General features: G+C 40.8%; 1 protein-coding gene across 2 annotated transcripts; it reads left to right on the top strand.

The window, feature by feature from the left end:
• Positions 1-145,012: 145,012 nt before the first annotated feature.
• EYA2 (EYA transcriptional coactivator and phosphatase 2) lies at positions 145,013-261,157 on the top strand. Of its 2 annotated transcripts, XM_075176446.1 has the most exons (17): positions 145,013-145,379; positions 191,927-192,045; positions 197,493-197,537; positions 199,246-199,294; positions 200,427-200,569; positions 205,806-205,922; positions 216,265-216,332; positions 217,121-217,298; positions 217,987-218,129; positions 221,634-221,717; positions 244,787-244,876; positions 252,484-252,542; positions 253,697-253,857; positions 256,659-256,773; positions 257,073-257,194; positions 257,696-257,796; positions 260,366-261,157. In XM_075176446.1, exons 2-17 carry the CDS (start codon positions 191,937-191,939, stop codon positions 260,444-260,446), a joined length of 1,665 nt encoding a protein of 554 aa, XP_075032547.1. In that variant the 5' UTR covers positions 145,013-145,379; positions 191,927-191,936; the 3' UTR covers positions 260,447-261,157. The 2 variants fall into 2 exon arrangements, with proteins under 2 accessions (XP_075032547.1, XP_075032548.1); XM_075176447.1 differs by lacking the exon at positions 197,493-197,537.
• The last annotated feature ends 27,201 nt before the right edge of the window (positions 261,158-288,358 follow it).

Raw genomic sequence — 288,358 nt, 5'->3', positions numbered from 1 at the left:
ACTGCAATCTATATTACTACGTTCACTGTTTCAGCAGTCCCAAAAAATAGGAACTGCAATCTATATTACTACGTACACTGTTTCAGCAGTCCCAAAAAATAGGTACTGCAATCTATATTACTACGTTCACTGTTTCAGTAGGCCCAAAAAATAGGAACTGCAATCTATATTACTACGTTCACTGTTTTTACAGTCCCAAAGAATAGGAAATGCAATCTATATTACTACGTTCACTGTTTCTGCAGTCCCAAAGAATAGGAACTGCAATCTATATTACTACGTTCACTGTTTCTGCAGTCCAAAAAATAGGAACTGCAATCTATATTACTACGTTCACTGTTTCTGCAGTCCAAAAAATAGGTACTGCAATCTATATTACTACGATCACTGTTTCTGCAGTCCAAAAAAATAGGAACTGCAATCTATATTACTACGTTCACTGTTTCAGCAGTCCCAAAAAATAGGTACTGCAATCTATATTACTACGTTCACTGTTTCTGCAGTCCAAAAAAATAGGAACTGCAATCTATATTACTACGTTTACTGTTTCTGCAGTCCCAAAGAATAGGAACTGCAATCTATATTAATACGTTCACTGTTTCTGCAGTCCCAAAAATAGGTACTGCAATCTATATTACTACGTTCACTGTTTCAGCAGGCCCAAAAAATAGGAACTGCAATCTATATTACTACGTTCACTGTTTCTGCAGTCCCAAAGAATAGGAAATGCAATCTATATTACTACGTTCACTGTTTCTGCAGTCCAAAAAAATAGGAACTGCAATCTATTTTACTACGTTCACTGTTTCAGCAGTCCCAAAAAATAGGTACTGCAATCTATATTACTACGTTCACTGTTTCTGCAGTCCAAAAAAATAGGAACTGCAATCTATATTACTACGTTCACTGTTTCTGCAGTCCCAAAGTGTGTGTGGTTTAGGGGTACGCTCTCTTGTGCTGCATATAATGGAGTACAAAAATTTGGAGGATAAAGTAGGGAAAGATCAAGACCCACTTACTCCTAATGCTGAAGCTGCTGCCACTAGTCATGACATAGACGATGAAATGCCATCAACGTCGTCTGCCAAGGGCGATGCCCAATCTCCTAGTAGAGGGCATGTAAAATCCAAAAAGCCAAAGTTCACTACAATTAGTAAAAAAAGAACATTCAAATCATCTGAGGAGAAACGTAAACTTGCCAATATGCCATTTACGACATGGAGTGGCAAGGAACGGCTTAGGCCCTGGGCCGTGTTCATAACTAGTGGTTCAGCTTCACCCAAGGATCTAAGCCCTCCTCCTCCCCACCCCTCTAAAAAATTTAAGAGACTTAAGCTGTCATCAACAACACAGCAAACAACTCTGCCTTCTAGAGAGATGTCATCACAAATCCCCAAGGCGAGTCCAAGGGTGTTGGTGGTTGCGAAGCCTGACCTTCCCATCACTGTATGGGAAGAGGTGGCTCCTTCTACCATTTGCAGCACGCCCTCTGCATATGCTGGAAGGATCACCCACAGTCCAGTTACAGATTTGGCTAATGAAGGTGTGAATGTTGTACACCGGGAGGAGGATATTGATGTAGCTAGCGCTGAGGAGGAACTTGACGAGGAGGATGCTGATGTAGTTATCCTAAATGAGGCACCAGGGGGGGAAACAGTTGTTGTCCATGGGATGAAAAAGCCCATCGTCATGCCTGGTCAGAAGACCAAAAAATCCACCTCTTCTGTCTGGAGTTATTTTTATCCCAATCCAGACAACAAATGTATGGCCATATGTAGCTTATGTAAAGCTCAAATAAGCAGGGGTAAGGATCTTGGCCACCTAGGGACATCCTCCCTTATACGTCACCTGAAGAACCTTCATAATTCTGTGTTTAGTTCAGGAACTGTGGCTAGGACCGTCAGCAGTCCAGGGACACCTAAAACCCTTGGTCCTGTTGGATACACACCACCAACACCCTCCTCGTCAACTTCCTCCACGATCTCCATCAGATTTAGTCCTGCAGGCCATGTCACCAGCCAGACTGAGTCCTCTTCAATCCGGGATTCATCCGAGGAATCCTGCAGCGGTACGCCTACTACTGCCGCTGCTGCTGTTGCTGCTGGTAGTCGGTCATCTTCCCAGAGGGGAAGTCGCAAGAACGCTACGTCTTTCACCAAACAGTTGACCGTCCAACAGTCGTTTGCCATGACCACAAAGTAAGACAGTAGTCACCCTATTGCAAAGCGGATAACTGTGGCTGTAACAGCTATGTTGGTGTTAGACGTGCGTCGGGTGTCCGTCATCAGTGGAGTGGGATTTAGACGGTTGATGGAGGTATTGTGTCCCCGGTACCAAATCCTGTTGAGATTCCACTTCACTAGGCAGGCGATACCCGGGATGTACAGAGAAGTACGAAAAAGTGTCCTCAGTGCTCTGAAAAATGCGGTTGTACCCATTGTCCACTTAACCACGGACATGTGGACAAGTGGTTCAGGGCAAATGAAGGACTTCATGACTGTGACAGCCCACTGGGTAGATGCATGGCCTTTCGCAGCAACAGCAGCAGCTGCATCAGTAGCAGCATCTCCACAACGGCTGCTCGTTCTAAGGCAGGCAACGTTGTGCATCACCGGTTTTAATAAGAGGCACAACGCTGACAACCTCTTAGAGAAACTGAGGGAAATAATCTCGCAGTGGCTTACCCACTTAGACTCTCCTGGGGATTTGTGGTGTCAGACAACGGCAGTAACATTGTGCGGGCATTACATATGGGCAATTTCCAGCACGTCCCATGTTTTGCCCACACCGTTAATTTGGTGGTGCAGCATTACCTGAAGAGTGACAGGGGTGTGCAGGAGATGCTTGCGGTGGCCCGCAAAATTGCTGGACACTTTCGGCATTCAGCCAGTGCTTACCGCAAACTCGAGCAACATCAAAATAGGCTGAACCTGCCCTGCCATCACCTCAAACAAGAGGTTGTGACGCGCTGGAACTCCACCCTCTATATGCTGCAGAGGATGGAGGAGCAGCAAAAGGCCATTCAGGCCTACACAGCCACCTACGACATAGGCAAAGGAGTGGGAATGCGCCTGAGTCAAGCGCAGTGGAGACTGATTTCCGTGTTGTGCAAGGTTCTCCAGCCGTTTTAACTTGCCACACGAGAAGTCAGTTCCGACACTGCCAGCTTGAGTCAGGTGATTCCCCTGATCAGGCTGTTGCAGAAGCAGCTGGAGAAAGTGAGGGAGGAGCTGTTAAAGCATTGCGATTCCACCAAGCATGTAGCTCTTGTGGATGAAGCCCTTCATACGCTTTGCCAGGATCCGAGGGTGGTAACTCTTTTAAAGTCAGAGGAATACATTCTGGCCACCGTGCTGGATCCTCGGTTTAAAGCGTATGTTGTGTCTCTGTTTCTGGCAGACACAAGTCTACAGCAGTGCAAAGACCTGCTGGTCAGAAGATTGTCCTCTGAAGAGGACCGTGACATGTCAACAGCTCCTCCATTTTCTTCCACACCTGTGGCTGCGAGGAAAAAGCTCAGTTTTCCTAAAAGACCCGCTGGCAGGGATGCTGAGAACATCTGGTCCGGACTGAAGGACCTGCCAACCATTGCAGACATGTCTACTGTCGCTGAATTGGAAGCTGTCACAATTGAAAAAATGGTGGAGGATTACTTTGCTGACACCATCCAAGTAGACATGTCAGACAGTCCTTATTCTTACTGGCAGGAAAAAAAGCCAGTTTGGAAGCCCCTGTACAAACTGGCTATATTTTACCTGAGTTGTCCCCCCTCCAGTGTATACTCGGAAAGAGTTTTTAGTGCAGCGGGGAACCTGGTCAATGAACGACGAAGGAGGTTGCTTCCTCACAACATTGAAAAAATGATGTTTATAAAAATGAATAATCATTTCCTCAATGAAGTACAGCACTGCCCTCCAGATAGTACAGAGGGACCTGTGGTTGTGGAGTCCAGCGGGGACGAATTGATAATGTGTGAGGAGGAGGAAGTACACACTGTAGGGGGGGAGGAATCAGAGGTTGAGGATGACATCTTGCCTCAGTAGAGCCAGTTTAGTTTGTACAGGGAGAGATGAACAGCTTTTTTTGTGTGGGGGCCCAAACAAACCAATCATTTCAGCCACAGTAGTTTGGTAGGCCCTGTCGCTGAAATGATTGGTTTGTTAAAGTGTGCATGTCCTATTTCAACAACATAGGGTGGGTGGGAGGGCCCAAGGGCAATTCCATATTGCAACTCTTTTTTTGGCATTATGTGGTCTTTGGGAACTAGTTTTTCAAACTGCCATCCTGTCTGCCACTGCAGTGCCACTCCTATATAGTCATCCTATGGCAAAGCGGATAACTGCGGCCGTAACAGCTATGTTGGTGTTAGACGTGCGTCCGGAGTCCGCCTACTGTGCAGTGGAATTTAGACGATTGATGAAGGTATTGTGTCCCCGGTACCAAATCCAGTCGAGATTCAACTTCAATAGACAGTTCAGAAATATTAGTATCAGATATTAAACTACGTTCACTGTTCCTGCAGTGCAGAAATATTAGTATCAGATATTAAACTACATTCACTGTTCCTGCTACATCAAAAAAGCATGAATCTGCCCTGCCATCAACTAAAACAAGAGGTAGTGACGTGCTTGAACTCCACCCTCTATATGCTGCAGAGGATGGAGAAGCAGCAAAAGGCCATTCAAGCCTACACAGCCACCTACGATGGGCCACGTGTTTGTGCCACCCACTTGTGTCGCTTTGCTTAGACATCCAGCTACCTCGGTGCAACCTTTTGGACTAAAAATTATATTGTGAGGTGTGAGGTGTTCACAATAGACTGGAAATTAGTGGAAATTAATGTTATTGAGGTTAATAATAGTGTAGGAGTGAAAAAAAAACGAAATATGGATTTTAGCACTTTTTATGCCTTTTTAAAAAAAAATCAGAACCCAAAACCCAAAATCAGAACCAAAACCTTTCGTGTGGTGTTTTGGCAAAGCAAATCAGAACCCAAAACCTCAAGCTAATCAGAACCCAAAACCCAAAACACCAAGGGCTAGATTTACTAAGCGGCGGGTTTGAAAAAATGGAGATGTTGCCTATGGCAACCAATCAGATTCTAGCTTTCATTTATTTAGTGCATTCTACAAAATGACAGCTAGAATCTGATTGGTTGCCATAGGCAACATCTCCACTTTTTCAAACCCGCAGTTTAGTAAATATACCCCCAAAAGTGGCCGGTGCACACCCTTAGATTGAATATCTTGGGACTCAGATAACTAAAAAATACCCGCAACTCTTCCAGGCTAACTTTCTTCAATTGTTTTGTCTGACCTCAGCATATTAAATCTGACATCTCAATTTTTAACTCTGTATAGGTCGTATCAAGGCTGTTAAAATTTATTCAGTTCCCAGACTCTGCTATCTATTTTAGAACCTCCAAATCTATGAACACACTACATCTCAAAATGTATTCAACAAAGCGGCAATGTCGGGACCCTGTTTAAACAGGGTCCCTGCAGGGTCCTGACATTGCCGATTTAAATCTAAAGGCATCAAGGGCACACTGACGTCACACAGTACTGCCGGAGACCTTGGCAGTCGGAAGAAGGTCATTCTTCTGCTGCAATCGGAGATGTGCACAGTCGTTTTGAAGGTAAGTATGTTAATATACCTGTCCTTTTTTCATTGAATCGTTTTTTTGTTGTAGGTCTCATGTGTGTCGGTGTTATCGTCATCGGGTAAACGATAACCACCGAAGAGAATTATTGTTAATAGGTTACATCCTTACATAAAGTATAGGACGAGGCCAAAAAGTCCTTTTTGCACAATATTTTTGCTCACATTAAATAAATTATTATGACCTGAATGTGTTTACCACATTTTAATTGGCAACAAGATTCAGGGACAGTTGGATTCAAAAACAAGTGTGCTTAAATTTCACTGTAATCCATAAAAAATTAATAAAACATTCTTAACCCTTTGTCCCAAAGCTGAGAAGGGTGAGTATCAGTCGCCCCCCACTTAATGAGTTACACTAAAACCCACTGATCACTGTCCACCATGATTGGTGTGTTTTCTTGCAGTGCTGAAACCAGAGTGATTGTGGATGTGCATGACTATAAGTGCCTATGACCCATTCACAATGAACCATGAAAATGACAAGGATGGGTATGGTCCTTTAGCTGCCTCAATCTCTCTATCCCAGGCTCAGAAAAACTTGGGAAACTCCTTTTTTGGGAGGGGAAATTTCTCGCATTCAAACAAGGGTGTCTGTGTTCAATTATTTCTAGCTGATCATTTTTGATCAGCAAGCAACAAATAACATTAAAGCAGACTAGAGATCTGAACCAATCTCAACCCAATAGTTTCAATAGGCATACCATCATTTTAAAGAGAGGAGTACCTTCTTTTAAATTAGGTTGCCTCTCATTTTTTATTTACATTTTTTTATTACAAATTTTAAGAGTGATTAGGCCCTTCTTTATTTGAATGAAATGTTTTTTTTTAGCCTTTGACTCATTGATGATTCACAACATGTACCATCTGGGTCCAAAAACCCGAGAACACCTGGAACAAAGAAACCATTATCTATGTTTGTAGCAGACTCTTTTCCTTGCAGTTTGGTATTCTTACCACACATAGTAACTAATAAGGGAGATAGGGAATGAGACAACACCAGGTGAAGTATCTTGCAGACAATTGGCTACGGTCAGCAACAGACACATGGCTGACCATATATATATAGAACACAAAATCAAAATCTAAAACGGTTTTATTTGATCCATTGTGGAAGAAGGTTAGTATCTACCGAAAAGTACAAGCTGAAAAGTACAAAATTGTAGCCTAAGAGACTAGTCAGGTCCAAGGACTAGAGGAAAGACATGTAAAAGCAAACAAGGTCGGGAACAATCTGAGTGGATACACAAGAAAGAAAAATATGGATCACATTGAGGTCTCTGTTGTACCTAGAATATATCATGTTATAATGTCAGTTCCAGTCTTTACTAGGTGCACTAAGGCAGGAACATAGGGCTCATTGGAATTTTCTGGAACACACAGCAACAGTTCTGTGTTCACTATAGATTGTAGATCAAGAAGGACACCCAAGACAATATTCAGCTACAAAAAGATATGCATGCGCCTAATATAATGCAAAAGATGAGAAATCTTACAATCTGGTGAAAAGATAAATTATATAAAGAATATTTGATTGTAAAACAAAATGTTTAAAGGTGTTAACCATTGTTAATGAAAAAAAGAATTATAAATTATATGATGAATGTAGACACTGATAAATTTGACACTAATATATAGCTAATGCTGCACTGACAAATCTAGCAAGCTGATCCTCCATTCTACTATAACTGTCATAATATAAAACATTGCGACATATTCTACCAAAATCAGCATTTCTCTTCTGTTTTTGTAATCAGCCTTTTTGTGGTATTTACAGGCACGTAATCCTGACTTCCATTATTTTAACTGGCCTTCTCTTGCCAGTTGCATTCCTCTCCTGGCTGACCATAGCTAATTATAGTCATCTTACTCAGAACTGACTCACAATCACTTTCAAGGTCAAACTAAGGAGCCTGTGTGTCCAGAATATTACATAAATATCTGGACTGGAATGGCCTCTGGATGTGCAGGAGCTGATAAAAAGATTGACTTCTGCCATGGGACTAGACTAGGGGACATGTAGTAGCCAGTGTTGCCAATTTACAAATGTAAGGTGTTCAAGGCTGGTACGTGGCTATTGCAGAAAACCGACATTTATACAAAGTGAAACGCAAGCGTAAGATGCATGCAAGTGTACATTGTTTTCAGAGTTGAAGATGCGTCCAAGTCTGACAACAGACATGCCCTTCAAATACTTATGTCCAACTTGTGAACATGTGCAAATACCTTTTATTTTATATGTTCCGAAAGTTATTTCAACATTATTTATACTTGAATGACCTAGCTAATAGGGCAGAAACAACTTTCTTTGTTACAATCTCTGCCTCAATACACTCGGCGAATTCTAATCTATAATCAAGTGGCTACTAAAGTCTCAATAAGTGTCTGCAAATCTTTTGCAAACTTCTAATTAGAAGCAGTTCGCTAGTTTGGGTGTTCATCATCATCATCATCATCATCTGCTACTTACACCTGCTCCCGACCACATGCAAATAAAATTGCTCTTTCATTTGTTTTTGCAGTTGTATACTTAAACAACTAGTCAATAAAAATCTGATCGGAAATGATGTTGCTAAATACAGTTGGAATATATGTATGCCAGATATTTTCCAGCAGCCCTAACAGGCCCTACTGGGGTACAATTTGTATGCTCATTCAATTTACCCACCTATGTGTATGGTCAAAATGGACACCAATGCTATTATCTGGCCCGCAAGTGAAGCAACAGAGTAGTACTATGTGTGGCCAGCATTACATTTACTGTGTGATAAGGGTGTATAGGGTCTTTTGTAATTGATAATCTAATTCTCTTGAACAGCGCTCAAAACTACCAAATATCCAATTAGAATTTGTTAGCAGCACCTTCTTTCCACTGTTCCACGACCCTCTCTGGATAAATAAAAAAAACAAAAAATAGAAAAGAAAAGGATGTTTACAGTTTAGTACATTCTACACTGTGACGATTATGTAATATATCTACTGACTGTTATTTTATGTTGAATTCATGTATGACAATGTATATTGTATGTAATTTTGTAATGTAATCTCAACGTGTCCTTTGCGAAATGGCACGAGTCTGAAACCTATGCAAGGGTCAATATCTGTTGAAATTAGCCAGACCAAGGATAGATAAGGATCTTGGAGGAGTTTGAAGCCCAAAGTTGTAAACCATCTAGCCAAGCAGAAGGAACAGAGGTGAGAACCCAAGGCTCTGTGAATATTCATATCTCAGGGCATCCCTAACTCACTTGGAAAGCCCTGTGACATTTGGGAGATCAATCTGTCTTTATTGACAGCTAAACTCCAAAGGTGGGGGGTAAGGGCTATGTGGAAAAAAGGTTTAAAATCTTCTGCTTTAGACATTACTGTGTGCATTTTCATGAGGGGTCTATCAAGACTGAAATGTCCCATTTTCCTCAATTGTGTTCCCTCACATATCAGGAAGTAAATGTATCAAGGTCCGATTATTTTCAGCAAGTTAAAATCGCGGCAAATGACCCGCGATTTTAGTCCAAAATTTCTCAAATGTATTAAGCTGCGATTTTTACCCTGATCTTCAAAATCGCTGACTCATCTCTGGCGCTTTGCTGCAATGTCAAACACTCCCGTGTTTAGCTAACTCTCCTGTGTTGTAGCAGCATGTTTACTAAACCCATCACGCTGTAGTGGGAAAATCCCCTAATACTATAAATAAACCTAGCGCATGAACTAAGTTCCTTGCGTATCGGAGCTTCTACACTATAGAAGCTATTTGCGGAGGCTCTCCTCTTTTTTTATTGTTTTCAAGCAAGCATCTTCCAGAGTGGATCTTACAAATCTGTGGCCCTCCTGGCTGAAGATAAGAAGACTTCAAGCAACAAGGGGGCCCTCCTGGCCAAGAAGAAATGAAGACTGCAATCAACAAGGATGACTTTTTGCCCAGGAAGAAGAGAGGACATTACAGGCAGGGACTTTTGGATGCAAATAATTTTTGGACTTTTCAAGCCAGACTTTGGGAATTACAAATTTATTTGGGACTTGTTCAAGCCGGACTATTGGATACAAATTTCTTTGGGACTTGGTTTACAGCCATTTTAGGATTAGGGTGTCAGGGCATGTTGGCACATGTGGTTCTCCAAGTGCCAACATGCCCTGGCTGCCATAGGTATGCTGGTGCTTGTAGTTATAAAAGTATCAGCATGCTCACACTTTTTATGGCACCCTGGCTGGCTGGGACTTGTAGTTCCACAAAACAAAAACGAGTCTGTTTATTTTTTTAAATTTTATCGCCATTATTACCCTATACCCACCACCAAGGGGTGTAGGAAGGGCCCTAGTGCTTTCAGCACCAGGCTGGTTGTCCCTAGAGGGGTCTTGCTCATTTTTTTGGGAGGACCCCACTCCCTAGGGAATCCAGCCCAGTGCTGAACAGCCTGGGGTTGGTTTGTCATTATGGCAGGGGAACCCCTGCCGCATGTACCTCTGCTATAGTGCCACCAACCCCGGCTGGTGTTGCCTGGCAGCACTAGGGTTAAAAGTGAGTAGAGGGGGGACCCCACACTTTTTTTTTTTTACTTTTATCTATATTTTACAGTTTTGACAGCTGCCGGAACCTCCGGCTATATGACAGGCAGTGCAAAAGTGATGTGTTTACTAAACACGCTGCTAGGATACAGTGTATTTTATCTGGCGTGTTTGAAAGCAAACTCTACTGAGTTTGCTTAATCGCAGCTTCATACATTTGAGACTTGTATAGCTAGAGTGGCAAACAGTCTGGAGTTTGATCTCTATCGATTTTGGAAATAGCGCTTTGACAGAAACACAGGTTCATACATCTGTGAGTTTCAACTCTCCCGAAAAAATAGCTGAGTCTTAACTAGTATGTAGTAACTCTGAATTTCCTATTTTATTTTCTGAAACTCATTTGTGTAACATATTGTATGTCTTGTTATTATTTTTTGCAAATAAGCCTTGGAAACATTTTTCAGATTAAATAAATTTAATCTAATATATTCTCCGTGATTTTTTGTGAATTTACGAAGCCCAGGGAGGCTTATGCTACATGTGTATGTGATTTACATGTGAAACATTAGTAAGTGGTTTTGGTGAACGTAAGGACACCATAATAAATCCTTTGTGTTGGCAAAAAAGGTATATACACTGCTAAATGATTAAGGTGACGCCAGTCATGGCCAGCTGTTTAGATTGCTGTACCTGGGACAGGCTGGGCGTTTGTGACATACACTATTAGTAATAATCTCACTAAAAGTAGAGATGTTCACTGACCCCCGTTCTGGTTCTGGTTTTGGTTTTGGATCTGGATTAACTTAGTGTTTTGGTAAAACCGCCCTCGTGTTTTGGTTTTGGATCCCTATTTTTTTTCTAAAATCCCTATGTTTTTTATGTTTTTTTCCTACATTATCATTAACCTCAATAACACTAATTTCAAGCTATTTGCAGTCAATCTTGACCACCTCACAGGTCACAATATTATTTTCATACACTTTCAAACAAAATCTGCAGCGACCTGGCTGGATGCTAAGCGACAGAGCAATGACACAAACACACGACAGTTCATAGCACATCTAGGAAACATTCCCACACAGCAGTGGCTGTAGAAATAGAAAAATGGTGCAAGATGGAATTGTCCTTGGGCCCTCCCACCCATCCTTATGTAAGTTATTGAAAAGGATATGTACAGTTTTCGAGGAACCGAGCCTGAGCATCTCTAATTAAAAGCAGTGTACATTTTCAAAACAATATTATGTTTATCTGTTGGTGACTTCTTTAAGGCCAATTGCTCCTTAATTAGTCAAAATAACCAGATACAAAGTCTTTGCCCTGAAAATAAACACAAACCAGAAAGACGGCCACTCATGTGTAACATCCAACAAATAATGTTTATTCTAAAATACCAAATAAAACCATTGCAACCCTCAACAAGAAGCAATTGGCCTTAAAGAAGTCACCAAGAGATAAGCATAAAAATGTTTTGAAAACTATACTCTGCTTTAAATCAGATTATTACTAATGGTGAATAATATTCTGCACTATGAGAGCCCTTTTCCTTATTTTTTTTCTATGTCCTTATGTATTAATTACAGTATGAACATCTCAGGTACTGACAGGAGCATGCTCGTTGTGTTCCTGAGGTACATTCTGTGATATAATGAAAAAACAGAAACTTGCTAGCTTGCAGAACATTGGCTCTGAATTATCATAAGAACTTAGTACCACAGGATCTCCAGCTCACACCAAAAACTAATTTCAGTTAGTGTGAACAAATCTGTAATTTATATAAATCGTCTCTTAATCGAATACTATAAATAAGTTATTCCTCAATCAACTGTCATTGGACACTGCTTATTACTAGACAAGAAATGTCTGTAGAAACCAGATAAAAGAGAAAACAAAAAAGTAAGACTTCATATTGTATAAGTAAAATAATTAGAGGTAGGATGTGGCTACCAAGAGAACCAGTAGTCCATGTGTACCATGGTGTGTTTCATGGTGGGTCTCCTACAGGAGACAATTGGTAGGGTGATCCTGCTCCCTAAGAAATGGTGCAGAATGCTGAGAAACACTTGTGCATGAAACGAAACGAGGTTATTATGATGGGCAGTGGAATTGAGATCAACTCTAAATGAGGCTCAAAAGTAAGAAAATCTTAGATTTTACTGATATGAGTAAAGGTACTGTTTGCAAATATCTGCAATGTGATAATAAAAGATGGCCTGCTACAATCATTGTTATGTGTGGCACACGCACAGCCATAACCTGTAACGACCTGCCTCCTGGACTCTTGGACTTTATTATTTGTTTCTTTTATGTGTTGCAGCAGTACCTCTATTCACCAGAGGTGCTGCTATTGTGCTTTACTTGTTTGTATCAGGGGTTAACCTGCCCTGTAATTATTCCTTGCACCTGGGTGTGTCCCTTCTTAAATCTGTCTCTCCCAGCAGTCTTTGCTGGTTATTGTTGTCCCATCCTGTTGTCTCATCCTGAGGTTATTCTCTGTGGTCACTTCCTCCTGTTTGTGCTCCTGGATTTATGCTGCTGGAGATCTATCTCAACATACAATCTGCTGACCTGTTCCTTATGTGAACCTGGGACTTATCTGTGCATTTCCCTGTGCATGCTGCCTGGAATATTTCCTCACCTCCCATTTACCTGCAACTGCTGTATATCTGGTAAATTTTGCAAGCTATTATGTCAACTGTTCATACTCTCCAGCAATAAACATTGTTTGTTTTTTCACCTATCCATGGCTCCTTAGCTGTATTTCTACATTGATCCGTGACATAACCATACATTTTAGTATCCTGGACTAAGCTGTCCCCTCATCTTGTTGAGGGAGATATTGAGATGCTGTCTACTGTGGAGGAGTGCTTAGTGATTTACAATCATCCCTCCCTGGACCCCATCTATTATCCAGGTTTTGGCATTTTAGTGATCTTTGTGTCCCGGTGTGGCCGCCATCAACCACGGCCCTTCCTCTACAAACACACCAGAAATGCATTGTGTTCCAGAGAACAGCAGCATCAAGCGGGACAGTCTGGAAATGTCCTGACACTGCAGGACAGTCCAGCAAATTCAGGGCTTTCCCACCAGAATCTGAACAGTTGGTAGACTGTGCTTCTAGCTCTTAACTGTTCATGCAGCTTTGACTATGTGATGCTTAGCTATTGTCTTAAGCTAAGCTGTTGCTTTGCAGAAAACTAAAATTTTGAGGCCCTATTTGGAAAAGAGATAGGTACTGTTCACCTCTTGTATTGCCAAACATATTAAATCAGTAGCACCCAAACTAAAATATTCCAACATCCCAACATCAAATCAATAGTTCCCATGTTTAATAATTAGGGTCTTTCCCATCAACCAGCCCAACATTAAATTAATATTTTTTTATCTTTAATGAATAGGTCTCCATCCCCAAAACCAGCCCCAAAATTAAATAAATAGCATTCTTATTTATTAAATATGCCTATTTCTTTTCAACTAGTCTCGATGTTAAATCAACAGCATCCACCTTTATTAATTAGACCTCCTTCCCCCTAATCATCCCCAAAATTAAATTAATACCACACCTATTTAATAAATAAACATACCAACCAGCTCTAAAATGTAATTAATAGCATTCTCATTTAGTAAATAGTCATATCCCCCACCAGCACCAATATCATCACCATTGTCATCATTGTAAGTACTTACAGTGACAGAGTGGCTCTGGGTCACTCCCTAACATCTGAGCTGTAGTGGCACAAGTTGTACTGCCCTATTTGGGACTGTGGACAGTTGACATGTACCAGCCTTAGAATATAATGTGTCCTATCCAACCTTACATTTGTGCAAAAGTACAATGCTCTGTTTAGGTGACAGCTATTACAGCCAATGCCAATGACAGTAGGACTTAACACTTTGCTTGAAAGTTTTTGGCATCTCACGCTATCCTTGAGACAGGGAGGGCTATTATTGTGCTTCATGGGATTTTTCTATATTTTGCTGGAAGAGTAATGGAAGCAGGGCGGCCACCAAGGAGTACACGAGGTACTGAAGTAATGGGCCCAGAGTCACCAGGGGTCCCAGACCCCACAGGAAGCCCGCCACCCGCAATGACCATGACAGCAGTGAGATCCCTAAATCACCAGAAAGCAGCTCCACCCACACCACAGTTATTGGAACTCATCAATCTGTCATCCCACCACCTACCCCCTGTTCCTCCCACTACATGCACAATTAAGGCTATCCCAATGTGAGGGACTGTGTGTGGTCCTTCACTGCACACTGCCTAGAATGCACAGTGAAAGACTACAAATCCCAGCATTCACTTCTGTAGATTTGGTCAGAAGGGGACTGCATGAGCGTGACATTCATTTATTCAGCCCCAGAAAGGAAGAGAAGAGACAAAGCATGCAATACAGCTTTTATAAGGTAAGAGGCAATGAAACTCATGTAAGCTAGGTGAATACCATAAGTCTGCAAACCTATGTGGGGACATATAATGACTTGTGGGGAGGTCTGATGGGCATGTAAGGGGCATTTAGCATTTTTGTTTACAGAATATGCAGCTTAAAGGGAACAGTGACGACTATTTAAGAGAAGAAAAATGTGTCCATGGGCAAAACAAGAAAGGGGGGAATGTATGGCCCAGCCTGTTTTCAAAGTACTGGGCCCCACCACCTCTATCACTTGCAGCACTGAATGAAAGTGATAGAGGCTGGATAGTAGAGTTCAGAATTGACATAAACAGCAACGGAAAACTCCATGGGGAACATGAATAAATAAAAATAAAGCTGTTAGTGTAGCTATCACTAATATCATTTATTGTGATTGGGGTGACTGTTAACTTAATACTACATTACTGAATATGTGTGAATATGTAACAAATGTTAGGTAATGAGAATGTGTATAGGGGTGTATGCAGTCTTTCAGGATGTGATGTAGTGCACTGTTACTCAAATTACAGTTGGGCATGGAATTTTATGCTATGTCCCAAAACCTCTCATTGGTTAGCTGTAGTGCAAGTTATACACTGTATCTTTCATGGTCCCAGTAGTTTCCTGTAAGACCTCAGTGTTTGTGTTCAGCAAATGGGCTGGATATATATAAACTTTTTATTTAATAGCACTTTCTAGCACAAGTGGCAAGAGCACTTTCCGTTAGAAAGAAGATACTGTTCTGAAGATACAATGTTTTGCTCCAAGTATGACCTCATAGCAATTCAGACTGACTTCCAAACCAAAGGACTTTAAGCGCTGTATTAAACATGACTATACTGGATACTGTTTGGCATGTGGAGCTATGGGTGACATCACTTGAGGACTAGAACTTGGATTCAAAACTTGCTTATTTTCAGTGCTATGCATTCATTAATCATCAACAAAACAGGGGCCAGGCAACAGACAAATCACAGCAATATAATAGCTGAATCTCATGTTATATGAAATGAAAAAACGAAATTTACTGATATTTGGTTGAAAATGGTTCATAAATTGTTTGAAAAGTGAGGTCTTTAATAATAAAGGCACACATTGGAAAGCTAACTAAAACTAGTTTACATGGAAGCCAGTAAGCAATCAAAAGTTTGTAAAGATTGATTTCATGATATTTAGATAGAGGAGAAAATGAAAATGAAGGTCATGAACAAAGAGTAAATTCACTACATATTTTTTCAGAGCAGTGCAGAATTTTAAATATTTATACATATTATTTTGCAAAGTGAGAATTATGGGAATGAGACAAAAAAGGGGAGAGGACACAATTTTGGGGCATCCCTTGGTATGGACTATGCAGTGAGGCAAATGTCAATTTCCACTCCGCAAAATGACTTATAGCTCAGTACTTGCCTTTAAAGACATTGCCGCTTTAAATTTCCCCCGCAAAGTTGCTGTATATCGGCGACTTGCAAATGTAGTGCCCCAGAGTATAATATATGTGTGTATGGTCCCTTTTAAAAAGGTATGTACAAGCTCAGGAAGCATAGGACCCAGGAGTTTCCCTGCTTCTGCTGCTCATTGGTTCACTCAGCTGTCAGTCAAGGAGGGACAGACTGAGAGTGAGATTACAGCAAAAAATCAGCGAGATTTGAGGTGTGTGTCGTACAAGGAACTTCTGTGGAGAGAAAGAAGAAGTGTGATGTGAGGTGCTATGTAGAGTAAACTGAAGCAGAAAACAGACAATCAAAACGCTGATTGGAGTTTAACAGCAGCTATACTGACAGGTTTTCCTGGCAGACAATGCAGCAACAAAGATATCAGCAGCCCAGTGTGCTGGGGTGAGTCTATAAACTATATACCCTATAAGAATGGGACTTTGTAGTGTTTGAGGCATAACAGCATACTTGCCAACTCTCCCGGAATATCCGGAAGACTCCCGCATTTTGCGAGAGTCTCCCGGATGAGTGTGGCAATCTCCCGAATTCTGCCCACTTCACTAGGAAGTGCCCCACTTTCTAGTGAAGTGGGCAGAATTAGATCCCAAACGCCGCGATTCCCGGTGAATCGCGGCGTTTGGCCCTGCCCCCCGCTGTCAAATGACGCAATTTGCGTCATGATGTCACAGGGGGCGGGGCTGAAATGACGCAATTTTGGCTGCCCCGCCCCCTCACGCCCCCCTCCACTGGCTGGCTCCCGGAAGGGAGCTGAAGAAGGTAGGTAAGCATGCATAACAGTAGTGAGAAACAAGTGTACAGCTCTAAGTATAAATCCTCAGAATATATGTGGAACACTTGTATTATTAACCAGAGGAACTGAGAAAGAGAGAGGCACAAAATGATGGAATCTGTGTAACAGTGTGGTACTACAAGTCACAGCCTGGTTCAGTATATAAAAGCACCTAGTAATTAAAGTTTCTGCAGTACATCAAAAGGGAAACTACCTTAATAGCACTAAGATATCCTTGTTCCAGAACCGTAATTAAGATTGTCCACCAGTTAAAGGAAATATGTTTGTTAACTATCATCAGACATTTTGCTTGGTGCAGAGACTGAATTATCTGTCAGAACTTTATTTGGATTGGTAATATTACAATACTCAGCCTGCATTGGAATACCATTTAAACACAAAAACAGTAATTTTGTTATGGAAACCTCCTGACTATTGGATACAGTTCAGTTCTGTAGTCATGTAATAAAGACTCACCCACCTCACTAAACCCTGAGAAGAAGAGAAGGGATGTGATGATGTGAATTGGTTCATGTCCTTACCTACCTTGCAGGAGATAAACACTCTCTAGAAAAATTAGCTCCTAAAAGGTATATCTGCAGATGCTCCCACATCTATTTGTGTACAATTATGTGAATCCCCACCCAACCCAAACTATGTTCGGACTTATCTGTATGTATTTTAGTACACGTTTAGTAGTGAAATGCGTATCTTCTGCAAACAATATAAAATATGTCCAACTCTAAATGAGCCCCTAAATGTTCACATTAATTGAAACAATCATTTATTCCTTCCCAAAACTAAGTATTTTCAAATGTATCCTAACTTGTGTTTGTAATTCCCCCCATTAGGATTTAATATATGAAGTTTAGTATCAAGTGAATTATGATGTGCATCCAGATTCCAAGCCGATTTATAGAAAAACAATTTGATTACCCTTTGGCATATTGTAGGGTTCTTAGCTCATGGAAAGGATCATATCAACTGAGCCAATGGAAAGCTTTAAACAGCAATATTAAACAATTTTTAGCATGTCATTGCAAGACAACCATGAAATCAACAGCTCTTTAGGGAAAACCTCTCCACGTACCTGTAACCCCCCTTGACCACACTTTACTGGATCAGACGTAGTTAATGGAGAATAATAATAATGAAAGGGGGCAATTGGATAATGATTTCATGAAAGAGGGTTAATGATGGAGTTTGAGGAATTGATGACTGATGGAGGATGAGGGGTTAATGATAAATGATGAAGAGCATAATTGTGGAGAATGAGGAGCTAATCAATGATTAATGGAAATAGTCACTTCCCATCCAATCGAAAGGGGGTATGCGCAATGGATACTGCACAGGGCCCGATATATGTGACGGCCAGTCCTGCAATCTCCTCTGCTATCATGTCATGTAGTGGGTGGAAGAATCATCTGGAGGTAACAATCCTCAGGGCTATACTGTAGTACTATAGTACCTTATAGCCATTATAGCACTAGAAAATGAAGCTTCACATACACACCCACGCTGTGTGTCACTTTATCGGTCCATTGTATCTTCTGCCTACTCCCTGTCAGTAGAGCTGTAACTAGATATTTTAGTGCCCTGAACAAGAAAGAATACGTCCCCCCCATCTCTTGGTGGAAGTAGATGCTGCCACTCAGCAGTGGTGCACTACCGACAGGGGCGGGCTGGGTTGTAGGGCAGGGGGGCATTTGCCCCCCGGGCTGGTCCGATAGTGGGCTACCATGGACTGGGGTCACTGGGCCACCTGCATTTTTTTCCTTTAAAATAGACTGCTGAGTCAAATCTTGCACCCCCAGGCTAAAGTTTGCCAGACCTCCCCTGCCCACCGAGGGGGCATAACCATCCTATGCTGTGGACATGCTTAATCCTCTACAAGAGCAAGACAGTTCTCACTGTGCTGCTTTCTCCTGCCTGCTCTTGTAATTTGCACTACCTGGAGCTGCTGCTGGTGTCTTAACCTCCGTTGCTGCTTGGCCAGATCCTGGAATGTTGGATTCCTGTTTGGAAAAGAGGTAGTTATTTTTCACCACCTGGAAAGTTGAGCAGTGAGTGAACACAACCAGAACATTTTTGTATTTATTAAACAGGCCTCTTTCCACCCAATCAATCCCAGAATTTAATTTATAGCTTCCCATTTAATAAATATGTCTATTTCCCCACATAGAGCCCTGACATTAAATTAATAGTGCCTATGCCTAATAATTAGGCCTCCTTCCCCCTAACCAGAACGACATTAAAGTGATAGTGTTGACATTTAAAAAATAAGCCTCCCAACCAGCCCCAACATTAAATTAATAGCATTTCCATTTATTATGTAGATCTGTTTCCCCCTCACCAACACTAACATTAAATTATTAGCATTCCTATTTAATAAATCAACATATTTCCCTGTCGCCAGCGGCACCAACAGTAAATTAATAACATTCCCATTTAATAAACAGGCACATCCCATGCCCACTCATGCCAGCCCCGAAATTAAATTAGCAACAATGCTTGTAAAGGGCTTGGTATTTAATAAAAAGGCCTATTTCCCCACAAACTCCAAAAACAAATTAATAAATTACAAATTTTCATCACATTTAATAGAGACTGATTTTGCTAATAAAGACATCTTTTGAATATGATATAATAATATGATTTATTTTCTGTAGTTTTATTTAATTACTTATGTTTTATAGTATTTATTATGCATATATTAATGGCCAACAAAGAATCCCCCGTTCTCTCCAACCCGCAGGCCCCTGCATCCCCCTCTTGTTCTCTCCAGCACCCTATACCCCCTATTTTCTCCAACCCCCTATCTCCTATTTTCTCCATCCTCCTTTACCTCTCTTCTCTCCAGCCCTCTCTCCCATTTTCTTTAGCCCCCTCTCCACCATGTTTTGTACATACCCCTCTCCACCATGTTTTCTACAACCCCTTCTCCCCTTCCCCATTCTCTCCAGCCCCCCTCTCCCCAATTTTATCTAGTCCACCTCTCCCCCATTTTTCCCAGCCCCCTCTCCCCTCGCTTTTTCTACTTCCCCTCTCCCTCATTCTCTCTAGCCCCTCTCCAGCATTTCTACAGCCCCCTCTCCTCTGCTTTCTCCAGACACCTCTTCCCCCATTATTTTATAAGTAATTACCTTCCCTATTACCGTTTCTTCTTCTTTCCTGCTTTTCTGCTGCTACTTTTTTCTTCTTTGCATAACTGGCTCTTCTCGGCTCCTCTCCACTGACTGCAATGCTCTTTCATCTACAGCAAGGCAGGTATTGTTATGCGGTGCTGCTCTGTGTCATCACTGAATTCATATACACCTGGAGCAGCATGGGCAAATAGCGGGCGGCTTTTGCTCCTTGAGTGGTCGCAGCGCCCACATCACCATCATCGCGTTGCTGCATTTTAGAGCAACATGGAGGAACCCTCACTGTCTACAGCTGGAGTCTTCGTTGTCACAGACCTTCAGCACAGTGTCTGCATTGTTGATAGTGCAGATGTAGTAAAGCCTCCATGGAGGAGACAAGAAACTGGAATGGAGTGAAATCATTATGGTGAAGAAGGCTGATATTTATAATAGGATGAAATAATTATCATGAGGTGGGTGGTGGGATGAAAACATTATAATGATAATGGGGTGAAAATGTGAGAAGGTGATGGGGTGAAATTTCTTGGTGCACACCATAACGAAATGTGCTGTGCATTTCTATGTTTACTTACTGTCCTGTGACAAGGAAACATATGCTAAAATTCTAACGTTATTGATGTGGAAGAATATAGGTGTGACATTTACACTACATGTACAGAAATGTTGCAGCTTTATGATAGAAAACTTGTTCTTCTGGTCACAGCAGTAGGAGGCTGCCTGAGAAACGGCGCTTCAGGTCCTTGAAAGAATTGGCATCTAATTAGACAGCTTTGCAACATTTCTGTGTGTCTGTACCTCATTTTAGTCTTGTTCATTTTTTGTTAATGCACCTCATTTAGAGACAATTTAAAACATTATGGCTTGATTCATTTTTGAACGCAACTTGCATTTTAAAGAAACGCACATCACTTGTATGCACATATGCTCGTATTCAAATACAAGCGGAAATCAAGATACATTTCCACTTTAACCTGGGTAGCATACTCTGGCTATACGTCACTTGCCGTATGTATTCAGACAGAACACACATTTGCACATGTGCAACATAAAGTTCTATCAGAACATATGTAAAAAAACGTATAAAAAATGTACAACTCTTAATACTATAATTATTAATTAAAATATAAAATAAAAAAATGTGTTTAATATTATTTTTTAAATGAAATACATAAATCAGTATGTTCTTAATGCAAACTGTACATAATATCATCATCATCATCATCATTTATTTATATTGCACCAACATATTCCGTAGCGCTTTACAATTGGGGACAAACAAAGTAAACTAAATAAACAAACTAGGTAAAATAAACAAAAGAGGTGAGGGGTTTGCTTTAGAACGTCCCCATGGTAAGCAGTGTCCCCCAGACTGGATGAAAGAGAAAAGAGGATTTATGTACTTACGTTAAATCCGTTTCTCTGATTCCATCTGGGGGACACTGCGATCCCTCCCTTCTGCCTTTCCTCTGTATGCTCTTGTTTGATTGACCTTTCTCCTTGGGGCTTTTTGAATTAACTGAGGAGGAAGAGGCGGGGGTATGTAGAGGGAAGGGGAGGGGTCTGTCAGCAATCATCATCATCATCATCATCATTTATTTATATAGCGCCAACATATTCCATAGCGCTTTACAATTGGGGACAAACATAATAAACTAATAAAAAAACTGGGTAAAACAGACAAAGAGGTGAGAAGGCCCTGCTCGCAAGCTTACAATCTATTGGACAATAGGAGTTTGACACATGAGGTTAAGTCTACATTTGCAGTCGGCCCAGCCAGACTGCAAAGGTAAAAGTGACTCATAAGCTAAATGATCCTGTCACAAAAAAATGTTGGTCAAGGGGTAGTTGTATAACAGGTGGTAATAGGGTAATGTAGTGAGGTTAAGAGGGTGGTTGAGGAATATTATAAGCTTGTCTGAATAGGTGGATTTTCAGAGAACGCTTGAAAGCTTGTAGACTAGAGGAGAGTCTTATTGTGCGAGGGAGAGAATTCCATAGAGTGGGTGCAGCCCGGTAAAAGTCCTGTAATCAGGAATGGGAGGATGTAATGAGTGTGGATGAGAGACGCAGATCTTGTGCAGAACGGAGTTGCCGAGTTGGGAGATATTTTGTGACAAGAGAGGAGATGTATGTTGGAGCAGCTTTATTGATGGCCTTGTAGGTTAGTAAGAGTATTTTATATTGGATTTGGTAGAAAACAGGCAACCAGTGTAGAGACATACAGAATGATTCAACAGAGGAATAACGATTTGCAAGGAAAATCAATCTTTCCGCAGCGTGCAAAATAGATTGTAGGGGTTTGAGTCTGTTCAGTAAGGAGGGAATTGCAATAGTCAATGCGGGAGATGATAAGTGCATGAATTAAGGTTTTTGCAGTGTCTTGTGTGAGATATGTGCGAATTCTCTAAATGTTTTTTAGATGTATGTAACATGATTTAGATATAGAGTCAATGTGGGAAACAAAGGCTAGGTGTGAGTCAAGGATTACACCTAGGCAGCGAGCTTGTGGGGTGGGATTTATGGTCATGTTATCAACAGAGATAGAAATGTCAGGTATGCTTTTGTTGGTGGGTGGGAATATTAATAACTCTGTTTTAGAAAGATTAAGTTTGAGTTTTCGAGAGGACATCCAAGATGAAATGGCAGAAAGACAGTCAGTTACACGGGACAACACAGATGTCAAGAGATCAGGTGAGGATAGATAAATTTGGGTATCATCCGCATAGAGATGATACTGAAATCCAAAGGAACTTATTAGATTTCCAAGAGAAGTGGTATAGATGGAGAACAGCAGAGGACCTAGTACTGAGCCTTGTGGAACTCCAACTGATAAAGGAAGTGGAGCAGAGGTGGCCCCAAAGAAATTAACAGTGAAAGAGCGATTAGAAAGGTAGGATGAGAACCAGGATAGAACAGTGTCTTGAAGCTCTAGGGATTGCAGCGTTTGTATGAGAAGAGAGTGGTCAACGGTGTCAAATGCAGTTGAGAGATCCAGGAGAATTAGAAGAGAGTAATGGCATTTAGTTTTAGCAGTGATCAGATCATTGACAATCTTAGTCAACGCAGTGTCTGTGGAGTGTTGAGAACTAAACCCAGACTGAAGAGGATCCAACAGATTGTTAATAATATGCATTTTTATAGTTTTTCTTACTAGCAAACACAGGATCTGGCATGCATACATGTAGTCATCGCTATCAGTCGTCACACCTGTCCTGTTGCTGGTGCAAATGATACAGCTAAAAAAACAAGTTGCCCTGAACTTGAATGATCCGCATCTGCACAGGCAAGTACTCGACCCTCTGTTCATTGCCTACGTCCGTCCACCACTCCCCCCACCATTTCGCCCTTCAAGTTGTAGGCAGTTGTAAGTGTCACTTGCGTTCAAGTATGCAATTGTGTTTATTAACATAAGGTCCATTTCTGAGCATGCGCAGAACAATTTCATGCAAGAAACAGCACGTAAAGGGAATTACTTTCAAAGATGAATCAGGCCCTATTTGTATTCTGTACAGTTATATCCAATACAGAGACAGAGCTTACTTGTTGACATGTACAAGGGCCACATAGTAAATAATAATAATCCCTAAAAAGCAGGACTTTACCTTTAACTACTATCAGAATGAATATATATATATATATATATATATATATATATATATAGAGATATATATATATATAGAGATATATATATATATATAGATATATATATATATATATATATATATATATATATATATATATATATATATATATATATATATATAGTGTGTAGAGATGTAGAGATGCTCATTGACCCCCATGAACTGGTTTTGGATCTGGATTAGATTTGTGTTTTGATTTTGGCAAATCCGCCCTTGTGTGTTTTGGTTTTGGTTTTGAATTTTTTAGGAAAAATCCTAAAATATGCTAAAATCACATATTTTTGCTCCTTTTTTGTTCCTACATTATTATTAACCTCAATAACGATAATTTCAAGTAATTTGCAGTCAATTTTGATCACCTACCAGATCACAATATTATTTTCATACACTTTCAAACAAAGACTGTAGCGACCTGTAAGCGACAGAGCAATGACACAAACACATAGCAGGTCCTAGCACATCTAGGACACATTGGCACACAGCAGTGGTAGAAAAGAAAAATGGTGCAAGATGGAATTGTCCTTGGGGCCACCCTCCCTGCCGTTATGTTGGATCTTGAAAACAAATGCAAAAATCGCGAGATCCGATGACATAACAATGACGTTTTGCCTCGTTTTCGATTCCAAGGGCGCGCGAAAGTACCGAGCCGGCTCGGCTCCTTACTCAGATCCCTTAAGTTCGGGTGTGTTCGGTTCTCGAGGAACCGAGCCTGAGCATCTCTAATATATATATATACACACACATTTTATTGTGACCACATTTTTGTAATTTACTGTAAACCCAAGCTTACTATATCCCTATGAAGGTCATAGTTTGAATTTGGTACGTCCAATTCAAAGGTCTGGACTCCTGCGCTAAACACTAGGTTTATAATATGTCACAGCCGTTAAATTGGAACACAACTCCAAATCAAGTATGATGACAATAACAGAATCCCCAAAGAAAACAAGTTGAAAGAGTTCACTGTGGGTAAAGTCCCAGAATTGTAAGCAAATATTAGTACAGCATTTGTAGTTTTCTCCCTGCGGAACCAAACAATTTCAACTGTAGTCAGAGAACAGATGATCTACTGTACATTTGTGACCAGAATGGACTCTTTGCACACCAGTTGCCAAAATGGGACCTGATTTATATACTTATTACCACAGTGGGTTTTGATTTGTATACTGACCACCATAATGATCTCTGTTTTGTTTACCAGTCTCCAGAATGAGCTCTGTACAATATACTTGACACCAGATTAGGCTATGTATTGCATACTGGTCACCAGAATGGGCTTGTGTATGTGTCATTAGAATTAGGACTTTGCTAAACAAAGTTGCTTTTCATCTTCTAGAAGCTAGTTTTTTAACATTGGTTCCTGTTCTTTGTGCCTCATTCACAAACAGCTATACTTATATGTCTATGTTGCAGAGCAATCGGGTGCTTGATTTTATTTGAAATATTTGCCGAGCAATGCATCCCTAGTTTTCATTTGGGCAAGCTGGTTGTCTTATTTAGCAGACATCTTTTCTACTTGGAAAAGTTTGGATTTGAAGAAATTGCATATTTTCTCAACTTCTCCAACTATGTATCTAGGAACAGGTAATACATATTGACTTAAGCCAGCCCTACAATCTAAGGGCCTGATTCATTAAGGATCTTAACTGAAGAAACTTCTTATTTAAGTCTCCTGGACAAAACCATGGTACAATGCAAGGGGTGCAAATTAGTATTCTGTTTTGCACATAAGTTAAATACTGACTGTTTTTTCATGTAGCACAAAAATACTTGATAGCTTATTTGTACACTGAAATATAAAGTTGATATTTGTGTGCTACATGAAAAAACAGTCAGTATTTAACTTATGTGCAAAACAGAAAACTAATTTGCACCCCTTGTATTGTAACATGGTTTTGTCCAGGAGACTTAAATAAGAAGTTTCTTCAGTTAAGATCCTTAATGAATCAGGCCCTAAGTTCTTGCTGAATGGGAGAGGCCATAATAATGTGAGTGGAGCGATTCTGTATATAATGTGAGCAAAGAAAATTCTGAGTGTTTTAATTTTTTTTGATGGTGTCTAAGAAAGGTGCAAGAGATACTAATAGTCGTCTGTCTCCTAATAGTAAATCTGTTGCAGACTGATGAAAGAATGCAGATAGCTGGGGGCTGTGTCATGGACGAGTGCATTGTTGTTACAACACCAGTATTTGCTCATGAATCAACAACACCTTTAAGCAGGAAATCCCAGTTTTGTTTAGATATCTTGCACACACATGGATGTCAAAAGGTTTCTCCTGCAATATAAATAAAAACCAATGGTGCATATTCAGGTTGCATTGTACCCTAGAGAACTGTATGTTCCACATCACAGCCCTTAAAAGGCTGTGAAGATGCAATTTACAAATATAACTACTGCAAAGAGATTGGAGAAATCCTGTCACCCTCCACACATCCATGAGCATTGAGCAGTAACACTATCATGTATCTACTGCATAACTACAGAGATATCGCTTAAAAGGTATACTGTAATGAATGTAAATGATGCCTAAAATACAAGTTGCTTTAACTTAAAAGATTGTATGGTGACACTCACACAGATGAGTATTATCATAAAGGCATGTGTGCCAATATCATGAATGCATGTATAGCAATATTTGCACATAGAAGCACATTATCATCATCATCATTTATTTATATAGCGCCACTAATTCCGCAGCGCTGTACAGAGAGCACACTCACATCAATCCCTGCCTCATTGGGGCTTACAGTCTAAATTCCCTAAGACACACACACATGAGACACACAGACAGACAGAGACACAGAAACAGATGCACACACAGACTTGGGGCAATTTGTTAGCAGCCAATTAACCTACCAGTATGTTTTTTTGGATTGTGGGAGGAATCCGGAGCACCCGGAGGAAACCCACGCAAACACAGGTAGAACATACAAACTCCTCACAGATAAGGCCATGGTCGGGAATTGAACTCATGACCCACATTGGCTAAGATAATGGGTAGTACTGCAAACTGGCTACTTTTCTGATCAAGGACAGTAACACCTTGTTCCTGTGGGCAGAGGGCTGACAGCAAGCAATCCCAATGTGTTATGTGCTGCTGAAGTGCTGATTGAGGGTGCATGAAAATCACCGGGAAGTGGTGACTCCTAAGGAACAAGTAATGATCCCCTTGTCCTGACTTTCTTTTCCGATGGGAAAATTGTTCTACTATAGTTGAAAGCTTGGGTTATAGACTGCACTATGTATTTCTTTTTATTTTTCTGAGTGTTTGTCACTTTTCATCCTTGGATCAAGGGGATGCATTGGAATCTTATGGGCCCTGTTCCAAAAGATCTAGGAGATTATAGTCACCTTCATCATCATCAACAACTTTTTATATAGCTTCACTAAATTCTGTAGCGCTTTACAATTGGTAACAAACACAATAATAAAACAATACTGGGTAATATAGACAGACAGAGAGGTAAGAAGACCCTGACCGCAAGCTTACAATTTATGGGACCTGAACCATTTTGGAACCTCTTCCATGAGAGAGACCTGAATGAATGCCCCAAAGAAAGACTTGGTGGACTCCCTAGCCAAAGCAGGTAGGGAGCATCTAAATATCTTTTACCACATGGGTCAGGGGCAGACCTAGACTTTATGTTTAGGGGGGGCGATTTTGCATAATCACGCCCCTCCTTTATTCTGATTGGCTGGCCCACATTTAGCCCCACCTTCTGCTCATGATTGGTCCCGCCCCCTCCCGTTTTGATTGGCGGCTGGGACCTATTTTAAAGGTAGGCTTTCTGCTGCTAGGGGGGGTGAATGCCTCGATCGTGTCCTTCTCCTGATACAAGATGATTGGGTGCTACAAAAATATATTATAAAAAATAAAAGGTAAACAGATATATCTGAAAATGAGCTGCAACTAGAAGATGGGAAAGCGACAACCCATAAAAATAATTACATAGAAATCCAAAAGTCCCAGCGCAAACACATGATGTCCTTCTCCTGAGCCTGAAGAAAGCACCATTTTGTACATTTTGAACTGATCAGAGTGAGACATACTCTTGTTTGTGTTGCTTTTTTCACTCTGCACATGCTCAAAAAATGAACATACACAACTGTGGCTATTCAGACCCTTTGGCACTTATGACTCCTTGCACCTGAAGAGGAATGACGGTTGAGGGAGGGTGTCTTCTATCGTAATCAATGTAGAGTACGCGTGTGTTTGAACAATTACATTTGGATTCAGGCAGGGACACGGTCGCAGATTTGACTGAAAAATAGGTTTTATTTGCAGGTGGTCAGTTACAGGTGTAAGTAGTAGATGATGATGATTACGAACACCAGAACTAGCTAAATGATTGTAAATAGAGGTTTGCTAATGATTCCCAGGCACTTATTGAGACTTTAGTTGTCGATCAGTCATAGATCATGATTTGCTGAGTGTTTTATAGGAACGATAAAAAGAAAAAACAAAAAAACATTTTTTACGCATCTTGATTAGTTTCATGAATGTCTGAGGGGTATGTCTCTTGTCAAGCACACGCATCTGCAAACAAGTTAAGCTTAAGCTTGCGTTCCACTCTCAATCAGGCTGTTTCTACTTTCCACATTTTTTTTTTATCAACGTTAAGCACACACTGCAGACTTACAACAAAATGTCCCCAAATTCTATCATACATTCACATTTATTGCAGTTGTGAAGCATATTGGTACATGGTGTCATGATATTGAGGCACCCTTAGACTACTTACTTACACCAACTACTGGAGAGAGTACCCAGATGTAACTGGCAATGACTCCAGCACCAACAAATAAGCACTTACCGGCACACTAATCATCCTATCACCCACTTTTCATGCTCAGACAATTATCTGACCACAATAGGGATGATTTAGAGTTGGATGCAAAACAAGAGTAAATTACTCTTAAAAAAGCATGGAAAAAGAACATACAGGGGTAAATGTATTAACATGCAGGTTCTTCAACACCCGCGAGTTCAGCGTCTTTGGCGATTAAATTTAAAGCGGCGCTGCATTGTAAAGGGAAGTATCCCTTTACAATGCAGCACCGCTTTAAATGTAATCGCCGAAGACGCTGAACTCGCGGGTGTTGAAGAACCCGCATGTTAATACATTTACCCCACAGTCTCACATATGCAAAGCAGTACACATCTCGAGATGTCTCCACCTCTTCATCAGCAGTATTGCGCCTGGTTTCCGATAAGTCATCATCAGCATCTACTTGCACCTGCCCTATAACACGTGCAAAACATACGCTTCCTATCAGGAGTATATTCGTGCTTTTGCAGTTTCTTGCGTGAACACGTCTTTACTATACTCGGCTTCTGTTTACACACCCCTATGCTCCCCTGTTCCACCTCTCTAGGTGCAGACTGGTGTAAGTGCCAGAATCACACAAATCTGCATAGGAGCACTTTCTGGCAATGCACAGAGTGATTTCACGCAAGATATGCTACCCAAACACAGGGGCGGATCTAGAATTTTTTTCTACCCCGGGCGATATAGGGGGTGGGCGATTTAAGCCCCGCCCCCTTTCTAGCTTCTAAGGCTGCCAGCGGCTGCACAGTATGTGCAGGTCCGTTCGGCAGTGATAATGTGCTGTCCCGCTGCTCTGATTGTGTTTAAAACACAATCAGAGCAGCCGGGCAGCATATTATCACTGCCGAACGGACCTGCACAGTGTGCAGCCGCTGGCAGCAAGCCCCTGCTAGGGGGGGCGATCGCCCCGAACGCCCCACCCCTGGATCCGCCACTGCCCAAACAGGCATATACCCCAGTCTGAATCAGCTCCAAAGTCTGCAGATAAGGAACATGGACAACAGGCCCCAGCTTTGTTCCCCCTGTTTTCCCCTGGATTAACCCCTTAGAGTAAGCACCTTTGGAATGACGTAGCCAACTGCTAAATCACAAAGTTCTGGTAATTACAGTAGGAGCAATCGGCATTAATCACTGTGGCTAACAATGTCCCTTTGTTTGTTTTTTGGTACCCCCAAATCCTTAGGGGGTTTATGGTTCATTCCTATGCAACTTCCTACAGCATAACAATATGCAATGATAGAATAGCGCCATATGGCAACATTTAAGAAACATCAGGGGAAGAGCCACCAGCATTCTACCTGACAAGAGGTGTCACAGGGACAGTTAACCTTTATTGAACCTGCCTGGCACTTCACTTTCCTCATACACAAAGCCGTAACTTAGAATTCTAGCGGGGCAAGAAAGACAAATGCCACCCCCTAGCCCTCAATTTTAACCAACTGAACCTAAAATATTCCTAATCTGCGCCCCCCCCTTTAGCAGTGGGATCATTAATCTTGGTGCTGGTACATGACTTGTGCAGAAAAACTCAGCATAAAATAAATATGTAAAATGGTGCATGCAGCCTAGTAAAATGAATTGTAACACATACATTTTGTAAAATAATTAGTGTCTGCGTATAACTGTGCCTCCCTGGGCTTACATACGGTCATGATAAGATGTCGCAAATGAAAATAATCAATGACTGCATGATTTTTTTTTCATGCAATAAGTAAGTTCCTGGCAATTTATGCTCATGGGAAAGTATTTGTCAGACACAGGTTGTTATACTACACAGCTCAGCACAGGGCATATAAGAACCAATAACACTATACATCCATTGTAATACACATTGGGAAGATAAATGAGTATCACTGCAAATAACATCTCACATATGTTTGGCACATCTCAAATAATACATATTATACAGTTACTGAATCACAGGCTGGTGAATAAGTCCATTATAAATACAGCTGCACGTAATTGGCACTGTAAAAAAAACCTACCAATAAAAAAGGTTTAATATACAGTAATGTATTTAGCAAAATGTTTGGAATTATTTTTCTTTAAATATGAATCTAGATTAGTACTAATTTGGTTTGAGGCCGAATAGTGAAGGAGACTGCCACAGCCATATTTCATTTTATGCCAAAAAACACTAATGACTTAAGTGGTCTGTCACCTCATATAACTGCTCAGGTGCTAGTTAAGATTAAACATCAATATCCTCTTCTGCTTTTACAGTCAGTTTGACAAACTGTCTTAATCTGTTTCATTTTTAGACAGCTAAAATCCAGCATTATCTCCCGTTCTTCACTTCACAATTTGGATCTCTGTACAATTACTAAGAATTTGAGTAATCGAAATGCATTCTGCGCAAGGCTAATTGCTTGCGTTGACGGACAGGATTTGAAAAAGTCAAGACAGGAATGGAAGCCACTCTTTTATCAGGCGCTGAGCAGAAATAACATTGGCTTTATCGCTTCATAAATTTAAGCCCCCATACTCGGCCAGGTATGAATTATCATTCTCTAACGTTTAATGTTCTCTTGCCAGGGGCTACAAATTGCTGTAATGTTCTTGGGTATTTTACATACTTCATCGCTTTTAATGGGCTGTGTTTGAAAGATGGACTGCAGGTTTGGAAGAAAACAAATTCTCCAACCTAGAACTATTTTCCCATAAACTAAATAGTAGAAAACATTTCTGAAATAGTGAGTTTATTTTCATAACACAGATGATCTAAACTATTAAAAATGGCATGACGGTTCTAAGCACATGATCTGAAAGCATCTGCAATTGTTGCTCCTCTCTCCAGTTTGGCTGTTAAATTGCCTGTCCTAGTTTCATTTTACCATAAAGCATTGACTTTCTTTACCAGGATAATAGATATTTTTTGAAGAGCACCTTGAATAGTTGTAATCTGTATGATGACAGCTGGATGTTTTTTAGATATAAATCCTCATTCACAGGTTAAAAGCAGAGGTCAAAGCTTATTTGAAGAACCTTTGCAGCAGCTGTACTCTGACGAAGTCTCATAGGGAGACTGAGATGCCCTTCTTTTATTATTTATATAATTCTAATTTGTTCTGCAGCAATTCACCACAGCAGGCTTTTCATACCCACATGATACAATCAGTTTTACAGAAGCAAATATTTGAAACGAATTTACATCAAAGGCAGCATATCACTGACTGAACAATAAAATGTGGACGGAGCTTCAGTTGTCTATAGTGGAGTAGAGAGGATATACTTTCCTTTGTAACGGAGCTGCAATGGAGTGTCAGGGTAACACTGATCAATGTATTACATACATGTCTTGCTGACGGGCAAGGTGAGGAAAAATAAGGTGGGTGGGACTTGATAACATAATTTGTGTAACCAAGTGGGGAGAGCCATCATACCATCTAGCACCACCCACCTCACTGAACACTGAGTTTCAGGGGTGTGATGAAGCAAATCAGCCACCTTGTGGAAAGTAAGCACTCTCCAGGAGAATTGCCTGCTCTCTCAGGAGTCTGAGAAGTCTGCCCCTAATCGGGAGTCACCTGGAAATTCCAGGAGAATAGGCTAATTTTGGGGCTTAGTGGTCCCATAACTAATTGTATATTAATAATAATAGTTTCAAAATGAAGACAGTGTTACAACATAAAAGTAGTAAAATGTTATCCCTGTCTCTTCTGCTGCAATAATAAGAGGATTTTTGTACTTATGTCAAATCTCTTTCTCTGAATCCATCTGGGGGACACTGCTACCATTGGGTTGTATGAGGGCGCATGGAGTTGGCCCACATACAACCCCATGGTTAACTAACTGTCAGGATTTCCCAGGTATGACCACGGAGAGGAGATAAGTGGTTATAATGAGTTTATTAATAAACAGAGATGACAAGGTAACTCATGAGACAGTTCAAAGTGCAAATGAGAAACAGGTAACTGCAATAGTAGATTTCAACAGGCAGCGTAGAACTACAAGTACCAGGTATAATGGTTGAAGATGCAGGAGTCCAGGACACAGGTAACAGCAAATAGTAGATTTCAACGAAGAAATATGCAGGAGTCCAGGACACAGGTAACAGCAAATAGTGGATTTCAACGAAGAAATATGCAGGAGTCCAGATAGCAGATAGAAGCTGAGCACAGGGAATGCTCCTCAGAATGACCTGATGATCTGGCCCAGACTGTTTGAAGCAGGCAGGTATAAATAGGCCTCATGCAGCTGAAACCACTCCCAGTGATCAAGAAGAATAATCAAATAGCACAGTGGCCCCTTTGGTGGGAAGTGGTACTACAAGTGGAAAGCATACCAAATCCAATAGAGTCACTGCAGACAGCAGCTGCAGAGTGCAAATCGTGACACTAACTAAACTGCTGCTGACTCCTCCCCTCTGTAACCCCTGCTAGCTTTTGTATAATACAAAAGCCTCAAGGAAGGAAACAAACAATCGAACATCCACCAGAAGAGCAAAAGGGAGGGAATGCAGTGTCCCTCAGATGGATTCAGAGAAAGAGATTTGACGTAAGTACAAAAATTCTCTTTTCTGAGTCATCCAATCTGGGGGACACTGCTACCATGGGGACCTTCTAAAGTTGTCCCTAAGGAAGGGATTGCTCAGAAACGCCTGCACGCAAAACACTGCGGCCAAAGGTAACATCCAAGGAAGCCATAACATTAAACTGGTAAAATCTGGTAAAGGTGTGAACTGAGGACCAGGAAGCAGCTCTGTACCAGGAAGCACTGTGACGCGCAGCCCAAGATGCTTTCACTGAACATGTGGAATGAGCAGTGAGCATCTCCGGCACCTGTCTACCAGAAGTCACATAAGCCTGTCAAATCATAGATGTAATCCAACGGGCAATAGTCTGCTTGGATGCTGGCCAGCCCATCTTATGGGAGTAATACAAAACAAAAACAGAGTCCATCTTGCAACAAGCAGAAGTCCTCTTAACATAAGTACGCAAAGCCTGTACTGCATCCAACAATGAAGATAAGGAAGCCCCTGAAGACGAAGAACCCTCCCGAAATGTAGGAATCACTATCTTTTGATTTATGTGGAAACCTGATACAACCTTAGATAGAAAGGAAGGCATCGTCCTCAGAACCGCCCTGTCCTCATTGAATATAACGTAGGGAGTCCTTCAGTATAAGGCCCTGTGCTCTGACACTCTTGTCGAAGTCAGCAAATTGGATAAAGTCATTTCAATTAAAGTCGAGCAAACTTGGTTGTCTTTGTCTGAAAAGATGCGTACGGTATGCTACGATGTACAAGGGCACGCTACGGCGTGAAAGGGCGTACGCATCCACTACACGTGGCAGCAACAGTAATCGGTCTTTTACCATACATTCGCACAAACACGCATACTTATAAAATAGTACACATTAATGGTAGTTGCAACACATAGTCAGTTATGTCGAAATATAGTAGTATTTATATGTTATATCAGAGTTACATGCATATTAGTGAAACACACAGAACGGGTTGAAGGAATAACATCATGAGTGGTATCATAATGAACCTTGTCACATATCCTACTGTTTGGTTCACCCTGCGAGGGAATCGCAGAGTGCATACGCAAGTTATGAATTATAGGGAATTATGAACTACTTAAGACTAAGGAATCTTGGCGGGAAGAGCAGAGCATACCCCCTGCTGAGATGACCCCCTCCTTTGGATTCCTTTGTATGAACTGGCCAATGATGATGACCCCTTGGACCTTCCTGAGACCTGGACCAATAGATGCAAGCTATTCCATCTTCATTGTATTACTGTATGTGATTGTGTATAGAAGCAGCAGCTTGTGATCCAGAGTGCAGACATCTTGTCCCCAGACTTCAGGATTGAATGACTGCACTGGATCCAGAGCGCCTGCGATAAGTAACGGCTGTATTTACTATTACTTCGCTTGAGCATATTATTCTACTATTTGCGAATAAATCTTTGTGCTTTGGAAACACAACTCGAGGTTCGACAAACGTTATTGGTTAGTGACAAAACGCACATAACGCTCTGCATGCAGAAGCAAACGCCAACAAAAACACCACCTTCCACGTCAAAAACAGCAACTCAACCGAATCCAGTGGCTCAAAAGCTTATTTTTGAAGCACCCCTATGACTAAATTGAGATCCCAAGGCACTAAAGGTGGAACATAAATTGGCTGAACATGCAACACTCCCTGAAGAAAAGTCTGTACTTCCGGAAGAATAGCCAGGGAGCGTTGAAAAAACACTAACGTCGAGACCTGAACCTTCAGAGAACTAAGACGAAGTCCAACATCCACACCGTACTGAAGGAACGCCAATAACCTGGGACAGATGAAAAGATGACATCTGCCAAGAATGATGCTCACATGCTCACCATTTGACATAGGACCACCATACTCTATGATAAATGCATGCCGATGTCAGCTTTCTAGCTTTCATCAAGGTCTGCACTACACTGGAGGAGAACACTTGTTCCACCAAATGCCAGCCTCAACAGCCTTTTCATTAAATCTAGCCAAAATAAGTCTGGATGATGAAGCGGTCCCTAACCCAGAAGGTCGGATCTGATAGGAAGCGGCCAACCCGGTCCAGCCATGAGCAGAAGAATGTTGGCATATCAAACCCTCCTGGGCCAGTTTGGCACCACCAGAATTACTGGACAGCCGTGGAGATAGACATCCTTTATGTCTATTGACACCAGATACTCCTGGGGTTCCAGCCCGTTGATGACTGAGTGGACCGATTCCATCCGGAACTTGTCCAACCACAAATGCTGCTTCAGGCCCTTGAGACTTACGATTGGTCAAAACGACCCATCCGATTTGGGACCAGGAACAGGTTGGAGTAAAAACCCCGGTCCTTCTGCAACTCCGGAACCTTGCATATGACTCCTGCTGAAAGAAGTGAATCTACGGCCTGAATCAAGGCCCTTCGGCTCAGCAAGTCTTGAGGTAGAGGGGTTGCGAAGAAGCGCTGAGGAGCCGAACCCAAGAGATCTATCACATATCCTCTGGACATAATCCCCAAGATCCAGCTGTCTCGTGAGTAAAACGCTCACTGGTCCTAGTCCTGGCAGCTGCGAGGAAAACCCCTTGATGGGAAAACCCCTATCCTGTCATGCTATGGATTCGTGCAGGACCTTGTGTTAGAAACCACTCCAGCCAGTACAGCAAAACCCAGAGTCTGCTCCGAAAGTCTGGTGTTCACTGTTCCCCCTAGTGGTGGGAACAGACTTGGCTGCAGACAGACAGAGGGTCGTGACGTGTGCACTGGCTGGGGACAACCCAGGAATGGAGTTACCGAGGCCGTAGAGTAGCAAGTGCAGGAGGGAGTCAGGTGAGACACTGAGTGAATGGTGTCAAGACTGATATATCGCTCGTGGCCACAGGAATAAAAATAGGAACAGCTTATAGTGAAGTCCCCTGCTACAAAGCAACTTCTGTACCGGTGCTTGTCCGGAAAGGAATGGAACTTGCAGTGATAGGTAAAGATATGAAACTGAACGTAGACAGTTGCCAAGGGTAACTACAACCCACAGTACCGGTGAGAGTTCGGAGATTGTAGGGAAACAGTTCTTAGGCAGTTGCCAGGGGTAACTGCAACCCACAGTACCGGTGAGAGTCCAGAGATTTAGGGGATACAGTTCTTAGGCAGTTGCCAGGGGTAACTACAACCCACAGTACCGGCGAGAGTCCGGAGATTTGAGGAAAACAGTTCTTAAGCGGTTGCCAGGGGTAACTACAATTACAGGCACACGTTGATATATGTAAACAGTCAAAAGTACCTGTGGAAATGTTAAGTGCGGAGCCAGAAGAAGATTGTAGAAATCTGAGCGCAGAGATGCTGCAGGGGCTGTGTCTCTGTATAAGGTTAGGATGAGCAGAGGAGCTGCAGATCACGCCGTAGCCATGCCTGTGAGCACGACTTTACCGGGGTCTAGAAGATAGTTGACTGGAACTGGTGAGTAGATAGTAGAATAGTCAGGAACAGAATCAGGTCTGGTACACTGGATATCAACAGAGGAGAAGTGTCAAAGCAGAGCTGAGGGAAAGCCAATGAAGAGTAGACAGGAACGGAAACGGTCTGGTGCACGGGAATATACTAAGCCGGCAGGAAACAACAGGAACAGTAACAGGGAAAACACAAGGGAGCAGAACACTATGGTAAACGTATTACCAGCAATCCTACAGAGGATTAGCCGGGTATTTAAGGAGAGCAGAACCAATAGGCTGCAAATGATAATGAGGAGCCAGGTGAGTGAGCTCAGAGAAACAGGCTGGCCAGGTGACGCATTACATAAAAATGACAGCATGAATGAGGGCAGATTCTGACAGAGAACAGATCTAACTGACCCTATCTAAGACCTATCTAATCTATCTAGCTAATCTATCTGCCTATCTAATCTACCTAAACTATCTATCTAATCTATCTAAGAACTAAACTAACTACCTATCTAAACACTCAAGTGGCTATCTAATACCTACCAAACTACCTACCTGTCTATCCCTAACTAACTATCTATCTACCTATCTCTAACTAACTATCTATCTACCTATATATCTACCTAGTTACTCTGACAGAGAGCCCGGCGAGTCATAACCTTGGAGGTCGGACACCTCCTAGGGAAGGATTCTCTACCCCTGTAAGAGTAACCTCCGGACGAAAACGGTCCACCTCTGAGGACTGACCTCTGCTAACTTGGTTGCCCCCAAAGGACTGACAAAAGGAACTGAACCTGGACAGTCTAGGCCTAGGAACATTCACTGGGAGGAAATGACCTCTGATGAAATCACCAACTGGTGATAAAACGCGTCAGGTCACGTGACCAGCTGAATTAATTCATTTTTTTAGTGGAGTCCGAGTGGTGTGCTGCCTGCTACGATCATCATCTCTTCATGTGATATTCATCTTTTTGATACGATCCAGCCTTGGGATGAGTATTCCATTCAAGAGGCGGCCCGTTATTGGGAGACATTGAGAGATTCGAGCACAGATTGTTCAGGGGTGAACTATCTGCCGGACTGACGGATCGGGACTGATCTCGTGGACTCACCGTGACAAGGTATTGTTATTGCCTCTTGGCTATATACCGGATGAAATTTCAGAATTATTGCCACATATAGAGATTGAACCGGTTATGTCATTTGGAGATCTATCAATGATTGATTAAAGACTTAGTTGTTTGTATCTATCTGTGGTTCTAACATCGGAGGAATTGTATCACCATTTCCGCCTTTAGATAAACATCTTGGAGACCAATTACATCTTGTTTGATTGAACAGAATTTACGGCTCAGTGAGAGCCCCCGCGGATAGAGCACTATTACGAGAACTCCCAAACTAGCAGTCATTGGAGGAGTCATTTATTGACCATTAACCATCTATTCACTCCCCCATTAGACTATTTTGGAACACTGACCTCATTTGATATATGTTTGTTTCAATGTGATGAGCTGGTCATCTATGAGTCATTTTGTCATTTATTTTTATATATGTACATGTCAATAAATTGTTATCTTATTTAATTATACGTGTTTGTGGCATTGGTAGAGTCATTCCCGAAATCACACTCAGCGCTGTTTTATTTATTTTCTGGGAGGAAATTAGCCTTAACTCCAGTGGATTGAGAAATCATGGTGTCCAGTTCTGGACCAAATAATACCGACCCTGTGAATGGCAAGGCCTCCACGGACTTCTTGGACTCATGTCTGCATCCCAAGAGTGAAGCTAAAGGGTCTTCCAAGCCACTACAGCCGTAGCAGAAATGGCGGAAGTGACCGAAGCCACGATCTGGGCCGCTTCGTAAAGATAGCCAGAAGCTTCCTTCAAATGGAGCGCTAAAGGAAGAAGATTTGAATCTTGTAAACCTGCCGCCAACTGGTCAACCCAGGTTTCCATGGCTCTGACCACCCACGCAGATGAGACCATGGGCCTAAAAAAGAGGCCGCTACTGCAAAAATGTTCTTACGAAAACTTTTCAGTTTTCCTATTCGTAGGGTCCTGTAGAACCACCGAGCTGGGAACCTGCATTGTGGAATGATGGGCTGATCTAGCCACAGGGATATTCACTTTGGGTATCTGTTCCCAGCGTAACGCATCCTGCTCCTGTAATGGATAAAGATGCAGAAAGTTACGAGGGATGGAAAATTTCCGGTCCGGATTATTCTGTGCAGATTCTGCAATTTCTAGAAGCTCTGAGGAGAAGGGAAAAAACATGGTCTTCTGCACTTTTTATTTCAAAAGACTCTTACCTGACCCACCCTGCCCCTCGGGTTCCACTAAGTTCAAGGCCTGGTGCACTGCTACCACCAGGTCCTGAACACCTTGGTTTCTGTAATTGTGCTCCCAATGATCCCACTTAGTTTATTCAGAATCCTCTACAAGCTCCCCTTCTTTCTCAGAGGATCCTTCAGAGCCCAAACCCTAACTTCGTAAAGGGGTGAGTACCTCCTCCTGCCCCCCCTGCTGAGGTAGACGGACTGGAAACTGCCGCAGATAGAACATGGATTGCCTCTGCTTCCGCTTGAGGGGGTTATAAGCAGCGCAAGTAAGGAGACAGATTGCGCCAATGAAGACACCAATGCTGGCTCCCCCGCAGACAACGAGGTCGTCTCTTGCACCTGCTCATCCCGGGCCCCGGCCTCACACTGCGCACAGAGCGCCTCCTGGTCCATCTGTCCCACTGGAAGTTTAGCAGAACATTTGGAACTGGCGTAAAGCTTAACCCAGGCAAATTTTCCCTTATCTGACATGGTAACAGTATCGGGGAGGGGAATACACCAAAACTGCAGCAGGCACCTCACACACACACAGGGTGGGTAAACAATAAGAACAGGGTTTTTGCTCTGGTTGTTATCTCAAAACCGCATCCTACCAGCTAGATAAATATCTCTACTTTCAATAAAGAATTTTATTTTTATATGGAAAAAGTAACAATTGAAAAAACTGAGAGCAAGCACTACAATACAGACTGACCGTACTAGCCCTCGTATATCAATATATATGTTTTTATATATATATATCTAGATATGGAAAAAGTACACTGAGGCAATTATATCAGAATCAGTGTCCACCCACAGATTAACAGATTAAGTTTTCTATCCCACACACAAATATTAACTTTAAATTTCAGTGTACAAATAAGCTATCAAGTATTTGTGTGCTACATGAAAAAAACAGGCAGTATTTAACTTATGTGCAAAACAGAATGCTAATTTGCATCCCTTGTATTATAACATGTTTTTTTTCCAGGAGACTGAAATAAGAAGTTTCTCAAGTTAAAATGAATCAGGCCCCTAATTATTAATTTGATATCTGTGAGTTTGGCTTTAGGGTGGTCTAGTATTTAGTTACTGCTCTGCTTTCCAGGAGTTGAATAGTAACTATCGATTTTACAAACATTTCAGGATCTGGCCAAGCAGCAACTGACCTAAAGCACCATCAGCAGCACCAGGTAGCCAAAGGAGAGCACAACACAGGGTTGGAGAACGATCTAGCGATTAAAAATGGCTAGGCGCTGTGCTCGAAGGCACCGTCTACTCACACCAAGCTATGGGAGTGGTAAGCAATGAGAGAGGCATGTAAGGGGCAGCAATGATAGAGATATGGAGGTGGATGCTATTTTCTAAGGACAATTGATTAAGAATGGACATTATAAAAATAAACTATCCACTATGATGAATTTTTGGGCAGTGATATTTGTATTAATATTTATGGATTTTGTCTTGTTTTTTTCTATTTATTTATTTGCTGAAGTTCATAAATAAAAGTGTGTTTATTTGTTACTGGGAAATTAGGTTCCTTTATCTTTTAAGATGAGATTACTATTGAGAAGTTAAGTGTGAGTATAAGCTCCCTCTACAAGTTAGAGTTTTTTGCACCTTATATTTTGTATAGTAAATTCATGCTCTAGATGTGAGAGTTCTTTACATTGGCAGCAACTCTATTTAGGAGCTATTTATTAGGTTTGAAGCACTAAGCGCACAGTGTTTTTATCCATCGGCCAGTGGCTCTGTACCTTACTAGACAGCCCAGACAGGATGTCACAGGAAGGTTGGACTCTAAGATTGCCATTGATAGTGATGATGGTAGTGAAGTTGGGTGCGAGAGATTTGGAACCCCATCACTGCTACGATTGTGGACACCCAGAGCTGTGACCTGTCATCACAGTGGGGGTGAGCTCCACTTACACAGTCAATGTTGGTTGCTTTAGGAAAACTGCACTTCAATGAAGACATGTAAAACACACACAATGCACCCCCTCCAGTAGAGGGGGTGTTGTTGGAACTTAGAGGCTGGGTATGTGTCTGTGCACTGGTCTGATTAGGTCTGAATTATTTATACCACAAGCCCATTCTATGCACACTATGCTGCCTCATGTAACTGAGCAGAGCATTTGTAATAATAAGATATTTGCATATACCCTACAAGGCCTCTCATCCTGCTAGTTGGAGCTCTGCACTGGTCTCTACTTGTATTCTGCACTGTGCTTGGGAGTTGCAATGGATGTGTAGTCTATGCATAACAGGTCCCAAGTGTTAGCAGCTGCTACTGTGAGAGATTGATGTGACAACTGGTGTAAGCTCTGCCATGTTCTAAGTAAATAAAGCAGTTGTCCACTGTGTTGTAACAAAAGCCTAATCAGTCTGGAAGCATTGCTGTTCAATATGGGAGACATTGCTTTACATTGTTTGCCTTTCTTTTGAAAAGAATTTTAAAAAATGCTGAGAAGATTATACATATATTACTGTGATCAATGGTAGCAGTGAAAAATGTGGGTGGATGGGTGCTAAGAGATAAGGAAAGCGGGGTTGCCGGTTTGATCTGTAGTGGTCCCCACAAGTTATGATGACATCCCTGCTTGGAGTACTACAATCCCCATCCCTTGACCCATCTTCCTCTCCAACTATCGTCCCATATTTCTGCTTTCCTTTGCTTATAAAATTCTCTAATGACTTGTCTTCAATCGTCTGATCCACTTTCTCTCTTCTCACACTCTATTTTTGACCCTCTCCAGTATGGCTTCCGTACCCTTCACTCAACTGAAACTGAAGTAACAAATGACTTACTCTGAGCTAAGTCCAAAGGTCACTTCTCCCTTCTTGCACTCCTCAAACTTTCTGCTGCTTTTGACACCATTGCTCATTCTCTTCTCCTCACCACCCTTCATTCCTAGGTCGTCGCGAAACAGCTCTCTCCTGGTTTGCCTCCTACCTCTCTGGTCAGTCTCTTAGCGCATCTGCTACAAACTCTTCCTCATCCCCCTCTTCCCCTTTCTATTACAGTCCCACAAGGCTCTGTCCTTGGTCCTCTGCTCTTCTCTCTCTACAAAACCTCTCTCTGTGAACTCATTCAATCATTTGGCATCCAATACCATCACTATGCTGATGACAAACAAATCTCTCATTTCTCCCCTGACCTCTCTCCCGCCTTCCTAACCCAAGTATCTAGCGATCTTTGCTGTAACTACCTAAATGTCACAGCAATTCCTAAAACTGAACATCTCCAAATCCGAGCTCATCATCTTTCCTCCTGTCAATGTTGCTATCCCTCCCAATAAATTTGTTGAGAACATCACTCTTTCTCCTGTCACTCAAGCCCGCTGCATTAGAGTCATCCGTGACTCAGCCCTCAGCTATACCCCTCATATCCATTCACTCACCAAATTCTATCAATTCGTCCTCCATAAAAGCACAAAAAACGCCCCTTCCTTTCTCAGGGAGCAACCAAATTCCTGGTCCTTTCACTCATCATTTCTCGTCTGGACTATTGCAATCTCCTTCTCAATGGCTTCTGGACTCTCACGTTTCTTACCCTCAATCCGTACAGAATGTTGCTGCTAGGGTCATCTTCCTCTCCCACTGCACCTCTTACACTTCTTCTCTGTGTAAATCGCTTCAATGGCTCCCTATCCGTTTCAGAATTCAGTTGAAGCTCCTCACCCTCTCTTACAAAGCCCTCGCCTCTTGCATCTCTGAACTTGCCTCAAGGTATTTACCTACCTGGCCACTCCTCTCTGCCTCTGACCTCCGCCTCAAGTCACCTCTCATTACCTCCTCCCATGCTCGCCTCCAAGAATTCTGCTGTGCTACTCCCATCGTTTGGAACTCCCTTCCCTATCTCACTCGGCTCTCTCCCAACCTTCAGTCCTTCAAACACTCACTCAAAACTCACCTTTACAAGCTCAGCTATCCTTTCACCTCCTATCCATTCTGTGCATCACCTCCTCTTCCTCACCTGCCATCTCCATTTTATCCCAGTTCGTCCTACTGTTTCTCAACACTCCTCCCTCTAGAATGTAAGTTCTCATGGGCAGGGTCCTCTCTACTTATTGTCCCACATATGTCTACTGTCTAACACCCACGTTCATCCTGTCATGTCTTTTGCTGCACTCTGTGTGAGTCCCCATATCATTTCTCACACTCCTCTGTGCTACTTATATGTATTACCTCCTCCATTTGTTACTTGCTTCTGTACCTGGCGCTATGGAATCTGTGACGCCTTATAAATAAATAAATAAAATGACCTATTACAAACATAAAATGCATTGCTCTCTGGCCACACATTCACCCATCTGCAAATCCCTGTATTGGTTCCCCACTGCCTCCAGAATACAATTCAAGTTACTCACCTTCAAAGCCCTCACAAACTCTACCTCCTCTTACATTTTTGATCACTTCATGAGTTATTTTCCTGCACACCCACTATGATCTGTATGTCACAACAATGAGGATGAAGATGGTGACACCTGACAGCAGTTGGCGTTACTGAGTGGTGAGGTGCGGAGTCTAACATGCCTCTGGTTTTTTACCAGGGACCCCCACAAGGACGTATGGACTCCGCTGCAAGAGGCGTGCAGGTCGCAGTCCTCTGTATCAGTTAGCTGGTGAGGTGACCAATGAGGCAACGGTGATCGTGTACCAGGATACAGGATGGAGGCCTAGATGCAGCAATGCACACATGAAGGAGAGTCAGCAGAACCTGGTCAAAACCAGAGAGACAGTCTACAGCCAAAATCAGAAGCAGAAGAATGGTCAGGAAGCTGAGACAGAACCAGGAAATCACTCTAAGCCAGAATCAGGAGCCAAAAGGAGAAGTCAGGAACAATCCGAGGTCAGAATCCAAATGAGGAACAGGAAAACAGGAACAAACGCTGGAGCAAGGCCGAAGACCAAATACTTTGGCACACAAATGGTGTCCGAGTGATTTTTAAATAGAGGGAAGTAATGCTTGTTTGGTGCTGCAGTTTTCGTCAGTAAGAATGCAACCAACCGCTAAATAGGAAAATAGTGTCTCTTGTCGCTATGCCATGGAATTTGATGCTCAGCAGATGCATGCGAATCAGAAGCAGAGAATGTCCCGTCACTAAGCAACAGGACGCGGGCATCACAAGTGGGCAGGCGTTCGTCTAGAAGTAGAAGCAGGACAGCGTCTGCCACTCTACCTCTCCAGTAAGCTATGACTTCTGCCTCCAACACTTCTTCTGTACTGCTCCCTACTTATAAAACGATTCCTCCCTTCTGAGTAGACTTTCCCCCAAAATTCAGTCTTTCAAGTGCTCTCACAAAACCCACTATAGCTCATCCTATCACACCTGATACTACTCCCTCTGGGTCTTCTAATAGTACAGTCACAACCTCCAATCTGAGTTTCTTTAGTCCCTATTCTGTCAGTATTGCCCTCTCCATGTAGACTTTAAGTTCTCACGAGTAGTGCCTGTTCTACAATCTGTCTCATTTCTGCATCTCCTTCTGCAACCTTGTATGTACTTGTTGTTTTATGTATGATATGTTTTTTGGCATTATACAAATAAACAATGATGATCTTTGAATAAGTAACTAAGTACCATAATAAGTATAAATAAAAAAACTAAACATATTGCACAAGCGTTATACATCTAGTACTGAAGCTGAACTGGAACACGTGAGACAGTTAAGTTCAGCATGTGAAACAATTTCTTTAAGTACAAGATTTGTGTTTTGGTTTGGTGATTGTACAATTTTCTTGATTTTAATAGCATCTGTAGTGGCATTGACAATATTTTCCTGCAATCATGCTAGCTGATTGCTCTTTGAGTGTAGCAGATGTTTTCATTTAATGCTTGGCCTTCCTCTGAAAAACTGAATCGTTTGGTGATTATTCAAGAAATGAAAAAAACTAAAGAATCCTGGTTAAGGCTCGGAGATCAAGACAAAGTCGAAAAAGGTTTCACATATTTTAAATAATGCCGGTAAATAGGGTGATGATGGAGTTAGTGAGAGGCGATAGTGAACGGGGGAGACATTGTACAATTTAGAAAGCAGCATTTCAGCACAAACACAAATGACATTAAAGATAATAAATACAGCATGCAATATATAATTTTGTGCTGCAAGGATGTGTCATAATGCACATATAAGGCAATGCAAAACATGTTAACAGCTCTAGGTGTTCTAATTGTATAAACCATTAAAGGGGTTAATACTTACTGGGCCACACCGAGATAAGTGAAAAATATCAGAAAGGAAAAGTAATATAGTAATATAAAGATTATAATAACATAACTGTAGTTGGTGTTAGTTGTGAGGGAATCGGCTTTCTTTCTACATGGAAATATACAGTGTTTTCAACTAACTACAAATTGTGCCAAGATGACACTGGGAAGAGGAGACTACTTCTAACTATACAGCACAAATTATAGTAGTAATTTAGCAACACTGAACAAATTATTTATTTTACAACATATATATTTATTAGTAAGTATACAGTTATGAGTTCTTGCAAGGAATTCTAAATTAAATTCAGGAAAATCTGATTTTTTCCTAGAACCAGTGTCAGTTTGTCGTCAAAAAAAAAACACACACTCCATTCTTGTTACCTATAACAGACGCTCCTGCCATCACATTCACAGACATAGGAAGTTATGTATGTAGCACAAAACATCTAGAGTGCAGTGCAGAGTGAGCTTTGCTTCAGATGTTCAGTACAAGATGAAGTTTGCAAAGAACTGAAATTTGTACAGGTAGAGAAGTGTTTGATAGAAAGAGGGTCATCTTTGCTACTACATCATTTTTATGGAACAATGCTAAAGCAATATTATTAAAACATGATAAAGGGGTACACATTTTTAGGGGTATTTCTTGCTGTGACGAGCAGTGCTTTAGAAGACAACTAAAAGGTTCTTTTTAATGAAACATGTTCTAAAGTGGTAGAAAGTTACAAATTGATGGGACATTAATTCTTTTCACACAGTCAGCCTTTTCTGATTTTTTTCCACCTCTCCACAAAACTTGGTGCACGTCTAGGTGATGGTGTCATCTCCCAAGGCAAGGTGCGCACCTTAATGTAAGCTAGGTGTACCATCTAGACACAACAGTGCAAAACAATCTAGTCCTCTTCATAAATGAGGACCACAGTGCTCACTCACAGAGCATATTTCACATCACCTAACAATAGTGAACAAATATAGTCATAAAACAAAAATGGGTAAAAATAGACAGACAAATGTAAGAGGGGCCTGTTCACAAGTTTGTACTATATACAATTCTATCAAAATGGCAAATTGAGCCATGACATTGCAGGTTGAAATTTAATGTAGATAATTGTAGGATTATGCACCTAGGCCATGATAATAGCTACTTAAACATTAAATGGAATACAATTGGGGGAAACTGAGTTGGAAAACTATACAGAAATACTAGTTCCTATATACTAGAAAGCTGAAGAGCAACACATGGTACCAGGCATAGGCTGCAAAGGCAAATAAAATCTTGGGATACAAATAATGGGATATAATTGGACATTATGCATACATAGTATTACCATTGTATAAGTGACTACTTAAGTTACACCTTGAATATTGGTTACAGCTCTGTAAGTAGAACTCAGCAGATTTTTGGCAGCCTCATTAATAAAAGGAAATGGAAGAGTTAATTTGTAAAGAGGAAAAATTGTGAATTGAAGGTCACCTAATTAGTAGGTATACATACATGTATTCAGGGCCAATTTAAAGTTTTGTCTAACAGACTTTTTCCACCAAAGATTATACTGAGGACAAGGGGCCTGTGGCTCTCCAGGTGTTGTGAAACTACAAGTCTCATCATGCATTTCCAGCTATCAGCTGGCTATCTACTGGCAATGAATGCTGGGGCTTGAAGTTTCAAAACACCATCACATTCACCATGTATATGATTTTGCAGTTTTTCTCATTAAACTGTAGTTGCCCAACTCCTGACCATGTCTCTAGTCTGCCTGGATCACCATTTTGTTGGCCTACTATTTCTATAAAGTTGCATAGATTTGTTTAATCGGCAAAAAGGCAGACCTTACCTTCAATACCAGTAGTCATATTCAGTGTCGGACTGGGGCATGAAGGGCCCACCGGGGAATGCAACACTAGGGGCCCACCAAAGGGGGTGTGGTCAGCCATCATAGAGGTGGAACCAGACACTAGAGGGGGAGTGGTCAGTCCACGAAAGACAGCTAGCACCTTAGTGTAGTGAAACTACAAGCCCCAGCATGCTTTGCCAATATATAGCAGCTTATTGGTGTAAGGTTATGCTGGGACTTGTAGTTTCACAACACCTGGAGTACCACAAGTTAGCCAAGCCTGCACTAGACTCAGAACATTTGACAGACTGTCCTACCTGTTGTTGTCACTTTTACCACCTGTGGCTGCTGGTTTCTTTAGTTGCGGCTTGTCTGGATCCAGGAATGTTGAGGGCCCTATTTGGAAAAAATAATGGGTACATTTAGAAATGCCATCCATCCCTGCCATTAAATCAACAGCACCCACATTAAATTATAGACCCAAACCACCTCAGCATTAAAGGTTCCATCACCCCCTCCCTATAGTGTTCTCTGTGTAGCCCCCCCTCACTAGAGTTTAGTATAGTCAGCCCCCCTATAGTTTAGTATAGATAGGCAGCCCCCCTACGCCACATAGTAGTGCCCCCAAAACAATGCTATACCACACGGTAGTACCCACAATGTTACGCCACGCAAGTGTCCCCGATTCATATTATGCCTGCAATAGTCCTCTCAATTCACACACATTTTATATATATATATATATATATATATATATATATATTGAGAACAGATGTAATGGGAGACCCCATATACTTTTTACGATGAGCGCTACCTTAGTACTTTCTGGTAAAAATAAAAAGAAGGTGAAGAGGGTGATGCTGCCACTATTCCCAGGGGGTAGAGTATCCTGACAGTACTCAAAAAAAATGAAAATTTACAGGGTTTTATGGGATGGGCGCAAATCAGGGGGGAAGTGGGACACACAAGGATACAAACATACGCACCTATTTGGACTGTAATGTGTATCTAATACTGGGTGTGTGTAATGATCAACAAAGCTAAATTAATATCAAATCCAATACTAATAACATTGTAATCCAGTGTTATCAAGATAAAAAACTGTAATACATAAATGATTTTTTAGCACAAACAATATAAACAACTGGTTAAAGTATACTTACCCAAAAGTTGATTGATGCAGCCTCTCTGATCTTCTCCCTTCAGCGGCGCGGGAACATCAGCTGACAGGGTGAGTGGGCGGGTCACATGATCGCAGCTGCGATCGCATGTGAAAGGTGAAAGATGACTGGCTGTCAGTGATAGCCAGTCATCCGCAGCAGCGGGGACGCCGGAGAGGAATGCGAGCACCCTGGTGTGAACAACGGGCCTCCAGGTAAGCTCCGCCCACATCTAAAAGGGGGTGTGGTCGTAAGGTAGCCGGGCCTACCGGTAATTTTACTGGTAGTCCTGTGGGCCAGTCTGACGCTGGTCATATTTGATAAAGATATTGAAGAGCACTGGTCCAAGTACATAATCCTTAGGGTACTCCGTTGGTAGCCTTTCCTTCCTCTGAATGCATTCTATTTACTATAACTCTCTATCCTTCTACCAGTATTGTATCCACTCAACCACCTTTGCATTTCAATTTCTTATAGTGTCATGTGCACTATATGATAAGCAAACAAAACAGGGTTCCTAAGTGACCCCATTCGACAAGGCACTATGTAATATGCAAAAGGAATGCAGATGTTTAATGAATAAACTAAATAGGTAAAAACAACAATGCACAAATGCATACATTATAACTACAGCAATACAAAAAAAGCAAGAGGAATTTAACTGCACACTATATATTTGAGGAGCATAATCTTTTCTATTTATACAATCCAGACAGATCTCAGAATATAGCAGGATGACCTGACTGTCTCATATAACCTAAGAAACACTGAGAATTAGAACCAATATTAATAGCTGATGATGATGATTATTGAAACAATAATGAGAGTTAGGGATAATTTTAAGAAATTCCTAAGGGACACTGATGTAAATACACTATGCCAATTCTGAGCACATGGATATGCTATTAAAATGACAAACATTTCAGTCAAAGTTATTTTGCAGTTATTCTGGCTTTTAGAAACACAAGTATGGTTCAGTTTTGGACCTCTCAGCTACCCCAATAAACACTGTCCTACACTGCCAGATTATATTAGGATACAACCTCTCCAAAGAGCCACTAAGTTTTGTGTGAAACAGACCAAAGCAAAAAAGTCAAGTGTCACATGAGGACACAATTAAAGGAACTAGAGAGTAAACATCACAAGGTTAAACGTTAACTGTAAATCATTGGAAGTGTTGAAGAGACTGAACTAACAGTCACTTGGCTAAGAAAAATTCACTTTAAACTCAGGAGGGATATTAGAAATGCACAGAGAGAGAAAGATCTTCTAAATTTACACTGTAAAATTCATAGATTTCCTTTGATCTATCATTAAATGAACAGTGACAATACATTCATATTACTGCTTTATACAATTATTGTGGGTCCTGCACTAACATGTAACATTCTTATATTACATGTGACTCGAAAAGGAAAAATGAAAGCATACCCATATATTCCAACTAATGTTGTGTAAATTTAAATATCAGAAACAGAATAGAGGTGATTCAAGAGTGCTGGTGAGTTCCCAACCTTATTTGTCACGTAAAATTAAATTTGACTAAATATCGAAATTTCATTAGGAAAATGTGTTAATTTTTGATAAACCTTACTGGATGTCGGTAGAGATATTTTAGTCACTGACTAAACAACTTGATGGACAGCAATAACAACAATGAAATCTGCAAGTTACAAGGCAGAATAACCAACATGCTAAAGAGGAGCCACTTACTAAAACAAAATTGAACCTAAAAATAAATATTTTATGTTACACAACATCTTAAATTTTGCTTTGTTATTTTTTTCTTTAATAAGGCAGTATATCATACCATTTTGTGAGATTAACTTCTTTTCTTGGTATTTCTAATAAGATATTTTGCTAGGTCAGACTCGTAAGAGTTAAACATGATAACCATGCATAGAAAACTAGCAAATTTCCAGTGCAATCAAGAAAAATTGGTGTTGCCTACAACAACCCGTTGACAGCTGGCCATTTTCTACAACAGTTTACAAAATTAAGACAAACATTGAATCTGTTACTATGGGCAACACCACATTTTCCCAATGCACACATACACATACACACGTTACCAGTAAACTCTAAAGCCTATTTATGCTCCAACTTACACGTTACAAAGCCGTTGCAAATGACAGATGAGAGCAGGATTCAGTGATAATAACTATGCAATTTGAATAAGCCATAAATACAGCTTAGTACAAAAATACACACGTGGGAAAGCAAAAAAGCGAAAAGAACTTTCCCTGAGCAATAGAGTCTGAAGGGTCAATGTGTCCTTAAATTAAAAATACATATTCCATTAAAATAATTGGGGTAATTTACGTGCACATTGCGGTAATTAATGGCATTCAGTCAGCTTTAATCATTCTACACATGATTTATCAAGAAACTTAAATGCTGATACGTGCCATGTTTTGCATAAAAATGTTCTGTGCATGCCCAAAACCCAAAACCAGACTATATACCAGTGAACGCAAGAACAGCCAATTCATCCTTGAGTGCAAAGGACACTTACAACAGCATATGATTTCATGGGCGGAACGAGGAAGGGAATGGGCGTATGCATGCATTCAATGTACAGTAAGGGTATGCCAAGCTCGAGCGCAAGCTATGGGCATCTCAAAGGTATGTGTTTTTCTGCCGTATCACTCGCACCAGTCACAGCTAAGATGTAAGTGCAGATTGATAGTGATGACAGTCGTATATGCATGCTAGACAAAACCATGTTACAGTGCAAGGGGTGCAAAATAGTTTATTACTTTGCACATAAGTTAAATTCTGGCTTTTCTTCCATAGATCAACTTTAAATTTCAGTGTACAAATAATCTATCAAGTATTTGTGTGTTATAGATATATAGATGATCTTTTTTTCATTTGGGATAGTGATTTAAGTTCTATTTCACTTTTTCTTTCTCATCTCAATTCAAACAACTTTAGCCATAAATTTACCAATAATTCTCATCCATCGACTATTAATTATTTGGATATCACCTTAAGTATTAAACAAGGAGTAATAGTTACAAAGAATTACTCCAAAGAGGTTGATACCCTTAATTTTTTGCACTATAAGAGTAGTCATTATAAGCCCTGGAGAAACAACATTCCAAAGGACAGTTTCTCTGTGTTAGGAGGAACTGTTCTCATGATACAGATTTTCATAAACATTCTGAAATTTTATATAAGTCTTTCCAGGAACATTTTGGATAAGGCATATTGGGAGGCACTGGATACTGACAGACATTGTTTGGCTAAATGTATTTATACCTTTCTAAACAAGGGTATAATGCTGATACGTTAGTATTTATTACTCAATATAATAGCCATGCTGGTGAAATTAAATACATTATGCAGAAAAACAATGTTCTTTTGGAATAGGATGACTATATTGGGCCTTTGGTTAAGAAAGGATATAGAACCATCTTTAGAAGATCTAAGAATCTAAAAGAAAGGTTAGCACCTAGTATGTATTGTAATACTAATCCATCTATACCTATAGTTGATCCGAGGACTGATAGATGGTTAGGGAGATCAAAAGGTTTCTTCAGGTGTGGTAACCTGATGTGTATCACATGTAGTTTTATGGATCATAAATGCTTAGAGTTTGTTTCATTTACAACGGGAGAGAAGTTCCCAATTGAAAGGAGCCCTGACTGCCAATAAACTTTTGTGGTCTATCTGATTAATTGTAAGTGCTGAATTCAATATGTGGGCTGCACGACAAGGTCCCTGAAAAACAGATTTTTGAAACACCGTCGGAATATATTAAATAACAATATAATTCATAGTTTCTCTGCACATGATAATATATGCCAAGGGGGGCAAATTGTCAGGTCTTAAGTTAAGAGCCATTGAACAAATAGGCCCAAAAAAAGGAGAGGGGATAGATTCAATAGGCTTAATAAATGGGAGGCTTATTGGATTTTTAGGTGGCCTTAACGATTCTAAAGAATTGAACAATATTTGATATTTTCTTTAGGGAATTATTTTTTATTTTTCTTGTCTTATTGTGTACATTCTGTGCAGTCTATTAAAATGTTCCTCTTGTTTTTTCTGTCATGCATCTCAGGTATTTGTTTTTAGCTTTGGTTTTGTTTATGATTATGTTTGTAATATTTTAATTTGAAATTATATAATATTTTTATTATATTTTTTTACATGTGGCTAGTAGATACATATCCTTACTACTGTACTGATTAGCAATTCAAAATAATTTTTATTGGGGGGTATTGAGTCTTTTTATATACAGGGTGATTCAAAAGTCGCAGTACACCCTTTAATTTCAAAAACTCTACAGGAAATTGGGAAACCTGAATACTCCAGTAAGGTATGGGTGACATGGTCTATCTTTTACGGTATGTACCAAACATGGGCGCCATCTTGATATCGGCCAATCGGCCCAATTCCTGTAGAGTTTTTGAAATAAATGGGTGTACTGTGACTTTTGAATCACCCTGTGTATATATATATATATATATATATATATATATATATATATATATATACACATATATATATATTTTATGTTTTGATATGTTTTGCTTTACAATTATATTGGTTGTTGTTGATTTCATTTGAGCTTTTTAGTAGCCATAATGTGTAATATATATGTGTATATCTATTTGGTTATATATGGCTATTTCCATAGTACTTATTATATGTTATTAGTTTTATAGCCATAGTTTGCTCTTGCTTAACAATTTACTAATTGATTATGTCAAAAACTAGGAACAGATTTACGGATCGCGTCATTTCGGTCCCGCCGCCAGTGATGTAATACTTGTTTGAGGTCTTTTTACCACTGTAAAAATAAGCCCCGTCCCCTCTGTCCATACACCCTCCTGCCCTCCAGGAACTCCCCGGCCGACATAAGATTAGCAAGTATGCAGGCAGATGTAGGAAAATCGTAAGGTCTCCGGGAATTCGGGAGTCTCCCGGACATTCTGGGAGAGTTGGCATGTATGATTAATGCCTGTACCTATCAGTTTAGGGTATAATATGTGGGGTGAATATTAGAGATGAGCGCATTCGAATTTTTGAAATCCGAGCCCACCCGAACGTTGCGGATCCGAGCCGGATCCGAGACAGATCCGGGTATTCCCGCCAATTGCAAAACTGAAACCGAGGCTCTGAGTCATAATCCCTCTGTCGGATCTCGCGATACTCGGATCCTATAAATTCGCCGCTAGTCGCCGCCATCTTCACTCGAGCATTGATCAGGGTAAAGGGAGGGTGTGTTAGGTGGTCCTCTGTCCTGCTATATCTCGTGCTGTTCAGTTCTGTGCTGTGCTGTGCTGTGCTCTGTGTTCTGCTCAGTCCAGTGGTGCTGTGTCCTGTGCTCTGTCCTTCTGAGTTCAGTGGTGCTGCTGGGTCCTGTGCTGTGTCCTGTTCAGTCCAGTGGTGCTGTGTCCTGTGCTCTGTCCTTCTAAGGGCATTGTTATTTCCCCATTATTCCCAAATTATAAAAAAGTTATAAAAAAAATAACTAAAAAAGTAATTATAAAAAAAAAAAATATCCCAAAACAATCCTGCAGTATAAGTCCATTAGTACTGCTATATTACAAAGTTCACTCATTCTGCAGTATAAGTCCATTGGTACTGCAATATTACAAAGTTCACTCATTCTGCAGTATAAGTCCAGTGGTACTGCAATATTACAAAGTTCACTCATTCTGCAGTATAAGTCCAGTGGTAATGCAATATTACAAAGTTCACTCATTCTGCAGTATAAGTCCATTGTTGTTACTGCCATATTACAAATTTCACTGATTCTGCGGTATAAGTCCAGTGGTACTGCTATATTACAAATTTCACTGATTCTGCGGTATAAGTCCAGTGGTACTGCTATATTACAAAGTTCACTCATTCTGCAGTATAAGTCCAGTGGTACTGCTATATTACAAAGTTCACTCATTCTGCAGTATAAGTCTATTGGTACTGCAATATTACAAAGTTCACTCATTCTGCAGTATAAGTCCAGTGGTACTGCAATATTACAAAGTTCACTCATTCTGCAGTATAAGTCCATTGTTGTTACTGCCATATTACAAATTTCACTGATTCTGCAGTATAAGTCCAGTGGTACTGCTATATTACAAAGTTCACTCATTCTGCAGTATAAGTCCAGTGGTACTGCTATATTACAAAGTTCACTCATTCTGCAGTATAAGTCCATTGGTACTGCAATATTACAAAGTTCACTCATTCTGCAGTATAAGTCCAGTGGTACTGCAATATTACAAAGTTCACTCATTCTGCAGTATAAGTCCATTGTTGTTACTGCAATATTACAAATTTCACTGATTCTGCAGTATAAGTCCAGTGGTACTGCTATATTACAAAGTTCACTCATTCTGCAGTATAAGTCCAGTGGTACTGCTATATTACAAAGTTCACTCATTCTGCAGTATAAGTCCAGTGGTACTGCTATATTACAAAGTTCACTCATTCTGCAGTATAAGTCCAGTGGTACTGCAATATTACAAAGTTCACTCATTCTGCAGTATAAGTCCATTGTTGTTACTGCCATATTACAAATTACACTGATTCTGCAGTATAAGTCCAGTGGTACTGCTATATTACAAAGTTCACTCATTCTGCAGTATAAGTCCAGTGGTACTGCTATATTACAAAGTTCACTCATTCTGCAGTATAAGTCCAGTGGTACTGCAATATTACAAAGTTCACTCATTTTGCAGTATAAGTCCATTGTTGTTACTGCCATATTACAAATTTCCCTGATTCTGCAGTATAAGTCCAGTGGTACTGCTATATTACAAAGTTCACTCATTCTGCAGTATATGTCCAGTGGTACTGCTATATTACAAAGTTCACTCATTCTGCAGTATAAGTCCATTGGTACTGCAATATTACAAAGTTCACTCATTCTGCAGTATAAGTCCAGTGGTACTGCAATATTACAAAGTTCACTCATTCTGCAGTATAAGTCCAGTGGTACTGCAATATTACAAAGTTCACTCATTCTGCAGTATAAGTCCAGTGGTACTGCAATATTACAAAGTTCACTCATTCTGCAGTATAAGTCCAGTGGTACTGCTATATTACAAAGTTCACTCAATCTGCAGTATAAGTCCATTGGTACTGCAATATTACAAAGTTCACTCATTCTGCAGTATAAGTCCAGTGGTACTGCTATATTACAAAGTTCACTCATTCTGCAGTATAAGTCCAGTGGTACTGCAATATTACAAAGTTCACTCATTCTGCAGTATAAGTCCATTGGTACTGCAATATTACAAAGTTCACTCATTCTGCAGTATAAGTCCATTGTTGTTACTGCCATATTACACATTTCACTCATTCTGCAGTATAAGTCCAGTGGTACTGCTATATTACAAAGTTCACTCATTCTGCAGTATAAGTCTATTGGTACTGCAATATTACAAAGTTCACTCATTCTGCAGTATAAGTCCAGTGGTACTGCAATATTACAAAGTTCACTCATTCTGCAGTATAAGTCCATTGTTGTTACTGCCATATTACACATTTCACTCATTCTGCAGTATAAGTCCAGTGGTACTGCAATATTACAAAGTTCACTCATTCTGCAGTATAAGTCCAGTGGTACTGCTATATTACAAAGTTCACTCAATCTGCAGTATAAGTCCATTGGTACTGCAATATTACAAAGTTCACTCATTCTGCAGTATAAGTCCAGTGGTACTGCTATATTACAAAGTTCACTCATTCTGCAGTATAAGTCCAGTGGTACTGCAATATTACAAAGTTCACTCATTCTGCAGTATAAGTCCATTGGTACTGCAATATTACAAAGTTCACTCATTCTGCAGTATAAGTCCATTGTTGTTACTGCCATATTACACATTTCACTCATTCTGCAGTATAAGTCCAGTGGTACTGCTATATTACAAAGTTCACTCATTCTGCAGTATAAGTCTATTGGTACTGCAATATTACAAAGTTCACTCATTCTGCAGTATAAGTCCAGTGGTACTGCAATATTACAAAGTTCACTCATTCTGCAGTATAAGTCCATTGTTGTTACTGCCATATTACACATTTCACTCATTCTGCAGTATAAGTCCAGTGGTACTGCAATATTACAAAGTTCACTCATTCTGCAGTATAAGTCCAGTGGTACTGCTATATTACAAAGTTCACTCAATCTGCAGTATAAGTCCATTGGTACTGCAATATTACAAAGTTCACTCATTCTGCAGTATAAGTCCAGTGGTACTGCTATATTACAAAGTTCACTCATTCTGCAGTATAAGTCCAGTGGTACTGCAATATTACAAAGTTCACTCATTCTGCAGTATAAGTCCATTGGTACTGCAATATTACAAAGTTCACTCATTCTGCAGTATAAGTCCATTGTTGTTACTGCCATATTACAAATTTCACTGATTCTGCAGTATAAGTCCAGTGGTACTGCTATATTACAAAGTTCACTCATTCTGCAGTATAAGTCCAGTGGTACTGCTATATTACAAAGTTCACTCATTCTGCAGTATAAGTCCATTGGTACTGCAATATTACAAAGTTCACTCATTCTGCAGTATAAGTCCAGTGGTACTGCAATATTACAAAGTTCACTCATTCTGCAGTATAAGTCCATTGTTGTTACTGCAATATTACAAATTTCACTGATTCTGCAGTATAAGTCCAGTGGTACTGCTATATTACAAAGTTCACTCATTCTGCAGTATAAGTCCAGTGGTACTGCTATATTACAAAGTTCACTCATTCTGCAGTATAAGTCCAGTGGTACTGCTATATTACAAAGTTCACTCATTCTGCAGTATAAGTCCAGTGGTACTGCAATATTACAAAGTTCACTCATTCTGCAGTATAAGTCCATTGTTGTTACTGCCATATTACAAATTACACTGATTCTGCAGTATAAGTCCAGTGGTACTGCTATATTACAAAGTTCACTCATTCTGCAGTATAAGTCCAGTGGTACTGCTATATTACAAAGTTCACTCATTCTGCAGTATAAGTCCAGTGGTACTGCAATATTACAAAGTTCACTCATTTTGCAGTATAAGTCCATTGTTGTTACTGCCATATTACAAATTTCACTGATTCTGCAGTATAAGTCCAGTGGTACTGCTATATTACAAAGTTCACTCATTCTGCAGTATATGTCCAGTGGTACTGCTATATTACAAAGTTCACTCATTCTGCAGTATAAGTCCATTGGTACTGCAATATTACAAAGTTCACTCATTCTGCAGTATAAGTCCAGTGGTACTGCAATATTACAAAGTTCACTCATTCTGCAGTATAAGTCCAGTGGTACTGCAATATTACAAAGTTCACTCATTCTGCAGTATAAGTCCAGTGGTACTGCAATATTACAAAGTTCACTCATTCTGCAGTATAAGTCCAGTGGTACTGCTATATTACAAAGTTCACTCAATCTGCAGTATAAGTCCATTGGTACTGCAATATTACAAAGTTCACTCATTCTGCAGTATAAGTCCAGTGGTACTGCTATATTACAAAGTTCACTCATTCTGCAGTTTAAGTCCAGTGGTACTGCAATATTACAAAGTTCACTCATTCTGCAGTATAAGTCCAGTGGTACTGTTATATTACAAAGTTCACTCATTCTGCAGTATAAGTCCAGTGGTACTGCAATATTACAAAGTTCACCCATTCTGCAGTATAAGTCCAGTGGTACTGCAATATTACAAAGTTCACTCATTCTGCAGTATAAGTCCATTGTTGTTACTGCCATATTACACATTTCACTCATTCTGCAGTATAAGTCCAGTGGTACTGCTGTATAACTCCAGTCCAGTGGTACTCTCCTGTGCCGCATATAATTTTTAAAGGCTTTGCCAAATCTGTGTGGCTTCGGGGTACACTCTCTTGTGCTACATATAATGCAGAACAAAAATTTGGAGGATAAAATAGGCAAAGATCAAGACCCACTTCCTCCTAATGCTGAAGCTGCTGCCACTAGTCATGACATAGACGATGAAATGCCATCAACGTCGTCTGGCAAGCCCGATGCCCAATCTCCTAGTACAGGGCATGTTAAATCCAAAAAGCCCAAGTTCAGTAAAAGTAGCAAAAAGAGAAACTTAAAATCATCTGAGGAGAAACATAAAGTTGGCAATATGCAGTGGCAAGGAACGGATTAGGCCCTGGCCCGTATTCATGACTAGTGGTTCAGCTTCACCCAAGGAACTAAGCCCTCCTCCTCCCTACAAAAAATTTAAGAGAGTTATGCTGTCAGCAACAACACAGCAAACAACTCTGCCTTCTAAAGATAAATTATCACAAATCCCCAAGGCGAGTCCAAGGGTGTTGGTGGTTGCGAAGCCTGACCTTCCCATCACTGTACGGGAAGAGGTGGCTCCTTCCACCATTTGCAGCACACCCTCTGCATATGCTGGAAGGATCACCCACAGTCCAGTTACAGATTTGGCTAATGAAGGTGTGAATGTTGTACACCGGGAGGAGGATATTGATGTAGCTGGCGCTGAGGAGGATGTTGATGATTATGATGCAAATACAAAAGTGGAAGCTGCTCAAATCAATTTATAGGCCATAACAGGTGCTGAAAGGGTGGGGATGTATGTTTAAGCCATCCGCCACGCCAAGGCGCTTTTGCTAATAGGATGGTCCTACTCTAAACAATGAGAGTCCCTATATGTGGGCCATACATATGTGTTTTTAAATTGAGAGCTAACTTATCAAAGAGGTACCCCAGAAGCCTCCAAATAGCAATCCGATGTCAGCACTCCCCCTCAGCTACTGACACCAACATGCCTCTCAGACAAATACAAAAGTGGAAGCTGCTCAAATCAATTTATAGGCCATAACAGGTGCTGAAAGGGTGGGGTTATCCTGCAAGGAACATACACACAACATTTTTTCCCCCAGCACACTGCTATAGCCAGCAACAGATCTGCCATTTCTACTGTAGATAAAAATGCAAAAGTCTTTGTTGCACACATTTGCAAATGTATGTTTAAGCCATCCGCCACGCCAAGGCGCTTTTGCTAATAGGATGGTCCTACTCTAAACAATGAGAGTCCCTATATGTGGGCCATACATATGTGTTTTTAAATTGAGAGCTAACTTACCAAAGAGGTACCCCAGAAGCCTCCAAATAGCAATCCGATGTCAGCACTCCCCCTCAGCTACTGACACCAACATGCCTCTCAGACAAATACAAAAGTGGAAGCTGCTCAAATCAATTTATAGGCCATAACAGGTGCTGAAAGGGTGGGGTTATCCTGCAAGGAACATACACACAACATTTTTTCCCCCCAGCACACTGCTATAGCCAGCAACAGATCTGCCATTTCTACTGTAGATAAAAATGCAAAAGTCTATGTTGCACACATTTGCAAATGTATGTTTAAGCCATCCGCCACGCCAAGGCGCTTTTGCTAATAGGATGGTCCTACTCTAAACAATGAGAGTCCCTATATGTGGGCCATACATATGTGTTTTTAAATTGAGAGCTAACTTACCAAAGAGGTACCCCAGAAGCCTCCAAATAGCAATCCGATGTCAGCACTCCCCTTCAGCTACTGACACCAACATGCCTCTCAGACAAATACAAAAGTGGAAGCTGCTCAAATCAATTTATAGGCCATAACAGGTGCTGAAAGGGTGGGGTTATCCTGCAAGGAACATACACACAACATTTTTTTCCCCAGCACACTGCTATAGCCAGCAACAGATCTGCCATTTCTACTGTAGATAAAAATGCAAAAGTCTTTGTTGCACACATTTGCAAATGTATGTTTAAGCCATCCGCCACGCCAAGGCGCTTTTGCTGATTATGATGCAGACAGATACCAAATTGCCTTTCTCAATTTCTATTTATACTCTAGATTATGTAACGGCTGAATAGTTTTCTCTTTTACTCCTAGTGGAGAGGGGATCTGATGCAGACAGATACCAAATTTCCTTTGTCCATTTCTTTGTATATTTGAATTTCTAGTTCTACAGTCTATGCAGGCTGCTTTTTTTATATTCAACTACAAGTGTAGGGCGGGGGGGGGGGGGGGGGGGGGCATAGATAGCCACCAAAGTAACGTGGTCCATTTAATTTCACTTTCTAGCTCCACAGTCTGTGCAGCCTGCTTTTTTTATCTTCAAAGTATTTACAAGCCTTGCAATCTAAATTAACAAGAGGTAGTGATGTGCTAGAACTCCACCCTCTATATGCTGCAGTGGATGGAGGAGCATCAAAAGGCCATTCAAGCCTACACAGCCACCTACGACATAGGAAAAGGAGTGGGGATGCGCCTGAGTCAAGCGCACTGGAGAATGATTTCCGTGTTATGCAAGGTTCTGCAGCCATTTGAACTTGCCACACGAGAAGTCAGTTCCGACACTGCCAGCTTGAGTCAGGTGATTCCTCTGATCAGGCTTTTGCAGAAGCAGCTGGAGAAAGTGAGGGGGGAGCTGGTACACCATTGCGATTCCACCAAGCATGTAGCTCTTGTGGATGAAGCCCTTCGTACGCTTTGCCAGGATCCGAGGGTGGTCACTCTTTTAAAGTCAGAGGAATACATTCTGGCCACCGTTCTCGATCCTCGGTTTAAAGCGTATGTTGTGTCTCTGTTTCCAGCGGACACAAGTCTACAGCGGTGCAAAGACCTGCTGGTCAGGAGATTGTCCTCTGAAGAGGACCGTGACATGCCACTAGCTCCACCTTCATTTTCATTACTGTTTGTGCAGTTCCAAAAAAGAGGAACTGCCATTTCTATTGCTACCTTCTTTCTTTCTGTATTTCCTGTGTCATGTGGTCTGTTCTGCTAAGGGCATTGTTATTTCCAAGTTATCCAAAAGTTCTAAAAAAACAAATTTAAATTTATAAAAAAAAATAATTTAAAAAAAAATAATAAAAAAATAATAAAAAATAATTGGAAAAAAATATTACAAAATTTTAAAAAATCTAGCTTGTACTGCTATTTAAAAGTCTAACTACGATCATTCACTGTTGCTGTACCCAAAAATAATAGGTACTGCTATTAAAGTACCGTCCAGTGGTACTCTTCTGTGCCGCAGATAATTTGTAAAAGCTTTGCCGAGTGTGTGTAGTTATGTATCACAGGTTTTAAGAAGAGGCACAACACTGACAACCTGTTAGAGAAACTGAGGGAAATAATCTCTCTGTGGCTCACCCCACTTAGACTCTCCTGGGGATTCGAATAACTGCCATTTCTAGTACTACCTTCTTTCTTTCTATATTTAAAACAAAAAAAAACCTGTCATTTCTATTACTACATTAATTGTTTGTGCAGTCACAAAAAAGAGGAACTGCGCCCTTAACTGCTATGTTGGTTTTAGACGTCCATCCGGTGTCCGCCATCTTTTCCCTGGAATTCAGACCAGTTGAGGGTTTTATTATTATATTGTGGCCTCGGTACCAAATTGGGTACCGGGGCCACTCCACTACGCAGTCCAGATACTTTTTTGGTGGAATTCAGACCAGTTGAGAGTTGTTTTATTATATTGTGGGGACCACTCCACTACGCAGTCCAGATACTTTTTTGGTGGAATTCAGACCAGTTGAGGGTTTTTTTTATTATATTGTGGGGACCACTCCACTACGCAGTCCAGATACTTTTTTTGTGGAATTCAGACCAGTTGAGGGTTTTTTTATTATATTGTGGGGGCCACTCCACTACGCAGTCCAGATACTTTTTTGGTGGAATTCAGACCAGTTGAGGGTTTTTTTATTATATTGTGGGGACCACTCCACTACGCAGTCCAGATACTTTTTTGGTGGAATTCAGACCAGTTGAGGGTTTTTTTTATTATATTGTGGCCCCGGTATCAAATTGGGTACCGGGGCCATTCCACTACGCAGTCCAGATACTTGTTTGGTGGAATTCAAAACAATTGGGTTTTTTTTATTATATTGTGGGGACCACTCCACTACGCAGTCCAGATACTTTTTTGGTGGAATTCAGACCAGTTGAGGGTGATATATTGTGGCTCCGGTACCAAATTGGGTACTGGGACCACTCCACTATGCAGTCCAGAAAGCTACCTCGGTGAAACGTTTTGGACTAGAAACAATATTGTGAGGTGTGAGGGTGTTCAGAATAGACTGGAAATTAGTGGAAATGATTGTTGTTGAATGTTATTGAGGTTAATAATAACGTAGGAGTGAAAATAAGCCCAAAAACTTGATTTTGGAACTTTTTATGCTTTTTTCAAAATAAATCCGAATCCAAAACCTTAAATCCGAACCAAAACCTTTCGACAGGTGTTTTGCGAAACAAATCCGAACCCAAAACATCAAGCAAATCCGAACCCAAAACACAAAACACGAGACACCAAAAGTGCCCGGTGCACATCCCTAGTGAATATTTCCAAAAGTTTCAATAAAGTTCTGCCTTATATATGTAGGTTTATGAAAAATAATAAATCTTGAATCAGAAACCACTCCTGACAACATTAAAGAATAAACATAATTAAAGTGATTCGCCATAGACTGGTTTTATTTGGCACCATCCAATTTGTAATATCCTTATATGAAATTATTAAGTTAGCTAAAACTGTCTTGTAATTTTGGTTGTAAATGTATAATTGTAGTTGCCTGGGAGTTATTAAAAAGCAAAGTGCGTTAACAAGCAGCACAAAGATTCTAGGAAAATACATTTAAAACGAGCAGCTGTTTGTTCCTCTATTGGAAGTCCCTAGTATTGTCAGCTGCAATAATCAGCAGGCCCATCATAATAGTCAATGCTTGAGCAACTTCGGCACTTTTTTCATTCCTTTTTATTATTTTACTGATTTTACTTTCATGTAGGTCAAAGTATGTTAAACAGAGGAAAGATTAAACAAGAGCTACTTTACTTGTGCGTTTCTGTTTCCTATAGCATAAATTCTCCATATTTTATATTACACAGCTGCAGTGCACATTTCATTTGCTTAAAAAATCCATCTGAGCAACGCTAAAATGTTATCCTCTGCAGACCAAGATAATGCAGAGAGGTGACAGACTCCTAGGACTTTAAGAGTATTTTTAGGTGTATCTACTATCTATATCTGATTCATTAAGGAACTTGGGCAAAAAATTTAGTAAGTTTTCTTACTTAAGTTTTCTGGACAAAACCATGTTACAATGCAAGGGGTGCAAATTAGTTTATTATTCTGCACATAAGTTAAATACTGGCTGCTTTTTTAGGTAGCACACAAATGTCAACTTTAAATTAGAGATGTTCACTGACCCCCGTGCTCTGGATTTGGTTTTGGAGTTGGATCCAGATTAACTTTGTGTTTTGGCTTTGGTTTTGGCAAAACCGCCCTAGAGTGTTTAGGTTTTGGATCTGTATTTTTTAGAAAAAATGCTAAAATATGCTAAAATCACATAATTTTGCTCTTTTTTGTTCCTACATTATTATTAACCTCAATAACACTAATTTCAAGTCATTTGCAGTCAATTTTGACCACCTCACAGGTCACAATATTATTTTCATACACTTTCAAACAAAGAATGCAGCAGTTCTTGACAGTGATAAGAAAAAGGCCATTGTCATGCCTGGGCATAAGACCAAAAAATCCACCTCTTATGTGTGGAATTTTTTTTAGCCAAATTCTGACAACAGTTTTCTAGCCATTTGTAGCATTTTAAAGCCACAGTCAGTAGAGCTAGGGACCATCTAGGATACTCATCCATGTTACACCATTTGAAATGAGTTTATGAAAAGCTCTTGGGAAAATAAGAAACTTATGTTAAAAAATAACAACAAGCAGTCCAGCATCAGCTTCCTCCCTTCTCTCATCTAGATCCCAGCACCTGCAATCTACACCCCCAACACCTTCATCATCAATAGACTCACAAGTTATCAGAGTTAGTCCTGCATCCAAGTTACTAATGTGAGATGACTCCTCCCCTATCCAGGACTCCTCAGAAGAGTCCTTGAGCGTTAGGCCCACTGCTGCTGCTCCTGCTGCTGGGGGTGGATCTTCAACCCAGAAGCAGACCAAGAAGAAGACTACTAGTAGTTTACAACAATTGACTGTTAAACAATCCTTAGAAAGTATGAAAGCTGTCACCCAGTCGCAAAGCGGATCACAGACGCCATGGCGACTATGCTAGTATTAGATCTCCGTCCAATATCCAATATTAATGCAGCTGGTTTTAGACAGTCAAGACTGTCTTAGACAGTGGAACTGAGAAAACTAAAGATTATATGACTGTGACAGCCCACTGGGTTGGTAAATCGCCTTCAGCAGCAGAAACAGCAGCAGCATTTAACAAACAATGCCAGATCTTTCAGAGGCAGGCTACTCTGTGTATCATATGCTTCACTAAGAGGAATACCGCTGACAATCTGTTTATGGGAAGCATGGTGGCTTAGTGGTTAGCACTTCTGCCTCACAGCACTGGGGTGGTCATGAGTTGGATTCCCAACCATGGCCTTATCTGTGTGGAGTTTGTATGTTCCATAGTGTTTGAGTGGGTTTCATCCGGATCAGCTAAGTTCCACTCCAGTACTATCTCTGTCTGAACTGCCGCTGTACCAGTGATTCACCTGCTGTGCTAGGAGTTACCATTCTCGGATCAGCTAGTTCTACTCCGTTACTGCTTTTGTTGAACTGTCACTGTACCAGTAATTCACCTGCAGCCGCTCTGAGTTACCATCTACGGATCAGCTAAGTTCCACTCCATTACTGCCTGTATTGAACTGCCGCTGAACCAGTAATTCACCTGCTGATGCTCTGAGTTACCACTTGTGGATCAGCTAGTTCTACTTCATCATCACTTCTATTGGAACTGCCACTGTACCAGTAATTCACCTGCTGTTGCTCTGAGTTACCACTTGCGGATCAGCTAGTTCTATTCCATCATCACTTCTATTGGAACTGTTGCTGTACCAGTAATTCACCTGATGTTGCTCTGAGTTACCAACTACGGATCAGCTAGTTCTACTCTACTATTGCTCTCATTCAACCACCACTGTATTAGTATCCTCCTGCAGGTGTCCTGACCTACCATCTACATCTCAGCTATTCTACTTGAGCATTGCTCACATTTGTATTATCGCTGAACTGGCACTCTCCAGCTCTTGTTTCCAGTGTCTCTTTGACTGGCTGTTACCAACCCACTGTTTGAAGCACCACTATTTACTCTGCCAACATTCATTCAGGGAACCGCGACCTGTGGGATAGGAGCAGCGAAATCCATACCTTCTTGCGGGGGTCACTGGTGAAAACTTCCTACCCGTTAGACTCCGCGCCCCTGAATGAGTTCTACCCTTTGGCAGATACAAGGGATCCACTAAATATCATTCGGATTTGTGACAGAAACTGAGAAAGAATGAGTCGTTGTTTCATGTACCACTTGAGCTGTCAGCTTGCAGACAAGGAACTCATTGCATCTATTGGGTCAGATGGAAAGAAAGAAAAGACATAGCTCTTAAACCCAGGATCATGCACCTCGTTAGTGCCGTCGTCAGGTACACAAATATCCCCCTCATTCTGTTGCAAATACAAAGTGTTGTAGTGTCCTACATTTGTGTATCACCGGCTACACTAAGAGGCATACCGATGACAACCTCTTTGAAAAACTACGGGATGTCATTGCAACATGGCCTATCCCATTTGAACTCTCCTGAGGATATGTCATTTATGATAATGCCACAAATATTGTGAGAGTATTACAGCTGGGTGAAATCCATCACATTCCCTGTTTTGACAAGGGAATGACAGGGACGTGCAAGAGATGCTGTCTGTGGTCCGAAAAATTTCGAACATTTCCGAAATTCTGAAACAGCATGTAAGAAATTGCAGCAGCTGCTAGAACAATTTATTTTGCCCTGCCACCAACTGAAACAAGAGGTGGCAACAATTCCATACCTTATACCTTGTGAGGATGGAGGAACAGCAAAAAGCCATCCACACTTACTCTACAAGCCAAGACATTGAGAAAGGACGGGGGATGCGTTTTAGTCCAGTGCAGTTGAAAATACTTTTCGTGTTGTGCAAGGTGCTGAAACGATTCGAAGTAGTCACCTGTGAACTGAGTTCAGACACTGATATCTTGAGCAAAGTGATTCCCTTAATTAGACTTTTGGAAAAGCACCTTGAAAAACTGAAGGAGGAGATGAAACAAAGAAATTACGCTACGTATGTCGGACTTGTAGATGAAGTACTTTAATCGCTTTGCCAGTATCAAAAAGTTATCAACTTCTGGAAATCGTATCACTACATTTTGGCACCTATGCTTGATCCTAAGTTTAAGAGCTATGTCTTTTCTTTATTTTCCACTCTCCCAGATCACAAGAGATGCAATGAGCTCCTGGTGAGCAAGTTGACAGCTGAAGTGGTACCTGACACAACGGCATCCCCTCCTTCAGTTTCTCAGGCTACTGCTGCTAGGAAAAAACGAAGCTTTTCTAAATTGTGACAGCTCTGTCGTAAAATGAACTACAGATTCCATGAGGAAGGTCTTTACTTGTATTTAGATCAAAGTACAGAAACTTCTGTAATGGTGTATTCCAGCTGGGATTAAGTAGTATTTAGTGATGATGATGTACACACTGATGAGGGTGAGGATGATGACAGTGTAGATTGCAGGTGCTGGTATCTAGCTGAGAGATGGAAGCTAGCTGATGCTGGCATGCTTATTTGCTATATTTGGGTAACATGACATGTTGCCAATTTATGTTTTTCTACAGTAAAGTTTCACCCTTATTAAAGATGTGCTTTTTAAAAATATATTTATGTTTCAGAAACTTCTGTAATGGTGCTTTCTGTAATTTGTGTTAGGATGATGTACACACTGATGAGAATGAGGATGTTGCTGAAGATGATGAAAACAACATCTTACCACTGTAGAGTTCATTGACAGCACTGTTACCTTGTTTTGTGGGGGGCCTAAACAAACCAAGCACTTCAGCCACAAAAATGGCACTCCTTGTTGCTGAAGTGCTTGGTTTGTTAAAGTGTGTATGTCCTTTTTAAAATCCATTATTTCCTTTCAGCTACCGCTATTGGCCAATGTTACCTACATGTGCTATAAGTTCTGAAGTTTGTTTTCAATCATCCTTTCAAATGCTTCTCTCTCGTACGTGTGACCACATACTTTAGCACCCCCCCCCACGCGAGTCGCGCTCGGGGGGGTCCGCAAATCGGGGGAGGGGCTGGTGTTAGAGCTAGGGGTATAGGCTGTAGTGGCTAAATCCCCTGCAGCCTAGTTACCTTGGCACATCAATATGACATCACAGTGTCATGTGATCGCAGCGGTCACATGGTACACTGTGTTAGGCGGGCTGCTTGAAGTCTATGGCAGCTGTGCAGGAGCTTCCATCATTTCTGTTCCTGTAAAAAAAAAAAGGTAAGAACAAGAAGGTGTGTGTGTGGCTGCGTGTAGCTGCAGGGCACAGGGGGGGGGGCAAGTGTGTGTGTGAAGCTGCAGGGCACAGGGGGGGCATGTGTGTGTGTGAAGCTGCAGGGCACAGGGGGGAATGTGTGTGGCTGCGTGTAGCTGCAGGGCACAGGGGGGGGGGCATGTGTGTGTGTGAAGCTACAGGGCACAGGGGGGGCATGTGTGTGGCTGCGTGTAGCTGCAGGACACGGGGGGGGCATGTGTGTGTGTGTGAAGCTGCAGGGCACAGGGGGGGCATGTGTGTGAAGCTGCAGGGCACGGGGGGGCATGTGTGTGTGTGTGTGTGTGAAGCTGCAGGGCACAGGAGGGGCATGTGTGTGAGTGAAGCTGCAGGGCACAGGGGGGGCATGTGTGTGTGTGACGCTGCAGGGCACAGGGGGGCATGTGTGTGTGTGTGTGTGTGTGTGTGAAGCTGCAGGGCACAGGGGGGGCATGTGTGTGTGTGAAGCTGCAGGGCACAGGGGGGGCATGTGTGTGTGTGAAGCTGCAGGGCACAGGGGGGGCATGTGTGTGTGTGAAGCTGCAGGGCACAGGGGGGGCATGTGTGTGATGGAAGCTGCTCTGGCACAGGGTGGGTATGTGTGATGGAAACTGCTCTGGCACAGGGGGGGCATATGTGATGGAAGCTGCAGGGCACAAAGGGGGCATGTGTGTCTAAAGGTGCTGGGCAGAGGGGAGGCATGTGAGTTAGAAGTATGTTCCCCACACAGCCCCTCCTCAGCCAACAATACCCTTACAACACTCACCAGCTTTTCTTTGATATTCCCCATGACACGTGCTCATTATCTATTCCCTCACATGACCCGCTGCCTCAATCCTGACACCTCTCTTACCTCAAAATGAAAAGAGGCACCCTTTATATTAATATAATATGTGTGTGTGGGGGGCCAGTGTATTTATATTATGTGGGTGTATGAGGGGCTGTTTGTGGGAGGGAAATAGGTTTATTTTTTTAAATGGTAAAACTATTAATTTAATGTTGGAGCTGGTTGGAGGGAAATAGGTCTATTAAATGTGTATGCTATTAATTTAATGTTTTGGTTGGAGGGAGGTCTACTTATAAAATGTGGGTGCTATATTGATTTAACACTGGGGCTGGTTGGAGTTTACTAAATTTCGTGTACCCATTTTTTTTTCCAAATAGGGCCTCCAACATTCCAGGATCCAGACAAGCAGCAGCTGATTTAAAGACACCAGCAGCCACAAGCCGTGAAAGTAACGAGGACAGGTAGGAGAGAGCAGGGCAGTCTGCTAACTATCCTGAATCTGGTGGGATTTATATTATGAGGAGGTCTGACTTGTTTAAATGTTGCACTAAGGGATTCATGCAGAAGACTGACATATTAACATGATTATTGCATTCCAGCGCTTTTTCTTGTTTCTGTAGGTAGAGGGATACAGTCAGTAACTTTAGTGGCGGACGGTCTGTGACGTGGTAGTGATAGGAGACTGCTGTTTTTTTATTACAGTTTTTTTTTTAGTGGTGGAAGTGGGGTGTATATGGTAGTAGGCCATACCGCTACTTCTCGTACTGCCTTCATTGTAAAATAATAAAATTCCATTCACTTGTTTACATTCTCATTACATTTTTCATACCGCCACTTCTAAACTTCCACTTCGACCACTTAGCTTAATATTCATCGTATGGAGCATATGACCAGCATAATTCAAAATTATAGTAGATCCTTTGACAAAATATGGGGTCCATGGACATTATTCTTTAACTGCTGGGACCACAGTGTGATGCAGTGTAATGATAAAGGAGGGCACAGTGTGATGAGAGGGACAATAATGAGGGGCCGCATGGTGATGCAGGAGGAGCTGCATGATGTGCGGCGGCACATAGTTTACCCTTCTACTTAACTATAGGAATATATGCTATGCTAAAAAAAATATAATGCTATCATCATCATCATCGCCATTTATTTATATAGTGCCACTGATTCCGCAGCGCTGTACAGAGAACTCATTCACATCAGTCCCTGCCCCATTGGGGCTTACAGTCTAAATGCTATGGATTGTTTCAGGGAGGCGGGGGGGCTGGGGGTGAGGTGGGGGGGGCATGTGGGGGGCTGGGGAGGGGGGCATAGGGGGAGCGGCATGGGGGCTGGGGGGGTGTAGGGGGTACTGGGGGGGGGGGGCCCAAACCAATATCTTGCCTAGGGCACCATGAGGTCTATATCCGGCTCTGGTCTTCATCTTCCAAATCTTCGTCTGCAGGGGCCGGTGATACACCCATTTATTTTCTTAGGTCTCTTAGCTGTTCTTTAAACTGTACATATTTATCATCCTGCCTCAGGGTCTCCTCTATATTATTCTTCTGAAGGGCAGTGTATCTCTCGTGTACAAGCTCTCTTAAATCTGGGAAACATCTGGTGGGTCACGTTTTAATTTAAGTACGGTCTTCTCAACTGCATCTATATATTGGTTTAAATCTCTGTTCAATGCAGCATATTCCAAGATGACGGATTCCATGCTGTCCACGTGTTCCGTATCACAGTCTGTCTGAAGCAGATGTAATGCCACTCCAGTTGTAATATCCATTCCTGTGTCTATATAAGTTTGGCAGTTCTTCAGGGATGAGAGGGAGGTATCCAGAGAGTAGAAGGAGATTAAAGATGCAGCACGAGCAGACATGGTCTAAGAATGTAGAGTTCATTGACAGCAATGTTGGGCTTAAGGCAGCTAAGCTATTGGTAGCTTGTTTTCTGGGGGCCCAAACAAACCAAGCACTTCAGCCACAAAAGTGGCACTCCTTGTCACTGGAGTGCCTGCTTTGTTAAAATGTACATGTCCTTTACAATATCTAACATAAGGGCAGGGCCGGACTGGGACTAAAAATCAGCCCTGGCATTTAAAGCACACAGGCCCACCTCTGTTGAAAAAAATGTGTGCGACAGTGCAATGGCGGTGCCGCCAAGGGCGTAGCTACATTATGTTGGGGGCGTGGTTAAAAATGGTGCGTTGATACATACATTATAATAAAACATTACATTTATCAGACCCTCCCCATCCACATTATGCCACCCCCCCAGATACATTATGACACCCCCAGTCCACTGTACTTATCTATGCTTCTGATGCTGCTAACATTCCTGTAGAGTGAGCAGGGAAGCTCTTAGTTTCACGAGATTAATAAATCTCATGAGACTTAGAGCTCCTCGGCTTGCTCTGCAGGCTGTGTCCTGGGCGGAACTGGGAGCACAAATTCCTCCTGCTGACCAGAACTGGATTAAGGCTCGGGGGCCCCGGCACTTAAGTCATAGGGGCTCCTATAATGTAATTTGGCTATTAGACACATTTTTGACAAATACACAGGCAATACTGTGTGCACTACTGTAAGGTGCACGCAGTTCTGCCTTAACAAGCAGTACAGTGTGAAGCAGGACATATCTCCCAACTGTTCTTGTAGTCAGACCAAATCCTGACTAAGTGGGTCAGTCACCCCCCAAATTCAAAACAGTTGGCAGACTGTCCTGGTCTCTCCTACTTGTCTTGCCATGGTCACCACTTGTGGCTGCTGGTGTCTTTAGATCAGTTGCTGCTTGTCTGGATCCTGGAATGTTGGATGCCCTATTAGGAGAAAAAGTACATGAGTACATGAAATTTAGCCCTGGTGTTAAATCAATATAGCATCCGCGTTTTAAAATTAGGTCTCACTGCAGCCACTCATTAAAATACTAGTATTCACATTTGATAAATAAATCTATTTTCCTCTCTCCAAACAACCTCAGCAAGAAATTAAATAGCATTTAAGTTTAATAAATATATCCATTTCCTACAACCACCCCAGGCATTAAATAACTCATAATCACATTTAATAAATAGACCTCATTTTCCACACACAGCCCCACATTCAATTAATAACTCCCAAACCACCCCAGCATTAAATTAAAAATCCAATCACCCCATCTTAAATTGATAGGCGCCACTATTAAATTGCCCCTCCATCCCCCCACAAATTGAATAGCACCCAATAATTAGTCCCTACCTGCAATTCACCATTAGATTAACCAGCCTACCTCCCACATTATATTAAGACCCCCCCATCCACACATTATAGTCATACGCCGCCCCCCCCCACACACACACACACATTATGGTCATACACCGACCCCCCCACACACACATTATGGTCATACACCGGCCCCCACACACACACACATTATGGTCATACGCCGGCCCACACACACACACACACACATTATGGTCATACACCGGCTCCCCCACACATACAATAGTCATACCCTGTCACACACAAAACATACTATAGTTACACTGTCACACGCGTACACACTATAATCATACCCTGTCACACACACACACACATACTTTACATACCCTGGCACCCACATACTTTACATACCCTGGCACCCACATACTTTACATACCCTGGCACCCACATACTTTACATAATCTGGCACCCACATACTTTACATACCCTGGCACCCACATACTTTACATACCCTGGCACCCACATACTTTACATAATCTGGCACCCACATACTTTACATACCCTGGCACCCACATACTTTACATACCCTGGCACCCACATACTTTACATACCCTGGCACCCACATACTTTACATACCCTGGCACCCACATACTTTACATACCCTGGCACCCACATACTTTACATAATCTGGCACCCACATACTTTACATACCCTGGCACCCACATACTTTACATACCCTGGCACCCACATACTTTACATACCCTGGCACCCACATACTTTACATAATCTGGCACCCACATACTTTACATACCCTGGCACCCACATACTTTACATACCCTGGCACCCACATACTTTACATACCCTGGCACCCACATACTTTACATACCCTGGCACCCACATACTTTACATACCCTGGCACCCACATACTTTACATAATCTGGCACCCACATACTTTACATACCCTGGCACCCACATACTTTACATACCCTGGCACCCACATACTTTACATACCCTGGCACCCACATACTTTACATAATCTGGCACCCACATACTTTACATACCCTGGCACCCACATACTTTACATACCCTGGCACCCACATACTTTACATACCCTGGCACATAAACTACCCCCCCTCCTTCCTTACCTTGTTGTGGGCTCCGCGGCGCACTGTGCAGTCTCTCCTATCACATAGGACAGCACCTATCACGTGGAGCGTGTCCCATGTGACATCGCCAGATCCATTCATAGAAGAGGAGGGGAGAAGAGGATGCGCGGCCAACAGGAAGTAAGTGTACAGCTGGCCCCATTTCTCAGCGCACAGACTGTCATGCAGGAATTCCGGCATGACAGTCTGTGCGCTGAGCGATGGGGCCGGCCAGCTAGCAACCGGCCCATCTGGCCATCGGCCCTTCTAGCATTTGCCAGAAGTGCCAGATGGCCAGTCCGGCCCTGCATAAGGGTGGGAGGGCCCAAGGACAATTCCATCTTGCACCACTTTTCTTTTCTGCCACTGCTGTGTGGTAATGTTTCCTAGATGTGCTATGAACTGGCGTGTATTTGTGCCACTGCTCTGTTTCTTAGCATACAGCCAATACGCTGCAGTCATTGTCTGAAAGTATATGAATTTAATATTGTGACCTGTGAGGTGGTCAAAATTGACTGGAATTGACTGGAAATTAGTGTTATTGAGGTTAATAATAATGTAAGAACAAAAAAGAGCAAAATTATGTGATCTTAGCATATTTTAGCTATTTTTCTAAAAAATACAGATCCAAAACCAAAATCAAAACACACAAGGGTGGTTTTGCCAAAACCAAAACACAAACTTAATCCAGATCCACAACCAAAACCAAAACACGGGGGTCAGTGAACATCTCTAGTTTTGTCCAGAAAACTTAAATAAGAAAACTTACTAAATTTCTTGCCTTTCCTTATTGAATCAGGCCCTATAACACCATCCATGACCACTTGTGGCACCGCTAAGTTTGAAATGATGATTATATGTAAGATGGATCTACAGCCCAAACTGTTGAACCATCAGGACCCAGAATAATTTGTGACATTCAGAGGTGTTGACACACTTGATGCCTCGTCAACAGGCACCCAAGAAGGTCCCTGGCTATGGGCCAATGGGTGATGCAATGACGCTGACAATAGGGTACCTTGGGCTCAGCACATAAGCAGCTCATTAGAAATGATGCAATTTCATAGTCATTTTGAATCCTGCCCTCCAATAGTGAGCTAAACAGCAGACTCACTATAAAAATCTAACTCTGTACACAACCTTGGGCAACTGTTTGGACTGTAAAACTTTCTTAGTGACAAAACTGTGATGCAATTTTAAAATTTTTGTGCTATAAAATAGTTTTTGGAGGATTTCTGTCTGCACTATTTCTGCCTAGTTCTGGTGTTATCAATGTCAGTTGTCAGTGTCCCATCCTTATTGTTTATTTAGTATTCCTCAGACATATTGCAGTTGTACCGTAAAGCAGCTTTATTAAATCACCCTGACTGAGCAGGATGTACTGGTGAGATGTGTTGGGCCTTGTGGATTTATTTTTTTCATTGCTTTGTCTAGTGTCTTGTGTCATATTACTTACTTAATTATACCTTGTTAGCGCTATTCTATATTTATTAATTTTTATAGATATTGGTTGTATTGATCTTTCCCCTTTCTTTTCTTTCAGCTGCTTGTTGTTTACCATAAATCTGTCTGCACATTTTACATTTGTCCTCCCTCCTGCAGCACAGCATGGTTTTGGCAAGGTGTAAAATGGCACCTTCTAGCTAGATTTACTCCTAACTTTAAATGTATGTATGTAAATTTATGTACTGAATTTCAGTTGTGACTCTGTGGAACATAGTCTTCCTTTTTCATTGTTTTCTGTTTTTAATTGTTTTTACCTTTATGTATACTTGGCATATCAGTGCTACATTGTTGAATAAGCCTTTGGATATTGTATTATTCATTCTTTATTATATCTTAGAAATGCAATGTTCCATTTAGATATTGGGGGGGGGGGGGTCTACATATTTATATTAAGTACAAACTGCATAAAAAGAACATATTTCTTTGACTCCACTGGGTTTCAGCAGCTGAGGTTTACTGGGTATAACTAATTTGGGAATAAATCTCAAAATATGCTTGGAAAATACAGTTTCAAGCCTTGTTTATTGCAGAATGAATGACATATTTTGTATACTCCAGCATATACAGTGAATCACATTGTACCCATCCAAATTACATTGCTATTCTAAAAGTAAATATGAGATAACTGAATTGACCAAGCAGTTTACAGTGTGTGAACTTTCCTAAAATATCAAAACCCAGTCACATCTGGGGGTAAATGTATTAACCTCCAGTTTCCCTTTACAAGGCAGCGCCGCTTTAAATTTAAGCGCCGAAGACGCGGAACTCACCGGAGTTGAAGAAACCGGAGGTTAATACATTTACCCCCTGATGTGGCAGAAAGGAAAGCTAGGTGGACCATCTATCCCCATAGATGTAAGTTTGAGGAAATCAACCCACCTAGATGTGGTATGGGAGGATGTGCACCCATTGTCTGATCTGGCTCTGTGCTATAAGAGACAATCAATGTTAAGCATAATCTGGTCACACCATTGATATCAACACTAAAGCATGTGTGGCACCAAACAAAGACAATTCTTGATAACAATCCCATCACATCAGATGGTATCATCAGACATGCCCATTACCACACAGACCCCATCTTCTGACAAAATAGGCCCCAGCGTGTTGTATAAATGATCGGGCCAATAACCAGATATTATCCAATTTGTCAGTGCTGTGTGTGCATGTGTAGCAAACTTATAAGACTACAAATCAACCAGTGCAGCCAGTTTTACTGCTCTTACTTTCAGGTTATTTTTACAGTGACTAACTCAGTCAGAAACTGTAACAACATTGTATTAACTACAACCTAGGCTTTTAACCATTAACATTTAAACAGTCATCAAAATATTCTTTCTCAGGTGACTGGAGTGGTAGTTGACATTTACTAATATGACTGTTAGCCTATACTTGGATTAAAAAATCCAAAACATCTTTCAGCAGAGGAATTTAAACAAATTGCTGAGCAGTAAGAACCTCTCATGGGGCAAAGGGATTAGATAAGATAAATACACACTTTCCCTTTGGATTAGTGATCCTATGAGCAAATAATGAACCTAAAACACAAAATCAAAGCATTGTCGCAAGGGTGGGTTAGGAAGACGCAAGATTCCTTGCAAGGCAATTAGTGGTAAAACCATGGTGCTTCTTGGATTGATGGGCATTAAGCACCACTGATTTTATGTAGAAACCACAACATAGATGGTGTTATAATATAAGAGAGTCTCCTTATTTCATTGCTCAATGCTATTTAAAGCCACTGTACATTGGAAACATTATTTTCACAATATGAACCAGACAATATGATGTTTGTAGTATGAAACACTCCTATGTGACACCATATTCCATTCTGTCCCATGTTACTTTATACTGCTGCTCAATATCATATACTACATCACTCAATAGACTACATGTTATGTACTACTATTTATTGATCTTTGATGCCATGTAGTAATTTTATGTACCATATACTGTGATAATATATACTTGCTAACTTTCCATACTTTCCAGGAGGAGTCCCAGTATTTGTGGTTGAAGATGCTTGTCCTTGACAATACCCTGATATTATAATACAGGACCATATATTTCACTGGAAAGATTATGTAGATAAAACAAGAACTCTGTGTATTCTCAATGAGATGTACAAAGAAAGAATCACTTGCGACACAAAAGGGGTAATTTACCTTTTAGCTCACCCATGTGGAATCCAATATGTAGGGCGTACCAGGGCGTACCATCAGAAGCAGGAAAACTAGAATTGGAGAACACATAAGAAATATTAAAAATAAGATGGAAACCTATAGCATACCAGATTGCTTTCTAAGAGCAGTGATCCTTCAAGTATCCCACTCATATATGTTAAAAAAAAAGTTCAAAGGCCCTTGAGAGGAGGAGATTTTCTCACACTCATTTCTAAAGATAAAGTGAGATGGATCTTTAACCACAACCTCCTTGCTACCAAAGGGTTGAATATTAATTTTGAGTTGGAACCCCTCCTACATAGGTAATATACTGTATATATCCATTACCGCCTTTTCAGTTAGACATTGATCCCAGTAGTGTGAATTGCAGAGCTTCATTGAAAACTACCAATCCTTTTTGCATCTCAGTAAGAAGACACAAATACCCTTGTTGGTTCTCTATACATAGCTTTCCCCATGCAAGTGCCCAAAAATGCCATTCTGCGCCATGAAGTTTTTTAGCTCTGCTTCTGGAAAAGTGGATATATGGATATATGGATATTTTGTATCTGCATCCTTACTACACTGCATGACAACCCCTCTGTATTTCTATTTTTATACTCATTCAAGTGCAAGATACTTTGTAGCTGTAATGACACATTAAAAGTTTGTCTAACATGATATGACACCTAACCAAATCCAGATATTTCCGTATGACACCTGCCTTAACTTGGACAAGCATATGACCATGTTGGAAAATTTAAGTTCTTTCTATGCACCTTGGGAATATATTCCATAATTTGGACTATACCATCAACTAAAGATCCTTCCTGTACATGACACTTATTACTATCTCAACATTTAAAGCAGAAATAGGGCAGCAACATTTACATAATCTTCTAATCTGCCTATACATATGCATGAAGCGGCACAGATAAAACACTTCCTACAACAGGGGAACTCCTGAAGAAGCCCCATGCTATTGGAGTGAAATGCGTAGGTAATTCTCATACATCAGAAACATTGAACGAGATCCCCCTAAACTTTTAATCTTCCTGCTGTGGCCTCTTGGAATGCAGGAAATGTACTACTATATCATTATACCAATAAGAATACTTCATTCAAGAAAACTGCAATGCTGCGTCATTTATAACACATTCAAACTCCAGCAGTGATTAACAGCTGAGGACAGCATCCCATCGCTCACATCCCATAGGATCTGTTCTACCCCTGGCCATGGACTAAAAAGTGGTAGTCAAATTTATGAAGAAAACATAATTGTTTTAGAACACCCAATGGGAATTCTCCACTAGAACAGCCAAACCCCTCCCCCATCCCCAGGAATACTGGGATAACACCCATAGCATAGCAATTACAGAATTTCTGAAGGCACAGTGTGTTACAGCGCCCACTGATGCCGCATAAATTCTTAGAACTAAACTTAGAGAGGTCTTCACCTATAGTAAGCAGTCTTTTTGGTAAAGAGCGATGTTCTTATAGGTACTCAGATACCCCCAAAACTTGAGTTCAAAGTAGTAAGAATTTTTTACAATGCCAGTAAGCGAGGGTGTATGGAGACTCCTGGAGTGGGTGGACTGAGAAGACACACCAGATTGTTGACAAGACAAGAGGTAACCAGAGGATATGGAAGTGGTTGAGGCAGGTAGCGTACAAGGTTAAATGGAGATAGGTCAATGTCAGGGTGGGTAGTGAGCGAGAAGTCCAGTAAACAAAGCCAAGGGTCGAAACAGGCAACAGACATGGAGAATCCAGGAACAAGCTGCGTCAATTAGCAGGCAGTCAATCAGAATCTAATGTTAGCAACATAGCAAGCTTCACAAATTAAGCAAGCCAAGAACACTATAGCCGGCAGTGAGGCTAAGCTCTCCCTGCCATTTAAGCTTATGGGGGACAATAGGAATGGTCCATTGGGAGCAAGATCCTCACAGTGATAGATGATTGCAGTCATGTGACTGCAATCACTGAACAGAGCATACCTGCTGTATGACAGCTAGCCAGGTTGGAAGAGGAGATCTTCAACACAGAAAAGCATTACAGCAGCGAGGCACCAACCAGGACAAGAACAGTGTGAGCTGTCACGAACAGCAAGTCGGCTCACAGACAAGCAAGCAGATGGATATGGACCCCTTAGCAACAGGCGGGATGAAGGTGTCACGGTTCAATGCAAAATACAGCTCAGGAGCCAGGAATGAGGTTATAACACACGATGTTTATTGCTGGAAGTACAACCTGATGGTGTAATAATGAGCATACAGGTAAATGCAGAAATGCAGAAATAAATACCGGGTAGATTGCTGATGCAGGTAAGCGGTGATATGGAAAGATCCTAGGTAGCAGGTAAACCACAAGTACAGCAGAAAGGAAGCACAGCAGCATGTAACAACAGGAAGTGACAACAGAGTGTAACAACAATAACCAGCAATGTATGCTGGGAGTGACAGGTATAAATAGGGAAAACACCCAGGTACAAGGAATAATTAGTGCAGCAAGGTTAACTCCTAAAAGACATGAAGCAGGCACAGTAGCAGCACCTCTGGTGATCAGAGGTACTGCTGCAAACACACAATAGTAAAGTCTAAAGTCCTGGAGGCAGGTTTTGCCAATACAAAGCAGCAAGCTGCAGGCAGATCGTGACAGAAGGAATGTGTGAGAAGTCACAAGTAGCACAACAGCTCCAAACAGTACCCTCCCCCCTTGAGGAGGGATTCAAGAACCACTAGATGAAGGTTCTTAGTTGGAATTCAAGCTCTCTCTTTCGATCCATAACTTCTCCAAAGGACTAAATAATGAATTTGGCCTTGAACCCATTTAGAATCTAGAATTCTCTCAACAACTAATTCCTGATGCCCATCAGCAGTTACCCGAGGAGGTTTAGATGAAAGTTTGGGCCCAAAATATTTAGAAATGGCAACAGGTTTAAAAAGAGAATCGCAAAAAGTGTTAGGAATCCTTAGTGATCTAGGAAGGATTCACCTTTTTAATGATTCTGAATGAACCAATATATTTGGGTCCATGTCTTCTAGAGGGTTGCTGTAGTTTGATATTGCAAGTGGGTAGCCAGACCCTATAACCTACTTTGAAATTACAAGTTTTCCGATGTTGATCTGAAATTTTTTTTGAACGAAATGAGGCGTGTAATAAGGCAGTATGGACTTTCTTCCAAATTGACTTAAAACACACAGCAGTGGTGCATATTTTAATGACAGGAGTTGCTATATGTCCAAGTTAGAAATTCAACCAAATCATTGTGGAGTTTGGAAACATAACAACGTAAGTATTGCTCAAAGGCTTAATTCACCCTCTCTGTCTGGCATTTGGATTGTGGGAGATACACAGATTATAGACTTAAATTGATACCTAACAAAGGAAAAATTGACTTCCAAAATTGAGCCACAAATTGAGATCCTCTGTTGGAGACTATATCAAAAAGGCAGACCATAGAGTCTAAATACATGTTGAATAAGAAGAGAAGAGAATGATATGACACTGGTAACTTAGTAAAGGGATCAAAATGGGACATTTTGCTAAAATGATTCACAATTACTCAGATGGTATTAAGTTCAGCAGAAATGGGTAGTTCAAAAATAAAATCCATAGATATATGGGTCAAAGGTTTGCTAGGCACAGATAGAGCTATGAGTTGTCCAGAAGAAATGTGGATCGATGTAGTGGCCATCAATCCATAATTATTGATTGGTTTTCGTATTTTAGCAATTACAAGGTACCTGGAGGCCTTGCAAGAATGGACCTCCGACAGCACTGCTTTCCTAAGACCAGTAGTAACAAATAACAGCTGAGCTGGTGTTTCTGGAAGGGTTTGATCTTGCATTTTTGATAATTGGGTAGAGAGATCTTGTGTGAGCCCTGCTATAATGGAAGTAATAGGAATAATAGACAGTTGTTCAGAATCAGTATTTTGGTTCAAAACGAAGCTTCAGGATAGAGCATTGGTTTTGAGGTTTTTAGAGCCAGGCCTAAATTAATTAATGAGGTTGAATCATGTAAACAATAGTGCCTAATGTGCTTGTGTTGAATGTAGTCTTTTAGCGGACTCGATATACAGCAAGTTTTTGTGAGCAGAGAGTACTGTGATGACATTGTCACGGTTAAATACAGGAATACAGCTAGGAGCCATGAATATGGTGAAAACACTCTATGTTTATTTGCAGAAATGCACAAATAGCAGGTAATCATGAGCTTGTAGTAAATACCAGGTGCAAAGCTGATGCAAGAAGCAGGAGGTAATATGAATTTGCAGAAACCACCAGGTACACAGCTAATGCAGGGAAGCAGGAGGTAAGGACAGATCCCAAGCAGCAGGTGACCAGAAGCATATCAGAAGGCAGGAACAACAAGTAACAACAGGATGTGACAACAATAACCAGCCATGAATGCTGGGAGAGACAAGTATAAGAAGGACACATCCAGGTGCAAGGAATAATTAGTGAACAGGAAGGTTAACTCCTAAAGCACAAGAGGCAGGCACAATTGCAGCATCTCTGGTGATCAGAGGTACTGCTGCTAACACATAAAATGAAACACAAATAATAAAGTCCAAAACTCCAGGAGACAGGAGCTGCCAATACAAAGCAGCAAGCTGTAAGCAGTTCGTTACAGGTATGACTGGTCCCTTCTAACCAGTGCCTCCAGTCTTTGAAGACCCACTTTATGGGAAGGAATTCCCAGTTATCAACATCAAAGGTGGATTCAGCAGACAAAAAGTTTTGAGAAAGAAAGGCACAAAAATGTAATCTCATATCAACAGGATCAACTTGGGAAAGGATAGCTCCAGCACCAACATAAGAAGCATCCACTTCCATGATAAATGGCAATTCAGATCTGGGATGAGAGATAAATGCTCTTTTTAGGAGCAAAGACTTCCAGGGCTTGAGCAATCCATTTCACAATGTCAGCCCCCTTTTTTGGTCAAGTTAGTGATGGGTGCAACAATAACTGAGAATGAATGAATGAATTAATTAATCTTCTGTAGTAGTTGGCAAATCCTAGAAATCCTCTGGATGGATTTGAAGCTGGTGTGTCGTACCCAATCAAGCATGGGTTGAAGTTTACTAGGATCCATAAAGAAGCCTTGAAGGGAGATAACGTATCTAAGAAAGGCAACCTTGGCAACTTCAAATTCACATTTTTCTATTTTTGCAAATAACTGATGCTCCCGGAGTTTGTGAAGAACCCTCTTACCATGCTGCCAATGTCATTCTAGAGATGAAGAATAGACCAAATATCATCTAGATACACAATGACAAAATGGCCCAGGAAGTCTTGAATAACGTCATTGATTAATTCTTGAAAGACCACAGGAGCATTGCAGAGACCAAAGGGCATAACCAGATAATTACAATGTTCAGAATGAGTAATGAATGCAGTTTTCCACTAATCTCCCTCTTCTATACAAATTAAATTATATGCTCCTTGAAGGTCTGTTTTAGAAAAAATGGTAGCTCCCTTGAGTTGATCAATCAAGACTGAGATCAAAGTAAGAGGTAAGAGTTTTCAAGGTAATTTTATTTGGACCCAAAAATCAGTATAGGGTTGAAGACTCCCATCTTTTTTAGGAAAAAAGAAAAATCCTGCTCCAGTCGGTGACTTGGAAGGCCATATGAAGCCTTTACTGAGATTCTCTTGGAAATACTTCTCCATGGCCTTAGTTTCAGAACAAGACTATGGATAAAGTCTCCCTTTAGGCAGTCTGGTCCCTGGAACTAATTCAGTAGCTCAGTTTTAGCTCCAATGCGGGGGTAATGTATCAGTTGCTTTTTTTGAGAAGACATCAAGGAATTCATGGTAAGAATGAGGAAGACTTGGCAGAAAAGACTGGATCATCCTTATGGGTAAGGACATACAAGAGGCAGCACAAGAAGATGCCCAATCAAAAATTTTACCATTAGTCCAATCAATAACAGGATTTTGATTAAATAAACACGGATGGCACAAGATGAGAGGAACCGTGAGACAACTAATTAAATACAGTGACAATTGCTCAGAATGAAGAGCTGTAATGGAAAATTGTTAAATGGAGTTATGTACAAAATTTTACCCCTTACTAGGGGATTACCATCAAGACCACATACAGTGATTGGAGGGTCCATCTTGCAGAAAGGAATCTTTAGACTTTCAGCAAGCCCAATATCCAAGAAGTTTCTAGCAGCTCCACTATCACAGAAGGCAGAGAAGTCAGCAACTTGATTGTTAAAAGAGAGACAAGCAGGTACAAGAAGAACATTTTTAGAAGAAATTAATTATAAGCCTAGGTGGACCCCTTCAAAATCCACCAGGCTTAGTCTTTTCCTGGCTTTAGGGGCAGACGAGGGTCATATGACCTTTGGCATCACAATACAAATAAAGTCCCAAAGATTGTTTCCTGGATTTCTCCTCCAGAGAAAGTATGTAAGCCTCAATCTGTATGGGCTCTACCATTTCAACCACAGTAGGAGAAAATATAGGTGATGAATAAAAAGAAAATGAATCCATTTTTATTTCTTTAATGCATCTATTTTAATTGCTAATAGCATTAATTTTTTCAAAGAATCTGGAATGGGGTACTGGATCAGTGAGTCTTTAATCTGTTCTGAAAGTCCTAAACAGAATTGGCAGCGCAAAGCTGAATCATTCCATTCACTGTCTGTGGAACAGTGTCTGAATTCTGTGCAGTATTCCTTCATGCTGTACGGCCTTGTTTGAAAGATCGCTGATGACTTTCAGCGGAAGCTGCACTGTCGGGATGATCATATATTATTATTATTATCATAGATTTGTAAGGTGCCACAGTGCTCCGCAGCACCGTACAGTAGAGAAGACAAGGACATACATAAAACAATGCATACGTAAATCAAGAACAGACAAGGTAGACAAAATGAATGGAGACATGAAAACAAAGGGTATGGAGGACCCTGCTCATTAGAGAGCTTATATACTAAGGGGAAGAGGGCACAGCTGAAACAAGAGGAGCGAGTGTGGGTCAGAGATGACTTTGGTTATAGTTGTGAGGGTGCATTAGTGTGAATAGTGTTATCGAGGATAAGGTCACCTCTAAAAAAGAAATAGGCTTTCAAAGAGCATCTAAAGATTTGAAGGCCATGGGAAAGTCTGATTGAGCATGGTAGCAAATTCCATAAGTGGGGAGAAGCACAGGAGAAATCATGTAGGTGGGAATGAGAGTGGTTATCAGAGACAAGACAAGATGCAGGTCAGAGGTAGATCTAAGAGGGTGGGAGGGAGAGTATTTTGATATGAGATTTGAGATGTATGCAGGGGTGTTGTTGAGGGCTTTGTAGGTAAGGATGAGTAATTTGAATTTGATTCTGGAGGACACAGGGAGCCAGTGTAGGAATTTGCAAAGTGGTGCAGCAGATGTGGAGCAATAAGATAGGAAGATCAGTCTTGCAGCAGCATTTAGGATGGATTAAAGTGTGGATATATGGGTGTCAGGAATGCCAGATAGCAGGAGGTTGCAATAGTCAAGACGGGAGATGATGAGAAAATGGATAAGAGTTTTGGTAGTATGTTGAGTAAGAAAAGGGCGTATTCTGGCAATGTTTTTAAAGTGGAGTCGACAGGACTGGGAGAGAGTGTGGATGTGTGGAATAAAGCAGAGGGTGGAGTCAAGTGTGACACCAAGGCAGCGGGTTTGGGAGACTGAGGAAATTGTGGTGTTATTGACAGTGAGGGAGATTTGAGGGCAGGTGGCGACTCTAGCAGGAGGGAAGATAATAAGTTCTGTTTTGAGCTTTAGATAGCGTAGGGACATCCATGTGGAGATAACAGAAAGACAATTGGTTACACGAGATAGTATAGAAGTATAGTATAGAAGGAGAGAGGTCAGGGGAAGAGATATAGATTTGGGTGTCATCAGCGTAGAGGTGGTATTGGAGGCCGAATGAGCGAATTAGTTCCCCAAGAGAAGAGATGTACAATGAAAAAAGTAAAGGGCCAAGAACAGAGCCTTGTAGGACCCCAAAAGATAGTGGGAGTGGAGGGAAGGTTGTGCCAGAAGTAGAAACACTAAAGGAGCGGTTCGATAGGTAGGAAGTGAACCAGGAAAGAACTGTGTCACGAAGGTCAATGGAGTGAAGGGTGTGTAGGAGAAGAGGGTGATCAACAGTATCAAAATCATCAGAGAGGTCTAGGAAATGAGTATGGAAAAATTACCATTAGATTTTGCAGTAAGTAGATCATTGGTCACTTTTGTGATAGGAGTTTCAGTGGAATGCTGGGGGCGGAAGCCTGATTGCAGAGAGTCGAGAATGGAATGAGAGGAGAGAGAGTGAGGCAGGCGTTTGTACACTAATCGCTCAACTAGTTTGGAGGCAAAGGGGAGAAGAGAAATAGGGCGGTAGTTGGAGAGAGAGGCTGGATTGAGAGATGGTTTCTTTAGAATAGGTGAGACGAGCGCATGTTTAAAGTAGGATGGAAATGTGCCAGAGGAGAGAGACAGGTTTAAGAATTGAGTTAGAGGTGGGCATGCAGTGGAAGAGAGGGAGCTGAGTAGTTGGGAGGAAATAGGGTCGAGTGGACAGGTTGTAGGGTGAGATGATAAGATGGGTGCAGAGACTTCATCTTCAGTTACTGGAGAGAATGAATTAAAGATGGATTGGAGAGTGTAGGTAAAGGTGGGTAGAGTAAGTGGAGTGAGTGGAATTTGGCATTAAGAAATATCTTGTAGAATGGTGTCAATTTTGTCTTTGAAATAGGCGGCAAAATCATGGGCAGTGAGGGAGGAAGGAGGAGGAGGTGCAGGTGGGCAGAGAAGTGACTTGAATGTGGCAAAAATGTGATGTGGATTAAAAGACTGGGTAGATATTAAAGATTTGAAGAATGATGTTTGTTTGGCATAATATATATATATATATATATATATATATATATATATAATAAACCAAGGGCTTCAAAGGGGGCATCTACCTTAAGTAGTGCAGCATGGTTAGGACTAAGACCGACAGCCCATGTTTGTGAGTCTTTTTGAAGTAGGGAGATAACAATTTCACTTTTTGCTGTTCAGATCCAGAAGAATTAGGTCTTGGTCAAAATACAATTTGCAGCCATTCTTGGAGTTGCAGAAGAGATTACGTTCCCCAGAGAATTAGGGAGGTTCAATTTAGGCTCCACTACCGAAATTCTGGAAGCTTGCATAGCAGACAAATGTACCTCACAGCTCCTGTACTTTCAAGAGTGTCTGGATTTGACTTGCCAGCAGTTGAGAAGAACTTGGTTGTCCAGTCTCCATAGGAATTCCTTTTCCCCCTGGGCTGGTTATAATGTTATGGCTCCCATTGACACCTGATAAATTCTTAGAACCAAAGAGAGGTCTTCTCCTATAGTAAGCTGCCTTTCTCGTAGAGAACAAAGTTATCACAGGTACTCAGAGGTCTTTGAAACAGAACAGCAACCCATCTGCAAGGCACCACCGAGGACAAGAACAGTGTAAGCTGTTGCGGACAGCGCTGCGGCTCACAGACAAGCAGGTGGACGGATCAAGGTAGTTTCCCAGCTGCTTAGCAACAGCGGAACAAAGGATAGTGTGAGCCATCGCACTTCAGCTCCTAACATAGTGTCCATATAATACTTTGCTAAATGCATATGTACTCGTGTAGACTCTGCCACTTACAACTGGAGAGACGGGCAGGTGCATTCTAACATAGGTCAAGTACAGTTAGGGTGTGTTTGTGCAATTGAGAAGATGCAGTCTAGGAAAAAGATGCATATATACACCTGAGAAAGCTTTATTATTCACAGGTGGTCAGGGGCAGGTGCAAATAGCGGATGATGAAAAAGATGATGTCTAGTCCCACTTATGATTAGCTGTTTGCAATTGCATTGCTGACACTTATGGCACTTTCTTTGTTACTTAGGCATACATACTTTTGTGTGCATGTTTAAGCAAAATATTTTATGTACAGGATATAGGGAGTTGTTTCTGCTGTATTAGTTAGGTTTTTTTTATGTTTAATTTATGCTTTTGTTGCACATAAAACAAATTGATAAGAATATGGGCATAAGTGGAACATAAGGGTCTGAGATAATTGTCTGGTGTAAATTGGGCACAAATGTTACTGGTGCAGACCTGCGCGGCTCTTAGAATGCATATGGCTCAACATATGGGCATAAATACGACATTTTTACCTCCGACTTTGTTAAGGATATATTACGCCCATTTTGCAGCCAACACTGCTGAGGCCCATATTATCTCAATTCATTTGTGGTGTCCTACATTCTGGAAAATTGCACTAAGCGGCACAGCACTCAGTATGGGAATGGAGCCATCAAACTGAGCTTCCACAACATGTCTAATTTGAAGATATCAATAAAATATTTTATATGGTAATGCAAACTCTTCTCTCAAGTGTTCAAATTATTTTAACTGAGCGGGGATCAGGTGCGGGCTGGCACGCTTAAGCCCAGGGGGCGCACAGGCGGCCGCATCACATGACACGCGATGCGGCCGTAGCTAAGAAATAGGTAAAATTGCATTCGGGTGGGGGCCCTAACATTGGTTGGACTGAGCGCCCCCCTGCCCAGCCCGCCCCTGGCAGGGATGTGTTTTTTTATATTCTGGTTCCTATTAGAGTATGGTGTGTAGGGACTCTGTCTGCTCCACTGCAGTGTTCTCTAAGGTGAGCCTCTGGCCCATTCCTCAGAAACTCCAGCTGTACAGCCAAACAGTAAATTCTTTGCAAGCACCAGCCTATATAATGTGCTCATTTTAACTCTTGCCACCAAATCTCCCCCTCCCCCATGCCCTACAACAAAGAAGATAAGTATTTCTTCAATTTTGGAAGACAGGGCCAGAGATATATTATCGAGGCATGGTGTGCATTATCATCTTAATTAGGTTATTTCTACCTGACATGGGCAGATGGACCTTTCTCCATATATGTTTTTTTTGCCTTGATGTAATATATAACTTAATCAATATTGCGCGATATATATATTTACATCATATTTGACATCCATATCCCCAAGTATTCCAAGTATTCAACTACTTACATTTTTGCTTCCACTGTAAAGGCCTTCTGTCCTGAGGTTTCCCTCGATGGAAAAGGAAAATTATGGATTTAGACCAGTTAATCTTCAGGCCAGAAAAACATCCAAAGCCATCAACTATTGTTAACTGCATCCGGCAAAAAGAAAGGATGTCATCCACAATAAGGGCTATAGTGTCAACAGTTTCCCCAGTCCCGGGATGTTCAGTGTGATTGGATTGGACCAGCTAGTGGCTCTTTAGGCAGGGCAAACATGCAAGAGAGGTGACAACCATGTTTAGTACCTCTGCCTAGACTTAAGAGACTAGATATACATGCTTTGTGCTTTAATCCCTTTGCAAAAAATGCCTTCGTACTGGACAAATGAGGGTACATACAAATTTGTAACACATCACCACAAAGGTGAATTATGTCACAAATCAGATTCAATATGACTGTGCCGCACCCTCTGTTCATAAAAGTACACTGTAAGAACCTGATTCATGTTCAGAAATATCTCCATTTGTGTGGTGTATATTGTGTGAAATTGCTGTTCACATGCTCAGAAATGGACTTCACAACAATGTACGCAATTGCATACAATTCATGTCTGCAAATGACATTTACGACTGCTTCAGACTTGAGGGGTGAAACAGTGGAGGGAAGGGGAGGACTCTGGCAGCTAATGTAGAGTAAGGGCCTGACAAGGGTGTTCCAATGAAGATGTGGCCGATTGAAGTACTGGGTTTCTCGGAGGTATGCTTGTCTTCAGCTGTATCATTTGCACCAACTACAGGGCAGGTGTAAGTGCGGACTGATAGTGATGACTGTCACGGTACAGTCTCTGTTTTAAAATCTACATATGCGTGACATCAGCTAGCACAGAATGTAATTCAAGTAAGATAGACTATTAAAACACATTCTATATACAGTATGAATTGAAAGCATCTTGAGTTATATATTTAATGTATAAAAATGTAAAAAATTTCTTTGAAAATCCATATTTCTATTATATAATGGTTATATTGTTAATAGTTGTTCATTTATTTTATAATAGATTATTTTTTGTATACGAACTGATGTGACCTAACATTGCATATACTGCAATCTGTTCTGTCTACGTAAGGCAATTACCATTTAGGCTGAGCATACTTACACCCAGATTCAAATTAAAACTGAATCTGCTTCGATTTGAATACAGGCAGAAATACACTCAAGTTCCATGCTCTATTTATAAACAGGCACGTTGCGTTGAGACATGAATCAGGCCATAACAGTTCATTTTACAAAGACACTTGTCATGATTTCACACAAATCAGTTTTTTTGTCTTGAGATAGTAAGTTTTAAACATTTTAAATATCCAAGTTGAATTTAATTTTGTTAACTTAATGGGGAACGACAACCAAAATGTTTTTCAAAACTGACAAACTGTCAATTAAAGTATTTGTTATTTTCTATATAAGATGCAGTTCGATATATTCTATTTTGCTTTGTACTGTGCCATGCATAACATACTTCATACTTGCCCACTTTCTTCAGCTCCCTTCCGGGAGCCAGCCAGTGGAGGGGGGCGTGAGGGGGCGGGACGGTCAAAATGACGTCATTTTGGCCTCACCCCCTGTGACGTCATGACGCAAACACGTCATTTGACAGCAGGGGCGGGGCCAAACGCCGCGATTCACCGGGAATCGCAGCGTTTGGGATCTAATTCTGCCCACTTCACTAGGAAGTGGGGCACTTCCTAGTGAAGTGGGCAGAATTCGGGAGATTGCCACACTCGCCCGGGAGTCCGGGAGACTCTCACAAAATGCGGGAGTCTCCCGGACATTCCGGGAGAGTTGGCAAGTATGACATACTTGCATCTTCTAATCAGCAAAGTGTCCTTGAAAATTATATACAAATGTTGGTAACTATGATATAAATATTTCAAATTGGAGAGATATATACAATTAGATACATTCACTAACTAATCAATAATATTCACTATACATTACAGCTATATTGTGACTGATCTCAGCATCAGGCAAAAAGTACTTGCTTATACAATTCAGACAATTTGTATTGCAGTCATAAATGACTAAATAATAAATCAGGCACTAACTTCACATACATATTATTCTTTAGGAGGGGGGAACCATTTACCCTTGAAGTATGAGCTCCAAGATGAGTAGAATGTCCCAGGTCAGAGGTGAGACTCTTGCAGAGAAAAAGTTTGTTTTGTGTGTACCTTCAGTCTATTTCTTACCCCCTGGGGGAAAGAGCTTTGGTCTTTAGCCCTGATCATCATTTTTCAGGCTCTAAATCAGCAGCATAAAAAAAGAGGCAAACACGCACGGAAATAATGTAGTTGTATTATGAAGTCTATCACCTAGAGATCTGTCTTTTTGGTTCTGATAAAGCCTTGCAGCTAATGAAGGATGTTGCCACGCAGTCAGTCTCTCTCTCTCTATCTCTCTCTTCTCTCTCTCTTCTCTCTCTCTCTGCCTGTCTCTCTCTTCTTGTAAAAATAGCAGCATGGGTTATAGAATGAAAGTACTCTGCACTTTGCTCTATGCCAGACTGTCCCTAACTACAAGGACAAAATGCTTGTAATACTTTTCATTCTTCCTCCTGGTTGTGCTGTGCGCATACTTATATTTGCAGCTATGATGTGCATTAAATGTGCTGGCTTTTCTGGCTCTATAAGCTTCATGAGCTTTTTTTAATAACATATATCATTGAGTATATGTTTATGTACATAGGTAAGGGTGTAAAAGGGTATACAATTAGAACATAACAGTAAATTTGTTAAGAGTGTTAAAATACTACTGCATATTTCTTCACCTGCTGCTGTTCAAATATACCATTTGCAAGAGTTCCACAGACGTTACCAACTATTAAAACGGATCCACAAGAGTAAACCCCACCATTGTTGTGCAACCCTCCCCCCCCCCTCCCCCAACACACACACACACATACAAACTCACAAACTCAGCCGACAAGAGGGTTAAATAAGAAGTTCTTCACCCCAATTTTCCCATGGCTTTAAACCATTAGCAATTGTTACTCATTTCCCCCCCAAAGATTGATGAAGCTGTTGAAAAACATTTGTTCTCGGAGGCACAAGAAGAAAAGATTTATGTGAATCTCTTGTTTTTCCCCATGACCTAATGTAAAAGCTGAGAGCATTTGAAAGCAGTATGTTCCAGTGATGGGCAGAGCAGGACAGAAACACAGTCTTTAATCTGTTCTCTATGCGCAAACATAGACAACTTATCCGGCACCTTAAGTGCAGAATGCAGAGTATATACAATATGCAGCTGATGGGCATTGTCCAAGTAGAAGTACTAGAGACAGACATTATTCAGGCACATTGGGCCTGATTCACTAAGGAAAGTTAGGCAAAAAAGTTTTCTCCTGGACAAAACCATGTTACAACATAAGGGGTGCATATTAGATTATTATTTTATATATAAGTTAAATACTGCCTGTTTTTTCATGTAGCACACAAATACTTGATAGCTTTATTTTTACACTCAAATTTAAAGTTGATCTAGGACATGCCCTACCCTAACTATAAATCTGTCCCCACATTTTAAATTTACCTTTCCCTCCAATGCAACATGGTCTTGCCAAGGTGCAAAGTTGCTTAATTTTTTTTTGTTTTACTTTCCTTAATGAATCAGGCCCATTATGTGTGAAATAGTCCTTGTTTATTGAGAAGTTAAGCCCAATACTGACATTTTCATAGGTGATAAAGCAGCAAACGCTACTTGAATCCACCAAGCTGAAGAGAGGTCACTCCAAATTGTTACATTCATACTTACCAGAAGCCTAAAAGCCATAGTTGCCTACTCTTCCAGAATGTCCAGGAGACTCCCGAATTTTTGGGAGTTTTCCCTGACTCACGAGAGAGAAGGCAAACATCCCAGATGCAGCCATCTCCGTTATGGAAGAGGGTGGGGGTAGGGTATCATCGTGGCCATGCCCCCTGCTGCGATTGGCCTAAATTGTCTAAGATTGACCAGGGCGGGGCCTAACGGCGCAACACGCATGGTCACGCCCCCTCGACGGACCCCCTCCCAGACAGCTGCCTTTAAAAGTAGGCAAGTATGCTAAAAGCAGGTTAGAAAGTGCATGAATTGCCTAGCACATTGATTCTTATGATACAATTGACACATTAAAGCTGACAGAATAGAGCCTTTTTCCACTGGATTAGCTGCATTTTTCCTTACATTACTGCATGTTTTATCATTCTCCCAACTTAACTCCTGTAAACTGAAAAACAAAATATGTGTAATTTTTATACTTATTTATCCACTTTTGTTTGTGTTTCCTTTTATATCCAAGCTATCTATCCAAGTAGTGCACATAAAAAGGACACCAGACTATCTTATTTTGTTGGTTACATATACTCTCTAGCAAAGATTTTTATCCTGGACATTCAAAACCCCTCAGATTGGCAGATAATGTGGCAAAGGGGGCATAAGTCAGTATATGAACCTTGCTGCTACAGAGTGTATGTAACCAATAAAACAATATAGGCAAGGAGTTATTTCTCAAAATTGATAATTTTTAGCCTATTAAGTATAATTTAGAAAAAAAGTACACAAAGGTAGAAATTTATTTTAATGCGTTTTTCATGTGTTAATTCAAAATGCAAACTGGTTAGCAGATTAGTACTACTAGCCTGTGGGTGTAATCATTACCTAACTGCACTAACCGACACTGTGCGATCCAGTAGGTATGCCATTAGAAATGATGATGCATAGGGCCAATTACAAGACGGGCCCATGGCTGCCCACCTTTAATAAAACAAACATAATTGGGTTTCCAGACAAAGTACAAGACTGGCGGAGAGTCTGATGAGGTGTGGCAGTGAATTCCACACATTGATGTATTCTGCAGAGCCTCTCACATTTAAAGGAGTAAGTGGATTTTTGTTTATTTTTAATAGGTTTGGGGCACTTTATATCAGCTAAACAATGCAAGACGCTACTGTTTTACCATACAGTGTATCAACCTTCAAATGCCACCTGAGTGCCCATGATGACCAAAACTGTTCTCTGACCCACACTACTCTCTATGAGACAAAAATTGTACTACCGCTTGCAATGGACACCACAAGCAACTAATTCCATCTTTTTGCCAGAGACAATTTCTCCAATCTTTGTATGAATTCCTAGTATAATAAATCATAAGCTTCTGCCATAAATGAACAAATATAGGGACTGATTCATCAAGGCATGCATACTGAGTGCAAAGGTCCAGATTCATTAAGGAAAGTAAGGCAAAAAAATGAGTAGGTTTTCTACTGAACAAAACCGTGTTATAATGCAAGGGGTGCAAATAAGTTTATTATTTGGCACACAAGGAAAGTACTGGTTGTTTTTTCATGTAAGACGCAAATACTTGATAGCTTTATTTTTACACTGACATTAAAAGTCGATCTAGGACATGCCCTACCCCAATTATAAATCTGTCCTCACATTTTAAATTAACCTACCCCTCCAATACAACATGGTTTTGCCAAGATTTAAAGCTACTAATTTTTTTGCTTTACTTTCCTTAATGAATCAGGCCCTAGGTCTGTAAATTGGGTTCACACCTGAATTCAACAGGAGCGGATGTGAAGATAAGTATGGTGATGAATATGGGGGTAGGTCTGCTCTACTAGAAAAGACACTGCAGGATACATCCAATACACCTGTGGAATATAAAATCACAAAAGAACACACAGAAAAAACTATTCAATTAATTTCACCTGTTAATAATATAGGCATTAATGATAAAGCATTTTTTAGCTTTTTTCTAGATTAAATGCATTTATTAGTATGTTATGAATGTCTACTCTACATAAAATATTGTTTCACAGATGCTCCTGACTGTAAAAACATGCATAAACAGCCGTCATCAGTAGTCAGTGTCGGACTGTGGCATGACCGGGGGACTGCAACACTAGGGGCCTACCAGAAGGGGTGTGGCCAGCCATCAAAGAGGCAAGACCAGACACTAGATGGGGAGTGGTCAGCCCACGAAGGACAGCTAGCACCATAGTGTAGTATATAAAGAATGCAGTGTGTATATAAAGAATACACAGTCTTGACCTGCCCCTTAGATTGGGCAGAACAGTCACCAAAAATCGGGATTGTTCCACTAGACTCAGAACATTTGACAGACTGTCCTACCTGTTCTTGACACTTTCACCACCTGTGGCTGCTGGTTTTTTTTAGTTGAGGCTTGCCTGGATCCTGAAATGTTGGGGGCCCTATTTGGAAAAAAAATGGGTACATTTAGAAAATTCCAACCAGTCCCGGCGTTAAATCAATAGGACCCACAATTAATACTTAGGCCTTCCTCTAGCCCCAACATTAAAGTAATGGTATTCCCATTTAATAAATAAACCTATTTCCCTCCCTCCAGACAGCCCCAGCAATAAATTAATAGTATTTACGTATAATAAATATACATTTTCCCCGCAACCATTACTGCCATTAAATAATTCATATTCACATTTAATAAATAGACCTCATGCTCCTCAAACTCAGCCCTGCATTCAATTAATAGCGCCCAAACTACCCCATCTTAAATTAATAGACCCCACTATAAAATAAAATTGCCCCACCATCACCCGACAAACAAAATAGCACCCATTAGTTAGTCACCACCTACCACACACACATTACATTGCCACAAGCCCTCTGTGCTATCACACACACATTAGTGTGCCCCTTCATCACCATGATGTGCCTCCTTATGATTACACTGTGCCCTCCATGCTGCTTTTGCTCCCCCTTTTCTTGGCCCCCCTTTATCAAACTGTGCCATGCTGCTTTGGCCCCCCTTCACACTCTGCCGTGCTGCTTTGGCCCCCCTTCACTCTGCCATGCTGCTTTGGTCCCCCATCACCCTGTGCCATGTTGTTTTTGCCCCCCTTCACTCTCTGCCATGCTGCTTTGATCCCCCATCACCTGTGTCATGCTGCTTTAGCCTCCCTTCACACTCTGCCATGCTGCTTTGATCCCCCATCACCTGTGTCATGCTGCTTTAGCCCCCCTTCACACTCTGCCATGCTGCTTTGGCTCCCCTTCACACTCTGCCATGCTGCTTTGGTCCCTCTTCACATTCTGCCATGCTGCGTTGGCCCCCTTCACACTCTTCCATGATGCTTTGGCCCCCCTTCACTCTCTGCCATGCTGCTTTGGCTCCCTTTCACTCTCTGCCATGCTGCTTTGGCCCCCTTTCACTCTTTGCCATGCTGCTTTGGAGTCGGGAAGCACCGCGGTCACGTGACTTTTTTTTTTTCGATTTTTATTTTTTTTTAAGTTACCAGCTCCCCCACCAATGAAGAGGGGAGCGATCATGGTCGGGGCCTACCGTGGGCTAGTCCGGCCCCCCGGTGGCCCAATCGACCCTGTCAGTAGTAATCGGCACTTAGACTAGACCTGTAGCTAAAGCAAGAGGTTAAGAAACAAGTACTTTTGAGATGCCCAGAGTTTGAATCGGACGCTGCTGCGTGTACTCGAGATAGGCATGTCCTTTCTATACACTGACAACAGGCAAACGCTCCTTCCCCACCCCGTTCCCTCCCTGAAATCATCGGCTGTGGTAAGTGTCCTTTACACTCAAAGATGAATTTTGATGAGATGATTGTTGCTGCGTTCTGTAGCGTATGAGCTGTTTGTGGCCATGTGCAAAGTGATTTTGCAGATTGTATTCACAAAATCGCCATTTATGTTCCTTGATGAGTAAGGCCCATAAAGAGGGCCCTATGAATACTAGTCAATAAAGCATGTCCTTCAACAGTGCCTATGGATGTTTTAGGCAAAGCGAGAGGCTTCACAAAAAAGCTTTGGATAGTTGCCAGCCGCCAGGTGGATGGCCCTGTAATCTGAATTGATTCATGGGGTTGTTTGACAGTGAGTATGGAGTCAAGAAGGAAGTATTTCCCCTCTTACAACACATTTTGAGGACTAGTGCTTTTGATGACAAAGGGTTCAACTTGATGGATATAGGTCTTTCTTCAAAATAAACAACCAAATAGCTATGTTATTAGCTGCTATTTGATATTAGGCTTTTTCCAAGACCTTACTATTAATGTTAGATTGAATTTTTAAACCTGCTTGACAGGTGCACTTTACACAAGTTCTGACAGACATATCTTGTCATTTACAATAGTCAGTTACTTGACAAACCATACATTGCTAAAACAAAAAACATTCGAGTTTGCAGCCAATAAAACTGTCAATGTGATATATACTGCTTGCTTATATGAACAGATCCTACATATCTGTCTCCAGTACTGTTTAGGAACTGTGTTCAGAATTTATTTGTTTTATGTGAATTTGTTGCTAATAAAAATTGTTACAATATATTTATGTTCTTCTTGCAATAACTCTAAGTTTTCAGTGATATAAGTAGAACTAACTGAAAAAATGAAAAACATTTAATAATATACATTCGTCTCATACACTGTACAGTTGGGGTTGGCAACTTTTTCTATCAGTGTGTCAGCTGAAATCTAGTCAAGCCCAGGTGTGCCACCTTATATATATATTCATATATATATATATATATATATATATATATATATATATATATATATAGATAGATAGATATATAGATGGATATTGCATTTAATTGTGGCATGCATTTAATTTATTATGCTAATATCATAATATTAATAGTACTGGAACCAACAAATAAACATTATGCCACACAGTAGTGATCCAGTTCAAATTAGGGCAAAGTAGTGCCCCCAGTTCATACCATGCATCATAATTGTACCCCAAATTCATATGCCACATAGTTGTACCCTTAATCCATATTACGCCACTTAGTTGTGTCCCTATTCATATTATGCCCCAATTCATAGTATACCACATAGATGTGCCCCCAAATCATAGTATGCCACATAGTTGTGCCTCCAAATACATTGAATGCCACATAGTTGTGCCCAAAGTACATAGTAAGCCACATAGTTGTGCTGCCAAATACATTGACTGCCACATAGTTGTGGCCAAAATACATGAAAGCCACATAGTTGTGCGCCCAATACATTGAATGTCACATAGTCGTGCCCCCAATCAGAGCCGGATTAACATAATGGACTTTCTGGGCAATAGCCGGCTCAGCTAACAGCAAATATGATGCTGTTAGCTGCCCAGTGCCTCAGATCTGCTTCGCTTCCTCTGCAACATTGTCAGGATGCTGCTTCTACTTGACAGCTCCTGCCTCTGGGATTTATTGGACTTTATATTTGTGTTCATTGAATGTTTCTCTCGCAGAACCTCTTATCCACCAGAGGTGCTTCTATTGTGCCTGCTTTTTCCTACTACTAGGAGTTGCTTTGCTGCACTAATTAATCACCAGCATCGGATTCTCTCTCTATTTATACCTGCCAATCCCAGTATACCTGGCTGGTCATTGTTTTTGTTGTATGTTGCTGTGCTGTACCCTGCTGTGCTACTGGTTCACTTGTTCTCTGGGATTACTTCCTATTACTTGTTCACCTTTATCAGCCGTGTTTCTGGTATTTACTTTCTGTATCTCTGTAGGTGACTGGTGGTGGGGAGATTAATTGAATGGAGGAGTGACGGGGGCCTTTACAAATTACTGGGTGTCTCACAGTACCCTTAGCCCAGGGGCCTACATTGTCTTAATGCAGCAGCCCCAAATACATTGCATGCCATGCAGTTGTGCCCACAATACATTGAATGCCACATAGTTTTGCCCCCAAATTATTGATGGCCACATAGTTGTGATCCCAATGCATAGTGTGCCTCATACTTTGAAGTCAGCACCAGTCTTCCATTCCACAGCGAATCCTGAGAGCTGCTTTACTAAAGCAGCCGATGGTGGCCTTTCTGAGCTCTGTTTCAACCATCTTCAGCTGCTTTAGTGAGGCAGCTGCAGAGCGCCAGCATGCCAGACAAAAGTGGTCCACGTGCCACGTCTGGTATGTACAGGTTAACAGTAAAAATGTAATATTTGTCAAAAAATCTGACTAACAGAGGTCGCTGTCTCTTTTTTTTTGTGCTATGAATTAATTGAGAGAGCCATCTTGGTCATTATCAATAAACAAAGATGGCGATTTTAACCTTGGTCTTTGTTCTGCTACAAAATCTACCTTTATACTATAATCTATCTATCTAATCTATCTACATACTATAATCTATAATCATACTACCTGTATACTATAATCACACAGAAAAAAAGAAGGATGCCATATAAACACTGAAATATATATCATGTCTGCTTCTTACCACCACATAAAGTGCAAAAATGTATAAAATACTGAGGGCCTGATTCATTAGGGCACGTATTCTATGCACGTATTTATGAGCTGCGCACTCTCTAAGTTATCAATGAAAGGAACTCAAGATACGTAGCTAGATGAATTCGGTCGCAAGGCGTTCACGTAAAATTTGCATGGTGTATTACAGCGTCCGACTATGGAAATGTGCTTTTTCTGGCCATGTGGCTCTCTTACTTTAGAGTACGCTGGGCATTGGACTTGTTATAACCACGTTTACTCTACTCTGCAGGAGAGTGCTTAGGTGCTGATCTTACATCATCTACTTTATTTGAATCACACAATGTATTACAGATGACAGGTCCTTCATGTAGGTGACCAATAATGTGTGTGTCATTTATGGCATTCACAATGATGTTTACACTTTTGTCTGTGTTGTATGTACATGTTTCTTTGGGACATTACAGGTCCCAACATGGCCTTGCAGCCATGGAGTCAGAGTTGTCTTGGGCACGCTGGGCAGTTGCCCGGGGGCCCCATGAGCATAAGGGCCCCATAGGCTTGCCAACTTTTTGTAGATTATTCGGGAAGATTTATTCAGAACCGTAAAACTCTCTTAACAAAAATGTTTAGATGGACTAATCACCTCAGTATCAGCTGTAATCTATACATGCTATCTTGATGTTGCGAATACACATCTTGACCTTGACGAAAACAACAAACCCGTACTAATTATACATAAGCAAGACAAAATCAGCACACATAATTTTTTGTTTAAACACTGATTTTGTCGAAGGTATTAATAAATATAAGTTTCATTTTATCAATAATTTTAATTTTTATTCCTATGTGTGGATGTGTAGGTAGGGCCCCAGTGCACTGCTTTGCCCGAGGGCCTACAATGCTGTTAAGATGGCCCTGTCTGTAGATGGAAAATGAGATACAACAGAAAACCAAGTACCCTTGAGATGCCCAAAGCTTGAATTGGATGCAGCTGCATGCACTCCAGTTTGGCACGCCCTTACTGTACACTGACTATGGACGAATGCCCCTTCCCCGTCCCATTCCCTCCCAGAAATGATAGGCTGTAGTAAGTGTCCTTTGCGTACGCAGATGAATGGCTGCGTTTAGTTGCATATAGTCTGGTTTTGGGTATGCGCAGATGAAATTTGCAAATTATATGCACAAAATTGGAATTTATGTTCCTTGATAAATCAGGCCCATAACGTTTTCAGTTTGCTCATTTAATTATACAGCACTTTTTAATAGTGACTTACAAATATGTTGTAATGCCTTCAGCATTACACAGAAAACATTCTCATCATTCTGGACTAACCACAGAGATCGCCAAAAATTACATACAAAGCACACAGGACATATTCCTTTAATTATGGCAAATGTTTACTTAACTATTTTTTTTCTAAAAGCACAGTGCACATGTTTGGTATTTATCTGGCATAATGTGTATTCTGCTTTCTCTCTAAATACCTACATAATTAGAGCAGATTTGGGAAGAGAGGCACTTTGTGATCCCACCTTTCCACAGCTACTGAACGAACAGGTTTGGCGAGTTTAGGAAAATCAAGGAAGACAAACCTTATTATGGCAGGAATTTGTAGCCAAAGGGGAGTCCAGAGGGAAATAATCTTTGTCCATCTGTTCCAGTCCTATGTCAGATGAAAATACAATGACAAATGGAGCCCTATCAATCTAGAGCCACAATTAACCGTTTCTTTCAATTTCATGTCGTTAGTAAATAAGAAAGTGCATCTTGATTATATTATACAGTATTAATACTCATCAGTAGCTATATGGCTGTAACAGGATTATAAATACTGGACTTCTACTTAAACAAACAAATCCAGAATAGCAATGGTTTCTGCACATTGCTATATCCATGAAGAGGTCATAGACATTTTCTAATCACATTTAGAGTCTAACAAGATAGATAAATTAAAATGTATTTTAAAATTTAGAGGCATCTATCTATACATGATAAATGTATAAATTATAAAAATGACCAAAAACATACTTGCCTACATTTTGGACCTCCCCTCCAAGAGATTCCAGAAATGGGAAAATTGCAGGGGGGCATGATGAAACGATTTGCGCATACTTTGAATTGCGCCATCAAAGCCATGCCTGCCCACTTACAAAGGAAGTGGCACAGCATCAGGACATTCTGGGAGAGTAGGCAAGTATGCAAAAAATAAAACTTTGTGGTCATCTAAATGTTCCCTCTGATATGTATACCGATCAAGTCAGACTAAATAGAACTATTTTAAAATGCATATAAATGTTTTTCAGTACTCTCCCTATCATATCAACATAACTTATTTTGAAGGCTAGTTTTTCATCAGAATTTTGCACAATTTTGATTTCAGCCTTGCAGTAGACAGACTTCTGCATGGAGGACAGACTGTTGCTATTAAAAAGAGACTTCCAGTGCTGGTTCTCCCAGCAAACTCCAATTTGTCTGTTTCTGTAACAAAAAAAATAGTCCTGATATTTCCTCACTCTCTTGATTAATTTACTCCATAGAAAAGTTTTACATATTGAAAGAAGTGGTTATAAAATGGTAGAAGGCTGCATCACTGACGTAATGTTTACACATTTGCAGTGTACTTTTTCATATAGTTCTGCTTCCGCGCACACCTAGGCTCACTTCTAGTTTGCATAGGCATCTCCTGAGAGCAGGTGTGCACCTTGAAATGTTCTGGCTGGACCATCTAGATCAATGATGGACAACCTCATAAACTTCAAGGTTTGCTTGTGTAACTTTCCAACTGTCAGGATTTGAACCCAGGGCTTCTGCCTCTGTGGACTGCTGCTCTACTGACTGAGATATTCTGGCTGCTGGACAGTTCCTTGTCTTTACGCTGTGTTCCAGATCAGTCCCAGTGTTCTCTTGATGTTCCAGCATGACTTAGCTCCACCCCCTGACTTCCTATAAAAGCCAGGCCAGTTCCTGTCTCCAATGCCTGATTATTGTGCTCCTTACCCGTGATCTAGCTCCTGTTCCTGTTGCTTTTTCTACCTGATATCATCTACTACTCATGTACCGAACTCGGCTTGCCCTCAACTTTGCTTCTTTCATAACCATTGGACCTCACTGCCTTACTGTGCCTCACTGTGCACCGTAACTGGTTACATCATCTAATCTCCTGTTGGCCAGCCTTCCTCCCTGCGACTGGGCTCCTATCCAGTCTCCAGACCATGACACCAACTTTCAAAGGGGCCACACATTACCCTTAATTTAAAGAATGAAAAACCAACTTGAAAACGAACATAGCACACACAAATCATTCACCCCAAAGGCCTCCACATGACCATCACTTGCTCCAAATTTTCTCCACATGCCATTCAGATCTCCCAATTTCTCCAACATAGGCCCGCATGCCCTCAGACCCGCACTTACCCCAAAATGAACCCACATGCACGAAGACACCTACATTTACTCCACCATATGCCTTCAATATGCCCTCAAACCTCCCTGCATGCTCCCCTAGAACTCCCCACACGCCCATCAGAACTACTCCATATGCCATCAGACCTCCTTCTCATGTCGATCAAGCCTTCCTCTCATGCTGATCAGACCTCACTCTCATGCTGATCAACCCTCCCTCACATGCCCTTCAGACCTTTCTCACATGCCCTCAGACCCCCACTTGCCACAAAATGCTCCCATTTGCCCTCAGACCTCTACACTACGCTCATGCCCCTCAGACCTCCACACATGCCCCTCAAATGTCACCACATGTCCATCAGACCTCCCCCACATGCTTCTCACACCTCCTCCACTTGTACACCTAATACTATTAGCTACTGCTCTCCCTCATGCCCGTAGAGGAAGGAGGAAGAGCATGCAGTGCAGGGCAAACTGCACTCCCTGCTGCATGACCTCCCTGCGTTGTGCAACAGAGGTCACATGGCACGGAAGTTGTCTGCTTCAATTTTGTGTTGCGATCAGGGCCTGATCAACCACTAGGCTGACCAGGCTGCAGCCTGTGGCGCTGGGTCCCGGGGGGGCGCGGCACTGTGGGTATTTTTTTTTTAAAAAAAAATGTTGTTTTTTTTTTATTTATTTATTTTTTTTAAATTTTTTTTTTTTCTTCATTCATTTTTTTTTGGGGGTGGGGGAGGGGGGGGGTCGCCGCGGGGGGGTGGAGGGCTTGATGATCAAAAGCATTGGTGGTCAGTGGTTAGCAACACACAGCCAATCGCCAGGCTGTCTCTTGCTGTGCAGCAGACAGGATGCAGGACGTCTTCAATTCCTATCTGCTGATCTGAGGAGAGGAGCGACGCTGGCACAACTACAGGTAAGTGAAGGGGGGAACTGCCCTGCATATCTATAGGGGGGGGAACTGCCCTGCATATCTATAGGGGGGGGAACTGCCCTGCATATCTATAGGGAGGGGGGGGGAACTGCCCTGCATATCTATAGGGAGGGGGAACTGCCCTGCATATCTATAGGAAGGGGGGGGAAACTACCCTGCATATCTATAGGGAGGGGGGGGAACTATCCTGCATATCTATAGGGAGGGGGGGAACTACACTGCATATCTATAGAGAGGGGGGGGAACTACCCTGCATATCTATAGGGAGGAAGGGGGGACTACCCTGCATATCCATAGGGAGGGAGAGGGGGACTATCATACAAATCTATAGGATGGGAGGGGGGGCTGCCATGAAAATCTATAGGGAGGTAGAGAGGTTGATATGTATGAAGGAGGGCAGAGGGGGGGGTGATATATGTGACTGGGGGAGTTTTGATGTGACGGGGGGGGATAGCTAGCTAGCAGAGTAGAGGTAAGGAAAATAGCTGCAAGGGGGATGGATGCAGGGTGGGAGGTAAAGAAAATGGCTGCAGCAGGGGTTAAGGAAAATGGCTGTGGGGGGGGGGTTGTGGTTAAGGAAAATGGCTGCAGGGGGTATTTAAAAAATAGAGCAGCTTTGGGGGGCAGAATCTCATGATTGTGTGGTGGTCACATGGGTGGTCTCAGCAATCACTAGAATACTAAATATTAGTGAGATGGGGCTGGTAGAGGTTTGTATTTGATTGACAACAAATATTCAGATATTGCTTATATATGCCTGTCCAATGGGGTACTTTTACCTGGCCATAATGGAGTGTTTTGTTTTAACTAAAGGGCCTAATCATTCAGGGTTTGCATTATAATACATTTTTGCATGTTCAAAAAAGGACGCCAACTTTCCAGAAGCCAGCGAGAGGATAACAAAGTTGCAAGAGAGAAGAGCAAGGACAGGTAAGAGACAATGGCACAATCTGTCTAAATTTGAATGCTGGAGAATACACCTGAACATTCATATTCAGGAGTGTTCCTATACACCTATATATTCGGAGGAGGGGAGGGAGGGGGGGCGCTGCGGCCGTATTAGCCTAGGGCGGCCAGAACCCTTAATCAGGCCCTGGTTGCGATCTAACAAAGTCCAACACCAGAAAAATATATTTGGGGCATCATTTCACTCCCTGAACAAAAGCCCTCAAGATCTCACTCTCCTCTCATTGGTGTTGAATATGACACCCCCAAGAGGATTGTATTGTGTCATTCACCACGGTGCGAGGGGGAATATCCTATTGGCTGCTATCAGTGGCGGATCCAGGGGGGCGATCGGGGCAATCGCCCCCCCTAGCAGGGACTTGTTGCCGACGATTGTGTTTTAAACACAATCATAGCAGCCAGGCAGCACACTGTCACTGCCGAGCGGACCCGCACATACTGTGCAGCCGTCGGCAGCCTTTGATGTAAAAAGGGGGTGGGGTCTAAATCCCCCCCCCCCCCTTCCCGCCTAAATCGCCAGGGGTGTATCAATTTTCTAGATCCGCCCCTGGCTGCTTTTGGGAAACCCTTAGTGTCCGACCTCGCTGCTTTACCACCTCACCTGTGACCTGTCTGCAACTTAATAACACATGATTGATATTGTTATTATTAATACCATTTATTTATATAGCGCCACTAATTCCGCAGCGCTGTACAGAGAGCGCACTCACATCAGTCCCTGCCCCATTGAGGCTTACAGTCTAAATTCCTTAACACACACACACACAGACAGACACAGACAAACGGGCACACAGACGGACACACACAGACTGACAGACACACAGACTAGGGTCAATTTTGAAAGCAGCCAATTAACCTACCAGTATGTTTTTATGTTTTTGGAGTGATGATTGTAACATACATCTATGCAGAGCTGAAGAGTGGGGGAAGGAATATACTATGTGCTATAAATAAATATATATATATATATATAAATATATATATATATATATATATCAAAATGAAAAGTAGCCTGGAAGTACATTGAGTACAAAAAAAAAACTGGAATGGCACTTAGGGGACTTGAAACAGTGCGAAAGTGGTTTATTGCAGCATCATATATCAACTTTTCAGTTCTCACAGGAACAGTTTTTAACTAAAAAAAAAAAGTGCAAAAAAAACCAACAAGATAAATACCAAGAATGGGTGTGGCTGAGCACATGATACACACATCATCATGGAAAATGAGTCATAATGTCACAGACATTATAGAGTATGAGTCATAAAATCTCTGACAATAATGGTACCCCTCTAGTACAGTAATGGGCAACCTGGGACATTTCAAGGCCCTCTAACCTTCAAAAGGGCCGAACACTTCCTTTAAATACAGTATGTAGTTAAAAATTTACATTTAACCACAATTAGCACACCTATCTGTAATAACATATCTGCGGACATTTAAATGTGATAAACAAGTGTTACAAGCTATCCCAAACAAATATGACAATAAAGTGCAAAGATGCTAGGTTCCACAGGTGAAGGCTCTACCGACAAATGTGCAATACAGCTACATAATTCTAATAAGTATGGACTCTTACAGAGACAGGTTTACAGCTACATTTGAATCAATGTTATTCTTTAAACAATGTAACATTTTTTAATGATTTAAAACACTAATAATATTTGTATGTATAACAAATCATGTAAATTATCACTAATGAGAAGTAGAAAGTAACATTCTAAATAATTATTATTGATCCTTTGAGTTTAAAATATAACATGATTGTAACTATATAAATCCCCACTTGTTTTTTCACACCATACAACTTTAAATCTAGGATTTAAGTGCGCCATGAGCGACATTTATCAACACCAAAAGTTGCATCTGGTTTATGTAAGTTACAAAATCCATATAGCTCGATAGGGGCATGCTTAATTTACTTCTGCACAACATTATTGCTCAGAAAATTAACACCTCTGAGCCACCTTTCCAAGCGCTATGACTGCAAGTGCAAGATATATGCAACTCTAAACACAAATGTACGTTGTACATGCAAGTGACACAATTTAGCATCATGCCTTTGCATTAGGCAAATGCACTTAACTGCTACTCTACAGAAAATTTATCCCGATACGATAAAGTTAACGATTTTACCAACGACTGAAAAAAAAAAAGTCCCGATCAGCATGCGTACACACTAAACATGATTTACAAGATTTACCTTCAGATCTGTGCTCATCATTTGTCATAACCATTGGCTGAAAAGATTGGGAACTCTGCAAACTCCATAGCGATCTATGAACACTGCTGGTCCTGAGTGCATACACACTGCAGAACTGGAACAACATCATTCCATCATTGAATGAGATTCTTAGTTTGGTTTAAAAATCAAATCAAACAATACGATATGCTTTGGAACGATAAACTTTAGAGCGTGCACACTAGTGCAATATCAGGCTGAATGGTCGTTTATCATGTAACATAGTAACATAGTTGATGAGGTTGAAATAAGAGACCAGTCCATCAAGTTCAACCTATTTTGGATCTCCTGCGATCCTGCACTTATATTTGAAATTGATCCAGAGTAAGCAAATCTGTTTCAATTGTGAAAATCCCCCCAGACTCAATATTGCAGTCCTATTTTTACCCTATATCCACTACTATCCTTCATTTTAATTAACGGTCGTATCCCTGGATACACCTTTCCGCTAAAAATTTGTCTAACCCTTTCTTAAACATATCTATTGAATCTGCCATCACAACCTTCCCTGGCAATGAATTCCATATCTTGACTGCCCTTACTGTAAAGAACCCCTTCCTTTGCTGGTTGTGAAATTTCCTCTCCTCTAACCTTAGGGGATGACCACGTGTCCTGTGTATAGTCCTTGGGGTAAAAAGTTCCCATGAAAGTTCTCTGTATTGACCCCTAATGTATTTGTACATAGTAATCATATCTCATCTTAGACGCCTCTTTTCTAAAGTAAACATGCCTAAACTGGCTAATCTTTCCTCATAACTTAATGACTCCATACCCTTTATCAATTTTGTCACCCTTCTCTGAACTCTTTCTAGTTCCAAATTATCTTTTTTATAGAGTGCCCAGAACTGTACTGCATATTCAAGATGAGGTCTTACCAACAATTTATACAGTGGCAAAATTACAGTCTTCCTTTGCATCTATGCCCCTTTTTATGCATGTCAATACTTAGTTTGCCCTTGCAGCTGCTGCTTGACATTGAGCACTATTGCTAAGTCTACTGTCTACGAGCACTCCCAAATCCTTTTCCATTATAGATTCTCCAAAATTAATTCCATTTAATTTATAGATAGCATTTTTGTTTTTGATCCCTAAATGCATAACCTTATAACCAGTTATAAAGAACCAATATACAGAAACCAGTTTACATATAAAAAATATAGATTTATTGTTTACAAATTAAAAACACCTATTATTGTTATTTCACCATAAACAATTAAAACCAGATCAATTATTATGCTTCTAATACACAGTTCATATTACTGCAAAGATATTTAGGATTTTAGAACAAAAACTGAAGGCCTAGTTTGTGGTATAAAAAAGTCTTACAGACCAACAAGGGTCCCTCCGGAATATTATCTTACACAACAAAGTAGTTTCCCGGTATTACACAGTCTCTACCGCTTGAATTTCATTGGCCGCCCGTTTTGTAGAATTTCCTCATGTATCATTCCAAAGTGCAGTGGTATCTGTGTCCACAAGGGTCCAATACATAATGGAGGTATTATCCAAAAGGTTCAAGAAACAATTTTAATATGTTCAGAGACCCTAAACGCATTTCTCTGTCACATCTGACAGTTTCACCAGAAGGTAAAATTGAGTTACTGAAGTAAGTCGGGAAAAAGAACTGTTGCCCATGCTACTGAGAGTGATTGAAAGTAGGCTTCATTTCACTAATTTTTGCTTGCACCTCCTGTAATTTAATCATTTTCGGTACATTACATGTGGAAAAATAATGTACGAGGCAATTTGCACCAAACTGATTCCCCCCTATGAGTACTTTGTGATCTATTGTCAGTTTATCATCTGTATAGCCAATTTAAAAACATAGAACTCCAGTGGTCTGTTTTTGCAGCTGCGGCATGTGCAATATATAATGCAGCTTTGCTCAAAAAATGGAGGAGGTAACAGAGGTTTTTGCCAAATGGCTTAATGGCCAGTGCACCGTGCAACTGTGCCATGCTCCCAACGGGCGGCTGCATAAAAAAGCTGTCTGGAGGAAAGAGTGAATATTTGCCTCGAAACATAGACCCCAATAGTAAATGGTAAGTATTACTGAATTATCATTATGCTTTACATGTTGAGCTAGGCACTGCAATAATAGCAAAAGTGCTTTAAAAAGTTGCTGTCCTCTGCACTCCAATGTAATCATCAAAAGAGCTGTACATAGATCCATATGAGGTGGCACTCAAGCAATATGACCAAACAACGTACCTAGAAAAACAGTGTTTTTTCCAAATAACTCCATGTTTCAGTTATATATCCATAACTCTTCTCAGGGATGTGAAATAGTTATGGATATATAAGTATTTTAAGTATGTTGTTTGTTCTATCATCCAGCTGCTAGTTAGTGTCGGAAGCCCCGTCCACTGTCTGTACCTTTACCTGCTGAAAAGGTCCAATATATATTGATCAACTAGAATGAGGGGACAATGGGACGGTCTTTATTACATTTGTCACTTTAGAGCGGAGGATAATTTTGTGATACACACACACACAAATCAGGTTTGGCCAGACTTTTGTAATCAGTGATCTATTCCAGAAACTGAAAATATTTTGCAATCTAACATCTACTGATATAACGTCATAAACATGGTCCATTTATGTAAAATGCTGTAGCATCTGTGTTGGTATACCTTTTGCATAGCACTTTGGCACACATGGATAAGTTATTTAATTATAAATATATAAATACAATTTTTATAATAATCTGCTCTTACTACATTCAGGGATCTCCTTGTTAAGTTTTAAATTATATTTTATTAATGATAGGAAAGGTAAAAAGATAAGCATTGAATTTATTCAGTTCATAAATACGCAATATGAACTAAAAACATACAGCAGTCTAACTCATTACTGAATCAAATTTATAGGCATACCTGTTCAAAATTATAAAGACCAGTTTGTTTGGTGGAAACAACAAATGGAGCAAAAACTTCTATCCAGACAGTATTTGATACAGTTCATATGTCAAATAGCTGTCTTTGCACACCAAACAGGCCACTGTTCAAGGACGGGCCCATCTACCTTGGTTACTATCATACTAAATCATACTAAATAGTGTTGTGGACCAGAAGCGCCAATTCCAAGCAGTGGGTAGCTATAGAAAATTGTTTTGTCACCACACCACTAAATATTGGTCCCTGGTCGCAAAACATCACTTTTATACCCCACTCGACAATGGAACCAACCATGAAGACATGGAAAAGTTCAGAACATGCAAATTAATCTCATCTATTGTCTCTCCTCTAACTTCCATCACACACAAAGTTTCCACCTGAGTTGCACTTAAAACCTGGTGAACCAGACGCGGGTGAGCTGGTGGACTTTAATGGGGTGTACCACTTTCCTTCTCTACAGCAATCTCTTTCACTTCCTGTCAAAGACCAGTGGATGTATTTGCAAATTAAACATTTCTTATAGGAGCAATGTTGGAAACATGCCCTTTGCAGAAAGTTAACTCCTCTTGAAGATGTTTGCTCTTCATCTCAGAACCCGAGAAACACCATATCGCAACTCTACTAGACAGGTTAACTGAACGCCATGTTTTGGTTTTGATTTTGGATCTGTATTAACTTTGTGTTTTGGTTTTGGAAAAACCGCCCTCACGTGTTTTGATTTTGGCTTGGTTTTGGATCTGTATTTTTTAGAAAAATTGCTAAAATTTGCTAAAATCACATAATTTGGCTCTTTTTTGTTCCTACATTATTATTAACCTCAATAACACTAATTTACAGTTATTTTCAGTTAATTTTGACCACCTCACAGGTCACAATATTATTTGCATCCACTTTCGGCCAAAGACTGCAGCGAGCTGTCTGGATACTAAGCGACAGAGCAACGGCACAAACACACGGCAAGTCATAGCACATCTAGGAAACATTGAAACACAGCAGTGGCAGAAAAGAAAACTGGTGAAAGATGGAACTGTCCTTGGGCCCTCCCACCCTTGCTTACACCGGATTGACATAATATGATTGATGGGCAGCAGAATAGACAAGGTTATAAATTTGACAATATAATGCTATAAAGGGTGCCACTTTTGTGGCTGAAGTGCTTGGTTTGTTTGGGCCCCCACAAAACAAATTAGAAATAGGTTTAAGGCAGTTAAGGTAACAGTGCTGTCAATGAACGCTAAGACTGTAGCAAGTTACTAAGTGACAGTGCAACGGCACAAACACACAGCAGTTTATATCACATGTAGGAAACATTGCCACACAGCAGTGGCAGAAAAAAAAAATAGTGCAAGATGGAATTGTCCTTGGGCCCTCCAACATACCCTTATGTTAGATATTAAAAAGGATATGTATAGTTTAACAAACCAAACACTTCAGCGACAAGGAGTGCCACTTTTGTAGCTTAAGTGCTTGGTTTGTTTGGGCCCCCACAAAACAAGCTGCCAATGGTTTTAAGACAGCTAAGCTAACAGTGCTGTCAATTAACTCTAAGACTGTAGCAAGGTGGCTGGTTACTAAGCGATACAGCAATGGCACAGACAGCAGTTTATATCACATGTAGGAAACATTGCCACACAGCAGTAGCAGAAAAGTGGTGCAGGATGGAATTGTCCTTTGCCCCTTCCACCCTTATGTCAGATTAACATAATATGATTGAAGACAGCAGACTACACAAGGTTATAAAGTCGACAATATAATGACATCGATGGTATTATTAGGACAACAATTGAAATGTAGATAGTATTTATTGGGCTGACAATTCAAAAGCAGATAGTATTATCCCTAACTCTAACCCTTTCCATGTCTTTAACCCTGTCCCTATTCCTGTCCCTCTCCCTATACTTAGACATGTCCCTATCCCTAGTCATGACTCTACCCCTATCCCTGTTGTCTCTATCCCTATCCCTAGGCATGTCCTTAACCATATCCATAGCTCTATAATAATACTGTCCACATTTGAATAGTCTACCTAATCATACTGTCCACAATGTGAATGGGCAACCTAATTATACTGTTGACACCTGAATTGTCGACTGTTACACAAGCTGATAGGCCAATGCCTAAATGTAAAACAGTGCAAGATGGAATTGTCCTTGGAAATATGTTAAAATGGACATGTACAGTTTAACAAACCAAGCAATTCAGCGAAAAGGACTGCCACTTTTGTGGCTGAAGTGCTTGGAACCACCAAGTTGATTGTGTGAGTAAAAAAGGGAATGTGATAGAATTCACCCAGCTGTAATGCTCTCACAATATTGGTGGCGTTATCAGAAATCACATATCCTGCGGAGAATCCAAGCAGGATAAGCCATGCAATGACATCCCTTCGTTTTTCTAATGGGTTGTCAGCGGTATGCCTCTTAGTGAGGCGGGTGATACACAGAGTAGCCTGCCTCTGAAAAATCTGGCTTTGTTTGGTAGAGGCTGTCCCTGCTGCTGAAGGTGATCCACCAACCCAGTGGGCTGTCACAGTCATATAATCTTTAGTTTGCCCAGTTCCGCTTGTCCACATATCTGTGGTTAAGTGCGCTGTGAGTAGAATAGCATTTTGTAGCCCAATAATTAAATTTTTTCTAACCTTGTGGTACAGGTGAGCTATTGCTTATCTAGTAAAATGGTGTCAAGATGGAATTAAACAACAGGACCTCAATTAACTGTCTAATACCTGCTGCATTCATTGTGGATATTGAATGCAGATGTAATACTAGCAGAATCGACATGGCGACTGTGATCCACTGTGCGACTGAGTGACAGCTGTCATACTTGCTTCTTCTTGAAAAGGATTGTTTAACAGTCAAATGTTGTAAACTACTAGTAGTCTTCTTCTTGGTCTGCTCCTGGGATGAAGATCCACCCCCAGCAGCAGCAGTGCGCCTAATGATCAAGAATTTTTCAGAGGAATCCTGGATAGGGGAGGAGTCATCTAGCTTTAGCAACTTGGATGCAGGACTAACTCCGATCACTAGTGAGGATATTGATGAGAAAGGTGCTGTCGGAGCAGATTGCAGGTGCTGGGATCTAGCTGAGAGAAGGGAGCTAGCTGATGCTGGACTGCTGGCTGTTATTTTTTAGCATAAGTTTCAGATTTTCCCAAAAGCTTCCCATGAACTCTCTTCAAATGCCGTAACATGAATGAGGTTCCTAGATTGTAAAGAGCCCTACCTCTATTGACTCTGGCTTTACACACGCTACATATGGCTAGACAAATGTTGTCAGTATTTGGGTAAACATAATTCCACACATAAGAGGTGGATTTTTTTGGTCTTATGCCCAAGCATGACAATGGCCTTCTTCTTATCACTGGCAAGAACTGCTTCCACTGATGCAGGACTTACACAAACAATATCTTCATCATCATGAACATCCTCATTAGCGCCGTGATCAGCTACACAAATATCCCAACCATCCTGTTGCAAATTCAAAGTGGCATCCTCAGTTTCTATATCACCAGCTACACTTGGGCTGCTCATCCACATATTAGCAAAAATGGTGAAAGGAGGCTTCTTTATGAGTACAGTATCAGATGGGCCAGGCTTAGACTTAGCACTTGTGGATAGACTCTCCTCAGGGATTTGTGTAATTTCCGAACATACAGTTTCTTTTACTGCCTTACTGTCCTTTTACAGCTCGGCTTTTACACATGAAGTTTTTTGTGTGAGTAATGGCACTGTGCAATGGCACTGGAGAGTGACAAGAATACTGCTACCCTTCTGTTTCTGTGTGAGCAATGGCACAGAGCAATGGAACTAGAGACTCTCATATCTTTAAACAGCCTATGTTACATTTGATATTGCAGTCTTCGTCAATGTGATATTAAGCAGACACTGTTTCCGTTCTGCTTGATTAATATAGATCCCTCTTAAGGTCCAAAGTAACAAATAAACAAAAAGTCTGCATGTGCCAAGCATTCACATTTTAGGTGAAATTTCTTTGCCGAGCACAAGGGGAGTGTAAAGGTCTAGTAAAGTGGTCCCTCCGGTAGTTCCTGCGGCAACATGCTGCGCCACCTCCCCTTCTCCATTTGTTCTCTGCCAAGAGGAAGACCTTGAATGGAGGAAGCAAAACCCAGGGAGACATTTCAGTGTAGACGTGCAGGTCCTCACTACCAAGATATAGTATGTTATATAGGTATAATGTGGCAGAGAAGGCTTGACCAAGAATCTCTGGCAGTAAGCGGAGGGGACACAAAAATAGGTATTTCCACTGAATGTTCTGAAGGTGAGGAAGCCAATTTTGCCGTGTCATGAGTTGGGTTAGCTCACAGATGCAGAAGGATAAAATATACTCCACAGGCAGAATACAGGAGGCTCAAAACATCTGATACAAATGGACAGAGTACGTGGAAAATGTGCATGGCACCACTTCTGTTACATATTTTCATCTCCACTAATGATTTTTACTAGGTGCCACCAAAAAGTTTCACTTTAATAAGGGGGAGGGAGCCTGAAAACTAATGCAGTGATTTACCAGCTAATTTGCTTTGATCTACTGGTATATGGTGATCTATAGTCATGGCCAAAAGTTTTGAGAATTACGCAAATATTATTTTTCACAAAATCTGCTGCCTTCGTTTTTATGATGACAATTTGTATATACTCCATAATGTCATGAAGAGTGATCAGATGAATTGCAATTAATTTCAAATTCCCTCTTTGCCATGACAATGAACTTTATCCCAAAAAAACAACATTTCCACTGCATTTCTGCCCTGCCACAAAAGGACCAGCTGACATCAGGTGATTCTCTCGCTAACACAGGTGAGAGTGTTGACGAGGACAAGGCTGGAGTTCATTCTGACATGCTGATTGAGTTAGAATAAAAGACTGGACAATTTAAAAGGAGAGTAGTGCTTGAAATCATTGTTCTTCATCTGTTAACCATGGTTACCTGCAAGGAAACATGTGCAGTCATCATTGCTTTGCACAAAAAGGGCTTCACAGGCAAGGATATTGCTGCTAGTAAGATTGCACCTAAATTAACCATTTATCGGATCATCAAGAACATCAAGGAGAGAGGTTTAATAGTTGTGAAGAAGGCTTCAGGGCACCCAAGAATATCCAGCAAGCTCCAGAACCGTCTCTTAAAGTTGATTCAGCTGCGGGATTGGGGCACCACCACTGCAGAGCAGTGTGGTGAAGACTTTTGGAGGATGGCCTGGTGTCAAGAAGGCCAGCAAAGATGCCACTTCTCTCCAGGAAAAACATCAGTGACAGACTGATACTCTGCAAAAGGTACAGGGATTGGAATGCTGAGGACTGGAGTGAAGTTATTTGCTCTGATGAATCCCCTTTCAGATTGTCTGGGGCATCTGGAAAAACGCTGTCCGGAGAAGAAAAGGTGAGTGCTACCATTAGTCCTGTGTCATGCCAACAGTAAAGCATCCTGAGACCATTCATGGGTGGGGTTGCTTCTCAGCCAAGGGTGTGGGCTCACTCACAATATTCCTAAGAACACAGCCATGAATAAAGAATGATACCAAAACATCCCCCAAAAGCAACTTCTCCCAACCACCAAGAACAGTTTGGTGAAGAACAATAACTTCACCAGCATGATGGAGCACCTTGCCATAAGGCAAAAGTGATAACTAAATGGCTCCGGACAACATCTGACAAAAATGTCTAAAAACACTGAAGCAGCAAACTTTGTGAAAACCAATACTTGTGTCATTCTCAAAACCTTTGGCCATGACTGTACTGTTTGGCCACCTCTGCACTAAATGTACCTCCTTCACACCTTTTAGTCCATTAAATATTAACGCCCCACAAGCAAAATCTAGTATTTACATGTGTGTCCATAATGTGCCGAGCCCGCACACAGCAAGTGACATACGAGGTATGTCTATTAAATAACGACACTGATTAAATAACTCACCTTTATATATTGGTATTGCAAATTTAACATTTCTCCCCTTCAATATACTCCCCATTTGCACTAATTCATCGCTGTAGTCTTGTTTTCCACTGGTCGAAGGCATGTAGCAAATCAATTTCTGTCACTTGTTTCAACATATCTGTCGTTTTCTTCTTAACAGCATCAACTGACTCAAAATGTGTTCCTTTAAGCACTGATTTAACTTTTGGGAAAAGATAAAAATCTCAAGGTGCTAAATTGTGTGAATATGGAGGATGTTCAAGTGTAGTAATGTGTTTGTCTGTCAAAAACTGCTTCACAGAAAGTGCTGTGGGAGCAGGCGCATTGTCCTTGTGAAGAAAGAAACCATTTTTCCACAGTTTCGGCCGTTTCTTTCTGACTCTTTCTCTCAGCTTTTGCAGAACTTCCTTATAATAATGCTGATTAACTGTTGTGCCTTCTGGAACCCATTCTTCCAAAATTACACCCTTGATATCGCAAAAAACAATGAGCATTGCTTTGAATTTTGACTTGCTTTGACAAGCTTTATTCATTCTTGGTGATACCGGTGTTTTCCAGTGCATTGACTGTCTTTTGGTTTCAGGATCATACTGGAAGATCCAGGTCTCATCACAAGTGATTACTTTATGAAACAGGTTTGGATCTGTGTCAAGTTGCTGCAGAATGTCAACACAACATTCCCTGCAACGTTCTTTTTGCTGTGGTATGAGAACCCTTGGCACCATCTTTGCACAAACTTTCGTAATGTTAAGATCTTCCCACAAAATTTTCCATACGATGTTTTTGTCAATGTTCACAGATTCAGCTATCATTCGAACACTGAGTCAGCGGTCTTTTCGAACAATCTCACTGATGTTTTTCTAGATTTTCTTTGGTTCTTAAGGTGCAAGGTCATCCAGGGCATTCATCATCTTCGACATTCTCACGTCACTCGCTAAATCTTTTGTGCCACTCAAACACATGCGCACAAGACATTGGTCTGTTGGTGTTTTGTGTAATTTTACTAAAAATTTCAAACTGACACGTTGTTCAACTTTTAAACTTAGCACAACCAAACTAAATGGCGACTCACAATCAATTGAACGTCATAGAGTGTTGCAGCTTGTCATGTAGGTTCAGACTGGTTTAAGGTTACTACGTATGCAGTTATAACCGGTTCTGACTGCTTTGTATACTAGGTGGAATCACAGTCTCGGTTTTTAATAGACATACCAGGTATACTCATCATCATCATCACCATTTATTTATATAGCGCCACTAATTCTGCAGCGCTGTACAGAGACCTCATTCACATCAGTCCCTGCCCCATTGGAGCTTACAGTCTAAATTTCCTAACATACAGACAGACTAGGGCCAATTTGTTAGCAGCTAAATAACCTACTAGTATGTTTTTGGAGTGTGGGAGGAAACCGGGGCACCCGGAGGAAACCCACGCAAACACGGGGAGAACATACAAACTCCTCACAGACAAGGCCGTGGTATACTCCTCTTAAAGAAAAATTTGCAGGCCAACCATTTTCAAGTGTAAAATGCTTGCTGCATATTTGTACTATAGTAATTGACCCTTACTGAAAGTACAAGAGAGTCCCATTTTAGATGAACAAAATTAAATAGTGACAGGGTTGCATTCGTGTTTGCACTTACCTGAAAGAGTTAACATGGGGGTTTAGAACTGGCCAATGATGCCGAGGGGAGGGCCTTGTGGCTTTGTATAGGTGATGCTGTAAGGTCCCTAAATGGAAATGTGCCTCACAGGGCGACTAACTCCTAGTACTTCCGAATTTACCACGATCCGCGTGGATGACTGAATCCTACCTCGGCCCCAGATTGGGGAGTTCTCCGGACGCCCACAGATAACACCTAAGAGGGAAAACAGAGTTAAACCGAGCCTACCAGCTAAGGGCTGTCCGAGAATACGGCAACGAACATGGACACTCTCAGTCCGAGCCCACTTGCCGCCTCCTCGCTTTTGCTCTTGTCCAGACGCGGGGGACTACAGGCACTTAAGACCAAGACTAGTCCGAGGACTAATCCCGCCTCAAGTACCTCACACACCTGCAGGTGAGGGCCTAACCGAAAGGGGGAATCGAGCGTGATACTCACCGGGACACTCCCACTTCCGATCCGGTTCTCCTGCACCTTCCCGACTCCTGCGGATGACAAGAACACACAGCCTCCCTCTGCGCTCTCAGTGAGACTAAGATGGCACCCACAAAACTGGACTGACTACAACAGCGACCCGACCCTAACAACGTTCTAATGGTCGGCAACGCAACTACGTCAAACAACTATGTCTACCTAGGTGTGGTGCACTAATGGAACTGCTCACTTACCACTACGGGGAACACCAGCCGGTGTTCACGGACTAAACCGGAGGGCGGTTCCTAACCCCCTCACCCAGGTCTAACCAAGGAGACTGTCTCCTTACGATGGGGTCACCCACGGACCCTAAGGACCAGCTGATTCAAGCCCGGCCGAGGCTCAGTGGAACAGCACACTAACCCGCGGGCCGACTGCCGCACGGAACAGCCGATCGGACTGAACCGCCTGACTGCCTGTACTCGGGTATCTCACACGTGTCCTTACGTCCGGAACCACAGGTCCACCTGCACGGAACCGGCCTTGGGGACCCTCAATCAGAACCACGGCCGCCCCTGGAACTGCCTCAAGGTGTGCTGCACTGCCACCAACTCACTCAGCCACCCCCTCTGGGAACCAGTGTGACCCCGGGGACCTAAGGGACAGGAAAACTACGTGTGTTCTCCCCTGACTATGTGTATGCTGGTAACTACACTTGTCCCCACAGCACGGGTTAGCATAGAACAACACAGGAACAAGAGCCTACCTTCAATGGGGGCCTGACGTCTTGCCCCTGGACACAATTACGTAGCACACCCAAAATACCGTAATTCAACAATACCCGCCGCACAGACAGAATACAATATACAGTACTTTGTAAGCTACTTACCAGAGCACACCGCTGCTAGCCAACCAGCCGGTTGCTACAGCACCACAGGAGCCTCTGCTCTACTGTACCTCCTAACTACGTGTGCTCACCTCACACAGGACCGCGCCTACACTCACGAGGCTCCCACGCCTCTATCTCACCACCTCCAGGGCCTTCTGCCCTTCACACCATGGGCCTCTTGCCCAGTTGCACACAGAGCCTTGTGCTCTGCTTAATGGGCCTCAGCCCCCTCTCTACCTCAGGGCTCTAAGCCCACTAACTAGGGCCTTGTGCCCTGCTACCTAGGGGTCCTAGCCCCTGCCTACTGAGGCCTGTGGCCTCCTTGACTAACTGAGGGCCTTGTGCCCTTTATAGCCTACGGGCTACCAGCCCCTACTGAGGCCCTCTGGCCTTCCTATGGCCTCTAGGCCACTAACTACCTAAGGGCCTTGTGCCCTTTTATACGTGGGGCTCTCACGCCCCCTGCCTAACTAACAGGGGCTTGTCCCCTTTATCACCAGTATTATGGCCTACTGGCCCACTAACTCGTAGGGTTCTAGTGCCCAGGTCCCTGGGCCTTGTGCCCCTAATTTTCCGTGCCAACGGGCCTTGTGCCCGACCGTGGCCACGGGCCTAGTGCCGACTATATGGGGTGTGCTGTGGGCGTGGGCCCGGGAGAGAGGTTGCCTGGCAAGGGCCTTACCTGGTGCTGTCTTCGGGGAGCTTCTCTTGGACTCCTTCCCCGTCTGCCGCTGCTTCCATGCTCTGCCGCCGGCTTCTGGTCTTGATCACGCCGGTCTTCAGGCAGCAGAGGCGCTCTTAGCCCTAACAAGGGCTCTCTGCCACCACTGCTGGTCTCCGCTGGCTTCTTCTCTTCTGGTCTTGATCCCGCAGCTCTCCGCGACACGTCTTCCTTGTGCTCTCTCCGCCGATGAACCGCCCATGGCGGCGCGTGCGCCGAACTAAATAGTCGGCGCTGCGCTAACGTCGTCACGTAGCGTCGACGCGACACCACGTGATGACATGGCGGGTCCGGATTGGCCCGCCGCCATTTTTCATTTTCAAATGGCCGGGGGGTGAGCCCTGATTGGCTCACCGTCCCGGCTGAACCGAGGGAACTGCCGCCGCCCGAGGAACGACGACGGCGCCGGACAGGTAAGCCCTCCACAATGCATGTCCTGGTATGAGTCACTCGGCTGGGATAATCCCGCCCACCCACGCCAATTTTTAAGTGGTTTTAGAGTTTAATGTTTTTTTGCATTAAGACGGTTAGGTAAGATTACATTTTGGTGGGGGAGGAAGGCACTGCGATCAGCGGCTGATATATACGGCTCTATCGTGATTGGTCGCAGGTATCTGTCCCCTTACAAGGCAATCGGTTACTCTTGTTCCTTCCGTGGGGAGGGGCCTCGCCCGGCTCAGTGAGGGAGGGGGAGTGAGTAGTGAGGTGAGTGCAGTTTACTCTGACGCCAGGTTAGGGCCGGCCAAGCAGTAGGGTTATGAGAGAAGTGGGTGGACTTAGGGCTTTATTGCCATGTCCACGCTTGGTTGGGTATCGCTGGAGCTGATCTTCAGTGCCCTTTCTCCACCACCAGGTTTAATTAGGGTATAATAATAAAATATTTTTAGTGCCACGTTACTCAAGTCTCCGTGTCTTTATTTTATATAAGTTGGTTATGTTATTTAAGGTATTGTGTAGAATGAAGGGTATACACAGTGAACTATTTACTGTAGTTAATATGTAACTTCCGCAGACATTAATCTAAGCCACTGACATTTCTTATACTTTGTTGTATGTGAGCCTATGATTACCTCATAGGAGGTGATGCTGTGCTGTATATGCTGTAAAGAATTGATGTCAGAACAATTTTTTGCTCTAATCAACAAAAATGGGAATTGTAAACAAGTAGCATATATTAATAGTCTTTGATTTATTGTAATTCACTATGTACTTTCATCCATCCAGTTACTGTAATCACTGGAATATAAAAGATAATGTATAATCCTTGCTTCTGAGATAAAGAATATTCCTAAATTGTAGTTGTCATTTTAAGAGAGTCAGGTTATTTGTGGGAATTTATTTTTTTTAAAATGGTCTATCACACAAGAACATATTGCCATTGTCAAGAATCTGAGCTGTCAAGATCTGGACTATCATAGAAAGAATCATAAGTTACCGAATAAGTACACGAGAAGGGTGGAACAATAAAATTTGGTGTACACATTTATTACCATGATTATACTCCTTGCAAGAAATAAAATTCAGGGCATGACAAGAAAATGATTACAAGCAAATCCTTTAATGTGGAAATTATAAAGTACTTTGGAGAATTCCTGAGGCTACGCCCTTAAAAAGACCCCAGACTGCCTGTATGGATGAGGTTCAGTTCATGTGTTACAATTTATTGTGTTTGAAATTCAGTATGATGAAGATTTACACAGCATTTTCACCATGTCTGCTGGAAGATAAATAGCTCAGTCGTTTCATAAAGCGTATATAAATTATTACCCTGGTTTCATGTCAGCACGGATGTTCTTTCACCCTGTGGTGTGTTTTACATAGATTTAAACACCGCTGGAAGCTGAAATTGCAGGAATTATAAGGATATTACTTCTTCTGAATATGCTGTGCAAGTTTACATCTTTGCTCAGCCTCACACTTGTTTCTTTTAATTGACAACTTTATAATTTTAGAGGGTGGATACCTAGAAAGATCACTGAAAAAAAATAAAAAATAAAACCTATAATTATCTGCAATAGCTTGGGATGATTTGTATCTTAAGGTGGTACCATCATCTATATTTATAGGAGGCAGACATTTCCAGGGCTGTTTTTGCAAAACACAAAATGTATCAATCCTCAGTGCATGTGCACAAAAAGGACTTATGCTTGCAGTTGTATCTGTATGCAATCACTTGTATTTTGCATATACAAGTTTTTGCGATTATAGAGGCAGATCAGGGGAGCAAAGGGCGTGCACGTGTAGTATTTCAGTATAGTAAGGACATGTTGAAGTTAATGCAATCGATGTAGACCTGCGTGCAGATACACATGTCAGGAAAAATATCTATTGCAGGTGCTCTATGCCTGGTGTAAGATACAAACTGATAATGATGAGGATCAGATGAGCTGCGTCCGACTCAGCATACTACATAGATCGTGTCTTTTTCCTACGTAATTTATGCCTGCATTTTAATTTATCTTCATAAGGCCCTGTATTGTTTAATTCACATTTCGATGGTCAATTAATTCTGTGGCATGGTGAGGTTGGGGTGGGATTGGGGACACTTGCGGCTAAATTCTGCTGACAAGAAAATGAGCTCACCTCTAATATTTTGAAAAAGTGTCACAAATTTCCTAGAAAATACATATTATCAATAATAAACAAGGGTATAATGCTAAAAATACACTTGAGATTTATAGAATAGAAAGTGCAGATTTATGCATATTTAATTAAAACTATTCTGTTGTTCTGTTTATTTTTTAATAAAAATAAAATCCTAAGAAAGATATTATGGTATTTAGTAAAACTGAAAAAAAATCTAAATTTTTTCGGGATTATTGATGTAATAAATACCAGCCACGCGGGTATATAGAAAGTCAAATTATTACATCTGTTAGAAATTCACTCCATGGTCCATAAAACTGTCAATGGTATAGTGATCTATCGTTAAATTACTTGCCAATCATCAAACTCTTAAGCCTCCACCATTAGCCATCCGATAAAAACCTCTCATCATTTGGTTTGTTCGTCTTTGAACCAACTTGACCTTTGCTGTGACCCCTGTTCACAAAGCATTATGGGATTTGTTGCTTCCTCCTTGAAGTGACAAAAGATGGCTTATAGAATACGTCTCGCCGCCACATATCAGCTGAAACCTAGACCTGTTAATTGTCTGTACCTTCACTAGAGTCATTTCAGAATGACAACTTTATGTTATGGAGGATGTAAACAAGGATACTTGTAAGTGATTAAAATGAGATTAACATTTTTTTAAATGACATAAAAATGGTTAGTGACTTTACTGCCACCCTTATACAAATAGGAAGCATCTCCATAGCCTTATATCTATACTACAGCTAAAGTAGATAGGAAAAATCATCATCATCATCATCATCATTTATCTATACCAGGGATAGACAAACATATACACTTCGGGGGCCTCACGGTGCTGTCCTCTAGCTTTCAAAAGGGCTGCACCTTACCTTTAATCTCAGTAATAAGTTAAACCAATACATTTAATCAAAGATACATCTATCTCTAATAAAATATCAGCAGGAATTTTAAACAAGCTATAACAAACATATATGACAATAAAGCAGGAGGAAGAAGGCAGGCCACAGGTGAAGGCTCGGAGGCTTCCCCGTCAATGATCTATAAGCTGCCACAAATCTCTACAGCACCACCCAATACAACAAATCATACATAGAAACAGAAAAAGGACATACAAGGGTGACACAGAAGATGCAGACATGACACAGAAGGTAGAGAAGGTCCTGTTTGTGAGAACTCACAATCTAGAAAAGCAATGTGTATGTTTTCCATATTGCCATATTTTGACATCTTAGCCACCTTATGAGGTGTGCTATTTTCCAAGTTGCCCGCATTATGTATTTATGAGGTTACATTGCATCCATATTTCAGAATGGTTGAACTTATGTAGAGTTGAAAGCATTGCTCCCCGTACATAAGTAGGAAAGGTGCATGCATACAAAAACGCACTTACATGTATATGCTCCTTCGGACAGCTCAAAATGTGTCCAACTCTACAACACTAGCATAAGCACTGGGTTAACATCAGAAGTAACAACTGTGTATACTTAAACATTACATACATTTTACACAACATTAAAACCACCTGCCTATTATTGTGTAGATCCCGCTTGTGCAGCCAAACGGTAATATTGCGCGCGAAAAGCGTTAATACGGTAGTTTACTCGCGGAATGAGCGGCGAGCTGAAATTCCGCGAGTAATTACCGTATTAACGCTTATATTTTTTGAGCGCTCGTTTGAGAGCGTTAACGCTAACAATTGAATACCCCCCAATGAGGCATGGACTCCACAAAACCTATAAAGGTGTCCTGTGGTATCTGGCACCAAAACGTTAGAAGGAGATTCTTTAAGTCTTGTAAGTTTTCAAGGTGGAGTCTGACTCTGTCTGGCTCGGACTTGTTTTGCCAGCACATCCCACATATGCTCAATCAGTTTGAGTTCTGGGAATTCAGAGGCCAGGTCAACACCCTAAAATTTGTCATGTTCCTCAAAAAATTACTGAACAATTTTTGCAGTGTGGCGGGGCCCATTATTCTGCTGATAGAGGCCACTGCCATCAGAGAAAACTGTTGCCATGAAGGGGTGTACTTGGTGTGTAACAATGTTTAGGTAGGTGGTACATGTCAAAATAACATCCACATGAATGTCAGAACCCATGGTTTCCCAGCAGAACATTGCCCAGAGCATCACACTGTCTCCGCCGACTTGCCTTCTTCCCATAGTAGTGCATCCTGCTGTAATATCTTCCCCAGGTAAACGCACTCGGCAGTTCACATGGTGTAAAAGAAAATGTGATTCATCAGACCAGGTCACCTTCTTATGTTGGTCCATGGTCCAGTTCTGGCGCTCAAGTGCCCATTGCAGGCGCTTTCGGCAGTGGACAGGGGTCAGCATGGGCACCCTGACCAGTCTGCGGCTATGTAGCCCCATACACAGCAAGATCTGATGCACTGTGTGTTCTGACACTTATCATAGCCAACATTCATTTTTTCAGCAATTTGTGCTACAGTAGTTCTTCTGTGGGATTGGAGCAAACAGGCCGGCCTTCCCTCCCCACATGCATCAATGAGCCTTGGGCGCCCATGACCCTTTCACTGGTTCACCGGTTGTCCTTCCTTGGACCACATTTGGTAACATACTGGGAATACCCCATAAGACCTGCCGTTTTGGAGTTGCTCTGACTCAGTCGTGTAACCGTCCCAATTTGGTCCTTGTCAAAGTCGCTCAGATCCTTACAATTGCTCATTTTTCCTGCTTCCAACACATCAAATTCAAGAACTGACTGTTCAATTGCTGCCTAATATATCCCACCCCTTGACAGGTGACATTGTAATAAAATAATCAATGTTATTCACTTCACTTGCCAGTGGTTTTAATGTTGTGGCTGATCGGTGTATAGCATAGAGATATGGCTTAACAGTGTTAGTAGTAAATGTTAAAATCGCATAACCCTATTTGTGCAGAATATAATATAGTAATTAAGTGTCACATACACAACAGAGAATAGTGACTTGAGAGTGTTATTCATAAATGTGAAAGTCACATTTACCATAAAAATATATAAAACATTAAATACAAACACAAATACAAAAAACTTCAATAAATTGAATTAGATATATCTGTTGTTTCCCCCTATGAATAATTAAATGGGAATCTCAGTCAAAATGAAAATAACAAGTAATGTGAATAGATAGCCACAACTTTATATAATATAGCAGCCACACTACTGTATTAGGTACTATAAGTGGGAGAGATCAAGGCACAATCAGCCATAGAGAAGCGGCTAACCAGTGCTGCCAACTTTCATCATAAAATATTGGGTCTCGTTGCCAGCCCTAAAGCACCCACAATAGATATGCTTCCTGACAGCTGTACTTGGCCTACACTTGCCAACCCCTCCCCTCCCCTTCGCACCCCTGTTCCAGCTTTGATAGCATAAACAGTTATAAGTGCAAGATGGGACCAAATCTGCATATGGAGGTATGTGTACGCATTTTTGATTCACATGCCCGGTAAGGAAATGCATATTTTACACACAAAAACAGACGTACCTCCAACTTTACATAAGCTATATGAATCCACTAAACATTCCGCCAACCACAAACTAAATGCAGACTCTAATCTGCATATTAAAATGAATTAAAAGGGGCTTGTCTGATTAATTTCTGCTCCTAGTGATTAGGGGCAGCACGGTGGCTAAGTGATTAGCACTTTTGCCTTACAGCGCTGGGGTCATGACTTCAATTCCCGAACATGGCCGTATCTGTGAGGAGTTTGTATGTTCTCACGTGTTTGGGTGGGTTTCCTTCCACACTCTAAAAACATACTGGTAGGTTAATTGGCTGCTAACAAATTGACCCTAGTCTGTGTGTGTGTATGTTATGGAATTTAGACTGTAATTCCCAATGGGGCAGGGACTGATGTGAGTGAGTTCTCTGTACAGCGCTGCGGAATTAGTGGTGCTATATAAATAAATGGTGATGACGATGATGAATATGACGGTTTAAATGGAGTTGGTGAAATTCTAAGTATTAGGATGTAGTATTTGTGAGCATCCCCAAAGTATTTGCAGATTCACTACATCTCGGTTTTTCTTCTGCACTTTTGACAGCTTAATGGGCCGTCTATGTTTTGTCCAATCTGATTAAACTCAGTGCTGCTTATGAGAACTAGATATAAGTTCTTCCCTGGCTGCAAGTGCTCTGTGCAGGCCATATCTAATGAGAAGGCAGGTAACAATATGTGAAAGAAGCCTGCAAATACTTATTATGTCATTACAGCCAGGAGGGAGATAAAACTATTGCTCAAACATTATAATAACCAGAAATCAACACTGGACTCTAGGTTTAAAGTTTAAAACTGGCCAGAGCTGTGCATGTATGGGTACATTTATGCTTATGTCCTTAGGCTAAAGAGGTTATGCACTTTGAAACCTGGGAAGTGAAGGATTAGTACAACTGGTGCAGAATGAAGTGCTGCAGAGCTTTGTCAGGGAGTTAAAAACAAGAAGCAAATATATGCTGCTATATGCTGTTACACTTCTTAGCTGCTCTATTGGGATGCACAGTAAGAAACTGATAAAGTACAGAAAAACAAAGAAAAAACAAAGACCAAAGATAAAGGCACTCTTTCTTGATTAACTAACAGAGCAATTCTTATTGCATTAGTTTCGCACACTGTTTGCTATGCTTATCACACTAATCTGCAGGGGCTAATTGTGTTCTTCACAACTGTGCCAGGGACTATCCTATAAGTAAATAGAATGAGGAGCGGTGCCATCATTGACCTTTGATGTAAGAAGTTACACAGCACAGTGTTTACTGTCACACATTTGAATAAAGACATAGGGATCAGAGATTAGTGCTCAAAGTGGATACGGTTTTATTTTAGTTGTTTTTTGTGTGATTTGTGGCATGTGTGAAAGTGGCTTTTCAGAACTATTATATTTTATTTCCAGAGTTGCATTTGTCCCTCGATAAATCGGATGAGACTGTGCGATGCGGTGCACAGACAAAACAGCTAGAACACTTTCTGCATCGTTTGGAGGTAGTGTAGGTTAAAAGATAACTGCCCACACGGGTAACATCTGTCCTCTTCTGATCCCATTTCACTTCAACTAGATTATTATTAGGTTCAGTTTGGGTCCACACACCCACTGCAATCTCAGATCAATTGCCTGATATAACCAGTTATACATATATTGGAAATGTTACTAGTTACAGATAGAAATGTATTGATTTTATGTATTTTCCTGCTGAGCTAACACAATTTTCCTTTATGGGGTCTGAATTGAAAGGTAAAGAGCTGGGATCTGTGACTCATTCTCCTTCAGGTTTCCCTTCATCTCCTAACCTGCCTCTAAACCTGGGTGCATGTTATAAATGGAAACGCTGCCTACATATAGATTTGAAAACAAGAGATTAAAATATATTTCCAAACACATTTTTCTGCTTGCACATGATGTGCTGGGTATTTCAGGAGACATTGTGGGGTAAATGTATTAATATGCGGGTTCTTCAACACCCGCGAGTTCAGCGTCTTCGGTGATTAAATTTAAAGCGGGCTGCATTGTAAATTTCCCTTTATAATGCAATCGCCAAAGACGCTGAACTCGCGGGTGTTGAAGAACCCGCATGTTAATACATTTACCCCTGTATCTTGAAATGAGGACAGAGGGCAGCTATGCTAAATCTCCCAGTTTTAGTGAATTTTGTAAAATATTTTCATCAAAATTAGTTGTTCTGGGACACTATGATAGATTGTTATTCATTTATCTTCTATGCTAGAAAATGGGTTGCAATGGCCCTAATTTCCATTTTTTCTAGAGAAAAGCCCAGGATTTAAAAAAGGTGTTCATGGAAATGTAGTCCTTGGTACAGTAACTAACCAGTAATTTATCTTATACAGGGTACCCTAAGCAAGAACTATATGTTATTTTTTCCTGGAGATTTCAAAGTTTATAACTACAAAAATGTGAGTAAAATACAAAAAACACCTATAATAATATTAATTGTACAGGCAGGGCCGGACTAGGACTAAAAATCAGTCCTGGCATGTAAAGCACACAGGCCCACGTGTTGTGGGCTCCATGCACTATATTGTTGCACACTGGTGCTGGCGCAGTGTGCGTTGCTGGTGCAGTACAACATGATGTAGTATGAGTGTGTGTGGGGGGTATTTATTTCTCCTAATGATCCTCAACATTACATTGTTAGCACCCCAATTACATCAATAAATACCATGACAATACATTATTAGTACCCAAATTACAGCAATAAATAACCCCCCCCACACACACTCATACTACATCAATACCCACCCACATTACAGCAACCAGCATTACCCCCCCTTCCCCACATTTTAGCAACCAGCATCACTCACCACATTCCAGCAACCAGCATCACCCCTACATTCCAGCAACCAGAATCACCCCCACATTCCAGCCACCAGTATCACCCCCACATTACAGCAACCAGCATCACCCCCACATTACAGCAACCAGCATCACCCCCACATTCCAGCAACCAGCATCACCCCCACATTCCAGCAACCAGCATCACTCCTCACATTACAGCAACCAGCATTACCCCCCACATTACAGCAATACCCTCTCCTACTTAGTAACAATACTAAGCCCCAAACACACTACAACATTGCCACCCCATACTACAGCAATACCACCAATTATTCAGGCGCAATTGTAGGAAAGCAATGTTTTGCTTTTTTTCAAATCTCCCACAAAATAGCAACAACAGAGTATTTACACACACATATAGTTAACAGGTACCCTTTTCCCTCAATTAAATAGTAATGGCAGAATTTTCATGAATTATTCCACATGAATGGAATGGCTCTCTCACAAATATATCAGAAAAAACATAACTATTGAATGATCGTTTGAACTCACGCGGCCGCATTAAAAGTATTTCCATCTACAGCAAAATGTCAGAGAAAAATATTTTTTTTTACCACACTAACTGGATATGCATCTTTTGTATTCATTTTAAATAACACAGTATATAAATTAAGGGGGACAGAGGAGGTGGGTGAGAGATAATGGATGTGATCTATCAGTTTGATTAGATAGGAAACATTTAGATTATTTACCTGGAGACGTCTACGCTCTTGACTCACAGGCAGGGCCGACAAGACGAATTTTGGGCCCCGGTACAGTAACTTATTTGGGTCCCCGTCATATTTAACAATGAGAGACTTGCCTTTGGCAGAAGTTCATATTATGCCACACCATAGTGCCCCCAGTTCATATTATGCCACATCGTAGTGCCCCCAGTTCATATTATGCCACATAGTATTACCCTCAATTCATATTTGGCCATGCAGTACTGCCCACAAATCATATTATGGCACAGTAGGGCCCCCAAATCATATACCATACAGTAGTGTCCCCAAATCACATACCATACAGTAGTGCCCACAAATCATATTATGCCACAATAGTGTCCCCAAATAACATTATGCCATACAGTAGTGCCCCCAAATAACATTAGTGCCCAGACAAAAACTCATTCACAAATAAAAATTGGTACAGCATATCAGACTGAGAGTGTGAGTACCAGGAGCAGCTTAATACACCATTTACAATGCAAATAAAAATAGATATATTGACACAATCACAGATAAAATTTATGACAAGCAGTGTTTTTTCCTCTTAATTAAAAATCTCTGTACAGATAAATATGCAAGAAACATTACAGTGCAATAATTAGCAATACATAGTGTTTTAAACGTCATTGGATACACAGTAGTGCCCCCAGTGCAACAAAGGATGGTTAAAAACACATTGCACACGAGAAACTATATGAACTTACCTGATTATGGCATCCTGTGTTCTGTTCTCCTACTGGGCGCGCTGGGCGAGGAGTGATCAGCAGCTGTCAGCTCACGCAGGCAGTCGGGAGCAGGGACAGAGGGCAGTGGTCGAAGTGGAAATTTAGAAGTGGGGGTATGGAAAATATAAGTGAATGGAGTATGAAGGTTTGATTTTTTATTTATTTTTAATACTTGTCCCCTCTGTGGATTCCCATTCTTCATTACTACTTGTGTTTTATGATGGCTGCATCCCTGACATTCCCATTCTTAAGATGTCTCTCCCTTTACACTTTCCTTTACCTATGCCCCTGCACCATCTTCTCCTTTGTCCCCCTCACCCCTCTTCCTGCATCCCTTTCTCTCTTGGCTCTCTCACGCCTCTATCTACACCCCCTTTTTTCTTGGCTCTCACCCCTCTATCTACACCCCCTTTTTCCCTGGCTCTCACCCCTCTCCCTGCACCCTCTTCCCCCCTGGCTCTCTCAGTCCTCTCCATGCACCTCTTTCTCCCTGGCTCTCACCCCTCTCCCTGCACCCTCTTCCCCCCTGGCTCTCTCAGTCCTCTCCATGCACCTCTTCCCCCCTGGCTCTCTCAGTCCTCTCCATGCACCTATTCCCCCCTGACCCTCTCAACTCGAGGCACACTCCCCCTGCACGGAAATCGCGGCACCCCCCACGACCCTCCCCCCCCCAAAAAAATGGCGGCACCCCCCGCGACTCCCCCCCCCCCAAAATCACGGCACCCCTTGCGACCCGCCCCCAGACTTGTTACTAAAACATTTGCATCTGACATGCAGTGGTTAACAAGCACTTGCAATTGTCAGGAGGAGCATTAATGGAGAAAACTGTTGACCCCAATATGTTCACTTACAAGAACACAAGTAAATGGAGCAGCTCAGAGACATGGCGCCGTAGCACGAATGCAAGTGGGTATATTGTCATTTCTAGCATTAGAAGAACAGGTGAAAATAAAAAAAAATCTAGAAGCACAGGATAAGGGGATTGGGGAGGAGCCAGCCACCAGGAAGTATCGAGCCGGCCCATCTAGCCATCGGCCCTTCTGACATTTGCCAGAAGGGCCAGATGGCCAGTCCGGCCCTGTGTACAGGACATTAGAATGGATCTACCAACAGTGCAACATGTAACTTGTTTAGATACACCTACTCTGCAGTAAATTGATCCTTGAAAATCTAGTCAAATGTTAGCAGTTATCATCATCATCATCTTAATTTCTTTATATGGCGTCACAGAATCCACAGCACTGCACAATTAACAAAATATAAACAGAAAAAAATTGAGATAAGTAAGGCACAAGAGAAATAATAGAATCAGTAAAAATCAATACAATAGACTATAGAGAAAGCAACTACATAAGAAGACACAACTAGAGCAAATGAAACAATACAAAGAGGATGAGGAGGTAGAGAGGGCCAAACTTGTAAGAGTTAGGATAGTAAATAGTAGACAGAGGTGGAGTGAAAGGTGGAGGCTGAGGAGGACACAGCCGTCTTTCTGACTGGGCACAATGGGCAGGTGCCCGGGGGCAAGGGGGCCCCAGGCAGGACTCTCAATGAAAGTAAAAAATCCTGTAAAAAAACAAAATAAAAACAAAAACTTACCTTTTGCGGTCATCTGACCGTTCAGGTCAGATGGTCAGGTCAGATGGCGATCCAGGCTCCCTCCCTGGTCCTCTCTTCTGTGCTGTGCTCGCAGTGAATATCAGGCGTGATGACATCATCACGCCCGACATTCCTTGCGAGTGCAGCACAGAGGAGCGCAGCATGGAGGAACGCAGAACGGAGAGCAGCAACAGCGACACAGCGAGGACTTAGAAAAAAGAAGAGAACGGGATCGGACTCGGAGAACAAGGCGATTGAAAGGTAAGTTAAGGGGATTTGATTTTCTAGTTGAAGGGACATGTAAAAAAAAGTGAGATATATATATATATATATATATATATATATATATATATATATATATATATATATATATATATATCTAGATAGATATATATATAGATAGATATATAGATATTTAAATATATATATATATATATATATATATATAATCACTTTTTTTTACATTAATGTATATAAAAAAATAAAATCACTCATTTTTTTTCTACACACACATATATATATCTACATATATATATATATATATATATATATATATATATATATATATATCTACATACATATATAATGTTGTTAAGATGGCCCTGAAGGAGGGGATTGTTATGCTTCGCAGGAGATTTCTATCAGTCAGGGTTAGCAGTGGCCTTCCCAAGGCACGGAGTCTAACAAACCCCTCGGTCTTCACCAAGAACCGTCGCAAGGCGGGGTGGATTTGCTGCCGGAGGTCCGCAGGTCGCGGCCCTTAGGTAAGCCAACTGACATATTATTATTATTACCATTTATTTATATAGCACCACTAATTCTGCAGCACTGTAAGAGAACTCACTCACATCAGTCCCTGCCCCATTGGGGCTTACAGTCTTAATTCCCTAATACACACACAGACAGAGAGACACAGAGAGAGACAGACAGACAGATACAGACAGACTAGGGTCAATTTTTTAGCAGCCAATTAACCTATCAGTGTGTTTTTGGAGTGTGGGAGGAAACCGGAGCACCCGGAGGAAACCCACGCCAACACAGGAAGAACATACAAACTCCTCACAGATAAGGCCATGGTCGGAAATTGAACTCATGACCCCAGTGCTGTAAGGCCGAAGTGCTAACCACTTAGCCGCCCTGCTGACATGATAGGTGATAGACGGATGGTAGTAGTAGACCAAAGGATGGAGCAGGGTAGCACAGACTCAAGTTAGCGGTTAGTGTAGTGCAGCAAGACAAGGCAGATGAGCCCCTACAGGTAAGCCGGTTTTAGTATGCTGAAGCAGCACAGCACACACAGAAAAATCCAGTCGTAGTCAGTAGGATTGCCGGGTTGGATACACTAAAGCAACACCGCACACAGGAGAGTCTGAAATAGTAGTTAAAGTAAAGTCGGGTCAGATACAGAAGGGATATCCAGAAGCTGTGGTCAGTATGGATAGCTGGGTCGGATATCCTGGAGCATTGTCAGGAGAAGAGATATCCAGAAGCAGGGTCAAAACAAGCCACAGGTCATACACAGAAAACCAGGAGAATACACCAGGCAGGAACACAAGGAGAGCCAGTCACTAGGTAGAAAACCTGTTGCTCTGACAAAAGCAGTATGTCAGAGCGCGACTGAAATAACAGAGGAGCATTCAAATTCCCTGCCTACAGGCGGGAAATTTGACGGAGATGAAGTGTGGTGGCAGGGGCAGCTTCATCTAGGGCTGCAGCTATGGTGGAATTGTAAAAGACAAAGGTGAGATGGGATACAGGAATGTGGCGGAGAATCGGGAAGGGTCAAGATCACGTAGGTTGCATAGTGTCTGCAGGGTTTTGGTGCAGAAGGGGGGAGAGAGGTTGGGAGAGGTGGAAGGAAAAGGCGTATGGTTTGAGTCTCAAAGGAAGAGAAGGAGAGGGAATGAATAGGCAGAACAATACTGAAGATGCAGTTAGGAAATAAAAGGATGCCTACGCCATCACCTTGGCGGACATCAGAGCATGGAGTGTGTGTAAAGGATAAACTGCCAAAGGAGAGAGTAGCAGCAGAGACAGGGTCAGAAGATGGAATCCAGGTTTTAGTGAGGGCAAGTTAGTTGAAGGAGTGAGAGAGGAAAAGGTCATGGAGCAAGCTTGTTACAGACAGATTGTTATGACTCGCCGGGCTCTCTGTCAGAGTTAGCTAGATAGATAGATAGGTAGATAGATAATTTGTTAGGGATAGGTAGGTGGGTAGTTAGGTAGGTAGTTAGATAGCCACATTGGGTGTTTAGATAGGTAGTTAGTTTAGTTCTTAGATAGATTAGATAGATTAGTTTAGGTAGATTAGATAGGTCTTAGATAGGGTCAGTTAGGTCTGTTCTCTGTCAGAATCTGCCCTCAATCATGCTGTCATTTCTTATGTAGTGCCTCACCTGGCCAGCCTGTTTCTCTTGCTCCACCCACCTGGCTTCCTCATTATCACTTGCAGCCTATTGGTTCTGCTCTCCTTAAATAGCTGGCTAATCCTCTGCAGGATTGACGGTAATACGTTTACCATAGTGTTCTGCTCCCTTGTGTTTTCCCTGTTACCTGTTCCTGTTGTTTCCTGCCGACTAAGTTGTATCCCCGTGTACCAGACCGTTTCCATTTCTGTCTACTCTTCATTGGATTTCCCTGTGTACCGACTCGGCTCTGCTTTGACTCTTCTCCTGTGTTGATATCCTGTGTGCCAGACCTGATTTGGTTCCTGACTATTCTACTATCTACTCACCAGTTCCAGTCAGCTGTCTCCTGGACCCCGGTAAAGTCGTGCTTCCAGGCATGGCTCCGGCATGATCTGCAGCTCCTCTGCTCGTCCTAACCTTATATGGAGACGCAGTCCCTGCAGCATCTCTGCGCTCAGATTTCAACAATCTCCCTCTAACTCCGGACTCAACCTTTCCACAGGTACTTTTGACTGTTTTCATATAGCACCGTGTGCCTGTAATTGTAGTTACCCCTGGCAACTGCCTAAGAACTCCTTCCCCTAAATCTCCGGACTCTCACCGGTACTGTGGGCTGCAGTTACCCTTGGCAACCGCTTAAGAACTGTTTTCTTCAAATCTCCGGACTCTCTCCGGTACTGTGGGTTGCAGTTACCCCTGGCAACTGCCTAAGAACTGTTTCCCCTAAATCTCCGGACTCTCACCGGTACTGTGGGTTGTAGTTACCCCTGGCAACTGCCTACGTTTCATCATCTTTACCTATCACTGCAAGTTCTGTTCCGTTCCTTTCCGGACAAGCACCGGTACAGAAGTTGCTGTGTATCTATCAGCTGTTCCTTTATTTATTCCAGTGGCCACGAGTGATATATCATTCTTGACACCATCCACTCGGTGTCTCACCTGACTCCCTCCTGCACTTCCTACTCTACAGCCTCAGTAACTCCATTCCTGGGTTCTCCCCAGCCAGTGCACATCTCACGACCCTCTCTTTGTCTGCAGCCAAGCCTGTCCCCACCACTAGGGGCAACAGTGAACACCATGCTTTCGGGGCAGACTCCGGGTTTCGCTGTACTGGCTTGAGGGGTTCCTAACACAGATCTGACATACCAGAGTGTGCAGGTAAAGGGAAGGAATTTAAGAGATGAGATGGGAGTAAGGTTGCAAGGGTTAGAGGAGCGTGGAGGGAGGAGACAATGGTATCAGGAGGTGGAGAATAGGTGGACGGTGGTAATAGGGAAGCGTCCAGGGATGGGGGAATCAATTTACACAGCTAGGAAAGAAGATATGTGAGGAAATAATGAGGCGATAGTGGGTAAGGTTAGGAATTGGGAGAGCAAACTGGAGGAATCAATAGTGGTAGGTGGGGGGGATGAGGTGGGTAGAGGCTGGATGCAGGGAAGTGAGTATGTGGCTTAGGGGAGTGGAGTAAGGAATGGTGGGGCTAAAGAGTTTAGGGGGTGGAGAGGGTAGGAAATGTTGGGAGGGAAAGAAAAAAGAGCTAGGTGGAAGGCACATGTAGATAATGTCTGTATTAGGTGGGGGTTAGAGAAAGGACATACCGCTTGTGGGAGTGACTGTGGGGTACAGTGCTAGATGGTAGTTAGGAAGCAAGCAGAAATGTAGCAAATGGAATGCAAAATTGTTAGATAGATAGGAAGCTGCTGAGGAGTGCGTGTAGGGTAGGTAACTGACTTATATGTACACTTGACTAATATGAAACTGACTGATATGCATCCCTCAACGGGGTATCTGATCTTCTCTTATAAGAAATGGCAGTTTTCCATACTGACTAGCAGTTCATCATCATCATTATCATCACTTCTATTTATTTGTTTATATAGTGCCACCAATTCCGCAGCTCGCTGTACAGAGAATATTTGTCATTCACATCAGTCCCTGCCCCAATGGACCTTACAGACTAAATTCCCTAACATACACACACTGGTGTTAATTCAAAATGAAACTTGCAGATAAATGAACCAATCCTGAACATCATGTAATTCAGATTTGACAAATCTGAGGGTTAAATGGGTGCAGAAGTTACAATTATTTCATAAAATTAATTGAGAATAAACCTGTGTACTCCAATGTTATATATTTAATTATATTTCCTAAAGGAATCTCATACTTGCCTACTCTACCGGAATTTCCGGGAGGCTCCCGAATTTCGGGGAGTCCTCCCGGACTCCCGGAAGAGTAGGCCAACATCCCGGATCCTAAAAAATGCAGAAATATGAGTCATTAAGCTCCCCTGCTATTCAATGCCGTGAATTTCTGCATTTTATAGAGGGGGCGGGGCTATGGGATAGAGTCACAAACTCGGCAAGTATGAGGCATCTGCCAGCATAACCAAGAGCAAAGCAACACCTCGCCATCACTCTGAATTGTTTAAAAAAAACTATATATATGTCCCACGTGTAAGAATACACATTGTTTGCATAATAATAATAATAATAATAATAATAATAATTATTATTATTATTATTATTATTGCTGTATAATTTTAAACATTTTAGTTTAATAATAAGCAAGCCCACTTACTGCAAATCTGGTAGAAAACAAGCAATAAATTACCTGAAACCCTTTCTACTCCCTCCCCTTCTGGACACAGATACATAGGATTCAGGTTCTTGTATACAATAACTCTCCCTATAACCTACACGGCTTGAAATTTCAGATGGAGACAAAGCATCATAAGGAGGGATGGTCCAATGTGGTGGTTAAGCTCCGCCTCCTGCTTGTGCTCTAGTTATGGAGGATACAGTATTCCATTGCTGTTTACCTGTGTGTGCTGATGGTAAATTGGTAGGATGATCATACATATTACATCCTCAAACACTGCAGACACATGTTATGGGCATAATGACACACATGAATGCTCTCTGCTTATGTACTTTTCTGTTTTTATTTGAAATGTAGTCTATGTCTACAAATGCATGGAGTAGCCACCAGGGCAACCTACCTAAGTGGGCACATACCTGTTTCTCCTTCCTGTGTCCAGTATTATTTTATGATACAATAACTGTCTCTGTGTATACTGTCATGTCATGTCATCTTTTCAGCATACAAACCAGTTGGATGAAAAGAGGAAATGTGCTTGCAATGAGACTACAAAAATATATGATATCTGTTGCGACGCACAAATAATAAATTTGCAGGGTACTTAGATTTGTGGCTATTCCCCGAAAGCGGTTTTGGGGAATTTACAGGAAAAAAAAGATTAATAAATAGGCCCCTATATCACTTATCAGAAATAATCCATAAATCAAAGCAATGACACATGAACACAGGTACATTATACTAAAATACTTATTTTAAAAAAGCTTACTTAAATCTTCATGAAAACAGGTGCTCAGGTAGGAAGGAACCCATTCTTCAGACATCTGCTTTTATTTAAAAATTAACTTGAAAAATTAAAGAATGTGATTGGTTGCTATGGGACACTTTCTCATAATTGTACCACATTATGTTTTAAGTCTCTTCTCGAGGAGCAACACTGCAGGGTAAGCTAACACATTACGTGCTGGCAATAGCTCCTCACTAGGGCTTTATGGCAGAGCTATCGATGGATTAGTCCTTCAACGCCAGAAGCCATGGCATGAGCTGACCATTGGCTTCAGGTAACAGGTGTGACCCCTCTTATTTGCTATAAAAAAGGGTCATGTTTTATTATTTATTATTTTCTCATTACACTTTGAATTAGTGCAAACTTGCTAACTTAGGAGATCTCCCGTCCGGGAGGGCAGATCTCCATGCTGAGTCCTGGGGGCGAGTCGCGTCTTTAGGCCCCACAACTCATCTACACCACATCAATTTCGTCCTATTACAGCAGGGGGTGGGGCTAGGATGATGTTATTTGCCCCACAACCATTTACGTCACCAACGAAGATTTCAGGACGTGGGATGTTGCGCTGCTCTCCCGGGAGTCTCCTGGACATTCCAGGAGAGTAGGCAACTATGAACTAGTGTTAGGCAGGTTTTCAAAATGAGGAAAGACCCTGAAGGTGGAGTTGTCAAATATTAGCTATCGAGTCCATCTAGTAAGTCCAATGTAGAACTGTTTCACTTCTATTGTAATGTTCTAATTGGAAATTGTGGCGGGCACAATTGTTTAAAAAAAACGTTACTTGTACACACATATGCCCATAATTAAATGCAGATGGATTTCAAGAAGGTTAAATGAGGACTCAAATGGGGCTGGGTTTGCATTCTCACCACAGCATTTACCTTTTAAGGGTTAAGTTTTTCTTCAGGAGTTTGAAGTAGCCAATAGGATGCTGATGGGTGGGGTTAGGAAGTCTTCATAAGCAGAGGGATAGGAGAAGTTCCTTCTCTTTTCTTCAGGATTATCCATGGAGCAGCACTTGCAAAGATATACAAATTTTTACTTTTATCTGTCTTTTTCCTCCTTTTTTTGGCTTATACCTTTACCTCCTCCCACACCTGCTCATCTCCACTCTTTATCTTTCTCCCAACTTCCCTTTCTCTCTCTGCCTTACTTTTTGCGCCCCACCCATCTCCTTCCTCCACTGTCAATTTTCCTTTACATACCCTGTTCCCCTCTTTGCCTAACATGCCTCGTCCCCCAGGACGGCTGTAGGACTTCAGCCTCCCTCCCATACCCCACCTCATGCCATAACTTACTGCGGCTAATAGACGTGGCCACGTCACAACCAGGGGCCTGGCGGCGAAAGACTCTGAGATTCACCGCCCTCTCCCCTCTTCTCAGTGCAGTGGCAGAAGCCAAACAGCGTAGACTCCTCAGTGCCCCTCCCGCATGCCGCTTCCAGGCCCGAAAGCAGCGCACAGCGCCAGCAGCACAGTGTTACAAGAGCAGGCAAATTCCCCATTCCCTCCTTCCCAATGAAGTGCAATTGTCGATATAAGGGAGGCTGGACCGAGACACCCCTCAGTACTAACACGGCTATGTTATGGGGTCTGCGTTCTAGCTCACAACCAAAAATTGATCAAAGTATTTATGTGGGCGTTGCTAGTATTACAGAGCATGGGAAGGCAAAGCTGACGCAGGCAAAAGAAAAAGACGGGGGGGGGGGGTAATAGGGGATAATTAGGTCTTATGAACATTGACATATTAAAGTATGTATACATGATACACGAGATGCAGGCAGCATGTGGCGGGAAAGTGTGGAGACATTACGATGAGGAATTCTGTAAGAAATTAGTCGGAGTAGCTAGAAGTCCATTCGGCTTTACAGATATAGAGATCTATATGGCTGTACAGCAGTCCAACATGACCAATCAATTTTTACCAGGCGTGGCAAGAAATTTAGTATCCAATAGAGGGCGCTCGTCCTTTCGTGGAAGGAGCAAATGCTTTACTTTCAATAATTCCCAATGCAACAGACATCAATCCAAGTTTAGACATGCTTGCAAACTAAGGACTGGCCACGTGGGGCGGGAGCACTAACCATCGTTAGAGTACCTCCAGCAGTGCCTGCTATGTAATGCCCCATCCCCTGTTTTGGTGAAGGTCATGTCTAAGTGGCTCCGATTGTACCCAGTCCAGGGTGCGGCCAAATTTTTGACCAGGGGATTCCAGGAAGGTTTAGGATTCCCATAGAAGGTTCCCTTTGGGTGGTAGTAACTAGGAATTTGAAGTTGGCTTATGATCATCCAGCCATCTTTGCAGAGAAGTCAGACAAGGAAATAAAACTGGGTTGATAATGCGGTCCTTTTCACTCACCCCATTTGTTAATTTAATTATATTGCTAGTTGGCATGGTCCTCAAAAATGTCCCGGTAAATTTAGGTTTATACAGCACCTGTCATACCTGGAGAGTGGCTCTGTTAATGATGCCATCAGCCCACACCATACTCGGGTAGTTTATTAAGATTTTGAATTTGCTCTGGGTTTGGTGCAGGGCTTTGGGTCTGGAGCCTTTATGGCGAAGGTGGGCGTGGCGTCTGCATTTCATGGGGTTCCGAATTACACAAAGGGTTTTCATGGATAGGTGCCTTTCTATGAGGTGCTCTATCTCCTGTGCATATTTTAAACAATTCAGTTCGTCTTTGCACTGGTGTATAGCGACAGGGTCCAACCAAGGCAGGGTGTCAAACTACTGGGATGATTTCCTTCTGGTAGGTCCTGCAAATTCCACAATTTCTGATAGTTTGCTGTATGAAACCCAGACCCTTTCTGGTTGCGCGTGAGAAAAGAGAAGGCTCGTCCACATGCCTCTTGTTTCTGGGTATTGCAATCGATTCCGTTGACGATTGCTGTCGTCTCCCTTTAGACAAAGTGAGTACATTAAAAGAGCTTATCCTGGTAGTGTGCTGCGCACGTAAGGTTCCCCTTCAGACGGTCCAGTTATTGTTGAGGTCTTTAAAATTTGCCTGCCGTATTATCCCCATAGGCAAAATATTTTGCCGTAAATTGCAGAGAGTGTTGCCCGGCGTCTTCAAGCCACATGTGCGGATTATGATATCCCAAGAGATCAAAGAGGATTTGGCTGTGTGGACTACTTTTTTGGACACTATTGAAGGTGTATGTATTTGGCCTAGCCCTCCCATCTCTAGCCCTGCGGTACAGTAATTTACAGATGCGACAGATGTGACTGTTTTTGGAGCCTACCCTGATGGATTGTTGTGCGCAGCACCGTGGTCTTCAAGTTGGGTTTCTTTGGGTTTGACTGGAAATTTCTTGGTTTTAGAACTACAGTCTTTTGTCCTCTATCCTTTAGTGGTTCATTCCAGAATCCTACAATGAACCTACATTCAGGAAATATTGTGGACCTCATGTAGAGTTGGCCACAATTTCCATCTAAAACACATGAGAGAAACAGACACATCTTACACCAGTATGTTGGGCCAGACACATCTAAGCTCATGGTTATTAGTTCGCAACTTACACCAGTGATCGAGCATCCACAAGTTTCCTGTCTCCTATCAGATGCATATGAATCTTAGTCTCAGTTTACATAAGTCACATTTGTTCTAACAAGGCCTTACACGCCCCCTCACTTTTCCCCGGTCTGACTCTTCAATCGCAAGTGCAGCAAGCGACCTCAAAAGCAAGTATGGCCTCAAATGTAACTAGTGCTTTGTGGGCATGCACAGAAGCAACAAATCGTATTAAACACTTAAAATGCAGTTTACATCCAACTCTACATGACCACCTGTCTATATATAGCAAATACATTCCCCTCAATATATTTTTACAGTGTATTACATTTCTTGGAAGTTTCTGAAAGTTTAATGTGTATCTACATTTATATTTATAAATATTGCTGGCACTTATTTCCTAAATGCAACTCGAATTTTAGGCTTTGGAGTCCATTAACAGAGCATGAGATTAAGCCTTTGTTCCCATTAAAACTTACCCTCTTGATAAGGCACAGAAAGGATACAATATCTTTTTCAGGCAGCTATTCCATAGCAAAATAAGAAACCACTCATTTCTAAAAGAAAGTCTAGATCTGTCCCTGGCTAAACATGAAACACAAACTCAAGATTAAGCATACAATGCTAAAGCTAGATGCTCCTTCTCCCCCAGGTTCTTCCTCCTCCCACTCGGAGTTCCATCTGCTATTTGACATCAGAACAAACTGGGATGTGAAGTGTTTGGGGTTTCCTACACAAAGTGTTGGGAAATGCACAGTTAAACAACACAACAGCTAACCATCATTCTTCTTTTTCATGGCCGGGTATGTACATCAACTGCTGCTACTCCCATTCTCTGCTATTCTGAACCTCATCACATTAATTTGTACTAGTCATCAGTGCAACTGTGTTTTTTGTAAAAGTATGTAACAGGATCTATTGCTTTAACCTGTGTTGGGCTAGTGATCATTGATGCATAATTTATGACAGTGGCCTGGACTCATCCTACCTAATAAGACAAGTTGTTTATCTCTGATCAGCTGACAAACTAGCACAAATGTAGCTAGTTTTTATTCATCCCAACTATATCTTAGCATATGGTCTAAGGCGAAATGTCTTAGGGGTGTGAGGTGTTTGGGGTTTCCTACACTTTGTGGGTTCCTTGGGAAATGCACAGTTAAACAACACAGTGGAACAAACACTGAACAAAATCTGAAGACATCCAGAAATTACTACATCTACTACAACCTGACCCTGCACTTCTTCTCTAACTGCACTGGACAACTAGGTATTTTGTTTTGACTCCGTTTATCGCCCTTTATTTTTAAATCCCAATGTTTAACAAATTGCTTTTCTTATTATTCTTTCATGGCATTATCCCATAGATTGTAAGCTTACAAGCGGGGCCTTCTCACCTCTCTGTCTGTATGTATTACCCAGTATTGTTTTATTACTGTTTGTTCCCAATTGTAAAGTGCTACGGAATTTCCTGACGGTATATAAATAAATGATGATGATGCTGATTATCTACTGCACCCTTCACCCTTCACCCTTCCTGCAACACACATATTTGTCCACATTGTCCCCTGACTACTCCACTCACCTCTATTTAACAGTCATGGACTTTATTCCTATTTATATTCACTATCTGTAACACCCTCATCTTGTCACCAGAAAATAAAAGGTCACACATCTTACAGTCACCTGACCTATCTTCCTCTCTCTGCTTCTTATTAGTTGGTGATATGTTACCTAATCCAGTTGTCCCCCCACATCCCCAATACACCTTTATCAGAACACTACCGAAATCCATAAAAAACACATCACCTATCTCTTTGTCTCTTCCAAAGTCCTTTAAGTGTGCCCTATGGAATGCATGCTCTGTTTGCCCCAAACTTAACTTCATATATGACCTCTTCCTCTCAAACAACCTCACCCTTTTGGCATTTACAGAAACGTGACTTACACAATCAGACACTGCCTCACGTGCAGCCCTTTCACATGGTGGCCTCCATTTTACCCACACCTCCAGACCTGGAAGTAGAAAAGGTGGTGTGGTTGGACTACTTCTTTTCCCACATTGCACATTGACAGTTCAACCAAATATCGTGTCACTCACGTTCATACCTTTTGAAGTACATATTATTTGGACTTTTAACCCATTCTCTATGCGTGTTCGTGTGTTCACCCTCCTGTAACATTCTAACAATTTCTTGAGCATTGCTCTGCGTGACTCCCTCACTTCTTATCTTTTGACACCCCCAACATCATCGTGGGTGATTCCAACATGCCCATTGATAATCCACATTACACTTGTGCTTCCAAACTACTCTCTCTAACTTCCTCCCTTGGCCTCTCCCAGTGGACTGAATCCCCTGCTTACCAGGATAACTACTGCCTGGATCTTGTTTTCTCTAGACTATGCTTATTTTCTGATTCCCTCAACACCCCTTCCCCCCTCTTGAATCATCACCTTAACAGCTACAAGCATTACCCCAGTACTTTAAAATCTGTGCTGTCTTACTCTACCAAGCCTCCACATACCTGCAGTAACCTTAACTAATTAATTTTTAACAGTTTCCTGTCTCTGTTCAACAGCTCTCTCCAAATTCTACATTATCCTCCCCTGATTTGGCAGTACCTCATTTTCACCAAACCCTAGCACCTGCCATTGATCAAGTGGCTCCAGCAACTCTTCATACTCCATGTCAACTTTGATGTCAGCCATGGCACAATACAAAATCTTCAAAACTTTCTCGCAAACAGAATGTCACTGGCGTAAATCTCATACCTCAAATGATTTCCTCACATATGCTGCTATCTACCACTCCTATCAAAATGATCTGGACACTGCTAAAAAAAACATACTTACAATCTCTCATCTCTACTCAGACTTCGAACCCCAAACGCCTTTAAAACACATTTAATCTCTTCTCAACCATCCAAACCCTAACCCTCTGACTACTATCAGTGCCCAAGAATTGCTTCTTACTACAAGGATAAGATTGATGATTCGACTTGAAATTAAATCATTTTTCTCATCAAACAACCAGCTTAATTCTTTCCAGCACCCTCTAACACCCTCTCTTCATTTGATCCCATAAATTTAGTTTCTGCTATCTTCTTATCTTTCTACTCTACCACCTTTTTATCAAATATCTCTTTCAGTGTTAGTTTCTCTGGATCCACCTCTGCTTCACTTTCTTTATCAGTTGGAGAACCACATTTCTCAGTCCTTGTTCCTCAACTCTTCTCTATCTATACAATTTTCCTTAGAAAACAAATAAGCTCCTTTGGCTTTCAATATTATCTCTATGCGGATGATACCCAAATTTATCCTCTACTGATATCTCACCATCTGTGCTGGTTCTCGTTACCGACTGTCTTTCTGCCATTTAATCTTGTATGGCCTCTCGCTAACTCAAGCTCAGCCTTTCAAAAATATATTTATATTCCCACCAACCAACAGAATTTAACAACATGAGTATAAATCCCACCCCACAAGCTCGTTGCCTATACGTTATTATTGACTGAGAACTATCTTTTGTTCCCCACATCAATTTTATAGCTAAATCATGTTACATACATTTAAAAACATTTCCAGAATATGCACATATCTCACACAAGACACTGCAAAAACGTCCTCATGCACTCATCATCTCTAGCATTGACTATTGAAATTCCCACCTTACTGGTCTTCCCTTCAGACTCTCACCCCATCAATCGATTTTGCATGCAGCGGATAGATTGATTTTCTTTGCAAATCTTTCTTCCTCTGCTGATCCACTCTGTCAGTCTCTACATTGGTTGCCTGTCTTTCACAGAATGTAATATAATATACTTCTACTAATATACAAGGCCATAAACAAAACTGCACCAACTCTGTTCTGCACAAGATCTGAGTCTCTCATCTGCACTCATTACCTGCTCCCATTCCAGTTACAGGATTTTTATAAGGCTGCACCCACTTTGTGGTATTCCCTCCCTCGCACACTAGGGGGTAAATTTATCAAGCTGCAGGATAGAAAAAAGTGGAGATGTAGCCTACAACAACCAATCAGGTTCTAGCTGTCATTTTCTAGAATGTACTAAAAAAATGGTAACTACAATCTGATTGGTTGCTATAGGCGACATCTCTACTTTTTCAAACCTATAGCTTGTTAAATTTACCCCTAAGACTTTTTTCTAGTCTTCAAACGTTCAAGAAGTACATGACAAGCCACCTCTTCAGACAAGCTTATAATATTCCTCAACCACCCTTTTAACCTTCCTAGGTTACCTTATTACCTCCCTTTACATAGTTCACATAACACAGCAATCCATCGACCAACATTGCTGTGTGACTGGATCATATAGCCAACTAAACATTTTTTTACCTTTGCAAAATGGCTGCACCAATATACAATATGTAGCACTTAACCTTATGTATCAAGCTTCTATTGTCCCAAAGACTGTAAGCTTGCGGACAGGTTCTTCTTACCTCTCTTTCTGTCAGTATTACTCAGTATTCTTTTACTACTGTGTTGGTTCCCAATTGTAAAGCAAGACTGAACTTGCCGACGTATATAAATAAATTATGATGATGATGATAATGATAAAGCATATTATTTTGGTGCCATCTGTCAACTAGTGGCAGACTGTAAGCAGTCGACAGTCCCTGCGAGGAAAACCGTGCTGAGTCTGGTATACCTTCTGATTAGAGTTAATGACCAGCATACTACACAACACCTCCAAGACCTTTATCAAAATCTGGGAGCTATGGTCATCTGTCTTTTATAATCGCCTTCCGTTAGAATAAAACAATCAAACAACTGGCAACCCAAAGAAAAGAAAATGGTAATCCACAATTTGCTAGGTTCATCTTCGGTTGGGGGCCCCCCTCCCACCCATTTTACAGCCTTAAGCCACCTCGCGTCCTGTCCCACCCTGTCCCTCTCTTTCGTCTTTAAGTTAAAAACTGACCAGAATGGTTTGATGTAACAGCCTATTGATGATAATAAATCTTGACAATAGCAATTTGATTTTACTGACATGTAATCCTCATCATCATTTATTTATATAGTGCCATTAATTTTGCAGTGCTGTACAGAGAACTCATACACATCAGTCCCTGCCCTGTTGGAGCTTACAGTCTAATGCCCTAATATAGACACACATACTCACACACAGACAGAGAGGGAGACAAACAGACAGAGACTAGTGTCAATTTTGATAGCAGCCAATTAACCTACCAGTATGTTTTTGGAGTGTGGGGGGAAACTGGAGCACCTGGAGGAAACCCACACAAACATGGGGAGAACATACAAACTCCACACAGATAAGGCCATGGTCAGGAATTGAACTCATGACCCCAGCACTGTGAGGCAGATGTGCTAACCACTAGGCCACTGTGCTGCCCAAATGTATTTTTGGCCACCATGCATCCTGGATATAATGGTATGCATTATTACAACTGTTATTTGCTAATCTTATTTTAAAGTCTTTAAAAAAAAATATTCTCTTGATATTATTCTTTGTTAATTTATAAAGTGCCAACTTATTCCACAATGGTGTACAGGTGGGAAAAAAAACTTTAAGCACTGTATAGAATTGAATGGAATGAGAGCCCTATTCGAAAGAGTTTACAATCTAAAAGAAATAAGAAAGTTGGTAGAATAGCACGAGGGCATGCGTTCAGCGGTCAGTGTACAGATGCTTTCTGATGGGCCAGAAAATGAATACTGTGGGGAACAGTAGTATTAGTAAATGCATGTAGCTACAGAATGGTCAGGTTAGTTATAATATTATGCAATATTTGCAGTAGATGAGTATTTTGTAGGCAAAGAGGATTTTAATGACGGATGTTAATCCACCTCTGTAGTTATCACTGCTTAGTACAAGTGTGGTTTCACATGATTCTTGTGTTTTTAATATAGTCAGTGATATGTCTATATCTATATACTACTAAATGAGAGGCAATATGTTGTGTTTATGTCATGTAGTGACGCACCATCTAGAGCTGTATACAGTAATTTTGGGGGTGTACAACTCATAACTTTGCTGTTTGAAAAAAATGGGACTAAATTCAACAGACACAAAAAAAAAAACAAGACTGTAATCCCAATTACTTTCTGTGGTTTCAAACACAGATGATTCATTTTGAACTTATTTACTGCCATCAGCTCTTCAGTGAGCATTTCTTAAAACTTAAAAAAGTAAAAGCCTCTAGGGCACAGCTGGTAAATTCTTCGTGCCAGTATGACATTTTTTTGGTGTATTTTAGCCAGAAATAACCACAATGAAAGCAAATTTCTGCACAGTTTTTGGCTCTATACCCTTGTTGATGAAATAGTTGAACAGGGGTTGTTAAGAAATGAATATATAACAGATAGATCATTATAATACACTGCAGCATCGTCCTGTCCTACAAAGCATTTGGAGACCTGTCTGTTTAGGATTGAAAGCTTACTCAAGCCACCCCCTTCCTTATGTCTCTCTCCTCTCCCACACACCCTCCCCTCTCTCCAAAGCAGTCTGTCCATACCCTCCCTCCTGAAGTTGTAGAGGGCAGTCAGCACAAAAGCACCTGGACAGGAGGATCAACCGAACTTCTCACTTGTGTTTTGTATGTGCAGCTCTCCTTTGATGAAACCCAATAAACTTCAGAGCTAAGTGCTTGCCTTGAACCCACACTGGGGAGAGCTGAAGTACCAAAGCTGCTCTCCTTCTCTGCTCAATTGTGTGGATCAAGGGAGTCTACACAGCCTGAGTTCTGAGCCATCTATTTTCACACTGACTTCTTCACTCACTTGACAATCTGCACACCAAGCACACAGTACTTTGGCTGGAGAAACTGAGTCTTCTTCTAGACTGTGGTAAGTCCGTTGTTATCACTTTCTATTCTACTCGTTCAACTTCTGTGTCTCCTGGCTACGTCTTTGGTTTGGGTTCCAATTGCAAACTCAAAAGTTTATTTACACAGCATTTTCATATCATCATTTTATATATCCTGTGTATGTATGTATATGTGTGTGTGTGTGTGTGTGTGTCTATATATATATATATATATATATATATATATATGTGTGTGTGTGTGTGTGTGATTTTCTGATCAGGGTTATTTGTGGATGTATTTATATTTCTTTTCATTTACTGGATAATTTAGTTTATTTAAAAGTATATTTAAAACACTTTTTCATGCATCGCCAGAATAAAGGAACTAATGACCCATGTTATAAAATAGGATTGATAACAACACTGCTGTCATACAGAATTTGACAGTATTGTGTGGTAAAACACCACAACATGATCATTTTGCAGCGTATACTGATAAAAAGAAACAATGCAGTGAATGTTGGTCATTCTTTTTTTGTAAAAAAAAAACAAACAAAACAATAAATGAAGAAATTGTGTTGCAATCCATAAAAGGCACACAAGTGCAGTTTATATTTTATTAAATATGTTATATATATTTTGTTAAATTATATATATATATATATATATATATATATATATATATATATATATATATATATATTAGGGGCTGATTACTATAAGTTGAAAAAGTGAATAAACAGTGCAAAATAAATGGATGTTTAATAGCCCTACTGTGTAAGTTTCTGCTCTATTAAATGCCATTTATTATCAGCATGCAATGTGAAATTTGACAAAACTTTGGCCTTATTCTTGTTTAATATTTCTATATATAATATTCAAATACAAAAAAATAACCCAAAGCAAAATATACATGGTTTGTAGAGTAATGCACAGATTCACTTTCCAATAAGTGTAGTAATCATTCCATTATAGGCCAATTAATATATACAATTCAATAATCGTTTATGCATGTCAGGCAGTATTGGATAAAGCTGCTAGTTACATTTTAATCTGTAACAGAGCTTTTTAATCATTTTTAAGTTAAGTTTAAGTCAATGAAGGCAATAAAATGAAAAATGGGTTGCCAGCTGTTCGCTGAGGACTTTTCTTAAAATGATTTACTAGTCCTCAATAGGCAGTAGAATCGTACAGGAGGTTTTAAGTCATCAGCGGAATCTTATAAGGAAGTTATTAGTATTCCACCTTCAATACGGCTTTATTTCATGCTAACTCCATTAATTTTACAATATCCCCTCAGACTAAATTTGGTTGTTAAAATGTGTATACTGCATTGAGATATAACAGAAAGAACCTGTTTGAGGAATGCTGCTTGTAATTTACACAACACAACACATTATCATGTGAGTAAATGTAAGTATTCAGAAATTATTTGGAACATTTATTTCAGTTATTAAAATTGTAGGTGTTTTAATGTTTTTTATTAATCACAAAAAAAATGGTTTATATTATTACATATACAAATGACCAGGAAGAGGGTATAATAGTGTGCAAGTAGGGATATATTTACAAACACAAACCAGATTAAAATAACTTATTATCATAATCGTGAAAATAATACATATATCCTTGTATTTGGTATAGTAACATTTGACTACCAAGTATTAGGTTTGCTGTCATGGATGTTATCTGATTTTTTTTTAATGCAAAATGTATTAGATATATAGACAGATGTATTACAAATGTGAAAATATCTAGTTTCAGCAACAACAACAAAGCTAGAAGATTTTCATTCATGTTCTTGTGATTAAAAAATTCAAAAAATAAAATTTGCAGTGTAATTTAAAATACCAATACTTGGTGTATGGCTAATATATGATAATGGACATTTATAAAGTAAATATTATAGTTCTCAGATATTTCAGAATTACATTATAATATTAGGTATTGCATTAGAATATTAGGTAATTTACCTTTTATATTAGTTATTTGAATGGATGAAATAATAATTAGTTTTTCAATGGAAGAATATTTAATCTTTCTGTTGTTGTAGATCATTTATTAGAGTTAAAAAAAAAAGATTTCATGTGCATGAAATAATACATAAAATATGAAGATATTATTCCAATGCTAGTAATTGCAAGGTGTCATTACACCTAAAATAACCCTTTAAAATACTGCCCATCAGTTTGCCGAGACATATAAAATTGTGTCACATAGCCTTAAGGAAACGGTTTCTGAACTTCTTTAAATTGGGGAACGAAAGTGGTAAACTTGTTTTGATGCAGACCTTTCAGGTGATACGTGGTGAAGAGTGGTAGATACATTTGTGTTATCTTTGTCTACATTGCATTATCATAATATTTAAGTGATAGATGTTGCTTGAATAACTTCTTTGTTAGAAGAGGAAAATGCTGGATTTATTAAGACAAACGGCTTGATGCTTGAACCAATGCAGAGAAGTCCTGTGGATTTAGCAAATAGTGTGCTGTTGACAGAGAGGAATCCTTATAACAAACACAGCTCTTCCAAAGTTTACTCGCTACATTTGGATGCTAACAGAAGACAATCGGTAGTCCTGAAATTCTGAAACAATACGTTGTTTGCTTTATTTATAGATCTTAACTTGTCTAATGGTGTTTAACCAACACCCCCAAATTAATCAGGTGCCGATAAGCTATCCAATTAGCTGAATAATAACCACAGTGACATAGTGGTGACAGTGCCCTTACACAGTATCCCAAAGGTGATGACACTCCAAAAAGCATCCTTGCCTTAGACATTGTTTCACTGTAACAAAGAAAACTGATCGAATCATGATAGCTTTCAATTCACGTTTTTTCCATATGATTTATTTTATGTATAGGGAACGGTTTAGAAGAGTGAACTTTTTATTTATACTATTATTATTATTTAAATATATTTTTCTAGAATACTTTCCTTTTCAACACCAAAAGATATAAAACACTAATAATAGTAAGATGTAATATATTCTCAAACTAAGGCCTTGATCACTCCAATGCATTTTGTGTTTTCAACAACAAAAAAATACCTTGTCTAAAAAACCAATGCGTTATTGATTTGTGGAGCATTCAGGGACCTAGGTTGGGTTAAACGCAAATTGCATTCATGGTGTATAATACGCTTTTTGACTTCTGAACAAGCGCACAAAGCACTAATTCCGAAATAAGTGCATTGTGCGCATGCTCAGATGTAAAAAAGTGTATTATACGCCAATAGCGCAAATTGTGTTCAACTTAAAATAAGCCCCTCAATGTGTAGGAGTAGAAAACAGTAGCATGTAAATTGTTTTTAACGCACCATAGGGCTTTTCTGTACTCTTACACCTAGGTGTGAATGGGTTCATTTACAATAATGTACTTTAAATATAATATGGTTTTCAGGCAGTAACTAGCTTACAATCACATTTTACAATTGCGTTATTGTGAACAATTTTCTTTTTTTTTATTCAGCAAATGTTTTTTTTGACAAAAAAGTTTAAATATTAATGTTTTAATATATTATTACAAAATATTTCTCCTCTTTCTACAAATTATATCTGTGTTGCATAATTGGCTTTAAGGGAAATGAAATGTTTTCTAAGTCCCTTTAGCAGCAGAGAGAGTAATGTGGCTTTAAATCCATGGGTGTAATTAATTAGGAATTTAAAAGAACAGGGGATTTAACCTCAGCACTGCTGTCTTGTTTGAGGATTGTTTGGGGATATTTTAGCTTGCAGCTACCTAGCACTTAAGTCAAATCATTCTTCAGCGGTATTTTCAAGTTATTTAAGTGTGTAGACAAATATTGTATTTGAAAATATGTAGCCTAGTGCTGACACCATTAACTTAAAGGTGCACTGATGAATTATAAATCTCCAGAATAAATTATTGAAATTAAATATCGTAATATAGTCCTCTGGTAGGATGAGGTTTATTTACGTCTTAAATTAAATTATCCATAAAAATGTTTGTATGGTTAATATTGCATTTTTGTGTTGTTTAGCTCAGTGACTTGGGTCTAAAGTAGAATGTGACCAGCCAGGGTAATCAACATGTAGTGTACAAATTTCAGTGCATTCTGTGGGGTGGATGTGCTGCTCTTGTAACTTGTGTGTGTATGTATATATAAAATTTTAAATTTATTCACACACTTAAGTCAGAAGACCATATTTACCAGGGAATTTTCAACTTTTTGAAAGGGAATGGCTATCTTGAGCTCCAAGCAAGCATAGAGCAAAGTGTTATGGGTAGCAATGGTAGATTGACAGTCCTGCTTATTATTTTTAAGATTGAATTTCATGTGAAAAGCTGCACAGCACCAGGCATTTTTTGGCTGCCCTAAGTCAGCTTGATGTTCATGCTGCACAGGACAGGTTCTAGGGCTGATTCTGAATTACTGTTCTGTTAATGCTCCGCGGTGCTAGAGTACAGCCAGGAAAAAATCTTCCTCTGACAATACCATGGGGTGAGCTGCTATTAACAATTTAGATATGTCATATGACATTTCAGTCTAGTAAAACTGTATATCTATAAATAACATATTTTGTGGTTTCTTATTCATGTACCAAGCCCTTAAATTCTATTATTTTTACAGTGATCCTTCCCACTAATTCAACCCCAGACTTGCCAAGCATATATTCAATGTCATCTCCTCCAGATAAACCTGTAAGAAATAAACAATACATTTCAGCATTTCAGTAAATACACTGGGGCCAGGGTTTGATTCCGACCAGATCATTACCTGTGTGGTGTTTGTATGTTCTCCCCGTGTTTGCGTGAGTTTCCTCCGGGCGCTCCAGGTCCCTCCCACAATCCAAAAACATACTGGTAGGTTAATTGGCTTTGTGTGAAAATAACCCTGGTATGCGTGTTTTCATGTGGTAGAGAATATAGATTGTAAGCTGTACTGGGACAGGGACTGATCAAATGCTGGTTAAATGCAGTAAGATAAATGCTGCTTCATTTGGTGGTGCTATATAAAGGTTATCAAACAAACAAACTTTTTATTTTGGCCATAAAATTTTGCTTGAAATCAATAAATTTGAAGGTTATAGTAACTACCGGGAATATGTGAGATTTCAGCTCTTTATTTAATAAGGATATTTCATGCACGGTCCAAGCATTGGTAATAGGAGGGAGAGTGAGCATCCAGGTAAAGCATAATAGAGTTCGGATGAAATATAGAATACTAGCACCATGGAAATAATTATAATAATCTCTCAGAAGGGACGGAGAGACTTCTTACAGCTTATTGTTCCTCTAAACTTATATTTTAATCGAACCTTCTTCTGTTCCTAAGAATCTATGTATTTATACATGCAAAAATAAGAAAAAGAGAATATGACCTCGGACCCCAGCAAAGGGGAACGCAAGAGGGCTGACATTGTCCAAGTGCTGATGAGAATCATCACTAACTTTCCTGGGTTCCAAAGGCTTCCAGTCTGTAAGACTTCCTAAAGAGGCGGGTGAAATTCTGGACTTCATTAGAAGCTAGCCCATTTACTCCAATAAGCCCACCTGCTGTTTATATAACATCCAGTGAAGAGTTTATATTGCATCCTTTCTATCATCATATGATGTGTTTTCTCAGTGTTAGAACAGCTGGCTGGCACATTTCTCTCCCTACAGAATCAATTACTTTGGCAAGTGTAACATTTATAGCTAGAAACTATTGGGTTAACATTGCAGTATTGTCCTGCAGACGTGTAGTCCTGTTGTGATATTACGTTCTTAATGGACCAATGCTGAGTTTAAATTCATTTGGTTTGTTTCCACCAGGGGAATTGAACTCATCTACACACAAAACATTTGCAATGGCTGTTTAATGCAGTGCAAGCCAGTGCATCTGGTCTCAGTGCCAGTGTCTACTTGCAGTGACCTTGGGCAAGGCTGGAAATAATGTGGTTATAAGCTGTAGCAACATCTGAAGTGGGTTTTCTGTATGCAGTACCTGTGTACTTTATGTTACATAGGCAGTTTGTACGTAACCAAGACAATTTAAAGGAAAATTCTGCCCCAAATAATTTTTTATATGTAAGTTACCAGTGCACTGGTACCAAGTTGTCATGCTTGACAGTGCTAAGCTTTATCACAATACTCACATTGCTTGGACTAGTTGTGCTGAGATTTTTATGCATTGTTACACTCCCTTGTTTCTGCAATTACAGAAATGGTTAACTACGATTACAGAATATGTTCTCTAGGGGTTAGTGTGCAGATAGCTATAAGTTGGATTTTTCTCAGCGTGGTTGTTTGTTTTCGTAAAATTTTAGATTTTTGTTGGAATGTTTCAGTAAATCCTTCATATCTGCTTCTTTTGAACTACAACTCTCAGTATGCTCTGCAAAATAGAGGCTGTAAGAGACAGCTGTTGGTGCATCACCAGATTTTGTCTTAGGATCATAATGGAGTTAATGTACTAACTTAGGTACAAATGTGCAGTAACCCTTATGGGTTAATCAGTGATTAGCTTTCATTAGATTTCAGTAACCCGTATGGCAAATTAGTGATTACCTTTACTTAGCTTTCAGTAACTATTCAGTGATTAGCTTTCATTAGCTTGCAGTAACCCATAGTGACCAATTAGTGATCAGCTTTCATTAGCTTGCAGTAAAAAGATTAAAGCTGATTGGTTGCTGTTGGTTATGACGCATAAGCACATTTTCAGAAATGTGATAGGTGACCCTCAATATGTTAGGAAATGTTTTTTTATTAGTAAACTCTTTCCTTCGTGAGTGGAAGTATGGGTGTAAAAAATAATAATCCATGAATGCAGGTATTCCACATTAGAAATACTTAAAATCAAATGCAGAATATACAGACGTATTATTCTTTTGGATGTAAATCTCAGCTGCTTCTTCCATATCTCATGTCCCTCTTTTCGGTTTTTTTGCATATGTCAGAAAATGGAACTAATGACGACATATTTGTATACAATTTAGAGAGGTTAAACAGCGCTGTTACACACTATCATTAATGTAATAACAGCTCTGTTTATTCTTAAAATTATTCTGAATGTTGCCGACTGTCATATTTCTGTGAAAGTCTGTTTCACATCTCAAGTCACTGACTGAGGTCAATAAATAATCTGCCCTGTCAGCACTTGTGTGTATATCATACTTAACAGAAATACTTTCCGATAATAGACTATTCTTTTATCAGAAAATTGCCTTTGCAATCACTATTTATAAAGCTCAGTGTTGCTATCATTGTGGCAGCAAATTACCTATGTATCACTATCACACCTAAGAATGGACTTTATTTGCCTTTTTTATACCTTTTTTCCCCCTCAGGCGTCTTCCTTAGCAGATCGCTAAATGTGATTTTGCAAGGTTTTGGAACATGTAGGGTAACCATTAGTGAATACCTGGACACAATAATTAATACAGATCCACATTCAGAGAAGTCCCCTCACTTGGCTTGTGTTTTACCGAAGGTATATATATGTATATATGTCATATTTTCAGAACTACAATCTCTTGAAATGTAACCACACTTGGTAGTGTTTAGATTACAGTTCTGTATTTCCTGGAGAGCTTCTGGGAAAACACTTTATGTAAGTTCTATGTAAACTCCCAATACCACATATGATTGTTACTACAGTTACAGTAACGTACAAGTAAAGCTGGGTACACACTACAGAAAATGTCTCCTGATACAATATCTTTAATGAGTTGTGACACATGCGCTGGAAACTTGAAAATCGTGATCTTAACATTTATTTATGCTTATTAGCTGTGATCAATATGAAATAGAAAAAAGAAATCTAGTAATAAAACAATTTTACAGTAGAACTACAGGCCAACAATGTAAAACTCTTATTTTAAATCTCATGGTAAAAGGCAGTGATTAACGCGTGTTGTATCCCTATTTACAATCTCTGCTTCTACTGACTGGAAGAGGCCATGATGACCCTTCTATTAGTAGGAACTATTGTGTCATATATTCTGAGGGCAACAAAAATCAGAACAATTCTGCTAAATGTCTTTTTATGTAATAACAGGTAAGGAAGGAAAAATATATACTGGTACATAAATTACCGCTGTCATAGTAATTTATCTATTGGTCCACTTCAGTGACTTGAATACTCTATAGCCTTTCACAAAAATATGGTAGCATGCATTTAGAATGATTTTTTCCTGAGTACAAAGTTGTTTTCACACTCAGAAAAGGAAACAAGTAATGTTTAATGTTTTTTTATTGCGTTGTAAAAAAGGCACATATTTTCCGTGAGAGACAAGGGCTTGTCTTTGCCATAAGAACAGAACACAGAAGATCTGTTTTGTAACTCCAAAAACTGTCTTTTATTTTGTTTTGACTTCAATTGAAACCACATCTAATATGCCAGAAGCTAGGTAGGTACACTCACTGGTCATACCCTTTACTGCAAAAAAAAGGCGAAGACACTAGCCGGGTCACATACTTACTGCTGAGCACACTTGTTAGTGCTGAGAGGAATATTATAGCCTAACAACCATAGAACAACAATTTGTAGCACTGCAAACTCTCACGAACAATCTAATCCTCTATGGTATTTTAGACGGTTGGATTTTGTGTTGAACATGTGACCTGCTATATCATTTCACCGTGTTCCGTGCATTATATCGTCAATAGGGAAGTCAGTACTATTATTATTTCTATAGAAAGATCAGTACATTTGAGAATAAACCCCAAACAGTCCACACACACGCAATCGGTGATGCACAACTAGGACAAGCTTCTAAACCTGTTATATTCATATATTGACAAGAATATTCCAGCAGACGTACAGGAAAGTTACTAACCACCTCTGTTAATGTTACGCAGCCCCTTATACTGAACAAGAGACAAACTTAAATTATGTCCATTTTACAGCCTGAGGACATTCACTGTGACCGCTTACAACACAAGTACAGTGCTATAGACAGCATAATGAATCTATAACACAGTCCTATTTGTATGATGTATTCTATAATGGGGATTTTAAAGCTTAATCAGTTTCACTTGCTCTAGTTATGCGTGTTCAAAGGATAAAAGTACCATTGTACTCCTATAAACCTTAAATATCTGTCTGGAGTGAGATTACTATTGTATGTTTTTTGGTTGATCGACCATGTTCATGTAGCATGGTGAGAGTTTACTTAAGAGACTCCGAACAGCTAAATCTCAAGTGATGTGACTGGGGTGTACACAAGTACTTGTTTTCCCAGGGAAGTCACAGTCTTTGCCAATATAACTTTTTTCACCTTGGCACCCTTTTTTTTCAAAAACATCGACAATTACTTAACTGAGAATGGTGAGGTTTCCTTAGACATATAACTTTGAGATTTCAGATCATTTGCGGTAAAATAATTCTGGACTGGATTTTAGAAACTGACGAAAGAAATTGCCAGAGGGATGTCCTATATTTCTTTTGCGTTAACTCATAGCACAAAATCTGGTGTATAATTACTGGGAATGGAGGGACATGATCATTTTTTATAACTACAGAAATTTTATTGGAAAATGTGAAGAAAGTGTTGATGTGCCAAGTACCCCTTATTTCTTATATTAATTGTTAATTTTGTAAAACTGTCCAACTTTATTTAAATAGTTTATTAACAAACATTTAATAGTTTATTAACAAAAACAAACTTTATTTTAAGTGAGATAGTGTGAATCCATTCCCGTTAAGATCATACTAGGCCTGAATTTGCCCAGTAGTTCATCATACACTAGAGCCGGGCCCAGTAAATAGTTAATGGGTAAGAACCAGAAACAGTCGTCTTGTCCCCAGTGGGTTTCACATCATTTGCTAGAAAATGAAATGCGATATCGGAGACAGACTCCCCCATTTGTTTCTGTGTGTGGAAGTTTAACTGCATCGTTGTTATGGAAGCTCTTGTGACCTTGTGTTGTGCTGTGTTACAGGATATTAGTGGTGGTGGAAGAGTTAAAGCTCATTAAGTCATGTTCTTTTCAGTAGCAGCTGAAATATTCTGAGATAGGGATTTATCAGAGGCGTCTATCTCAGCAGCATAAGAGCAACTGGCGCCGAAATAGGAAAATGGCGAATGGACTTTCAGCAATAAACCAGCATTAAGCCAGAAACAGAAAATATTTGTTACTCTGGGATTCAGTACACCGCATTGGAAGTCTTCTGCCATAGTGGCAGAAGGCTGTGGTCTATAGCAGCGGATTGTCCACAGAGATGTGAGACTATGGACTGCGTGTAAATCCTGTGTAATAGACACTTACCGTTTTCTATAGTAACCTATAATTTACTCCAGGGACAAAACAGCGTGGCATTATCAGAGAAGCAGCTGGTCAGTACAGAGCATTAGCATTATTAATTAGATAATTACAAGGATATTTCTGGAGGTGATCATACTTAGAATTGAGTCACATTTTTCTTTTGTGATATAGAAATTTTATTTACTATTTTTATAGTGAAACGACTATTCAGTTCTTTGACTCAAAAAAGAATAAGTACTTTCTTATGCAAATTATTGTGGAAGTAAAATTTAGTATAATTAAATACTGATTTGCATGGTGAGATGTTGCATATTGTTTTAGTATAGAAAACAGAAGGCAAAATTGGAAATATTTGGGATATTTTTTGTGAATGAGGCAAACAGATCATCACTTCATGGTGGCCAATTCAATTCCCCCCGAATTACCGCCGCGTTATAGATATTGCCGTTATTATACTATTAACCCGGCTTTCTGCCCGCGAAGCTGCGAGCAAAAAGACGAAGTTAGAATTACCATAATAACTGTAATAGTTTTAGCGCAGTGGTACTTCGGGGGGAATTTAATTCCCCCATTGAGTCAAAATATATATTATTTGACTTAAATTGTATTTATTATATTAATTGAAAGTGCCAGCTTTTATTCAGTAAAATTTACTTTGTCATGTGCATTGTAACTATATCTCCATATAACAGATTGTGTTTAATTTCACTTCATTGGCTAATAGAAATAATGATAATACATGTGAAAATCAATGAGTGAGGACCATTATAAAATACTTCAAAAGAGAGCTAAAAGCATTTGATAGAAAAGTAATGTTGTCACTAGTCACACCATATCGCCAATGTGGGTTACAGTTTTGGGCACCTCTGTATAAAAAAGTTAGAAATAGAACTAGAGGTGGTTCAAAAGTGAGCAACTTTATTAATTAAGGAGATTGAGTGATTATTATATTATAAAGAATAACAAAGACAAATTAGACTAACTTATTTTTGAAAAAAGATACCTCAGAGGTGACCTAATTACTATGTAAATATATTCAACGTCAAACTAAAGTTTTGTCTATTGAACTAGGCAGGTGACAAAGTGACATTGTCTGGAAGAAAGATTGTTTCAGCATCAGCATAGAAAGGGTTTTTTACTGTAAGGGTAGGCAGCCATGTAACTCATAAACTATATTTAAAAATCACTAAGATGTCTTTGTTACTAGAAATTGCACCCCCAGATGTAATTATTAGAATACACTATAGGTGCGATTGATCCGAATAATTATACAATTTTCCATTTTATAGAATGGATTTTATATTCTCACTGTGATAAATTAGTAGCTCCTTTGCTGACTTTGCGCCTTTTGGATGAATATTGCTAATAGCTATAAAAAAAAGTTTGAACTTGATGAAATTTTATTTTTTTACCTTTGATAACTGTAACTATGTGAAGTATGCTAGTGGTGTAGTCCGAGATGCTCAGTATAGATAGACGTAAAAAAAAGAACAATATGTGATTACACAGGTGAACAAACGGATAATAAAAGAACAATTACTTATATCACCAAATCACCACATGTTAGTGGGACTAAGCCTTACAGGAAGGTATTGCCCACAAAGTAAATTTCTGTTCTTCTAGAACTTTCTTTGCTCTCATCATAGGCAATCCTATTCAGCAAGATCAGTGAATATTGAATATATAGAACTTGGTATTAAATGTAGGAATAGTATCTTATTAATTGTTTTCTTTTCTTATGTTTTTGCCTGTTGGCAACATGTTATTGCTTCATAGTGTCATAATAAACATTTACTTATTACTAATTATGGATAAATGCACCTTCTATATCCATTCACTCCACGTTGCCAGTGAATATCTGGACTTTTGTACACATTGGCGCCCATTGTACAAATCCACATTTTAACTGGTCAAGCAGGTGCCAAAAATATTGTTAGTGGTGCCAGTGTCTCCCAAATAAAATCTTCTCATCCAGCGGCCAGGAGACCAGTTCCAGGACATCTTTACTTGATAAACCTTTTGGCATAGATATTGTTATCCTTAATTTATGATGAACCCTTTAATATTTTGCTACTTTCTTTCATAATTATATAAGTAGAGGTTAATAAATAAACCATTCTCTCTGTGTTATCCATTCTATTTTCATTGATTTACCTATGGCATATTAAATATGTATTCATGGGATGGGAGCATGGGTGCGGTCTAGCGCTTCAAAAGCACAAGTCACGCCCTTGGGAGACATGTCATGCACCCAGCGTGATGTGACCACGCCCCCAGTGGAACACATCCACTTTTCTAGTAGATCCCAGATTCCGAAAGTTAAAATGTTGAGGGGTATGCTTCAATTGTGTACACAGATGTCCTGGCATTGAGTTTGTCAGAACTAAACTGACTGGTGACAATCGATAGGGTAATATCTACTTCTTACATTATACAGGTCATCAGTCTCTAACAAAATTGTATTAAATCAACACAGTGAAAAATAAATGAGAGTTTATGTGCACCCCACAGTGATTAGCCAGCGCTGCCCCTACCAGCGGCGGCAATCTCTGTAGAATTCACATACGTTTCTGACACATGGAGCCTATTATTCTATTTGGCTGCACACAGTACAAATGTTCTTTGCAGAAATAGCTACCACGATGCTCTCGCTTACTGGAAAATGTTAACATATTTTTTCTATAATCAAGTCTTATAGCGCTTGCCTCCTGTGATCATTTCATTGTTGAACAAATAATAACTGTGGTGGGTTTTTTCTTGTATTTTTTTTTTTCTCCTACCATATTGAGCACACTTGCTTTCCCAGTTCATATATAACTTTCTGAAGTTTCTGCATTCAAGAATGTTGTCGGAACCCCCAACCAGTACAAAGCCATGTATTACGTATATTTAGTGTACTGGGGCATATTTATTAAAGACGGCATTTTTAACACAATCCCTTTTAATCCTTACCGCAAAGATAAGGATTGAAAGATTGTGTGTATTTATTAAAAAACTTTTACAGGAACAGCAGTCAGGAAAAACAGCTGTTCCTCTGAAGACCTCTGTACTATCTTTTCTATGGTCACTATCGCGATAGTGACTGGAGGCGAAAGCAGTAAGATGCCGGTAGAGATCCGAAGATCCCTCTAAAGCAACACTCTCCCCATACAGCAGACCTGAAAAATGACACATACGGAAATGTACGCCGGCCGTATCTGTAATTGCCTTTTCACAACTTATTAAATTGTGGTATATAGCACATCTATGGTGACTGCTACGGATTTTGAAAAAAAATGCAAAGCAGCAGATATCTGCTGCAATGCACTGTTAAAGTGTACATTACTTAAAGTTGCTTTGTCCTCCAGGTAATTTAATGCAAACACCAATCATAAATAGGCCCCATTGTCATTTGTAGCTATGAGGATCTGTAGGAATCTCGCATGATGTCTCCACGATATGTTTATTGTAATAATCTTTGTTCATTTTCGCTGAACATTATAGGTGGAGATTCAGTTAGTGGCAAAGTTCCACAGTAGCATCACAAGGTGTGTTACAGTGTGATGTTTCAGTAAAGATCTTCACTCGTTTTTGTGCTCACATCTCAAAGAGGAGCGACCAAAAAAGAGCAAAGTTTTCATTTCCGTAATTTGAAATATCCCTGCACAGGAACACATAGTGCAAGGTTCCTATCAGACCTTGCAGCTAATTTAATCTCCCCCTATATGTACCCTAGTATACACGCTAAGAGGTAAAACAGCTTCTTACAAACTGAACTCCGCATCAAAAACACTTTCTGCCAATCTCACATTCATAACGTAGCAGGGACCCAATGCCTCTGTGTGCAAATTCACCAGTCTATACAGAGTAGTCATACAAGTCAAACTTTCAGTCTCAGGCTTTTGTCCCAGAGGGACTACAGCAACAGAGAAGAATACTGAAGGTAGGAAAAATGAGAAGTAAAGATTAATGAGTGGTATATATTTGCATAATTTTAAAGATGAACAGAGCCTGCTCTGTACATTCTGCCATGATACATGTATTTTGTCAACCTCTAGAGATGTTCTTTTTGTGTAGCGGTTGCATATTGTGCAAAACATGACAGTCATGAGCTGACGGTTAGCCGGTAGTGATCTGCTGCAGCGGAGTTCTGATAGAAATTGACCCTGCAATTACCACACTACTTTGATGTATGGTTGTTGTGGTAACCATTTTCTCTTGGTGTGGCCTGAATACTCCAGCACAATTTCAAAAGGTCATGTCAACAGCAGTGCACCCTTTAAAGTTGCTTGATTGCTGATAGATGAAAGAATACGGTTTAGAGAAAACATGAACTTTCTTTAGTTCTTGGTGCGGAGAACTAAATGGTTTAACTAGTGTGTTGCCAGGGGTCTGTCTGGCGCCTGCTGAGCAATGCGTTTTTACTGAAGAAATCCAGTGATTAATCACTTTAACCCTTCCTTTTCTAACCAAAGCTACCAAAAGCCTGCATGATTTATTCATATAACCTCCTTCTGCAGAGTTTCTTTCGTCTCTGTTTCCTGTAATACAAATAAAAAGAGAATGTATAATGTTGTGCTAGTTCTTTTTATACTATGGTATATACTAACATTTATTTATATTGTTTTTGTATATTGTTCTATATATGTACTATAATGTATTGTCTAGATATTATAATGTATTGGGCCTGAATCATGCTCGTTTGCGTGCCGTATCTTCTATGCAGCAGCTCTGCACATGCTCAGAAATGGACCTTACACCAATGAACGCAATTGCATGCAATTCATGTCAAATGCAAATTACACTTCCTACTGTCTTGGACTTCAGGGGCGGAATGGGGGGAGGGAAGGGACAGACTAACGTAGGCCATTTGCAGTAATGGTCTGCTGAGGGCGTTCCAACGCAAATGTGGCCGATTTAAGTCCTCGGTTTATCATAAGTACGCTTGGTTTCAGCTGTATCATTTGCATCAGCTACAGGACAAGTGTAAGTGCAGACTGATAGTGATGACTTACATGGCATAGGAGCATGGTGGCTTACTTAGTGGTTAGCACTTCTAGCACTTCTACTTCACAGCACTGGGGTCATGAGTTTGATTCCTGATTGTGGCCTTATCTGTGTGGAGTTTGTATGTTCTCCCCGTGTTTACATGGGTTTCCTCCGGGTGCTCCGATTTCCTTCCACAATCCAAAAACATACTAGTAGGTTAATTGGCTGCTATTAAATTGACCCGAGTCTCTCTCGTTCTGCATGTGTGTATGTTAGGGAATTTAGATTGTAAGCTTCAATGGGGCAGGGACTGATGTGAGTTAGTTCTCTGTACAGCGCTGTGGAATTTTTGGCACTACATAAATTGATGATAATGATAGTATTTGTTTTAAAAAATACATATATGCGTGCCACTAGCTAACACAGAACATGTGTATGCAAAATAGACCTTAAAAACGCATTGTTTGCACAGTACACATTAAAAGCATCTTAATTTATGTAATATATATGAGACATATATATATATATATATATATATATATATATATATATATAAATGCTTAGTGGCGTCTGTCTGTCTGTGTGTGTGTGGAAAAAAAAAACCAAGTTGCAGCGCCACCTGCTGGGCAGAGTTATACACTGACCTACTAAATTCTTAGTGTGTGTGGGGAAAAAAATTCAAAAAGGGCTGAAATTTGGTAGGGCTCAAACTTATTTTCGTGAGGTAATTTTACCTCATGAACACACATGTGTAGAGGCGTGTGTTAGTGTGTGTGTGTGTGTGTGTGTGTGGAAAAAACTATTTTCTCAGAAAGGGCTCATCCAATTGACCTGAAATTTGGTATACTGACATTATTTGACAAAAAAATTTGAATAGTCAAGTCAGTTAACTTCCATCATCCCCCCTTCCCCCCGTGGGAGGGATAGTAAAGGCTAAATGTACAAGTTGAGGGGTCAAACTCATTTTCGTGAGGTAATTTTACCTCATGAACACACATTAAAAAGGGCGCTTGCGTCGGGAAGTAACGATCTTCCCCTGAGGAGGCCTGGGCTAGGCCCAAATGCATGACAAGAACCTTTTTAAGACCTTAAGTATCTTGATTTGACTAGAATGCATGAGTATCATGCACGGGTTAACTTGTGTGTATATATATATATATATATATAAATGTATTTTTTTTTAACAATGCATATTTTTATTAATGATAATACTCTGTGGTCTAAGTGGAAATTTAGACGTGGTGGTATAAAAAATGTAATGTGAATGTAAGTGACTGGAACTTGATAGTTTTCCATTGAGGCAGTAGAAGTGTCTGTATGGTATACCATCATATACACCCCCATTTCGATCACTAATTATACTGTTAAGAGCTGTTGATTTGTTTATAATATTTTTTTATGCATGTTCATGTGACCTTATATTGCACGTACACTTGTATACTGCGGTTTGTTCTGTCTGTCTTTATAGGGCAAGTAACGCTAAGCATACTTACATCCGAAGTTGGAGTTTTATGGCAAATTGGCTCTACTTTGCCAGTTTTTGTAGAGGGGAACATGTGTAAATTATGTACTTTCTTGTAATGATTACAGCTGTTTTGCTGTATTGTATCTTTTCCTATAACATACCTTCCAACATTCCAGGGGAAAAATTGTGGACAAGCATCTGCGCTCTGATCCCTAACCCCATTTATCGACATCTCATTGGGAATTGGGAAGTATCACCCCTTCTAACCACAAAGAATCTTAAATGTTGGGGGAAGGATTATAATAAGCTGTTCTCTTCTGCTATATCCTGTTCAGTAATAATATGCAGGAGTCCTGTGTGGTATTTGTATATGTTAGAGTACAGAAAGTTGTAGTAACAAATGCATCAATAGTAGAAATAACACCTTATTTACTGTCACAAATCCTAATGCTCAATCCAATCCCCAATATCCGAGGTGTATGTATTACTACCGTGTCCCGTAAGCGAGACAAAATAAGCCCCACCCCCGATCTGCTGAAGCCCCACCCACAAATTACCATATTTGTATAAAATTTAACTACTTTCATGTTAAGTCCCACTCCTTTTGCAAGCCTACGAATCAGGATATCCTGCCTAAATAGGAACAGTTGTCAGGTATGCAGTATGCAGATTTATTTTATTCTTTGTACTGTCATGGAAATTCACAAAGCATTTGTTTTTAGTGTACAGACTAGTAATACAGTTCCTGAGAAGTTTATCCTGATGGATCTGATTTGTATCCTAAATGCTGTTTTACATTGGCTAAAATGATCCTCTGCTGTAATCTGGGCCTAGAAATCCAACACTGCCCTGTCCATCATCTGTTATCCCTCTGGGTTGCACACAGTGCTAGTCTATATGTGTGACCTGCTGAGTAGTCTGCCGCAGAGCACCGTGAAATGTTTCTCTTCACGTAGATGTATCAACACTGCTACTAGATCTATAAAAAAAATACTAGTATGCACCATTATATTTATTAATATAATTGTGTTATTATATTAACCCAAAGAAATCGTAGAGGAAAATTATGTTTATGTATGACATGTCACATGTCTCTTACATTACCTACTTCTGTGACCGATGCTACAAAATAGTTCAGCCAACACGTCTCAAAGGCCTGTTCTTTAAATTAGAGGATGTATCATGGCTCCAAATATAAGAAGCATAAATATAATCCTCTCCCCAACTAGAGAAATGTGGCTCCTGCTACCCGAGTCTACCATTTAATATAATGAAGTTCTTGACTTGACATATATGTGGCCTGAAAATCGGGAAGGTCTGCTAAGTTCTGATGTCATTACTTCTGTGTTCTTTTTGAAAACTTGTATATTAAATGGAATAATGTATCCCCTACTGTAACATAAATATAGTATTTATCATACAAGGGTTGTTTACAATTATTGCTAAAATCTAATAAATTGCAGTTACAAATTTGCCCACACCTCCCCTGACATTCCCTTAGAGATTAAAGTTGTAGCAGTGCTCTTCACAGTGACTGTAGGAAGCACCAGGTGATCCTCTGTGTATATGGCATGATCATGGTGGAAAACCAGCAACTATTAACTCTCATAAACTTGTGAGCATATATATATAGAACAACACTACATTTTATGTTTACAAGGTAGTCTCAGCTAGGACAAGAAAGTATTTTTAGTATTTAAAATAGAAAACAAGGATTGTAAATATAATCAAACAAATAACTAGATCTGTTTCCAATTTGGCCACACATGTGGCGGGCCGATTTTGTCATCTAGGTCAGATTTGTCAGATAGTTCTCGATATGGCCATTGACTGAGAAGACTTTCTGGCTGTCCAATCAGATCCAATACTGATGGTTGAAGACAATTGTTTTGGGGGATACCTGTTAGTTTCTAGTTAGGTCTGCCAAATATGAGCAGAACATGTGTGTCTATGTTCACTTTATTATACACTGATCTTATCCTCCAGGCTAAGAACATATTCATGTAAAAGAAACAGTTTCTACACATCATGTCAACCATCCCTCACAGGAAACAATAATATCTGAGTGGAGGTTAAGAGGTCTGACAAGGTCAAAGTCCGCACTCTTTCTAAGTGTTTTGTCAGTGTTCTGAGAGCTGATGGAGCTAATGGAGACAACAGTTATTGCCTCATTCCTCTCTGAAACAAACACCACATTTTTATTACATATTGCAAAAATACACTGATACACTAGCAGTGATAACATAATGTTTTTACTTAAACCAAGGCCTGTTTGTGTTGGAGTTTGTATGTTCTCCCCGTGTTTGCATGGGTTTTCTCTAGGAGCTCTGGTTTCCTTCCACGCTCCAAATAAATACTAGTTTTTGATTAAAAAGTAACTTTATTTGCATAAAGTACAGAAAACGCAGGTCATACGTTTCATTCAAGTGTACACAATACACCGTAAGACATAATCATGCATACATTTTAGTACACTGCAGGGCATAAAGTACAAGATATGACATCCTACACTATATACATCAAGTACTGCACTAACCATTCAAACTTTAAACCATATTATTACATTACAATAAAAAACATTGGATGTGAGGGGGAGGTAGGTGAGAGGGGTAGGGTGGGGGAGTCACAGGCAAAACGTTTTTATTGATGACAGACACAAAGGGAAGGGTGCATAAATAGACATTACATTCAATAATACTTCAAGCTGTGAAAGGGGAATGGGTTGGAGGGGGTAAGGAAGGGGAAGCACAAACCAAAGATTTTATTGATAAAAAAGACACAGTGGGGAGGAGGAGGAGAAGAGGGAGACAACAATCAATAACAATCAATCGTCGTCTTCATCTTCCTCAGGACTGTCAATGGTGTTATAGTCTCTTAGCAGGCTGTGGATCAGCCTGCGACAATCCTGAATGGTCATCTTCTCCCGCTTCAAGATGAGGCGATTCCTGGCAAGCCACATAGCGTCCTTAAAATAGTTTATAAGGCGCCAGACCTCCTGGATTGCCCCAACAGTGTGGGTCCAAGTTACTTGGTTTCTGACGAACTGAGCTCTTGTGTGTTTGTTCTTATGGTAGGGAATATAAGGGCATATTTATTCACAGGGGAAAATCCATTTTTGCCAGAGATAGGTCTTCTCCTTATGGACTAAAGAGGGGAGGTTCCCTATACTGACTAGATGGATATTTAGATTATACTTTTAAATTGATTCACCTGACCACTGAACTTTAGCCTCATGCACTCGACTACGGGATTATGAAATGGAGATATTAGCCACCTTTTTTTCTATTTTGGGATAATTTATTTGTTCAGTAGCTCCCAGAGCAATATACAAGGGAAAGTTTCCCAATCATAATACCAGCAAGTGTAATGGCTAGAATGGAGGCTAGCTACAATTTGATGATAAAACATTTGTTACCTATTTAATAACTTTAGCAAAGTTATTTTTGTATTTAAGTCTGTGAGGATCAGACTGTACGTTTCTGTGAGTGGAGCATAGTTGACTCTTAATAATATGTGTGTATGATTTCCTCACCAGTACTGTACAGAACTGATCAGTACGGTAAGCCCTATACACCTCATTGTATCGGAGAGAAACTGAGTTGTGTAGTTTAGTGAACCTGGGAAACCATCAGGAAGCCTCTCTGTTTCCGATTACAGTGTCTACAATCTAATTAGAATGCTTAAGTGCTTGATTCTCATTAGCCCACTGAATATGCAGTATTAATCCATCTTGATTAGCAGAGGGTGCATGCAGTATGGTGGGAAGCTGTAGGATAAAAGCTCCAATTACAATATAGCAATCAGGGTCAAGATTAGAATGTCTTTTCTTATTTGTGTATTGTATAATGGCAAAAAGTAAGTTCCAAGAATGAACTAATGAATTCATTGTCAGGGTCTCTGGAGGGTCACAGTGCTGTATATGGACCTGTAAAATCAGCATTTGATATTACTGGTTATCCCTGTACTGGCAAATGGCAAATCTGTGCTTCTGCATTGCTGTAGCTTTGTTGTCCAACACCACAGCATCCTATTGGGGTATATATAATATATATATATATATATATCAAGCTTTGATAAAGTCTCCAAGGGAGAAAATGCGTCAGCTGTGGTGCATTGAACAGATTATTGTGTGAGTAACACATTGTGTTGGCTATTGTCTCTACACTGACCTCTGACTTGAACCTACCAGCTGACCCGGGATTACATGGGAGAGCTGCAAAGCAGTCTATTATCTAAGGTGGTCACCTTCTATTTGTGACTTAATAATTTATGTTACATTGCTTATAGTCTGCACTGAACAGGAACACACTGACAGTGTGCGCTGCAGAGAATAGGTCATTGGCCTTAAGGATATTATCAATTTACAGACTGAGGAATTGCTGTTTCAGAGTACACTTCACATTATCTGATCCACATTGTCGCTACTGTTGGAGAGGGGGAGGCATCACCTCAGAAGAGGAACTCCTATTCTACCATATGTTCTTCGACTTCATCTTTATGGTACGCATTTTATTACATCTTCCCAAATTACTCACAATACTACACATTGGGGCGCCATACTTGTTTATCTATTCGCAGTTACTACACCCTTCCGGACTAACCATCTGGATCCAAGTTATTCAAGGCTGCCGCTCTTAAATGAGCTATGTGTTTTTTCCGGCACTAATTGTGTTTATTTGGTACATCATTTTACCAGTGATTTACATTGGTGGTTACGTTGTGGTTATTAGCGCTGTTTTTATATCTATTGTGTGCTTTTAATATATATATATATATATATATATATATATATATATATATATATATATATATATATATATATATATAACTAATGCCGCACAGTTTCAGTCTATGAATAAAGGATTATTATATCTTAGCAACTAAAGAAAGTAAAAGAGCTAAAAAATAATACTTAGCAAAGTGAGCAGGGTATCCCTTTAGGTCTGTGCTTAAGTGCCTTTTCCACAATCCTGGACTTTCCGGATATTGTTGTTTATGTACACATGTAGACCAAACAAATGCATATATTCGGAGCGGAAGCTAGGTAGTTATGGTCGGCACGGAATTTAGGAACCATTCCTAGAAAAGAATATCTGCAGGAATGTATTTTCCATGTGAATTGTTCTGTTCTGGAATTAGATGGACTATTCTTGTTCCTGTAGAGGAATAAACAGCTAGTATTTTTTCTACAAATAAATAACAGGACTTTCGTAAAAGCGTAAGTATGAGGTCTGAAATCATGTACACTTGTTATACAATACATTCAGGTTATATGGAAAAAACAATCCAGTTTAACGTTTTCTGAGTAACATATTAATGTGTACAGGATAAAGGAATAGAGTTCCGTCATTCCCACTGTGTTGACAAATTCTGACTCTTTTAATCCACTGCAGTATCAGAGACACTGTTCTCTCAGCATTTGCCTACTAGCGGTCCAGTCACTACATAGTATAATATGTGACTTACGTTGTATAGCTACTTCCAATGTAAATTACAACACTACTAAGTTTAAACTGTCATTATATAACACAAAATAATGTTTGTTTTGTGTCTAACTGTAAATGTTTGTAAACTTTACTCTCTATATATATTTGATCATATTTGAAATTTCACTTTTAAAGCATTACACTCATTTCATATTTGTTGGTTTTATAAATAATGTTCTTTGTTTTCAGTAGTGTTTTTAAAAGGCTGAATGCATGGGCCATATTGGTGTATATGGTGACAGCTGTGTTTGGGAGAGGGGTGGGGTGGAGACGTCTGTACCCGCTCATACGGAACTCCATTCTGTTTTGTGATACACACACAGGCTATTGTTCTAAAGGCCCATGAGTGAGAAACAACTCTTTAAGTCACTATGAATTCAGTAATTCCATATTGAGTTGGGGCGAGAATTTAGAATTCAAAGTGGAAACAGTGCAGTATTGGAACAAGCTGTGAAAACCCTGTATCTGCTTAGCTGAACTATGAATGTGAAAGAGCCTTTATTTTACAACCTGGAAGACATTAATGTGTCCTAAGACTGAAACATTTGGAACCCTCGGATGAGGCAACAAGAGGTCAGCGGTGAGTGCTCATAATTCATCTCTATATTACCAAGATGCAGATTAAGAATGAGATCTCAGCTAGCTATGACTGCCATCTTTGATCAGATGTTAACGTTGTCCTTAGGTAAGCATGGCTGCAACAATCAAAAATCATTCGTAATGTGGGGAGTCATCAGAAACACCTACATCTTTCATATCACCGCACTTGGTTTCAGCCTAAGTTGTGTTTTCTCACTGTTAGGAAAGGGAGAAAAGTCCTTTCTTAGGCAAAAACTGGAGTTTTCGCTAGATTTAGGGCTTCTCCCTATTTACCATAGCTCCCTGGTCTGTATTAGCTGTCGGCGACAATAGTTTTTGCCAGATTTCTCTGGCTAAGGCTTCCCCATGCTTTACAAGTACCACCACTGTCTTTCTATTGTTATCACCATGTGAGGATGGCAATAGCAAGGCCTCAGTACAATACAAAAATGCTTTATTATTTCAAATAAGCATTATTGCATTATTTTTATTGTTTAAAAAAATATTTTGTTCTATTTTCTACATATTATTTTACACTTTATTTTTCTATGTTATTTTTTGCTGGAAAGTGGAACTGGAAGCCCAAGTCCATTCAAGCTAGTTTATGAATGTGCATATGCTCCCACACTGGCCTGGCGAAGCGGTAAGATCAGCCTTGCCACTGTCAGCAGTGTCTCCGGGGAGCTGAGTATCAAACAGCTGCCATGGTGCAAATGTAAATTGCTGAGTTAACCTTTCATAACACCCGTTAATGATAAATAGACTTGTGTGTCTTAGTTTGCACCCATTGCAATCTCAGGGTCACCCCAAAATCTCTATAAAACAGCATCAGAGGTAGGCTGGGCTGGGGGGCAGGGAGGCATCTGCCCTCCGGGTCGGTCCCATAATGGGCTACCATGGGCTGGGACACTGGGCCACCTGCATTTTTTCCATTAAAATAAGCTGCTGAGTGGAGTCTTGCCCCCCGGGCTGAAATTTGCCAGCCCTCCCCTGAACACCTTCTCACTTCTATTCTCCTGCACACAGGGGTGCTATGCTAGGTCAAAGCTTTGCCTACTTCCCAACTCTTTGTTCAATAAATTGGTGCTCACTTTGTGTTATTAATTAACTTGGGCAGTAATAAGAATATATTTATTTTGAATGTGATATTTGTGGAGTTTGTAATAAAAAAAAGCATAGGCCAGGGTCATAACTAGACATTAGCGTCTGCATTAGTAAACTTTTCTAAGGGGTCCCGTATACCACCCAATGGTGAAAACCTCACATATACACACATTGGACTTTGTCAGGGATCGTGGGTTCCCCTCATCTGTAGGCCCTATAGCAGCTGCATCCCCTGCATCTATGGTAGTTACCCTATTGGGCATAGGCCATAAGATGCCCAAACAGTACCCAATGAAAATAGAGATGATCTCCATTTGTGTACAGGAGGGCAAGATGCCTTTTGCATTACAATGTGTATCAGAATACAGTGCAATTATTATTTTACCGTATTTGAGAAGGGATATTTTCAGCCCTCCCTGAGAGAGCAAGAGGGTCAAAATAGATTTATTTTCTTTCTCAATTTGAAAATTCTTCCACAGATGTTTGTTGCTTTCCAATATCAGATATAATTATCCCCTGCATCCAGATATCGCTGCTTCAGTTCACGGTGTCTATATTTTAAACACTTCCCTACAAGTATCTGTCCATTTCTTAGCTCCAGTGTTAATGTTCTAACATTGTGAGTTTTATTTATTGGTGCCTGTCGTGATATTAACTACTTATGTTAATTTGTGTCCAGAAATCTGTAGAGGTGTATGTGTATATGATATCCACTTACACTAATATTTATAAATGGTTTCTCTTTGTCTCTTTCTAAATCATGTTAACATAGCTGAACAGTTTCCTATACTGAAAAGAAAGACATACATGTAAGTTCTACTTTCTATTTGCCATTATCTATCCCCCGTATAAAAGCATTTTGCCCATGAAATTCTGAATAAGGTTGACATGACTTATTGTGTAGAGGCAGCGCGTGACCTGGAGGTAGATTTACTAGAAATTGTATTTAGTTTTTGGCTTAAAACTCTGCACATAGCCTTGGTTTGGAGCACATTTACTATTGGACCATTTGAGGCTGGCATGTTAAATGGCTGGCAATGGGTGGCGGCTTTAAAATAGCTAAACTATTGGCGGTTTACTCAAAACCATCAATGTTTTAGTCAAATTTGCCATCAAAACCGCCAGAAAATCAACAGTTTCTTCTATACCTGCTGCTAAATGGCTAGATGGCTCAAACATGAACTATCTTGCCATTCAGAATATAAGAAGAGGCACCATTGAGTTATGAATTATGGGGGCAATCATTATTTATTGATTAAGGGGCAAAAATAATTTATAATGCACTTATGGGGCAATTTTTTTTTTATTATATTAAAGGGGCAATATTATTGTATTATTATATTATGGGGGCAATATGTACTACTACATGCGTGCATCATAAATAATTATTGCCCCCATTAGCAATCAAATAGTATTGCCCCCTTAATATAACTATATATTCATATTGCCGCCTTAATATAATACACTAATATAATGAAAAATAAAAGTTAATCCCATGTTGTTCTTATTGTTACCGTTTTTCCTTTATTTTTTTTCTTTTCTTTATTACTATGTAACCTCATGTTTGTTTTATATTGACAAATGAAATAAATGTGTAGCGCTAGGAGCATTCCTTATAGGAAGTATACAGAAGTGATCACCTAAAACCCACTTCAATATAATAATGCACAAATAATTATAAACTGTATATATACAACCAATGGTGCTGCCTAATAGTAAACAAATATCCAGAGACAAAGTATTATAAAGTCCATTGAGTCCAAACCTCCTCTGATGTATTCACAATGTCCATTAATTACCAGAAACGCCACAGTCCGTATAATAAGGTCATATATAAAAAGAGAAAAATATAGAAAATATGGTGTGGTATGTTTCTACTAGTAAATATTGAAATTACCCAATCACTAAGATAGCTGTGTATTTTCTTAATGGGAAATTTATTCACTGTATAAGTGTTTGTAACTTCTGGGGGGTAAACCCCTTTTGTGGATATGCTTACTCAGAGCTCTATTTTTCATTGCATGTTCACAAGTGGAAAATCTCCTTATTCTTTCAAAGCTCCATATAATGATAGATCCCAATAGCATGTGTTGTTGGGTCACAGTGGAAAAAAAAATTAAGAAATAGTGAGATAGTGTATTACCTCACAATAGCAAATTTATTAAACACACATAAAAACAAAATAGAATTCAGAATAAAAAACCTCATAAAATACAGAGGTCAAGATATTATCCCAATAGAGAATTAGCCGCCTACCAGAATATCAGATTTTCATAGTTTTAAGTTTATTCTTGCATAGGGGCCCTCGTTAGCTGCAGAAAAAGTGAGGGTTCCATCAGAGAGAGAATCTCACCAACGCGTTATGATCCGTCTGGATCTATGTCAATGTGTATATATTGTCAATGTGCATATTTGGACATATGACTTGCACTTCAATGGAAAAATCTTTTGCTTAAATTTTTCTTTTGTGTTAAAAAAAATTAAATAATATATAATGATTGCCCTCATAATTCATAAGTCATTTTTGTTCTGAATGGCAGGTTTTCCCATACAACAGTTTAGTAAATCTGACTTTGTATTTTGATCATGTTAAAAATCGGGATGGCGATTTGTAAAGTGATGCTTTGTTAAACTCTAGTTTTCAGCTGTTTTACTGTTTGTAAACCAACAGTTTTGAAACTGCTTGGAAAAAATGCTGAAAACTCACATTTTAAGCAAACCGCCCTTTAGTAAATCTGGTCTTGTTAGTAGAGCTTATAACTGGATGACTACAACCTGCTAGCTGCTTGACTGACCACATTGCTTCAACCCACGTAATCTGGTTGTTTGGCCTGATCACCAGGCCATCAGATCTGTAAAACTAATCTCACCACTTGTTTGATGAAATTAGACATAGAACTGTATCTGACCATAGGTGATAATGATAGTACTTTTCAGTAGTGCTCACTATGTACTGTATAGTGTCACAGATTTGTAGCACTTACTCTGTATATGTGAACCCCTTGTGTGTGTTGTTGTAAAATGATACATTTTTGTGAGAAAAGCGCTGTACACTTGTGGCACCTTATAAATAAATGTACACATCCTTATGTTTTTGCTGTACATTGCATGCAGTGTGAGCTGGCTCTAGGTGAATTCTAACTCTGCTGACAAGTATTAACATGGGCATCTGAGACCAGAGCTTCACTGAAAGCTGAAACCGGGGTTCCCAGGGAAACCGCCTTGCTGTCTGATAAAATATAAATGTCTGCAAGGAATTTGAATGAAGCTTCAAGATGTCTCGTTTTCTCACTGTACCTATAGATAACCCGGTAGAGACTGCTATTATAAGGTGGTCCGATTCTATTTTTCAGAGCTTTCTATTTAAAGTCTCTGACTTTTATAGTAAGTGCATGATCCCAGTCTTCAGAGCACAGAGCCTCTTAAACTGTTATTTTCATTAAAGCTGTAGATTTTATTGCAAGGCGCTCAGGTCAGAGCCAAGAAATTGTTAAATAGATTTGTTCTCTGAGACGTTGCCTTTTCCCCTCTAACATCATCCAAATCACAACCTTTAATGCAGTTCATGTAAGAAAAAAATCACTGAAGAAAGTTGTGGTATAGGTTTGCATTTTATTTTTAAAGGAAGAATATGATAAAACTTCACTTGTAATAAAAATAATAGCTCCACTTTATATTTACTTCCTCATAAGGACTGAAGAATTCTGTTCCCTGGTTTCATTATTTGACCAATAGAAGGCAATGTTCCATTGGAGACTTTGTAGGTTAAATAAACTGAAAATTCAATATGACTGCTCCTACTTATGTAAATATGCAGATATCTTAGTGTAGTGTGTTATGTCTGTGTGTTTATAGATATAAAAAGTGTACTATAATTTTCATGCATCGTGACATTTGCAGCCACATTAGTGTCTTTTAGATGAATGCCATGTCAGTCCTATAGGTGTCAAGCATGGAATGATGCAATGAAAGAGTTGTTTTCAGTGTTTACATGTTCATGCATGTTATTTATACTATGCGTGAGGCAGTTACCCTATATGGTTCATTATCACCTTATTATTAGTGGAATGTGCTTCCATAATAAATCCCAAAATACATATTTCAAGTGACCAACCTGATTTTTCTGATTTGTACTGTGCTTTATTTTTTATTATTATTATTATTATTATTATTATTATCTTTTATTAGTAAGGTTGCTACAAAGGGTTCACAGCGCCGTACATAGAGCTTGGCGAAACAGTACAGGATGACAATACATGGCATACAAAACATGGCATACAAGGTAGTACAAAACAAAGTGCAGTAAGCGAAGTGTAATAAATATAGGCAAAGAGCAATATGTATAAACAAGTACCAATTTAGCAGAGAAAAGTACATAGGACAAAGAGGTAAAAGTGAATTCCAATGTACAGATAGGAATGGAAGGAGAGAGGAGGGGGAGTGAACAAAGGGATGCACCAGTGCCCGATAGAGTGGGCAACACTTACAGGATCAGGGCAGAGATGGAAAAGAGGAGGCACGGGAGAAGTGACAAAATGGAGAGAAGGGGTGAAGGGCTAAGGGCAAAGGAATACAAGAGAAGGAGGACACAAGGAAAGAGGGCCCTGCTCAAGAGAGCTTACAATCTAAAGGTGAGGGTAGACTGACAGGAGACACAGAGTGGTAAGAGGGGGTGAGGGACAAGAATACTTAGGGGAGAGGAGCGGGGAGTAAGAAAGAGGGGCGAAGTATATAAAGTTTAGTTAGAGTAAGAGAGAAGAGGGATGGAGGAGGGCATCGTTAGGTGAAGAAAGGGTAGACTAACCTGAACAGGTGAGTTTAAGGGAGCATTTGAAGTTTGACAGTCTAGGTGAAAGCCTGATAGAACGGGGGAGATCATTTCAGAGAAGGGGGGCAGCACGGGAGATGTCTTGAATGCGGGAATGAGAGGTGGTGATCAGATGGGAGGTAAGGCGAAGGTGATTGAATGACCGCAGTGGGCGAGAAGGAGTATGAGTGGAGATGAGGTTAGAGAGATATGGAGCAGTGGAATTAGAGAGGGCTTTAAAAGTGAGGGTGAAAAGTTTGAAGAGGATTCTGAAGCGGAGGGGTAGCAGGTGAAGGGCTTGACTTGACTTCTATTGCATAATTGCATATATGATCTCAAAGAGAGTTAACCATCTCAGCTATGTTCCCCTATTATTTTTATTGCAATGGAGAGTCCCAACCCTGATACCACTCCCAATACAGGCCACTGAATTCAGCAGATGTGGCTGTATGGTAAATGCTAATGAATAGACTATGTATCACTAAAATTCTTCCCCTGATTGGATGAGTAATATCACTGTGGTGTGCTATTGGCTAGCATGCAGCCCCTATCCAGTCAGCTGCATCTGTCTATCAAAACGGACTCCATCATTTAGGGATGACTGGAGATCTGATGACAATGTTTCAGAGGTCCAAACCCCTTTGTCTCCATCCTGTGATATATCAATTTACAACTGTCTGCAATTGGGGTGCTTGGATGATGAGTGCCAATGCATGTTTTGAAACATGTTATGATTATTTTACTGATGTACCCTAAATCTAATGTGCACTAAGCCCTTCCGTGTCTGTTCCAGGTATGCAGTGGTTAGGCATTTTCACCCTGTTTGCAAATGTTGGGGAAATAGTTAAAAAGAGTCCTTGGCCGGAGTTGTATTTTTAAACCACACACTGTAAAGCTCTTGAAAGATACAGAGAAGAAATATACATTTCAGCAAGATCTATTTTGCCAATTTTCACTTCAACATTAACAACAGTTTTCCGGTTAGAGGAAATTAAAATTTTTAGATCACACTGCGTGAAGAGCGAGATTAAGATTTCAGTTTGGTAACTGTGAACTTTCCTAAGGGTTGCCGGCTACTTACTTTCTGGATTATATCAGCAAAACAAATAAAAGCTGACATTATACAGGTCTGCCAAATGAAACCAGAAAGACTACCACACAAAGCATACATGTATACTTAGTGTCTTAAGGGGAACTTTACAAACTGTCTGAACTTGTAAACATACAGCAAGTGATGTTCGGACAGTGCATTCTCTTCTTTTGTTATTACAAATAAAGAGGTACGAAGTCAAATTTTGTAGCACCTTACAGTATATAATGCTGGCCACACAAGGAGCGGTATCATTATAGGTCATAGGCAGTTGACCTGATTTTGCCAAGTGTATAGCTCCAATACAACCCCAATGCCCAGTAATAATCAAATCCAAATAGTTTGGATCATTATTGGACATATTAGTAAATCCAGATGGGAGAAAACTTGGCTATTGGCCTGTGGTTTTGGTCATCTTCTCAGTAATGTCCGACTTAATCTGGCCACTTGTCCAGCTGGATCTTACCCAATTTTGTCACTGATGTGTCTGGTCAAACTGGACATTGATCCTGTCAATCGGGGCTTGAGCTTGGATTTATGCATGGGCAGAGCCAGTGATGTTACAGAAATTCAATCAGCTTTTTAACTTCTTTCAGACAACTATGAGATTTAATAAATAAATCATCACCATCAACATTGATTTATATAGCGCCAGCAAATTCCGTAGCTTTTTACCTAATTGGGAGCAGTAAAATTACCTGGTACTTTGTATGTTGAACATTCTACAAATGTTTCTAGTAAATTTAACGCTGAGAGATGCATTTTAAAAGTAAACTATTATTTTAATTTTCACCTTACAGCTCTTTGCCCTGTATAAATACATTGTCCAGGTAAGCGTATGGTGAATGAGAAGCATATTTTGGCATTCCTTATCTTGGAGATACACAATGGGTCTGTACGCCCGTTTGAATAGCATAAATTGCATGATTCCGCTCTGTGCAAGTAAGGGCATGTCTGTGGAATTGCGAGCAGATACAGACTTGAACACAGATACGCCTTATACAGACGTATTATTTGTGTATTTGCAAAAATAATGTCACTTAAGAGCAAGGCCGCCATCAGAAACTGTGGGTCCCAGTACTAATTAATCTGGCAGGGCCCCCCCCTCCCCATACATGTGCCCCCCTCCCTCTTCGCCATACATGCGCCCCCTATCCCTCATCACAGTACATGCCTCCCCCCACTCCCTCATCACAGTAAATGTTCCTCTCCCCCAAAGTAAATGTTCCCCTCTCCCCTCCCCGCAATCACAGCAAATGTTCCCCTCTCCCCTCCCCCTAAAGTAAATGTTACCCTCTCTCCTCCCCCTCCCCCCCAAAATAAATGTAGCCAACTCCCCTCTCCCAAAGTGAATGTTGCCCTCTCCCCCCAATCACAGTTAATGTGCTTCTCTCTCCATCCAATCACAGTTAATGTGCCCCTCTCTCCATCCAATCACAGTCAATGTACCCCTTTCCGCTCCATGCAATCACAATAAATGTCCCCCTCTTCTATCTGCCCCTCCCCTCCCCCTATAAAATGAATACCCAATTAACTTACTTTCTCCTCCACGATGCTGCAGCTCCCAGTCCCTGACAGACTGGGAGCGCAGCGTGCAGTGATGACGTCACTGTGCCGCGCTCCCAGCCACTCTAAGAGACTGGGAGCTGCAGCACCGCGGAGAAGAAGGGGCAATACAGTTGGTCAAACTGAGGGCCCGGACAGTCCAGGGAGCCCAGACAGACAGAGAGATCTCTCCAGGCCCCCCAGTCTGTCCCGGCCCCTCAAAGTTGTACTGCCCGTACCCCCCTGATGGCGGCCCTGCTTAAAAGGAAGGTTATATCTGCTGTATTATACAAAGCCTTATAGCAAATGCATTTTTTTACCTATGACAACAAATGCTTACAAAGTTTAATTGCACTTCCGACCTGGCTCTGTGCATTGTATGTGGGTGTAAATACATCTTCCGTAAGCCTGGTGCATATACTACATATGCAGAGCTGGACACATATTGACATATGTACAACTTGGCATGTGGGCTGGATATTTTTACATGCAAATTTTGGACCCGTAAAGTTGCGTTCAACTCTAGTAATGTAACTAATGAAATGCTTGCCTTTATGTTCACTGCTACAATAGCACACCACAGGAAACCGTGCTTAATGTTATCAATTTAGAAGACACAACCATCCACTTAAATTTATTGTACTATGTTTTGAAGGAAAAAAAAAAGACTATGAAAAGGCAAAATAGAAGAAGTCAGATATAGCATTTTAGAGACATTGTAAAATCATTAAAATGGGAACTCTAAGGACCTTTATCCCTTTAAAGTTAGGTTATTTTTCTTATGGATGAAAAATAGTCATCCGCACTCTAATTTTCATTCATTTTACAGACGCTGCACTTATGAGATTCATTGGCCAAGAAACAAATGTATCTCATTGAATATCTAATGCAGTCACTGCACAGTAAAGTTACAGTTCCCATCTCCCCTCCCCCATGATACAGCGGGGGCTTATGCTGCCCTCCCAACGGTAACATATTCTGACACCATACTTCCTGCAAAGTACTTCCTGAATTGTTGTGTTTTGGCTCTCAGCTCTTCTCCTGGCCCCCACTCAAAATAGCACGCTCTTTATTCCATCGTGCTGAACAAATATTAAACCCTTGATCTCAGAGAGGGGCTTCAAGCCGATGGAAGGGGATTAAAAAAAAAAAAAAAAAGACCATGAGCTCGAGAATGTTCATTTGCAAAAAAATATGCATGGAGTGTAGGATTGCCCAACTTAAACCCCTCCTGCTCCATTTGTAATAGGACACATTTGTAGACTAACCCAATTATTGTGTTAGTTTTTTGCTTGCAAAAAGGTTTTAATGGGTATTTTGGTTCTAAGCACATGGATGTGTCTGTATTTCATAGGCCACCAGTTAAAGTTAGTAGCAATGAAGTGTAGACTTTATTGTAAAACATATTATTTGCTTTTAAACAAGAGCAGAAAGAGTAGTACTTTATCATGTTTGGTCACATCAGAAATGGGCAAAGCCAGCAGCACCCTCCTGTCTATAACTCAAATTTGGCAGCTGCAAGCACTATCTGTTTACATTTTCATCTAATTGGTCACTTGTTGGTGAATGTATCGTCAAGAAAAGACAAATTCAGATCCAACATTGTTCCTTTTTGCCCTACCAATATTCATTGATTGCCCTTTAGGTCTATGTGTGTATGTCTAAATTTGTGAGATTCATCAACGTTCCCAGGTAGAAGCTCAAAGCTTTTGCCAGATAGAAATCTTTTTAAGTGTAGACTCACAAATATGCAAAATCAGTGATCATCTTCCGATAATGGGGGTTGTATGCATGCACAAGTACCCCTGATAGAATAAAGAAAAATGCTTTGTTCTTATGAAACAAACCGATTTCCATGCTCAAGGGAGTCAACCAGGACCAGATTATTATTATTGTAGGCAAAAAAAATTGGCGCCCTCAGCCCCGCTGTGTTTAGTAGCCATCCCTTTTTATACACAGCATTTAATAGCTTCATCAGTTTTATTATCCCTCACATAAATTTACAGCCGTTTGTCTGGCCCTAAAAGGGACACTTGGGAGCAGTACAAAATGTTGAGACTCTGATTTATGTGCATTCAAAATTTGTTAGCTTTCTTCTACATTGGCCCAACATTGAAGGTTGCATGTTCAACCAACCTATTGTTTTGGAGCTATCAAAATCCTTTCAGATTACATTTCAAGATTTCTCCCAATGATCATCCTTAGTGTAAGTGTTTGTCGCCAGTTTAGCCACAGATGTGGTTGTACAATGAATAAGCTAAATGGCCTGATATGTTTTAGATTTATGACAATAGTTATATTGGATACCATTTTAGTATTCCAGCAGCTGGTGGGTTAACCAACAGAGGTATCTCTCTAACTGCTTCAGTTCAACTGGTCTAATGATGACTCGCCATGTAACACTCTACCAGAGGTTAAATCCACGACACCCTGGAATCCTACTGGTATGTCAGGCACTTGCTATGGGGAATTGCTCCCATTCTAACATGGGTTTGGTTTCACATTCACAGCTATTGCTATATTTAAACTACACCTCCTTTAAGTATTTTACATTGCTGAGTAATAGCACTGCTCAACAGTTTGAGCCTGATGCTCAGTTAGGAGCAAAGCAAAACCTATGGAGCAAATTTTGCACCTTGGCAAAACCGTGTTGCATTGGAAGGGGAGGTAAATTTGAAATGGGACAGATTTTAAGTTGGGATAGGGCATGTCCGAGATCAACTTAAATGTCAGTGTAAAATTAAAGCTATTAAGTATGTGCGTGCTACTTGAGCAAAAAAAGCAGCAAGTATTTTCCTTGCGTGTAAAAAAAATAAATTAATTTGCATCACTCGCTTTGCCACATGGTGTGTGCACGAGCAAATTTACTCCTTATTGTGCTTTGCTCCTGACTCCGAATGAAGCCCTATGTGTGGATGTAAGTGTTAATTTTTGTGACCTGTATTAAGCAAATACATTTAAAATAAATCATGGTGACAGGATATATATATATATATATATATATATATATACACATACACTATATGGACAAAAGTAATCGGACGATTGACCATTACACCAGCAGGGACAGAAATTACATTGTATTCAAATACATATACTTTAATAAGGAGTTGGTTCCCCTTTTATAGTGATAACAGCTTCCACTCTTCTTTGATGGGGTTGAGGACAGAGCTCTGCGGAGGCCAGTCAAGTTCTTGGCATTGGTCTTGGTGATGTGAGGCTTGCATGCAGCTGCTCGGCCACGGAAATCCATTTCATTAAGCTCCTGCCGCACAGTTTTTGTGCTTACATTAACGCCAGAATGTTAGCGACTTTTACGCACCATGAGCCTTAGCAGTCGTTGACCCCACTTTGTGATTTCACGTGGTCTGTCGCTTCGTAGCTGAGTTGCTGTTGTTCCTAAACACATCCACTTTCTAACAATTTCACTGACAGTTCACCGTGAAATATCCAACAGGGATGAAATTCAAAAACCGTCTTAATGCAAATGTGGCAGCCTATCACAGTACCACTCTTGAAGTGCTTCAGAATGACCCATTTTGTATCACAAATGTTTGCAAATGGACACTGCATGGCTAGGCGCTTGATTTTATACACACACATATATATATATATATATATATATATATATATATATATATATATATATATGTATATATATATATGTATATGTATATATATAAATATATATATATATATATGATATAAGATAGATAGATGGATACACAGCCGCAGGTCCCGTAGCAGCTACACCCCTTGTACCGATAGTATTGGCAGAGCAGTGTGGTACTCAGCATTGATCAGTGTGTGTCTCTCTCTCTCTCTCTCTCTCTCTCTTTCTCTCTCTCTTTCTCTCTTTCTCTCTCTCTCTCTCTCTGTATATATATATATATATATATATATATATATATATATATATATATATGTATTTATTATATGGAACATTTTAACTGTATGTGTAAACCATTAAAATATATAGGTTACCGCTTTCAGTGTTTATCCATTGCTGGATTTGTTTGTTTTTTACTCATCCAGAAGGAGAAACCTCAGTACATCCAAGATGATAAAGCCTGATGTAGATCATTATTGTTGGTATATCCGCATTAATTTGTGTTTTACAGTGATATTTAGAGGTAAAGTCCTCCATGCTCAGTGACCACAGTTATATTACATTTGTAACAGGAATTTTCATTTTATACTCCGTAATAAATACAAGTATTTGATAGAACAATACGTATATTTGTCCATCAACTGCTATACCTTTTTTCCCAGGACACTTAAAACTTCATAAATCTTTTTTTTAATTAAGTGCAGTCTTCCTTCTGCTAATTCTTTTCAAATCTTCCTATTCAGTAGTCGGAAAATAAGAGTCCCTTGTTCTTTACAAGGTAAATTCGGAAGAAAAGAGCATTTCATCCCTCTTACCTTGAACTGATCAACCAGAAACCTGAGCAGCCACAAAGCCAAAATCCCACCTTCCCAGAGATGGCCTTGTGCTGTATCTTCCTCTAATCTTTCACTTGTTAATTGCAGGAAGTTTTGGGAGGTCCGTCTCCCAGCTGTTGCCTCCTGTAATGAATGACCTCCAATTCTTTATCTGTGCACTGTGACCAGGGAGTCAGTGCCCGGGGAGGGGGTGGCAAGTCTAATAGCAGGGAAATAGAGAGACATAGAAGCAGGACTGGTTGTAAAGATACACATACGGTAAGGGAGAGTTTTCTGGGCTGTTTTATGGCTTTGAGAACTGAGCACTTACTGAGATTGTATATACACTATGTGCATGATGACAGACAGCTAGCAGATGAGTTATTGTAATCACTTTATCTGTGTAATAATATTCCTAAATATACACATATATGTTTCCATTCATACTACTGTCTTATTTTGTTTCCCTTCTCCGAAACCTGGACACTTGCCATCGTCATCATGATGATGACACTAGTCATGGTAACATGGTACTGAGTACAAGTTGTAGAGCAGTGAAGTAGAGTCTATCAGGGGGGTGTATTTGCCTATTTATATTTGTTCATATACATATATATATATGTTTGTATAGTTTTCATATCATTCTGCTAACTGCCTGTAAATGAATGGTATTATATTATAACTCCCCCACTCTCGTCTCTCCCCCCTCCGCTCTATTCTCAACGCGGCCGCAAGACTCATCTACCTCTCACGCCGCTCCTCCTCTGCCTCCCCTCTCTGCCTTGCCCTTCACTGGCTCCCCTTCCCCTACAGAATTCTTTTCAAACTCCTCACCACCACTTACAAGGCTCTCTCCCACTCTACTGCCCCTTATATCTCCAACCTCCTCTCCATTCACACTCCCGCCCGCTCCCTGTGCTCGGCCAATGACCGTCGCCTCTCCTCCACTCTGATCACCTCTTCCCATTCCAGAATCCAGGACTTTTCCCGTGCAGCCCCCCTTCACTGGAATGACCTCCCTCGCTCCATCCGCCTCTCTCCTACTCTGTGCTCCTTCAAACGTGCACTCAAAACTCACCTCTTTCTCAAAGCCTACCAACCATCCACTTAACCCCTATTTCCTCCGCTCATTCTCCCCTCTCTCCCATTGCCTCAACCGGCTCCTCTTGTGCCTGGTCTGTCAACCCTCCCTTAGGATGTAAGCTCGAATGAGCAGGGCCCTCTTCCCTCCTGTCTCCTCACCTGTTCTTCTGCTCCATGCTTATTGCAGCAGCCTGCCTGGAGTTTCTGAAGTATTGGTATTTTTGTTTCTTGTTCTGTACTGTTTCACCCTGTATAGTCTACTGTTTGTACTATGTGCGGCGCTGCGGAAATCTTGTGGCGCCTAACAAATAAATGATAATAATAATAAATAATAAACTTATAAGTGACTTAAATATCGCATGCACAGGTGTTATAACACATCTAAGCCATGGCAAGAGGCAATAAAGGTACAATGGGAGCCTGTTCTCTCTTCTAGGGGTAGCCCAATTGTTTTACCTTTCCTTAATAAGGCACTGCACACCTGCCTGGAAAATGCCCTCAGATTTGACATTTTCCATGGTTTCCTGGATACTATCAACCGTATCCAATCCCTCAAGCTTTATAATATGTATTGGCTTGATTCTTTTACCTGTCAGTATATGTGATATGCTTTACTCTGTACAATTGGAAACTTTTTGGTTTCCAGTATATGACGTATAGTGAGCAGGCTGTACTTCCCTCACATAACACACAATCTGTTCTTGTATGGATAAAACATACTTTTCTCTGTAATGTAGAAAATCCGCTGTAACAGGAAGACAATGTTGTTGTAATCACTGCAGTATGGATGATGATAATCCCCCTCCACAAATGTATCAGGGATTGAAGCACTAATGATTTGTTATCCCAGTTCTGCTGTAATTTCACATCATTTGGGAACATTTGCTCTCCATATGTATTTTGAAAGTGAAAGCCAAGGAAATGGTAAGGAAGAGCGCTCCATAATAGAGGGTGTTAAAAGTCAAAGTGTATAGTGCAAGGGAGAAAAAAGCACTTTGTAATAAATGTAAAAATCATTATTGTATAAAAGGAACTGTAGCCAATTTTTATATATCTGATGTGACTTCTCAGTTTATTTAATGTTACATCGTTAAAGGAAGGGAAAAAAAAATTCTTTGTAAAGAGTTTAAAGTGTCGCCTCAAATGTCGCAAATGAAAAACATTGCACTGATTTGTACTGAATTTTATGGTTGTAGAGTAAATATTGCTGTGAGGTCCATCTTTAGCAGTTGTATGGATCATGGAACAGTACACTGTATATGCTATGTAACATCATAAAGTATGAAAGAGCACCATCATGCCATCTAGGCCAGAGGTAAGCAACCTGTGGCTCTACAGCAGTTGTGGAACTATAAGTCACAGCATGACTTACCTAAATCTGGTGCAGGCCTTGTAATGGAACACGGCTATCTTGGTTTAATTGTTTGCCTTCCCTGAATTACACACTTATATAAAATGATATTTATGGAGTAAGTGCATTGCTATATGATTGTTCTTCAGCACTTATTGATTGGTCATAATCATGTCTGACATCTATAGCAATCCTAATCTCACAAACAGCGCACGGCAATTCATTAACATATCAATGACTCCTGGATACATAATTCTGAAGCCCCAGACCAGGGTGATTCTGTGTCCTGTTGGGGTCTAGAATAGATTCTGTGCACATTAATAAATCACAAAGTGTGAGATGGCTAATGGGAGATAAGACACTTCTCCTAGGTTCACTTGTCAGCAATTGCTTAAAGTTATAGGGTTAGTTATACTGTTGCAGAAGTTACTTGGTGTTGGAATCAATGACCCAGCATATGCTCTAGAATAGAGAATAGTCCTTCAGGTCAGCAGAGAACAATGCAGACACAGGTTATGGAATAATGCGTCAACCATACAAGAATCTAAATTTCTGTTACATTTACAGGAAAGTAAGAACAGTGAAGCACTGCATTATGAGTGTGAGATTTCACTTAGAGCAGTCAATAGTTTTCTGTTACGTTACCTCCAATGCATCTCCACAAAATCATCTTTCATCAATATCATGTCCTAATGGTTATCTTTAGCCCTATCTTCTTTATGTGGCTCGCATGTGCTGAGACATGTAGTTCACAACAGCTGGAGAGACACAGGATGCCAGAGAACAGTTCTATGTTTTTTGTGTGATATTATATCTGTGCTCTGATTTGAATTTGTAGTGTGTGAAGACACCACTGTGGGAGAGAACAATGGGAGAGAGTTTGTCATTGAAGTAACTGTTGCAGGGGGAACACTGTAGAGTGGAATTACTAAATCAGGAGCATATCTCATCTAGCGATGATTGCAATGAGCCTGCTGTGCAGTGTGTAGAAATTATTATTTACCAACATTCTCTCCTACTTGTTGTACCCAGTATATTATTCCCTACTTTTTTCTCAACTCCTGGCGCCCTCACTGTCCTGTATCAACTGAGGGATCAGACATGCTTGAATCACATTGCGGTAGCATGAAAAATAAGGGTTTTTGCCTCGAGTTACTTATAAACAACTTGTTGATATCAGATGGTTCTCACTAGGTTATTCATCGTTGCCTTCATAGTTTTATCAGTGCTCTCATGGTGTAAAGTTTAGTCACATAGGACTGATGTGTGTTGTACCTTCACTAGGATAAATGCACGTTATGAATATATTCAGATGCTGTTGTTTTTTATTTTTATCAAGTTTTCAAGTGAACAGAGTATAGTCGTGTATTAAAACCATTGTATAAAAATATATTTGTTCTGCAGGATATGTGTGCCCCTAATCGTGATGCAATATTCATGTTTTCAATCACTTTACCTAGCAGTAAAGGGTCACTTGTATGGGAAATAAATGCTTCCTCATCATCATCATCATCATTTATTTAAAAAGCGCCACTAATTCCGCAGCGCTGTACAGAGAACTCATTCACATCAGTCCCTGCCCCATTGGAGCTTACAGTCTAATTTCCCTAATATAGACACACACTCACACACAGACAGAGAGGGAGACAGACAGAGAGGGAGAGACAAGGGTCAATTTTGATAGCAGCCAATTAACCTACCAGTATGTTTTTGGAGTGTGGGGGGAAACTGGAGCACCCGGAGGAAACCCACGCAAACACGGGGAGAACATACAAACTTCACACAGATAAGGCCACGCTTCCTCCATTGTTACAAATGTAATCTTATATATATTCATTTCTGATAAACCACTGGTATATTTGGATATTATAGCTTAAGTTCTTTTTATATAATTACTCTTACATAATACTGGCCTTTTAAAGTGTTGCTCTCCCAGTTGATATGCTATAAATCTGGAGCAATCTATAAATCTTTCACATTGTCTGGGTGACAAATGAGCTTGTGGATATTTCATTTAATGCAAAAGTCTTATCAGAGCTGCTGATAGGAGCCAAAAATGATGCCACCCATCTGTATGATTTAATTTATTTAATGTCTCCAAGTATGCAGAATGTAGAAGAAAGGGTGGTGTAATATGCAGCTATATTAACTAGGAAACTAATGTGCTGTTCTTGTTTTCTGAATTATGAAGCTAAACAGAATCATTCATAAAAGAAAATGATCAATCACCCAGCAACTAATGAAATCCCAGAAAAATAATGTAATTAGACGGTACAAATATGTTTCAAACATCTGTTCTCTTTCCACTTGATTTTTTTTCCTCCTTTATGTTGTAGATGGGGGCGGAAGTCCAATGAGATGTTCTTACAAAACATTTCTAGGTTCAGCAGAATTGGGACCAAAAACAGACTTTTTTCTAAACCTCACTCCACTGTGGGGGCTGACAAATTGAGTTAGCAGAATGAAGATTTAGGGTAAACAAAACAATATGTACGGACAGGGCTCCCAACGGATTGATGTGTTTTTCTACCCTGAGGCCAGGGTGACTTCCTGATATTGGTATAAAGAGAACCTATTGGTTGTCACCAGTAATAGCTGATTATGGCCCTGTATACTTAATGTTTTATCTCGCAAAGATCCAAAACAAATGTTCTAAAATGTAATTATTGAGTTCAGTCCTTTCAAGTGTGCCTTATAGTTGGAGCTTAGCTAACTATGACAGCCAGTAAATGCATTATAGCGAACAGTATTATTTGCTCATTGATCTATTACCACTTTGTAAAGACTGAGTATTTCCATGGCTGGTCATCAGTTATGTTGCTGTGAGACGTAAGATTTATTGGCTTGTGCTATGAACAGTGATAAACATCACTTCATTTGTAATTACACACCATAAGTGTCATTTATCTTAGAAAAGTGGCTGTAATAGCTGTTTTCGAAGATCCAGTTGAAGTCACCATAAATTAAATATATTCTAATGAAATTACACATAGAAACAACTTATACACTGTGCTTGCCATTTCTTTCAGAAATATTCACTTTATAAATATAAGATTTTCTTTGCCTCCGTGTCATCACTTGTGCTAGTGACAGAGTATAAATATAGGACACAGAGGCCAATTTAAGCAGACATTTAAAGAAGTTTGTATTCTAGCTTTGAAGACAGGTGTGAAAAGGCAATTATAGAAAATTGCATTATGCAACGTCAAACAATGCAAGTTTTGGGTAAAATGCATTCCTGATGTCTCTAATTTGGTTCGCTATCCTGGCACAGTTTTTTGTGTCAGTGAAGTGCCATGGTGCCATGTTACTCCCCCCGCTTTTACCCACAACACCCACAAATATAATTATTCCAGTTACAGTAAATTACTTCATAGGGTGCAGTAACTTTTATTAATAGTGCTTTCATAGATGGACAGGCCCTGTCTGCTTCTCCAGGAGTGAACACCAGTAGCTGATGGGAGTGAACCTTGTTAGATGTTCCTACACTCTATGGACCCATCCTTGCAGGGTAGTGGATGAGTAAAGTAATGCTGGCGTCAGCATGATTATACTGGCCATGATATTGTTCTTTATTATTTGATGGACTGTGTATGTTGGAGCAATGGGCCTGTATGTGCTGGCATTATGGGATGTATATTTTGGCATCATGGATCTTTTTATGGTGAACATAAAGCTGTACTTGTGCCATGTTGCTGTTCATCAGAGACAATGCTGTTATTCTGGGCATAAAACTATATACTGGGAATGGGGCTGTATGTGCTGGGATTTGGGTTATATGCTACATGGCCAAACATATGTGGACAACCCTTCTAAATAGTGTGTTTGTCCATTTCAGCCACAGCCATTAATAACAGGTGCATAAAATCAAGCATACAGCCATGCAATTACCATAGTCCAACATGAGCAAGAGAATGGGTCATGCTAAAGAGGTTTGTGATTTTTAATGTGGCACTGTCACAGGATGTCATCATTTGACAACAAGTCAGTTTGTCAAATTTCTGCCCTGCTAGAGCAACCAAATTCAACTGCAAGTACTCTTCTTGTGAACTGGAAACGTCTAGGAGCAATAAAAGCACAGCCACGAAATGATAGGCCACACAAATTCACAGAATGGAAATGCCGAGGGCTAAAGTGCGTAAGACGTAAAAATAGTCTATTCTCGGTTGCAAAACTCACTACTGAGTTTCGAAATGTCTCTGAAAGCAACATCAGCACAAGAACTGTTTGTTGGTGTCACGCTTCAAAGTAAATCACAGCAATGGCGCCTGTGATGTGATGAAGCTTAATAGTGTTTATTGCTCAGAAAATACAGGTAAATGGTACAAACCCAATATAGCTGAAACAGCACAGTGCATATTGCAGATGCAGGTAGAATGGAAGATAGAGAGATATCCGGAGCAGTTGTGTAGCAGCAGAATGTGGAGTCCGAGAGCACAGAAGCAGCAGGGGGAACAAAACATAAGGAAGGCAAAGATACAGCAAAGACCAGCAAGGTATACTGGAAGCTACAGGTATGAGTAGAGAGACACCCAGGTGCAAGAGATAATTGGTGCAACAAGTTTACCCCTAGTGGTGAAACGAAAGGCACAATAGCAGCACCTCTGGTGAACAGAGGCACTGCAGATAATACATAAAAGCACAAGTCCAAGTTCCAGGAGGCAGGAACTGCCAATGCAAGCAGCAGGCAATGCAGAAGGCTGTAGGCAGATCCTGACAGTGGGGAGCTTCATGGGTAGAGTTTCCGTGGCTGAACAGCCGCACACAAGCCTTAGATCACCATGTGCAATGTCAAACGTCGACTAGAGTAGTGTAAAGCACACCGCTATTGAACTCTGAAGCAGTGGAAATGCGTTTGCTGGAGTGACAAATCCCGCTTCACCATCTGTCAGTCTGGCGGATGAATTTGGGTTCGGCAGATGCCAACAGAGCACTTCCTACCTGAATGTGTACATCCAACTGTAAAGTCTGGCATGTCATTGGCATGTAACAGTTTGGGGAAGACCCTTTCCTGTTTCAGCATGACAATGCTCTGTGAACAAAGTGAGGTCCATTAAAAATCGGTTTCCTTAATTTGGTGTGGAAGAAATTGAGTGGCCTGCATAGAGCACTGACCTCAACTCCATCGAACACCCTTTGGATGATTCGGAACACCTAATGCAAGTCAGACCTTATCGTCCAAAATCAATGCTAACCTTCCTAATGCTTTTGTGGCTGAATGGATATGAACCCCCACAACCATGTTCCAAACTCTAGTAGACAGCCCTCCCAGAAAATTGGAGGCTATTATGGCAGCAAAGGGGAAACCAACTACATATTTAGAATGAGATGTTCAACAATCATACATAAATGTGATGTTTGGGTATCCACATACCTTTGGCCATATAGTGTATATGATGGACATGGGGCCATGCCATATAATGGACAATTGAGTCTGATGTGTGCTAATTATTTACCATTTCTCTGTACCAGGCATTGTGCAATACCTTGTGTACCATGTACTTACTTATCTTAGCAGTGTGGTAGTCTTAAGCTGGGTACACACCTGCACAATTATCGTGCAGATCGCACTGTTCACAAGCGTTTGTTCAGATATTGCAAGAACGCGTACGCTCCCATGATCAAGTTTTATCTTACAAAAACACATCGCATCTGTTGATTTGGTTTTCTAATCTTACTAAAAATCGTAATCAACGATGGAACGATGTTGGCCAATGTGGATGTGTCTACACAATCCCGACCAGCAGCGTAGGCAGATATCTGTAGTGTGTACAGAATCACAATCTTTCAGCAGCTGAGAAATGAAGAGCACATATGTGAAGGTAACTTGTGTAGGTGTGTACGCATCACTCGGCATGCTGATCGGGACTTTCAGTCATTGGTGAATTCATTACAGAAATTGCATCTGAAGTAAGATTGCATAGGTGTGTACCCAGCTTAAGTAAGCAGTGTTTTTTGTGATACAAATATAACTATATATTGTATTAAATGATATTATGAGTAGTGTGATATGTCTTTACTTTTTATTGCTGGAGCCCAGGCTTAAACTCAGGCAAATGATGATCTGCGTCACATTCTTGCTGTATTGTTTAAAATAAACACCCTGCAAGATTTGTACATTGTGCCAGATGTATCTGTATATTAGAAACAGCTTCATTTATTTTGCTGGTTTAAATATCATTGTATGTTTTGAGCCTGGCCCATTTTCCAGTCAATCAAATTCCAAACTAGGTAATATATATAATAGGAGAGAGTGCCGGGTCTTTTTTTTTCTTCATGACTTAAAGACCTAAACCTGCTGGGACCGGGGCCCTGGGAACTCCAAAAAAGTGCAGAGCTGTATTGTAACTATCAGTCCATGTGGCTCAGACAGCCCTCCTACAGCCGAGGTAAGGCTCAGAAGTCATTGAAATAATCCAGGAAGGCAGCGTCTCCAACCGTTTCCTGATTTCAGCTCTGTCTATACATTGTTTGGAACAAGCCCAAATTGCTTGTTTCTAGAATTATTCCAAAAACTTATTGGAATATGTTCCTTATGTGTGGTGAGGGGAGAACACTGTGAGCGTTTAACCCTTCCTCAACACACAGCTGACAATAGGCTGAGGAATGACAGGGCCTTGTAAACATTGATAGTTATTTACAAAGGGATAATGTAATACAGAAATGTCACTTTTGGGATCACCCTACCCTCCCCTGGTTTCCCAGCCAAATTCTCTTTGCTCATTTAAATATACATTTTGCAAGGACACCATTTTGTTCAGACTGATTTGGATACCAGTCAGGCAGTTTCTGGATGAGATTACCTGGCATGGTGGTCGTTTAGCAGCTAGCATAACAGTAGATGTTGATGCTTGGTATCAGCAGGTTTGCCCTTTATTAATAATTGTATTCATCTCCAGGGCTCATACTACATTGAGTTATTGTGGGGTAGGGAGCATAGGTTGTCTGTCTAGCCTGCATCATTTCACATATTAACATGTTGCATATAATTAAAAGCATAGTAATAATAAGTGACTCAAGTTTGTGTGCACAGTTGTGAGTAGACTCTTCCTTTTATAGATAGATTTATTCCTCATTTCATAGCAGTTGAAAAAGCAAAACCATGTAAAAGGCACCAAACTTGTCTCAAGTAATAAACAACTAACTTGCAACATGTGGTTACCATCAGATACTTGTTTCGGTTTGTGACTTCATTTGGTCAATTACAACCTGTTAGTCCCCCCACATCATTTAGCGCTGTTCAGTGGAATACTGTCCACGCAATTAGGTGATTTTCCGCATATGTTGTTGAGTTTAGGGGGTCTCCGCATGAAAGCTCTCATTAAGTAGGGACTACTGCTTTACGGACAGATTGCAACAGCCAGGAGTGAGATGCCCTCAGCAGAGTCAGGAGGCCGTTGTGCTTCGCTGTCTGTGGAGCCACTAACTTGGGAATCCATATGCTTTTGATCCATTTGCTGTACAGGGAGCCTTTGATGTGCGCTCATTGCCCCCTCCCTCCACCTCCAGCTGTCATCTCTTGGGTTCCGCTCCCTGACACTGCTCTGAAACTGGGCTTTTAAAGCAGTCATGCTTCTCCTAAATGCTGATGCCTCAGGGGGATGTGGGTGACGACAGGCCTAGCAAATGGTAGAGAATCTGTTCTCTGTATGTGCCACCACGGTCCTGTCTGCAGCCTGGCTCTTATGTTTGCCCTTGTTCTGTTCTGTTTACATGGTAATTAGGTGCAGATTTTTCATGTTATCTATTAAAATGTCTGGCTTTTGAGTAGTAAGGAGAATGTGGTATTGTGTTTCTCATTTGTATTATATTATGTCATAATTACACTTATTAAGTCCAATACTGTTTAGAGGTTTATTTACTATTAATGCTGCAGAAAAAAATGTTCAGTTCAAATTGACTAAACGATTATTACAGTGGTCCTTTCTATTTAGTATTTGTGTGTGTTCCTTGTTCTGTCTGCCCAATAATCTAGAGTGCAAATGTCTGTTAGATGCTGGGAACTGTAGTTCTCTGGAGCAGACTTGCATACTTTTCAGACAATAAATCCCCATTAAAATCAATCTCAGCAATAACTGTAACTTCTTTTTCTCATTTATGTTGAATTAAACCAGTTTGACACAGTAGTGTCACACTTGATTTGAATAATAGAGAGTGTGGTTTGTCTAATTACTCCATGGATTAAACACATGCTGGAGTGCATTTGAATTCGCTGGAGACCAAAAAAGTCATTTCTGATGGCAAATCACAAAAGCCAGACAAACAGCAATCGAACGTCTGCGCTCCCTATGGAGCACGTTCTTCATTTACATCCAGTGTTCTCTTAGGTGGAATAACTTTAGTAAATGTTATTTTATGAAATTTAAATAGAGAATGAGAGTTGGTGGTGTGTTTTAATATTTATATGGGAAAGAGAATTATCGCTAGGGATGCACAGTGGAATAAATTATTCCATGTTCTTTCTCTTTCAGGTGCAAGGAAATGCTAGATCTAGTGATATCACAGAGCCTGTCTGTAACCAGTGGCTGCTCTGACGACCTGAAATTCAACCCTTCTCCCAGTCATTTTGCATCTCCTGATGACATAACAGGTAGGAATTATCTTTTGCTTGGGGCATCATTCTCTGTGCATGTATGAGGGCAGGATGGACACACATTTTGCCAGACTTTAGGATGCTTATAAGGACAGCATTTCAATCTGATGTTGATGCAGCAGGTATTAAAGGTGAAGGTTCTTGCTGTGATCTGTCTGTGGGCCTATCCAACTTAGGAAATCTCTGACTACCCCATAATCAGGGGAGGGCTGGCAAATTCTAGTCCGGGGGGGGGGGGCAAGACTCGACTCAGCAACCTATTTTAATGGGAAAAAAATGCAGGTGGCCTAGTGACCCAGCCCAAGGTAGCCCACTATGGGAATGGCCGTGGGGGGGTAGATGCCACCCAGCCCAGCCTGCCCTTACCCATAATGGACAGCTAGAAGAGGAGAGTGGTGTTACCACTGGTGGACCGAACATGTTCTAGCAGTTCAAGCAGTTGTAACATTGGGTGAAATAAACTCGGCGTCTTAGCTCCTGTCCAATCAGAAGACACATTCCCTACATACATACTGAGTGGAACTTTCAATATCTCATGCAGTTTCCACTTCCCCAGCTGGTACACCGTTCCAATCTCTGGGCTGTCACAGCGTTTCATTCTCATGGTTTTGTCAGCGTTCCACTATCCTGGCTGTCAGAGCATTCCACTAGGGATAACCCTTCCTTTTTAGAGCAGCCTAACATGGAGTTAAAAAGCCTTGATTTTTTTTAAAAATGCAACTTACTGGTGAAAATATGAGTTTGCTTAGTAATGAGGCAGACGGATGAACATGCAAATCATCTTTTCAATTGGAAGCAGAACTTTGTCGGCCATAAGGCAGAGTTAGTACCTCAGATGTGCCAGTACTTCAGATGCAACCTTTGGATACACTTGGAAAGAAAGCCAGAAAGAGCTCTTATCAGGGCACATTGATGAATTTCAGTGCTAGAGGTATCTTACTAACAGCCCACCTCCTGGCTCTTAGCCGAGGCCCTTCACCTCTTCTCTCAGGACTTTGGATTATATGTACCAGATATCTTATGTCATAATTCCTGCGTGATATTTCAGAGATTTTTCTTAGTGAGAACTGAAGCTATTCCTTCAATTTCCTGTGGTGGTGTAATGCATTTTTCTTTTAGTTATAGGTAGTTGTTATAATGTCCTGGGCTCTGCTACAGAGACTGAATGAGATTTGCATAATGAAAACTGGCCTCTCCTTTATCTTATCTTATTTTACTTTGCTTCAATATACATGAATATCAGATTGCAATATATAAAACAATTAACATAATTTTGAGGTACTTACTTACATTAAATATGCTTTTTTTTGGGCAGGGGGAGGTGGTATCTTTTTACACATATACATTTTCAAACATTTTTTTTAGCCTCCAAATATTTTTTTTTATAAATAATTTGATCGATTGTGTTGGGATAGGTCTCCCAGTGACTTTTTGCTCAGAATTTCACAGAATTATTTCCTGAATCCTGCTTAGGAATGTTATTGATGCCCAAGAATGTCTTATCTGGCAAGAGAAAAATAGAACACATTGTTTAAGAGTCAGATACCGGACTGTAAAACCATTAGGCTATTCAAGCCTTTCATGTGGACACTAAATCTGTTTAACAAATCATTGGCAGGAGCCTGGGCTGAATGTATTCTCACTAGTTTTTGAACCAAGTCCTCTGACTAATTCATCGCTCCCAAGACTTATAGATATGTGTGACCTCTCACCTCATGATTTTAAGAAAGTTATAAAAAGAGATGGAGTAGCGCAATAGCAAAATGGGTGGACTGAATAATGAGGGCACTGAGAGAAATGATGGAGGCTCTTGTTAAAATCCCAGTTTGTGTCATGTGACTTTTGGAATGCAACTTGTCCTCCTGTGTCATAATGAACTAAGCAATATTGGGCGTGGACATTATGCCAGAACTATGTGGTTCAAAACACCAAATAAAAAAGTAGAAAAGTGGTGATACTTGTAATTCTCCTATAATAAGACATCTAAAGCAATCCAGTTTTTGATCTATCCCTTGTTTTGTATGTATTTATATATAGAGAGAGGACATTAACTAATAATTTGCAGAATATATCAATTCGTATCTGTCAATGTTCTACAGACCTCTAGAACGGTCATTAATCAAATAACCTGTAGAATATATTAATATGCATCTGTCAGGTGGTAGATGAGCAGTGCAATGCTCAGCAGACATCTAAAGAGGTCAGTAACTAGCAATATGTAGCATCATGTTAATATATATCTCTCAGGGAGTAGAATAAAAGAGCAATGTTCTACAGACTATATCAATGTGTATCTGTCAGGGGGTAGTTAGAACAGAGTATTATTCTGCAGATCTCTAGAGAGGTCAGAAACAGTGCACAGATTATATTGCTAAGTATCTGACATAGGATCGATGGAACAGAACAATGTTCTGCAGATCTCTAGAGAGACTAGTCACGAACAATCTGCAGAATTTACAAAATGTATTTATCAGGGGATCCATGGAACAGAGCAATGTTCTTCAGATGAGAGATCAGTAACTAAAAATCTACATAATATATTAATATGCATCTGTCAGGGTTTGCTGGATCTCTACAGAGGACAGTAATCTAATAATCTTCAGAAATTATCAATATGTGTCTGTTAGGGTGTAAATGGAATAAATCAATTTTCTGCAGATCTCTAAAGAGATCAGTAATATAACAATGTGCAGAATATATCAATATGTGTATGTCAGGGATAGATGTAGCAAAGCAATGTTCTGCAGATCACTAAATAGGTAAGTAACTAATATTCTGCAGGAAATATCAATATATATCTGTGAGGTTGAATGGGATAGAGCAATGTTCTGCAGATCTCTAGAGAGGTCAGTAACTAACAATGTAGAAAATATCAATATGTATCTGATAGGGGTAGATGCAATGTTCTGCAGTTCTCTGCAAAGTTTAGTAACTAGCAATGTGCACAATATATTAGTAAGGGTGCAGATGGAACAGTGCAATGTTCTGTAGATCTATAGAGAGGTCATTAGCTAATAATGTATAGAATATTTCAGCATATGTCTGTAAGCTCGTAGGTGGAAAAGAGCAATGCTCTGCAGATCTCTTGAGGGGACAATCATCTGTAAACTGCAAATTAATAAATTACAATGAAAGAATTCACTCTGTGGTAGAGAAACAATGTATGATGATTTGGATGTTAGAAGTTTATTGTTTATAGTTTGAAACATTAAGCTCCTGTAAACCCTGCATATTACAAGCATTTTGGGACAGAAAAATACAATATAGTATAATGTCTAAAAATATGTTGTTATTATTGTAATTATTTGTAATGCATATTTATATGTATTCATTGTCTGTTTAAATTGCTTTTTATACAACTTTATTTTATATAACTAGGGGTGGATGATTGTCGTTGTGAGAGGCAAGTGTTGGTAAAAATGTGTGCACAATGTCAGGCTGGGCAACTATAAGCAGTCAATTATTGTGGACATGACATCTGTCATACAATAAAAACATGACGGATATTTACCTTTATAACGTTGACAAAAAAATAAATCATCAGAACACTAATTTATTCACTTAATTATTCAGATATGACATTCTTCCACCCCTGGATCTATTTTATATGGACAGCTGCAGCTATGTACATGGAATAATATAAAAGCTGCAACTTGTAAAATGTAAAACCTAAGCCCCCCATGGATTTCTTTTATCACCAGAAATACTAAGCCACTGTCTGATATAAGTCTGAACCATTATATTTATGGGCATAGTCAAAAGGCTTCGGTTCAGATGCAAACAGAAATACTCTAAGTAGAAACAGAGCTCATTCTATCATGCAGCAATGATTCTATTATACAAGAATAATCAGATTATTAGCTGCAAATATTGTCACACAAGTGGTTAGTGAAATCCATCTAAGGCCTGCAGAGAAGCCAGGTCACCCAAGGTCATACAGAGCAATAAACTGCTTATTGGATAATAGGCATCCTCTCACTACCCACTATAGTAAATGCAGTATGTTCTGTCCTTTCTCTTACCAGTATTAAAGTAAATATTTGTAACATTTTTTTTCTTCTTCTTTATAAGAATGTTTATAAATTTGCCAACATTTTGATTGTGGTTTAGTGATTCACACTATGCTGGTAGGAAGCTGATACTGACGTACACAGTTGTTGTAACCTAACTAAAGAATCGGTACAGCAAGAACTGCAATACTCACACAAAAGGTAAATATAGTGGCAGACACAGGAAACCTGTCCAACACATAATCCTCCCCATTACAAAGTCCTGGTTAAGAAAACAATAAGGGACACTGACCCTGTCTTTTTCATATTACAATTGTATTTGTCTACTGTAAATATTAATACATTAATTTGTAAAAAAAAAAAAAATAGTTTTAGAACTTAACCTAGTTTCTATTGTCGGTGTTAGCAAATCAACTTGCAGAGCTCACCTTGTAGTCTCTTTAGGGCAGATTCAATTGTCTGCAATGTTTCTAAGCTTAAGCATCTGCCCCCCATGCCGGTCCCATAGTGGACTACCTGGGGCTGGGTCATTGGGCCACCTACATTTTTTCCTTTAAAATGTTCCTAACAGGTTGCTGAGTAGAGTCTTGCCCCCTGGGCTAAAATTTGCCAGCCCTGCCGTACACGCTCCTCTAAGTTTTCTCATAGCCCGCAGAGAGGGATAACATAAAACAACTATGAGTAGAATATAAATTACCATGTGCTAGGCACAAGTAAGAAAGAATACTAATTTGTGGTTAATGGCCCTTTAAAATATAATGTAATAAAAATGTTGAAAATAGAGAGATAAACAGCTTACCCTGCAATTCTGCCACTGCTGGCCCCATCTTATGTGGGATTTGCTGAAATCCAGGCCTGGGCATTTTTCAGAGAAATGGAGGTGCTTCATAAGCTTTAAGACATAAGAAGTTCCTTGGTAAGCTTCTATAGACCTTTATAGTTGATAATAATTTCTTTAACTCAGCCAAAACTTTAACTTACGCTATTTGACAATAATTCATTCAGGCCTTTGATGCCCTTAGAGTAGCAGAAATTGTGGAAAAATATGTCAAACTATTATTAGGGACTGCTATGGACTAAGCAATTGTCAAGTTACATTTTTATGGTGCAAAATAATGGAACCACTGACTTTTTAATACACTAGTTTCACTTCTATCACTGTAGATTGCTATGCCTAGCATGGCCTCATTACAAAGTACTATTAAATAAAGTTTGTAGTTCTTCACAACCAAACATGATTGTAATTCTATCAGTATGAAAGAGCAGCTGAAGAGGTTACTTATGAGTCTCTTCCAAACCTCAACCTCAATTAGTTGGAATTCTCCACTTTCTCTTGGCAGTCGTCCTCTGTAAACGAAATAAGCAATTAAAGCTTTTTTTTTTTTACGCTTTTGGTGAGGGCAAAGTTTAATTTGCTTTAAATTATTTTTCCAGATAAGGCAAGAAAAGTATCTTCCAGAGACAGTTTCACCCATTCAGGTAGGAAAATAGCCCCAAATGGTCAAGGTTCGTTTTCTTTCCAAGCTCTATTTTTTAAACAATACATGATTCTTCCCATGCATTTTACTCTGTAAGGTGTGTACAGGCCCAGCTAGTCGTAGTAATAGCAAACTTACCAGTTAATTCTTCTGTGATTAACTTCACCGTAAACAATGTTCACATCTTATTTGCCTCATCCTCACTAAGGGCCTGATTCATTAAGGATCTTAACTTAAGAAACTTCTTATTTCAGTCTCCTGGACAAAACCATGTTACAATGCAAAGGGTGAAAATTAGTATTCTGTTTTGCACATAAGTTAAATACTGACTGTTTTTTCATGTAGCACACAAATACTTGATAGCTTATTTGTACACTGAAATTTTAAGTTGATATTTGCTACATGAAAATACAGTCAGTATTTCACTTATGTGCAAAACAGAATACTAATTTTCACCCCTTGCATTGTAACATGGTTTTGTCCAGGAGACTGAAATAAGAAGTTTCTTAAGTTAAGATCCTTAATGAATCAGGCCCTTAGTGAGAATGTTCACTTAACTTTTCCATATAATACATTTTAAGCAATATTCTCACAGGCATTTTGTGTAAGTTCAAATTGTTGATTCATATTTTACTATAATGATTCAGTTCACTTCAATGCTTTGTCATTTTTCTGCGACTCATTAATAATCCAATTTTTAATCGAAAATAAAAAAAAAGTTTATAGAGACAATCTGAGGATCTCCATGCTGTTTCACCTGGTAGCAGGGAGAAAAATGCATTGGGTAAAATGCAATTATACCTGTGATCTAGCTGCTTCTGACGTGGATCTCACAGTGATTGGACTGATTTCCCCAAAGATCCCATACAAACATATAAAAAGATAAATATTATCTGAAGGCGATATTCACGGATGAGTCGAGAGCAACAATGAACCCCTGACTGACATCATCATCATTTCTTTATTTATATAGGGCCACCACTTCCGCAGCGCTGTACAGAGAACTCACTCACATCAGTTCCTGCCCCAATAGAGCTTACAGTCTAAATTCCCTAACACACACACATTCAGACAATTAGATAGCAGCCGTTTAACCTACTAGTATTTTTTGGATTTTGGGAGAAAACCTGAGCACCTGGAGGAAACTGAGATGTTACAGTCCTATGACATGTGAATTGCCACATACAGAAAAAGTCCTGCCTTCCGTTACTTCAGAGTCACCCACTTCACTCATTCCAACTTTTCCAATTTTCTCCTATAATACTGCTTATTTCAGCTTCATTTATGTCTTAAATGACTCATGAAAGCGAGAGGACATTGAGACTGTCTTTATGTCTTGTGGTCATTTTGTATGTTTTGCATTCCTTGATGTTCACCTAAAAATGTGCTTTTCCGCAAAAGTTTCTGGAAGGAGCAAAATGCCTTCTTTTCTATTCTAGCTTGCCCACACCTGTGCATATCTACAGAGACCGGCCAGGGCAAAGTGGTGGGTTAACCCTTACTGCTCCAGACCTGTATCGCCAGGGCTGCTGAGTATCGTTCGGCTGCCCTGGAGATATTTTTTTTTATACAGTGACAGCTACAGAATGTATATTGTTTATAGGAAAGGGAGTATTGTACATTTAAGTTCAGGGTAGAAGAAAACAGAAACCAGTGATTGCATTCAACATGAAAATATATAGTTATTCCTAATTTTTTTTTTCTTTAAGGTAACAGCAAACAATCCCAGCAATTTGCATCTGAAGTGAATTATCCAAGGTAAGCCTTGCTTTGAGGACGAAGTTATGTACAGCACGGGGAAAATGTTCAACATCCTGTTTTGAATGTGTAGAGTTGGATGTGGAGGTGTTAGCATGTGCAGGAACCACTGATTATTCATAAGGTATAAACTTAGACATATTCCCAGAGTGACCAGAAAGTAAGCTGCAGCCTGTGAGCTGGAGATAAGTAGATTCAGTCAAAGTTCTTATAAAAAACAGATGATCCAAGGGGTTTGGCGTGCCTGATTCAATATGGAGGTCTTTATGACTGTCTGACTCAGGAAATATCGTTATTCCCATTGCAAGTTAACTAATAATTATCCTCAGAGTAGAGCCGTTTTTGCAGGAGAGCACATATTATTATATATTATGTATAAGTAACATGTTTCCATCCATTTTCTTTATCAGGCTTGGCTGGAAGCCTGTGGTAACCTTTTCCTATCCCCAGTCTGATGTCATGTTTATCCATTTGTGTAGAACATTAATACGTTAGCATGGTGATGTACGATGGAATAAGCATAAATGGGCCAGGAGTAGGTAATTGAAGAAAGGGATTCTGGGAGTGAGACAATATTTGCATTCTGATTGACTGTAGAGATGTTTGACTGATTTCTCTTATAGCTGATCTCCACAGCCGTTTTCCAGGCATGTGACATTTTGAACCTGAGCTTTCTTCTCTCCCAGTCAGATGTGATTCAGTGAATGGATGTCTGGGAGCTGTAGTTCTGATGTTTTGTTATGGACGTAAAACTTTTATACTACTGAGGAGTCTGGGAGCTCTTGTATGTCTATGCTCATAGTTGAATCGTTTTTGTTTAAAAAAGAACTGTAGTTGATTTGATTCTTACTAAATCTTGACATAATGTCCCCTTTATAGATCTAGTTTAGTGATTGGTGACCTTCCACTCTCATGTTCTGCAGGAAAGATGTATGTAATAGGTCCTCAATTACTTAGAGTATTGCCTAGCGAGTGAATGATATGATGAATAAATGATGTGCTGTGTTTCACATCTCATACCCTCACTTTGTTAATTGACTCTGATCCCCTCATATAGGCATCAATCCTTCATGTGCAGTATATGAGCTCTGTCCTGGTATGAGAAGTCACAATATGTGTGTTTTCTTTTTAGGCACTACCCTCATATAGTGTCACACCCCTCCATCCAAGCGATGGCCGCCTATGGACAGACCCAGTATAGTGCAGGAATCCAGCAAGCAGCAGCATACTCCACGTACCCTCCCCCAGGACAAACGTACGGTATCCCGTCATACAGTAAGTCACATGCCGTATAAAATCTGCAATCATATGGTCATTATTAGCATTTGCTAGCTGATCTATATATTGTTTTTTGTAGTGCATAGAATTGTATGCTATCCCATGTACAGACATTCTGGAAAGTGCTTGTTATTTAGCCTCAGGGCAGTACAGTCTGTGAGTACATGACAGAACAGTCTGTGACAGAGTGTGTAATTGTCAGATTGGCTACAGATGAAACAAATGGAAATAGGCAAACAGCAATCATACTTGCGTCACTTCAGAATATACAGGGAGACACAAGGGTGAAGTTTGGTCCATTTAGTCTGTTACGTTATGAAGTGTCTGTGATATTGTGATATATCTGTGCGGGCCTGCAATACATTTTCAGCCTGTAACTGCAGCCTCCTCGAATCTGAAGATGTTTCAGACCACAAAGGGTTTCCATCCCTGCTTAGACCTCTAGCACCAATGTATTTAAAGAAACCGAGTTGGAGAATGGAATCCAAGATTTCACTGACCAACAACAATGTTTGGTATCCGACTGGAGGCGTTTGCCAAGGGAAACTGCTGCTTTCATTCCTGGCATGGCTGACGAGCCCACATTCCACAAGTCCTGGAAATTAGAGAATGCCAAATATCACACACAGCTAAAGAGTGTTAGGAGAGATGGCAAAAGGTTCAGCACCCACTAGACACAAACTCAGGGCTATTGCCCTAGGGTTTGTAAATGCACCCTAAATTAATTGAGAATCCTTCCCCATACAACATCCATTCACCATGTCACACAAGAAATAAAATAAGAAGGACAGGCCTTAGGCATATGGCTTGTTAGCCTATTTTTTTAAATACTGTATTGCTAATGGGGTGGCTGGAACAAAACATGTTGTGTAACACACAGTGCTTCTACCTGACACTATACACTTAATGGGAAGAGTGTTCTAAATCTTTGCACAAGAGGTAATGCTAACCAACACTACAACAGTATGGAACAACCATGGCACCAACAATGAGTCAAAATAACACCTCCCTTCATTAATGTGGCTCATCCTGAGGTCATTAACAGAAGATCTCACTATCAAAATGAATGCTTTGCTTCTCTTTCCTAAACTTTATACTGAGGAATCACAAGTGCAAACCGCAGACATCATTTTAGTAGCACAGCAATTGCATTGCTTTGGAACTTTTTAGGACTTTCCAGGGACCAATAAAGATATGACTCCAGATTTTTGTCCTACTATACATCTGAAACTGAAGCAGTTGAATGCTCTTCTGTGTTGTGTGCACAAAGGGAAGGGTCTATAAAAATGTGCTATTGAGACAGATATCTCTAAAATCTGTGTAATATTTGTAATAATACATTAGATAGGGAGACAGAGCTTTCATAAAACAAATATTTCACTTGACGTGAGTGGTTAAACAAAGTTAAGGAATGAAAACGGCTATGTACTGTAGCTGAGTTCAGAAGACTCAGGATTATAAGGTAAACTATAATAAGTAAAATATATTTTAGAACACTATTAATAAAGGTTAGTAGCTCTGGAAGGCAGGGTGCACTAGTGCAAGTATGTCTGTGTGTGTGATATTTGTATTCTTTTTGTAGAGAAGAAAGACTTTGATACATTTGGAAGGGAAAGCATTTGAAGTATTACTGCAATGAGCAACACGTGGATACGAAATAAGCACTTGTACTGCTCTAGACTGGGATGTTGGTGTAGAGGGATCAGGAGGATCTGCTCTGGCTGATTAGCGGGTCCTAGAACATCTCATTTATTAAATGTGTTTTGTGTTCAACAACAATGTCCATGTTTCATACTCAAAGAAAAAGAGGGTTATTTGGTAAAACTTTTTATTGCAAATGTTAAAAATAAAAAGTGGGAAAAATATGTAGACATCGGTCTGTCATTTTTCCAAGGCTTTCAGACATTGGGGGTTATTACCCCTCATCAGCCACTTGCTTTGTGAACTTGCACCAGTATGTTTTTAAATGACCAATGAATTTCAGAGAGTGGAAAAGACATGCAAAAAGAAAAACTCGATCCAAAGGTTTAGTGGTCATTGGAGACATGATTGTGTATCACTATATTGCAATAACAACAACAAAAGCAGGATATATGTTATGCAAGACTGCCCCATTATTTATCCAAAAGTGTAACAAATTTATAAAATGTCAATTTTGCACACAACAGACCATTTCAATGGTTAAATGCAGTTTTTATCGACGTGCCTAATGAAGAAATAGAAGAGGATGAAGTGCTCTATTTGTTTTAGTAAATTGTGAAGCTACAGGCATGTTTCTGTATACGATCCCGTATTTTAGTTACTCTACTGTTTGAGAACTGGAAACTTTCCAGGGAAAATACCAAGCAGTTGTTTCTCATAGAGCAGGTGAAAGTAGAACCATTTGCTACTGGATTGTGTCTTTAGGGTGGACACATGGCAGTCCCATATGTTGCTTATAAATCGTGCAGATTACCTATTAGGGTCACTGCTCATGCAATGCACATGAAAACTCCCACCTGGCTGCTAATCCAGAACAATGAGGTGTTATTGTTTATACGGAACAACTTAAATTCAGCTCATTTTCCTAGACAAAACACAGCATTGTGGGGGAAATGAATTTGGTGTTAAGGTTTTTCTTTCTATGTTACCAGTAATCCTCAGGCTTCTCCTACCACTTTCTAGACATTAGAAGCACAACATTCCCCTGCGTTAAATAAAATATGAAGACACTACAACCCTCTCTAGTCTGCCGGCTGTTGTTACCTTACTGAGAACAAGTCAGTCTATAAATATCAGCTGATTGGATTGTGAAGAGAAGGTCTCCTTCACATATATGGGATCAGAATATTCCCCCTTATGGGTTCACATGGGAAGGAGCAGTGTGTAAATACTAGCAGTGTATTACATATAGATGTGTATTATACAACTTGCTGTTTTTCTACCTTTTGCTCTTTTATACTCCCTAGAATAAAAAAATATGTAAGCTGTTTATGAAATTAAGCCCCCCCCCCATGTACCACACTCACTTTTCATACATTCACTTTCTCTTGTACACACACATACATCGCTTATATCGTTATTTAAAAACACATGATCACAAAGAAAATTAAATTGTTATCCTTTTAAAAAAAAGTCTAGACACTGTTGGAAACTTTATCTGTGTGTCCAGTCACATCTCTCTCTAGTTTCCCAAACATTATTAATGTTTCTTGTGTTGGTACAAGGATTATTTCTTCAAACACTTAAAAATAATAAAATAAACTTCAGTATTAAACAGTTTTATATTTGTCTGGGACTCTCTTAATATAGAAAGCAGTTTTTCTGCACAAACTACTCAACCCCTGATAATATCTTCTTCCTTTAGATGTCAATCCAGATACTTGTTCCTTGATTTCTGTGAACATGTGTTGTCTCTGGAGATGACTAATGTCAAAATATCCTGCACAGTAGTCAGTATACTACTGTTAGGAATAGCCATCAGTACACACAGTTGTATCTGCTAGTACAAGATACATTAAGGGGTAAATTTATCAAGCTGTTGGTTTGAAAATGTAGAGATCTTGCCTATAGCAACCAATCAGATTCTAGCTTTCATTTTGTAGAGTGTACTAAATAAATGATAACTAGAAGTTGATTGGTTGCTATAGGCAACATCTCCACTTTTTCAAACCCGCAGTTTAGTAAATATACCCCTAAGAGTCATTTACAAAACACAGTACAAATGCCATTGTAACTTTTGTTGTGCAAAATTGCTAATAACATGCAACATCTGCAGACTAGTTATGTAACCATATGCAAACATGGGATTTTATTTTGTGGGAAGAGATTAAAAATGAGATTCAGTAGATGGAGAAGATGGGCTATCAGGGGTACTCTTTTGTTGTTGTTGAAGGGGGGTATGGGGACAGAGCATTTTTCTCCAGCCAAAGGATGTGATTTATTGTCCTCAGAGGTAGAACAGTGCGTTCAATGACTTGCCTTTGTACCTATCAGACACACTTTATATGGGAAAGAGCATTTCTAGATGCAGTACTGTAAAAAAGCACACTAAAGTGACACGTGTAATAAAGACAACTCGATCCCAAAGTTTCCTCATGTACAAGATTAACTTAAGATGTAAATAAGGATAAAGAGAGCAGTATTTTGGAAAAAAGTGGAAACATTGAAATTAATGAAGGGAGTGGTTCCAATTCCCAAACCTGGAATGTGGGCGTACATGTGTGTACGTGGTAGGTAAATAGGTTTTTCCTTACTAAGTTCTAAACTTGCGCCCACTTATCTCCAGCAAACACAAGTGGCTTCTCCCTATCTATCACAGGCTACCACAGTGCTAACGCTTCGGTACCCATGCTGTTGTCAAGGATTGTGACAGTGCATGTACCGCCACAATCCTTCTTCTGCTATCGTCATCTCAGGATAGCCATAGAAGGAGAGACTTAATGAAAATATGCTTTATTTAATTCATTTTTGTCGGGCAGCAGTGTATCACTCAGCTAGCACGCCAATATTTTCTTTGCAATATTACATTTCCTATAGCCTCGATAAGCACCAAAGGAAAAACCAGCCCTCTCACCACTTTATAATAAATGGACTCCTGATTGACCTTTTCTTTCTTTTGTATATAAGAGCCGAGTTGTGCTGGTCATCTCACTTTCATTATTTATGTTGAATACTTTATATTTACAGTGTCACTAACAGAAAATTTATATTGTTTTTCAGCTGTTTTGTTACTCTTTAAATCACATATTAGACAATAAAAGCTTTTTAAGAGCCTTAGAACAATAATGTTTACCTAATGTCCTCACTTAAGGAATCTCAATGTATGCGTAGATATAATAGGATGGCATCTTACCCAGTTCGTGGGATAATGTTAAAAAGCATTATAACTTATTACTTGTTGAAATTGTAAAGAATCTTTTTCTGTCGATACATATTTTCTTTTACAGTTATATATAATATACACAATATTATTTTATACATATTATTATACCATGGCTGAATGGCAATGATTATGCTCCTAGCAATAACAGTAAAAACATAGAGTTCCAATCCAATAATGACACCTACAGTATTCAGAAGATGGTGTATAGGGGTTTCTGTAGTTATTACATTATCTGTCCTCTTGTAAGGACAAATAGGACCGGTGGTCACGTCATTCTGCACCATTTCCCAGGGGACTTTGTAACTTACATCTGTAAGAGTATACATTAGGTCAGATTTTCATGTCGATTTCTGTCCCCTTGTCTTTTAGGTATCAAAACAGAAGACAGTTTAAGCCACTCTCCCGGACAGAGTGGGTTTCTCAGCTATAGCTCAAGTTTCAGCACGCCACCCCCAGGCCAGGCTCCATACACGTATCAGATGCACGGTATGTGTTCAGCAGTCCTTGCTATATACGTTCTTCAACTTTCTCTAGAGTTGTGTAGAGAACATCCCTATTGCACTACACTACTCTGGTTAGAAGTATTCATAGAACATGACAGTCATTAGGTCCTTATTCTTTATTTGTAGTTTGTATGTGTATATGTAAAGAAGGGGTTTGACATCATAAAACAGGCCTGATGTCCCTTCATTCTAATGATTTATTAAAGCCGTAAATAAGACTAATCCAAGCAGCTTTAGCAGGAAAAACTTAAAACTTTACTCAATTGAAAGGGGATCTGGTAACGTGGTAGAAAGATGGCCTTTGATGTGATGTTTACACTTTTCCCCGATGTGACTCCAAAAGGTTTCTCTGTCCCTTCACACATGGGGGCACAATTTAGTTTTCAGAGGTTACTCACGAGTGTGGATAGAAAGCATACACCTTCATGTGCTCTGAGAGTACAACCGAGGCACCACTGTGCAAAGCCAAGGTGTATTACGGTGTACGTCATAAAACAGACAGCACAGAGGTTGTAGCGCAGAGGTAGTAGCACAGAGGTTGTAGAACGAATGATCTACTTTACATTCTAACTCTCCAGACTTGCATACAGTGTGTCCAGCTCCTGCAATATTGCTTTGTGTGAAGGTGTACTCATGCATGGTTTCCGAGAATACTGTAAAGCTGTTCATGTGGATAAGGACTTAAAGCATATTTCTTTTCAAGTACTTTCAACTACTTTCCAGTTTAGCTAGGTTGGAAAGGTGATGTTATACCTGTTCTGGTATGCAACGTGACAAACATGCACTGTCTTTCCCACGCTTCTGTGCTGCGAGGCTTCACCCTTTGCTACGAAGGGAAGCATGTTCCCTGAGGCGAGAAGAAAATAAATCATTATTTTTTACCATAAATCAAGTTTTTTTTTTACATTTCCGCCTCTCTGGGATGTGACCATTATAGATGTCTGACTGACAGCCACCGACAGCTGAAAGCTCTGTGACATATTTATATATTTAGCTGAATCCCATGGGGGCTTTTTTTACTGTTTGACTTTTAACCCCTGATGGAGACTGAAGTTTTAAGAGGAGACAAAAACTATTTTGAAAGAAAATACCCCCTACGGTTTACCAGTCAGCCTCTCATAGTAACATTTGACATTCACATATGATCATTTATGGAATGTTTAACCATGAAACCATATTAAAATCCATCTCACAGAAGTGCCACCCCCTGTATATACTGTTCCTAAATCAGTGGTTGTTGCTGTTTATTGTAAGGAGAATAATGTCAATGTTATAAGCTGTATTTATAGAAAACGAAATAAATTTACAGGTGCTTTAATGTTATTTATTTGTTATATAGTTATAGGAGCCTTGATTTGGGCTTCCAACAGTCTTTTCACACTCCTTCCTTTTTATATATATATATATATATATATATATATATATATATATATATAACCCTGGGGTAATTATGGCATGCAAGTGTTGTGGGTTCTCAGCTACGATTACTGTTTCCGCCAAACATGTGCTGTCCACATCAAGCTATCATCCTCTCCTTTCCCATTGATGTTTCATGTCATTACAAGGGACTATACAATAATGCTTTGACGTTCATTAAAGATACCTGTTTAATATTACACAACATATTTAAAATAATTCAATCATAGTTGTCTTTTAATGTAAAACTTTACAGAATTAGTATTAATCGTCTTTGTAATATTTGATGTAAATTTTTGTGATAATGTTGAATACTTTTCCAAGTTCATTACAATAATCTTAACATTTTTGGGGTAAGCTTTTTGAAGTTTTATATCTACAACATAATTGTTGTTGTTTTTGTGTGTGTTTACGTGTGTTTCCTGCACTAGCAGTGCAAAGGGTGACAGTGACTTGAGATGATACCAAATCATGAATTATTTCTATCTAGTGAAATGGTAATAAGGCCGGGAATGCGTGTTGCCTTTGGCGCTGAAGTTACAAGCTCTTGTTTTCAGTTGACAGAATAATTTAGGCCCATTAGGAAAGCATGCCCTGCAGCCCTGCTATTGATATTTGGCTTTGTCGCTGACTCTTAGAGAATGTTGATTAAGCTGGAATGATCACCAATAGTTTTTCTTTTTCTTTTGACCCTTTAGCTGCTGGAGTCAACCACAGTGCACCATATGTTTGCTTAAGCAAATTTGTAAGCATTTGTTTCACTAATAAGAAAACAATGTAAGTCTCTGCTGTAAAATGAAGATGTTGCCTACTATTTGGACCTCCCCTCCAGGTGTGATGACGTTATTGTCATCATCGTGTGTGAGGTGGGGGGCCTTCGTGATGTGAGAGGACTCTAAAATTTGTGAGTCTCCTGGTCATTACTGGAAAGTATGACACTTATTTAGTTCAAGTGTACCCATGAAGGCAGCTATTTTATGGTCTAAACCAGTGTTGGCTAACCTGTGACACTCCAGATGTTTGTGAAACTACAAGTCCCAGCATACCCTTCCAGCAATAAGCTGCTATATATTGGCAAAGCATGCTGGGACTTGTAGTTTCACAACACCTGGAGAGTCACAGGTTAGCCAACACTGGTCTAAACCAATAATCGAAGAATGCAGACTATCATTTCCTTATGATATAGTGATATCACTGAGACACTTCATGACCATGCCCAGTGAGTTAATAGTCTGCCCTTTCAAAATGGCTGCTGCCTATCCTCAAGAGAAATATTGCCTTACAGAATCTTTTCTACTTTATTTTAAAGCAGAGAAACAAATGTTAACTATAGTATTTGACGCTACAGTCTTTACCATTTTTATGATGTAGTGTCAGCTAGAACAATGTCTGAACCGTAGAGATAAACTTAAATTTAATTAAATAGGTTTAAAATATAGCTCTTTATTTTACTGAAATATCTGTGCACAACATTGTGGGCTACAAATATACAGGGGCGCCGTAGGGGGGGTGGGGTGGAAGGTACAAAGTACCTGACCTGTCTGTGTAGTGGGAGGAGCCACAACTTGGTGTGGCAATGCCCCCTTGGGCGGCTATGGGTGGGGCCCCAAGAAGTTGCTGTACAGGGGCCTTGGCGGACCAGCAAATATAGAATAGAAGTTTCCTGACAAAAGACCGTCTAATAGCCGTTACAATTATATACTATGTCTATCGAGTTCAGGAGCTTATAAGAAGTGAAGATATTTCAGATAAAGTTGTGATTATTTTTCCTATACACACTAGACATCTAGTCAGTGAACCTATTGAAAAACATATTAACATGTCATACCTGAAGTAACTTATAACAGATAATGGCAGCTTGTGTTCAGCTGCACAGCAAAACTGTCAAACATGTCACAGTGGGGAAACTGATTCATATAGATATGTGTGTGCATACATATATATATATATATATATATATATATATATATATATATATATATATATATATATATACTCATTTTTTAGGTTTGGCAGTGTGTGTGTATATGTGTAGAGTGCTACTAGCAAAGAAAATGGGGGTCCATGCATGGACCCACAGTCCTAGAACTGTGGGTCCATGCAGGTGCATGCAAAAGGTATTTATGGAGTACATGAAAATCATTTTTTCACCATTTGTATTCTCATGTCATCTGGGTATGTGTTGTGGGTGAGTATGCAATATATTCATTCAGGAAGATCTTCTCTGGTACAAACTATAAACACATCCCTGTGGATAGTAGATTTTGCATAGAAATCAATTATGTAATTTGTTTGGGGGTAAGAGGACACAAGCTAGGGTGCGACTGGTTTAGGACAGAGACCACATGGATTTTTTTAGCCTTACCACACTAATAATAGCACTGCCTTGGCCACAGTAACATCTCCACTTCACTGACGAATCCCTATAGTCATCTGTCACAATGAATTCTGCCCCCTTCCGTCCACAGCAGTGCTATTTAAAATGGACTCACACAGCAATTAACCGGCAGGGCTGATGACATCTGATCATGTTGGAAAGATTTATCCAACAAGCTGGTTGTGCACAGCGCTGGGTGGGAGCTCATTGATGGTAGGGGGCCCATCTTGATAAGCTCACTGGTTGGTTTTATTTATGCTTGTTGAACAGAGCCGAAGTTTTAATTCATCCAAGACATTGGTTTACCCGACCTTGCTGGTTTTGGGAGGGGGTGGGGATGAGTGTAAAATCTCCTCTGAAATGTTTTGGGAGGGGGTGGTTTTGAGCATATTTAGAGGTTTAAAAACATATGCTAACTATTCAGCTTCATGCAAGAAAAGCTCAGAGATTTCATATAGGAAACATGACATGTAATCCGTGGAATTCTTTCTGCTGGTTGTATTTTGGTTCTTGGGGGGTAAACCTTTTCCATCCTATCTTCCTGCAAAAGACATCATGATCAAGTGAATATATTATTTCTGAAAATTTGAAATGTAAGATCACGTTGTATCTCCCTTATGTTTTTCAGTGGTGCTGACGTATCATAGCTTGGTCAAGAAAACTGTAATACTTGATAAATAGTTTGAAGATAGTTATAATACCTGGTTTAGGGATAAGGAAATGCACTTTTTGGCACACTTTATATTACCTTCATAAATAACATCTCTCAACCTTCCCTCCTCGCCCAAGCCATGTACAACCTTGGGATTGAATAAATATAAGTGAAATAATAATTGCATGTGCATTTCTCATAATTTGTCCATATTCTGTTATAAAACAATGAACATGTATGTTCATTGTATGATTATATTTATATTGGATATGAAGCTAGAAGTATTTGTATGGTACAATAGCCATGCAAATGACTATGTTTATCAAGGGACATAATCAGCAGCAAGCATTATAATTTCATCTCCAAGATTACTTAAAGATCTGATTGGCTCTGGGTTTATTTCCTGGTTGGCTGCATGGAGCTAGTTGCCTTGTATAACAGCAATGTAATTCTGTGTGTGACTACACTTACACTACCTTCTTATTCAATTTCAAGCCACAACAAATCATCTGGACGGGCTGCCAGTGATGCGTCTCCTCATTCAGAACAAAGCCTTGACGTCTCAGTTTAAAATCAGCTCCTGACACTAACTTCATGGGTCTTAGCAAGTTACTTAACCTCACTGTTCCTCTGTGAGTCTGTGTTATGGCAGGGCCCTTAGTCAAGCACATTGAATAAATGAAATTGAAGGAAAAATTCCTTTGCTTCTGCTGTATTTAACCTGTGACCCTGCATTAATGCAAAACAGCCACGGTGGCTGCAAATCTGATCTAGTGAAACCCAGTTGTATGTTTTAGTTAAAAAATTGAAATGTGCGGTATTTGATAGCATGCCAGCTTCCTTAAACATCTCTCTGTGTATTAATGTACTGTTAGTTTGGTTTGATGCAAACGGCACTCCTAAGAGCCTGTAAAAGAGTCAATATTCAGCTTTAGTATATACATACATGTAGTGAAGATATAGTGGAATTTGTTTCAATGTTGCTCCATAACACTCTGGGGCATATTCAATTGTTGGTGTTTCCCGCGTCGTTAAAAATATTACCGTTATTGCGTTAATTCTAAGCCGGATTTCATCTCGCAGCTCCCTGAGCTGCAAGCTGAAATTCAGCGTTAAAGGTACCGTTATAACGGTAATTACGCGCATTATTACCATAATGACGGTAATAGGGCGTGCGCAGCGTTACTTTTCCGGCTAACGCCAACAATTGAATATGCCCCTCTGTCTAGCTCCAGACATTTGCAACATTGTATATAGCATTGCTATTATACAACATTTTATATAGCACCAATGTTGGAATACTGTTCCTCAATAATCTACATAGCAACAATGCTGGACTGCTGTTCCACAAGATATGGTGCCATTGCTGGCCTGTCATTACAAAATATTTTATTGAACGACAATGTAGGACTGTTCCAAAATATTCTATATTGCAGCAATTGTTTTCTGCCTTTCGGCATTTTTGTAAAGTACCAGTGCTTGACTGTTGTAACTGTTGTAAGTAACACGAATGTTATTGCCATTACACAATATTATAAGTAGAAGCAGCACTGGGATATTTATTACATAATATTCTATACAGCACCGATGCTGCACTGTCATGTCACAATATTCTATATAGAGGCAGTATTGGACTATTTTAATCAATACTCTCTATAGGTCTAATACTGGATTGTCATTACACAATAATCTATATAGAGAAGGTAGTTGCATATTGATACAGACTATTCTATATAGATATATTGCTGAACTGTTCTATATACAACCAATGCTGGACTGTCATGTCACAATATTCTGTATAGAGGCAGTAGGAACTGTCTTTATACAATATTCTACAGAGTAATAGTACTGGACTGTCATTACACAATGTTCTATATATGGGCAGTACGGGATAATCATTACACAATATTCTATATAGAGGCAGTGCTATTGTTACAGTTATATAGTTCACATTATTCATTTTGACTGTTTGTTCTTTTAGGTGTGGTCCATTCTTTTCTAAAGCATTTTAAGTAATTTATATTATAAATATTGAAAAAGGTCCTTCCGGTGAGGCAGCAGTATTCCCAATCAGTCACAGTGTGCAGGTTGTTAGTTTAGCCTTGCAGAAAGAGCAATAACTTCGAATGTGCTCCTACAAGATTGAATCTGGATACAAATGTATTGTGATATACATACACTTAACAACTACTAAAAAAATAGAGGTTTGCTTCATAAAACCAAACTCTCCATAAAATAAGTCTCTTTTTTTCAGACTTTTAAAAGCACATATGGTTTACATTAGGTTTAGTCTAAGATTATGGCGGCATAGCTGAATCTTAGCCCCGGAGAAAGTCCTACGGGTATAGGGAGGCCTCATTTGTTAGGGGTCAAATCACACGTCCTACAGTACAATTAATGTTTCACAAATAATGTTGCCTGAGATCCCTTCTTTTAAAAGTTTTCTCAGTACTGTTCCTTCCAGAAATAATACATACTTCTAATGTGTTTCTGTATCATGCCAGTCCAGCTTTTGTTTTCTGCAAGAAATATAGTTGCTTGAAAAGCTTTAAATGGAGGTAAATTACTTATACTTGAAACATTGTTGTGCTATGAGTACAAAATTAGACAATGTGTAAGAGCATGTTAGCATTCTACCTGAATGTACAAATATAACAGGTTTATAAGTAGTGTATTACATAAAAATGTGATGTATAAATAGTTTAGAGCTATTTTGAGACTACATGGAGTTAGGCATAGTATAGATAACGGTACAATAAACAAGTTTGAGTTCAAGCTCTTTTGGAGACAGAGAGACCCTAATCCATTTATTTGATTGTTTGAACATAAAAGCGATCTTTTAGTATAACAAGTAAAAATTATGTTTCAGTATGATTTGCTATTTATTATTCATTTTGATGTTATTTAGAAATTTTATTTTTAAATAAATAAAGTCACTTGAATTAAATTTAAATGTTAACAATACATTTAAAATGTTACTTTCACCAATCTAATAACGGCACTCTCAACTTAGGCACAAACTATAACATTTGGGGATTTATTTACGATAGGGTAAAAAGCACTATCTCTGGTGATCATGTGTGTATGTTTTTGCCAGAGACAGAGCTTTATTCCTAATGTTTTTTAAATATTTTTTATTTTTTAAATACTTTAATCTATTTTTACAATTTTATTTTTATTTATCTATTTTTCAAAGTGCAACTGAAAGCCCATGTTTATGCATTTACAGGGGCTAGTTTTGGAACATGTGTTGGCCCTAATTTACTCTATTTAGTACTTATAAAAACTACTTTGGTTTACAAACTTTTGGCAAACATGTTCCAAATGCAGAAATTTAAAGAAGAAAATGTGTGCAGAGAATTGGGCTTGGTCCTGTAACATACCCTACTAATTAAATTAGAGAGGTACAGCCTAGCGAGAACAGCATGCAGAAGGAATACCAGATTGCTCCTATCTTTCATTACACATCACTTTAGAGAAAGGGCGGAGGATCTTGCCAAAATCACACAACATCCTAATAGAATGTGCTCTCCACCGAATGTTCATCTTCTTGAAATCTGCTGGGACTCTAGTTTGTTACATAAGCAATAACTTTCCTGAAAACTATGTTCTTTAATTAAAAATGAACACAGTTCTTTCAAATCACATTGTTACTTGCGTTTGTTTTTTTTACTATTAAAGCATATGTTTTTGATTAATAAATTATAGAGTACAAAGATTAATGTATATACTTAAATTGTAAATCTGAAGACACTGTTATTTTTAGCCCCTCCATTGAGGCTGAACACCTTGCTGGTGATAAAACAGCGAACATAGTTCATTTGACTTTAGATATCAAGTTCTTGGTGCACTCTCATTTAAATCATTTGTGCATGTTGTTGTTCTCTATTTTACATACAATATTGCAGAATGTTAGTCTAATACCATTAAATGCATTAATAGTGTGTACATTTCAACTGCAAATTAAACTTTTGCAAGGAAAGAATTTTAGAAACTTTATTTCACCACAGATTAATTGCCTTTGAATGGAAATATTAACTTGGAGGCAGCCATTTTGTGAGCTGAACCATTTTTCAAGAGGATGCAGCCTATCAATTAACTAGGAGCTAGTGACATCTATGAGACATGAAGTACTCTCTGAGCTCTGTATTGGTCCAGTCCACAAAATTTCTGTCTCCACTTTTGGGAGTATTTCCAGTCCTTATATTTGACTGTATAATGTCCCTTTAGCTATTATTTCTGTAAAGTAAATAGATCTGAAAGTGACTGTGTTGAATGAGGGATTTATAGCTGGAATATCTGTGGATTTTCCTGCCAAATACAAGTACTACTAATTGCTGTGAGCAGTGTAGTTCCTGCCAACATCGTAAAACTAATATTCAGCCATAGAGAAACAAATTATCACTAGCCAGCAAGACAATAGGGCATTCATTCTCATTGTCCTACGTTAAGCATTTCAGATACCCCCATGAAGAGTGGCTTGGTCTAGCATTTCAAATGCTCCATTTTCTATGCTTTGCAGGCTACATATGCTAGCAGATCAGCTCTAGAACCATATCCCTCCTGACAAGGAGCGTCCCTCAGTGTGAGTTTTGTGCGACGGTCCCTGGCATGCCAGCATTTGTTCAGCTGCTCATTCTCCAGCTAATCCAGTATCTTATATAAAAACAAACAGGATCTTTAGGGAAAGGACACAGAGAGAAGACATTGAGGCCCTGGCCATAGTGGAGTTACAGATAATGCTTCATGGCATTCTGTTCTGTACTATATAGGGGTCTGTCTCACATGCTTATATATCTGAGAACTGAGGTCTATCCTGATTCCAGGAATACATTATTATTATTACATTTTATTTATAAAGCTCTATCATATTGTCTAAGGAGATTAACAAGTAAGAGAGACTGATGCAGACACATAACAGGTAGCAGGGAAGATACATGCGATACATAGGAGTAATAGTATATCATTATTACACTGAGGACTCCAAGAATATAATTTAAAGTTACATTTTATATCATGTCAATAACAATTCTGATGTACTGACACCCATAGCACAAATGTATATATTGCCTTTTATTACTCTAACTTGCACTAGACTGATATGATTGGTTGCTATGTGTTACAATACATTTACATTAAGAAAAATATAACTGGTTATTCCTATATAATTACCCTCTACAGATTGTATAGGCCTCAGACCATCATCTCCCTACTCTGTGTTATATCTCAGTTCTATGCTGCTCTGTGCTGTGCTCACTATGGGGTGCCATCTACTAGAACTTAAAAGTGTGATCACGTCGTGCTCACCTAGAGTTTCAGGCTGTTGATCATACTTTGAAGTTGTACCAGAGGGATCCCTGCAGAGACAGTGACCTCAGTACAGAGAAGAGTTAGAGTCTCAGAGTAACTGGTGCATACTCTAATAAATATATGTAATCTCTGTAAGAAATAGGATGCGTGTCATGCATACATTAATTTGCAAACTGCAACTGTTCCCAGATCATTCAAAGATATCTTCAGATATCAAAGAAAAATGTAAAGTAAATAAGAAAATACATCGCTGTGCTCCCTGCTCACCATGGGTATGGCCTTTGTCAATGTGTATATGAATATGTGTCTTTATGTATATGTGGAAGTGGAAATGTAGAAGTGGTGGTATGAAAAATGTAAGTGAATGGAATCTGAGTTACAATGAAGGCAGTAGGAAAAGTGGCAGTATGTCATACCACTGTGTACCAGCTGGCTTCCATCACTGATGTGTGTGTGTGTGATGTTTTATTTTACAGACATATTTGGAAACTTTACAGGGATAATAACATGACATGTCTTCATAAAGATAGTCAGCAAGGTAAATGTTTGTATTTGGTTGTTTTCCTCTAGGTCCGTCAGGGATCTACCAAGGAAGCAATGGTTTGACTAACAGCGGAGCCTTTAGCGGTGTGCATCAGGTGAGGTATCCACTGCTAGTATGATCAGACTAATCTCTTTATCATATTATATAACAATTCTCTTTCTTTGTAAGATCAATGCTTCTGTTGAGAATGTTCTACATTGATGTGTACAATCTTCTGTTGATTGATATCCAGTCTGTAATTAGTGGTTGGTGTGTACAATATAAGCTTTATTTTTAGACTTTCCCTACTCCAGTTTTCTACAGATAAATATGTGTCTCCCTAAATGAATGATAAACAGTGAAATTTCGTACAATGCTGCATGTAACTTGTGCTGTATTGAAAGCACAATAACTCCTTGTGAGCTTCTCTAGCCCAGTGACCGCTTTCAAGAATCCTGGTTTAATCTTGGTAAAGCAAATACCTCTCCTCTAAGAGAGATTTTGGCAGACTGTGTTTGATTAAATTCAGCCAACACTCCAGTTCCTCTCAGGATGCAGAATATGCTAATATGGGTTTATAGTACAGGGAGACTAACTTTTCATTGTTGGTACCAGGAGATATTCTGTGCTATATTATGGATACACATGTGGATGACATTTTTCTATATATGCCATGTGTACTGATCTTTAGACATGTCAGAATATTGCAAATAAGCCAAAGTGAGGGAGACATTTTTCCCAAACAAATAAAATAAATAAACATAATAATATTTTAATCACAATGTAAAATATCTGATGTCTGAATTATTATCATACAAAAAGTATGATAATTGTGTATATCTATTTTTTTTAAATCAGCTACACTGTATGAGACTAGAACATGTTTTATATCTCTTATTGAAGGAATATTCATCATATCCTGGCTTTAGCCAAGGTCAGTACACACAGTATTACAGCACATCATACAACTCCCCATATGTACCCACGAACAGCATCAGTCCGACAGCCATCTCCGCATCCACGTACTCCCTGCAGGAAACATCCCACCACATCTCCAATCAGAACTCCGAATCACTGTCAGGTAGGTAAATGTGTGTAATCTATTTCTTTGTAGGCAATGCTTTTTTTTTTCTGAAAAACAAATCTAATTAATATAGAAAGTTAGACACCTTTTACAGCAGTATGCATTTGCATTAATCAAGAAAAACAAATAGAACCTTGCAGCGCATTTCACAGTGCACGGTATGGGCCATAGGCAAACCAAGGGGGGTTCCTAGTGCCTGGAAACCCTCCTCCAAGCCTGGGGCACTGTATAATTGAGGTGGCTGGACCCTGCCCCCGCTTCACACGGCTCTGCTTGAAAAGGGAGCGCTGTGTGCACCTAACAGTAGTGCATGCAGCATTGCCCATGTATATTATAGGGATAGGAAGAGTTGGAGAGCAGCCAAGCACTGTCTAAAATTATAGTCACGCCCTCATACATGCTGGTCACGCCCACTGGTGGCGTGGTGTGGAAACCCCCCTCTACAAATCCTGTTTTTGCCCCGTGGGCAGCGCCATCCTTAAGTCAGTGATTTTGCAGGCTCTTCCTGGATCTTGTTTTTAAATAGTGTGATTATTTGTAATATTCTCAAGTGTAATGAATCAAAATAAAAATGTAATTTGCTTTTTTGGTTTTAGTGAGCATCTAAGGCCGATGTATCTGTGTGTATCCGTGTACAGATGAGACGATATATTTTATATTTACAAATTAAGTTGTTTCTCTGCAGGAGACTACAATGCACACAATGACCCATCCACACCAATTAAAGATTCAGAAAGTGATCGGCAACAAAGAGGATCTGATGTAAAGTTACGAGGCAGGTCTAAACGAAATAATGACCCATCACCTGCAGTGGACAACGAAATAGAGGTACGTACTATGACCTCATGTCCTTACAGGACCCTTCTGTATCAGTTTAGACTTGCACAATATTCAAATGAATGAATGGAAGCAGCGTACCTGAAGTAAATTCTTAAGAATGCAGAGCATCAGTAACTCCGCTTCTGGTCGGCAGCACAGGGTCCAACATGTTTAATGTTTGTGGTATTTTTCATCTTATTTTCATGTGAAAACGTGACGAGATCTCTTGTTGGGATATACAAGTGCAGTATAACCCCAAACCGTAGACAGATGTACATGGAGATCTTTAAACGGACAGAGAGACAAATGTTTGAGTGTTTCTGAGTGGGCATTACTGGCAGTGTAAACAATTGTAATTTTGTAACAGACACTAGTGCCAAAGCAGTCCAGATGTTCCGGATTACAAGGGATACGGAGCAATGTCTGAAATGTACAAAAACAAATAATAAGCTGTGATTTACTGACCTTGCAGGGAAATTTGGGCAAATTCAACAGTTGAAGATGAGGACCCATGTGAGACTTACCTTATCCACTATTGACTTAGATTGAAGTGGGCTTTATGTGATACAGTGGTTATTTGCTATATTAACTTTGTTTCTTAGAACTAAGTATACTTTACTACCTGTGCGCAGAAAGACCTGTAGGAAGTGTAACCAAGAACCAGGCTGTCGGACCTGTAGCCCCAGTGATTGTTGTCATGTCGGTTCATGACACATCTTGTTTAAAATTTGCAGCCTCCTTAAGCTAGCCCTGCACACTGCGACATTTACAACAATATTGGGAAAACTACCCCAATGACCAAAAACAGTTTAATGAAAAATCCAAATCCAAAATGCTGTTGGCCTATGTCTGTCTGCAGACATCTAACCGCACTAACAGGTCCAGCGATGCCAGAAAAGCCAGCTGCTCAGTCCGAGCACAGAGCAGCTGTATCTCATCCAGTTTGTCCACTTCCATGTGTGGCAGCCTTGTACTATATGTGACTAGCAGAAGTAGCTACAACCTAGGGGACTGGATGCTTTGGTGTGGATTGTGATTTAATAAGTGGAGGACTACAGTTACAAGACGTAGCTAGAATAGGAGGACTAACTTACTGTATACAAATCATTTTCTGGTGTGTGCTGTTACTAATAACTGTAAACTGCCAGAAAGTGCGCTCCATGTGTGAGTGTCCAATATTTTATTAATATAATAATATATATAATAATATTTTATTAATGCCAAGATTTGAAATCGCTGTGTGTCAGTCCACTATGGGGTTAATTACAACCATTCTGTATCTAGATTTCATTCTGTGCTGGTTCAGAGTGGATATTAGAGTTGATTATCAGGGATATTTAGGAATATGTTGAGCAAGGGCTGCTGACTTGAGTGCTATTCAGGACACATGGTTTTATACATTCTGCCAATGGCTCACTCCCCAAGACCTGCTTGCCTCCTCCCAGCCTTCCCAGTAAGCCATGTGTCTCTGCTCCATCAGTCACAGAAACAGTTTTCACCTAAATTGCCATTAAGGATCTACACATCTTTCTACATAAATGTGACTCTGCATAGAAATGTTTCCACTTTATTTCCACAGATCTAGTATATAAAATGAGACACAGTGTGATACATCAGCTTCACAGACAATAGAAAGTATAGCGAGGCAGTTTGTCATTACATCAAACTAATCCCATTTTTCTTAATGGGTTTTCCACATGGATGTTTAACTTTTTTGTAGACAAGGCTTTGCAAACTAGCTTACAAAAAATTGGCCAGCTAACAAAGGATTTTTATTTTTAAATATATTATGGCTTGAAAAGCCTTGAACGTATTTGAATAAATGTCCTGTAGTTATCTTGGCAGTTGTGAAGATTACAAAAAGAACCTACTTTTTTTTCCTACTACCTGCACTTATTTCAATTGATTCTGCAACATGCTGAAAGTTTGTTTGTTTTTGGTTTTTGTAGTGGATGTGAAGCAATAACAATTTACATTTGTTTTAATCAAATGACTGCTCGAATAGTGTAGTGTCATGTTACTATCTCTCAGTGCTTTCCATGGCTATCTGAAGATCACGTGATCACAATACTGTGCATTAACATGTCATCTTAAATTCAAATGTTATATGAGAGGAATCCTTAGATGAACATTTTTTGTTTACTTTAACCTCATATGTGGTAACATTGTAATGCATTTTATTTATTTCCCATCAAGTAAAATATATGATTGCTCTGTTCAACATACTATTCTCTTTGGCATTCTTGTTCTTCTGTTTTGTCCAAACCTATAAAATGTAACAAAATTTTATATACTATGCCTGGTATTCTGGTAACTGCAGAGTACACAGGATCAAGGAGAATACATTGTAAATATTCTGAGAGTTTAACACCAAAATGTATCAGTACTTTCTACTCTCCTTATATTGTTTTTTGGTTAATTGCTTAAGGATGTACCTGACATGACCTATATATAACAATGTGGATTCACAGGCCAATCAAACACAAGAAGCATCTGCCAGACTCAAAAAGAAGAGTTCCCTGTGTCAGGATTCAGTGGATGCACATTGATCTCAGCCCCGGGTGAAGCCGTTAGCCAAGAGATGATAAACTGCTCAATGTACTTTTAATCTCTCGCTTATGATGAGAACTCACCCTTATCATTTTTTACATTCTCATTTTTGAACATTCAACAAAACATATTAGAACCCAGGACATTTCAGATTAACATCTAGTGAGGGAAAGTCCATGTTTATGGTGTCTATTTACCAATGCTCCAATATAGAATGATGAAATAACCTGTGATTCTCTGGTATATTTACTAAGACAAGCTTCAAATCTTTTTATCAGATATACTTAGTTATACCAGGATAGAACACCACATAGCTTATACATATACAGTTATGACAAATGTGTGCTGTTTCCCGTTTTCAAAAAACAACCTTAACTAAATGTTATCTGGTTGACTTACACCCTGCTGGCTGGCCCCTGATAGTTCTATGTTAGCCCTCATTGAGCAAGTTCTACGTAGTTCACTTTAAATGCACATGCATGATGGAGAAGACAGCACCTTACTATAAGGAAGGAGTGTTATCTATACAGACTGCCCTAATGTTCAATGGTGACCGTCTCTGGCCCAGCAGTTAGTTAGGAAGGAGTTTACTCTTTGTTTTTTTAATTTACACAGAAATATGAAATCAGCACTGTAAAGATATATATTTATATATATATGTGTGTGTGTGTGTGTGTGTGTGTGTGTGTGTGTGTAAAGATATATATATTTATTTATTTTTGCTAACATGTGTCTGGCCTGCACCCTGTCTAATAGCTAAGCTGTCTCACTGGTGATTGGGGAACATTAGCCAGTATGATGTATTAAAACTCCATTGCAAAATAATGCTTTGTAACCTGCATTCTGCGTCTTGATTATATCAATCATCCAGCTGCCAGATTTGGGTGACTGGTTTATGCAACATGCGTAACACAGGGATTGCTTCGCCCCTGTATTAAAGTGCCCTTTTCTCTCCTGTCACAGCGCGTGTTCGTGTGGGATTTGGATGAGACAATAATTATTTTCCACTCATTACTCACAGGAACTTTTGCCACCAGATATGGAAAGGTAAGTCCAACTAATGTAAAAAAAATAATATATTTATTGCTGTCTCATCGCCATGTGCATTGACATACAGAGGCTTCTCATCTTTTGATCATTTATACCCTGAAACCCATATTTATTTACTGGTGCTACAAACCTGCTTGTGTACTTCTCCAATTACTTCAGCGCCCGAACGGGAGTCTTCATTATCATTCTTTACGCTCTGGTATAATTTGGTTAAGCAAAATATGGGGAAAAAGTGGATTTATTTTAATTTGAAGCGGATGTGTCATACACACATAGTTACAGCAAGTTTGTGGGTTGAGAATGAAACTAGCCAATTCAATAGGACCTAGCGTCATCGCTGAGGCATGAGGCACAAAGTGCCCCATAGGGATGTGACTTGTTTCTCCCCAGTTGATAAGCCAAACACTGTGTTTATGTGGCCTTTTGAAGCCCTTAAGGCATCCTACAGATAATTCTGTATTGTATGTAATTGTGTCTTTCACAATAAATATAATAGATGTTAAATTTGTAACAGTGTGCGGACCCTAGAGCTTGATTTTCTGTTGGGCCTCTTACTCAGCAATCCAGCTCTGTGTACCTATGTTTCAACTTGTTTTCTCACAGACAGTGCTGCAGAGAATGCTACACTATAAAAAAAAATAAAAAAAGGGTCAAAGCAGTTACCATGTATTTCGGCTAGGAGATTCCTAAACTATTCATTCATATATATATATATATATATATATATATATATATAATATTATTATGTGTGCTTTTTTTTACCACTTGCATTTTTGTGCCAGTTGTATTTAAGTCAAGTGCATAAAGTCTGATGACTTATTTCCTATTTTAACAGCTTCCAATTAATCCTGCTTAGCAGCTTTTTGAATGGGTAACATGTCTGCTGTTATCATCACAAGCCATCAATTAAAACACTAATATAGCTGTTTCACTGCTCGTAACCGTAAAGGGTACGAGTGTCTATTTATAGACTGAAAAACCAAACTGAAACAAATGAATCATGATACTAACACTTCATTAAAACCTGCATGTACATTAAGAGGTGCCAGGAGCGTGAGTGTAAGAATGAAACCTGGCCGCTGCTCCAAGGAACATGTACTTACCACATACAATGGCCTGTATAACAAGCTTAAGGACATAAGGAGTCTTTGCAGAGAGACGTACACCATATTTACCAGTTTAGCGTATAGTAATATATGTATAGATGAAATGGCCTCTAGTAGCCAAGTTATCATGGGGCATAGGAAATACTTGTATGATTTCACCAAGGAAAACCTTTTTTAAACAAAGCATTTCTCAGATGTAGGCAGGCGTACCCTTGTTTTACCTGCTAGGGAGTTCAGAGGGCTCTGTTTATTAAAAGGAACGATACTCAGCTGCCTCTGTGATACTGGCCTGAGCAGGTAAGGGTTAAGTTAAAAAACATATTAAAAATAATAAAAATTGTAATAGTAAAATATTCACAATTGAAAAAAAAATATTTTAATAATAAAGCATTTTTTCATTACTTTCCCTATGTTATGGCTATCCTGAGATGAATAAAAAATGACTCAGCCAATAAAGTGTAACATCTTTGTTAAATATGCTTCCACCTGTGAGTCCTTGGTGAATTTATTACCAGGGAGTGACTTCTTGATGTATAGAATATATTTCCCTACTCTCCCAGAATGTCCGGGAGACCTCCAAATTTAAGGTATTTCCCCCGAACCTTGAAAGCAGGCCAGCCTCTTGCGTCCTGACCTCTTCCTAGTTGTGGGTGGGAGAGTTGCCTAAATTACTTGATTTGTGCTGAATGCCAGCATTTGCCCCAACCCCCATCCCCCAGCCGCCGTGGCACAGTGATGCAATAATGGTTTTGCACTTCGTCCCAAAGCTAAAATGACATGAATTTCCACATCACACCCTCCACTACAGTAACCACTTGACATCCCCTTCGGGGATCCCAGTGGGGAGAGAATGTTGGCAAGCATGGTATAGGGTGAAAATACTCGTTTAGTAGAGTACAGAAGCAAAATAGGAGTTATAACCTTAGTGCTGGATATTTATTTTTTTAATGTATGAATAATTTGTGTGTTATAAATATAGAGCAAAAAGTCACATATAACCATAGCCACTTTTTATGTCACATACATTTCAAATATTCAGTGATTGCATTTTACTAGCTGTCCAGTCCATAAATCTTTAGTGTTTTCCATTCAACTTTTGTGTGCTGTTCTGCAATATTTTTGACCTGCATCTCTTTAATAATGTCCTAAATGATCTTTATAAATTAAGTAATGTTTACGTATGATGGTACATTAATAATTTTGTTATACACTAACACTATACTTGTATTTATCTTTATTACCTGTTTGTAGGCTTTTGCTAGAATGTGTATTTTTCTTTCATATGAGGAAACAAAAGAACAGAATAGATATGAATAGATCCTCTTGTTCTTACACATAGACTCTGAGTTCCGGTGCACTTATCCTGAGCGAGTTTACTGGTGTTTCTTTCTGCACCGTGGTGGTAGGGTTCATGCAGTGATTCAGTCTCTTATCACTAATGGGCGTACATGCTGATGGTTCATCACCTAGGTCAGCATGAAATGTTTACCTGGAAGCTGTGAATCCGCCCATCCCCAATTCTACTACGTTTTTCAGTAGCCGAAATACGGGGTCTGACTCAAAAATTGTAGTTACTGCACCATAATCCGTTCATAAGATAAATTCAATTTATCTACATGGAACAGCAACAACATGTGGAATAATAAACCTGTGGAAAGTTGGAACTATGAGCTAAGCACAGTCCAAACTTTGTAGATGACAAAATCCAAAGGAAGCGTTTTGTAACCCCGGTATGACTTTGTGTTCAGCTTCTTGATAAACAATATGTGCTGTTCTGTTCCAGCATGAATATATGCATTTTAGAAGGAAGCTTTGTGTCACAACTGTTTTTAAGTAAAACTTAGAAAAGTACTCTTACCTTTGCACCTACTTTAATACTGAAATGTATTCTGTCACATTCCAGTTTATAGACTGATTATTTTTTATCATCCTTTATTAATAAGTCACCAACTGCAGCGCTTTTCAATATGAAAAACTGTAAAAACATTGGGAGTACTCTGAAGTGGTGTAGAGGTTCCTGCCCCTGTGATGGGTAGTAAGGGGTTAAAATTGCCTTGTCCATATCCCCCATATTGTGCAAAAGAGAGCACCACCTTTTTCACATCCCAAAAGCGATAAAAAGGCTTATTATGTTGTGTACATGTAACCCAACACTACTATTTGTCTGCAATAACACTTGAAGCATTGTCATCTTTTGTAACCTAGTGACGCTGACAGGAATAATCTCTACCAGGAGATAATGCTCAATTTAGAGGGACATTCTCAGAGTATTTATTGTCACACTGAGAATATGAGACATGTCTTTCGCATATAATACCTGCCATGTCAGGTTTAACGACAATAAAAACTACAGTGCTTCCCATGAGAAATGCTGCAGTTACTCACATGCTAGAGGGACAAGGGTGTTTGTTGTATACTAAATAGCCGATCATATTGTAAAAATATCAGAAACAAAATAAAAACATATGGGAAAACATAAAATACTTATTATATATTCCTGAGTCAGAATTGTCTTGCGTCTCACAAATATATAAGAAAATGTTACTTATGAATTGTTCACCCTAGCACAGTGTTTGGCACTGCTCAAGAATGCTATCTGTGTGGCGTTTGTATGTTTACTCCATGCTTGCATGTGTTTCTTCCGTGTGCTTCAGTTTCCTCCCACAGTCAAAATATGTACTGGAAGGTTAATTAACTGTACGAGATTTATACTAATATGTGTGTGTATGGTAGGGAATTTATACTGTAAGCTTCATTCAGCTAGGGGCTGATGTGAATGATTAAAACATTCTCTCTAAAGCGCTGTGTAATATGTAGGCGCTAGAGAAAATAAAGGTTAATAATAATTGTCTGACCTGCACTATACAGATAAAAGTTGATGAATGGCTGCTATGGGTTGAGTGCTGGTTTGCACCCTTGAGCAAAGTTATTAAATGACCCTCTAGCAGTGTTTAAACATACACCTATAGAACCACAGATTTAAATTTTCTAGTTTTACAGCAATACTTGCCTACTCTCCCGGAATTCCCAGGAGGCTTCCGAAATTCGGGGAGCCCTCCTGGACTCCTGGAAGAGTAGGCAAACCTTCCGGATTGAATGGCGGGGGTGGGACTTCATTGTGTCATTATATTATAGTGGGGACGGGGCTATGGTGACGCAATAATGTCAACACGCCCCCTCCTACCCCCTGTCACATGACTTCTCTCCGGGGCTGTATGACTTTAGGGTCTGTGTTGTTTATAATCTAACTTTATGCATTACTGTCAATCCTATATAGGTGCTTTTCCAGCTTAAAATATTGATAAACTTTTTGTTTATTGCTGGTTGTGGCGTCTTCAGGGTTGATATAGGAAGATGTCTGCAACAAGGTCACTGGACTGTTCTGAGCGCAGTGGGATTGCTTTGTATAAAGCCTCCTGGAGATGTAGCCCTGTCTCACCTCTGTTATTGAAACATCTAAGCATTTCAATCCCTTTGACAAACACAGGCCAAAGTGCTTAAGGACATCTGTTTATTTTATTTCTCTGATGAGAAAACCTCCTAAGTTCCTCCTTTCTCAGCTGTGTTTATTTACTTTGTGCTGAGTACCTGGGGACACCCCCGGCCTGCTCAGGCCTCAGCTTTGCCTGGAAGTCAGGGTAAGGCCTTCCGTAGAAAAACACAGCCCCTCAAACTCCTACAGAAACAGGTCTCCAAAAACAAATATGGCTTAATTCGCTCACTAGATTGCAGATTAGGTCAAGATGAATACAATTTGGAAAGGATTTTCCAGGAAGTTTAAGGTTTTTCTATACACACCGAGGGTATTTCTTGTATGACAGGAAATATAAAACAGTTCATTCTTTTGCAGGTAAAAATAATGATTTCATCAGTTTTGTGACATTTAACTACACCACAGGTTTGGAGATGATAAGCATTTTATTTGGAGATAATAAAACAGGATTTACACAAGATAGCTTGGTGAACAAATTAATCATTCATAAATGTTGCATTCTTTTTTGAGACAACGTAGTTTTTGCACCAACAGAGTTTTCAAACTTATTTCCTTGCTGTATATTTTAAAATTGGAGAATAAGATCTGCTGTATAGCAGACGTTGCATATACTTTTGCTAATCATGATTTTCATCCATTTAGAGCTTACTACTTATTGTAATTTAAATGGAAACATTTGGGACATTTTATATGTCAGATATGTTGAATTTTTGTACACCTAAATTGCAAACATTAAGGTCCCTAAAATTATTTTAAATCCTTAACCTGTTCCGTCCTGTTCTCAAGTAAAAAAGTTTCATGAGTTCAGTTATGGTCATCTTAAACTGTTTAGGTAACAGCACAAACTTGACAACTATGGTGAAAAAGCGAGCAGGTAAAGACCATGTTTGCGGTGATCTGGCTTAATAGCAGAACGTCTATCATTTTACAACAGTAACTCACTATTTGTAGCGATATTATAGCAGTAGAGGGCTTTAGTGGTCCGATAAGTCTGTGACATGAACACATTTGTCAATTTGTATCCGAAAACCTCCAGGCTTATACCAAGTGTACAAAATATTTTATCTACAAGATAATTTACTTTAAATCAATTAACTAATATGTTTATCTATAACTAAAGTCCTCTTACCCCAACCCAGATTCAGAGGTATATCATACAGCTCTCTGTAACAGAACTGGCTGTCAGTGGTGCGGTGCCATGCACAGTGATCACCGGTACTGAAAGTCTGACGCAGGGCCTAGTGGTTGTCCTGCTTCTCTCTTGTCCTTCCCTCAATCACTGCTAGATTGTGTAGTCATGTCCAGCAATGCCAGTAATTGAACCTATAGTACTGGTGCCTGGTGCATTTGTTGTTTATCCTTACATGTACATAAGCAAAGGCCACAGGGGGTTAATGTGAGGCCCCTCTATCCTGACACCACTGGTTGTAATAACTGGAAGTATGGTTCCTTTAGGCTGCCCTTGCATATATGCAGGGGTGATTGATTTCCTTAGAAGAAGTGAATCTTTAAACCTGAATCATACACAACCTTATGTCTCCTCTTTCGCTGGACATCCCACTTACTCCTCTATTAATCATTTTCAAAATGTTTTGACCCATTAATTCCAGAACATCTGCACTTAATTGTACTACAAATAAATGACATGCATGTCAGTTTCTTTCCCTTTAAGTAATATCATTGAATAGATCTCCATTCTGCTTTTTTCTTCTTAGTGGGAGGGGGGCTATTTACAAAGTAGAGATTATTTATATACAGGTTCTCTTTTTCTCTCTATCTCTCACAATAGTCATTACTTTGGATAAATTGTTGCTACTAATTTTTGCATTTAGGTGCAAAATTTGCTTGAAACCACAGCAGCCAATAACACACTTATTAAGGCTCTTTGACATGCTACCACCTACTTTAGGTATGGTTGTCTTGAGTTCACAGAACTGTCCCATGGACCAGGACATTTGTCCCTATTCTAGAGCTGTTGGGAGAACTGTCTGATGGGTGCAGATTCATATTGTGTGTACCAGCAGCAGGTGCATATAGTATTGAAGAGGTGTGCGCATGTTGTCCCCCTTTGGAATAGCGTAAAATCGGGAGGTATGCTTTGATCTACTGCAAATAAAAGTAGACCTGCACTAATTTTATCAAGGTGCACACCTACTTCCCAGTATATGGAAACATCTCACAAGATTAATCCGTGCTTATACTTGTAGGTTTGTGCTGCTCTGGAAAATGTATATGGTGGTTGAAACGGTAAAAACTATACAAAGTCCAATCTACTTTAGAATCACCCCTTTATTAAATTAGACCTTTTGGTTTTTATGTCAAAAACCTAGAAGCGAGAGGACATCAGGACTATATGGGCCTGATTCATTAAGGAAAGTAAAACAAACAAATGAGTAACTTTGCACGTTGGCAAAACCATGTTGCCAAGGGCGTATTGGGAACTTAAAGTGGCCCTGGAAAAAAAGTTGCCTCAAGTGGGTGGGACCAAGTCAAATGGAGGTGGGGCCAACACAAAAGTAGGCTGGATTTAGAACTACTGGAATTTGGTTGTAGTAACTCCTGGATGTGATGACTTAAGACACAGTGGGTCATTTCTAAAGCAAAGCAGGGAATAAACTGACAATCCTGTGCTATAAAAATACATGATTTCTATTGGATGATTTGTGATTGGTTTATACCAATGTGCTCAAACTTATTTAGTTGCCTACTAACACATCATCATCATCATTTATTTATACAGCGCCACTAATTCCGCAGCGCTGTACAGAGAACGCACATCAGTCCCTGCCCATTGGGGCTTACAGTCTAAACTCCCTAACACACACAGACTAGGGTCAATTTTGTTAGCAGTCAGTTAACCTACCAGTATGTTTTTTGGAGTGTGGGAGGAAACCGGAGCACCCGGAGGAAACCCACGCAAACACTGGGAGAACATACAAACTCCTTACAGATAAGGCCATGGTCGGGAATTGAACTCATGACCCCAGTGATGTAAGGTAGAAGTGCTAACCACTTAGCCACCGACACATCCTTCCAATATTCCCTTCATAGAAACATATCTGACTTTCTTTAATAAGTTTAACTATTATGAAACATGTTGGCACAATCATATCTGATCAGTCTGCCAGAGCAGCATATGAACACCATTGCATCTTTCGCTGACGTCCTGAGATGCAAACTACCAGTCAAATTTCTCTATATATAATACATGAATTGTGAAATGTGTTTCAAAAAAAGGCATTAAAAATAATCCTTATAATAAATGGCTATCCAGTGCAATCACCACAAAGATGATATTTTGCAAGTATCTGCACGAAAACACTGCTTGTGTAACAATTGTGTATGAGCCCTAAATGTGCCCAGTGATTGGTGGTTTGAATTAATAACAGTGCAGGGAGGGTTGGCAGCCATTGGCAAAAGTGAAGGGGAGAGCTATTCCAAGGGTTTGCTGCTGATATACTAAGTACAAAGGAGGAAGGATTAATAATATTGTCAGTGCAATGGTGGCTGGCCATATGTTCTACAAAGTGGCTTATCTATGTGGAGTTTGTATGTTCTCCCCGTGTTTGCGTGGATTCCTCCGGGTGCTGCGGTTTTCTCCCACACTCCAAAAACATACTAGTAGGTTAAATCGCTGCTATCAAATTGACCCTAGTGTATGTGTGTATGTGTGTGTGTGTTGAGGCATTCAGACTGCAAGCTCCAATGGGGCAGGGACAGATGTGAGTGAGTTCTCTGTACAGCGCTGCGGAATCAGTGGTGCTATATAAATAGCTGATGATGATGATGATCTGAGAATGGGACCAGAGCAAGGTAGAAGGCAGGCAATGTAATCAATGTAAGAACCACTAAAGCATCACCAGAACTGAAATAAGGCTCTGGGGGGCCTGGGGCACTTAAGACAGGGGGGCAGTGTCGGACTGGGGCATGAAGGGCCCACCGGGGGACTGCAACGCTAGGGGCCCACCAGAGGGGGTGTGGCCAGCCATCATAGAGGCAAGACTAGACGCTAGAGGAGGAGTGGTCAGCCCAGGAAGGACAGCTAGCATCATAGTGTAGTATATAAAGAATGCAGTGTGTGTATAAAGAGTACACAGTCTGACCTGCCCCTTAGATTGGGCAGAACAGTCACCATAAATCGGGATTGTCCCACTAGACCAGGCTTGGCTAACCTGTGGCACTCCAGGTGTTGGGAAACTACAAGCCCCAGCATGCTTTGCCAATATATAGCAGATTATTGCTGGAAGGGTATGCTGAGACTTGTAGTTTCACAACACCTGGAGTGCCACAGGTTAGCTAAGCCTGCACTAGACTCAGAATATTTGACAGACTGTCATACCTGTTGTCACTTTTACCACCTGTAGCTGCAGGTTTCTTTAGTTGCGGCTTGTCTGGATCCTGGAATGTTGAGGGCCCTATTTGGAAAAAATAATGAGTACATTTAGAAGATTCCAACCAGCCCTGTCATTAAATCAATAGGACCAACAATTAATACTTAGGCCTTCCTCCAGCCCCAACATGCTTAGCCCTTCACTCTGCCATCATGCTCCCCCTTGACTCTGCCATCATGCTCCCCCTTCACTCTGCCATCATGCTCCCCCTTCAGTCTGCCATCATCCTCTCCCTTCAGTCTGCCATCATGCTCCCCCTTCAGTCTGCCATCATGCTCCCCCTTCACTCTGCCTTCATGCTCCCCCTTTACTCTGCCTTCATGCTCCCCCTTCACTCTGCCTTCATGCCCCCCCTTTACTCTGCCTTCATGTCCCCCTTCACTCTGCCATCATGTCCCCCTTCACTCTGCCATCATGTCCCCCTTCACTCTGCCTTCATGTCCCCCTTCACTCTTCCATCATGTCTCCCTTCACTCTGCCATCATGTCCCCCTTCACTCTGCCATCATGTCCCCCTTCACTCTGCCTTCATGTCCCCCTTCACTCTGCCATCATGTCCCTCTTCACTCTGCCATCATGTCCCCCTTCACTCTGCCATCATGTCCCCCTTCACTCTGCCTTCATGTCCCCCTTCACTCTGCCTTCATGTCCCCCTTCACTCTGCCACCATGTCCCCCTTCACTCAGCCTTCATGGAATGTTGAGGGCCCTATTTGGAAAAAATAATGAGTACATTTAGAAGATTCCAACCAGCCCTGTCATTAAATCAATAGGACCAACAATTAATACTTAGGCCTTCCTCCAGCCCCAACATGCTTAGCCCTTCACTCTGCCATCATGCTCCCCCTTGACTCTGCCATCATGCTCCCCCTTCACTCTGCCATCATGCTCCCCCTTCAGTCTGCCATCATCCTCTCCCTTTAGTCTGCCATCATGCTCCCCCTTCAGTCTGCCATCATGCTCCCCCTTCACTCTGCCTTCATGCTCCCCCTTCACTCTGCCTTCATGCTCCCCCTTTACTCTGCCTTCATGTCCCCCTTCACTCTGCCATCATGTCCCCCTTCACTCTGCCATCATGTCCCCCTTCACTCTGCCTTCATGTCCCCCTTCACTCTGCCATCATGTCCCTCTTCACTCTGCCACCATGTCCCCCTTCACTCTGCCATCATGTCTCCCTTCACTCTGCCATCATGTCCCCCTTCACTCTGCCTTCATGTCCCCCTTCACTCTGTCTTCATGTCCCCCTTCACTCTGCCATCATGTCCCCCTTCACTCTGCCATCATGTCCCCCTTCACTCTTTCTTCATGTCCCCCTTCACTCTGCCATCATGCTCCCTTCTTTCTTCCATTCCCTCACTTACCTTTTCTATCTGCTACTTTATTCTCTTCTGTTTTCTGTCTTCTGTCTGCGGCGTTGCTCACTGAATATCGGGCGTGATGACGTCACGCCAGGCATTCAGTGCGTACGGAGCCGGCGCCGCAGTCACGCGAGGTTTGTTTTTTGTTTTTTTTTCTCCTTCAGTTACTCGCTCCACCCACCAACGAAGAGGGAAGCGATCAGGGTCGGGGCCTACCGGTGGATAGACCGGTCCCCCGGCGGGCCAGTCCGACCCTGCAGGAGGGTTATCATTTTAGTTACATTTTAGACAAATACACAGGCAAACTGTGTGCACTACTGTTAGGTGCACGCAGCTCTGCCTTCAGGAGCAGTACAATGTGAAGCGGGACATACTTCCCAACTGTCCTTGTAGTCAGACTAAATCCTGACTAAGCGAGACAATCACCCAAATTCAGGACTGTCCCACCAGATTCAGGATAGTTGGGAGACTGTCCTGCTCTCTCATACTTGTTCTTGTCACTTTCACCACCTGTGGCTGCTGGTTTCTTTAGATCAGTTGCTGCTTGTCTGGGTCCTAGAATGTTGGAGACCCTATTTTGAAAAAAAATATGGGTAAATGAAATTTAGAAAACTTCACCCAGCCCCGGCATTAAATCAATAGCAGCCACATTTAATAATTAGGCCTCCCTCCAGTCCCAACATTTAAAATAATAGTACTCACATTTGATAAGTAGATCTATTTCCCTCCCTCCAAACAGCCCCAGCAATGAATTAATATAATTTATGTTTAATATAACCATTTCCCACAATCATCCCCAGCATTAAATAATTAGTATTCACATTTAATAAATAGCCATCCTCCCTAAATTCTGCCCCACATTCAATTAATATCCCCAAACCACCACAGCATTAAATTAAAGGTCCTGTCACCCCATCTTAATTTAATAGGCTCCACCACTAAATTAAATTGCCCCACCATTATCCTACAAATAAAATAGCACCCATTAAATAATTAGCCCCCACCTAAACTCCACCATTATATTAACAACTTACCTCCAACCTAAATACTATCAAGACAGCCCCCTCCTTTCTCTCATATCACACAATATATTAAGACCCCTCACTCCCTCACACATTACAGCAACATACACCTATTTTTCCTCACACATTATAGCAGGCCATCTCCCTATAGTTTAATATAGGCAGACAGGGGCAAACGCAGGATTTGTAGAGGGGAGTTTCCACACCACGCTGTCAGTGGGCGTGACCAGCATGCATGGGGGCGTAGCTATCATTTTAGACCGTGCTTGGCTGCTCTCCAACTCTTCCTATCCCCATAATATACATGGGCAATGCTGCGTCCACTACTGTTAGGTGCATGCAGCTCTCCCTTTTGAAGCAGAGCTGTGTGAAGCGGGAGCAGGGTCCAGCCACCTCAATTATACAGTGCCCCAGGCTTGGATGGGGAAGGGGGGTTTCCAGGCACTAGAAAACCCCTCTCGGTTTGCCTATAGTTCTGTATTGCAGCCCCCCACCTCTCTCCCTATAGTTTTGTATGACAGCCCCCACCACTCCCTATAGTTTAGTATAGACAGTCCCCTCTCCCTATAGTTTAGTATAGGCAGCCCCACACTATAGTTTAGTATAGGCAGTCCCCCTTATAGTTTAGTATAGGCAGTCCCCCTTATAGTTTAGTATAGGCAGTCCCCCTTATAGTTTAGTATAGGCAGTCCCCCTTATAGTTTAGTATAGGCAGTCCCCGTTATAGTTTAGTATAGGCAGCCCCCCATAATTTAGAATAGGCAGCCCCCCCATAGTTTAGAATAGGCAGCATCCCCCATAATTTAGAATATGCAGCCCTGCTCACTTACCTTTAGTTGAGCTGGCCAGCATCGCTCCTCACATCAGGCAGACAGGGAGTGTTGTGAGGCTTCCTGTCTGCCGCATAATACTCTGGGACCCAGGCAGACTAGCGACTGGCTCCCCGTTGCTATCAACTGACCAACAATGTTTTTGATTGCAGTATTTAACTAATTTGCACCCCTTCTATTGTAACATGGTTTTGTCCAGGAGAAAACTTACTATTTTTTTTTTGCCTTACTTTCCTTAATGAATCAGGCCCCATGTGTTTTTTACTGATTTTATTACATTGGTGAAAATGCATTTAGAAATGTGTTTTCCCACAGATATGCAATTGGAAGACATCCCATTTTAGGTCTAGGGATGAGGCTGTCTCTCTAAGGGGCACATTTATCAATGTTCACATAAAGTGAAAAATAGTTTTCAATCCTTATCGCATTGATAAGGATTGAACTATTTCTCAAATTTATGTACAACCCAGCACAGAAACAGCAGTTCCGATAAACTGCTGTTTCTGTGATAAAAAAATCACACTTACCACTGCCTCTTCGGAACGCAAAGTCTCCGGATCTCCTCCTCATCCTCTTCACTTCTCCTCTTACTGCAAACTGGACATGCGCACAAAGATCTCGGCTCTGTCTCTGCAACTATAGTGATCCCTCCACACATGTGCTGTTCAGTTCTGCTCTTCATAGGTTTTTGCACTTTCATAAATGTCTCTTATGGTCACGTACATTTGAACGCTAAAACTCCGGTTAATTTCATGCTTATAAAACTAGAAAATGTGTTAATTTTTGCTTACAGAAATGCATTGTACTTTTTCCACCACTCCCAGCATAGAAATCTGTGGATGTAAAAAGTTTCCTATGAAAGAGCCCTAAGAACCCGTTCTGAAGTCTTAATTATACTATGCCAAGAGAATCACTCAGTCAAGCATTTGGCTCTACCATCCTCCCCACTTACTCAAAGTACCTTTCAATTATATTCTGCGGGGCTCTTAAGATTAATAAGTGTGATTTAAATGTCGGCTGAGAACGTACAGCAAATTGCTTGTTTGGAGAGCAAGACTGCTTTTGTGCTTTCTAAATAGAGTGTTGGTCACGGATAAGAGTCCAGCCCTCAATCTCTTTCTGCATACCTGGATAATTCCCCTGTGCATTAAATAGCAGGTTACAGATCCTGTACCTCTTCATTATTTTATGGTTTTTGGAATAAGAATAATAGGCTGCTTGGTTTGCCAAGTACACAGCTTAAATTCTCTTGAGAGAGCTGCCATCTTCCCCCACCAGAGGCAAAAGGACGTTAAGACCCTTGATTTCTAAGCAGCAATGTTTTGCCCGTATGGAAGACGTTTTTACAACACATTAAATAAAGTTGGCTGTATTTTTCCTTTCCTGCTTGTCAATTCAGGGTGTTTCTAAATAATTCTTATTGACACTCGTAGAATACAAGATAAATATACTGCTTTGGAGCTCACATGAATGCTCCACAGTAACAAACGCACCTCTGATTTCATTCTGATACAGATACACAATTTGTGTTCTTTATACTATTTGGGTTTAAATGACTGGCCTGCAATATTAAATGGCATCCATTATATACAGTCTGTAATTGTGTAACTCCTGACTCTTGTGCACACATTATGTAAAGCGCCCAGGTGTGTACAGTACAGATCTGATCATTCAGACAACAGGACGAATGATTGGTTTATAATAGAAATTGGTTGCACATGTTCACCTACCAATTCTGGGTCAGCCAGTGAAGTTACAATGGAGGTCATCAGCCAACCTAGATCACAGCAGATCAAATCCAATTACAGTTTGATTGTTAAGGACAGAGCCACACACTGTGCAATCACTAACCACTTAGATCCCAGCATAAATTGTATCGGTAACACAATGGTTTGAATGGTGTGTGAGGGGAAGTGTTTTGTTAAAATGGAGAGGTAAGTTGATTTGGGATGGGGTTGCTGCAAGTTTTAATAAAGTGAGAAGTTCTATAGAAGGAGAAACAACAGCCAATTACTTCACATGACAAATATGTTACATGTTTTCCTGAAAAGCTCACCAGAGCTCATGCTCTTTGTCTTACTGTTTCCGTCCACTTATTGTTCAGCTGTTCTCCTGATCTTGTTTTGTTCAGTCAATGTGCATTTCATTTTATACAGCTTAGTACTCCGGTAAATTGACATCTAAAGTATATTGTAGGCTAAGCCTAACATGATTTTTCCAAGACCCAATAGGAAACAGGGATCAGAGCTTTAGTTCATATTTTGGACTATATTAACCACCTTTGTGAGGGAGACAATATGTGGAAAATCTCATGCTGTATAAATGTGTCCTTAAAACTGTGAATAGTAATTTGTGAATTGGGAATGTATACAGTTTAAATTGTTGTTTTAACCATGGCAGCTTTTAGGGCCATTTAACCTAAAGTAGAATATGAAAATTAATTCACAGATATATAGGTGAAGTGTAGTGAACTAGTTGAGAAGGGTGTGTACAATTTCAAACATTTATTTTCTGTAATCCTGCAAAATAGTCTCTTAGTGGTTTCAATCAATAAGAGGTCCGGCTGTACTGCAACACAGGGAGTTAGGTGTGCAAAATGAAAATGCTTGTATGTCACAGTCTACATGTCTTTCCTCCCAGCAGGAAATTGATCATACATGTTTTTACAGGAAAACAGTCAACAAAATATGCTGTATAAGAATCATGAGTATTCTGGGAGGAAAGACAAAATGTATCATGGTTTGGTTGTTTTGTTATTCCTCTTCAGTTTGCTAACTAGTTTTCTAGAGTCTATCCTTAAGGGTCATTTATGAGCTGTAAAAATGCAGAGCCAACTGTCTGCTCAAATTCTCACACAAGCCGGTGCTTACTTTTATGGCGCTTACCCACAGGTATAACTAGGACCTTTTGTGCCGCAATACTTTGCAATTACAATCCCACCTTTCCCCTCAAAATGTTACGCCACCCCCCTTTTTCACATTGCACGGACCACATTGTAATTTAATATTTTACATTTTGTCATTCTAGTATCCCCTCTTCTGCTGTGATATTGCACCCCTCTCCATTTTGTCTTGTAAACACCTGGACTATTGCCCTGCTGTCCACACTTCTGTTACATTTCTGTTTCTGCATTTACCTATAACAAGGAGTGCTTTATGTAAAGGGATGCATTTTCATAAAAGTAGGTGTTTTGTGATGTCACAAAATGGTATTTCTCTACATTTTTGTACATTCTTTTAGTATCTGAAGGAAGTCATTACAAAATTAACAGTTATCATCCTGATTTCTGCTTTCTGTTGTTGTCCATGCTGCCTACACAAGTTACTTCACCAGCCTACTGTTACCTATATAAGATAAAGCTGTCTAGCTAGGTCCCTTGGCAATGAGTAATCAGTAAGTGTCAGTGAAGTATTTAAAAACACATACACAACAGCAGATAGGCAGTGTGCCACAAATATGCTTAAATGAAAGAAAATGAGGTTATTCTCTGGAGGAAAGTCCAGCTTAGGTTTTATTAATAATGCAGTGCATATGATTGTCAATGTGCTTTGTATGTGGACACTGGCCTGTACCATTTCAGTCCAATCTTCCATCAGGTTACCTGCTTTATTATCTGTTTTCTAATGGAGAATTGTCCAAAACTGCACAGACCTTGGTCCATGTTCAGCAGGGAACACACATTGGATCAGGAGCGGAACAGTGCTTGTGTGCATGAGACTTTCATAGCTAAATATACCTGTAAACATGGCTGTTCTCCCTTAAATGGGTGGAGGCCAGGTCTGGAATAATTCTTGTTTGCTCACATCTTATCTCTGTGATGGATGGAAAACATTTGAGTTAATCCTCTGGTGTGCACATTACCTGATGGTAAGAAGAACAATAGGATTTACACCTCCCTGTTTAACCAATTCAAGTGCAGTATGTCATCTGGATATGTAATTTAAAGGGCAAAGTATATCATTATGTCTGAGAAGGGTTTATGTTCCCTTGATTCTTCTATAGATGTGATTGTGTGATTTGAGTGTACTGCTGTACTGAGCAGCACAATATGGAATAGCTTTCCAGTGGTTATTGGGGCTTAAATACTCTAACAAGACGGTTACTGGTGCTTTGATATATCATCATCATCATCATCATCAACATTTATTTATATTGCGCCAGCAAATTCCGTAGCGCTTTACAATCTTTATGCACCACCATGGGGACCTGTCTAGGCCTATACAGGCTAACGCTGGCAAAATTCCGTGTGCCTCTTGTTTCATCATTTTACTACATTCATAGTTGTAACATAGTTGATGAGGTTGAAAAAAGACACCAGTCCATCAAGTTCAACCTATTTTGGATCTTCTGAGATCCTGCACTTATTGCTTACTAATCCTAATGGCTGGAGACTTCCAGTTCTATAATGTTATATTCAATTATTAAACCTTATAAAGAAGCAGAGGCTCCAAATCTTTTCATCAAACATGTCTGGTGCAATGAAAGCTTTTTTCTCTGATTCCGTCTACAGCTTGTGTGGCCAATCTAGTCAGCCAGAACACTCGTACTTTTCTTTTATTTTCTTACATCCTCATCCACAGCTTGTAATTATTTTTTTCTTTTTCGTTTTTATGTATCTGAAAAAGACTAAATGTGAGTCACAGACCTGCAGTGTTCATAATCATTCTTACTCATAGGTTAACACACAATTACAACATTTATACGCAAAAGATGTGATGGGATAGGACACTGCAAGAAATACAGCCTAGGATCTGTTATATCGTGTTTTACTAGTATGTAAAACACATCACATACTAAATAAAAAGAGTACTGACCCCACTAAGCAGCCATAACTAGCTTGTACTATACATAAAACCTACACACTTTACAATATTACTACCAGGAAGGAAGAAGATGGAAGTTAAACATACATCAGACTACATGTGAGAGCCTGATAATGATTTCATATACATTCATTAAACTGTACATTTTCTCCTTATCTCCCCCATCATACCAAATTGCTGTCAAAGGAGCCACAAGTGGTTCTTTAAACTGTGAAATGCCACGGGCAGAGATTCATTCTTTCAGTACTGCTGCTCTAAAGTATTCTCCTGGCCAGCCGCCAGCCCAAAAAGTCAAACATTACCTGCCAGAGTGCATTAGCAGGGTGTCAATGATGTCCCAAAGCTTGCCGTCCCATAAACATCGAGTGAAATTATCTCTTGGCAAGAAGCTTGCAGGAATGTAGCGGGAAGATGTCACTCAACTTTATGTGTGTGTGTTTTAATGGGCAGCACAACTGCAAACTTCTCTGAACTAAATCAAAAAGCACTTTTCTAGAACTGGGATCAAGCTCAAAAACCAAGCTCCTAAAAAGCAACTATTTCTCTCCCTTTTATTTTTTTTTTATTAATTATGCTTTTTAAGGAATATTTGGAGTTCAAGCCATGGCATAAATCAATGGGAAATGTTATCTATGGCCTCCCTGTGCTGGCTGCTTTGTAGCATTTTGTGTAGTTGTAAGTTATAGCGTCCACACTGAATTAATGGTAAGAATTTACAGCTGGTCAGCGACTGAACCACCCCTGTAGTCTGTGAACATACTACATAGATTTAAAATCTGTGTTCTGGCCTCGTTACAAAACATATATTTGTATTTCACAGTGTTTCGACTGTTTCGACCACCCTGAGCTTCTCAGTGGTCTTGCCATTCCCATGTATTCCATGCAGTGATGTACGATGGGTATAACCTCCAGGATGGCATTGAAACAAAAGTAGTTATACTAAGTTATAGTTTATACTAAAACACCCTAAGGGGTTGTCTGCCAAAAACTGTTTGTAGATGTAGCGTTTATATTAAAAAAAAAGCAAAACAGATACATTCTTCAGCTGCTTTCTTTCATGGCGGATAAATAGGGGGACTGCAGAGAAAAGCTACTGAATATAGGCGCTTAAAGGGTAAATATAAATATTTTTTTCTTTATCAACATAAAAGCTCCATACACAATACAAATAAAAATAGTTCTGGGTGGAGAACCATATAGCAGACCCTATCAACTAGAGGAACTTTTTTCTTTCTTTAAAAAAAACAAAAATGAAAATGTATTTAATCTGTTTATTTTAATTGGTCCCCTTTAACAACAATAATCAACCTGTCACCATGAAGAGTGTGGAAATGACTGGCTTAGCTGTTTCCATTACTTTAGCCTCAGGTTATTGCTAATACGTCACAAACGACAAATCTCAGTCAAATCACAGACAACTTGCAGTTTGACTCTTTTCTTGTCCTCACTTTGAGTCAAATCTCACCACAGACACAACACGACATTGAGCGCATTGAGTCCAATAGAGCTCCCATTGCAGAATTTTTGTTTACATATATTATCTACCTGATTGGTTGGAGGAAATTTCATAGACTTTGTAATATATACAAATTATTACATTCGGGGTGTCAGTTTGATAGGGTTTCTTTTACAAAGAGCCTTTTTAGTTACAAAAAGCCTTTTTAGTAATGTTTTATGTCTTTTTTTTCAGAATTATTTTACAGATACAATGTAATGACTTCTCCAAAATAAAATGAATGCACCAATTAAAAAATGTATACTAAAATTTGTGTACTGATAAGTTTTGTTTTTTTTAAATTATACTTAAAATAATGATATATACATGAATAAATTTATCTTTTAACATGTGTTAGTAACTTGTATATTCCAAAAAGACAGACATTTCTATTGTCTAACAGTTCCCAAGTAATTAAATGCAATTAAATACATGACATTCTCTGTGATTTTCAGCACTTTTATTAGTGCAGGTAAAACCGCAAGTAGGAGGTTTTTTACACAGAAAGCCCTCAATTGTCTCTTAATCCGTCTCTAACCCTTGGCTGACATTTCCAGGAGATAAACCCCACAGAATAGCAGTCTGATTTAATAAATACACATAATTAATACCTTCATCCTTGTGGCAGTGTCATTATTTGCTCACATACTCAACAGGTAGTTGGCAAGAGAATAAAAAAGGGGGTAGTTGCTTGAAATGGTTTTAAAAGCATATCCAAGATGTGGGCTTATCTCGTATTGTCCTTGCTATTTGAATGTCAGAGTAATTGGAACATAAGTAAACAGGAGAGAATTCAGACAACGGGACGCATATTTGCTGAAACTACTCCGGCCTCTCAGTCACCACGAGCAAGTCTGAGCATTGGAGCTGGTACACAGAATGTCAGGGAGAGTGCGACTGTGTGTCCTACAGAAATAATCAGACAATATACTCAAAAAAATTCAGCAAGCAAATATACACAAGTGTCCATCTGTGACATTACTGAAATACCCGGTCTATCTAACTCCTGTCGTGGCATGGAAATTACCATATATACATGTGTATATTTTCACACCACATAATCAGATTGTACTTGCGGAATTAGTGGCGCTATATAAATAAATGATGATGATGATGATGATGATGATGATGATTTTGGGTTCTATAGCCATTGTCTGGAACATTAAATCTAAAATGTATGTTCCATTATATAAGTCGTAGTACTGACAGTGTAGTTGCCTTTTATAGATGGTTGGGAATTGGCATTCTACTCGCATCCCCTACTCAATTTCTGGTACAAGTAACACAGATAAAGTTGGCCCCATTGCAGAGCCGAATGAGCGACAAAAGTGGCTGTTTGTCACTAGTCTGCACTTCCAAGATCACCAGGTCCTGTTGGTGTGGTCAGAAGATGAGCACATACACAGGCTGATAGCAGTCACTTTCTCCCTCCTATCCCTTTTATAGTGAAATCTGGTGACAAAGTATTTAAGACTATGAAACTGTACAAAATGAACTATGATTCCAGCAAATAATGTCAAATATGCATCTCCAGACTAAGAAACAGGCTTGATAAAATATACTGCAGAGAACTAGAGTTCCTTTGAGCAGCACCATATTGTCACAGAGGATGTAGGATCCAGTCTCACTGCCTCTCCTGCTGTGTCACTACACAAAACTTGGGCACCTTTACATATTGTACCTGTTCACCCGGAGTCTCCTCACTATTGTATATACTTTGTATAGGTCAGAGGTCATCTGCTATGGAACTACCAATCCCAGAGCTAGTATTATAAAGGAATGGTAAAACAAGAGAAGTTTAATCTGCTGTACAACATATCGATTTTCTTTAGGTTGTAGTTTTAAGAGAATTCTTCTGGAGGGCTAGTTTATTTATAAATATAGAAAATGTCCTATTGTAATAATGTACCTGGCTAGACGGTTCACGCATGCTTGGAAATGGAAGCCAAAACTTGTGCTTTCAATTCTACTTAGCAAAAAAAATGTCTAAAAAATAAGTCAAAAGCAGGTACAAACAATTTTTTACCAAATAATTACTTTTTCAAAAAAAGTAATTATTTTGAAAGAATTACCACTTGAAAAAATGCTTTGTTTAAAGAATAAAACTTTTTATATTGCCTATCTTCCGCTATTACCATCTTTGTTAAAAAGCACAGGGAAGCTTTCTCGGGAGAGACCCAGCAAATCTTTTCTCTGGTGGGGTCTACTGCCAGCAATAGCCCTACTATGGCTGGCAGTGACTTTTTGATAAATAGGGAGAAGCCGTATCTCTGAGAAGACTAGTTTTTGCCGGAGATAGAGTTTTTTTCAGCTTGGTAAATAAGCCTGATAATGTCTACAAGAACTCCCATTCCCAGCCACTGCCTCTAAGGCACATTCTGCTGTTTGTAGCCATAATATAAGTAAAATCTTTGTAGTTTGCTTTTGGTGTCAATGAAAAGATGGAGCTAACTTGTGTTACCATTCTAAAAGGCTGTAAGAATGTAATTAAAGTGGAAATCGTGTCTCCTGCTCCAACCCCAGAACCTGTATGATTTCCTCTCTGCTGTTCACCGCAGTCTTTGTGACTCATCCATATGCTTAAATCACAACCATTCTTCTCTAATTAAAGCTCACTCCGCCAAGAATGCGTAATAATTAGGTTAGTGTGCAGTATATACTCGGCGTATCAGCAGAGTCTGCCACAGAGGTTGATTGAAACATACGGGGCTAATTCTCTGGTGACCCCACTCATCGGATACATGGCTACAAAATATCTGAGGAAATATACAGCTTGATTTGTTTGCCCACACACACAGTGCACTGGAAACCCTATTCTGCTGCACCGACTAGTGACTACATCTGCTGTATTGTAGACCTTTTATATTATAGACCTTTTCAGTTGTCACATAAATTATGCATATATTCATAAATGTGTTTCATCTTTTACTATTTCCTTCTGTTTTGTGAGATAACTATTTCTTACATTTATACAAACCATGAAACAAATGGTTGAGATATAAAGATTGCATTCAGACATAATAATTGAAATATGGGTTATTTATCTGGACAAATCTTTGCTTTGTATATTTAAATGAATACTTTACAGGACCCAATAATTATTTTACGTAGCTGCATTTATCTATAGATTTGTAGCTTTCTATTTTGGTACACATCCGCTTTTATGTGTGACAGCAACCACCAGTTTATCTAATCTGCGCAGTTACTATTTGAACCTAAGGGGTTAAATTTATCAAGCTGTGGGTTTGAAAAAGAGGAGATGTTGTCCACAGCAACTAATAAGATTCTAACTGTCATTTTGTAGAATGTACTAAATAAATGGAAACTAGAATCTGGTTGCTATAGGCAACATCTCCACTTTTTCAAACCCCCAGCTTGAAAAATTTACCCCTAGGTTTGCTTTAATCAATCATGGTTTTATCACTGTAAGATTTATATTATTGTGCAGTGTAAAAAAACTGTTCCACTACATATACCACACATCTCCAAAAACATACTGGTAGGTTAATTGGCTGCTAACAAATTGACCCTAGTCTGTGTGTGTATGTATGTTAGGGAATTTAGACTGTAAGTCCCAATGGGGCAGGGACTGATGTGAGTGAGTTCTCTGTACAGCGCTGCGGAATTAGTGGTGCTATATAAATAAATGGTGATGATGATGATGATCCACTACCCCCTTAGTGTACTTTCCAACATTACTCTTACATTTTTTTCCCACATTGGGAATGTGAGTTTTATGTGGTATTATTTGGTACTCTAGAACAGTTACATTTTTATCTACTGTATAGCTAATCTTGTGATTTTGTAGCTGGTATCATTGTAATTACTCTCTTTGTGACTGCCTTTAACAGGACATCTAGTGCAAGGATCCTATTTATCATTCACCATTTATGACAGTGATAGAAAATCAATTAGTGCCGCAATATACTAATAAAATATCTCTCGGGCAGATCGGGGACCATCGCTAACCTGCAACTTTTTGACCCCAGGCTATTATCTGATTAATTTATACTTGTTTATATTTTTTGTGGTGGATAGCTATGACAACATTTATATATGATTATTAGTTAGTATTATTTATACTAATTTCTACTTATTATACATCTTTCTCTTTCTTTTTCTTTCCATCCATCATCCTACTGGTTTCTTGTCCTGTCTTTCTAGTCCCTTGGTTAACTTAACTTTGGGCTCTTATATCCTTTTGTAAAAAAGAAATAAATACATTAGAAAGTATGTTAAATGTATCTCTTATTGTGGAATTTAGTTTTAAAAATGATAAAACAGGTAGTATTTTGTACCCCAATAACAACTGTACCTCTTTAATGTTTTTAGACTGTAGTTTTTAGATTGTAAATTCCATGTAAATGTTACAAAGATATGTTTATGGTTTTGAATACTGCAATCACAATTACTATTAGCATTTCCAATACATTGAAATAGGTTATCTTGGTCTAATTTACTGAAGGGATAACTCAGCTCTGGTCCTACAGTTGCTTCCAAAACCTCCTAGATTTTGCTGACATTAGATTTTTTTCTGTGTGTCTCCTCAGGACACCACCACATCGGTGAGGATAGGTCTGATGATGGAGGAGATGATCTTCAACCTTGCTGATACTCATTTGTTCTTTAATGACTTGGAGGTAAGTTCTTGCCAACTGCTCACCTGCATCTGTTTTTATTGGGAGAAGGAATTTTGACACGGAGTCATTAATCATGACTGACTAACTGAAAATCCCCAAGGTGTATTATCTTAAGATGTCTGTCTTCCTTTCTTACATGTCACGGCACTTGTTTCACATGGTACAGGATTTAAAGTGTGTTGACCATTGCATTGTTCTGAATGCAATCCATAATGTGTTTGTTCTGCTAAGCAGGTTATGAGCAGTGTAGCATGCAGCATTGCAAGATGGGTAGAACGCATTATTGTAGGCCGAGTGCATGCAGCTTTGTCATTGGGATCCCATGCAACATTGAAAGATCGGTAGCCTTGTTGGTGGGGTAGCACGCAGCATTGCAATAAGAGTTGCATGCAGAGAGTTCACTAGTTGTTTTTTGCTTGCTTAAGACTCATCCATTTGCTTTAAAGAACATTTTACAATAATTAAGTGGAAGATTATATTTTTGTAAATTGTGTGAACAATGCAGTGTCATTAATAACAGGACAGATATGGAATATAGATCTATACCAGATGCATGCTGCATATTTGCTTCCTATCAGCTGCACAAATGCCCAATGATCCAGGCAATTTATGTAATTTAAAGGTGTTCATTTTTAAATGTCTAGCCCGACAACCCAAGTCAGGAACAAGATTTTAGTGCTAGATGTGTGAGTCATACATACTGAAGGAGCAGGAGTGGGAGAAATGAATTACAGCTGAGTAGAATCTAATTGTGGGAAATGAAGGTTAATGATTTGTACAGGTGAAAAGTCTTAGCTGGACCATCTGTGCAGACACAGGGATTCACCAGTCAATTAACCTGATGTTTATCCAGTGCTAAGAAAACACAGCTAGAAAACCATATTTCCTGTATTTTTCATTTCCACCACAATTCTTCTCAATTTATTTGTAATTACACAGCTAAACTCTGCAACTTCCTTCCCAGTTGAACTTGAGGCTGGCCTCAGCCTTCGTCTTAAACTGCCCAGAGCTTTACAGGACAAACATGTCTCCGCACTGTGCCATGTATACCTGAGACTTAGCAATTATTACTCAGGATTTACAGAATATAAAGGACATTCAAAACTAGAGAAGATCCAAAGTACAGTTACATATGGGCCACCTAATATAAACACACCTGGGATAATCATGGGTTCCATAACAATAAAACATGTATAAGAGAAATTGACTTCTTTATATTATATATAATGAATAAATGATCCCATTGTGGAATCTAAGTTAAGAAGCCTGTAAAATCACATCTTCAAGAGAACTAAATCAGTACTAAACATAATCTGATAGTAATATACATCACCCAAATATAATCCATACTTAACATGCAAGTGTTAAGGTTAGACTGATCATTCTCTACTCACAGTTTGGTGTTATATACTGTTGCAGATTGTTTGCTCACTGTTTCTAACTCACATTATTTTGAAACCAGTATTTTGAAAGAGACTTATGAGGTTCCACTAAACTTTGAGTAAATAATCAGTAACAAAATAGAAAATAAAAGCATGTAACACATTGCCCGTAATGGCTGCAGTCAAGACTCTCTTAGTAGAACGGCTGAGAGACTGAATAGCTTATTTTAACAAAAGTTGGGAGCACACACCAGCCCATTAATAGCGAGGCTCACCGGCACCAATGTCACATTTTATAGGTGTCAATTTACTAATCTGGTTCTGAATGTTCCAGAAAGTTTGTGGGAGATTATTGGTTTCTTTTCCACCATGTTTCATTATACAATAACCTTACAAGCTCATATTAAACAGGCTGGTCATCCCATGTTATTGGATAAAGACTATTACAGTGCCCTTTTAACCAGAACTTGCAAATGAAGCAACTGTCTTCACTTCTCACCCTCCATTAATTCCTAGATACATGGTTGAGATTAGAGATGAGCGGGCTCGGATTCCGCTAATCCGAGCCCACCCGAACAGTGCGGATCCGAACGGGATCCGAGCACTGTTCGGATATTTCCGGCGGGCAAAAAAATGAAAACGAGGCTCTGTCGTCCAAGTCTCGCGTCGAATCTCGCGAGTGGTGGGAGGGAGGACCCAGAACAATTCCATCTTGTACCTCTTTTTTTGGCATTATGTGCTCAAGCTACCTCGGTGCAACCTTTTAGCCTAAAAACAATATTGTGAGGTGTTCAGAATAGACTGGAAATTAGTGGAAATGATTGTTATTGAATGTTATTGAGGTTAATAATAGCGTAGGAGTGAAAAAAAAACCCCACAAAACTGGTTTTTAGCACTTTTTATGTTTTTTGCAAAATAAATCCGAATCCAAAACCTTAAATCCGAACCAAAACCTTTCGTCAGGTGTTTTGCGAAACAAATCCGAACCCAAAACACAAAACACGAGACACCAAAAGTGGCCTGTGCACATCCCTAGTTGAGATGAAGACAAATTGACTTCTCCACTGTCTCTGAAACCACTTCCTTCATGTTTCATTGGTTGGTAATTCTTACTAGTTTTTAGATCAGTTGATGTTGACACAATGATGCAGAAACCTTACTTGTTATTTAAAAATAAATCAAATTTATACTTAAACTATATGTACTGTGGAGACTACTGTAGGCAGTCGGCATCGGTCTGTACGGCAATGTTGGTTCATAGATCTGAGGTTATTAACCACCGTTGTGCGGTGTCCCTATGTCTTTCCAATGAATAATGGTAGTCCCTGTGTTAAGATCCTCGTAGACTTTAGAAAGGCAGCGGCTGCTTTGAAATTTCCAGCCACAATTTATGCAGTCAATTTTCCCAGAAAACATGAAAACAGCCACAAGACCTAGTGATTGCTAAAACACTAAATGCAATCAGGAGTTATTGTTTAAGTGAACTTTTATTTTGTTAATAGCCCCCCATAATCTTAACTGTGATTTATGTTTTTAGCTCCCCAATTCTTGATAATTAATTCCAGATAAAATAGTCTTTGAAAATATCTCTTCTAAGTCACTGGACATCTGATCACAGAAATGCCAAATTACAAGACAGTTCCTGGCAGTGTTTTCTGAACAGAGCACACACCAATCAAATTGTTTTGTTTTAGCGCGGTTGTCTGTTTATGTATTTACGCTGTTTTGTCTTGGACAGTATCCAGGAAGTCTCCTTGGTGTTGGACACTGTATTATTTCAATGCCTGAAAACAAAATGATAAAACCTCATTGTTTATGTGTTTTCATGATACATTCCAATGTTTGAGTTTTTTTTGTTTTGTGTCTTTTTAAATTGTATTTCTTGGATAACTTTGACAATAGTCTCTCACTTTGTATTGTCTGTTAATAAATTAAAAACTCTATAATTGTCATCCCAACTGTAGCTCGTATGTGGCCAAAAAAGACTTATATTGTAACTTTTTGGCACTTGCTATTTTATCGAATAAACTTTACATCATTATGATTTTTCCCCTAGTTAAAGTCTTTAAGCTCTTTCTTACTTTGCCAACATATAACCCAAAATCTTACCAACTAGACCTGTGAACTTTCAGGAATGCCTGAGGTCAGGTTTAGTTGCTGTATACATCTGCCAAAGAGGGCTCTGTTAGGAATGAACGGTTTAAGGAAGACTTTGGATCTGGCTGGTGATTTAGTAAGGGTGTGGAAGAGCTCCATCGTGTGGAATAACATTGTGTTGGACTCTGAAAATGCCTGTGCTCTAGTAGACCTAATTCCTTAAAGACATTGTCCAGACATCTGCCCCGCAGACGTGTGTGAGTGCCAAGTACCTGCATCATACAACTGGGAGAGCGTACACACAGATGTGTGGGCTGATGCTGTAAAAACTTGTGGAAATAGGATTTCCAGCGGATTGAGGGATAGGGCCAATTAACAACAAGTGTGATGTGAATTAATTGCATATGATATCAGCCAGCCAGCATGTTCCTGTTATTTGTTCAATAATGTTATAGGTGGGTGGAAAAAAAAAAGAAAAAAGATTTTCAGAGTTCATGGATGATGTTTTCTGTTATGTGGCTGGAGTACTGGCTCATACGCTGTGATTGTAACAGCTTTCCTGCATGCTGAACACAAAGCTTGTGGCTATCTGCAAGTTCACACAGTGGAAGCAGCCATCTTGTGGCTAAGCCAATATTAATGAGCAGGCTGCCCACTTTGTTTCTCATTCCTCTGTCACTGGCTCCTGGTTAATTCATGTTACCTGCTCATGAATATTGGTTTGGTCCAAAAAATTCTCTGTCCCCGTGGTATGTCAATGATGGGTTTAAAGGCGTGTTCTGAGCTATAACTTGCTGTGAACCTCAATATTTTGTACCGGTGTCCCTGAGATAAACTGTTTTCAATAGTTATTGCCAAGCAAGCACTCTACCATCTTCATAATAATATAGCCCCATATAGCACTGTTCTTTTGATGTCTATCTATTGGTAAGATTAAGTATTCCTCAACAAGAAGAATGATACTTCCCAACAGCTGGGAGCCATGTCATAATCCAAACCATGGTTTGGGCATTGCCTCATGGGCAATGGGGGTGTTGTCTTAGATGGATTGGGTTGGAGTTTGGCCATGACATATTTGTGCAAATCAGGAATGTTAAATAAAAATTTACAAAAATATAGTCCTCTGTATATCTAATGTTCATATATTTTATTGAAAATAAATGAAAAAAGCATACTTCTAAACAGAGTGCATTGTCCCTTTTAATAACAATATTGTGACTTATGCACATATAAAATTATCTTATATGATCATAGATCACATGTCATTACTCTACATCCAATTATTATTGTAAAGTGCAACACAAGAGACAGGTCACTCCAGCATGGAGGGAGTTAAGCCCTGCTACATGTATCCACGTTTAATGTAATTGCAATGAAGACCTGACCAGCGGGGAGTTAACATTCTTTAAACAAACAGCTGTGAGCAGGGTAATTCAATAATGACCTGCACATTCACTTTATTAAATTAGTCAGGTTCCCGGTTACTGCATTAGGTTATAGAGAAAACTGCAGAATTGAGAGGATTGTGTTTTTGTATAAATCTGAAGTAGAGAAATAAAAATATTATGTGCTTCAAATTAACTTTACTTTAACAATATTATTTTCCCTAGTAAATCTCATAACTAGGAGTAACGCCATCCTTAACTTACACTCTCTTCTTAAAGACAAAATGACTCCCTCACCCCATGTACAAGTATGAGTCTTGTTCTTTTTTCCTAAACGTACAGCAAAACCTCTGGATGCACGTCAGTGAAACACTGCCACCCTGTGGGCAGATTTGTTTGGTATATTTTACCAAGTAATCAGTTGCTCACGTATTGTGTAGAACACTAGCATGGTTTTCCAAGCAATAGAAACATTTTCCTGCCCTTTTTCTATCCTCTAAAGACATATTGCACCTACTTTGTGTATTACATAGCAGTCGCTACCTGCAGGAACAGCTTTACTCTGGGCTCTGTGCCAGTTTACAGAGACGTTTTAATTACTGGCTACCAAAACACTATTGTCTCCTGAAATTACCCTTGTTGGCAAGAATAACACAGGGATCTGGCTGCCAAGAGCACTCCCCAGAGTACACATGTGTCACTAGGATTGATGGTTATCTTCTGCAGCGTATTATTAAACAATTGCCTTTGATTCTGAGTGACATAAAGAGGAGAAATGATTTACATATAAATGGACAGAGGTGCAGTCTATTGGAGATTATAAACCCATGTACAATATAGATGCAGTATTCTCTCAAACTTCTAGATTAATTATCTCTATGTCATGTCCACCTCATCCTCCAGCCATTGGTTGGGGTGAGACATGCTAAAGGAATGAATATTTTCTGTGATGCAACTCACAAAAGTCAGTCATGACAAACACACCTAGATATGAGATTTTATACTTTATATAAGACATAATGTACTTTTTGCTATCATCACGGCCAGGGAGCAGTCATTATGCTGGTGCAAAGGATTACTAATAGTCCATTAACAGGTATGCATGAATTGTTCTTAGCCATCAATCAGGGTTGGTTGAAGATCACACATAATTTGGACTAAACTGGCCAATATGGCTTATTAAATTGCCACATAGATGTAGTGCAGTGGCCAAATTGGACACAAATCCACTTTGGTTGAGTTCTGTATATGATTGTATAGGCATATTTAGTCTATTAAAAGACAGATGGGGCCCCTCTGTCTGAAATGGATGATAACTAACAACAATAGCTTGTACTCAGCTGCAAAGCAAATGTAAGAATTTCAAGTTATGTCATGAGAACTTTTGGCTATATATTTTTGTATGTTTGTATCCGCTCTTTATTTTAGAGTTCCTCTAATTCAATTACATTTTCAGTATTTTTCTCCAATGAACATTTATCAGTATTTCTTACAGTATCAGAGTTGATACTCAAGCTCTAGTTTATAAACATGGCTTTACCAGACCGAACCACGAGATGTTTTCCCCCCAATCCTCCAGCCACACTGTACACATGAGAAATGACTCTGTCCAACCACATCCAGCGTTGTGTTTAACTTGGTAACGTGATAGGGCCAGTCGTGGGCTATGAGGTAGCGTCTCACCAAGTGTCATGGTATTCTATTAACCCGGATATGTGATAGCTAGTGTTGTCGCACGTTAGTATGTTCAACAATTCAATTGAAAATGAGAAAAGCAGATTGCTGTCCACACAAATACCTTTCCCTTTACATAATGCAGCCAGGAAAATGGTGCATATGCCAGAGCTGTATAAAGAGCCCACAGCTCCAATCAGTTAGCGGTTGACTTCCCGCCGGACTCAGTGACCATATGTGTTTCAGAGATACCCGTTGTTTATTACACATGTCAATTTCTACGTGCTTTTATTTAACAATTGTCTCTTTTGTCATTTTTATATTAATTACACCATTATGTCTTTAACCTATTTTTGTCTTTGTAAAATCTTGTTTTCACTGTACATACTTTTTTTCTAATGATACAGAAAATTGTAGTTTTGAGTTAAGGTAAAACGGCTGAAGTCTCCTAAAATCTTCCAAGGCCCCCTTGGGAGTAGGGGAACATGTATCACCACAATCTGAAAAAAGTGATTTTGCTTAAATACAACTCTGAATGCTGTTTTCCAAGTGCATAAATATGGTTACACATGTTCCCATGTAATAATATCTGCTTCCTCTTTTACTATAATTTTTTTAAGATAATCTAGCATTACGTGGTCAAATCTTTAGATTTCTCATACTTAAGCCTTTATTTTTAACAAGACATTATACAAAATTACTATTATAATTAATAAAAATATAAATGTATGATTTGTAGCTAATTAAAGCAAACCTTAGCGAGCAAGAGAATATTTTGCCATTATGTAATAATGGCGGTTTCTGTTGCATATGAGCTCAATTGAGCGCTATCAGCTCTGATTTGTACTAATAAATATGCAAATAAATGAAGTAGTTTTTTACTGATTTTTTTTCAGTGCATGGATGTTAGGATTATTTTGTTTATATGGACATAGACGTATAATTTGCACAAATGTGTGATCATGTTTCTTTATCACTCTCTATTCAGGATACAATTATTATATATACATATTGCTAATATATATTAATAGACATGTATTATATTTAATTTGTCGCCTCCTATTTCCAGGAATGTGACCAGATACATATAGATGATGTCTCTTCGGATGACAATGGACAAGATTTGAGGTGAGAGACTTAAATATAATAGTAATGCTTCCTTATGCTTCATTATTAAAAATAACATCTTCAATTGTTTGCAAATAAATCAGCGTCCAGAAATAAGTTCCCTAAAAGAAATGACATTTCCTAAACATGCAAACAAATTTTTCCACCAATTCATATAAAACAGGTTGATTTTCTTTACTATTGAAAAAATAGGATGCAGTTTTGGGTTATTATATCACACAGATAGTTTCATAGATGTTGCTGCAAAGATGTCTGTGTGAATGTGTTATGTTTTATATATTGTCACTCACACTCATTCTAAATCTCGCATTATGTCTTTCCTGAAATGTTACGGCATTGACCCACTTTCCTTGTCACATTTCCAACATTATTCTTATTTTTGATCACTTGTTTTATTCAAAAGCTAAAATAATAATTGGCAAATTCCTGGACAGAACAATGGCTGTTAAGGGTCTACATATATCTCTTCTTTCTTCGGCCTGTGACTATAGTGCTACATCCCGCCTATGATATATGCTCTGTGGCGTGCTTGCACCACAGGTTGACATATGCAGTCATTTGATGCATTTGTTGCTCGCCTGTTTTGCCTTTTGAATTATTTTATTGATTTCTCGACCCTGGAGTAGGGGATTCCAACCACTGCTGCCTTTTGCTGTTGATGTTTTTTCCCTCAGTGATATCACCTTAGATACTGTTCCTTGTGAAACCGTAGCAAGTTGAGTCTCTGTAGCTCCTGCCAAAAGCCTCCTAACAACCACCCATCTTTCAAAGTCACCGATGTATCCTCTTGTAGCCATGCTAGCCATAATTATAGGCAAGCAAGGCAGTCCAGCAATTTAATACCTGACCCTGACTATGGTGGGAAGTTGTTTGCTTAATGAATGCGTGAGTCACACTTGTGTGGGAGCCCGTGTTTTCAGTATGTTTAGTGACGCTCATTTACTCAGGTGTTTTCACTTTTTTTCAGTCCACTAACTGTACATCTGATTATAACTCATGTCGGTGAATTGTCATAGAGCTCCGGCTATGAGTGAGGTGTGATACCAGCATTGTTAGACCCTTGTTATCGTTCTAGATGGCGTTCAGAGAATGTGCATTCACTCTGTCTGGATTTTAATTGCACTAACACCCTCCCCCCCATTTTCTCTCCTCAGCACATATAACTTTTCTGCAGATGGTTTCCACAGTTCAGCTGCTGGAGCAAATCTCTGTCTAGGATCAGGGGTTCATGGGGGAGTTGACTGGATGAGGAAATTAGCGTTTCGCTACCGAAGAGTGAAGGAGATGTACAGCACCTACAAAAACAATGTCGGAGGTGGGTGTTATACAGAAATTGGCAGCAATGTTCTAAGAACCTATTTTAACTATGGTATATTTTCTCTTTGTGCCCTAGTTCACATGTTAGTCAATAATCTAACATCAGTCCTGGACCGGGGGTCTGCTTTTATAGTCTTCAGAGCCAGTCCATAAAGACCTGTATCAAGGCTGGACGCGGGTTTACTGGCAAGCTGAGGCAGCCTTCAGATAAACTTCAAACACCTTTAATGATGTCATATAATGTTTTAATGCTATCAGTCTGTGAGGCTCTTTTTGTGTTTTAGATAAATATTTAATGCTCCCTCTTTGAAAACCTTGGACAGGTGTAATTAGTCACCAGAGCAGAGAAGGGGAATAAGGATAGGAGATACCTAGTTGATATGTTTTATATTATCTCCAATATTCCTTAATTTCATTATATCCTTACCAAGAGGAAAACTGACTTTATATATTTTGGAATTTTGTTACAGTTTGCTTTGTCAATTATATAGTTCCTTAAAGGAAATTGACTGCTGTCAAGTAGTAATTACAGGACAGTACTCTTTAATTCATAGGAGACAATAGTTGTCTGAATATATTTACAATTTTACACTTGGACTGAAGTATGTGATTTTGACATTACATGATAATAAAATCTCTAATCACTGCCAACTACTCGTTGGTATCACTGCCGACTGGCTTAGAGCCGCATTGATTATATGTTTTATAACAGCTTTAGGGCCGCATTGGTTGTATATTATCAGGGGCAAACGCAGGATTTGTAGAGGGGGGTTTCCACACCACGTCGCCAGTGGGCGTGACCAGCATGCATAGGGACGTGGCTATAATTTTAGACAGTGCTTGGCTGCTCTCCAACACTTCTTATCCCCATAATATTCATGGGTAATGCTGCGTGCCCTACTGTTAGGTGCATGCAGCTCTCCCTTTTCAAGAAGAGCCGTGTGAAGCTGGGGCAAGGTCCAGTCACCTCAATTATACAGTGCCCCAGGCTTGGAGGGGGGGTTTCAGGCACTAGGAAACCCCCCTTTGGTTTGTCTATTATTATATCACTGCCAGCATCTCTTGGGTTATATATTATATCACTGCAGGCACAACAGGGGTTAAATTTTATGACTGCCGTCATCGTATGGGTTATATATTTTATCACTGGCATTGGTTATACATTATATAACTGACAGCTGTTGCAGCATAGCATTGGCTATATATATATATTACTTTTGGATGTTGCAGCACAACACTGGTTATATGTGATATCCCTGCCAGCTGCAGCAGCAAAGCATTGGTTATATATGATATTACTGCCAGCTGTTGCAGCAGAGCATTGGTTATAAACGATATTACTTCTGGCTGCTGCAGCACAGCGCTGGTTCTATATTATATCACTTGCAGCTATTGCAGCACAGCAATGGTTATATATTAAATCACTTGCAGCTATTGCAGCACAGCACTGGTTATATATTATATCACTTGCAGCTATTGCAGCATAGCAATGCTTATATATTATATCACTTGCAGCTATTGCAGCACAGCACTGGTTATATATTATATCACTTGCAGCTACTACAGCACAGCAATAGTTCTAAAAAAGGTGCACTATTTGTACTTTTTTATCTTTTTTACCACCACGAGCAAATTATACTTTATTAAATTATTTCATTTATTTCATCTAGTTTAAGTAAAGAAGGTAATTTTCCCTGTAATAAAATTAGGAACATGGAACATCTCTAAAGATTGACATTGTTTATACCAGCGAGTGATCGGCTTCAGTTTTACTATGTTTAATTGCTTTTGCCAACACTATAACTACTTTGCCAAAGCTCTAAAAGCTCCAGAAATACGTACAATGTAATTATTGTGTTTAATTGGTTCCATGTATTTTTATTTCACATATGTTGCAAACCTATGTAGATTTTATTTCATTTGTCTCTAGTACACATTAAACGCTGCATCTAATTGCCAAAAAGACAATTTAGTTGCTTCTTTGTGAAGTTTTTAGATTTGAAGGGCTATTATTTACAACAAAGGGTCATCTGCAAAAAAGAAATAAAATCTGAAGAATGATGGTTTTTATTAGGCTAGGGTGCAGGGGTTGGAGATTTCGCTGCTGGAAGCTATAAGTCCATTAGCAGGCAAAGAAGCGGTTGACGTCCATTAATTAGCATATTAAATGGCTTTTACCAAGATTTGCTGCGTTCATGGTGCTCTAAACGAGCATTACCACATGCACCAAGCTCTCGCCACTGCCCTGCTACAGGGATTATCCATCCCCCTTCAGTCTCATTTGTCTGTCTACATTTATTAACCCTTAACATCAACCTTTTATGTCTAACTTTACCACTACCTGAAGAACAATAGCTTGATTACTATTATAGAAGTAAAAAATGTTTGGAGAGTGTAAGATACTGCAGGCAAAGAAAATATTACCAATGTACCATATAGTCTAATGGAATTGCTCAGAAGACCGGGAGAGCCGCCAGTCTAAAGGGCCAGCTAGCTGTACATTTTTTTCTGTCTGAAATTCATGTAGCAAATGTTACTGGAATCCTCAGGTAAAATGATGTTGATATGTGATATTCTTTGACAGAATTAGGAAGAAAAATTGAGGCAGCTTTATGGCAGATGTCTGCTTGAAATAAAGTATCCTAGTGAGAGGGACACTGTAAGGCAAGCTGGGTGTGCACACATCATTATATAAAAAGTTATAAAGGGTATTTACAAGTTGCAGAATCTATTTGATTTTATTAACTTGGTTACATTGTGGTAATTATGGTTTAAAATGCCATTTTTCTGTCATCTTAGGTTTAATAGGTGCCCCCAAGAGAGAAACATGGCTCCAGCTACGGGCAGAAATGGAGGCCCTGACTGATCTATGGCTGACACACGCTCTCAAGGCCCTGAATCTCATACATTCAAGGTGAGCAGGATTGAGCCCTGAAAAACTATACACATCTATAGCATGCAGTCATAATAATATGTTATGCTGTAGGATAGTGTTAGGCAACCCGTGACCCTACAGCTCTCGTGTAACTCGTGCAAGTCTCCGTATGCCAAAGGATGGCGGAGCCACAAGTTTCTTACTTCTGCTGTACAAGCATAATTACTGAGGCCTGATTTAGTTCAGGCAATTATGTTCTGTCATGGGACTTGGTATTGTAGGTTTGAAGATATTATATTTTGGAATGACTTTACATCTATTTTGTTTCTTATTTTCAGGCCAAACTGTGTGAATGTGCTAGTCACCACTACCCAGCTCATACCGGCCATTGCCAAAGTTTTGCTGTACGGCCTGGGCGCCGTCTTTCCCATCGAAAATATTTACAGTGCAACAAAGACAGGTAAGGGGTGTGTCATTCACATTCAGCCACCCATGGTGACAGATAAAGGGAGACAGTACATATACTGATAGGTCATCTCCGAAAAACATATGATGTCAGTAGAGAAAAAGTATAGAAACTAAGGGGCAGAAAAAAGTTAAACTTGCACCCTCTGCTTGTTCTACACCTGGGTTTGCATATCACGGGAAGTGCCCCTGTACTATCCAGCAGCCGCTGTGCTGTCAAAGAAGCGTCCGCGGCGGTGCTGTATTGTATACAGCACAGCCGCGGACGCTTCTTTGACAGCGCCGTGGCTTCTGGATAGTACAGTTCTGCCGCGCGGGCGCATGCTCTCGCCTTTCTTTTGCTTTTGTTTGGGGAAGGGAACCCCCCCTTAAAAATCCTGCGTGCGCCCCTGAGTGTGTATAACCTGAGCTGGTGTGATAGCCCTGATTCTCTGGTTTCTGTGCATTTAGAAATAGTTCCATAGTTCCACAAATGCTGAAATATCTGTCTGTGCAGGGAAGGAGTGCTGCTTCGAGAGGATAATGCAGAGATTTGGAAGAAAAGCAGTGTATGTTGTAATTGGAGATGGTGCAGAAGAGGAACAGGCAGCAAAAAAGGTAATTTTCACCCACGTGATCTTGTGTAGCGATAAACTTTCATTTCTAACCTCCGCCTGAAACATAATTATTTGGTGCCTTCTGTTGTAAAAAGTAGCAGTTCCAGAAGCATCCTGAGTAATTTCCTCCAGCAAATCCCTCTACTTTCCTTGTGCTGTCCCCTGATAACGTCCGTTTCCTACATAGCCATTCCCAGAATAGAACAGGTACTTTTCACAGTGTCCCAAAACACAACTTACCCCTCTCCTCCCAAAAAAACATTATTATTATTAAACACGTACAAGAGTCGGTATTACTACAAACATTATGGCAGCTCCCCCTGGCATGATTAAACTACACTGATGTGTTCTGTTACTGCTCCCCACACGCATCACAACACATTGAATTGCTACATTATTGAGCAACATCAAAGTTCACTTCTCTTTCTGGCTGGGGATGTTTGGTTTTATTAAACAATATATTATGACCTATAGACCTTGAACCCTATTTGTAATTTTATTAGTAATATGGATTCAACCAGCCCCTCCAGTTTAGCTGCATTCTGTTAGTATATTGCTGAGAGTGGAGAGGATATGCCGGCTTCCTATCATTCTACAAAGTGACATTTTTGGCCATCATTTTATTTATTTTTATTTTTCAATATTGCATCCTTTTTATGTTCTCACCAAGCAGTGCTGGTTCCTGCCTGTATCACTTTCTGTAACCTCAGAGTGACATATCAAAATATATTCTGCAATTTGACCGTTAATAATATTAAGGTTTATTGCCTTAAATATGCTCATTTAAAGACTTCTTGCTATTTTCTCTGCTCTTCCATCAATGCCAAACATTAATCACCTGTCTATGACTCTGACACCTGAGTCCAGAATCCAAATAATATTGCTTTCTCCTAGATAACTCTCCCCTATTTCAGCAGTCTATTAAAGGAGATATTCTGGTATAGTAATTAAATTATTAAACTATTAACGTAAATAGCCTATGGGCTAGATTTACTAAACTGCGGGTTTGAAAAAGTGGAGATGTTGCCTATAGCAACCAAACACATTATAGCTATCATTTATTTAGTACATTCTACAAAGTGACAGCTAGAATCTGATTGGTTGCTATAGTCAACATCTCCACTTTTTCAAACCCGCAGTTTAGTAAATATACCCCTATGACTTTTCTTGTTCCCTGTAGGTCAGGCTGGTTCAGAAATAATCATTTTATTAACTAAGAAATATTTTCTTTTGGTGTCAGGGTCTCAACCATTTGCTTTGGTTATGTACATGGGCTGGCTGGGATGGGGGGGGGGGGCAGGGTGGCATCTGCCCCCCCGGGCCGATCTTTTAGTGGGCTAACTTGGGCTGGGTCACTGAGCCACCTGCATTTGTTTCCATTTAAAATGTTCTTTATAGGCTGCTGAGTCGAGTCTTGCCTCCCCGGGCTAAAATTTGCCAGCCCTCCCCTGGTCATGTAACTTATTATTTCACCATATACAAAAGTAGACCTAACTGTTCTGCTGTGAAAAGTGAAATTGTGCCTACATTTCCATTAACTGGGAAAACAGATGTTTCTCCAGACCCATAATACACTGCCACATATACCCCTATTCTAAATATAACGATAACTAGAAAAACTTTTTTTCCACCATTTTTAAGAACATTTCCAGAATCCTCCACTTTTCTAGAATATCTTCCATATAGTAAAATATTACGGGCCTGAGTCATTAAGGAAAGTAAGGCAAAAAAAGGAGTAAATATTCTCTGGGACAAACCATGTTACAGTGCAAGGGGAGCAAATTAGTTTATTATTTTGCACATAAGATAAATACTGGCTGCTTTTTCATCTAGCACACAAATACTTGATAGCTTTATTTTTACACTGAAATACATGCCCTACCCCAACTATAAATTTACCATCACATTTTAAATTTACCTCCCCCTCTAGTGCAACATGGTTTTGCCCAGGTGCAAAGTTACTCCTTTTATATGCTTTGCTCTCCTTAATGACTAAGGCCCTACATGTGTTTTTAATCTCTGCTGTAACAACTTTTTATTTAACAAAGAATTTACAAATAATGAATATATCTCTGACATAAATAGGACAGAAGTGTTTTTTTTAAATAGTTTGTTGAAGTGTTCTTTCATTACATCCAAAATGATTTGTATTTCCTTTGTTAAAAGTAGAAGTTGAATATTATTATGAGCTACTTCTAATAACGTTTAGCAGCCTTTAAAATAAAATGTTTCAATCTACCAATTATTTTCATTGTGAAGTATGTGACCATACAGGAAAAGTATGTAGAGTGAAAATTTAGCAGAAAAGTCACAAACAGCGTAAATGACAGTGAATATCATGCTAATAAAAGATTCTAGGAAGAAGTATTGGAATTCTTTAGGAAGAGACATTTGACAATTTCTCTGGGTGAATTAATACTGCAAAATGATCCATTGTGTTACTGTAGTTCAGTATTAGATGCCTTAACATGCATTCATTAGAGAGATAATCATTCATTCCTATCTTGCTTATGTCTAATCGATGTGCCAATCATGAATTTTATTCCTGACATGTTTGCCTTTCCTAACAGCACAACATGCCATTTTGGCGAATCTCCTGCCATGCTGACCTGGAGGCCTTACAACATGCTCTGGAGCTGGAGTACTTGTAGCACGCTCTCCTCGCGGATCTCCACCGGGCGCTCAAACACGTCAGCTGACTGCAGATGGCCAGCACAGGAGCCCGGGGGCATTCCTATCTAAAATAGCCCAGGACAACACATCTATGTCCATTTGACGGGCACGGCCTGTCTGGTGTCACCCCATTGGATCCTGCAGTTGATTATTTAATTAAATGCTTATAGTTAAACCCGGACTAAAAGTGGGCTGTTTCTTTGCCACTCGGACTACTTATAAGCACAAAGAGACTTGATTTCACGGGTCAGACTTGTTACAGATTTGACGAGGAAAGGCCACTTTGATTGATTCACTCTACTACTCAATTACCTTTCATAGGACATGATTATGGACAGAGGAGTCAAACAGCTGATTTTTTTGTATTTTTTTTGTCTAATTTATGGACTTGTCTCATTTTTTTTGTCCTGTTATTCCGCCCCTTTTACCTGTCAGATGGGGCGGACAGGTGTACATGGATCTTATTTAATAAATCTTTTCTTCATGGCAAGAACTGAGATTAGCTGCATTATGTACATTAGTTCTGGTTGATGATTATAATTCATACTTGTATAGATGGTATGTGGACTCCGCATGTGTCTGCGCTGTGCCTTATGCGACCATCTCTGTTTTTTATCTATAAAAGCAGTATGTTGTCATGAATGAAAGGCATTAAATAAAAAACTATGTTTACATTTTGGGGGAAGTTACACCTGCTTTGTGTCCTTATATTTACATCCATGTATTGTGAGGCTACATCAAAATCTGTTTCAAAATAATGTAATAGTTCCAGGAATGTATGCAACTACATAGCATCTACTATATCATACAATCAATATATTTTATCAGTCGAACACAAATGATAAATGTACCACTTGCCTAGCTGTCTATTTGATTCTCCAATGCATGGGGAGAACCTTGCAGGTACACCATGCCAGTCAAATTATACAAAAGGAAGAGATGCTTAAAGGGTCACTCCTTCCAATATAAATGCCTTAGTTAAAATTGTATTTATATGCTTCTTTATATAGTGCCACTGTTTACAGAGCTCTTTACAGAGAAATATAGTATAGTACAATTAACTGCTCCTATAAGTAAGTGCAGTAGATGGCCGTGTTTGGCTAAAGTAGTTGCCATGCACGTCTGGTACTGAGTATCTGAATGCTTCATTCATTACATATGACTTTAGGTTGGATTTAAGCTATACATATATAAGTATACACACAGTTCTATGCAAAAATGTAGACACCCCTGGTCAAATTGCATGATTCACTGAATCAGTGAAGCAAAGTTAATCTGCAGGGTACAAATTTAAACTGGAAACTGTGCAGATTCTTAAGCTTTCACTTATGTAAGTACTGCATGGTCAATTTTGAGATATGTTTTGGAGCATTGCCATGCTGAACTATCCGACCTCTTTCAGTTTCTGTATTTTCACTGACTAAGCATCATTAACATCTAAGATTTGTTGACCACTGACTGTCACTCAACCCCAAAGTACAATAGATGCTCCACCATTTTTAATGGTTGGCAAGATGTTTTGTTCTTCACTGTTTTACTTCAGACATTGTCTGGTGTATTGAAGTCATAGGAAAGGTTTCCTTCAGACAGCTCTACCATGCAGATAATGTTTGTGTAAGCAATGATGTTCTATGTATATGGAGAACACTATTCCCATGTCAGCTAATCCTTTCTGCAAGTCCTGTACAGTGATATATGGATTATGCTTTTATATCTAACCAGCAGCTTTACCAGAGATTGGTTTGGGTCTTCCAGCCTTGCCTTGTCTTTTACAGTTCTCCTTAACTTCCATTTTTAATGATATATCTGACAGTGGAAATTAGATATTTTTTAAAAAGGCTTTCCCTGTTTTGTAACAGTCAATCAGCTTTGTTTTCAAGTCCTCAGTTAGCTGGAGCCTATGGTTGCTGAGAGTGGGTCCAATATTTTGAAAGGTTAGAAGGAACACAACATTCACTTTGAGTCTGGAATTGTCTTCCTCAATATGAGGTCTAATTAATCGTCCAGATATTGAGGCTTTAACAAGAGAAAGAATTAACATGAAATTTGACCAAGGGTGCTCGAATGTGTGTCTGTATTTGAGTGAGTATGTGTATGTATATATATATATATATATGTATGTGTATATATATATATATATATATATATATAATATATATTGTCACAGATTTGTTAGAACTGAAGGTTTACCTGCTGGAACTAGCGCTGCTAAGCTAGGAGGCGCAGAGTCTAACTCGCCTCTGGTCTTCACTAGGGACCACCGCAAGGGAGTTTGGGGTTCGCTGCAAGTGATGTGCAGGTCGCGGCCCTCCCAGTTAGCGACCAGCAAAGTAACTGAAATGTTGTGCAATTTAGGTACCGAAGGAGCAGACAAAAACATAGACAGGAAGCCAGGGATCAAACCAGGAGATGTATGCAAACCAAAGGGAGATCCAAAAGCAGAGTCAGGCAGAACCAAGTGAAAGTCCAGGAAGCCAGGCATGATGGTAGGAAGCAAACGAGAGCTGGAGCATATGGAGACCTAGATACTCTGGCAGAGCCAACTTTAAATAGTATATGGTGACTCCTGATTGATGGCAGTGGGATTGGCAGTCAGGAACAGCTGACCACCGGCAGGAAAAGACAGCAAGTGTCCTGTCGCCTAGCAACAGAAACGCAATCGTACTGTGCATGCGCCCGCAATGCTGGGCCCAGAGAACAGGAAGAAGCATTCCATTGTCAAGCAAGGGGACACGCTAGCGGGGGAAATACCTAATGTGCGTGTGGTGATGGCACCTGACAGTAACCCCCCTCTCCACTGGAAGATGCATTCTTCAAGGTTCTTTAAGAAAACAAGCCAGAAGATGAGGAGCATGGAGGTCTTCCTCATACACCCACGACCTCTCTTCGGGACCAAAGCCCTTTCAACGGACCAATTATTGGGAACATCCCTGCAAGTTGTGAGCATTTGGGATGTGACCAATCTTGTACTTGCTGCCAGCTGCAATCAAAATGGGCTCCGGACGACAGGATGTGCGAGAGAATTTATTGAGAATCAGCGATTTTGAGCAAGAAAACATAAAACGTGTTGTGGATCTTTAGAGAGGGAGGACTGAGCCTGTATGTTACGGGATTGATGATCTGAATCACTAGAAAAGGCCTAATAAAACATGGGGCCAATTTAATAAAGGGCACCCGAAAACGGAGGCTCTGTTTGGAGAGCCACACCCTATCCCCAAGGTGGAGATTGGGGACCAACTTACGCTGATGGTCAGCAGAGTGTTTGTACTGCTGGGAGGATTTCAATAGATTTTCCTTAGTTGAGGCCCAAACATAAGCAAAACCTCATACCAGACAGTGGGTAGCAGAAACCGTAGGTGCTGGAGGAGGCGAGAAGTCGGGTGGGATGGGGTGGGCATCATAGACTTTGAAGAAATGGGAGGAGCCAGAAGAATCATGGATATGATTATTATGGGCGAACTCGATCCATGGGAGTAAATCGCTCCAATCAGTCTGATTACCGGAGGAAAAGCAGCGGAGAAATAATTCAAGATCTTAGTTTACACACTCCGTCTGGCCATTGTTCTGCAGATGATAGCCAGAGGAGAACTTTAGATCAACCACCAAGTCTTTACAGAAGGCTCTCCAAAATCATGATATGAACTGCACCCCACGATCAGATATTATTTTTTGCGGACAACCATAGAGCCGAAAAACTTCCTTAATAAAAACTTGTGCAAGCTTGGAGGGAGAGGAAAGACCTTTCAACAGGACAAAGTGAGTCATCTTCGAGAATCTGTTCACAATTACCCAAATAGTGTTAAAACAACCACTAGGAGGTAAGTCAGTGATAAAGTCTATGGAAAGGCTAACCCAAGGATGCTCAGGGATGGGCAGAGGCAAGAGTAGACCTGCGGGAGGATGCCTTGGGATCTTGTTCTAAGCACACAGTTTACAGGAAGTGACAAATTCTTTGAGATATGCCTGAAGAGTAGACCACCAATAGCGCTGGGACAAAAAGAGAATGTCTTCTAAAAACCAGCATGGCCAGCAAATTTGGTAGCATGGGCCCAGCGGAGTGCTTTGAGCAAAGATGAGGATCAAGATAAGAACATCCGACTGGAGGTGTCCTAGAGAAAGACCTAATTAGGGCAATAATGCTGGAGGGTTCAAGTATGTGACAAGGTTCAGAGGAAGGAACTAAATTAGTCTCCTCAAATGACCGGAACAAGGGATCCGCCTGGGAATTTTGAGCACCAGAACGATAGGTGAGTTTTAGGTTAAAGCGGGAAAAGAAACAAAAACACCTAGCCTGACAGGAGTTCAGGCAGCGAGCATCTTGAAAATAGATTAGATTTTTGTGGTCAGTGAAGACTGTGACTAGATTCAGAGCTCCCTCTAAAAGGTGGCACCATTCTTCTAAGGCTGATTTTAATGGCAAGTAATTCTTTGTCACGAATACCGTAGTTACGCTCTCAGGTAGAAAATTTCCTGGAAAAGAATCCACAAGGACGAAGGTTACCAGAGGAGGAGTCCTGCAAGTGTATGGCACCTACTGCGACTGAAGAGGAGTCAACTGCCAGAAAAAAGGTTTCTCTTGGTCATGTTGAACCGGAACAGGCGCTGATGAGAATGCTTCTTTCAGAGAGGCAAATGCCGAAAATGCCCTCCGAAGTCCAATTCCTAGGATTGGCTGACTTTCGGGTGAGAGCTGTGATATGGGCAATCAGTGTGGAGAATTGTTTGATAAACTGCCTAAAATAATTGGTAAACCCAATAAAATGCTGTATCACTTTAAGACCCAGAGTTTGAGGCCAATTAATGACCACAGAAAGTTTTTATGGATCCAATTGCAATCCTAAACCGAAGACCAGATATTCTAGGAACCGAATCTGAGAAACCTCAAATATACATTTTTCAAGTTTACAAAAGTCTGTTCTGACGAAGGTGAGAAAGGACTTCCTTCACATGAGAACGGTGAGAGGTGAGGTCAGAGGAGAGAATTAAAATATCTTTCAGATATACAACCACCGTGAAAATATTTTGTTGATTAAAAGATTGGAACACTGCTGGAGCATTACAAAGCCTGCAGGGCATGACGAGGTACTTATAGTGTCCATTAAAAGTGCCATCTTCCATTTTGTCTCCCTCGCGGATACGGATTAGATTATAAGCTCCGCATAGATCTAGTTTAAAGAAAATTTTGGAGCCACTAATACAATCTAATAGTTTGGTAATGAGAGGATACCAGTTTTTGATTTTAATGGCGTTTAACTGCCGATAATCAATGCAGGGGCATAATGTACCATCTTACTTTTTAACAAAATAAACCAGCGCCTGCAGGAGATGGGGACTCTCTAATGAAGCCACATTGGAGGTTCTTGGTGATGTACTGGGACATCGCCTGATGTTCAGGGAGTGAGAGAGGATAAATCCGGCCACTAGGGATTGGCTTACCCAGTATCAGGTCAGGAGGGCAATCATATGAATGATGTGGGGAAGAATCTCAAATGCTGCTTTGCAGAAGACGTCCGTAAAGGAAACATAAGGTGTTGGAAGCGCCGGTTGAGAAGAAATCACCCAGCAAGGAATAGTGGATGTTCTCAGCTTTTTCAGCTTCACAGAAGGGAAACATTTCTTGAAACACTGAGGACCGCAAGAAGTAACTTGAGCAGAACTCCAATCGAACTGATGTGCATGAATTCTGAGCCATGGGAGACCCAAAATGATGGAATTGATGGACTGGGGTAAGACCAGAACCTAGGTCCATTCCATATGCAAGACCCCTACCATCAGCCTAATAGAAGAAGTGACCCTGGAAATGGAACCATTGATGACACAATTTCCATTCACAGGAGTGAGGTACAATGGCTGAGGCAAGGTTCGGGTAGGTATATGGAGTTGCAATGCCAAAGTGGCTGAGATGAAATTCTCAGTGGAGCCGGAGTCCATAAAAGCAAAGGTTACAAAGGGGCTGTCAGGAGTATCCAGAGAAATTGACATCAAGAAATCGGGTTTCATGGTGGTATAGGGAGTGGTATATATGACGACTTCTAGATCGGCCTCTCTATCACCGGCTAGGAGGAAGCATTTCCGGGCCTCTTAGGACAAGTAGACAATAGGTGACCGAATTCCCTGCAATATAAGCAGATGTTCTGCCTGAAGCATCTTTCTCTTTCTTCAGGGGAAAGCCAAGATCATCCTATCTGCATGGGTTCATCAGGAGGAACTGGGTTCGGGTTCTGAAAACGAGGAGCAAGACATGGAACAAACCGTCTAGTAAAAGATCCTTCTTGACTTTGTTCCCGAAAGTGGAGAACGATTCTGTTGCACAGGGAAATGAGGGTTTCAAGGTCAGCAGGGAGTTTACGGGACATAAATTTATCCTTTGTGCGGCCTGCCAGGCACATCAAATATTTTGCAAAAAGATTTGATGAAAGATGAGGCGTTCTGTTGGAGAGGGTCGGTTTATTCCCATAAGGGAGAAGCCCAAGCCAGAGCCTGTCCAAAGAGCAGAGAAATGATAAAAGCAACTTTAGTGGTAGAATAGCTCTGGAGGTGGTAACGGCCATGGATTGAGAGACAGATAAGGAAGCTTAAAGTGAACTACTCCCTGAATACATTGGAGCAGTTGGGCCTGCTCAGATTATTGTTGTTCAGCCCTGTGAGCCAGATGAAGTAAAAGAGGTGTTTCAATCAGACCCGTTGCCAGAGGTATATAAAATCAAGCACCTAGCCATGCAGTCTCCATTTGCAAACATTTGTGATACAAAATGCGTCATTCTGAAGAGCTCAGTGACTTCAAGCGTGGTACTGTGATAGGATGCCACCTTTGCAATAAGACGGTTCGTGAAAGTTCATCCCTGCTGGATTTTCTATGGTCAATTGTAAGTGATATTATTAGAAAGTGAAAGTGTTTAGGAAGAACAGCAACTCTGTCACGAAGACCACGCAAAATCATAGAGTTGAGTCAATGACTGCTAAGGCGCATGGTGCGTAAAAGTCGCCAACGCTCTGCTGATACCATAGCTGAAGAGTTGTAAGCAATGTAAGTACAAAAACTCTGCAGCGGGAGCTTAATGGAATGGGTTTCCATGGCTGAGCAGCTGCATGCAAGCCTCATGTCACCAAGGCTAAAGCTAAGCATCGGATGAAGTGGTGTAAAGCACACTGACACTGGACTGTGGAGCATTGGAAATGTGTTCTGTGAAGTGGCGAATGACGCTTCTCTGTTTAGCAGTCATATGGGCAAGTCTGGGGTTGACAGATGCCAGGAGAATGCTACCTACCTGATTTCATTATGTCAAATGTTTGTGGAAGGCCCTTTTCTACTCCAACATGACTGTGCTCCAGTGCAAGGAATCAACCACATCAAACACCTTTGGGAGGAACTTCTCGTCCAACATCAGTGCCTGACCTCATAAATGCTCTGCAGATTTAATAGGCACATATTCCCACAGAAACATTCCAATATTGTGTGGAAAGCCTTCCAAGAAGAGTGGAAGCTGTGATCTCTGCAAAAGGGGGACCAACTCCATATTAAAGTATTTGAATACAATGTCATTACAGTTCCCGTTGGTGTAATGGTCAAGCGTCCAAATACTTTTGTCCATATAGTGTATGTATGTATGTAGTACTTTTAATGTTCCATCACAATAAGATGGCATACACTTCAGTCAGGATGACACCAAGCAACCGAACACTGACTAGACATAATTTTCCTGTCTGGTCAAAGACCACTATCTCTCTGGTATCGGTCGCACTTCACAAGTACACAATACAGGTTTATATACTTCACACGCCTCCCACAGCCTTAGCTTGATGGACAGGTGACACTCACACCCTGCCTTTAAATGGAGTTCTGTAATTACTCTGCAGACACACCCCATCAGCTTTGGTATTAGCTGTGGAAAAAAACACTTTCAAACCATTTCAAAGCATGTACTTCAAATCACACTTTATACTTTTACTTTGTCACACGTCCTACACCTGTATACCTTTAACCTAGGTGCACTGATGTACATGTGTGTAACCCTGTTTACAGCCCTTACTGCAGACTGTCAGTTGGGCACCTAATTCCTCTCTTAGATGCCTGTGGAAAATCACTCCCCTTGTCAGAAAATATAAATATAATTATATTGCAACTTAACAAAATAAAGTGTGAAGAGAGAACAAAAAAAAGTTATTGTTGTTTTGGGAAACACTAACATCAGTTTGATATGTGTGGAACTTTCTAACAAGGGCACAGAAGGCATGGAGATCCAGTTTAATATACTATCTATATTTGCTGACATTAATCCAAGAGAGTGCAGTAATGAGCTTTTCTCGGAGGAGGATGCAAATATAATTTTATTTCCGCCACAAAACATAGCATCTTCAGTAAGTGAGCATCCTGTAACATTAAATCAAAAGTCAGCAAGCTTAAACAAGAAGAAATTGATTGGACCTTGCATGGCATATTTATAAGTTACTTTTGTAAAGAAAAAAAAATGACCACAAGGACTATGCCTGCTATTGGATGCATAAACCTAGACTTTTGTCATGGCTGATGTTGCATTGCTAAAAGGTGCCCACTAGACTTGTTACTTTGAACCATTGAGGAGGTGGGCAGACATGTAACTATTAATAAAATGTTTGAAGTTTCGTATCTCCCTAATATACAGGAACCTTAAACAGGGGATTTCATTGTGAAATTACTGGCCCAGCTGGATAAAAATCAGACATGCCTTCAAAAATTAAAGCAGTACAAATGTTACAAAATGGGGTTTGTCACCCCTAAACGCTGTTTAGGGGTGAACACAGTTCTGATACTAATGTGGGACCATTTTTTTGGTAGCGGGTTATTAAACCTAATGTACATATAAATGATAATGGTTCCTGTAACTTTTGCCAATTGGAATGTGATCACTGCGTACAAAGGGTGGAGGGGAAAACCATATTCCAACTAGCTCCACTTCTCATCATCATCATCTTTTGCCTTAAAGTCCAGATACAAATCTAATCTTGACTTGGAATCTTGTAGGAATGAATGATATAGATTGTAAGCTTGCGAGCAGGGCCTTCTCACCTCTTTGTCTGTTTTACCCAGTTTGTTTATTAGTTTATGTTTGTCCCCAATTGTAAAGCGCTACGGAATATGTTGGCGGCTATATAAATAAATGATGATGATGATATCTTCTGCATATACTGCTATAACTGCATTGATATCAGGCAATTGGCCGGATCATTACCATCATATATTGATAAATGTAGTAGAAATATGATCTCCATTGGCTGGTGCGTGCAATCAACTTCAGACCAGACTAACATTCCCTGGTTATGCTGGAAGAGATTTTCTGGCTTGGTACAAGTGCCAAACAGACAGATTTTGTCTCATTTGGCTATCTAAGTATGTGGCCAAATTTAACTCTTTAATGCTGACGCTTGGGCCATTGTGACAAGATCTTACCATATGTGGCCAATATTACAAGGGGACCAATTTACCCATGGATTATTCTGTAACAAAGTTGATTTAGATAATATGTAACATTTCAAAATCATAATAATAATAATAATAATAATAATAATAATAATAATTAAAACATCATAAAAGATACTCCATAACAAATGTGGATTTCACTGTTTTTTATTATTAAAAAGATAAAGTTTTTTTAAAAATAATGTTTATGTAAGCCATCGTAACAGTTATTTACATTTCATGTCTATGACATGTTTTGTCTGATACTACATAATGCAGAGAACATTCAATTCTATGTTGTGAATAATATATGGTATAGGGATGGATCATTTTGTTTACTAATCATTATTTTCTTCATTATGTAATTATCTTTTAACTAATTTAAGCATTATATCTAAAGATGATAAGCAATGATACAACTTCTATATAAATGTCTATTATAATAGTCTCCTCACCCTTGTTCTTAATATGCACTTCTTTATATCAGGAAAATGTTAAAGGAGCATGATCAATTCATAACCTGGGTTTAGGATGCCAAAAGTCTTGTGTCTATAGGCAGGGCCGGATTAACCCTAGGGCTAACTGGGCTACAGCCCAGGGGCCTCAGGCATCCAGGGGGCCCTTGAAAGTGCTCATCAGCAGTATTGATCGGTCGGGGGCCCCCCGGCGCGATCAATGCTGCTGAGCACTTTCACTGCGGTCCTTCCCCGGCGCGCTGTAGTCACCTTACTGAGGAGGTCTCGTGAGTCTCACTCTGACGAGATCTCCTCAGTAAAGAGCGTACAGCGCACCGGGGAAGGACTGCAATGCCAGGAGAAGGAGGTAAGTGCCTTGTGGGAGGCTCGGCTCGGCTCACCAGGGGGAATGGAGACCCCCTTAGCCCAGGGGCCTCCATTCCCTTAATTCGGCCCTGTCTATAGGCTACACTGATGTAATACCAGCCTGGCTGATACCCCAGAATTGTCCACATCACCTATCACTTGGAAATGCCTGGACCTTTGACAGCAGAATTATAAAGTAATATGACTTCATGTGTTTGCAGAATGTAAATGCAACAAGCAATAATAACCCTGTGGGTTAGAGGCTGGTGAGAGGTGTCCATCACAATAATATTATAAGTTGCGTAATGGCTAACAGCGTGGGAATTAACAGAACACTTGAAAGTAATGCCTCCAGGGCCTGTGACCCTTAGCTGCTGAGAGTATCTATAATGTAGTCAGGACGTGCTAAGCTATCTCTCCCCAGCCTGCAGTGATCCTGTGACAGCCCTGCACTAAAGGCAATACACAGCAACACTCACACAAGAATTTGTGTTTAGACATAAATAATTTATTTACATCCGCTGAAATTGGTTTAAAATAAAAATAAAACGGCTTTGTTTTCCCCCTACTATTACTCTTCCTCTGTCCTAATTTTCTTTTCATCAGCACCTGAAACATGAATACATCCCCTTGAATCGCCTTATATAAATATATACATACACTCTCACGCAATGAATTATTATTATTATTATTATTATTAATATTTATTTATAAGGCGCCACAAGGCATCCGCAGCGCCGTACAGAGACAAACAAAATCACAATACAATGGGAGACAGCACAGTACAGTAAACACAGCAACTCAGTACGCTCAATGCACAGCTAGAGAGGGCGGGGAAGGGGGAGGGAGGATCCGCAAACGACGGGGCCCAAGAAGGAGGGCGCGGAAGACAGGGAGACCCCCAGGGGGGAGGAGGGAGCGAGAGTGGACGTGGGGTGGAGGACCCTCGAGGAGGAGGGCTAAGTAGCTGGAGAGCAGAGTTAGAAGTGGTGGAAACAGGAGGAGAGATGGCCCTGCTCAGAGGAGCGTACAATATAAGGGGAGGGGTGGACAGACAGAGAGACGCAGGGGAGAGAGGGAGAGTAGGGGGACAGAGGCAGAAGATAAGGTAGGAAGTTAAGTGGGAGACAGAAAGGCTTTAAGAAAAAGGTGGGTTTTTAGGGCCCGTTTGAAGCTGGACAGATTAGGGGAAGTTCTGATGGAGGGAGGGAGCTTGTTCCAGTGGAGGGGGGCAGCGCGGGCGAAGTTTTGGATACGCGCGTGGGAGGAGGTTATAAGGGGGGAAGAGAGGCGACGGTCAGAGGCAGAACGGAGAGGGCGGGATGGAGCATGAATAGAGAGGAGGGTGGAGATGTAGGGCGCAGTGGAGTTGGCGAGGGCCTTGTAGGTGAGTGTGAGGAGCTTAAAGAGGATTCTGAAGGGGAATGGGAGCCAGTGAAGGGCTAGGTAGAGGGGGGAGACAAAAGAGGAGCGGCGAGAGAGGAAAATAAGCCTAGCTGCAGCATTAAGGACGGATCGAAGGGGATCGAGATGAGAGTGGGGGAGGCCAGTGAGGAGGAGGTTGCAGTAGTCCAGGCGGGAGATGATCAGAGAGTGGATAAGGCATTTGGTGGCATCTTGGGAGAGGAAGGGCCGGATGCGAGCGATGTTGCGTAACTGGAAGCGGCAGGATTTAGCAAGAAAGAGGATGTGGGGGCCAAAGGAGAGAGAGGAGTCGAGGATGACACCAAGGCAGCGAAGTTGGGGGACAGGGGAGATAGAGGTGTTGTCGACAGTGATGGAGAGGTCAGAAGGGGATGGGGTATGAGAGGGAGGAAAAACTATGAGCTCAGTTTTGGCAAGGTTAAGTTTGAGGAATCGAGAGGACATCCAGGAGGAGATGGCAGAGAGGCAGGCGGACACCCTAGAGAGGAGGGAGGGAGAGAGATCAGGAGAGGAGAGGTATAGTTGAGTGTCGTCAGCGTAAAGGTGGTAGCTGAAGGCGAAGGAGCTGATGAGTTCACCCAGGGAGGAGGTGTATAGAGAGAAGAGTAAGGGTCCCAGAACAGAGCCCTGAGGGACCCCGACTGGAAGGGTGGATGGAGGGGAGAGAGACCCAGAGGTGGTGACAGAGAAGGAACGGTGAGTAAGGTAAGAGGTGAACCAGGACAGGACTGGGCCGGAGAGGCCGAAAGACTGGAGGGTGTGAAGGAGGAGGGGGTGGTCAACGGTGTCAAAGGCTGCAGAGAGGTCAAGGAGGATGAGAAGGGAGAAGTGGCCCCTGGCTTTTGCAGAGAGGAGGTCATTGGTGACTTTAGCCAGGGCAGTTTCAGTGGAGTGGAGGGGGCGGAAACCAGACTGGAGAGGATCAAGGAGGGAGTATTCAGAAAGGTAGGAGGTGAGACGGCTGCAGACGAGCCTCTCGAGAATTTTGGAGGCAAAAGGGAGAAGAGATATGGGGCGATAGTTCGAGAGAGAAGTGGGGTCGAGATTAGGTTTCTTAAGAATGGGGGATACGAGAGCATGTTTGAAGGAGGAGGGGAAGATGCCAGTGGAGAGGGAGAGATTAAAGAGGTGAGCGAGGTGGGAGCAGGTGGTGGGGGAAAGGGAGCGAAGAAGGTGGGAGGGGATGGGATCCAGGGGGCAGGTAGTGGGGGGGGAGGATAAAATGAGAGAGTGGACTTCCTCGCCAGTGGTGGGACGGAAGGAGTGGAGGGGAAGGTGGTTGGGGGGGGAGGACAGAAGAGTGGGAGGGGTGGAAGAGAGAGTGGAGGAGGAGATTTCAAGTCGGATGGCCTCGATTTTAGAGGAGAAGAAGGAGGCGAAATCAGAGGCAGTCAGGGAGGAGGGGGTGGAGGGAGGGGAGGGGGCCAAGAGAGTGTTGAAGGTGGCAAAAAGGCGGCGGGGGTTAGAGGACTGGGAAGAGATGAGGGATTTAAAGAAAGATTGTTTAGCGAGTGAGAGGGCAGAGCTGTAGGATGAAAGGATGAATTTAAAGTGGAGGAAGTCAGCCAGGGAGCGGGATTTTCTCCCGTGACGTTCGGCGGAACGGGAGCATTTTTGGAGGAAGCGGGTAAATTTGGAGTGCCAGGGTTGGGGTTTGGAGCAGCGGGGGTGGACGGAGTGGGCAGGGGCGACCGCGTCCAGAGCGGAGGTGAGGGTGTGATTGTAGAGGGAGACCGCCTGGTTGGGGCAGGCCTGGGAGGAAAGGGGAGAAAGGAGGGTATCGAGAGAGGAGGACAGAGAGGCAGGGTCAAGAGCATCGAGGTTGCGTATGGACAGAGTAGGTTTGGGCAGGGGGAGGGGAGCAGGAGAAGAGGAGAGAGAGAAGGAGAGAAGATGGTGGTCGGATAGAGGAAAGGGAGAGATTGAGAAGTCGGAGAGATTACATAGGTAGGAGAAGACAAGATCAAGGGAGTGACCAAGGCAGTGGGTAGAGGAGGAGGTCCATTGGGTGAGACCAAGGGAGGAAGAGAGGGTGAGCAGTTTGCTGGAAGCAGGGTAGGTGGGGTTGTCGATGGGGATATTAAAGTCACCGAGAATGATCGAGGGGAGATCGGAGGAGAGGTAGTGAGGAAGCCAGCTAGCAAAGTTGTCAAGGAAGAGGGAGGTGGGGCCAGGGGGGCGGTAGACGACAGTGATGCGGAGATGGATGGGGTAGAAGAGGCGGATGGAGTGAGCTTCAAAAGAGGAGAAGGAGAGGGAGGGTTCAGGGGGAATGACACGAAAAGTACAGGTGGAGGAGAGGAGGAGGCCAACTCCACCGCCAGGGCGGGCACCAGGCCTGGCGGAGTGGGTGAAGGAGAGGCCACCATAGGAGAGGGCAGCGGGGGAAGTAGTATCAGAATCGGAGAGCCAGGTTTCAGTAACGGCAAGAAGGTTAAAGGAGTTGGATAGAAAGAGGTCGTGGATAGCAGTCAGCTTGTTGCGGACGGATCTGGCATTCCAGAGGGCACAGAAGAAAGGGGGAGAGGAGAGGGGGGAAATGGGGATGAGGTTAGCAAGATGAGCAGCGCGCGGGGGATGGCGGGGAGGAACGGGAGAGGTAGGGCGGGGGGAGAGTATGGGTATGGAGTGAGAGCGGGGAGGCATAGTAGGGAGAGAGAGTAACAGAACAATGAATGTTAATGTAACATCTCCTCTGGTGTTGCTGTTCACACCTCCCAGTGACTTAATGTGTAGCTCGGCACTAGGACCCAGAGGAGACACACCAAGAAAGTTTTGGGGTTAGGGAAACCTTTATGGGGGTCCCCTTGGTTGTCTGTACTTATTAGTTTGTGCTGTGGCAGTTGCTGCCTTCACAGGTTTCACAGGGTTCCGAGTCTGTGGGTACTAGTTTGTATTGGGGTGTTTCCGTGGTGCAACTTGGGGTATAGTAAGAGATATTTAAGGTGTTATTAGTGTCTTGGAAGAAGGTGTCGATGTCGCTGTAGATAGGTCTTGGCTTACCTTATACCAGTTGTAGTCTGTCGAATGGTGTCGTTGTGGTTCTTCCTGCCTTTCTGTTTGGTTTGTTTGTAGTCTTGATGATCCTGTAGGGGAGAGAGAGGATGGGGTGGTATGGGGACAAGTAGTGGAGACTCATAAGCAGGCAGGTTATAGACAATACACTTTCACTTTTTGCTGCTGCAAGTGCAGCTCTTATATATAGCTCTTTTGCAGTTGTGCGCAGCATAGCTCTTTTTGTTTGGTATTTAGAGCTCTTTTGCGTTTGCGCACATTTGTAGCTCATTTGCATTTTTTGGCTCTAGCTCTCGTGCCTTGTGTATATTGCTATTCCGCTATGCGGTTGCAGTGTATATAGCTCCACAGAGGAGGGGAGAGAGATAATACCCCCACAGAGGAGGGGAGAGCTATAATACCCCCACAGAGGAGGGATGTGAGATAATATCACCCCAGAGGAGGGGAGAGCTATAATACCCCCACAGAGGAGGGATGAGAGATAATATCACCCCAGAGGAGGGGAGAGCTATAATACCCCCACAGAGGAGGGATGAGAGATAATATAACCCCAGAGGAGGGGTGAGTGAACACTGCTGTGAGAGAGAAATGTGCACTAATTTTAAATGTGACTGTCCCATTAATATTCTGTGCATGTAGTCAATATTGCTGTGCAGGAGGAGACAGGAGATGTATATAGGAACTGTACATATTTACTTTATCACTGCAACCGTTTAAGAATGTGCTGGAGTTAAGAAAGAGTGTAAATAAAGAGTTTATTTTGCAATATAAAGATGATCTGGCGCCCAAATTATTGAGATATCTGATTGCACTGCACCACCTAGTTACATAACCTGTGTCCCAATATATTCACAGAGAATCTGTAAAAATAACCTGTATGTGTGGGGACCCTCTGGTCGTCTACATCCATGCCCAGGAGCTAGGGCTAAGAAGGAGCTGCACTGCCTAAACTGTGCACCTCAACTCTACACACAGTGACAAGGGGCTACATTTAAGATTTATGGGATCAAGGAAGAAAAAAAAAATTCACTTTTTAAAATATACATTTTGTGTTAAAAATGTTAAGGAATATTACCATTTAAAATATGTTGTTTATTGTAAGATAACATTAGTCTATCTAAAACAATATTGTGTCTCTTGAGTGCTGGGAGTTGTAGCAATGAATATCCAATAGGCATATACAGTATGACATGTTACACTACAGCCTCTTTATAATGTTTCCCTTTATTAAATCCATTATAGGTCACCCTCGCTAGAATGCCTGTTCAAATCTGTGTTTTAATCTGGAAATATAAAGAGGGAGCACTGTAGTATAGCAAGAGACATTTGATGTTACATACATCATAAATCAGAAAATAATCAAATTTCCAGAAGTCTGTTATTTTAATTTCTGCAGTTAATGGGAAGCAACAAGGTTTGTGAGCCAACGACTTTAAATATACACAAATACGTAGTACCCTCCAATGTTGTATGGATTAAATAGGTTACATTTCTACTTTATAAAAGTTGTGCTAATGTCTTTTGTATACACTGAACCTCATGTACAAAGGGCTCTAGTTTGGCACTAGTGCACCTAGTCCACCCAACAGATATCAAGGGGCACACCTCCTTCTCACTCTTGCCACAGCCTCTGCAAACTACAAGTGAACCTAGGTTTGTGTGGAGCTGTAAAATTCAGAAAAGGTACACTGTGAAAAGCGTGAACAAACTCCTGTCGCTGTATAACCACCCCTTTCACTACCTAATACTTTTCCAGTTTTCTCTTAGACTACTGTTCAGAGAAGCCTCCTGTATAGCTAACAATATGATTGTGAGGGGACATCATGGGCTAGATTTACTAAGCTGCGGGTTTGAAAAAGTGGGGATGTTGCCTATAGCAAATAATCAGATTCTAGCTATCATTTTGTAGAAGGTACTAAATAAATGAAAGCTAGAATCTGATTGGTTGCTATAGGCAACATCCCCACTTTTTCAAACCCGCAGCTTAGTAAATCTAGCCCCATGACTTTATGACATGTAAAACTTTTGCGTGTTTGAAGCTTTTTAATTGCATTGCTCAGACTGTGCGTAGACAAGTGCTTCTCCGCTGAATAGCAACTGGAAGGAGTAAAATGGGTCCCATTAAAAGTATAGGACAAGGCCTATCTGCTTATAGCTGGTGCTTTTGGGGAAAGAATATGGCCATGTGCCCCTCTGCACAGCAAGGTGCCTACCCCCAGAAAATTGTTCCAGCTCCCATTATCTCAATCAGTAATCTTCCTGCCCAAAATAATTTCTAATTTTTGCACTGCTCAACAAATCAATGCACTTTAGCGGAAATCTATTAGTGGGTCTTATTAAGCTATACTCTTTCATTAGAGTTAAGCAAAATTAAGAATCATAAGTTAGCTGCTTGAGTATATGCTTTATTTACCAATAAACTAATTTAGTTCACTAAACAGTGTCATGTGGTCTTCATAAAGGGGTAAAATTCCCGGGTAGGGGGTCCAAAGATTTAAATACCTATGTTAAGCGTTCTTAGGCCATGTAAGCATTAAGTGTCCAGGTAAGGTGTTCCCAGGCTACACATTGGTTAAATCCCCAGGTAAGGGGCTCCCTTATCACATTGACTGACACTTTGACAAGTCTATTTGTGGCAGAGATTACACAGCTCAGCTGTGAATGTGCCTCCAGCTATTAAATCCCTCAACCCCCTAATTTTATTTTTCACATTCCATGTAATGAACTTCATTCTACATTAGGCTTATAATTAGCTTTGTTGAGTAATTATCCATCGCTTTGCACAAACGCCTCCTATATCAGGATTTACTGTTTACCCTGGTTACAGTAGTACTTATGTAATTACCAATCTCTCTGCAGCTAGGCTGCAATTTAATGATTGTGTTTTCTGTAGTCTTTAAACAGAGAGCTGGGAAAGTGTCCGAACCCTTTGGCTAAAAATCTATGAGCAATGCTAAAACGCTGACAGTTTATCTTTAAATAAAGTGGGATTTCCCTGACACCTATGATTGGACTGTATATTTATTAATGTATAAGTTATTTTACCAGAAAGAAATACTTTGAGAGTCAACTAGATTTCAAGCATCTCCTGGATACATCATATACAATTGTGACTGACCTAGAGAGAATGTATTAAACATTGTAATCACAAACATTCTTAAGGTTGGAAAATCACATAAGAATTTTGAAAGCGAATTAAAGAGCGAATAAAAGAATTTACAGAAGTCTGCAAACATATGGATGAATACCACGAGGAGCTAGAAGAATCTATGGAGGCCTGCGGGCACATGAAGGAGTATTACGAGAGCTTCTTTAGTCAAGTGAGTGAAACAATCCCTGAAAGAAATAAATTATAGCATATCATAAATATGAGTTTTTGTCAACTTTGGATATTTGTATATGGATATTTATGTTGGACAATAACTAGGGATGAGCGGGCTCGGATTCTCGCAATCCGAACACCCCCGAACAGTGCAGTCCGAGCACTGTTCGGGTATTCCCGCCGAGCGCAAAACTGAAAATGAGGCTTAACGTCATAATCCCACCGTCGGATCTCGCGAGATCCGGATTCTTTATATTCCCCGCTTGCCGCCGCCATCTTCACTCGGGCATTGATCAGGGAAGAGGGAGGGTGTGTTAGGTGTCCTCTGTCCTGCTCTTTCTCGTGGTGCTGTCCTGTGCTGTGTCCTGCTCAGTCCAGTGGTGCTGTGGTGCTGTGTCCTGTGCTCTGTCCTGCTGAGTCCAGTGGTGCTGTGTCCTGTGCTCTGTCCTGCTGAGTCCAGTGGTGCTGTGTCCTGTGCTCTGTTCTGCTCAGTCCATTGGTGCTGTGTCCTGTGCTCTGTCCTGCTAAGTCCAGTGGTACTGCAATATAACTACGTTCACTGTTCCTGCAGTATATAAGTCCATTGGTACTGCAATATAACTACGTTCACTGTTCCTGCAGTATATAAGTCCATTGGTACTGCAATATAACTATGTTCACTGTTCCTGCAGTATATAAGTCCATTGGTACTGCAATATAACTACGTTCACTGTTCCTGCAGTATATAAGTCCATTGGTACTGCAATATAACTACGTTCACTGTTCCTGCAGTATATAAGTCCATTGGTACTGCAATATAATAACTACGTTCACTGATCCTGCAGTATAAGTCCAGTGGTACTGCTATATAACTAAGTTCACTGATCCTGCAGCATAAGTCCAGTGGTACTGCAATATAACTAAATTCACTGATCCTGCAGTATAAGTCCATTGGTACTGCAATATAACTACGTTCACTGTTCCTGCAGTATATATGTAGAGGACTTACCTGTCCGGGGCCGTCGTCCTCCCTCGGGCGGCGGTCCCCTCCGTTCAGCCGGGACGGTGAGCCAATCAGGGCTCACCTCCCGGCCATTTCAAAAAGAAACATGGCGACGGACCAATCCGGGCCCGCCATGTCATCACGTGGCGTCGCGTCGACGCTACGTGATGACGCTAGCGCGGCGCCGACTATTTAAGTCGGCGCGCGCGCCGCCATGTTCAGTTCGACGGCGGAGAGAGTCAGAAGAGGACGTGTCGCGGAGAGCTGCGGGATCAAGACCAGAAGTGAAGCCAGCGGAGACCAGCAGTGGCGGCAGAGAGCCCTTGTTAGGGCTAAGAGCGCCTCTGCTGCCTGAAGACCGGCGGGATCAAGAACAGAAGACAGCGGAGACCAGTAGTGGCGGCAGAGAGCCCTTGTTAGGGCTAAGAGCGCCTCTGCTGCCTGAAGACCGGCGGGATCAAAAGCAGAAGCCGGCGGCAGAGCAGAGAAGCAGCGGCAGGCGGGGAAGGAGTCCAGGAGAAGCTCCCCGAAGACAGCCCCAGGTAAGGCCTTGCCAGGCAACTCCTCTCCCGGGCCCACGCCCGCAGTACATATAATAAAGTCGGGCACAAGGCCCGTTGGCACTCTAAAGTAGGGGCACAAGGCCCAGGGACCTGGGCACTAGGCCCCAACGGAGTAGTGGGCCAGTAGGCCATTAGTATACTGATATAAAGGGGACAAGCCCCTGTTAGTTAGAAAGGGGGACTCAGAGCCCCAGGTGTACAAGGGCACAAGGCCCTTAGGTAGTTAGGGGCCTAGAGGCCATAGGAAGGCCAGAGGGCCTGGTTAGAGGCTGGTAGCCTGTAGGTTATTAAGGGCACAAGGCCCTCAGTTAGTTAGAGAGGCCACAGGCCTCAGGCAGGGGCTAGGACCCCCTAGGTAGTAGGGCATAAGGCCCTAGTGAGTGGGCTCAGAGCCCTGAGTTAGAGAGGGGGCGGAGGCCCATTAGTCAGAGTAGAAGGCTCTGTGTTTAGCTGGGCAGAGACCCATGGTGTGTAGGGCATAAGGCCCTGGTGGTGTGTGGTAGAGGCGTGGGAGCCTCGTGAGAGTAGGCGCGGTCCTGTGTGAGGTGAGCACACGTGGTTAGGAGGTACGGTCGAGCGTAGGCTCCCGTGGTGCTGTAGCAACCTGCTGGTTGGCTAGCAGCGGTGTGTTCGGGTAAGTAGCGGCAAAGTACTGTAGACTGTATTTATTCTGTCTGTGTGGCGAGTGTAGTTTACATTACAGTATTTTGGTGTGCTTTCTAGCTGTGTCCAGGGGCAAGACGTCAGGCCCCCATTAAAGGTAGGCTCTTGTTTCCTGTGGTTTTCCTGTGCTAACCCGTGCTGTGGGGGACAAGTGTAAGTACCAGCATACACATAGTCAGGGGAGAACACATGTAGTTTTCCTGTCCCTTAGGTCCCCGGGGTCACACTGGTACCCAGAGGGGGGTGGCTGAGTGAGTTGGTGGCAGTACAGCACACCTTGAGGCAGTTCCAGGGGCGGCCGTGGTTCTGATCAAGGGTCCTCAAGGCCGGTTCCGTGCAGGTGGACCTGTGGTTCCGGACGTGGGGACACGTGTGAGATACCCGAGTACAGGCAGTCGGGCGGTTCAGTTCGATCGGCTGTTCCGTGCGGCAGTCGGCCCGCGGGTTAGTGTGCTGTTTTACTGAGCCTCAGCCGGGCTTAAAGAACCCGTACTTAGGGCCTGTGTGTGACTCCATAGCAAGAAGGCAGCTTCTTGGTAAGACCTGGGTGAGGGGGTTAGGAACCGCCCTCCGGTTTAGGCTGTGAACACCGGCTGGTGTTCCCCGTAGCGTGTAACTAGTAGTTCCGTTAGTGCACCACATTTAGCTAGTCCTAGTGTTTGACTTAGTTGCGTTGCCGACCATTAGAACGTTGTTAGGGTCGGGTCGCCGTTGTAGTTAGTCCAGTTTGTGGGTGCCATCTTAGTTCACGGAGAGCGTAGAGGGAGGCTGTGTGTCTTGTCATCCGCAGGAGTCGGGAAGGTGCAGGAGAACCGGATCGGAAGTGGGAGAGTCCCGGTGAGTATCACGCTCGATTCCTCCTTTCGGTTAGGCCCTCACCGGCAGGTGTGTGAGGCACTTGAGGCGGGATTAGTCCTCGGATTAGTCTTGGCCTTCAGTGCCTGTAGTCCCCCGCGTCTTGGCAAGAACAAAGTGAGGAGGCGGCAAGGAGCTTGGACTGACCGTGTCTTCGTCCCTTGCCGTAGTCTCGGACAGCCCTTACTTGGTAGACTCGGTTTAACTGTGTGTTTCCCTCTTAGGCGTTACTTGCGGGCGTCCGGAGAAAACCCAAACCGGGACCGAGGTGGGATCCAGTCATCCACGCGGATCGTGGTAAAAGCGGAGGTATTAGGAGGTAGTCGCCCTGTGAGGCACATCTCCTTTAGGGACCTTACATTTTGGCGTAGTCGGCAGGATCCGCGTTCGTGATGACGGATTCACGACCAACCACGCCTTCCCCCGAGCGCAACCCGCCTAATGTGATGGCTGTGGGTGCCGCGTTGTCCCACCTGCCGAAGTTCGATGGAAAGAATCTTGCTTTCGCCGACTGGCAGGAACGGCTGCATGGCACTGCCCGGTTGTATCATATCACCGGTGCCATGAAGGTGGAGCTGGCTCTGAACGCCCTGGAAGGGGATGCCAGGAAGACGGTTCTTCTTCGACCCAAATCAGATAGGGACACCCTGGACGCCATCTTCAAAATCTTGGGAGGATTGTACGGTGACACCTCCTCTGCGGCAGTTCTGAGGAAGAGGTTCTTCGGGCGTGTGCAGAGAGAAGACGAGAGTCTAACCCAGTTTGGCAACGCTCTCCTAGAATTGGCGGGAGAACTCTGGCAGAGAGACCCACGGGGGTCGGCCGCCATGGGAGACTCGGATGTGCTACTGCGAGACCAATTTGCCCTGGGGCTCTGGAACGTGCCACTCCGGCACATTCTACTGGACAAGGTGCGGGACCAACCTCACCTGGCGTTCCAGGAAATACAAGCGGAGGCTGTGTCCCGGGACAGAGATGATCACTACGGGCCTTATGCGGTAGCGCCCCAGCAAGTCCTGCTCACCAGTAGCCCGTCCGAAGCAGAGGCCCAACCGTTGGAGAGTTGTGTGAAAGATCTAAAGGAAGCTCTCTTAGCCATAAAGGAAGACGTCGCCCAACTGCGGCAGGAAGTCCGTCGGCCGAGGGATCGCCGAAGTGAAGGGGGACCTATGGAGGAACGGCGAAGCGCCCCCAGGTCCCAGCAGGGCCCAAGACCGGGCGTTCGCTGCTGGAGATGCCAACGCGTGGGACATTATGCCCGAAACTGTCCCGAACCTCCAAACCAGGCACCGTTAAACTAGAGTCCCTCGCGGTGAAGGGGCCACCCGCGGGGGAGATGGGGGCAAACCCCAACTTCACCAACTCTGCTGATTTGGTGGGGGAGTGCCCTACCGTAGTAGCCACGTTAGGGGGTAAACCACAACAGTGTCTGCTGGATACGGGGTCTCAGGTGACCACTATGTCGGAGCGGTGTTTCCTGGAAAACTACGCTCACCTGCAGAAGAGCCGGGCCCAAACGTGGATTAAGCTGACCGCCGCCAACAATTTGCCCATCCCTGTCGTGGGAGTAGTCTGGTTGGAAATTGAAGTATGCGGACAGACCTTGGGAAAGAAGGGCATTCTGGTGGTTGGTGGAAAAGAGCTTCGTCATGGCCCGGTGATCCTGGGGATGAACGCCCTACAAAATTTGGATCAGGCCTTATTCCACGCCAAAGGGGCTCGATACTGGAGAGAGTTGGACGTACCCCGGCCCGTGCAGCAGGTTTTCCAGAGAATGGTACGACGGTGTGATGAAGAACCGACTGAGTCGGGACTGGAGCTCCTTGGCTACCTACGGACCAACTATCGACAGACGGTCGAAGTACCCCCTGGTCAGGAGGTGCTGCAATATATGGAAGTGAGGACAAACCGGAGATTAGAGGGAAGAGTGGTGTTGGTGGAACCGGTCAGTCCGGAACGAACGGCGGAAGGACCTCTTGTAGCCCGTGCGTTGGCCAGGGTACATCGAGGAAGGGTACCCGTGCGGTTATGTAATGTGCAGGACCATACTCAGACGATGGGGCCTGGTACGACTGTCGCTCGAGTTATCGCCGTAGAAGCAGAACAGATTGGAGATGACCGGCAGATACTTCTCAAACCCGCGTCAGGACAACAAGGGGGCCTGGCGGTCCAGGTGGAGGGTGACGATAGCCTGTCCCGCGAGTGGAACGGCAACACCATTTTGGAACAAATGGATGTTTCCTTGGAAGGGATCGAGCCTCGAGATGTTACCCGTTTACAGCAGATATTGTGGGCCAGACAGAAAGTGTTCTCCCGAAGTGAAGAGGATTTTGGGTACACGGAGGAACTGGAACATAATATCCGTACCGGAGACAGTCTGCCCATTAGGGAGAGATATCGGCCCATCCCGCCCAAGTTGTACCAAGAGGTCAAGCTGATGATTAGGCAGATGTTGGATAGCCACGTGATTACCGAAAGTAAGAGCCCGTGGGCAGCTCCTATCGTCTTAGTACGGAAAAAAGATGGCGCTATCAGGTTCTGTGTGGACTATCGGCGGTTGAATAGTTGTACTGTCCGCGACGCGTATCCATTGCCCAGGATTGAGGAATCGCTAGCTGCGCTAGGAAAGGCGAGATATTTCTCCACTCTGGATCTTGCCAGCGGATACTGGCAAGTACCAGTGGCGGCAGAGGACCGGCCGAAGACGGCCTTCATCACACCAATGGGTCTGTTTGAGTTCTGTAGGATGCCGTTTGGGCTCACTAATGCTCCCGCCACCTTCCAACGGTTAATGGAGAGATGTCTGGGAAACCTGAACTTCGACGCTCTCCTGATCTATTTGGATGATATCATCATCTTCGCTCCCACGGTCAAGGAACATCTGGATCGACTCGACGTCGTCCTACAGCGCTTGGAGAAGTTCGGCCTGAAGTTGAAGCCGCGAAAGTGTCATCTTCTGAAATCTCGGTTGGAATACCTGGGACATATTGTGTCCCGGGATGGGGTGAGCCCCACTCCGGATAAGGTTTCTGCGGTGTTGGACTGGAAGATCCCTCGAACGGTGACGGAACTGAGAGCATTTCTGGGGTTAGTGGGCTACTATCGGAGATTCATCAAAGACTTCGCGAAGGTGGCTGGCCCGCTACACGAATTATTGAGGGGCGTTGCCACTACGGCTAAGAATCAAGCCATAGCCTGGGGAGACGCTCAGGAAAAGGCGTTCATGACGCTCAAAGAAGACCTGACGACGGCTCCAGTGCTGGCGTACGCTGACTTCGAAAAGCCCTTCGTTCTGTATACTGATGGAAGTCTCAAGGGCCTGGGGGCCGTGCTAGCACAAGTCCAAGACGGCAAAGAACGGGTCATTGCCTACGGAAGCCGGAGCCTGCGAGATTCAGAAAGAAACCCCGATAATTACAGTGCCTTTAAGCTGGAGTTGTTAGCAGTGGTTTGGGCAGTAACCGAAAAGTTCACGGAATACTTGACCGGCGCTGAGTTCGACATAGTGACCGATCACAATCCCTTGGCCTACTTGGGCACGGCCAAGTTAGGGGCGCTGGAACAGCGCTGGATGGCTCGGTTGGCCAAGTTCGAATATAAGATCCGGTATCGACCCGGAAAGGCTAATGGAAATGCGGATGCGTTGTCCCGTTATCCCCTGCAAGGGCCGGAGGGGCCTAGTGATGAGGACAGAGAAGGGGAGGAGATCCCGGATCTGACCCAGTTGACATCTCCTGTTTGTGCTCTGAGTGTGCCCAAGACGACCGTAGATTGGGCCGAACGGCAGGCTCAGGATGCTCCATTGCGGTGTGTCCGCCGATGGAAGCAACAGGGACATTGGCCCTCTAGTGAAGAACGGCGTCGACTGTCCATAGCCGGACGACGGCTATTGCACAGATGGGATCAACTGGCAGTGAGGGAAGGGGTGCTAGTTCGCCGAGCCTACCTGGAGCAAGAGCTCCGTCCTGTATGGCAGGTGGTGGTGCCTGAGTCCATGGCGCGGGACTTGGTACTGGAAGCCCATGAAAAAGGCGCTCATCTCGGGGCGGCCAAGACCCATCAATGGCTACGCAGACAGTACTGCGTACCTGGCGCCAAGGCGTTGGCGGAAGAGGTCTGCCGAGCCTGTCCACGATGTGGGGTAAGTAAGGCTGGAGAGCAGCATGCGCCCGTGCAAACCATTCAGACGGGGCGACCCTTGGAGCTGCTTATGATTGATTACGTCCTCGTTGGGGAGTCAAGTAGTGGTCATAGCTACGCGTTGGTCATGACCGATCACTTTACAAAGTTCACCGTCGTTGTGCCCACACGAAATCAGACGGCGGAAGCAGCTACGCGCGCCATTGTGGAGCACTTCATTCGGAGATATGGGTGCCCGGAGCGGATTCACTCGGATCAGGGAGCCTGTTTTCAGGGACGCCTCATGGAGGGTCTGTGTGACACTTATGGGGTACAGAAGTCCCGGACCACTCCTTATCACCCTCAAGGTAATGGCGCCTGTGAAAGGTTTAATCGGACCTTGCTGCAAATGCTCAGGGCTCTGGAGGCTGGGCAAAAGAACCGCTGGCCGGAGTACGTGCAGGACTTGGTGTGGGTATACAATAACCGGGTACATAGTACCACCGGTTATACCCCGTACTTCCTTTTGTTTGGGCGGCCTGGAAGGGAGTGGCGTGATTTGGACTTGTCCGTCCCCGAAGAAGCGGACAGATGGACTCCCAGCGGCTGGGTGACCGAGCAGAAGAGGAAGCTGAAGATTGCCGGGGACGTGGTGAGGGGGCAGCTACGGTCCAAAGTCCATCACGGGCCAACCAACAGCACGGCTTCCCCCTTCGTAGTGGGTCAGCGGGTACTGGTAAGAGTTAAGAGGTTGGGAAATAAACTCAGCGATCGGTGGGAAGTGTTGCCACATGTAGTGCAACGGCGCATGGCTCCTGACCTTCCTTTGTATGAGGTGCTTCCTGCGGAAGGGACTGGAAGACCGCGGGTGCTACATCGGAATATGTTACGTCCCTGTGGTTTTCTGGATTTGCCTTCCGACGTCCAGGAGAGAAGTGAGCCAGATCCTATACCCGCCCCGACGGGGGTGGATTGGTGGGCACCAATGACCGCCGACGACGTTGTTACTCCAGATGCTACTCCAGTGGACCTGGACCTTCCGACACCGCCGCTTCAACCCAGAAGATCGCAGCGGCCAAACTTGGGCCAGCCTGGAGGACGTTATACTGACCCGGATTTCGTGTGGACCAGGGTTTTGTCGGCAGGGACTGCCGACATTAAAAACGGGGGAAATGTAGAGGACTTACCTGTCCGGGGCCGTCGTCCTCCCTCGGGCGGCGGTCCCCTCCGTTCAGCCGGGACGGTGAGCCAATCAGGGCTCACCTCCCGGCCATTTCAAAAAGAAACATGGCGACGGACCAATCCGGGCCCGCCATGTCATCACGTGGCGTCGCGTCGACGCTACGTGATGACGCTAGCGCGGCGCCGACTATTTAAGTCGGCGCGCGCGCCGCCATGTTCAGTTCGACGGCGGAGAGAGTCAGAAGAGGACGTGTCGCGGAGAGCTGCGGGATCAAGACCAGAAGTGAAGCCAGCGGAGACCAGCAGTGGCGGCAGAGAGCCCTTGTTAGGGCTAAGAGCGCCTCTGCTGCCTGAAGACCGGCGGGATCAAGAACAGAAGACAGCGGAGACCAGCAGTGGCGGCAGAGAGCCCTTGTTAGGGCTAAGAGCGCCTCTGCTGCCTGAAGACCGGCGGGATCAAAAGCAGAAGCCGGCGGCAGAGCAGAGAAGCAGCGGCAGGCGGGGAAGGAGTCCAGGAGAAGCTCCCCGAAGACAGCCCCAGGTAAGGCCTTGCCAGGCAACTCCTCTCCCGGGCCCACGCCCGCAGTACATATAATAAAGTCGGGCACAAGGCCCGTTGGCACTCTAAAGTAGGGGCACAAGGCCCAGGGACCTGGGCACTAGGCCCCAACGGAGTAGTGGGCCAGTAGGCCATTAGTATACTGATATAAAGGGGACAAGCCCCTGTTAGTTAGAAAGGGGGACTCAGAGCCCCAGGTGTACAAGGGCACAAGGCCCTTAGGTAGTTAGGGGCCTAGAGGCCATAGGAAGGCCAGAGGGCCTGGTTAGAGGCTGGTAGCCTGTAGGTTATTAAGGGCACAAGGCCCTCAGTTAGTTAGAGAGGCCACAGGCCTCAGGCAGGGGCTAGGACCCCCTAGGTAGTAGGGCATAAGGCCCTAGTGAGTGGGCTCAGAGCCCTGAGTTAGAGAGGGGGCGGAGGCCCATTAGTCAGAGTAGAAGGCTCTGTGTTTAGCTGGGCAGAGACCCATGGTGTGTAGGGCATAAGGCCCTGGTGGTGTGTGGTAGAGGCGTGGGAGCCTCGTGAGAGTAGGCGCGGTCCTGTGTGAGGTGAGCACACGTGGTTAGGAGGTACGGTCGAGCGTAGGCTCCCGTGGTGCTGTAGCAACCTGCTGGTTGGCTAGCAGCGGTGTGTTCGGGTAAGTAGCGGCAAAGTACTGTAGACTGTATTTATTCTGTCTGTGTGGCGAGTGTAGTTTACATTACAGTATTTTGGTGTGCTTTCTAGCTGTGTCCAGGGGCAAGACGTCAGGCCCCCATTAAAGGTAGGCTCTTGTTTCCTGTGGTTTTCCTGTGCTAACCCGTGCTGTGGGGGACAAGTGTAAGTACCAGCATACACATAGTCAGGGGAGAACACATGTAGTTTTCCTGTCCCTTAGGTCCCCGGGGTCACACTGGTACCCAGAGGGGGGTGGCTGAGTGAGTTGGTGGCAGTACAGCACACCTTGAG

This window comes from Mixophyes fleayi, chromosome 6 (genome assembly GCF_038048845.1).
Source record: "Mixophyes fleayi isolate aMixFle1 chromosome 6, aMixFle1.hap1, whole genome shotgun sequence".
Taxonomy (NCBI): Eukaryota; Metazoa; Chordata; class Amphibia; order Anura; family Limnodynastidae; genus Mixophyes; species Mixophyes fleayi.
The sequence above is the reverse complement of the archived record's forward strand: the minus strand, read 5'-3'. Positions and strand labels throughout refer to the sequence as shown.

Coding starts and splice junctions, on each gene's coding strand:
- EYA2 (XM_075176446.1), top strand. CDS start 191,937: ATGCTAGATCTAGTGATATCACAGAGCCTGTCTGTAACCAGTGGCTGC. Junction 192,046..197,492: donor ATCTCCTGATGACATAACAG/GTAGGAATTATC, acceptor TTATTTTTCCAG/ATAAGGCAAGAAAAGTATCT. Junction 252,543..253,696: donor GACAATGGACAAGATTTGAG/GTGAGAGACTTA, acceptor TTCTCTCCTCAG/CACATATAACTTTTCTGCAG.